This window comes from Manduca sexta, chromosome 20, assembly GCF_014839805.1.
Source record: "Manduca sexta isolate Smith_Timp_Sample1 chromosome 20, JHU_Msex_v1.0, whole genome shotgun sequence".
Lineage (NCBI taxonomy): Eukaryota > Metazoa > Arthropoda > Insecta > Lepidoptera > Sphingidae > Manduca > Manduca sexta.
This window is the reverse complement of record NC_051134.1, coordinates 11,652,989-11,940,974: the sequence shown is the minus strand read 5'-3', so window position 1 is coordinate 11,940,974 and position 287,986 is coordinate 11,652,989. Positions and strand designations below refer to the sequence as shown.

Sequence of the window (287,986 nt, the reverse complement as noted above, 5' to 3'; positions counted from 1 at the left end):
TTATTCCTTCTTTGTCATAGTAGTGCGATACACTTCCAACGTATTGTTTATTATTTATCTGGCAACATTTGTGTTTAAATATAAACGTATTACTTATACTTCGCTAATGAAGTAAACGTAGCGTTGAATATCTTGAAAGGCTCGTTACCAGCTTTGATTAAAATTTATTTCAAGAAATGAAAGCAAGCGTAAACTCTTTCACATAAAACTGAGAAAATATAATTTACCAGACGCATATCTGGGAAGTGAGTCAGAATGTCCTAGATGTTTTACAAAAGTATTTATATACAACTAAATGAGTTTTGAATAAGTCTGGCCGAGCATTTATTTAAACGATCTCATGTATTTCCCAATTCTCATTATCTGTTATTTTTTTAAGTAACTAGAATAATTTACCTTTTTTTCTTGAACATAATAATATTATAGAGTCCTTATATTTTTACATGTGATATTTTAACAAAATATTTACTCGTGAAGTGTTTTACAATTACAAACGCGTCTCAAACATTTATATTTTAACGAAATAAATTATTTCTTTGAATCCTACAACAAAATTAACTCGACCATTTCAGTTTTACATGCATACAATGAAACTTTAAAAGGGGTTTCAATTAAACATAAATAAATTACTTCACAATAATATTTAGATATAAAAAAAAAATATTGTCTCTAAATTTTATTCTTAAATCTTCAATTGTAATTTGACCATATAAAAAGCATACTTTTTAGTGACTCCTCTAACTTCTCAAACTTTACCCTAACAATTCCTTTTAACGTACAGCATCGGCAACATTCTTTCTAGAAAATATTTCGTCCGCCTTATTAAAGTTCCCTCGTTATACCAACCTTCACAACGTATTCAACTACAGTTATAGACTAACCCCCTTATTCATAGACGTTTTTTATCTAACGACCGAGTAAGGCTGTGATAACAAGTCTGTTTCTCAGTGCTGACGGCATGGCAGTCTTCGCAGTGCGTAGACGTAGGGCCGTTGTGATTGGCTAATATTGAAATACAACAATAATAACCAATCACAACGGCCCTATGTCTATTTCTGAGTGCCGTTGGGCACTGAGAAACAGGCTTGTTATCACAGCTTTACTCCGTCCTTAGATAAAAAACGTTTATGAATAAGGGGGTAACTGTTAACTGAATGCCTTCTTGTATACGACAGTATTTTAGAGCTATCTTCTGTTACTAATGGGACTATGGATTCCTACATCAATTTACCTGAGTTTTGTGATAATTAAGAAATGGAAGTTAATATGGTTAAAATATCTTATCAAATAACTAATCATATACATAAATAAACAAATTATTTAATACAAAGTGGACTTTAGTGAAATAAATAAAAATAAAACTTGCCTCCAAGTATTAGAAGTAATCAGTATTGAAATATTAAATCACGTATTCTTAATAGAGTAAGGTAGTGTGAACAAAGAAAACTCAGTACCTAATAAGGCCGACCACGCATGGTTTTTATTTTTGTAGTATTGTAGTAATAAAACGAACTATTGTTTTGTTAGTTCTTTTATTTTTAAAATTTAAAATATTTAGTGATATGTTGCAAATTAATAAAAGGTTTTTCATAAAAATTTTCACGTAACGATTTTAACAACATTTGAAAATTGGGTTTGCCTTCTAGAGTTCCTTTACCGCATAAATAAATTAGATAGTAAATACTAATTACATTACAAAGTTGGATACAATTACGTCGATTAAATTCGTTTTCAAAGTGATTAAAGCACACTGTTACTAAATATTAACAGCATTTAAATAATTTCTTCACCAACCGAAATTACGATTAAAACACACTTTCCGACAACTTTTTTAATCAAACGGGCAAAGTTAATCCACTTTAAATTCTCTTTCGAATTGATCGAGCAGAATCGATATCTGTAAATCGTTGCGAAATTATTTGTTCTAAAATCGTTAACCGGTTGTTAAATATTTTCGCATGAATGTACACGATTGGAGGATATTAGACGATCCCTTCTCATTTTTGGCGGTCAGATTTTGACATACAGGAAAAATGTTTTTATTCATTAAATGGCAGTTCCATTAACCTAACGTTTAGCTTTTCTAAAGGGATTGTTTGTTAATACCGACTTAACAAATTGAATTAATATTAATTATATTTTCGGCCGCGCCTTCGTGGGCGTGACCCTAAACTCGTTGCGGATATGTTTCAATTTATATGTATAAGGGGAGCACAATAACCACTTAATTTCAGCTTTATCCCAGTCTATTGCTCTCTAATTAGCATAATGTGTGGACTTGTGAGCGAATTTATTTAAAAATGGTGCGATATTGTGATTTACTTTAAAAATTTAGAAATTTAGGGCAATCCAATAAAAATAAAACTATGTATTCTCAAGTTGTTCAATATGTTTTATTAGAAGTAACAAATAATGTATAACAATATCCAACTCAGTTATTTCGTGCCCGCGTTTTCTCAAAAGTATAGCCATTTCCTACTTAGTGCACACATATTTTATCATTAGTGTTACAGCTTTAGGTAGAGCATGGTAGAGTGCTAAATCTATCCTAAAACGCCAAAAATTTTATTTCTAAAAAATTCACCTCTTTTTTTTCAATCGAAACCTACATACAAGAAACCTTCACAATATAAATCATACATACATTCAATTATAAATAAACAAGATACTGGAAAATGTGTAACAAAACAAATACCCATTTTAACATCGATTTATCGTCTCAATAGACTCGATCAACTCATAATAAACAATAAAAACAATTTTGGCACGATAAACATTTAAGTGCTCTGATATAAATAGTATATGGAAAATCTATTGAATATTTCATCAATATACTTTTTCAAGCATCCCACACGAGGTAAAAGCCGAAATAATAACACCTCTTATTCTAGTTTTAGTTTAAAATTCTCAAAGCTTTGACGTAAAAGTAAATTCCCCAGAATAAACATTCACACGTTAGATCGTAAAAGCAATTTCAGCTTTAGTTACTTGTGCGGAACCCGTCATGGATACTCGGCCACGTTGTTTTGTTTCGTGTGACTACACGTCCAGTTTTTTGAGGATAGCCTTTATTAATTGTTTTTATTTTGAGGCTGAAAGTGTTATGATACGTATTTGTTGTTGATCTGTAAACTGTGAACATAGCCGATGCAGAAAGTGTGAACGGAATTGAACATGAATTATATTTACGATTAATATATATTTTTAGATCACGGTATTAGTAAAATGTGATATTTATAATAAGCTATGTAAAGATATTATACACAAACATTTAAATAATTTCCTAATATGCAAACTTGGCATTGTGACATCGTACGCTATTAAAATACTTAACATAACGCATTAAATGAAATTAATTACTATAATATAGATTTTTTGTACTTTCGCTTAATTGAAATAAGTTTTTAGGTTTTTTCCAGGTCTTGTGCTAAAAATTTCAAACCATTACACACGTGGAACAAAACGTGGAAACTGGAACACCTATCGAAAAACATGTTTTAGTCGATTCCAAAGGCATAGACAAATCAGAAATTCCTGTTGAAAAATGTAAGAATTTGAAGTAAGTAATACCAAACAGACCTTAAATCCCTCATATAAGTAATATAACCAAATCACACAATAACAGTTTTAAAACACGGATCTAAATATGTTGTAAAAAATGAATGTTTATAAATATGATAAAAAGAATTTATTTTGAGGATATATTTGCATGAGTGCGGGTCATTCATTGCTAATTGTACCGTTAACAGTTATTGACGACGTACAAAAGCGTTATTCTTCGATAATAACAATACAAATATTCAATTAATCTGAGTTACACATTGTGAATCTCGTTTGTCAGTATCATAATTGTGTTGTTTGTTAAATAATGACAACGGAATTTTATTCGATGCTGTTTAACGAATTCTATGAAATAAATTATTAATTTTTATATTTGGATTGTTGTAATTTGCTTACCGTGTGTAATGATAACTATTTTAAAGTATATTTCGCACTCTTAATAAAATAATGACCCATTCCATAATTGCCAATTTGTGGGAATCGTCAAACAACCAATTTCTGTTTGCGACCTTTTAGTTTTTTCCCTTTTTTTTCATGGTATAGGTTTCATTTTTTACCTATCTTCAATAAGCTCAATTATATAGTAACTTCAAAAGAAAAGGCAACAAACAAAAATAAGTTTTCCGACGACTGTCACAAATAACCAATTTTGAAATAGGTCATTATTTTATTAAGAGTGCGATTTAATAATGTCCGTCTCTATGACTCTACGAGTATACATTTTTCATTACTTGAAGTTAACTAAGAAAACTTTTTTATTAGAAACAAAAATTTGAGGAATAAAAATAAAATAACCGTAAAAATATAAAGATTAATTCGTGACGAAACCAACTATTATAATAATAGACGTAGATTTTTTCGAAAAATATTACATTTTCAATAATCTATTTATCAATTATGACAAATCAATGACACTGAACAATATTAAATAGTATCTTGAAATGTCGAATCTATATTCAATATGGTCACCACACAGCATACTCAGATCTCAAATAACTACAAACACTTCTATCGTATTTGTGTGGAAGATGTACTCAAATATGTGACGGTATCGGAAACTCATGCCAATAGATTATTAAGTCTATATTCATGTCTATCAATAAACATGGCATTATATAATTAGATTATATGATCAGATGGTACGTAACGCTAAACGCCGTCATATTCTTAATAATATCTCATCATCATCCCCAGCCAGTATCTGGAAGTTTCTCGGGACTTTGGGTATTGGCAAGGGCAAAAACTTCGATTTCCATGGTGCGATCATTGGATTGGATGATATTAATCTTCATTTCTCCACTACTTCTCTGATAGATCACCAAATCAAGCGTCGTACCTTGGATTTCATAGCTGGTCTTCCGATCCCTTCTGTTGATCCTTTTCAGTTTTCTCCGGTTCCACCGGGTGAGATCAAGAAAGTAATCCTTGCGATTAAATCTAATGCGACTGGATATGACAACATTTGCCGTCGCATGATAATTGCGATCCTCGATCATCTTCTCCATCCCATCTCACATATTATCAACTTTTCCCTTAGTACTGGTGTCTTCCCGTCCTATGGCGGAAAGCAATTGTTATTCCTCTTCCCAAAATCCCTAATCCCTCCCTCGTGAATCACTTCCGTCCTATATCAATTCTCCTTTCCTCTCCAAGGTGCTAGAGGCTTGTGCGCACAAGCAATTAACTAGATTTGTGCACTTAAATAACTTGCTGTGCCCACTTCAATCTGGCTTTAGGCCTGGCCACAGCACCGTTACCGCGCTCCTCAAAGTGACTGGCGATATTAGAGCGGGCATGGAGAACGGCAAAGTCACTGTACTGGCTTTGGTTGATTTTTCTAATGCCTTCAATACCGTTAGTTACGATATCCTCCTAGCAATTCTCTCCCATCTTCTGTTCTCTCCCGGTGCACTGGATTGGATCTCATCCTATCTTCAGGGACGCCAGCAGTCGGTGCGTTTAAATGACTCCTCGTCAAATTGGTGCAACATCGACGCTGGAGTCCCTCAAGGCGGTATACTTTCCCCATTGCTATTTTCTATATTCATTAATCTCTTAACTCAAAACCTTCATTGTTCGTATCATCTGTATGCTGATGACTTGCAGTTATATTCGCAGGCTGGCGTTGATTGTGTGTCTACTGCTATAATGAGGGTGAACGAGGACCTGGCATTTATCAAAAGTTGGTCAGATAGTTTCGGTCTTTCTGTGAATCCCACGAAATGTCAGGCTATAATAATAGGCAGCCCTAGAATGATCGGGAGATTAGACTTCTCGCATATTCCTGCTATTAAATTTGATGGTACCATCATTCCTTGGTGCTCCAGTGTGAAGGACCTCGGACTACACATTGATGCCACCCTGAGCTGGCGGTCCCACGTTACCTCTGTTAGTCAGAGAGTTATCGGCACACTTCGTTCTCTTTATCGTCTGAAGAATCTCTTGCCATCCAAGACCAAGACTATGCTTGTGCAAACCTTAATCCTCCCAATAATCGACTATGGCGATGTATGCTATTTTGATCTGAATGCAGACCTGCTCAATAAACTCGACCGCCTTCTTAATAACTGCATTCGATTCGTTTTAATCTCCGCAAGTACGATCACATTTCTTCTTTCCGTTCGCAGTTAAATTGGCTCCCCATCCGCCAGCGCCGCTCGTTACGCGCGCTTACTACTCTCTATTCTCTCCTTAGGTCTCCTTTACCTCCTACTTATCTATCTTCCAATTTTAGTTACCTTTGCGATGGGCATGATAGGAATTTGCGTTCGTCTACCAATCTTCTCCTGAAGTGTCCTTCGCACAGTTCTGATTTTGTTCACTCTTCCTTCGCTATCCAATCTATCCTTCTTTGGAACGCACTCCCGCTCGAAATCAGGTCGTCCTCAACACGGCTGGCTTTTAAAATGAGAGTTCGTCGATTGTTGCTGGCAGAAGTAGCAGATTCCTCTAATTGACTTATTAGTGTATTTATATATTTATTTATTTTTATATATGTATATATATATGTATTTTTATATATATATCTATATATTTATATATGCGAGTATGTTTTAATTACATTTGTTTACTATTTCTCTTCTTATTTGTTTTTCACTTCTTTTATTATACACCTACCTCCGTCCTCTCTACACCACCCCAAGGTTGACTGGGAGAGAATGCCCATGGCATTAAGTCCGCCTGTATACCATGTGTACAAAGTGTTAATAAATAAATAAATAAATAATCTAAATAATGGTTTTCAATGTTACCATAGTGCTAAAATCAGATAATATTAACCAGTTATCATTATTTTCTGTTACATATTAAGTGAGCTGGAGGATTAGTAGATAACAGAATTACTTCATGGATATCCACACTTGAATAATAAGAAAGTAATAGATTTCTAACTCAAAGCCGATATTTGCTGGATATAATTTAGTTGAAGCACACTCGGCCCTCTGAATTCTATTAAGAATAATGACGCCAACAAATATAGTGACGGGGCTCAAATACAAATGAGAAATAGAATATGGGGTAAAGAGTTTTTTATAATCTAAAATGGTGAATCACTTACCTTTATAGTTATTATCATGCGTACCAAATAGTTGATGTGTAATTAAAAAAAGATATTACAGTAAGATCATATTGTATTGAATTGTTTCTAATAGATTTCAATGGAAGAGCGAAATTAGCATTGAAATACCTAATAATTGTAATTTTAAGAAACCAAACTTATTTAGAAATTGATATAGAACCAATTAATAAATCTTTTCACAACAGTAATTATGTACTGTCTGGAGCACAATTTCTCAAGAAATTAGATAGGGCTTTATCGATTGTATCGGGAGAAATTTTGTATTAGTAATATAACAACTAACATTAGTCTTACTGTCGAAGTAACCAGTAACATATTTTTGTAGCTTCTTAATATACAAAATAATTTTGTAGTTTAAATAAGAAGTAACAAACAGGTACAAACTTACTTTTACAATTTTGTGAACAATGAGCAAACAAAGGTAAAATCTGTTACAAACGAGTATATTGAAAAGTGGTTTGGGCGGAAGACCCGGCGCCTACACAAAGGAAAATCAACATCGTTGTAAATTAGCCAACAATGCCTAATGTATGAACTTTTCTTTTTCACATCCGCATGATTTTTTGATAAAACTTAAACCTTATGTTTTTAAATTTTGTAATATTAAAAAAAAATACTCATAAGGCGCTTAAATAATTGCAAAAATATGATATGGATTTATTTCTATTTATCTAATTCTTTATAGCACAGATTTTTATTTACGATGCTTGTTGCTTTAATGAGCAATGTAATAATGCGAAGTAGCAATTTCAAATTTGTTCTTAGTATTAAATTGGATAAGTATCTATTCATACGATTTACTTTCATATATGAAGCATTCTTTAAAACTATACTCTTATCGCTAGCGCTGTTTATTGTTCAGCTAGGTCTCCCCAACAGTCGCATTGAACCCATAAATCGTATAAATTATACCACCAATAAACTTTTATTACATACCTTTTGCCAAACTTACAATCCATAATATTATATTACTTTCTTAATCACTTTACTTATTACAAAGTTTTGATAACTTCATGGTAAAGTTCATCCTTTAAATTATCACAGTAAATATAATTAAGGAAGAAGGGTAGCTTAATTATATTTAAAAAAAATTGGTTGCGTAGTTATAAAAACGTTTCATGAAATAAAACAGAGATGTTTGCCTTTGGCAGACTGTAATAAGCCTGTCAAGTTCACAAACAGACAACACAGCAGGTAAATAATAGTTTTCCCATAGTTTTTTTCTATTGTAATCAAATGCTTTGATGCAACAGTATTTGTTTGTAGCAGGATGATATAGGGCGATTGTTGGGAACGTAATACGAATGTTCTATTTATTCTGTCTAAATTATTAAAATAGACCAGTCATGTTAAAAGGATTTCCATCAATTCAAAGCTTAATGACACTGGATGCTTAAATAGCGTTTCGGGTTTGTTGTTTTGGATTATTTAGAATCCGGAACGAAGATTGTGTTTATGTTTTGATTTATTGAAGCCTTGAAGACATAGGTGTCTTGAAAAAATAAGTTTCTGTTATATCGTATTTTGTGAATGTATTTTGGTTGTTGTTCGTTTTAACATTCAAGACATGTTATAAGAATACCTGCATATGAGAATCCTTTCTAAGATTTTATAAAGTATGTAGTATGCCAACCCATATTACATCAAAGAGACGAAGATCTGACTCGCGTCAATCACGAGTGAATGCTCCTGTCTAGTAGTATCATTTTATTGCATGAAGGGCTACTACGAATTAAATTACTTTATTACAAATATCTCAGACAAATTAGTACAACAAAGAAATATAGTAATGTATAATGATTTATTATATTTACGCGAACGTTAGACCTAGAAATAAAACTGTTGCGGAGTTCATGGCAATTTTTTATATTATGATTTTTTTCCGAAGTTTCGAAGATGCAACCTTAATGTTCACGATGGGGCTGAGGCGTTGGTCGTCCGAAAAGTCGAAATTAACAATACCTACATTTTGCAGTCATACATTTATCTGTTTTCTGTCCGATCTCCACAATATGAGCATACACATTACAAGATAATATCTTCTTTAAATGTTAAATATCATTTCGTTTGCTTTTGTCTTAAGTTTGTTGTATAACTTATGTAATATCATTCTCAATATGTTTATTTACCGGGAAAAATACACGTTATTATGTGTGCATGCTGTGACAACTTAAAGTGTTGTACATTGAATTATATATTTGTAACGATTTTTGTATCCATGCTACAATGTAACAACTACTGTTTGTCCAAATAAAGAAATAAATAAATGAAGACACTGTTTGTAGCTCAAAGAGAGAAGAAAAGTTTTTTTTTCAATATAGTAATATATTTTACAAAGCAAAATCTGATAGGCATGGAGGTACACGAGATGCTACTAACTGCAGTTAATTAACTAAACCGCATGCACGTTATAACTTGCCTCGATAGAACTAAATTCGGAATTTCCAATAGATGTGGTGTTCCGCGGTTTCGGCTATTATTCACAAAGGGGTTGAGGTTTCTGCTAATTTGCGTTTATTATCGTGATGTTCTAAAATCTGTTCGTCCAGACATCAAGTCTAAGTAACAATTAACTTTGAAATCTTAAAGGAAGATACTAAGTATTTACGTTCATTGAATAGCTTTCATTTATAAAATATCAATTCACTATATTGAAGTCGAAAATATTTTAAAAAGAATTTCGTTTAATAGATATAAGACAATAATTTAACAATGACTAAAATTCCCAATTGAATATACCGCGAGGAAATGTAGAACATCTTGAAGTTATTGAACCCTAAATGAGTAAATATGGAAATACGCCCGAAACTTCCAAGGCTTGGCAAAAATTATTCCTTTCCTTTTAATATTAAGGTACCGGGCGATGTAATAGAAATTAATAACCTTCAGCTTGAGCCTTCAGATATCTTATTTATCCACGAGATTTATTTTCATTCAAACATCCGTTTTTATTTTAGTCTAATACTTTATATTTTTTTGTATCTTATTAATCGTTGCACTGTTAGAGGGGGTCTTGACCCCTCTCTGATTTATCCTTTGAAACAAAAATATAACAATTATTCAGTAAATAAATATAACCACATTTTTTTTTATGCAGTGTTATAAAAATGCCTGAGACAGTAATAAAGAAAAGACATATCCTGTCCAAATGCAACAAAAGCTTCAATATGAAACATAACCGAAATTGGTATTTAAAAACAGGGAGCTACTATTGGTATTGTCACCTACTTCCCATATTCGGGTCACGAGATCTGTTCGTGCCACGTTTTTTTATTCATACCTTGTGTTTTTTTTATTCTGGATCCGTTTTGCATGTGCCCTTATCCTTAAATATTGATCCGACGCAACACAGTTTTTAAACAGAAACATATTTGCCTTAGTTTTTAATCAGCCTGGTTAACACCAACAAACTAAAACTAAACTCATGGTGGTTTGTTTAGAATATTAAAACCAAACATGCGTATAAATATTGAGTACAAATGTAGTAAAAATAATCGATATTGCACTTTCTTAGAAACAGAATTTCTTTCTACAACGAACACCATAGGCCCATCTAATGAATTTGTTTCCTATACATTTTCTAGCTATTACTACATCGTTGTAGCAACTACGACTTGCAAGTCTTTTTCTCATTAACGAGCGACATTTTAAGCCCACATCATTTAATCACAGAGGGTAGTCATAGCCATTGTATGAATCCAATATAAAAATACGAAGCACTTATTGAATATTTATTCAAAAGTTTTATTACCTACGCCATAAAACCGCGTAGTTCTTATTACTTGAAGCACTTCATTTTATGTCACAGTGTATTTAACGTGATGTTTACGGTGGTCCCTTTCTTAAATTAATCGTCTGGCTTTTTGTTTCACCTAATAGTTAAAAGTGTTTTTTACGTCAATGGTTTCTTTTAAAACATTAACCTTTTATACCCTTGGTAAAATATTATATCTATCTGTAATTCTATGCATATCATAATGGATTTTTCTTTCACACTATAAAAACGTTACGAATAAAAAAAAAAATCTTTTCTATTTATTTATATTATATTCCAGGGAAAGAATGGTTGTTTTAATTTAATTTAACTCTTTTCGTGATTCGTTACGTTCCATTCACTGGAGTGGAGCATGTTCTTTGTTCGCCGTGAATAATACCGACGAGCACAAACATTTTTGTGCGATATTTCTGTTATGGCTTTATGTTGAAATATAACCTTCAACGTAGCTCTGCCAACATTTTACTCACAATGCCACAATTTCATATAAAACTTATTTTTCTTTAATTATTTTAACGCATCCGTATTATCACAACGCTGATTGAACAGCACGAAAGAACATTTTCTCTCTATAATAGAACATTCAAGAATTTTTTAAACATAATTTGTGCCAATTAAATGTGTTTAAAGTCGTAAAAGTAAAGGATACAGGCAAAAGGCACTGTTTAGCTATTCGCGTAGCCTTAATGGCGTAATTAAAGTGGAAACCTCAAAGAGCAGGCCCACCGCTACTCCAAAGTGATATTTAACGCTTCAGTCATCATTATTCTTTTTATAACGTGCCGCCTTTCATTATTTTAATATCCAGCTTATTATTATTTGTATTTCTAAATCTTGAAGCAAATCTTATTTAACATTTTTTTTCAAATCCTTTTGAAGAGTTATTAGTAGTTTTTATTCAAATAATTTCATAATGTTAAGAACGAATTTTAGGATTTTTTAATTTTTTTAATAAACTCAGCTACATGCGGATATGCCTTTCATGCTACCCTAAGTTACCATAGAATCGTTAATATAATGTAATGTAAAGCTTGTCTGAATGTGTGATATTGTTGTGGTCATTTCATTGACTGTCTTTTATATAAATAAGGAAAACAACTGTCTTAATATATTTTATTTTACATATATTAACTATTTATAATGTTTGTTTTTAATTGACCTGTCGACTATAACTAGACACTGAAGCTTCAGCTCTACTAGACATATCATAAACAAAATAATAGTAGGTACCTTAATAGGTAACTTCAAAAAGTTGTGTGAATATAAATTTTATGTAATTACATAATTAAATGTATTTTATATCTACTACAGGTTTACTTTCTAAAACCATATCCTAAATTTCAACCAAACGATTTAACTCCGCTCTTGTACTTGGAACTCAATACATTAGAAATAAACTTTACGACTCTCGCTCCATTCTTCTGAGTAAAGTCTCGTGTAAGAATAATCCATTTCCAATAGGCTTTCCCGTGTGTATGTAACGTAAAGGATTTCGTCTTATTTACGACTTCAAGACCTCAAAAGTAAGTACTAAAACGGTTCTTTTTGTTCTAACAAAACCTCTTTTATGTCCAAGTCGTTAAGTAGTAATTAGTTCAGTGTTGTATATAATATGGCGGTAATTCTTTTCGTATTATGTTTATTCAGTGTTTTAAAAAGTTACGGATACTTTGAAATAATAGTTGTGCAATGTGAAACTAGTAGTACAGCTTATGTAGTATAGCGTAGTATAAAAGACGTTTTTTAATGGATCTTGAAGTGAAAAGTGAGTGAACACCGGTGAAAGCGGACTTACGAAGCAACATAGTCGTGAAAATTCGACCAATCTTACATAGATATTAAATAAGATTTTCAGTTAAAGACTACGTAGTCTTCACACTCGTGTGTGATGCCATAGGCTAGACTTATTATCCTATCATCAGATATTTTTTTGATCAATTATGGAATTAAGTTCGCGAGGACCAAAAGAAGCGTTTCTAGCAGATTTCATAAGATTGTTACGTCATAATAGCAACATTCAATGATAAATAAAAAAACTTCGTATCTTTAAATAAATACTACGAATATAACTATTTTGGGTAATTAATAAATAATATTAATTAATCAGGAACACTTGGACGAACTAAAATATACTATGTATGTTTGTTTTGTTTTTACGTCTCGAAACATTAGCTGCTGAATGGATTATGTTAAGATTTGAAATAGATGGATATTATGATAATCTTGACTTCAGACTGCAACACGAGGCCGCGATTCAGGAATAGTCAGATGTTGCACTTTAATGTTTCTCCGAGGATTTAAATGCCTCATGCATAAGATATCTTAATAAAAAAGTCCACACATTACAGTACATTTTGCTTCCTTTCAGGAAGGCCGTCTCTCTGTCTGACCCAAATGTTTATAGAATTATATCTTGCCTGTTGATTCAATGTGCATCTTAAAGGAAAAAATATTTAATCTACTTAATATTATACAACCGCATGAAACCAATATAATATTAACGATAATTAAACACATACATAAGTACGTAGAAATTCCAAACTGTTGCTTATTTTTTAAATCAATGATACTGTCCTGTAAGTCGATATAATGTTTTAAATTCATAATATAACCTATAATGAATATTTGCAAACCATCACCTCTATTCATTCGGACAAAGAGTTTAAAATTCCGTTAATAACGGCTTTGATAATAATTACCAACATCCTTAAAACATCACTTTAGTTAAGTAATGAGTAAACGAAAAAAAACAATTGCGAAATGAATGTCAAGAGGCAAACATATATCTATTTCCTAGGCAAGCTGGTCCTCCCGGGAGAGGCGGAGGGTAGGGAGAGTGCGGCGGGATGGAGGTCACCCAACCAGGTCAGTGCCAAAGCCTTGGCCTGCTCCCGTACCTGTTGATACGGACGCGTTACAAGCCAAATTCAATCACTGTTTATGCAAAGTTCCTTGATTTAATCACATAATGTCATGTAAATATTTCAGTATTATTGAATGTTATTCAAAAAATTTAATAACATACATCGCCTTTTTATTGTGCTTTTAATAACTCTAAAAAAATACTAAACACGAGATTACAAAATTTGGAAAGAGTGATAGAAGTTCTAAATATAGTTGCAGGCATGTACCTGAGGATAAATGAACAGGCTACAGTGTGTGTATTTTTGTTGGTGAGCTTGTCAAAAATTATGTTTTGTACCTACTGCCTACCGCTGGAAGAATAATTACAACACATTAATGTAGCCCTTTTAGTGTTTATTTTGGGATTTAAGTATTACTTCAAATATTTACAATCATTTCTTGTTTTTAATAATTTTTAGATATCCCCATCGATAGAAATCCCTTTAGTTTCCATAAATATTTTTTAATACCATACGTATTTGATTTTTTATACAAATATTTACAAAGCTAAGATACAAATACCACGAATTTCAATGTATTTAATTATTAAAGGTCTTTATTTTCATAGAATCATCTATAATCTTACCCTTCAATTTACTCCTCAGAAATATTTATTGACGCTAAGAGATTCCGTGACATTTCTATTATACCTATTTCGAGAGACAACGTTTTCCTCTTTCTACGAATCCCGTCCCCTTTTTATGTAGACGTAAAATATGAATATGTCAGATTGTGTTTCATAATATTTTACGAGATTTTACTTTTTACAGTCAATTATAGTAATTAAAATGAAAGAATTTAGGCAATACTGTTTTTAAATTAAGCTGATATAAAATTGGAATGGCTTCTTTATCCTTAAAATATAAAAAAAAAATCTTAACATTAGTTAAAAATTCGTGATTATTACTACAATTTTCTTGTATAATTTTTAAAAATAATGATTTAAATTAATTTAATAGTGATTCTAAAAGAAAATTTGGTTATAAATAATCTATAAACTATAGAAGCCATTCATTATTTAATCTTTAATTAATAAGTCAATGCAGCATTGATAGATGCTGCGTTTCATGTTTACAACACTCGAAACGCAATGGAGAGAACAGAACACAGCAAGACTAGGTCAATTAGCCATATTAACTCCCATAAAATCCATTGTAAACACTTTTTCATGTCGGCCTATAGGGGTTAACAACCGATACAAGTTTATTATTAGAACTATTCATCGACTATGCAACCGAACCATGCGGTTGGGTGTTTATAAAAAGACGGACTTTAAATAATATTATAATGTAAACAAGCTAGAAATTTCGACAATACCTACCAAAATAATAGGCCTTAAATATTGTTTCGGAGCGTCGATTAACGTTTCGATTAAAACGGACGGCATTGAAGCATTATTTAATTTATTATCATTTAGGTATACAGTGTAAACTGTTTTGATCATTGCGATAATTTACGTGCATTTATTCAATGTTTCATTAGATATTGGAAAAATAAATATTATTTCTAAATAGCACCTATAAGTGGCTTACAATCACGTGTGCATTATTAAACAGAAAATGAGCCCTACACTTCTTGAGCAGAGGATTATTCTAAGTTATGTAAACGTAATTACGTCTTCTAAAAGGCAAGAGGAAATAAGAGTTGCTCTTTTTGGCGAAAAGTAAAAACTATGTAGCCCAAAATTCTGACAAAAATAGTTTTGAAATATGTTAGCAGAACTTTTCACTTAATTCATGAGTTGGGAATTGCGTTCTTTGTATCATTAATGTTTCTGAAATAAGTTTCCTCTTAAATAGTTGTAAAGGCTTCGTCAGCTTATTTAGATAGCATTAAGCAACCATCAATTGGCGTTGATAAACATTAGGTTCAATTTAAACAGCTGGAATACGTCTTACAGTTTCCCATTTTATTGTTCAGGTTGGGAACATTAAAATGTTCTCGGCGGGAATAAAATCAATGTAGTAATTGAGCGCACAATTTCAATTTACTTTCCAACGGCAATTATCACGCTTTGTGGGAGCTCGGTAGGTTTATAAAATAAATAGATTTAAGGCCGCCATTAACTTGTCTTAAATAAAATGAGAACAAATTTATATACAGTCTGACTTTTAATTACTTCTAAAATAAATCACGGGACTGTTATAAACCTTTACTTGAAAGATGAATATTCATTAACCTTCGTTTAAGTTTAATTTAAATCTAGAGATCCTCTTAATATTGTTATATTCGAGAGGGCCGGGGAATGGATGCAAACAATTTTATGGATTTACATCTGAAATTTTGAGAATGTTGTCCGAAATTTGTTGGTAAATAAAATTAGTTCCAGTCCAACATCAATTTAAAGGTCGTTGCATAACTTTGAGTCGGATAAGAATGCACTTGCATTATTAAAGAAAATTTTATACCTAAATTGTCAAGGCTGTAGTTATTTTAGTACATCTGTACTTAGTTGTGTAAAATTTCTTTACTAGAGATAAATTTTTTCTATCAATTTTTTTGCATGCAACTATTATTATTTTTATTAGTGTAAAACAGGGCAATCTTCTATAAAATACTATATTAATCAGCCATGATGCGGCGTGGGTCGATGGCCATGGTCGGTGGTGGCGAACCGCTGATCGTAGTGGAAGAAAGCGGTGCCGAGGATGCAGAGTCTTCCCCGAGATCTTCAGCTGCAGCGCGAGGCCTCTCTATAGATCAGGAATCGCCACCAGATCCCTATCACCTGTCACCATGGCGCGACAACCGCAAGCACTCTCTACCAACGCCATCCTGTACTTCTGGGCCTACTGCCAGCCAGGTATTTTTGGCATACATCTTTCGTTTGCCACTATCCCACTTTTATGTGAGGACGGCGCATCACACTTTATCAAGCAAGTTTAAGAAAGGATGTACTTCCTACCAGCCGCGTACTTCACATCAAATCTCTCTGAGTTATTCCTCAAATACTACGTAATCTTTTCAACGACAATGATATTTCGAAAATTTATTGATAGTCAATTTCACATGGTAAATTTAGTGCAGCGAAATCTGTAGTTTAACATTTTAAACTCCATTTAGCTATCTGAATAATTTATCATTCAATTACATAGTAAGGCAATAATTGCAATTTTACGACTACGAATCAACAAATCTATTTACTCTTTGAACAATATATTATGTTATAAATTCATGAAAAAAGGTGATAGAGAAGTCCACATGATTTGTTATAATTCCATACCACAGTCATTAGGACTGTGTTTAGTATGTAAGGCAAATAATAGTATTCTGTTTTACTAAATTGTATTAGGTGCGGCGACTGTCAGAAAGAGGCGAGGGCGCTGCAAGAGAGGCACGTGAAGCAGCTTTCCTGGCGACCCTGAGTCAGGCACCACCACAGCCCGGTGGAAGGAGGTTGTACTTTACACATAACTACCGTTAGTTAAGGAATGCACATTATAGGACAAAATTTTATATTTGTCGGAACTAATTTGCCTCTTAACTACCTTCTTATTTTATATGAATTCATATTTTTAACAAGTTTATATTTATTACAGACATTCCGTGGTCACAATATCTCGAGTTCCACAAGCTCTGTTCGGGCGTGGACGTCGCGAGTCCATCGCAGCATTCCCAGCGCTGGGACGCCGCAGAGACTCAGGTTCAAAAAAATGTTAGTTATTAGTTGATAAGTGAGCACGGGTAATGTGATAATAAAATGGAACAGTATTATTGCTGTAGATATATTTAACGAATTGGTATTTGTTTCAGGTCCACCAGCAACCGATACTTTAGGCAGCACTCACAACCTACAACTGGATATAATGGATGATATAGTCCAAGCTCGCAAAGTGCGCATGCGTCTTTGGAACACATCGAACGAGCGAGTGTGCGAGGTGCAACCGCTGGACGAGCGTTCTCCGATAGGTGGTTCCGTCAGATACACGAATCGTGGCCGCAGACACTCGGACTTCGTCGGTTCACCACTCCCTCCGATACCAGCCCGACGTCGTGCTTCTGAAATGCCGCCACCGCCTCCCATACCACCACGCAGCGGCGCTGGAGTAGTCTGCACCGACACTGACTTGCAGCACATGCTCAATGCTCTCACCTCTTCAGCTACCGAAATAGATCGTTGCGGCAAACAAGAACGCCCTCCTCGCCGCCTAGCTGACATGCGGTCAAGTAGTTTTGACGCCTCCACTCTCGGAGACCAACCAACAAATTCGGGAACCACATGGTTCACCCGCAGACACCAAACACTGGCCACTAAAAAGAAGGAAAGTGAACCAAAGAAGGGAAAAGTGACATTCGCTGCAGACTCGAAGCAAGCGCCAGGGGATGCCGCCAAAGTAGTTTGGGATAAACCAACAGGATCCGTTGTTGACGCAAGTGCCCTTGGAAGTGCTATTGAAGTATTTTTAAGGAAAAGTAGCGCAATAGATCCAGGAGCTTCGACATCTGGAACGGCTGCCAAAGATTCTTCTTCTAAAAATATCGAGACAGCTTCTAAGCCACGAGACATTCCAGGTCCGAGTCGTGTTACCGGGAGAAATGAAGGCGAGCGCTGGTACACGAACAGGCCTGAGGAGGAGGAGCCAGCGCAAGGGTGTGATGCCTCCCTCTGCTCTTCTCTCAAAGACCTCTTCGTGTAGACCGATCAGCGCATTTAAACTCTTGTAAATTACTACCTTTAGCTGTCGCGTGCGCATTAGTTTCTGAGAGAGTGAGTGAAAGGATCGCGGTGTTCTACACCCGTTGTACTTTATGAATCTTTCAATGTGATAGATCGCGCGCTGACGCCGGTCGTCTTGAGTCGACTCACGACCGACGCCTGCGATGCGCCAAGTATTTTTAGAATAAATTCTATTTTCATTGTAAATTTTTTGAAATTAGCGATCAGAATATTGACTTATTGTTAGATAGATAGTGAATTATATTCGTAATGATAGGGCGCGCGCTTTTCCACGCCTAGAGCGGTCCCCCCGCGCGCGCCCCTCCCCACCCGTCTCGTTCAACATTTTGTGTCTTGTAATCCACCAGTGTTACCATTAAAATTAAAATTTTAATCATATAGCAGATGATTACGGAGGAGACTTCGGGAGAAACGTACGCTTAATAAACAAAGGTGACATTCTGTCGTCTTTAATCAATAAAGTTTTTATCGATGTTACAGCGTAGTTTTATTTTTAAACCCTATAGTAACAACCAGAACACAGATCGTCCGCTATTTTAATAATAATAGACTCGGGGTACTAATTTATAATAATTCACTTTTCTATCCATATATATCAATATACACATAAATAAATTTCAAACTTTTGTCAGACATAGTGACCTGAATGAGAACAGATTTACTCCGAACGTACTACTTCTATGATTTAACTATATCTCACATAAAAACACACACAAAAGTCTTATAATTGATTGATTATCATCTATTGAAACTAATTCCCAAGGTATCAATAGCTACGAAGTACTTGCTACCTCTCACACCAATATTATTCCTGGTGCAAATCAAACACACATATATTCACAGCTTCTCAACGACTATGCCATGCAGCTGAATGTACGACTAACTTCATTGCAATTCAAACTCAGAACAATAGGGATTAAAATACAAAATTATTTGTGCCATTGTAACAACGCATAGCTCTAAACAAAGCCGGATAAAGTTATAAGTGGTATCAAAATCAATTTTGTTGAACTTTCACTGGACAACTTTTCCAATTACCTGGTAGGGCGCCTGCAGGTAAGATTCTATTTCGAACATTTTAACTTAGATAAGTTTAATACATAGCACAGAATCCATCTTTATTGCAATCTCATAACTTTTGATCTTACAAGATATAAGTTTTGAACAATAATAGGTCTTTGTAATCCTTGAAAAATTAAATATGAAAAGGAAACGACTACAAAACTATACCCACCTACTTGTTTAATAAGTCATGCATAATTGACTTACTCATGAAATTCTTTCCAATAATAACAATTAATGAAAAGTTTCTCATGAATGGAAATTTCAAATACGTATTAAGTGCCAGATACAATTGGACTTTTTTCAATACAACAAATATATTTTTTTATGCGCGCTCGGCAAATTTACCCCACTGAACCTGGGGCCTTATTTTCTATCCCGCACGTTATTTTAACAGTGTGTAACAAGCACATAACACAACGCATTATGTTTAGGACTATAGAAATTTGGCTTACAGAATACCATTCCACGCACATTTCTCGAAGATAACATGACACGGCCGCGTTACGCGTTTACACTATCATACAGAATAAGGGCCCAAATTTAAAGTGGAGTAGGGCATAAAGTGTCGACTGACGAAAAATGTTTAAGTATATATTATTTATGCCGTCTTTCTACATAATATCATATCGTATCAGTATTAAAAATACATGAGCTCTTTGAAGACCCATCCCTCTCACTTGGTTAAGCCGCTATCTAATAATAGGCCTCTTCGATTAGTGATTGAAAGGTACAGTAGGAGTAACTTTACCTTCACAAGAATATTTTATCAAACATCAATTTTACTATAGGAAATAATATGAAGTACTTTTCGCAATTATATAAGCATATTAATATATTGGAGTTAATTTAGTGTAGGTATACCTGTAAGCTATCATGAATGTGCTGGCTCTATCGAGATCTTACCACTCTTTCAAAAAAAAACGATTTATGATACAACTCTGTTTTTATGTTTTGTACAGTTTAAATGCAATCATTTATTTGCTCACATTGTGTAACATATGGGGGTATTTGGCTGAGTTTCCGCTCGCTCACATATAAGCATGGTCAACACGCTCAAATAAACCACATAATTAACGACCTTTTCAAAGACCAACTGAGGTCAATTTTAAAATAATTTCCAGTAATTCGAATTCACCCATAACTAGTACAGACATTCACGTAATGTGATTATCGTACGAGTAACTGCCCGGGCGACTGTGGCGACGCGACGCCATGACAGTAATTTGTAGCACGTTATATGTCACGCCCGAAATATAACTAACTTTGCATATCAGGCTTTACGGTGTCATAGCCATTCTTGATCCTATCGAGATTGGACGATTTCAGTTCCAATTGGAACGTGTAAAATGCATTTCCATTTCCATGAAATCCGGAATGGATTTATGATCTCGCTACCCGTTCCATTCCCAATTTTGAACTTTTATTCATCGCAGAATATAAAAAAACGTAAAAAAATATTCATAATTAAAAATAATAACTAAGTGCCACTTTATCTACCCATCTTGTATACAAAACTAAAGCTGTTGATTGATAGAAACACTTCTCACCTGCGACAAATAATACTATTACTGCCTGCGAAACTCTACAGCTTCTGCAGCACTTACCGGAGACAGCGGTTTCTTTACAACAATTTATTTCATCAAACTTAAGTCCATTTGTTACAATTTTTCTCGTCTTACAAGTATAATATCTGTAATGTTTCATATAAATCTCGAATCATGTCGATTTCATAGCTAAAAATTATGTAAGTAACTTTATTATCAAATTGAGCATAAATAACCACGTTCGCACCTTTCAGCAAAGTTTTGGGTCTAATGCGTATTCCCGGCTGACTCCGAGGGACGCTTCGTATTATTCAAAGTCAAACCAACATTCAGAGTTCTTCAGCAAATATGAGAAATGATTTTAAAAATCGTAATTTCGTTTTTATTCTGTGATATTACAGTTATCTTTAAGTTGAGAATATTAATCTAATCAAGACATGTTTTTCAATAGAAAAAATGGCAAATAATTAATTAGACAATCTGGTGATAATTCTAACCGCCGATAAAATGTCTTCAATGAGAAGAAGAGTCATTAACTACCGATTTTAAACTAGGTATTAAAGTGGGTGAAATGAAAAAGAAAATTCATTCAAATTCAAATTTTATTTATTGTGATACACAGGTAGGATTAAGATATTATACATTTATATGACCTGCTATAATAATAAACTATAATTGTGACATATAGCGAAGACAAAATACATTCTATACATTAACATCATCAAGATAACTGATAATTATTCAATCTCAAATAAGTGACTAAATTACCTATATATATAGTGCATCCAATGTCATCGGGAATACTGTTTCATCTGTAAAAAGATAAACACAAGTGGGTGGACATATATCCTTATGAATCCATCACAGTGTTATACATGATTTGAATGACGAAGGCTTTTATAGAACCTTTGTCCTAAATAAAAATAACTACAGTTAAAAACCTAGTTGTTCCCTAGAATAAGTCTGAGGTACAAGTCCGTTGACCTTTATCGATTATCAAAATATAGTTGTCAAGTCCTACATTGTAATAAGAAAGGTATACTTTATCTAAACAATAAAAAAATGTATCCCCCAAACATATACAGGGTCATTTTGATATTGCGTTACTAATTGACACTATATACTCGTCTTCACCTTTGCTGACATTGTGCTAAAAATCATCGATTAATAACGAATATTTTAGCAAAAATCCTGGTTTTAGTTTTCTGGTTATTTGATCATTATGTAGTTTAGTGTGAGTATGGCATGTACGTAAGTGTATTTTTTACTGAAATTGTGATGTTGTTGCTGCGACGAATTCTATTAAAGTAGCAGTAGTGACATTAGAGCACGTAAAACTAAAATTATGTTTTATTGATATTTATTTTGTTCGAAACTTACACTTTTTTATTTTAAATCTACAGTTTAATTTACTTTTTGTGAATTGTTATTTCCAAGTAGATAAGTATATGGGGTTCCATTTAGTAACGCAATGTTAAAATGACCCTGTATATTATTTACATATTATATAGGTAACTACTCTGGATTATGCTGTGGTTGGATCAAATTTTTCCTGTCATAATTACAAATCGTGAACATTGCATTTCATAAAAACGATCACGTCAACATGCGATATATTTTAGTAATTGAGGAAAATACAATTTTCCTTATAAATAAATCAAGCATTAAATAATATTTATAATTTTAGATAGTAATTAAATCAAATAATATAATATTCGTCAATAAGTTCACATTTAAAAATTACTTGTATTTGCTTATTTAATAATACAAGTAAAAAGTAAGGCGTACTAAGTATTAAAAGAAAAAGAAGTAAAGGCGTTTCTTTTGAATTAAGTACAAAAATTACTCTTAAAAGAACTTCATAAACTACCAGTAACTAAAATAACTTCAAACTAACAACGTTTTAAAGATCTAATTGAAATACGTCAGCTATTTCCTTTGGCGAGTTAGATTCCTTTTCATTTTAGATCTCAGTTCTAAAATCCTTTTTTCTGCAAAATTTTCCAACTGTGTCTGTCGAATTTAACGATGAAGTAAAATGCGGACTAATTTACTTCAACAGGTCGTATTTTTCTCGAGAATCGATTTCAAACGTAATGAACGCAAGTTTATCTCTCAGTGCCATTTACGCCATTTTTATGAAGTACTTCCAAAAAAAATTTTAACGCCATAAAACATAAAACATTTCGACATTTTAGATGTACACCTATTGATGTAATGGAGAAGGACCTGTTGTAATAGAAATAAAATCTTTACGACGCCTTTTATGGCTATGAGCTTCGAAACTTCCACAGTAATGTTTCATGGACATGCAAAATATTGTCCGCCAAAACTTACATCAAAACTCTGAATATCACGAACTGAAGTACTGAATAGCGTTTGAACATGCAACTATAACCTCTATAATGACGTTTTTAATATTTTAATCTATTTTACAAGTGGACGAAAAAAGTCATAAATCGAGGTAGTCTCGTCAATTTTTTTCATCGGTGAACAGTGTTGTATTACATATTAGTGGACGGGACTATGAAATTACTGTCCATTTTGAGATTTCATATTATCTAATGTCGCTGGGCGATGAGCGCAGTTAGTGTTTTACAACTTTACAATTAATATAATATAATAATTATCACAGTTTATGGCCAGTCCCGAATTTTACCATCAGCCATAGTCTTAAGTTACATTAAAATCATAAATTCATCTGTTTCGTTCGGCAATGTGCCAGAATTTTCACTTTATTCCCCGTAAGTTTCCTGCGTAATATAGTTTGCTAAGTCTGACATTTTGTAAGGTTTTTCAAATATATTTTTGCCGAAACACAATCCTATTATACGAAGAACATGCCGAACTATTTCCAATACTTAATGAAGTCTAATAAGATAAGAAACTTGACAAAAAGTCGGGGACTATCTTTTGTTTGATTGGTAAACTTGGCACGAGCCGTGACTGTTACTTAGTTAAGATAATTAGATTACGTCTTTTAATTGTACTTTAACAAAATATTAAATTAATAAAACATTTATCATAAATTATAACCACATCCATAGAAGGGATCTTATTCTTAATACTCATCTTATCTTATTAATATTATAAATACGAATGTTTGAAAAAAACGTTTGGATGTTTCTTAGAAGTAGACACAGAAACAGCTAAACGGATTTGGATGAAATTTGGCACAAAGGTACATCATGTCTTGGATATACATACGGCCAATACATAAGTCAATTCTATCCCGTTAATTTGCGCACATGGGAAATAATGATTTTAATATGTTTTTTTAAACAAATGGCGTCGTACAGTGATTTAGGTACTATTATAGCGGGAAAGGCATTTCAGGCGAGCAAAGCCGCAAGCAACACCTAATCATCTATAAAAGACGTTAAGTCAGAAACAAAAACAAAATCTTTGTTTAAGCCGGTTTTATGTCACTATGTAGGGTTCTCGTACTGTATATCAGAAATACCCGGAACCTTTGCCTTCTCAGCCTAACTGACACGTCGGACTGTACCTTTAGTGTATTACCGGGACGTTTGATACGTCTACTTACGCCCTCGAAGGCTAAAGAGATTACCTTGAATTTCCTGGCAGATATTAATGTAGGTATCAGGCATAAATTGTATCATTCATGTACAAAATATTTTCGATTCTTAATATATTTTAATAATGTTACAAAGAATTTTTTTGATCCTTAATATGTTTAAATAACATACAATGTGATTTTATATTACCAGACTTAGAACATTATTCTTAATTGTAGTAAACTAAAAACGTAGAAAATAATGTTTAAATTTATTGCTTAGAACCTAGTTCTTATAACAAAGGATAAAAATGAAAAAAAAACATAATTTTAATAAAATTTTATTAAATCAAGATAATCATTTATTAATTATTTTGTTTTAAGAATTCATGGTCTAGTTTTTAATTGTATGTACATGGACGGAAAAATATTGGTCATAAATTATTGTGAACTTTGTTTAAGAAGAATAACGAACACAACCAAGATTGCCCCTGATCATAACTCTCTCAATAATTCTATAGTAATGTTTTAAGTAGATATCTTTTTTTAATAAACTTAAATAGCCGCCTTTGAGCCTTTTAGCCGCCAATATTGGTCATATTAACACTGTAAGATTTTTATACTCTTCATTTTGAAAGTAACTTTTTATGTTTTTGTACATATCTTAAAAATAACAATGCATATAAAAATATTAAATAAAATGAATCGCCCGGCGGTGGCGGAGCTCTCTTTTTTTATAAGATACGATTTACGAGAGCATCAAGGACTTCTCTGTATACATAAAAGTTGGTATTATCGTTGCCTACTAATTAATATAAGTAATGACTGCCTCAGAGCCGTAGTTTTATTTGGGTACGATTGCAATGCTGAGGTCTCGGGTTTGATCCCCTCGTCGAGCAAACTAATAAAGAGTGTTTCCACTCAGTATTAATTCAGGGTCTGGATTTCATTCCGACATGGCGATAAGCTCGCGACCTGTCATATCATCGGGCGGAATACACAGGGCAAAATAGTAAGAGCAGTTGCGCCTCTGCCTACCCCTTTGGGGAGATAAGAGTCACATCATGGGGCGGAATACGCAGGGCAAAAAGTAGGTGCAGTAGCATGTCTGCCTGTGGGGATAAGAGGCGTGAAAGTGTATGTACTAACTAATATCCGATAAAGATAATATTATTTACAGCAATATTTCAATTTACCGACGTAGCAGATACGTAGTGGATACCAGAATGCAATTCGATTTTCGCGAAAATTATGATCGTGTGACGTAGAACCTCGTAGCGCCGTAGCACCGAGTCACGTAACACAATGTAGCCGGAGGGCAGGTAACGAGATTACTGACCAGCCCAGACGTGAGTGACTTAATTAAAATTATGACGTCAGTATGCCACCGAGAGCAATATCGTCATATATTTTTGCCATATATCGTATCCTCACGTTCTAATAATTTCCGACTTTCAATTCAATTTTGTTTGACTCACTGGGTTCAGTTAATCAAAAATGTGTATTTTTTTACTTTTAGTGGCAGTCCTTTGGCATTTCAACGGACTCTTATAATCCTGAGTTTCAAACAAAATTAATGATAATGTGAAACAATAGGTAACCAGAAAAAAGAAGAACTACAAATAATAATATAACAATAATGAATAAAGGATATGACTAGATTATAAGGCAGCCTTACCCCCGCTAATTCAATTACTACTGGCATAATAGCAATATTATCATGAAAACAAAATTAGATACACATTTGGATCGTCTCGTGTTCAATACGTATGAAACGTGACAAGAACCATATTCACGTGTAATAAAATAATCATTTTTTATCACAGTTTCCGTATTGGGTACACGTTTAAATCTGTAAAATATTGTTTATCTTCAATTAATAAATTTAACATAAAGAGTTTGCAGCTGTGTTCGTATTTTCATCTTGCAATATTGTGACCCATGAAGGACTCGATAATTGACAACTAAATTTATTTTACGAAACATCAGGACGCTTCACGCAATGGTCACAAAATGTGTGTTATTAATCATAAAGGTCAAATAATATTGCACACAATTAAAATCAAACAAAATCAAAAATGCAAGGGTAAATATATTCAATTTAAACTAACAGTGGAGTATTTACAAAACTCTCCACTCGGTACGTTATACAAATATTTGTAACAATATCAAATAAAAAGGTCAAAGCTTGCTGCCGGCATTCGAAATTGCAATATACTTCACGTTTGGCAGACTCACGACTACACGAGAAACGCCTTTTGTTGCATCAAGTGACGAACGAAGTAAAATGTTACAAACATACATCAATGTAAACTTTAAAAGGCGTATGATTTTTGCATACGTTCCTTACGGGTTTTACACTCATTATGAACACAGAAAGTTTTATCCTCTTTCGTCTCTTTAAAACCTTTCACAGTCCATGTAAGTTGCCCCGATGAAGGCGACATACAAATGTTGAGAACAAGAAAGCGCATTTATAATAAAAAAAAATTGTCGTGTAATTCTCGTATAGTAATATAGTCAACCCCACAACGTAACCATATGTCTCAAACAATACAAAGAACCCAAAAGCTATCAAAACTTTCTCCTTAAATAGAGATCGGGATATGACCTTGCCGGTACATTGGACAGATGAAACGAATATGAATACACTACAATCGCAATCTATAGCATGTAATTTGCGTTGTTATCCAAACTACATCGTCCTATGTAAACCTTTAGAGAAGAGAAAACAATTCCATATTTTCTTACAGAAAAAAATACATCAAACTCGTCTTGAAACGTTTGCTAAGAAATTCCTTAGCGTTCGCAAAAAACTGTAACTATTTCAATAACAAAGAACACTGCTCATTCCGACGTTTTCAGTGTTTAAACTTGTTCAGCTTCATCGAAAATGTGAAGTAAAGAAAATATTTATGAAGCAATCTCTTAAGTAGAGGTTTTGTAAAGAACACTGCTCAAGGTTCTTCCTTGAATTTATTTACGTAATTTAACCTAGTAACCACTTAACATACATTTGAAAAGTAGTGTCTCTGTATATATTAGGTACGTGCTAAAATCAATAAAACACAATGTATATATAGCCTTTTATGTAGGTCTCTTTTATGGTAAGTGAAAATTAAAGACATATTAATTGAAAGTCGATACTTATTTATTTAAAATTGAAGTGATATTTTAGTTCTATGTAATAATATCAAGGGTCAATGCCATTTATATATTTACTTCTATATCTATCAAAAAATGACCGATGGAATTAGATCTTTAAAGGTAGTAACGTAAGTCATAAGTTTCAAGATATATTTTAAACACCAGCCACCATTTAATTACAAATCACCTCTCTACATTATATTTCTAGAATATAATACAACATGAACTATTTAAACATTACAGCTATAAAAATAAAATTGATCAATTATTTACTTTTTAGCCAAGGTATAATTTATAAGAATAAGTCTTTAAATAAGATTACATGACCGATATTTCATATGGACGGATTCTTCAACTCAATCAAATACGTCATACTGCCAATTATTTAAAAAATGGAAGTTATTTGTTTAGGAATATAAAATGTACTGATCTTAAAAGAAATAACATTATGAATAAAAATCTGTGTAATAATGCTATAACATTCGCCTGTTTTAACAGTGTAATAAGGTCCCAGATCTTTTTTCTTGTTATTAACGTTTGCCGAGGACGTCGTCGCGAAACATGTCGGGCATGTTATTAATTTCCTGACCTCATGTAAGCATTGTTCTAATAAAGAAAATAAGTTTAACATCATATTGTGGATAGTTTTGAATAGCTGAATACATAAATGTCTATTTTGTATATATATATATTGTTAATATAATGGACTATCAATCTATGTGTTAATGATTTTAACATTGATTTGAGAATAGTAAAAATATTTAGACAGTCATCAATAACTTGTGTCTGTAACGCTACGTGCTACTCCTTGCGCAACTCGACAATCAAATTTTACAAAAATATAGTCATATATAAATTCAAAATACACACGTATAAAAGTATCTTCACGCATAAACTTAACAGAACGTAACAATAGCCATAACCTGATATGAATAACTAGCCCATTACAAAAGCGTCACTCATGGCGAGAGAGCTACTGCGAGCAGTCGGCATGCCGCGTGCCGCTCTTCGACCCGCTGAGTTAGCCAATTTGACGCGTCTGCGGCTCCTACCCAACAATAACCCCTAATGAAATTTGTTCGCCGAGATTTCATTTATTGCCCATTAAGTTCTCATCAAAGTTATATTGTAGCCGGGTGCAGAATCCTGCTCACTTTCTCGTGATCTTTGGAAATAACAGCGAAAAGATTATCGTGTTTGTTGCTAAGCAAAACTGAAACTTTATAAATTAATCAAAAACCCATTTCTTACCTAAGATGAGCACCATTTAAAAAAATATCAACATCATCATCATCAGCCGCAGGATGTCCGCTGTTGAACATGGACCTCCCCCAAAGAGTTCAAGATCGACATATTGCAACCAGCGTCCTCCTGCGACTTTTATGAGGTCATCTGTCCAGCTTGTGGGTGAACAGACACCTCGGTAGTTCAAAAATTATAAATTGCCTTAATTCCAGTCCTTTAAAAGATAAAATCAGCATTTTCAATATTCGCATGGTAACGTATATACCGCTTTTTCATTATTCCAATTAAATTGCAATATAGCATTCTCCCATAAACAGTCATTATTTAAACGTACCACTCAAGCAGATTACTACAATATTGACTATTAAGTTATACGTTATCATCAATAGAATGAACGTCCAATTGATATAATCTTATCACCAAATTGCACATAAAGCGATTGTGTTCGGCATTGATTCACCGCCGACAAATGAAGTTACAAGATGTATCATTGCAAATAGACTAAAACGAGCCGCTTGAACTAAATCAGTAGAATGAAACATCGCAGACAATATAGTGAATTGGATTCCCTGGAGCGTGGATAATGGCGCGATTGTGACCGACCAAATCTTGTTACTCGATAGTTGGTGTACCCGGCCGCGACGCCATTGACTCTGAATTTCTACAAGGAATGGAATTATTGAATATAATAAAGCTAAATCATAAGCTAAATTATCATACACTATAGATAGAGAGTAGGTATTTGACAGAGCTATTTAAAAAATCTTATACTTATTAGAGCTAACATAGTTAACAAAATTTATAAGGTTTTAATGCAAACAGAAAATTTTCCAATAATAAAAATAATAAAATAGTTAAACAGATTCTCGAAAAGTCTGTGGACCTATGGTACCTCCCAATCAAAAAGGTAATATTTCCATTACAAATGAAACTGACGCGGGTCTACGTTTACAATTATTTTAATAAAACTTTTATGACGTTGGTCAGTAAAGCCCGTCTCAACTTGGACACGCTCCTGCGGTTTAGTCTCGGAAAAGTTAATAACAGTTACCGTACACCAGACGGTATATTCATTAACCCTTTAGAGCTACATTTCACTAATGAGGTAGACAAATAGAGCGCTACGTCTCTCAAATTAATTAATAGAATTTTGATCCAACCTTTAATATAATCGGAACATTTCGTGTCTATCTTTTTTTATTTCTACTTGAATTTGTTTTACTCTAATATAGGATCTTCAAAATAAACTTTCAAGTATGTTTTAAAGAAGATTCAGCATCCATCAATTGATTTATAACAAGAATAGCTGATGGATGTCTACGTGCTTCATAAACAACCCTTGTGAATATATCCAATAATATTCGTATTACCTCCAGTCTGATCATCTAGTATATCTATACGAAAGTCACTGCATTATGCATATTTGTTGCTATCAAGCCGCAGCGTGCAAACATTGTTGCGTAATGTTCTCCGGCTAAATTAACATTGTAGATAATAATATGATACTCTAGCATCTAATGTCTCAAATTGACGACTTTGATGAACAGTGGGCAATATTATGCAGTACTTTATATTTCAAAATATTGTATAGTATTGTGCATAAGCGGCGATAGCCTAGTTGGGTGTGGAACGAACTGCAAAGACGAATGTCCGCAGGTTCAAATCCCAAGGGCACACACCTCTGACTTTTCTAAAATCATGTGTGTATTCTTTGTGAATTTATCGTTCGCTATAACGGTGAAGGAAAACATTGTGAGGAAACCTGTACATCTGAGAAATTCTCTATAGGAATTTCGAAGGTGTGTAAAGTCTACCACTCCTCACTAGGCCAGCGTAGTGGACTAAGGCCTAATACCTCTCAGTAGTAGAGTAGAGGAGGCCCGTGCTCAGCAGTGGGCAAGTATATAATACAGGGCTGATATTATTATTACTATTATTATTTATCTACGTGTGGCTAAGAGACGCTTAACATAAAGCAAAAACTAACAATAAAATACAATAAATATTCAAAATATTTTAAAATGTACAGAAGCCTTATTCGTCGACAAAACAAAACATAGCTTAGTGGTCTTCTGAATTAATTATAATCAAGCTCCGTCAAAGTTGAAGCAACAAGTTCCGCAGTTTGTTTGGAGAATTCTTCCGTAAACAAGAAAGCCAGGACCACCGGACGTTAATTATATTTCAAAGCGACATGTTGACATTGCGCCCGCACACTTTAATTTTTGTGGTTTAATTATAAATTGAAGAGACCGTTGTGTGTACACTGTACAGTGGTTCTTTTTATGTTTATAGTTAGGTTATATTTTTATACGAAAATACTTAAGTTAAGAGTTCTAACAGAACTGTAGTACTAAGCCCATGCTATATATACGTATGTATACTTACCTGTTGATGTCCTGCCTCACCTAAGGATTTTATTTTTTAATTTGTAATAGAGAGGAGATGGTACCTGACATTGTCATAATAAACATGTTACCAGTTGTTGCTCGTGGTTTTGCCCGCGTAACATGCATCGCAATTTATTTAGAAATCAAATCTAAAATAACATTATTTCCCATGCGAGCAAATTAACGGGATAAAATTAACCTGTGTTGTTTCAAGACATGATCAACCCGTGTGTAAAATCCGTTCAGGGGTTTTTGCACTAAACATCTAAACATTTGCACAAACATTCACATCTATAATATTAGTACCTAAGTAATAAGGTAAGATTACAGCGGATACTTACCTACAAATGGTGTTCAAAATACGGAACCTTCATTTGGTGAGTGCATTCATATTTGGCTGGTTTTCTATATTATTAGCTCCACGTTCCTGTTTAACCCATGAATATGATATGATAGGAGGCAACCCTATCACCATATAGGCAGAAAACTCCAATGTTACTATGCCCGACGGGCGATTCTAATCTAGAACCTCAGAGCGGTGTCGTACCGCGCACGCAATAACTTCGCCACCGAGTCAGACTGTTTTAACATTACGATAACAATCTAGTAGTGTAACAATACTACAGTTTTAGTATTCTGTTGACGTACAGTCGGCCGCAAAAGTAACTGAACAATTTTAAAATTGCGAAATTGTCTTTAAACTTTTGTCTCCATACCTACAATCGACGTTTCTTAACTAAAATAAATTTCAAAGTGTTCACTTTACTTGATATAAAGGAAAAAGAATATTTCTATCGAATTTAATGGGTAGTAGCGTTATGAAGTTTCGAATTTATTCAGTTAGATACTTTTATGAGTGACTGTCCATATTATTTATTAAAAAACTACACATCGCATCGCAAAAGCTACGACTACAACTTTGTTCGTAATTCCTTTCAAAAGCTTTTACATAAGCGGTAATCCTTTGATCTGAAATAACTTATAAATGTAATTAATTATAGACTGATGTATGTATTTACGTGACACTACTTATCACTGTGTTATGTATGCACAGCGTAATTTATTCCACTTCTAACATTAATATATATATTTACAAACATAAAAATAAATTAATATTGATTACCATTTTCAATATAAATTTCTTGGTATAAATCGTTTTAAAAGAATCCACATATTTACTAATTTATTAAAAATAATTCAAGTGTGTGAAATTCTATTATCTCTGTGACTGTTTGGTACAAAAGCAATTGAAATACAAGTGGAGCCATAAGCAAGAGCTATACATCATCATATCGATTAGCAATCAGTGATATCGTGTGACATACGCCCGAATAGTTAATGTCTCTACATCATTTAGTAAATTTATCGGAAATCCGCAAATAGAAATAAAATAACTTTCAAAGTTGAGTACAAAACGTATCAGGATAAGGTTAGTATAATAATTCCCGAGCGTAGTTAGGTAATATCATTCTTGACAATTCCCTAAGTCGCCGAAATTTAGGTAATGGCCTGCTTAACGTTAGAGCCTAAAATAGAGCCCTCAGGAAGACGAAATATGAAGACTTTACGTAATACGTTTGGGTAAACTATTTTCTACAAAGACATTTAGAGTAAATTGGTGCCTAGTTCTTATTGCATAATATTTTTACAGCTTATTTAAACTAATTTAATAATACAGTAGGTACAAAGATTTAGATAGGTTTCGTACCGCGGTGGTACTGAAATCGTGAGTAGGATCGATCCCGGGTGAGTTTTGTTTTATGTGACTTGTTAATATTTATATAAGTACTTTGAAGGTGGCAGTGGTGAAACCCTAACAACACTATGTTTTAGCTGTTTTATAGGCTGTGCATGGCTGCGCAATGTGCATATACTTACCTTTATTCTTTCAATGTCTATCACTTTTTATGTAAACTTAGTAAAAAAAAATTATGTAGTCTAACGACAATTATTAATTGTGCGCTTATAATAAATGTACGGATTGACACTGGCATTTGTCTGGCATATATTATACTTAGTCTGGCCATAAATACTGTTACACTTAATTATAAAAAAATATTACATTTGAATTTCGAATCTGTCATTTTTATACGATTGTTCATTGTGTTTTCTCATTTTGGCGCCAATACATTGTAAAATATTTTGCGATATTAAAATGGTGTGGGGTGATAAAGAGAACCGAATCGCTGTGATAGCATTACACAAAGTAGGTATGGAGCCAAATGCAATTTTTAAAACTCTCCATACACTTGGTATTAGTAAAATGTTTGTGTACCGGGCTATTAATAGGTACAATGAGACCTCCTCTGTTTGTGACAGAAAAGATCTGGCCGTCCACGTAGTGTTCGTACGAAAAAGGTGGTCAAAGCAGTAAGGGAAAGAATTCGAAGAAATCCTGTCCGAAAGCAAAAGATTTTATCTCGGGAAATGAAGATAGCACCTAGAACCATGTCGCGTATTTTAAAAGATGACTTAGGACTTGCAGCCTATAAGAGACGCACTGGCCATTTCTTAACTGATAATTTAAAGAAGAATAGGGTGGTAAAATCGAAACAACTACTGAAGCGGTACGCAAAGGGAGGTCACAGAAAAATTTTGTTTACGGATGAGAAAATTTTTACAATTGAGCAACATTTTAACAAACAAAATGACCGTATTTATGCTCAAAGCTCTAAGGAAGCTTCCCAATTAGTCGACAGAGTGCAACGTGGACATTATCCGACTTCAGTGATGGTTTGGTGGGGTGTTAGCTATGAAGGAGTGACTGAGCCATATTTTTGTGAAAAGGTATCAAAACATCGGCACAAGTGTATCAAGATACCATTCTTGAGAAGGTAGTTAAGCCCCTTAACATCACCATGTTCAATAACCAAGTATGGTCCTTCCAGCAAGACTCGGCGCCGGGTCATAAAGCTCGGTCCACGCAGTCTTGGTTGGAATCGAACGTTTCGGACTTCATCAGAGCTGAAGACTGGCCGTCGTCTAGTCCCGATCTTAATCCGCTGGATTATGATTTGTGGTCAGTTTTAGAGAGTACAGCTTGCTCTAAACGCCATGATAATTTGGAGTCCCTAAAACAATCTATACGATTGGCAGTGAAGAATTTTCCCATGGAAAGAGTGCGTGCTTCTATTGATAACTGGCCTCATCGTTTAAAGGACTGTATTGCAGCCAATGGAGACCACTTCGAATAAGCTTTTTATATTTTTAATTGTTTTATATTTATGTATTAAACTGACACACTGTAAAAGTAATAAATGTTATTTGCAGTTAACAATTTTCTTTTTTCTTTATTACAATATTTATGGCAAGACTAGGTATATTGGCTTATTTGCTAATGCGCTATACAGAGGTGTCCAGATATAGTTAAATATGAATAATATGCACGTGAATAATTAAATACCCATGTGCCATTCAAGCTCGATCCAATATTTTCTAAATATACGTAAAATTTACCACAATACTATATGTATAATATACACCATATTTTTTTCTTTACAGGTACATGGAGCCGGTTCGTATGACGGTTATGCCACTCCATAAAGTCCACCAAAATCACATCATAATTCAATCTAAACTCATAACATAGCTTTGAAATATGTTTTTAAATAAAATTAGGCCCTTTCGACGTAGGAACCGCAAAATATACGTACATTGGAATTTGGTTATCAGAACAGTAGCGACATCTAACGCTTCGGTAACCTAAATAAATTTCATTCTAAGTTTATGAATTGTGTTGTACCCTGATAAATTTTAAACTCTATAATTCTCTGTCCGCAGTTTATATTTTCATACACCCATTAATACAAAATATTAAAAAAATAATAATATTATAATCTATATTGCAATTTCCGCGAAACGGTCAAGATTTACAATTTTATTCAATTTGTGTGACTCTATGAAAATGGTAAATTTTAAAGAGGTGAACTAAATCGGCCCTCAAAAGCCAGCTGCAAGATTTTTAAATCTCTTATTACTTGATAATTACGCACCACTCCAATACCCAATAGCTACCTAAGTACTCCATCACTTATCATTAACATTTAACGTACATTACATCATTTTCCAGCTATTTATAGAATACTTACTATGAATAAAGAAGGTGTCTAACAATGAAAATAACCAAAAACGATTTCCACTCCCACAAATACAAATTTACAGCAATATTTTTTAATTCCTTCATTACTTATATACCGTTCGACTGTCCCCAATAGCGTAGCAAGTTTTAATTTTCAAAAGAACTCGAAAAGTTAAGACTCTTTCCCTTGATCAAAGTGTTCCTGTCGAGCCTCAGGGTGGGGATGTGTCAAAGGCGGAGCTTCCCTGGACCAGCAACAGGTCTGTCGTGGTCCAGACGAGATCGATAATCTGGAGGCTGGCACATGCGCACTTCAAACGTTAGACATCATGCTGTCTTTGATATTGCTCTTGTTGCCATTTCTCGGTATTGGTAAGTGAAAATAGACATATCATCCTATATTTAGTCCTTAAATCACCGATCGCTTGTTTATATTATAGTTGCATGTTATCATTCTTAAAATCCTCCCACCACTGTAAGCGCTGCAGGTAGCTCAAAACTTTCCGTGACGTACGTCATAGTTGTTTTGTGTGTGCTGTCATCTTTTCGCTTCAATGTTCATCCTTTGATTCAAATATATTCCCAAATTAGAGAGCCATATATTGAATCTGTCTGGTATTCATTTTTCAATCTAATTAAGTAATTACAATTTCATAAATAAGTTCCGTATTGTAACATCGTTAATGTGTCATAACCTATGTGTACCATAAGTATGCCCTCGCATAGAATAGACGCCTGAAACTAATAAATAGAACTAATCATATACTTCTGTTTTTTCTATTTTGTTAATTCTGAACTTTGTAAACAAGCAACTAATTCACGTGATTTATGTTTCCAGAATATGGTAGCTGCGATTTATTGCGAGACAGTGTCCACGTCACATCAGCAGCAGCCAGGCCCAACAATGAGCTATGGTGCTACAAATGCCTTGCTGAAGTCCCTGAAGACAAATGCGCGGATTTACGCCAAAACAATTCTACGCTCATACACAAGTGCCATAACGACCGAAGAATGTGCATGGTTAGTTTTTTTCGCATAGGCACAATAATAAGTACTTGAAAATGAATTAATCTCATACAAGATAATACGTCTAATGTATTATGTTATTCACGATTAATATTATAATATTGAGCGCAACTAATGTACGCGAAATCACGATAAGCGAAATGCAAACATTTGCGTAATATAGATAGGCGTACCACAAAGTTAGTAGGTACGGACATAGTCATTAATCACTATCTACCACAAATTATCTATTGGGTACTATCAGACATTTTATTTAAACATGCAACGGATTGATTTCGTTTTTTTCAGGTAAAACGATTTTCCTACACGACATCCACAGAAAACTCAACTACTGCTTTAAAAATGTGGGCACTTGAGCGCAACTGTACAAAACATTGCGAGCCGGGCTGCATCGTGATTGGGGAACGGACAAAGTTATACGCCTGCACATCATGCTGTACCACGTCTCTTTGCAATTTCGGATCCGGCGCAGAAAAATTATTGAAAAGTTTTACAGCTCTTACAATGGCACTAGGATTAACATTATTATGATTCGGGCGAATTTGTTTACTTTAAATATGTCTAGTCAAATATGAAAATTATATTTATTTCCGATAAAAATATCGGTTGTGTTACTTGTGTATCTTCTCAGTAATTTTAATTGAATAAAATGCATATCTTTTAAAATATGTAGATATAATGAAATTAATAAATTGAATATACCTATGAAGACGTGACAAGCGACAAAAATAACTCACCTTTTCCAAATTATCTTCTATTAGCTTTTTCCATATTTTAATAATTAAAACTTAATTGAAGGCATAAAAACGTAGCTAAACGTACGAATTCGTAACGCGGAACAAACTTCAATATTAAGATATGTAAGTAGTCATAGTAACTCTTAAAACCTCCTATATTTTTCACATAATAGTTTACTCTTCATTAAAACTACCATTGCCTACTATTTTAATTGTATACTTTTGTTACAATTTATAAATAAGTTTATTGATTTAAAATTATTTATGTGGAATTATCCAAAAATAAGTACTTCTTTATGTTTGATTAAGTACTTCGTAAATAATAGAATTTCAATAAATTATCGATTCCTGTTTTTACTTATAGTTATTGGACTGTGTATATTTAAAACAAAATAAATTACGTTAAGGACAAAAATGTGTACATTTGCTATCGAATTACAGGATTTTTTTTTACAACAAAATGTGATCAAGCATGCAATCAGTTGGTGATAAGTGGTCGCAACTTGTACGTAAAATCGACAATCATTATCAATACTATAACAACAATATTAGACCTTCGAGGTACGAATAGACAATTTTAAGAAACTCAAATTGACATAGGCTAATCCAGGGGTATGTCACTCTCAAACAGTCACTCTATTTGTTTTTGGTCTAACCTCAAATTAATTTTGTTGTAAGATACTTTCAGTTAGATGACACTGGAGAATAAGTTTTCGAAACACTAATCATGCCTTTTATCCCTATTTATAAAATAATTATGTACGTAATTAAATTAGATAAGTAAAAACATAAAAACAAATGTCAGAGGCTATTTTAATTAATTAAAAAAAAATATGCATTACTGAAAATTCCGAACGAAATACGATAAAAAATTGACTGACACAATGACAGAGATTGTGGCAAGTCGTCTGACACAATTTCAAACGAGTTGCCACAATATCTGATGATTGTTATTAAATGGTAAAATATTAAAGTTCTCCTTTTGTTGTAACATGACAACTGAAGCTTAATTTAATTTTTCCATTTTATTAATACAATTATAAACAAAACAACGCATACTTTTTAAATTTTATTCTAGTTTCCAATAAATTACATATCTATTTTCTCATAAGCATGTTAAAATATTTATTGCATTAAGTGGCAATATCGCCTTGTTTCCGTAATTTCAATTCCGGTTGAAAATTTTCAAATTTCCCATTGCAGTTTGTGTGCGATAAGTTCGATTACGATTTCCTCAATAATGAAAGAACTTTGCTTATTCAAACGGACCACCGCTGCCTTCTTACTAATTCACCCCGGGCTTTGTTATTTGTTTTGCACGCGATAAGGAACTGATAAAATATTTGGACAAAATGTCTCATGTTATCTTGGTTGTGCGATTGATGGTAAATGACATTTATATTTTTTATAAAAATAATATCGATAGCACTCATTAAAATCGTACATAATATTTACTCAGTCACCGCGATGGCGAAATCTGCTCATTTAAATAGTCTTTTTTAAAATACGTGTGGGAATCTGCATACCTTAAAATTATGCGATATTCATTTTTGATTTTAAACTATGAAAAATCTGTTGGTAGACAAGATTGTCGTTATTACGTCATCTTGGTTTAATATACTTATTTTGGTTTGACTATTGAATAAACAAATTTCAGAGCTGTATCTCTAATGGACTAATTCCTTGCATTTGTATTGTGTTATAAATACATGGCATCATTTATTATTTATTATATTTTAATAAATTATTGTATTATTTTTCAGGACCATTACATTATGTCCCTAAAGCAACTAGTTATAGGTGGAAATCCTGGCAGGACAAAAGGTTTCAAGTTTGAATTAAAGTTCTCGACAAAACTCTTAACAGAGGACAAGAATATACATAAAAAACTTGCGGTACACATATACATAAGCACTTTGAGAGCTGTTATAAATTATATATTGGTGCTTTATGTAGAACTACATTTCCCACTTTGAATCTAGGTAAGATGTTTTCCACATGTTGCGCCAAGATTTACAGGTTGAACTGATTCAGATACTTATATATTATATATCTCCTTAAAAGTGCTTAGACTAGATGTTGTACCCTTAAATATATCACACTGACGGCATACGATATATCACACTGATATATGGATTTAATGGCCGAAAGAAGCACATATCTCACCGGTAATGCTATATACATATCTTACTTAAAGTTGTGAAAATGTTTACTAAACCTTTTTAAAATTTAGGATGTTAATTTTGACAAATCACACTAATGATGAGGCTAAGGTATAATCGTTTTTGAACGTATTCGATTATCGATTACCATTTTTATAAAACTTGATATCGATAGTTGCATAATTATTTGGTATGTTCAGATGATATAAATATTTTTTTATTGAATTATCTATTTATTATTGGTAAGCCATTTCCATTTATGTTTTTTTTAAACCCTACACCACTTGCAGTTATCATTGTGTTAACTATTTAAATCGTGAAAACATTAGATATATTAATTATAGATTTTTTTACCAATAAATGTGATAAATTACAAACAACTCGAATATTTGCAAAAATAATATAATTAAATTTAAATGCAAATTTTTATATTATCGATTTATTTTATTTCAATGGGGATTTGCGATAGTCCGTGATTGTTCATTATGATAATGAGTGGCACTTCAAAATAAAATATGATATTACCTGTAGTAAATTTTACCGAAAAAATACGAAACTTCATGTGAAGGAGCTGTCAAAATTATCATCCTATATTTGATAACGTATAGTTACTAATTAGAATTGGGTAGGACATGACATGAAAACGAGTTTGTAAGAGTAGCCTCATTTTAACATTGAGCCGGTACAATGTCCTACTTCAAATTAGGCGAGGCGTACTGAGGCGAGGCGCTTTAATGTGCGCCTTACAGTATTTTGTAATGATAACACTCAAAATACTTTCCTCTGACTCGCGACTCGAAACGCAGTACCATAATGTTCATTGTAAAATAACGTCCTATTGTAATTGTCTACCTCTCTGTCCTCGTCCTATAGTTAACCACGGAGAATGAGTAACGCGACTGCCGCGACATAAAGTTTAAAGTAGTACAATATATAATTTTGAGCCACTCTTCCTTTTTGACGTTATGTACGGGACAAATGTACCGCTTCTTATATGTCCTACTCAACAAGTTACTTTTCCTTGCTCGAACAGTAATATTCATTAATGTTTTATTTTTCAGATATTACTAAAGTATTTTCGGACCATATCTACTGCCTTACAAGTAGGTCCCGAAGACACGCGGTATACAATACTCAAATTGGTTTATTCCAAAAAAATATAAAACATTTACGAAAGCGAAGGGAAGACGATTTTCACCAGAGGAAAAAAAATTGTCATTGTCTTTATTCAAAAAAACGTCCTAAATATTACAAACTTTTATGCAAGTATTTTACTCTACCATCATCAAGAACTGTAAAAGCCAAATTAATATAATCGCAGGAATAAATCCTATAATTTTCCACTGTTGGAAATAAAGGAAAAAGATTGTTTTTGCTTTGGTCTTTTTGTCTGTGTCATATGATCCATACAAAGATACAAGAGTTTGCTTCACATTAAAAATGCTCTTTTTCTAGCAAGAGCAGAATTCCAGCAGAATGTCGTCAGTTAGTAGATTTCACACTTTTACTTAACAATTTATTTAATTCATTGAACGGGTGTAGCGATTTTTATTTATTGTAAACTAGCTTTTGCCCGCGGCTCCGCCCGCGTGATATAGTTTTTCGTTTAAATCTCTCAAAAGTTAGAAAGTTCCCCCCTTTTTGCTACAGTTTTCATTACTGCTCCGCTCCTTTTGATCATAGCGTGATGATATATAACCTATAGTCACAACGTAGTAGTAGTGATACACAACCTTGAAAATTCCTCTAGAGAATTTCCCAGGTTTGTAGGTTTCCTCACGATGTTTTCCTTCACCGTTGAAGCAAGCGATAATTCACAAAGAATATACACATAATTTTTTTAGAGACGTCCGAGGTGTGTGCCTTTGGATTTGAACCTGCGGACATTCGTCTTGGCAGTCCGTTCCACAATCAACTAGGCCAACGCCGCTTTTTGTTCACGTATTGTTTATTATTATTTATACAGATTTTTTTTTATATTTCACGTTCATATTTAAATGGTAAAAGGTGCTGCCCTTGCTGTCCCATCTTAAAAATAGAATATGTATCTACAAAAATGATTAGCAGTCTCATAAGATTGATTTCTTGTGACTACAGTGTTTACGGTCCCTTACTAAAAGATTCTTTAAAATTACCATAAGGGCAAACGACTTTGATTTGAGTTTAACCCTACAATGTTTCTTAAAATAGATAAATTATCAAGTCCAAGTGTGATTCTTTTTACTGATGTATCCTTCATGGACAACAGCTTCAGCGTAAAATTAACATTTCAAAATGTTAACGTGCCTTAAACAAAAATACCATTTCTTAATTTTTCTACTCTGAGTACGATTATGTATTTTTCATATTTTTTGAATACTTAATTTCAAAGAAACAAAAAAATAAAAAACCGAGAAATTCTTGATGACGTCACACATACAGTTGAATAAAGTTGTTCCTTGGTCCACCTTTCTTTTTTATTAAAAAAACTAAGACATCGTCATTTATCAATGTCAAAAGATAATATTATGCCGGCGCCACAGATAACAAAAATATTTGAACTCATGTGTGGCACGGGAATTTTCGTATTTGTGCAAAGTTTGTTTAAATGTTTACGTATTATCTTGTCATTCGGTATCGGTTTTACGACCACACATCTAGCGTTCAAAGTTATCGAGTTGCTTGAATGAGAACTGATTATATATGGAAACCTAAAAGTAAAAGCCAAAAAAAAATAAAATTGGTCAGTGTCTGTAATAGAATACAAATACGCAAATACCCGTGCCAAACATGAGTTCAAACAAGTGTTCTAATATTTGTCTGTGTGTGGCACCGGCAAAGACGTTTTACAAATAGACGCGTCATAGACTAACAAAATTGCACATAAAACGGCGCACTTTTCACTATAGCATCATGACTGTACATATAATTACAAATTGGCTCGAAGAAGGAATACATACTTATCTGCTTTTAGTTATACAGGTGTCAAATTAACGAAGGACCAGCTATACCAGGTTGATAGAGGATTAATTTATATATATCCCTTCTGTGTCGCCTAATAATATTGCATCGTTCAGAAAATATTCAATCGTTCCTGCGTCGACCTGCTTGCTTTAGTTGATGTTTTGTTAATGTTACAACCGGTACCTACATTTCTGCAGCAATTCGCATTACTTCCTTTATATTTTATGTAATAATTATCATTTTGTATACGACTTATTTATGATTTCGTTATTTGATCATAATGCTCATTTTGTGTTTATTGTATGTTGTAATTTAACCACCACGTAACCCATAATTAATAGTTAAGTGATGGCAATTTAAAGATAATATCATGTACACAAGTGCGAAATTATTTTGCTTTTATCGCGTAAATTGTTCGAATCTCTCCTTTTTTTAGTACATACTCTATTTAGATCATATACCCACTGTTATGGTATATATCTAATATGTATTGGCAATTTGTATCGCATTCGCATTTCGCTGTTAATTACTACCCGGTTTCATAGACCTGTTTTAAATCAGTTCTTATTATAATTATTTAATCTTTCTTGTTTAACAAATTGTTAAATTAATCTGTTTGATATCTACATAAAATATTTTTTATATTATTATCATAAGTAAAACAACCTTCGCATGACGAAGAAAGTATATTTTAATGAATGCTAATCTTTATAGTTCCTTTTTCTATGGATAAGTATAATGATCATTGTAAACTTGATGTTAATTTCTTTTCCAGTGAACATTTTCAATTTTTAAAAGTAGCGTGACTTATTTGTGAAATAATTTTGTTTGGCTTAGAATAAGTTTGTTCTTGTTAATATTAGTTTCACTTGTTTGTGTAGAAAGATAATGCTAGAATCCGAATTTCCTTTTTGATGAAGACAAAGATAAATAATATGGCTAGCTAGTATGTTTCAGAGTTAATTGCTGTTCTAGATTTGTAAATTTTTATGTATTTCTATATTGAATCGTATATTATTAGGCAATTTTTATAAAAAAATAATAAATTCTCTTTTATTTGAACATTGATACTTGATATTTATTTGATGATACATTAAAATGATTATCGAAATACAAAAGAATTCATATATTTTTTATAAAGTTAAATCAATTGTTATAAAAATATAGTTTGACAATTGAGAATGTTTTAGCATATTATAAATATCAATATTAATTATCATTCGTCACAGTATGTATTTTTAGACATAAAATAATTTTAAGTATATTTTATTATTTAGTATTTCGGAATTTTACAGTGTATTACAGTTTATTTTAAAGTAGTATCGTTTACTTTTCCATTGAATATAATTAATAACTAAGATCAAATTATCAGCGCTTACATAGCTTAATAGAGGTGTAATACTTTGTAAATCTAATATTGAATGTGAATATCATTAGTACTTACTATAAGCATTTTGTACACAAAATGTTATAGCAAAAATAAAATAAAAATAATATTTTCAATATGATGTTTGTCTGATTAACGATCTTATTCTTAGATCTTATTACTATCGAATTATTATGTATTGATAATGATAGAAGTACGCTGTAAATAAGATGTCAGAAATATTATACTACGACGGCATAGCAAATACAGATCTGCTTCTAAGTATTTTAATACTTGGATTGCCGTCTTCTGCACTTTTAAAACCGTTTGCAAAATAATAAAACACAATAAACCTGAATCGTGAAACGCAACGAAAATCGTGAACGCCCTCTACCTCACAAGTATGAAGCAGCCGTTATGTCGATTGGCACAAAAACCCAACGAGTAGGCTCTCTATTTCCATATATATTATAATTCTCTTTGGGCTAATCCAGCATTACAGCCAAAAAATGCCATGTTTTATTGTAAACAAAATTATTTCATATTGATCAAGACTAGAGTTTAGTAGGTATACATAGATATTATTGTGTAGATATTATAATAAATCTATTAGGTCATAAAATTTGACCTTCACAATTAAAAGAGACAAAAACACAAATTTTGCAGTTCATTTAATATATTAGTAGTTAGTTAAGTTATGTTCTTTTTTGCCATAATCATCCATAGGTTCAAAGATTAAATCATTAAACAATTTATCAGGGTTTTGTGTATGATAGAAATAAAATTCATATTTGCCATAAACATTATTTATGTACCAAATCGAAAGCAATAGTACATTAAATTGTTTATATAAATATGTAGGTCTACATTTAGTACTGGCTGTGAGGTCTAACAAGTATGAATTCTAGCAAACTAGTCAATATAATATCTACTTGGAGTAAAGTAACAAGCAGACAAAAATACAAAAACTTTTATATAAGTTATTTATTATGAAGAGCAATGCACAGAAATAAATGCAATTCCTAGTTTGCAATCTAAATAGAGCAATAAAATTAACATAATTGGAATGACCCACAGGTAAGTTTAAATGTAACTCTTTGCTGGGAAGGTTTTACTCAGGAGGACTTAGTGTTAAACTTAAAATATTGCAGTATACTTTAAGATACCAAAGATATAATTAGCAAAGTTGTCCACAGTCGGCAATGACAATTTTCTTTGAGGTCTTGCCAGCTTGGGATCCGAGACTTTCAACTTTTTTCACGACATCCATGCCTTCAACAACATTGCCAAAGACAACATGCCTGCCATCCAGCCATGAGGTCTTCACAGTGGTGATAAAGAACTGGGAGCCGTTAGTGTTGGCGCCAGCGTTGGCCATGGACAGCACACCAGGGCCAGTGTGCTTCAGGACGAAGTTCTCATCAGCAAACTTTTCACCGTAGATCGACTTGCCACCAGTGCCGTTGTGGTTTGTGAAGTCACCCCCCTGGAGCATGAAGTTGGGGATGACGCGGTGGAAGGTGGAGCCCTTGTAGCCGAAGCCCTTCTCGCCGGTGCACAGCGCGCGGAAGTTTTCGCATGTCTTAGGGGTGACATCAGCCCTCAGCTATTATGAAAAAGATAAAAACTTCAGATTAGAACACACATTATGTACCTATTACTCACACTTGTCAGTTATTCATAATAACGACCAGATAGATACAACATAAGGCGCGAATGATTCTTATGACCATATTATTAAGCAGTACAATAAAATTCAGTTCAAACAAATCTATTTATAACGTTGACATATATAGTGTGCATACAATTTATACGCGAATAGTGTGGGTGTGTCACCTATAACTATTGTATATTTCGGCACTAATATTATTGATAGCATAAAATTTATCGCAAAACGACTATTCATAAACGCCGGCAGAGGAAAAGACTTGCAATAAAAGCCGGCAAATATCGGAAAAACATAAACATAACCGATGACGGCAAATTCCATTCGCAATTACATATCTACAGCCTTCTCGGACGGGTGACCTTCACTTAGCAAGTAATCTTCGGCAAAATTAATTATGACTACTTATACCTATAGATATACAACCGCATGTTGGATAATTTTGAACACTGAAGCGATAGCGCGTGATAAAATATAAACACTTGTGAAAAGGTTAAATGATCAAGGTGTCTTGCACTAACCGGGGCATCAAGAATAGCGTGGTCATCGCCTATCACGCCGGCCGGAACGACCGGGTTGACATGTACCAAAGCCGAAACTTAAATGCAGTATATACCTCAATAACAATTCTGCCAAGCGGAGAGCCATCCGCAATCACGTCGAAGAATACTCTTGGTAGACTCATGGTGTATCGTCTTCAAGGGCCGCTAAAATAAGTCACTATAATCCACCACAATGACGATGCGTCTCTCGTCGATGTCGGGCGGAAATGGAAAAAACTATAGACAACGATATTCTACGTTATTTCCGACGATAGACGTTCACAACCAAGCATACTAGGTACGTCACATCCGTAAACTAAAATGATAAAATAAAACTTTATTACAAAATAAATTGATTATTAATAGATTTAATTAATATTGTAATCATATTATCATAATTGTCAATGCTAGTCTTAGATACATTTGGAATAGATAGTGTTCCCACTTACGATTTGAAGTTTACCCTAGATTGTATAAGAAAAATCCCTCAAAGATCACTAAAATCTTTCAAATCAATTGAATTTTCTTCAAAACATTGGACTCACGAAATATGTAGTAATAAAATTAGTGGTAGTAAAAAATTTCTTGAAACATTACCTTCGATCTTATCCTAAATTCCCGTAAATCTCTTAGCAAACAATCTCTTATTTATATTAAATTTATTTTTTGACCGAAAAAGAGATAAATCCCTCAAAGTGAAAACAGAGATAGATAGTATTTACTAACAATACCTGTTCTAGGCCTTACATGCCGAGTGTAATGAAATCAATCCCCTAAAAGTGATAAATGAAAAGTATGCTCCAGTAAAATGCGCGCGGAATCGCTTAGTTAGGCAAATCGACGCGATCCATAGAGCAATGTAGGCGCAGAGGAATAAATAAATGTATATCGCTTTTACTCGAACAAGTTTTAACTCATTTTCCCACAAAGATAATAATAATAAAAGCCCCATAATACCATTCCACGGCTGGGATATGGAAACGAGTCTCAAACGTAGTGATTATATTCTCTTTGCGAGTCTCCGCTAGGCTCTACACTCTGGACATAGAGGGCTAAGGTGTTAAATAAAAAAACTGAAATTGACATTATGGGTCCACAAGGCTAGACAAGGCTTTATGAACTTGAGTGACAGTTGAGGGAGGGCACTACTAAATGATCAGTGTTACAACAATAACATAAAACCCAGTTTCTTTGGGAAAATATATTATCATTCGATAATATTGGTAATACTTACTCAATTTCTTAAAACTGGATACGATTTATAGCCTTAATAAAAATAGTTTACAAATAAAAACCGTAGTTTTGTGTGACCTATTACGTATTAAAAAGTATTTATTACAATAAAATTTAGGACTAGGTTTTAATGCTTACTTTTCTATGAAATATTGGATTAAGGTAGTGGTCCATTTTCTTTGTAAAATTTAATTCAGTTAGTGATTAGTTCTCGCAGTTGAAGAAAACGTAAAATAATTAATAATCATGGATATTTCGGCCTTTAAAATTTAATATGACGAAATTTTAAAGGCCGAAATATCCATGATTATTAATTATTTTTACGTTTTTCTTTCAACTGCGAGAACTAATCACTAACTAGACGTGAATTTAAATTCTTTACTTGCCAATACTTGTTTAGTTACCCAGATTAAAGCCGAAACAAAATGTATGAAAATGGACCTTGAGCTACCACCTTAAACACACGAAAATAGGAGTAGGACTATTTACCAATGTAGCCAACATTTTTTTGTGTCAATTATGACATTTTGCAAGATGGCTGCCGTTAGTTCAGATTTTGACCACCTGTTGACCACATTCATTATGATCCTTGTCGACCTATACTGCGAAAAATTGACAATTCGAAAAATGTCTTTTCAGTTTGATTTTTGTTTTGGTTTGTTTATGTAAGCTCTGTAGGTAAGTGAAACTTGAAAATCGTAATAAATTTTATTTGTGTTTAATTATCAATAAAATATTGTATAATTATATTGTAATTTTAGGCAAACCTTCGTTGCAGTTTTACGAAAAATATACCTATCTTGCAGTTTTATAAAACTTTAGTATTTGTAAACAAAATGAGTTTAGAATCAATAAAGTATAAGCGAGGAAATTTAGAAATTTTAGATCAACTGTTATTACCCTTACAAACGAGATATGTTAAGGTGCGGGGCGTTGAAGATGGTTGGAAAGTTATTAATAAAATGCAGGTAACTTTACGTATTTTATAACATATGTCTCACTGAAAATAACTGCTGGAGAATTTGAATGGCCAAGAGATTTCTAATAATATTATATATATATAATATCCACAATAGGTGCAAAATGAACAAAGTTATTATTTAATTTTCTCAATATTTCAATTTATAACCCAGCCCAACATCATGCAACAAGCATTATGATGATGGGCTTTAATATGTTTATTAAATTTGCAAAGAAAATTATATTGCAGTTATAGAAAAACCTCATGAAAAATTTTGAATATCTGATTCCAAATTGACTGGCTGTGAAGATAATTTTCAAACTACCATGCCATTCAGCAATTAATGTATTATTTCACAACCAGCAAGCTAATGAAATAGCTATAAAGCTATTAGAAAATAGTTGAACAAATAGTTCAATAGAAAATACCATTTTAGGGGACCTTTAAATTCGACATCATTGTAAAAAATTTATAACTGTGTTATTAGCAGAAGTACTAACAAATATATCATTTTCTACACAATAATCTTATTTTTTGAAAAACATAATACCTAATAATCAAGTGTTAGTGTGGCAGTAAATGGTATAATTTTATTATTTCACTTTCTAATCAGTATAAATTGTTTTCAGGTTCGAGGAGCTCCTGCCATAGCCATAGTTGGATGTTTATCACTAGCTGTGGAATTACTAAATGATGATATGTCAGACAAAAAGCACATGAGGCAAGAGGTCAGATAATGTTACTCGTAATAGATAAAATGTGTAACACTTAACATAATGTAGCAACACAATCTTTGTTATTTACGAACTGATATCTTTCGTCTCAGTATTTGTATATTGTCTCTTGATAAATTATCACATTTGTAAGATCACTCAGAACATGTCTTTTAAAAAAAAATTATCTACATAAAAAACGTATAAAATATTTAAAATTTTATACATATTTTACGTAGATAAATATTTAGAGACTAAATATCGCTCACATATTTCACCAATGCCGGATGTAAGAAACCCAATAACTAGAGCTATTAGATAAGTTTCTTATGACATTTAGGCATATGAAAAAAAATATATTAAGAGAAATTTATTCCTAAGTAAATACCAAGTATGGAACCACCACATATTTGATTGCACAGGACTTGAGACATGCACAAATAACAGTTCAACTGAAAGAGTTCAACAGGGCAACAACACACCTTTTTTTTCCTATAAAAAAAATTAATTGTTTAATAAAAATTAATAATTGTTTGTACACTAATTGGAACTAATGGATATCAGAGCCTTGCCACTGTGTCTTATGTTATAGCTAGTTACCTGAATTCTACATAATACTTAGTAACATAGCAAGTTTATCACTGTGATATTTCAACAATAAAAGATAACAAAATATATTAATATGTCTGTAATACTAAACGTGGGGCATTGAACTATAACCCTTTGACAATTAAATCACACAGTAACTTTTGACAAGATCATTTTCATTAAAAAAACTATGTAATTTGGAATTAATAAACATTTTCTCACATTATTTCTTCCACAATAATCTAAAATCTGTAAATGCTATACTAAACATAAAACATCATATAATATTGACATAAATCTAAAATTGGCAACATGTGTAATTACAGATTGAAGGTAAACTTAACTACTTGGTGTCTGCCAGGCCAACAGCTGTAAATATAAAATTGGCAGCAGAGGAACTGATAAATTTAGCAAATACACTATGCGCCGATGAGACTGTGTCTGTTGATGAATTCAAAGAAAGGTATGTCTATTAATAAGCTATTAGTATTGTAAATCAATTAACATTCATGTGTTAAGTTGCATATTTATATATATTTTTTTGCTATTAATTATTCTTAGTTGTTTTTTTTAGAATCAAACACTAATGTAATATCTTACTGCAATTATGAAATTCGTAATTGCGAATTGTGTATTACACGCTTCGCTTCTTTTTAGAACATAAGGTTTTTAAATGACGAAACTGCCACGCCGGAGAATTATTAGCTTTCCTGTTCCACAATAAATGTTCCTGTGGGACTTTCATTCTGCAAAAGACTTATGCTATATTGTGTTAGCTAACTAAATATATTTTAATGTTAGCTGGTACTATAAAGTATGAGGTCTAATAACATTTGAGCAATAATAAATAACTAATCTGTTTGCCTCTGCAGGTTTATTTGTAGTATAGAGAGTATGTTAATGAAGGACATAGAAGATAATAAAGCAATAGGAAGATATGGTTGTGAAGCAATATTAAATAATTTAGATGGGGAAGGACAAGTCCGTATACTTACACACTGCAACACAGGTTCATTAGCGACAGCTGGATATGGTACTGCTTTAGGAGTTATAAGGTCATTGCATGCAGCCAAACGGCTAGGTAAGGAATATTTTTTGTGCGTTAATAACATGTATGTATTTTATTTCTATATGCAAATATTACCAATTTTTTTTAAAGGAAGGTGAGTGATATATTTTATTGCTAAAATTAAAAATCAGTCAAGAATCTCACCATCTAAGTATTCTGCCACTGTACAAATGAAATGGTTTAGACAACTCATAATATTTTTATTTAAATGTATTTTAGAGCATGTGTACTGCACTGAAACGAGGCCATACAATCAGGGTGCAAGGTTAACGGCGTATGAATTAGTGCATGAAAAGATACCAGCCACTTTGATTGTAGATAGCATGGTGTCAGCCCTAATGCACGCCAGGAAAATAGACGCTGTAGTAGTGGGCGCCGATAGAGTAAGTTTTATTGTTATCTTTATAAGTTAAAGAATATTATATTTCCTTATAGAATCAAAATTAGATAGGATTATCCTTAGGTACGTTTTTGTTACCAATTTAGTTCATTTAAAACAAAATATAAAAGCAAGTTCTGTGGAACTTGTTAGTTACAATTTACATTAACTAAAGTATTACACTCAATACTAAGGAAATATAATTGTAATAAAAACCATAAAAATTATGTGCCTAGAATGACTGAAAATATTAATTATTGTCCTCGTATTAATTTGCTGTCTTTTAAACTTCAGGTGGCCGCCAATGGAGATACTGCCAATAAAATCGGAACATACCAAATAGCAATAGTAGCGAAATACCATGAAGTACCTTTTTACGTAGCAGCCCCACTGACCTCCATTGATATGTCGTTATCATCTGGGGAACGAATAAAGATTGAAGAAAGACCAGATAGAGAAATGACCCATATTGGAGAACATAGAATTGCAGCACAAGGTAAAGTTTTTAAAATGAATATCAGGGTAAATTGGTCATTAAAGTTCAAAACCATGCTGTAAATAGTGTGAATATGTTTGTGGAAATTAGTTCTTTTAATTTAAATTCCTTTACCAACTCATTACAGTAAGCAGACCATAAACGATTCTAGTCGCTTTCAGTGGATTGATTGTAAAAATATTCCAACAACAATAAAGATTATTTGTTATACTTACATGTAACTTTATAGTATTGAAGTAATATATTGATTTCGATTGTTAAGTCTTGTTCTGTAGCTAAGACTGCGTTTATATGAAAACAAAAAGCTTTAGACAAAGTAACTTTGATAATCATAATTCACATACGTCATTAATTCCATCTTTTAGATTTAATATTCGCATTGCATTTCGAATTCTTTATTGTTTATTGTGTGAATTTCCCAACTTACGACTCGCCTAATGAAACGAATTTCCGAGTACCTCGACAAATTCTCATTTTTGCAATTGCCACAATTTTTGGCAATTGACATGCTAGTAGCCTTACGAGTGTTTTTAATGATACGTCTATAGGAATTTTTTACCGATTACGTTTGTGAATAAGCTGACATTTATTGTATTTTCCAGGTATAAACTGTTGGAACCCCTCATTTGACGTCACGCCCGGAGCTTTAATAACAGGAATTATAACTGAAAAAGGGGTTTATGTCCCACATAAGCTGAAAGAAGCAGTTCATTCTTAACAATAAAACTCGCCAATATAACAAATCTTGTTGATAGCCGCAGTGCCTATGCGCCCACCCTTATGGTTATTTTGCTCAAGTAATTACCTATGTTCAAAGATGTATATGATAATGTGTAGATAAAATTTAATTTGAAACTAATTATGTTATTTTATTGATTAAGCTAATATACACTCTTTTGTTATAATTATGGTCATTTATTAATGTACTTAAACTAAAGAAACTAGGATTTAAAATAGTAATGAAAATAAATAGCTAATACAATTGTGGTAAAATGAAATATGAACATATAAGATACATGATATTCTAAATACTGAAAGAGAAAATTGCTTATCTATACTTATAATAAATCGGTAGAGAGGTCAATTCTGTACATGAAATATATTTCCAAAATAACTAGCAGCGATCGAAACTGATGCCAAAAATGCAATTAGTAAAATTTTTGTCTGTCTGTCGGTATAAACGTTATAGAAACAAAAACTACTCGACGGATTTTAACGAAACTTGGTACAATTTTTCATACTCCTGAGCTGGTTATAGTACACTTTTCATCACGCTACAATTAATAGGAGCAAGGCAGTGAAGGAAAATGTTGGGAAAACGGGAGAAGTTACTCCATTTATTAAGCTTCCGTCGCGTGTGCAACCTTAATGGTTAAAAGTTCCTTCGATTTCACCAGGATCCCATCATCAGACCCTGACCGGACATTCGGACCACCTGCATACCACCATACATCAAAAAAATCATTAAAAGAACATCCCGACAAATTGAGCACCTCCTCCATTTTTGAAGGCCGAAATCCACGCGGGCGAAGCTGCGGGCGGAAGCTAGTAAAAATATTTTCTTAAAATTAAAAAGCTGCATTTTAAGTGACTAAGTAAGAGACTACCTCTCTTTCACTCTACCTTCAATATTTATCATTTTTAAGAGTCGGCAACCCTTATTTGCGGCCAAATTTAATTAGGCAACCGTGTATCATGATCAACAGAAAAAATTCAGCTTTAATTTGATGTATAGCTAATAAATATACATTATGAACGAGTAAATGTATCATAGTCATACCTGCTTACACCCGGCTGCGAAGAGGTGCGGCCAAGTGCGCAACGGCAACCGTGGTTTTTCAGAGTCTTTATGTGTATTGTCATGAAGTGGACGATATTTTATTTGAAAAACAAATGAATGAAATGTTTTCCGAAAAATCAATTAACAATAATTTAATTAAAAATATTTGCGGCCAAGTTTTAACCCTTAACTACTCGCACGAATAAAATCGCTTAACTGCTCGCACGGGGTCCGTGGTGACCCTAATTTGTATGGATGAAATTTGATGATTCCTTTTTTTTAATGAAACAAGCGAATAGTAATTATGAAAGTACTTTATTTAATCTATAAGACATAAAAACCACAACTTAAAATAAAATCTTCTAAGGCATAAAAATAACTAAAATATAAACTTCTACAATAAGGAACATTTTTGGCACAACATGAGATCATGCATTAAAATTTCATGAATATTTAGGAACTATGGCAATCATCGTTATTGCAGTTTTGGCAGTAAACAATAAACAATAAATAAATGCCATTTCTGCCTTTATGTCTTGAAAAATAAAAATTGGCATCTTGATTTGTAGAGTCATTTTCGTCGTAGTCCGGCGATTCGTTTGAAATTTCCTCAATTTCACTAGTTGTGTCGTGTTCACTATGAAGGACTTCCTCTGCTTCCGACTCTGAATCCGAATCCCCAACATCCTGTTCTTCATCAGGTACATTCAGTAGCCAATGTGCAATATGTTCGTCTCTTGCATCCATGTTTGATAACTGAGGAATAAAAAAAGACCCATGTAAATAACATATTTGTACGAAAAATACAAAAAAAATAAGTCTAAACCAGTAGAACGATAGAAATTATCATTTACTATAATATTTCATTCAAAGTTATATCAATATCTAAATAAAAACAATAGAATATAAAAAGCTTACCTTTCTCAAAAAAGTTACGTAAGTACTCGCACGGGGTCACGGCTTAAGAGAGCAGCGGCGTGGCCTTCACCTGCAGCGGCCTAAATGGTACTAAAGTATGTCCTTTAGCGCATATTAAGAGGCTAGCAGGCGCGCGGGGAGGTTCCAACTGTTGCAAGTGCATTTTTTCGATACGCGAAAGTGCGTTGACCCCATGCGAGCAGTTAAGGGTTAATAGGCAACCTAGTAGATATATATTCTTCTAAGCATAAATATGTGTAAGAATGTAGTTTTTAACATATACTCGATGAGCGCACTAATTCTGCAGCGGGATCTTAGACTATGACATCTCATAATGTTATGACAACTCTTCTAAGATTATTGTTGTAAAGGTGAACATTCTTTGCGAACATGAAATACATTTTTCGAATAAAAATGGAAGTTGGGTTTATGAAAGGAAATTGTAGAAGTCTACCCAAAAGTTATTTTTGACTATAAATTTAAATCTATAGTACTAACATGGTTCTAATTTTTTTTCTTGGAAAATTGTTCGCGTTTATGTTACTATCTAATGATGAATATCCACTTTTTTATAACTTCATAGTAACACTATGTATTTATTCAAAAGATATCTCCAAGTCAGTGGCGAACAAATATGTCATTGGCCAGTGACAAAAAGTATGACGTCACTGGGCATGAAGATCCGTTTTTGCGCGAAAATTTAAACTGTTAGTTTGAATACCGCAATGTTTGGTTATAAATTATTGTATTTTAATTTGTTGATATACTCATGATCTATTCAATACGAAATTCATTCAATTGAGAATATCGCATCTTCCCTATTAGGCGCTTATTATAATAATGTAGGCACATATTTAATTATTGTTTTTTTGAAATTCCTAGTCAATAAAAACGTTCGGATACATTTTATAAAACTTCATCGCTCTTCGGTCTCGCAGCAGCATGGGTGGGTCAAAGATTTAAAAGTTAGTTTCTGCTAATGGGGTTATTTATCACGATTTTCCTAGTATTGGATCGCCTAGAGCTCCGAAAGGGGTGGATGTCAGTCACTGTGGATAATCGAAATAACTACAAGCAAATTATTTCTAGTTCGTCTACGTAATTGTGACTCGTTACAACTTATTGCCCCGTAAAAAATATATCGTATCAATGGCGATACTATAAAATATAGTGACCATGATGTCACCAAGAAAAATCTCAAATACCCTCGTTATTAATTTTCAATTAGTTCCCTTGACGAATCCAACGAAATTTATGAATTAAACTTTTATAATCCGTAGTAGCGCAATCAAACAAAGAAACAAAATTTTAGCCTTAGGTTTGAATTCATCGAAAATAAAAAAAAATGGTATAAGTAAACAAAGTTTCGAAAGGGGTTATCCTACTAAATGGGTATAAGTAAATTTTGAAGTAGGTCCTTGACGTACGTAGTACATAATATATATCGATGAAGAAGGTAATCGACCTAATACTAAAGTCAAAATCTCAAATAAATACAAAAGAGTGCAGATAGCATTTTATTTCTTATAAGGTTACTGGCGAATAACATTAACCTACGAATTAGTCTCTAAAAATATACTGCAATATTATAATAATTTACTTTATTAGAGTATCCAAACTATTTTGTAGTTCTGTATTTCGTAAACGGCCAATGAATGCTTCGCCTGTGGAAGAGGATATAAACAGAAAGAGATGGCATAATAGTTAATGCTCAGATACTAGTATGTAAGTCGCTGAAATGTTTATTCAATTCCAATATGTCAGGTAGAAGGGAAGTTGAGATTTTACTTTAATTTTTTTAGGATAAGAATAGGACGTTTTGAATAGAAAATATAATGAAACAATAACTTAAATTGGTGGAATTGTTATTTGTTAGTTTATTTAGTAATCTCATATTGTCATTTTAATTTGATGATTCACAAAACGGGTACAGTTTCGTGTTGTTATTTATTGTTTCGAATCGAGTTGTGTCTCAACAATCGCATAAATGATACCGTCGGTAACAGTGCATGAGGATTCGTGTTAAGTGTATTAGTATTTTATTGTAATGTAAATAAAAAAATATTGTTTGTACGCGCATGCGTTCGCCTCGAAAACAGACAAAGGTTTTGTGTGGTTTGGAAATCAGCTGTATTTTAAGTGAGATGACCTAAGTGATACAAAAAGTGTTCGGAAGTTACAATGTTCAGTGAAATTGGATACACAGCATTTCTACTTCTCGCTCTGCCATATATCGAGAGTGGTGAGTACAATGGTTACCTTTCAATACAACCCACTTACAATAATAGAATTACATTGCCAACTCAGTTGTCCACTAGTACTGTTCCATGTACGAACGTGCTACCTACCACCAGCCAGAGAGTATTTATTCATTCAATCTAGTCTCTGTTATTATAGTTCCAAAATGTACTAAGCCCATAACAATGTATGTACACAATAGTAGGACAACAATAGAAGTGTTTTATTTGGGAAGCTTGTTCTATTGAGTAACCAATCGTATATATTTTACATACTAACTACCTTCATAATAGTAAAATATAAATCTATTGTCTGTCTATGTATATATTACAAAAATAATAGTTTATTTTTCTTTAGTTTAAAAAAAATTATAAAAGCAGTTTACTTTTAATGCATAATTGTTCACAAACAAGTGATATACATAAAATAAAATGACTTAGTACTGAAATATTATTTTATTTTCAAAGTATAAGTTGTTTATAAAGATATCAGCATATAAAATGAAACACAATGCATGTACCTAAGTATTAACTTTGTGTTTTTACAAAAGTTAGAACTAACCTTTCCTTTGTCTTTGTATGCATATTATGGCAAAGCTAATGATTCATATTGGTACAACATGCTATATTTATTTTTAGAGAAGTAATCTGTAAGAAACCATAGTATGTAATGGTGTAATATGATTTGGTCCCTTTAAACTTATTGGTGCATTTCCTTATTGTTAGCTAAGCAATAAAATAACAATAATATAGTATCCAAACCAGTAGGCAGAAATTTGTGAATAACTGTTTTAATTAATAATCAATGCATAATGTATTTCCTAGAAGTTTAATAATAATGATTTTAAATTTAACTAATACTAAAATTAAAACATTATATTGTACACATTTTTGAATCACCTTATTTTATGTACAGTTTTAAATATAAATCTATTTCAGAAAAGTAGGTATTTTTAATTTATTTTTTTTTACTTTATTTAGTTTTCTTTAAAATTAATTCTAAATATTGGAGTTCCCCCAACTAGTTTATTACGGACTATTTATTACAGTACATTTTCCTCCTCTCATCTCACTATATGAGGAAGGTTTTTGCAATATACTGTTTCAATCACATTGCATGAACAATAATTGAGCTTACATTTTACAACTAAGTTGATGTTTCCACTAAGCTCTAACTAATCCCATCTTAAACTATGTTAAACATAATTACATACATAAGTTATAACATATATTGTAATTTAATTAATTAGATAAAATATCATTATAAGAAATTGCAAGAGTTTTTTTTACAATGATATTATTAATTCTGTTTGCAAGTTTTAAATAAAAATACTTCATCTACATATAACTGTCTGATGTTTACTATAAGCTCAAATACAACATTGTAATTCTCAATATATTCCTTTAAAATTTACACTATTAAAAGAACTCTTAAAGTGGTATGAATGTGTCACCTTTTAAATGGAAGTTGAAAGAACAGGAAGTAATACATATGAGTAATGTAATAACACTAAGTGCAGGGCTAATGAACATGACAGTTGCTCAACATGGCAATTATACTTTTTGAACTCTATTGTGTTATCCGAGTGTGTGGATTATCCCTTAGCAATTTTAATTAGTGGTTGTTATGGAAAACATTCTTTTAACTTAGTAGTTGTGGAACATTATAACTGCAATTTTTAAATGTTAATATTATATATTTGTGGACTCACATGAAAAGCCTTGTTGCTATAGAAGTCCCTACAACACTATAGCTATCCATAGTGTCATCTGTACAACACCAGCACCAACATCAGTACAATCATACATTTATGATGATTTATCTGTGTATCAAATTTTATCCAAATCCGTTCAGCTATTTCTGCATCAACTTCTAACAAACATTCAAACAGTATTATAAACTTTCAAATTAATATTATTAGTTAGATAATGCAAGTCTGATGAATTCACACATGGGTGCATGTTTTTAAATTTCTCTAAGCAAAAGAGATATGTGTTTATATTGTTTCGAACCATGTACAATATACATATTTTAGAACACATCTTTAATACAATGGATTAAATTCTGACTCTCTGTACTACTCTTGACAATAAGGATAATATTCTACTCAATAATTTAAATAATTAGTATATAGTTTGTTAATTAGTTCTTCAAATATAATACAAGTTTAATTAGTTTTGTTATAACATAAATGCAGAACATATCTATAAAATGAATGAAATTTATATGATATATGCAATAGAACATTAATTTAGTGAGACTTCAAAAGCCAGATGTTAAAAATTAACATATGAATAATTATTGTTTATTCTTTGTTTATACAACTTTAATATAATTACCTAAGAACTATCTTTCTTTGACTTCCTGTAAAGAGGATACATTTTATAATTATGGCTGCAATAGCCATGCCAGCTAATGAGGAAGTATTGTGAGACTTAAACACTCAAAGACAGGCACCTACACAATATGAAGGTAGACATTATTAGTTTGTTCATATACTTATGAGCCATCAAAATTCAAACCAGAAACACGATTTCATTAATTTACTTATTATTGCGACTAGTTTTGAAATGATGACGCAATTGCCGACAGCGGTGTTGGTAAGCACCATTGTCTTCCGGTTTGAAGAAAATTGTAGTCAGTGTAGTTACTGAACATCTTAGAATGACGAGCGAAGTTCAGTATCGTGCAGTGCTTAGTAGTCTTCGATGGTGTTGATATTTTCTATGAGTCGTGACGATTCTGATCAGGCGAATGGCTTGCTCATGTCGTCAGTCAGTTTTACATAATATTAAAAAAAAATATCAGAAAAACCGCATTTGTAAGAATAATAATGAACGGAAATTTGGGCATGAGTAATCTTGTTCTAAATTGCCTATTATTATTATTTTATCATCAAACGTACCTCCTGGTCAAGTAGATATTATTTGAAGGCATTTTACCTACTCGCGAATCTATCTCCGAAAAATGCTGTTCAGACTTATTTTGAAGTCACATAAAATAATAAAAAGACACTTATTTTACATTTATTTTATTTGTATAGACAGCAAAATTAATATAATATCTCTATGTACCATCACTCCTGCCTATTTCAGTTTTCATATTATTAAAATGAGATCAATCATTTTTGTCCTACATTCTCACAACGGCCGCGTGGCTAGCGTTTCGACATTACTTCGCGAAAAACCTGTTCCTAAATTCTGAGTCATCATAAATCAGATGCCGTTTCTGCCTACTTCTCGGCAGTGCTCGCTGTTCCACAGCCTCAGAACTGAATTGTTAAACGAAACCTCTTGAAAATATTAATGGGTCTAGTTTACTTTGTAATAAAGCTCATTTTAAGTGTAAATATAGCGGTAATGCGATTTGTACATTGTTTTTATTGGAGACGTGATAGAATGAATCATTAAGTGGCCCTGACATGTTTCTTTTTATTTTAGCACTATAACAAACAAAAAGCTGTCTACACAATTCCAATATTCTTGACATATTATTAAATAGATGCAAACGCAAATATTATTTTTCCATGACACAATATTAAATAAACAACATAATGAGTTGCATAAAACATGAGTTCTGACTTGTGAGAAATTTTATATAGATGTTTAAATAGAACTACTCAAACAAGTTCTTAAATAAATAGAACATATTGACAGAAATGACACACGTATTAGAAATTATTATTCCGCTAATGACATGCGGATTTCCTCAATAGCTTTCCTTCACAGTGTTAGAGTATAGAATAATTATAAAAAATATGTGAAGTTTGAAAAAATATTAATTATGTAACACCAAAATTGTAAATGAAATATTATAAGACATATAATTGTTTGTTTATTTTGTCTTAATTACTTTTGCTAAACAATATATCTAAGTATTATGAGGTAAGAGTACTAAAGAGATATCGATAAATTAATACCAAACACATTGGCTCATCGCGTTGTGACGATTATGGAGACCATATTTAATGACCAGCACTAATAATGAATCGCGGTAGCCACGTAATAAGCAACTAAATAATTATTGTACTAACTTTTGCATACATTGCGATAGGAAACGGCAAATAGGAAATATCCAATTTGAAAATCTATTTGCATCCTCTGAGTTGCGGTGCTAAACGATCTATCAAACTCGCGCAGGGGTCACAAGTCACAACTCACAGTATACAGTATTTTAATAGTTTCTTTTGTCGACAGGATAGTAATTGATTAATATTCACTTATTCATAGGTCAATGGTCTTATGTGAATGACGACGGAACTCGATCCGAGCTAGCTGGATTATAATAACTTTATTTCCATTTTTGTTCGTTCTACGAAGTACGAAGGTCTTTCAATATGTACATAATATAATTTACTTTATTGTGTCGTATAAGGGCTTCTTTGAATTCTGACTAACGACCTCCTACTTATACGCTGGCTGTATTTAATTGAAACTTGCTTCGGATTAGTCAGAAATTATTTGTATAATATTTTGAATATGATGCTATCAATTATTTTACATATTATTCTTTTAAAAGCTTACGATTATAATACACTCGATGGGAGTTGGCAGTGATGCAACTTGCAGGCTCTAGTTCGGTTAGTGTACAATTATGGTATACCCGTGCAAGGCCCAACGTTGGAATATTTTTAGTTTTCTACAAACTTTATCAACGCTCGCAAAGAAATGCGATGTAAAACTAGCAACAGTTCCCATTAATCTATTGGTTTATATCCATTAATTAACTGTACAAAAACATCTGTGACTCACATAATAGTGGTTAATGACCCAGAGTTTCGTCGTAGTCTATTTTAGTCCTAATGAAGCCTATCACAAAACCCTCATAAATCATACATTTAGGAAGCCACTTTCTGAAAGCGTTTCGCTCACTCGATATAAAGTATATTTCTTTACTTATGTGTATTAAATTAACTCGAAATTCAATAAATGTAGAACGTACGAAATCTATCTAGACCGCCATATTTTATTTGTCAAGAGAGCGTTATAAATTTATTGTAATTTATAGCACAGCATTTTTAAATGCTAACTGTAATTGAAATGTTTAAAAATGCGGGCAAGTATCGTTCACGACTACAGTTTAGGAGGTGGAGCTAAGTTATCCCCTGTGCCAGTTACCTAGTCTAGGTGCGTGTAGAGGTGTGGGACGCCGTAATCGTGCAAAAAAACCTAATGGCGTCAGTTATAGCGGGAGGAAATAGCGCCCATTCATGCGCCGCTATCTGTGCTGCCTCGCGAACAATGATTGCTCTTTATTGATACGACAATGAGACATCGCTCTGTTGATTTAATTGTGGTCGATCGAGGCCAGTCGCTAAAATATCTAATATCAGTAAAATGTAATGCTACTTGGCGAACATTTTATGAGTGATATTTTTCGTGAAGTAAAACGAAGCTCGAATATTAGTAGGATTTTCATTAAAATGGTGGTATCCAGACAATATACAGAGAAGATCGTGTCGTATTTGTTTACAATGTTTTATGAGCTTAATTATAAAATAGTTACGGCGACTCCTTAGCTACATTATTTCAGCTTATGAAATTTTGCAACCCTCAATTCTACATTCACAATCAGCATTCCTTTCTTGAACAATTTAAATGGCCATTTTTCATACTGAACGACTAATTGCACAAATTACACCATTAAGATAATTTATTTTTGCAAATATTAATTGCAAATATTAATTCTTTCTGATTTGATCAGCGATGGTCCCCGGTACGGAACGGGTTAATTACGTGGTTTTGATGTCCATTGTTTGTATTGCGTAAATCCGTTGTTTGTTCGTCTCCTCAAGCAACATGAGCGCTACGCCCTCGTTCGGTCTCCTTACCCGTTATACTTGAATAACTTGTTATCTATACATTCAGAAACTGCCTTGATGGACAGTTACGTATTTTGTTGTGCCACAAATCATGATGGAACACGAGTTACGAGTTTCCTGGCGAAATCAATGTATGCTGTTGTCCCTTGGTTAGCAGAAAAAATATTTCTCCAAACCTACTCTATACACTTGAAAATATGTATACCTATTTAACCCAGATTCCAGATAGATGAGATTGTCCTTGGATTTTTTTAGAATACTTTAACGATTTAACAATCAATAACGTGCCTTGTTCGTTCATTTAAGACATTGGCTAATTGCCTTCATTGGCTACTTTCAATACTGCTGTGGTTAATTAAATTAAAAAGCAATAAATACAAATATATTATGTGATCATAGCATTATTTTCGTGGGAGAACCTACTAAATATCACTCAGGAAATCATTTTTTTTCGATAGTTATCTATTATTAACTAACTATTTTGGAAGTTTTTTTACAAATAATCTTATCTTGTAATTTATGGATTTTTTATTAATTTATCTTAGCTTCTCAATATACTGAATAGTTACATTGAATTAATAAAAATAAACCCAACGAACCCATTAATGGCTTATCTGTGAGTAAACGTCGTATTTCTATAGCCATTTCGAGTCTAACATAGCATCGCAAGTTTGATCAAACATTAGCCATTGGCGTGTCGTTACAAGCCTCCCATAACGGCGCGGGATATTTTTGGCAGCTACATTGAACTCATTGAAAAGCGCACGAGTGAGTGTGATTTAGTCCGTGAGACAGTGGTGAGCTGACGCATAGGAGTGAGCCGGCTGTGACGAGTTCGTTCGTTGAACCTGCGAGGTCACGATCGTGACGTGTGACGTGCGCGACTCGCATACACTTTCCGCGTCCGCCGACAACTTTGACCGTATCTCATCAACCACTGTTAATGTTTCTAATGAGGTCGTTCTTGAAAAAGTTTAATTAAAAAAACTTGACACAGCTTTTTTGTGGGCATAAACCATGAGGCTGACTCATCCTGCCGGTGTAACTGACTGTCTCACGACGACTGACGTAGAATGAACGCTTTGTAATTATAGTCAGTGAAACTTGAAGGCTGAAATCCTCAAACCTCTAATATCTTATTCTAAAAAATTTGCCATGTACCACGATTCTTGTATATCACGATGCCACTCTTCCTTTATTCGTTGACCGACATGCGATTCTGTCGGAATTTTTCTACATTAGGTGATTTCTAGAGATGTCACCTAATGTCAATGCCAATGCCAATGCTGATGTTGAATATGACATCCTCTGCTGTACATACTATTTAAATGATTTTGATAAGCTTGATACTGCGAATCCACGCATTATTTTATATCGACCTAATGAATGTCATATTGACATGGTTAGTACCAGTCAACCCACGACCCCTGCCGACCGTCCATTGCTTGTATTTGTTATCTAATCATCGCTTGTTCGTCTAATAACATGTATGCTTTTTACATGAGTCATTCCTCACAGTTTAAAGATAATTTTGCTCTATTCCACGAGCTTACCGTTTCTGTATTTTACCTAAAGAATGTGACTAAATCCGTGGATTAATCTATATAATTCTAGATGGTAATAATGAGGTATTTAGAGATTCTTTAAGATGGTATTTGCAGGCTTAATTATAAACTTGTTTTAGCTTTAAGAGGTGGTTAAGAATTGCTTAAATAGCTGTAAAAACATCACCGGTTTCCTAGTTTAAACCTTATTAAGATGCAAGATTTGACTTACAGCTGATCGAGTAAAGGACAATGCCCAAAACCAGGCTATCTTTGCGTCAGTCATGCGTCTTAACCAAATAACCATGTAAAATCATAATTTTAATTATTACTTCATTTGTATTTATTTCAGTCATGAGCAAATAGGGGTTTTAAAGATATGAAAAAAAAAGTTGTTTAATTGTTGCAAATCAAACACCGGATAATTTACTGCCAATATGGCGAATTGATACCAATTTATAACAAATTCCCCTTTTAAATGGAATAAAAAAGTTAATATGCACGATAAATGTGCTTGTACTTGAATCTATAATATATAGATTAAATATATTATTCATTAAACAAAAATATTGTTATAAAAAAATATATTTTACTTAATAATTATGACCAAACTCCAAATAGCTGGTAAAAAAGATAAAATATTAATCATTCTAAAAACAAACAAATGGCGACTTGTATTTGCATTGACAGAAATACTCAAGTCAGCTAAAACATGTCTGGACTTTATTTTTAATTAAATGCATATATGGGTACTGATTTTTATTACACTGGCAACTAAAATTAATGACATTTTGACACTTTAGATTTGTCTGAATGGAATTGAATTGAATTGAAAATATTTCATTATTAAAATATTTTACTCAAGATCAGAGTGTTATTCTTATGTATTTTAATGTTGACTCGAGAAATTCACTGTTAAGAAACAACGTGTATAGTGTGTGTTCCGAACTTTGAGACGGAAGGCAGTAACACAATGTCGTCTAGAGCCTAGACTCAGGACAGTTAATCGTGACGACATATCCCGGCGATGTATTAACTGCACCATTGCGGTGCCACAGCAACGATAAGTATATTTCTTAGTCAGGCTATCCAGTTTGTAAGTTATCTAGATTATTATTAACCTACCCACAACGTGTGAAAAAACTTGCAAAAACTAAAGAACACGGTTTAACAATAATAATAATCTGAACTTCTACATTATATTTTAGGTTTCAAGGCTGGAATGAATTTGTGCTGCCTGCTGCAGATCAGTTAATAGAGAGTTTCACAGACAACAACGACATGACATGACCCGACCAGCACTGCAAGTCATTCACTCACTTCAGCAGTATTATAAGCGTGTTGCGGCCACATCAAGTTCTTGTCTGTTTTCTGGAAAGCCATATCTATCAAAAATACACATCTGTTTAAAAATATACATCAGATTTCGTATTTGTTTTATTTTTCTTTTCCTATGATAAGTAACTATTAGCCTAATCAAGCTGTGAAGTTAGTTTCTGGGTTCCTGTTCGATTTCCAGGCCAAGCAACATTTTATCTCGGTGTTTCTGACATGACTTGCCTGGGATCGGAATCCTCCAAAGAGGGTTGGCGTCAGGTATGCGGCCGGTCATAAAAACTACATACATACATAACATCACGCATTTTATCCCCGAAGGGGTATGCAGAGGCGCAACTAGGGCACCCACTTTTCGCCAAGTATGTTCCGTCCCATGATGTGATAGGGGGCGAGCCTATCGCCATATCGGGCACAAATTCCAGACTCCGGGCTGATACTGAGCAGAAAAACCCAAATATCACTTTGCCCGACCCGAGATTCGAACCCAGGACCTCAGAGCGCTAGTGTACCGGACATGCTATACAACTACGCCACCGAGGCAGTCAAATAAATAAAAACTAAGCTGAATCTATTCTACAATATGTGTTGACGCCATATTGAAATGAGATAATGGTAGGTGAATATAAAGATTAAGTTAATCCATGTAATAGAATATGTCATAAGTCAGAAAAATATGTACTTACACAAAGGGTCGGGTAGTATATGCTCAGTGGAAAAACTAATATTCCGCCATACTATCTTAGAAGTTTTATTGGAGCTTCGTCTCATCAGATATGTTAATACCTATCAGATTCTTATAAGGGCGATTAAAGCTAAGTGAAATGAATGTCCAATAATTGTTTATAGCAATATCAAATAGGTTCTGCAATACTGAACTTAATTAGACACGTAGGTACTTTACCGTACATTATTGTAGTCCATACTTAACCTCAAAATAACCGAGTTAATAAAATTCTTATTACTCCGCACTCCCATCGAATATCCAACTGTTTTCAATTTATATAAGATTTAGAATATATTCCCTATAGTTTAGTGAAGGTTTTGTACAGACGCAAGCGTAGCCCAACTTTCATACAAAAATGGGCATTCTCCTTTGTGGTTAAACTAAGAATAGCTTTACGATTTTTTTATATATAAGACTGTAAGTGTCTAATCGAGATACCCGTCATTCAAATTTAAGTCATTAATATGCAGACTCGAAGTCGTAAAATAAAAATGATTTTTATCATTTAAGTTAAATTAAATCTTACTAGTTACTACATTTAAAGTTTTAAGGACTCGTTGTCAATGTGTAATTTTTTTGAAAAAGTCAATATAATTTTCTTGAAACTACGACTATTAGTTGTTCAACTGAAGACCGTGTTGACTATCTTATAAGCCTTCCCATTAATTGCAGAACTCTTAAGAGAAGTTCTATAAAACCTAATATAATCTAAAAATAATTAAAACTTATAGTAACACTAATCGAGAAAACGTGCCTTTTTAAAGTGAAATAGTTTATTTAGAACCAATGATCAGTAAATTTTAATTGTAATAATTGAATATTTCAAGATCTAAAAGTTGTAATTCTTATTCCCCGGCCATGTCTCAGGCTTCTTTATATTCTAATTGCGTTCGAACAGACTGTGTGAGTATTTTTGTGATTAGACATCAGAGCTGACCAGATAATAAAAGTGTGTGAGTTTATAGAAATTGTAATAATTTGAGAAGAATATTCTTTTGGGTGAATTTTATTAATCTCTATGCTATTCTTTTTAGTAAATAACATGTCCACAAAATAATATTTAAATCATAGAATATGTATGTGACTCATTTCTTATTCCGTAAAGCCTTGAAAATTTAGTTACGTGGAAGTTTTCACCAGTTTCACTTATTTCTACAGATGATAAGAGATTAAATGTAGACAGGGTATTTGCTCTTCATACACAACTGTGTTGCTTGCTATAAAACGTAGGTATATACTTCGCCCTTTTGTTTTAGTACTATAAAAAATCGACTCAGGTGTGTGTTACATAATATATTTTCTAATGTAGGTATACTCGTACGCAAATGAAAAATAATAAAATGAATTAATTGTTACTGCTAACACGTTATTGTTTAGGAACTAGAACGTGAGAATTGTTCTAGATTTTTTTAATGAGTAAACTAATATTTTTATTATTTCTCGGTATAACAATTCACGCATATCAACGTTTGCGTGCGAGTAAAATACTAAAACTAAGAACTAAAAAACCGTTTCGAATTAAAATATTCGGCCTGGCTGACGCGCCGCTAAATCTTTAAGAACCGTGCCTCCGATGTGTTTATAGATTCAAACGATCGTTCAGTCGTATGGTGTTTTTGTACAAAACGGCGTCGTAAAGTTTATAGCAAAAGCCAAATACGGTCGCGATAAACTTTCAACGCTCTTGTGCAACAGAGATTAAAGACCTCTTTAACCGCAGATTAGTTGCGTTTCAAAGTAATAAAACAGTGTTTATGCACACATGCATCCGTGCAGCACTTCGTGGGCGATTTTTACTTAATAGTAAATGCTAGACGGAGAAAAATGCCATGTATTGCTAAAAACAACGTAATCGCCAATAGAATATAACTGATGAAAAATAAATTACCACGTCTATATAGTTATTGTATTTTATGATGTGGCGACAGTGACTGATTGATCTTTTATGTTAAAACTCCTGGTTTTACGTAATCTGCAACACTGTTTACTGCAACCCGTTAGATAGCTAAAAATTGTCTGGGTCACAAAATTATTGTTGAAAGTGTTGTGAAACAATTCTTATAAGTTGAGGTATTAATAGAGAAAATCTATATATATAAAAATGAATTGCTGTTCGTTAGTCTCGCTAAAACTCGAGAACGGCTGAACGGATTTATCTTATCTTGGTCTTGAATTATTCGTGGAGGTCTAGGGAAGGTTTAAAAGGTGAGAAAAATTCGAATAATTGCCGGGAAAATCCTCAAAACAGCATTTTTCTATTTCCCATACAAACGTTTTCTAAATAAAATGGAGAGTCAATTTGTAATTTATTACCGCTGCATAAAGTTCAAATTCGCGTGCGCGTTGGAGGATCTAATATCGCGTTCTGAAACTCAACAAAAGTGAAAGTGAATCGCGAACGCGACAAAATTGCATAGTCTCAAAATGCATAGTACATAAATAGTGGTCGGCTTCGAGAAACTCAATTTTAGCTAACTTCAGTTGTTAATATAATATATAACTCAAAGGTGACTGACAGTGATATATCAAGGAACAGCCCAAACCATTGGACGGATCGGGCTAAGACTTTACATGCATAAAGCTACTATGACGTAGGCATCCCCTAAGAAAGGATTTTGATAAATTCTACCCTTAAGGGGATAAAATAGGGGATGAAAGTTTGTATAAATGTTCTTAGATTTTCGACTGATTGAACTGAAATTATAGATTGGGGATAAAATTAGTTTGAACCTATAAGTACCGGGAAAATATGTAGCAAGACTTTTATCAAACAGTGGAATTTTATCCTGGAAAACACATTCACGCGGGCGAAGCCGCGAGCAAAAGCTAGTATTAAATAAATAATTAATTTAACATTAGAAGAGAAAGTAAATAGAAACCCATTTCAAATTATGAACTTATTTTGAAATATTTGGGATCAGTTAGATTTGTTACATCATACAATCAAATTCGAATCGAATTGAAATATAAAAATATTCAATGTACGAATTAACTAAATTTTACAGGGATTATAACCAGAAGTCTCGTGGAAAACAAATATTTTGTCTCATTTCAACCAACAAACAGTTGAAAGATTTTAAATCAGAATTACTCACGGAGCCACAGTACAGTTACTGACACCTTTTCCGTAATTCAATTGTAATTATGTTACCATAACACTGCAATTATGTGCATTTTAAATGTTGTGTGTAAAAACCGGCAACAATGTCATTGTCTCGCTATTATATCACGGTGGCATAAACTCGGATCATTCTCTTAAGTCATAACACTGTATGCCGTGAATGCGTCCGTGACTACTCAAGGATGTTGTACCGGGTCAAGCACTCCATTAACATCCACTTACTAGTCACTTGTACACAGGTTATAGATATTCGATACGTCCATTTTATCGAGAAGATCCTTGGGATAAGTTACGCGTACAGAAACTTGTTGTGAAGTTATTTGCATATTGAGTACTGGATTAAAATTGTTAACTAATATCGAACTAGGATCGGAATATAGAACTTGTCAGTTCTCCGCCATTGAGAGAGTTTGATTACCTGCTGAATTTTCTCATTTCGCACAGACTAATCTGTGATATCATAAGACTTCATATCTTGGATTAAGACTAACGGTTTTCTAAGCCACTTCTGTGTTTTTGCTTTTGATGCTAATAATTTTACTGATTGGTTCTCGTAGTAAGCCTAAGGTTTATGTATTTCGTTATTGTTTTGAAGTTTGTCTTCTACCTATTTCTATATCAATAGACTGTGAAGTTATTGAAACAATAAAATCCTTGTAGATGCGCTTTTGTTTAGTTTTATAGTTGCCTGTCTGGAGGCAACCTCCTTTGAGGTACCCAACACAGTCAAAAAAGTTTGTTTAACGGCAACTCACATTTATGTGTAAGTTGTAATCATAGACAATTTCAAGCTTATCATCCTTATATCAGAGAATTAGGTAACGCCTTCGTGACACATGCTAACGGAATTAAAACGAGTCTCGAACATGATTCAGCTCGGATCACAATCATATAGCTCGATTTTCATGACTCGCTATAGTGTACAAATGCCAATGCACATTTTGACATAACGAATGTATGCAACACGACGCTCGACGCGCATTGAAGGTCTATTGTCTGCACGGGCTCTACTCGAAGCGTAGGTTTGAACAACATCCTGTCACTGTCATTTTGAATCTCAATAAAAATGACACAATGATGTTGTAACTTCTTCAATTGAGACTTAGGGACTGTGTCACAATTTTTGAGTAAATGGTACTACGTGTGTAAATAGAACGTCACGTAATTGTATAATAGGCTTACTAAAGCTTAGAGTAACAATTTTTATCTATGCCCTTAAATGAATGGTTGCAATGAGTATAATCTATAATAATTGGAAATAGGCTGACTGTAAAAAAACTTGAAATTTGTGAAACTGTCTCTTAGTATTAAATTGAAATGTAGTGATTCAGTTTTTGAACTTATATTAGAAACGTTACGTTGTCTATCGTAACAATACGTGTTCCCGATTAAAGAGTTTTACTGTAGACAACTTTTTCTACAGCAATTACGGGACAGTAACTGTAGGGATGCTATCACTTTCTCCTGGAAAAACAAAGCGGAACAATTGCGAGTAGTAGTTCCGTTGCGATTCGTGTAATTAGTGAAATTGTCGGTTGCCGAAGAGCTTTTCTATTTCTCTAAGGCGTGTGTCACGCTCACGATTACGTAGACATTGTGGACGTTGATGATTACTATCATTAACCATTAACCTGCTTGTTCGTTTACCACTTAATCCACAAAAATAGTAAAATGTTATCTAACGTTAACGTAATAAAGGTAATAACTATATCAAAGTTTAGCGTGCATATCAGATCCCCTAGTCCTTGGACCAAGATAATTTTTTTCTCTGCCATGACAAAGCAAAAAACAATTGGTCAAACTTTATAGTGTGAACGTGAGTGGAGTACAAATATAATCATGTGTTACTAGAACATACGTCATTCACGCAGTCTGTGATGTTTCTCAACGGGTAACATCATAACAAAAAATTCAATCGATCCGAATGTTTAAAAATAGGCGTGTGAATGATTCCGTGGTAATGATTCTTCTGCCTTATAAACCTATGCTTAAATATATTATGAATTGCCAATAATGCTGGTTTATTTATGTCAATTATAAGAAAAATCATGACACATTCTCTAGGAATTAAAATATTCCTAGGAATAATGTTATCTGCCCAAAAGTTTGAAGGACAAACATTCTATTCATATCTGACTTCATATTTTGTTCTCCATATCTGTTAATAGTTTTATACATTAAAGTTAATAATAAGTTTCAATTTACTCAGCTTAGCGTTTTTACATATCATAGTTTCGATTTCAGGCTTCAAGGTTTTAAGAATTTAAATATTACGTGAGTCGTTTATAAAACTTTCTTTCAGTACGAGCGAAAGCATCCGTAAAATTTCTTATCAACAAAATATTTGCTTTTTTACTGGATAACGTAAATCACTCTGCTCTCGGAAAAATACGTGATATGACGTATCTATACTATTATATAAAGCTGAAGAGTTTGTTTGTTTGTTTGTTTGTTTGAACGCGCTAATCTCAGGAACTACCGGTCCAAACTGAAAAATTCTTTTTGCGTTGGATAGCCCTTTGTTCGTGGAGTGCTATAGGCTATATATCATCACGCTATACCCAATAGGAGCGGAGCAGTAATGGCTAATCTCAGGAACTACTGGTCCGAACTGAAAAATTCTTTTTGCGTTGGATAGCCCTTTGTTCGTGAAGTGCTATAGGCTCTATATCATCACGCTATACCCAATAGGAGCGGAGCAGTAATGGCTAATCTCAGGAAATACCGGTCCAAACTGAAAAATTCTTTTTGCGTTGGATAGCCCTTTGTTCGTGGAGTGCTATAGGCTATATATCATCACGCTATACCCAATAGGAGCAGAGCAGTAATGGCTAATCTCAGGAACTACCGGTTCAAACTAAAAAAATAATTTTGTATTGGATAGGCCTTTGTTCGTGAAGTGCTATAGGCTATATATCATCACGCTATGACCAATAGGAGCAGAGCAGTAATGGCTAATCTCAGAAACTAGGAGTTTGAACTGAATAATTCTTTTTGCGTTGGATAGCCCTTTGTTCGTGGAGTGCTATAGGCTATATATCATCACGCTATACCCAATAGGAGCAGAGCAGTAATGGCTAATCTCAGGAACTACCGGTTCAAACTAAAAAAATAATTTTGTATTGGATAGGCCTTTGTTCGTGAAGTGCTATAGGCTATATATCATCACGCTATGACCAATAGGAGCAGAGCAGTAATCGCTAATCTCAGGAACTACCGGTTCGAATTGAAAAAATATTTTTGTGTTGGATAGCCCTTTGTTCCTGGAGTGCTATAGGTTATATATCGTCACGCTATGACCAATAGGAGTGGAGCAGTAATGAAACATGATGCAAAAACGGGGACAATTTATTAGTTTTGAGAGCTTCTGTTGCGTGCTCTGCGTAAACGGTTAAAGTTATGCAACAATAATGTATGACGGGATTGTTCCTCTTAAAAAGTTCTACAAAAATATATCATAAAACAAAATCCCCCGCTGCATCGGTCTGCCCGAACGTGTTAAACTTAAAAACTACCCAACGTATTAGGATAAAATTTGGTATGGAGACAGTTTGAGACCCTGGGAAGAACATAGGCTCCCGGGAAAATATATAGCGTGACTTTTATAACGGAAAACTTTAGCCCGAAAAACTTTGTAACGCGGGCGGAGCCGCGGGCAAAAGCTAGTCTTGAATAAATATCGACGTACTTAGTTGGTTTCCGCAAACATGAACACAGTTGGGGAAAACCACAATTTAGTTTTTGTGATAATGCATAATCCCGTGACACGATACTTTGGGCCACTTCCTCTGTTTTTCGAGGATTTCGCATTGTTTTCGTGTCGCTTATCGTTATTCTGTGTATTATGTTATAAATGATGACTATACTACATCCGCTTCTCGTGGTTTAATAATTAATTAAATAATTTAACAATACACTTGTAATTTGTTACATAAATTAGTCTTTATCTGTACAGGCTACACATGTGCTTTATTTATATTTTCGTGGTACATAAACACAAATAAATACTTAATGGTAAGTTTGTTTAAATTTCTTCATGCAACGAGAGCTACCATATTCTGGTATATCAAATATTCCCTGTAGGTGGATACTGCGCTAGATATGATGCGTTTTGAACGGAGCATCCGTTTTATCATGCCGCCGGCGGTAATCCCCGAATGGGCTGTGTGTGAGGTACGTACGTACAATGACATTCACGGTCCTCGCAACTTGCTAACGATGTGAATTTGAATTGGGTAATCTTTTCGGCAACATTTACATTGTGTTATATATTCGGAGTGGATTGTAAGCGATTAAGTGATTAAATATGGTGTAATATGCAATATTATAAAAACTTCATCTTACTGACATAGGTAGAAGAGGAGATATAAAAGCTATCCCTAATTATTATCGCAATTTTAGTCATGGCTTCAGTCAGGTATAATGTCTTTATTACATCTTTATATTCACTCCAACATCAGCCATAGGATATCTACTATGGAACATAGGTCTTGCCTAAGATTTCCGGACCGAACTGTTGGAAGCTCTCACCAGACTTCTTGCGATCTTTATTAGGTCTTCTGTTCAACTAGTACTTGTGTTTTATAATACTTCAAACATGAATTTGGTTCAAATATTTGATGTAGCGTCCATTTGTTTAAATCCCTTAAGAAATTCTCTTCATCATTGTTTTTTAAAGCAAGCGTGTTAATGTGCTAGTACATTAAAGAATACGTTATATCGACATCTCAATAGTTGCTAATAGATTTCATTAATGTAATTTGGTCATCCGGATCATTAGGTGTAATTAGCCAGAGTTTCACATATCTTTTGACTATGTTGTTTGATACTACGTTCTCTTCAATATGACGATCATTATTGTCTTATATTACACATGTTGGACAATAATTCTAGCTTAAAAAGCTTTATAAGTCGATAGATTTTGCTTGTGGATCCGCCCACGTCAGTCTCAATGTATATTTACTGGCACCATAAGAAGTCTGTATTTTAAGCCACTTCTTTGGCTATATTTGCCAAAATCTGATGTGGTTTAGGCGTTTACTTCAAACAAATGTATAAACATTTCACAAACTTTTACATTTATAATATTACTACGATAGTAAGATCAAATTGTAAACGCAAGAATCATACAAGCTTCAATTTTAATTTATCTTTAATCTTATCTAATTTAATTGTTTGTAAGAGCGCGATGCAGTGGACACTGTCTGTTCCGGTTGTTGTTAAATTAAGGCAATCATTAAGCTATGTCGGAAGCTGGAAACTTTGTTACACAGTTAACAAGTGAGAGTTCTATTGCAATGTCCAGGGTTGCAATCCATTGAAAAATAGCAAGTATAGATTTTACAAAATCCGTCACAAAATACAAAAATATTTTTATTTAATAAGCAGCGCAGTTTAGTGATATGTAGTGCTTTGTCATTTAAAATTTTGTGGGAAGATCTTATTGTTTCTAGGCAGTCATCGCTATTATCAAGCGAGTGATTCCCTTATCTCTTCATTCAATTGAATAAAAAAAAAAGAATTACCAAGAAGTACTGAATTGGCTCAACGAATTGGTATCAATTGACGCAAATAGCGTCCAATGTCGACACGTCTTTGCCAAATTATAAAAGACGTCCAGATTTTTAAAGGCTGAACTCAGATCATTTTTTTTATTGAGTGATCGCGTTACTCTTATGAGCAGTTGCGCGTATCAAAAGCAAGCGACTTGCTCATCTTATCATTTAGTTGTATAAAAAAAGTTATACCTATAGTCCGTAGACTATACTAACTCGTAGGACGTCTGTATACGAATCCTTTGTGTTTACCTAATAAAGGTAGTTGTATTATGCACAAATATATTCTTTGTTGACGGCCCTCAATGAATCGAAATAGCTCGCACCTTGTAACGCATTCGTGGAGGCCACAGCGTTATTAACTACATTGAGTTTAAAATCATAGCTGCCGATTTAAATGCGAAATAGGGCAAGTGAATATAGAATCTGTGCATTTCCATATTGGCTTATGCCCTCGCCGCTATACGGAATTGTCGGTTCCGTGAAATATTTTATACTGACTTAATAGTTTCCTGATGTTCAGTGGTGAATTACTTTTACACTATATTGAAATTATTAACAAATTCTATTCATTGTATGTTTTGCGTAATAAATAAAAAAAAATAAGATTTGAAATTCTCAAGAAATCTTGATTTTACTCCGTACGCATGTACAGAATAGAGGCTTATTTTGTACAGACAGATTACAAAGGTATTTGTAAATGATTTAATTTATCACAAAACATGTTTTTCCAATGAGTGCACATTTGGTACATTAGTAATGGGTAACATTTTTTATTTTTCTGATACTCTGTGTTTCTGAAAGTAATATGTAATACCTCTATACTCATTTTAGACGGTTTACGCTTTGTAATCAATTTTAAATTTCATTAAAGTTTCGAGAAGTCTGGTACACAATATAATTTACTTTGTACTTCAACTAATAGTTAGAAACTAAAGTCAAACAAAAGATTGTTTTAAAACGGAACTCTCGACGGTGCGCGGTGAATCATCTCGGGTCGAGGCGATTCTGGGCGTCCACGTAGCGACAGTTAAGAAAAAAATCAGTTAAACAGGGCTGGTTAGTTTGCGAGGCGAGATCTAATTCGTGTTTGCAGCCTTGGAGGTCGGCCACGCTCCGTCGAGCGTAACGCGGCGGACTCGCACACAGCACAGATATCTTTGATCTATTGTACCTGCGACACAACTCTGGCTTCCCTCATTCATGTGACGTATGTTTTTGGGCCACTTGCGTTAATAGAACGTAACGTATTGCAACTACATTTTAAAGGTGACGTAGAATAAATAAAATTTCGATGGTTTGAATTGTTTTGTTGGGTGATATAAAATCGCACGTCTTGCTAATTTGTCAATGTTATCTACCTAACGATTTGAAGACCTTGTATCAATTTTAGAATGATTTTAACGATTGAACATCGTTAAATCAATCCGATGAATACAGTATTACGACATCCAATATTGATATTTGTCACCTATTTTTTTTTTGCTCCAAATGTTTCAGATATTTTTCTATTTTTATAATAAGAATAAAAAAAGTGATAATCATAATTAAATCAATGAAAATTACAATAAAAAATGTAAACTTGAAAACCATTATTTTCGCTCAGTAATTGTAACACGGAAGACAATTCTTTATCTAGTTTCGACGTTATGATTTATCACGGTTGGTGAAGCATCTATCTATTTTGTGTTATTTCACTTGTATTACATTATTATTTCTTTCATTAAAATCTTACATAAGCAACGTAACAATATAAATGAATCTTGAATGTTCTTGTAAATATTATTACAAGATTTCTATTGTTTCTTGCCGTGGTTAATAACAAACTAATCTTACACGTGATGTAAAACAGAAACAATTTCCTAGTTATGGATTTAACACTGAAATGTTCATCATCACGTATTTATAACTTAGCGTGTTCTTTTTGATTTAGATATAAGTAAACCAAAAATTATATGTAGGATTGTATAAAAAAAAATAAAGCGGCGATAGCCTAGTTGGGTGTGGAACGGACTGCCGAGACGAATGTCCGCAGGTTCAAATTCCAAGGGCACACACCTCTGACTTTTCTAAAATCATGTGTGTATTCTTTGTGAATTTATCGTTCGCTTTAAGGTGGTAGCTCAAGGTCCATTTTCATACATTTTGTTTCGGCTTTAATCTGGGTAACTAAACAAGTATTGGCAAGTAAAGAATTTAAATTCACGTCTAGTTAGTGATTAGTTCTCGCAGTTGAAAGAAAAATGTAAAAATAATGAATAATCATGGATATTTCGGCCTTTAAAATTTAATATGACGAAATTTGACCTTGAGCTACCACCTTAACGGTGAAGGAAAACATCGTGAGAAACCTGCACATTCGAGAAGTTCTCTATAGGAATTTCGATGGTGTGTGAAGTCTACCAATCCGCACTAGGCCAGCGTGGTGGACTAATGCCTAATCCCTCTGAGTAGTAGGGGAGGCCCGTGCTCAGCAGTGGGCAAGTATAATATAATACAGGGCTGGTATTATTGTATAAAATAAATAATTATAATGATTGGCGAATTACCTGCGCAAAGGTACTGTATTATTGATAGTATAATCAATATCTACACTACACGTGGAGGAAATCCCTCAATGATTATCCGTCGCTCCGTCCTATTCTAGAAAATTACAACATTTACCACTTATATAAGATATTACTTTACAAAAGTCAGTGTTGAATTGCTGTTTTGTTACTTTCTAGCTGTTTAAGAATTTAGATAATCTTATCAAGGTTTTTTATTAATTAATCAATTCCATCATAAAAACAAGCCAAACGCCGTTCTTGGTACAACAAAATATATAAATAGTACTATGTACGTAGTAGTATACTGAACTTTCTTAGTACAAGCTTATTCATAAACAAAGATATAAGAACTGTTTATTATCTGTTCCATTAAATCAACTCGTACACTACTGTCTTGACTCAATATGTTGCACTCGTAAAAGTCGTACATAAACAAACATCACACGAGACAACGAACATCATTCAGTTAGTGCATTACTATCATAATATACGTATATCGTCGCTTATACAAACACTACGAATATGCATATTGTGGATTTTATTGGAGAGACTACAAACTTTAAATATATTACCTATTGCTATTATAAAGACTTAAGGTTTGTATATATATTAAAGTTGATGGTACCACCTAATCTGAAAACAATAATTGTGTTACTTTAATACCGGCTACTGAGTGCAGTCTGACACAGATCGAGTAATAAAAATATAAAATATAAATCTACATTGCCAGACATACAATATTTACAACAAGGTCTTTAATTGACGGATTTTCCAATTGGATTAATGCAGTAAAAACGGTTTATTTTTATCATTTAATGTTGTTTAAACTTTAAGTGAATAATGAAAAAGTGCACGTTCACGGTGTTCTGTTACAATCGGCCATATATAATAACTAATATATAATATATAATTGTGTTGTTGTAAAAGGTTTAACAATACCTTGGAAGAATATAATGGTATAATGAGTTTTATCTTGAATATTGGCGGTGTATTTCTTTATTAAAGGGTTTTGTCTGTATGGAATACAGAAGTTATGAAATATTGTAATCACATAATAATGTGTATGTTTTCCCGCTGTTCATTTTCGTCTTCGGCTCGCACTGTACACTCATCGCAAGTGATTTTTTTCATTTTATTACTTGTTGTGTTGGATAGTTTAATTTCTTGGCATGGAGACTCGTCTAGTCGCATTCACTTACGCAGCAATATGCGTCTGAAGTCTATAGCATTTTAATAGCAATAACCGAAACTATACAAAGTGGATTCATATATTTTTGATACGGATCTGTCATTAAAAGATTACTCGTCCGCTTTCCCATTTGTCAATAAGTTGCACATCAAATTAATGATAGTGTCAGTATGATTCATTGAAAATTACATACGATTTATAAACACAGTTTGTTCTATCAAACTGTAGTTTAAACGTGGATGCGAGTACATTGTAATCTGTGGCCATTAATGGTGCACAAATAGCGATTAATTATGAAGTTGAGAGTAGTGGGCCAGTCGGTAACACGGCGCGTAATGAGCAGTCGGTCGCAGAAGGTTTGTGAAGGTAGGCCGTGACGGGCGATAGTGCGAGCTAGATTAAACTCGCTGTGAATGGCAACGATGCGCCAGACGTCTCGGCCGCTGGCTTGTGTACCAGACATGTTTATATTTTTTGTACTACCACTTATTAGGCTGCTTGTTGGCAACGCGTCAAGATTTCCATTACAGGCGCCATTAAACCGTGTATGTTAGACATCGCAGCTGAAATCACAAGATCAACTTTAGCTGCGATATAAGAATCTGCATGCATGGCACGAATTCGGTGATATTTTATGCATCATGTATAGTATTCGATGCATATAATATTATATAATTTTACGATATAGTATCGTATACATAACATATTGTGACTTAGAGGAAAATTTTGTATAACGTATTCGTCTTTGTAACGTTGATGAAAACTAATTTCGCGTCGCTTGCGTATAGTAATCTACTTTATACACACTACCCTTTGCGATAGTAAAACTGAGAAGTTTACATATATACATATTTTGAAGAAAATTATTGTGTCGTAACTTATAAACTGCAACACTGCGAATATATTTTATGACAGGTTACATGGTTGGTAAACTTTGGTTAAAATCATTTTTGTTGTACCAATCCGATTTAGCAAAATCCGCAACACAAAAACATAGCCTACATAGTTCAAGAATTTTATAACTGCGAACATCGGTTTTTAAGTAGAATTTATTATATTTTTAGTCCCGCCTGTAAAGTCGGCAAAATGCATACTTATTTGCAGTGTTGTATAATTTATAAGCCAATGTGTTGCATTATATTTCGACATCAAAAATGGTATCACTACGTTCTATGACTATGACATATCTCGCATAGTAAAAAGGTTTCCTTAATTGGAAGCAAACAATATGGTACATGAATAAAAATATATTGTACATGTGCTCATCTTTTATGAAGCCACTATCCGAAATACAGGGCATAAAATGTTTTGAAACAAACCTTTTTCCTAAAGGCGCTCGCAAACATAAGTTCGTATTTTTGTTTTTGAATGCTTACAACGTACATTAGTTCACTAAAAATATTATTTGATGTATTACATGACTCGGCACTGCACGAGCTGGTTGTAAAATGTAAGCTTACGTTACTTTAAAAAATAAACCGTTGATGGATTCGCAAATATTTGGCTGGAGCTCTAGACTCTTGGTGATGTATTGGTTGAAGTTATTGACAAACAAACAACAGGCTATTCTCGGTGCGCCATCTACACTGTGCGTTTTAGATACATTTAATGTATTAAAAATAAGGTAATTTAAATGTATCAGTACCTAAAGCAAGTTTAGTATCAAACTATATACGTACGTGTATTTTGTTACAAAAGAGAAGCTATCAGGTTGTTGCGGCGTAGTATGACTACCGCAAGTGCGGGCGTTGGTACAGGAACTTTGTCACAGATGTTTTGTCATGTTGAGAGCAGTCGCTAACAACTTATCTGAAATGTATGAGTGTTGGCATTGATTTTTATAGTTTAGAAAACGTAAACTGGTACCACATCCCATAGTTAATGAATATTCATCTGCAGTGTGTCAACACCTTAAGATCGCTTTCGCCTCCAGGTATTTAACTAGATCATATTTGTTCTCATTTCTTTATTAAAGACGGATTCTGGCTATTCGTTTTTAAAAAGAAATACCTAGTTGTTAACCTTCACCGAATTACGTTGATTGTCATGGTTTTCGGGTTTTAGGCTGTATTGAAATGACGAACGAAATTTTTAGCCTCTTCACGTATTCATACGACGAGGCCATAAAGGATGTTATGAACAAAGCATAATGGAGCAATAGAATTTATAATAAGTTTTATGTCACACGGAGACAATATTGCGTTCGACACGACTTCGTCCCAAAATAGATCGCGAGTACACAATATGATTATTAACATGATTTATTATACGCGTTACTAGTCAATGATCGCTGTTGGTGTGACGAGATATCATATAAAAGTTGTACATATAGAATATGCTTTATCGATGACAAATATCATGCTTTTAATAAGAAGATATTGAAAGACAAAACCGTCCTTGGCTGCTGGTATGAAATCCGGCATACAATAATAATATATGAGGTACATATTTCTAAATATTAGATCAGTCATGTTTTTAAAACAGATACTGTGATAAAAATGACTTCAAATTAAAATTGTCAACATATAAAAGATTGCGAGAAGAGCGGCGATAGCCTAGTTGGGTGTGGAACGGACTGCCAAGACAAACGTCCGCAGGTTCAAATCCCAAGGGCACACACCTCTGACTTTCCTAAAATCATGTGTATATTCTTTGTGAATCTATCGTTCGCTTTAACAGTGAAGGAAAACATCGTGAGGAAACCTGCACATCTGAGAAGTTCACTATAGGAATTTCGAAAGTGTGTGAAGTCTACCAATCCGCGCTAGGCCAGCGTGGTGGTCTAAGGCCTAATCCCTCTGAGTAGTAGAGGAGGCCCGTGCTCAGCAGTGGGCAAGTATATAATACAGGGCTGGTATTATTATTATTATTATTATATAAAAGATTGAATAGGATATAAAAGCTATATGAACATTATAATTGATCAAAAATAAAATTAAATTGGTTTAGGGATAATTTCATTATTTAGTCTAGACTGAACTGATCAACTCATTGGAAGATCGTTAGGAATGTTATCTAGAGGTTTAGGTATGTGAAATGGTGAATGCAGAGTCGGAATGCTGGGTCGTCGACCTCGTGTTGCTGGCTGTCCGCTTGGGCGGCGAGCGGCGGCGGGCGGGCGCGCAGCCGTAGTTAGGCGCCCTGCGAACGTAAACAAACCGCCAGGATGATAGTCCGCCGCGGACAATGAATAATTAATGGTTTTTTCGTCGAAATTATTGCACGTATGCTTTTAAAACTGTTTTACCTTTGGACGGGTGGTGTGGCTGTAATTGGAACTTGTTGGCGTATGTTTACTGCTGTGTCGATTTCGATTTTAAAGTGCTATTACTAAAGTGTTTTTTGTAGCGTTTGGTGTAAATATGAATTCTGACTATTGATCCGTGTGTTAACGAAATACTGTCCCCTTAACCTTATATTAAATGCACTCGTTTACAATTTACCACCATTTGATTTAATATGAACAGACTTCGTATTTCAAAGGAAATACGAATACAGCTCCACCTAAAACCACACTATCGTATATTAAGCGCAACCACAAATCAACTGAGTGACTTGTGATTGTTAATGAACGTCAGTTTCATAATTTCACGCTTTATTAAAACATGACATATTTTTCTACTCATTAACAGTTTATTAGGTGTATTAGTTTTTTGAACAGGTTTTGCACACTGACTATAAATTTACATGAAATTGCCGGTCTTGTGGTACCAGATAGCAGGTTCTTAGGATGAAACAATAGTCCTTCTCGTTAATGATGGACCATAGAATTCGGCGGCCAAGGGTCCATATAAAATCCTACCAATATACCTTTAGATACTGGTTAAATGGGGATTGAATGTGGATATATAATACATGCACGAATAGGAAATCAAATACTATGAGGGTTCCTGATTAAAAATCTTACGCCCACCATCTCTGACGCACTTTACTAATAAAATATCACTGATTTAATTTTAGCAATAATAATATTGTATTAATGTTTAATGTTGATAGCCCGATCATATTTTAGTATTTGCGGTTTGAGCGTCATCCGGTTGCTGTTAATAAAATATATAAAATAAATGTCATATCAACTTCCACATGGATAATGTTAACTATAATATTATTAACTAAATAAATATTATTTATTAATTAATAAATAAATAAATTATAAATAAACTATTTTATTTAGTGACTAATGTAGTTGCGGTGCCCTTAAAATTTCATAACGCAGAGAGAAAATAGATCGTAGTACTATTAAATTGTCGATTCAATGGTCCCTGTTAAAAAAGCGTAGCGCTCCACTTAGCGACTTGTTTTAAAAAGTTATGACAGATATTTTTATGTCACTAAGAAGTGGTTGTAAGAATAATTGGGTCAGTGGAACACTGAAGAGAACGGGGTTCAGTTCGCACACTAGCTATTATACTATATATCAAGGCGATATCCTGCTGGCGTTTGTTGAAGTATTAAAGAGATTTCCACTCGGCTGCACGCAACATTTATCGGAAAATATATTTTATAATAATATTCAGCTTGTACCCATACGGATCGGAAGTAAAGTATTTATCCTCTGAAATAGCTCTCTGAAGAGCAACTAGTGTGCTTACTAAATGTTTTCCGTCACACGATTTTATATAATAGCAGTTATGAGTGATTCTCGCAAAACCTCGAAATTTTTAAATCGCTTTTGTGGTGAAAAGTTTTTGTGTTGAAGACGTTTCAAATACGTGTTCGACAAGCTGAATAAAACGATAAATTAATATAAACTAATGTTTTTTCTTAAAACAAAGAGAAAGGGAGAAATTTTAATAAAAACTACTAACCACATGCACATAATTTATTAGATTGCTTAAGGATTTTCAGTACGCATAATATTATTCCCCGAAATTTAATACAAATAAATAAAACATATCTACATATGCAAACTTTTTCTTTATAATATACCCATTGCAGTAATGATCGTAAAAATGTAACTTTTAAATAATTTGAATTAAGTATTATTTTGTATAGGCTCTCTATAATGTTCAGAAAAATCCACCTCTATTAATATATTATGAAGAGTGCTCTCGGGTTTTTAAAACTAGTGATAATTATCATGAATCCTATTTCGTGTTCTCTTGAATCACATGATAATGAGATAATGTGGGAATGATTTTATTTTGACGGACACGCACTTAAATTGATTTCCGGCTTTCCATATTGCCCTAGTGCGATAAAAGCATTGGCATAAAGTACGCCTATTTTTAAATATTCATATAAGTGATATTGAATCATTACGAATATTCTCATATTTACCAAAATATCTGGATTTTTGTTTAAACAATATTAGTTTAAATAACTTTCAATGAAATAAAAATATTAAATGGATGATAAATACATATGACTGAGCATCAATACTCAGGACACACATTTTGAGATTTTGTGTGAATTATCCTTATATTACATCTGTGTATGTAGAAAGATAGATAACTCTTGTACTTCTCTTGCAGAACTTTGGGAAGGAAATAAATGATGGGTGTTTTACCAAACGCCCTTATCGCTAGGGCGAATTGTGAGATATATTTAGGATGTAACGGGGAGCGATCCTATCGGCCTTTGGGCACAAATGCAATTTCGTCGAAAATATGTTCTTCCCGTCAAAAATCACGCAAATTCCCCGGGAGCTTGTGGTTAAGCAGCTTAAGTTGTTTTCATCCAGGTAAATTAAAATAGAATTAAATCATATACTCTATACAATGTTAATATGATTGACTGACTGGCTTTTAGCCAGATTTATTTATGTCCATTGAAAATCCTTAGCTTAGAACAAATCTTTCCCAAAGCCACCAAAGACGTAATCAATCAATTGAATCTTCACATACAGAAACTCGCCAATAAAAGACAGTTTAGTAAGTATAAGCAATTTGATACAGATACAACGTCTCAGAATGTAAGGCAGTGCGGAGCGTCGCGCAGCGCACTCGGTGCCCAACGAAGGCAATTAGCGACACATGCCGACGACAACGGACTCCTTGCGAGAGTGCTCTCTAACTATTGTGCCTCTACTGACACTAAACTTCAAGTGCACATTTCAAAAACGGCTCATTTTTTGAACCATGTAATGATCTACAAATAGTATTACGAGCGTGTAAATCTTTCGGATCTCGTTTAGCCGATATTCAAATTAAAACAAAACATACTTAACGAGTTTACGAGTCTGCATGTTTTACAAGCAGTTAAAACATGTGTTTGTCGGAGCGTTCAATAAAAAAAAGTAGGACGCGGCCGGGGGGTGGCCGGTCGTGTCGGTTTAATTGAACGAGGAACATTTCCAATTGTCTCCGTGCTGGACGCAGTTTATCAATTAGAACAGTTCGTGTACCTATAACATGCCCTTTATATTGTACGTTGATTGTTCTGCTTACCGTGATACTGCATTGAATTTAAAACCGATCCTTAATATTTTCTGTTTTAGTGAAGTTAATTTTAAATTTATAATAGGTGAAACTTTGCGTCTGTTAAGTTTATTGGACGTAGTAAATTATAATATTCATGGCTAGACTGTTTCAATAGGCCAGTGGTATATTGGAGTGAGTTCGTGAAGGGAAAGCTTGAATCGACGTAACTGGTCGCTAAGTAATTGGTCCCTTCCCCTGGGTATTCTTTCGCTCGGGCTAGTTTAGTGTCCTCAACGAAAGCACTTTCCGTTTGCTGCTAACTAATTAAATATCTCTATCTGCTTAACATTTGATTAACAAGATTAACTATTAGCAGATGCGTGGCGTGGGTTCAAAGTTTGTTTCGACAAATCCGTCGCGTTCCGTGACGATGAAAATTTGTAATGCCGTTTGAAGGTAATAATTACCAGCGTTGTAATTCACGTCATTTATTAACGTTTGTAATTACAGCGCGTTAGTTCACCCCCTGTAGGATACTTAATAACTATTAATAAAGTATTCATAAGCCTCACGCATAACTGAGGGTTTGGAGGATAATATTGAAATTGAGTTCATTATTTCAATAAGTATTTTTTTTTTCAACATATTTTCGTAATATCTAAATATCTAGATTAGAATTTAACACATAAATGTATCGCTTGAATGTACATAATGAGGCGAACGCGTTTGGATATTTTATTAATCACACAACTTTGGAGTAATTCAAAGTGAATGATTTCGGAACAACAAGAAAGTTAACGATCCACGAATGGCAAAGTTCCGAGTCCCTAAGGACAGTGGAGTAATCCATAAATCCTTTGAGGAGTCCGCGGCAGGTACTCGCCTTTCTAATGTAAGGTTGTCACGTACAGTGTTAGCTAAATAGACCTTTGCGTACCGACGTTCGTATTGTGGAATTTTAGTGAAATTACTCACGTTAATTATCTCATTTTCAATTTTACGTTGCAATATCATGCAATATGTATAGGCAAAGTTGTTATTGTAAATGGCCATTACGTAGTGTAGACAGCGAAGCGTATATTGGACAGAAAAGCATTCATGTTGCTATAGCGCAAATGCTTTGAATAATGCTGAAAATATAGTCTAGAAAATATAGTCTATTCTCCGGCGTTATTTTGAATAGATCGCTGATCTAAATCTATCTGCATGTAAAGTGACGTTTAAAATGCGAATATAATGTTATATTTTTAGAAAATGTACAACACACATACTATAACGATAGAAGGTTTTGAGCGTCTGTCACACAAGTTTATGTTAATTAATGTTATCTTTAGCGAAGTTTCGGCCGCTAACTGGTTGTTAGATCTCGGCAAGTTATATCTGAGAGCTACATGCCGTAATAATCACGAACAACGTCAACTAGTTTGTTATATCGAGTAGTTGTATGGACAAAGTTGTTCGTGTAAGCAGAGCTCGCGAGTCGCACAGGTATGAGCACGCGACTTCGTTATATTATCGCAAAGATTTACTGAATCGTGTTTATGAAAGTCATATTTGTGCAAGCTGGCGGTTAATACGTATAAATGTACACTAATAGATAATATGGCATACTCAACTTTATTGAAAGCTGTTTTGGTTACCTACTTAATATATTCAAGTCAAATTAGTCTGTACTCTGTATTCCCAAAAGTATCGAAAAAAAAATAAAGTTTCAAAGTAGTAGACCTTAGCATTCAATAATCAGAATTATGTAACCAGTATTATACGTACACACATTACACTACTCTCCAGAAGTGAGACTTTTCTAAACGGCTTTTTTTTAAGAAGTTAAGTCAGTGGTTTTAGCGTGGTCGAAGGGTCTTTTTTCGGTGTGATCCAACTTAGGTGCTATGTCATACATTATATGTATTTAAGCTATCTTAGTGTCCACACACAATTTACCGTGTTTATTATTTTCGTAGAAGTAAAAGGCAAAACATACAAAGTGAGTCCTTGATAAATAATAATCCTTGGAATTAGTGCGGTTTCAGGTTTTGCAGCTTTACGATGTTAGATGGATATCCATTATCCAAAAAACCGACTCCTGTCCCACTGACCCACTGACACGGTGGCTGTTGCAAAGCCAAAACCCGCCATTTTGTTCCCCCGGACAAAATAACGTGAATGTGTGAATGTGCCACTCGGATATCGCACCACAACGTCCACATTTCCGTACGTGCGCCGATGAATGATTAATGTCCTGTTTTATGATACTATCCGCGTCAGATTTGCGCCTACACAGCTCGCTGGCACCCGGGAGAGTCCTTTTGTAGAATTTATTGTTTATTCTAAAACTGTGCTGCTTGTTCGTGGAAACATTTTTATGAATTGTAGAGCAGCTACGTGGGTAGAGAATACAGAGTAGGTGTTGTTCATAAGTAAATAATATTTTAGAGCTTTCTCATCTTCTGAATATAACATTTGACAAGACTTTACAATCCGAAAGTTTGTGCCCAAAATAATATTTGCATAGGAATATATTGTTGAAACTCCAGCAGTATTTGCAATAAATCTTCCATATCTTAAATATTAAAAAACGCAACTTAGATATAACTACTAAGTAATTTCAAAGTTAAACACAGTGTTAGCGTTACTTCTGAATCGGCCACAAAGTTCGGTTATCTCGCGTTAACCGTGCTCGTTTGTTGCATTTTATCGAAATGACCTAACTGGAATCTATGGGCCATTTGTTTGGCGAGCTTTCTACGTGCCTCGTGTGCTTGCCACGTAACAACTTCTATATCCACCAGACATCTTGCACATAATAATTTATTGTTACTATACATCACACTGCGAGGTATTGCTAGTTGTCTGTTTTTATGTTTATTTGCTTGAGTATTAACTTAGTGTCTGACGTACGAGATGTGTTGATAGTACCTATGACTCTTATAATCTTGTGTATAAAAAGTAATCAAAACTATTAATTACCTATTAGATAACCTAACTTTTTCATTGGTAAAAAAAATTGTTACCTTTTTAAGATCTGTAAAATATTTGAATCGTGAACTTTTGAAGCGCCTACTTAGGTATTTATTTCCAATTGTGTATAACAGTCGTTCAGTATCGAATAACACAGAAAGTTTCGGACTTTTGCAATGAACAATACTAAAATTGGAAGCGTATTCAATGTTCCGTTCCGAGTGTTGTTTAATCAAACTCAACAAGTTTAGCGAGTAAATGGAATTTAGCAAGGCCGATCTGTAGCTCCATCTGGTACCGGTTAATGTGAACATGGAAATATTAAGTAATGGACACTCATTTACCACGTTATTATAGAAAGCAATATACTGAGTATATTTCATGGAATACAACGCAACAGTACTTTACTTAGACACTAATAATTGGGTATAATAAAATATAGTAAATACCTAAAGGTGAAATTCATGTGTCGTATTTAATTTCTTGGGAATTTTCGTTCATAATATTTCAGCCCGAATAGTCCGCTCCATGCCCAAATAGAATCTACATTTTGTTTTAAACAACGATTGTTCGATTAGTGTACTAGTTTATTAGGAAACGTTCTTCAAAAACCTAAATGCAATTTGCAATCTTCAATGACATTTGATGTATGCAGTCGCATGTCCTATCAGACCGCTCAGGACAATTCACTTGACTAGAATTTATTAAATTGCTAGTCAGGCGCTACAGGATACGAACTATGTGTTATTATAGTTATAGGTAGATAACACCAGTATTAACATCGACGGTCCCTAGGTATAGTATCGAATCTACACTTGCAATACTTTACGTAGGGACCGTGGAATGAACATCGCTTGTTTAGTGTTAATTACTATGGCGATAAGCACTTCGATTCTTATTGTGCTAATGCAGTTTATTTTAATAAGGACCCTTTAAATATCGACAGTCCCTACGCTAAGTATTGAATCTGCAAAAATGCAATTTTGCAGATTCGATATTATACGTAGGGACCGTCGACATATAACATAATGCTTACCTACTAATATATCATATAATATATTGTTATATTGTTAGTAACTGTTACTATTACCGTTTCCTGAACATAAAATTCTTAACATTATTCAACTCTTATTTTGCAGTTCACGTCATCGCTTGTTGGATTTACATATTTTTTTCTTAATCTACGCCGTTTCCCGCTATTCAGCATCCCTTTTGTCCCTGCTCCTTAGCTGGGAACCTATTTTATCTTCGTCTACTCTTTAGTCAAAGCGAAAAGCTTTCTCGTCCCTTTTGCAGACATTCAGAAATGTCGACGTTCTCGAATCGACATGAATAACTTTTAGAGACACATAAAATTTCACGGTTATTTTGCAGAGAGAACAATGCAATGAACATATCCATATAAGAAATAATATAGAATTACCAAAGACTCGATAACAGGAAATTCTAATGTATTAACTTCATATTGAATATACTATTAGAAATAATTACATCGACTAGTGGTGGTCCATTGGTCGAAATTCGAACATAGAATTTAATATACTTGTAACCCGTATTAAGACATACATTTTGTTATTCTGCACTCCTATATATGAACTTAAATTATCTACTACTACCAAATCTAACGCACCTGTGTCCGCGCAAAATGCTTAAAAAATATTTTATTTTTTAAGGATTACCAACAGAATTGACAATGTTACATAGAAATAACTAAAAAAAAGAAAACATCTGGACTAATTGCAATTCTAATAACAGGTAACCACAACATGCGCTAGTTTAAAAAAAAATAAATAAAAAAAAGAAAGTTCTAAAAATATAAATCTACGTATCTATATACCTAATAATTAATTTTAAAGTTATAATTATCAGAATATTATACATCATCAATATTTTCCAAAACGTATTATAAAATAGTTTTTTCTTGGCGTAATAATATAATATAGATTTTGGGTCAAACAAATTTAAAATTCCATTTAATTTTGTAGTTAAGAATAACCGTAACATAAAATTAGGACAATTATAATCCAAAATTTTGTTTTTCATACTCCGTACATCAAAAACACACATATTCTTGCTTTCCGGCCTGCGAAACTAAACTAGAGCCTCACAATTAGGAAACAAAAATGCACTAGACCAACGTAGGCATTAATCATTTTAAATTCAGCATTGTCTCTTTACAGCGCCGACATAAATAAACCGGAATATTTTTTTTAAATTAATAACTTTTATTGTTCCAGCATCTCGCCGCCGCCTAAACGAATACATAGAACACTACGAGCCTTTGCAGTACGACTCGGATGCGTTACATGCACAGCACCAGCGTGTGCGGCGCTCGACAGACGCAGCGCGCGACCTGCGTCTGCACTTCAGCGCGCACGGCAAGGAGTTCCACCTGCGCCTGCGCAGGGACCTCTCCGCGTTTAGCGATAACTTTAAGGTAAATACGTGACTTGTGTCAATGATGTTCGTTAATACTTGAGATGTCAAAAATGTATGTCGCTAAAGATAAGAATATAAATTAACTTAACGACTTCGTTTGGTTATAGTCCAGGCCATATTGCCAGGTAATTTTATTAATAATTATATAAAATGCAAATTATTATCGCAATTATGGAACTTAAAAATATGAAAAAACACGAAAGAATTGACATAATGGAATTTTTAAGTTTAGAAATTCTATATGCATTAAGTTTATTATTATTACCATAATACTATGATTTTGAAACTCTTAGAAAATACGACATTCATGTTTATTTTATCTCTTACGCTTCTGTGTAGGTTGAAGGCTCACGAGGAGAGCCGCATGAAGTCGATACATCACACATCTATCACGGTGAATTGGCCGGTAAGTTAGTATTGAGTTATTCGTATAATATAACTAATCTATGGTCATTGACGTAAATAGGTAGTTAATTACTAAAGACTATATTTAAACTAAGTAATGAAACGTTCATTATTATGTTATTCGTAATTAAAAACACAATTATAAATGTTTGTGCCGTGTGAAATGTAAAAAAAAGCGGTAATTGGTTTAAAGTGAAGTAAGTTGAAATGAGGAGTTTTAGGGAGTTTATCGCGGAGTGGAACACTCATGTACTGACAAGACAGCCACAAAGTTGGTAGGTGGCGCGGCGTGCGGGCAACTGACAGCCCCAACTCGGGACCGGCTTCCGTCCATTGTAACCGGGAGCCGCGTACACCGACGTTATCTGCGCCCAAGATAGACGCTATTGTTTGCTCTCACCCCGAGGGGAAATTTAATAAGTCCCCGCTCGCAGTGTGTCGGCCGCGATTGTGTTTCTCTTTAATCAAACAAAAGCTGAACGGTAACTGACGGCGCGCACCCTCGCGGCCAGGATGTCTGGCGTGGCGGCACCCGACCCGACTCGCTGCTCCCGCAGAGCCCCGTGCTATACCCGTTTCCGGCATTAATAATTCTTCAAGAGCACTAAAACATATTTCTTTTTGCAATTACTGGTGGGACGGCGTCAAAGTCCCGGCTAATTGGGAGCTTTCGGCGGCCACTCGACTTTTAATGTCGGCGGGCGAGTGAGGCGGAGAGCGCGCCGACGGGCGGGCCTTACCTACGCTTTGGACGAAATGTAAATAATTACTCTGTTGGAAATTTCCCCCGCATTCCTGTTTCGCAAAATATGCAGAACAGATTTTCAAAAGAAATTCATAACAGTTTTATTTACAAAAAATAAACGCCGCACATTCCTTTGTTCCGAAATCAACGGGGCCGGGTATATCAAGTGGGGGAGGGCAAATAAGGTTACCGTAATTGAATTCGTGTACGGCGAATATAATTTCGAGAATTGGGACCCGATAATACACCCAATAACTGTCGCTCGGCACGGGGATTCCTGTCGAAGGATGCGTGGGCGGTGGACACAAGCAGTAAGAAGGGCCGAGTGCGGCGCGCGCGGGCCCGACGACGCCGGTGCTCAAGGTGCTGCGGGTGCCGGCCATTATGATGGTGAAAGTTTGGAACAGTGTAAATGGATAAAGTTGTACGCGGAGGGCGGAGGGCGGCGCGCCATCGATCGCAGTTCGTCGCCCTACTTACCCGCTCTCCGATGCACTTAACCGCCGAGTTGCAACATATGTTTTACATGACAGCTCCCTGTCACACCTCAAACGGCTTATCTAACATATTACTTAAGTATTTTGTAAATTAATATAATAAACATTTTATTTTATGATACCTATTTAATTTCTCTCTTCGTAAAACTAATTAACTACATCGGTTATGTTCTGTTTTATAACTTACCAAAATATTTTAATATAATATTAAACAAACAAATTATAATTTAAACGTTAAAGCAAAACTTTATCAGTGTGTAAACACATTTGAAGTTTACTATTTACTTTCGTTTAACTCTCATGCCCGTGATGCTATTGAAAGTTGATACTAGTAAAACATAAATCATTCTGCAACATGAATAAAATTAATTTACTCACTGATAAAATAAAACAGCTACTGCGGCCCTCTTGACTCTAGAAAAATGTGCGCGGGTTTTTCTGCAAACCGCTTTTAAATTGTTACTAAAAACATTTTCGGATCCGTGCGGTTCGTGCGGGAGCATTTCACATCTCTCTACTATTTACCGGCGGAACCATCGCAACTTTATGTTTGTGTGTAACTGTATGCGTGCGGCTTTAGCTTTAATACTAATTAATGCAATGACGTAATCCCTACGTGCGCTATGAAACTATTTACACTGTTTGAACAACACTCGCCGCCCGTTTTGGCTGTATGGAATAAATGTTTTAAATGGATTTAAAAGTCAACATGTATCATTGCCGGAACAATAACGCGGGATGAAGGTCTATCAAGAAAATGTATCAAAATAATTTTGGCGAAATTGTTATATTTGACAATATTTAAACACTTAAAAGAGATTTAAATCTTTAATAAGTGTAATACAAATAGAATCTTAACCGTCTTAAGTTCCGCTAAGTCGCAATACACATTTAGTTTCTTTTCTTAACATAATTGTTTTGTATAATATTCCTTAATAAAAATGCAGTTAAATCTTCGATTACAATTTACCTTTTCAAAGAACAAGGTTATGAGAGTACAACCGGATAACTATTTTATATTACGCTTGCAGAATTTATAGTGTGTTGTAAAGAATCGATAGTTTGAATACACAATAATTTCTGTTAGTTTTCATTACGTCATATATGTTTGCGATTAATCGTTTGTGGCCAATGTTACAATTAATCTATACTATTATATAAAGCTGAAGATTTGTTTCTTTGTTTGAGCGCGCTAATTGTTGGAACTACCGGTTCCAACTGAAAAATATTTTTGTGTTGGATAGCCCATTTATCGAGGAATACTTTAGGCTATATATCATCATGCCATGATGAAGAAGCGCAGCAGTAAAAAAATGTTGCAAAAACGTAGAAAATTTATTCCTTTGAGAACTTCCGTTGCGTGAGCTGCGAAAATGGTTCAAGTTACGCAACAACCACGTATGACGAAATTGTTTCTCTTAAAAAGTCATAAAAAATATATAATAAAACAAAGTGCCCCGACGCATCTGTCTGCTTGTCTGAACAGTATAAACTCAAAATCTACTCAACGGATTTCGATGAATTTTAGCATGAAGATACTTTGAGATCACACTTAAGATATAGGCTACTTTCTTTCCCGGGAAAATATTTAGTGGGTCTTTTATCCCGGAAACCTCTTTCACACGGGTGAAGCCGCGAGCAAAAGCTAGTCATTTGTTTAGGAATTTGAATTAATTATTCTTATTTAACAATCAAACTAGTAATAAAACATCATAACGTATCAATAAGTAACGATTATACATTGAGCTATTGTGATTTATCTTTGACTGCAATAGTTATTATTAGTTTTAGATAACGCTGAAGGCAATTCGAGGAACTTGGCGACTCGGGTTGGTTTTGTTTTCCACGCAAGAAGTTTGTGGTCATATTGCGTTTGATAGTTGTGGCTGAATTAGGTTTCATGTCTACGAATAATTGACAAAGACTGACTATTATTGCCTTTGCTAAGAATAAATTCGTCGTCGACTCTTGTGGCATGAGATTATGGTACACCTGGAATTTATCCTGTTGTTTTCCTTCCTTTGTTTTGCATTCTTCATTATCCGGCGTTCCTCAGGGCGAACTTCTGAAACAATTCTCAAGTTCTTGCATTATATAATTCTTTGGTGTTTGTGGTATGATGCAAGTTACAAATTGATAATATTTTTAAAAATATCCTAGGTATGTTGTCGGATTGAATAGTTATAATAGTTTTATAGGAAGTCGCGTTTTGAGGTCAGCGCTGCGTTGTGGACGCGAGCGGGTGCATGCAGAATAATGCAATGCTGTTACTATGCACTTCGGTTCGCCCTAACGAAGACATATAGCTTGCATGAAATTACAAGGCCTTGTTAAATTTCCACCTGTAACATGGAACTTGTTATTTTCATCTAGTATAGTTTGTGAGAATCGTACAACCACTGACTACCGCTAGCGTTATACCTGCATTGCTATAATGAGAGATATTTGCTAGTAAAATATTTTAGAATATAATGATTAAATTATTCAAGTATCGAATTAAATTCGTAAAATGTAAAAAATATAGTTCTATACAGCGCATGTAATGAATTTTATTCCTCTAAATATTGACTTCGCGGATGTACTATTTACAGATAGAAATTGTGGTTTGTGTTTTCTTTTTCGGGAAATGCACCGGTCCCCAAGGGTAACTTTGTACCGCCTACGTAGCCTTGGGCAAAAGCTAATAAAACATAAACAAGATGAACTCGTACAAGTTGCGCGCGTGTTTTGTTTTATGTCTATAAATAAATATCCTCGACGTTAGGAGAAGTGCCTCGCCAGCGCTACTGCCCTAATTTGTTTAAATCTAGACATTTTGTATCTCCTTTAGAAAGCTACACACTCAAAGATAAGCCGGACACACGCAGCGAAACCCAAAAGTGTGAGTGTTGGAAATTGAACTTAACTAAGGTAATAATAGGATACTACTTGTATCCGTAGGCATTAATTCATAGTGACCGGGTTTTGGTATCGTTAACAATCTATGGTCATTATTTTATTACTTTTATTAGTACTTCCAAAGAGTCAATTTTCCGAATAGTAACTGGACACAACATATACTCACATGCATAAATGTGGTCTACAAATCTGTTTATATGGACCCTTTGCCGTTGGCACGGACTATACTATAGACTACTAAGCGATCAATTTCACAGCTATGCCGGATATTTTAACATCACAATTTTGACAGATTACAATAATGTTGCCTGAACCATCCAATCTTTCATCTTATGAATTGCCAATTAGTGTAAAAGCTTATTCCATACTTGAAGGACATTTGGTAGTTTGTAGGTATTTCCTACACATTTAACCAGTACCTGCTATCACACCGCCTGTAGACCATTAATCATAACCTTTACATAACACCTGATTACGTCCCGTCCCATTTGGTCAAACGTGTCCCGCTCATTTCCACTTCAGCCTGATAGTGCGCGTTCCACAATTTCCATCGAGATCGTATCTTCGTTCGGGACACGGTTCACCGAGCGAATTGGCAGTAAAAATAAAACATGGCTCATTATTCAAACTAATTAAATCCTTCTTTTTTTCAATACGTTCCGCGATATGTGTGTTTAATACGTCCGCATATTGCAATACACGTGCCCACTGACATCATTAAACAAGCTCAGTTTATTGATGTCAGTGGGCGAGAGGCGAGTACGCTTGATTGTGCCTACTGTCTAGGTAGTACGGAGCCCGTGGCGCGTCGACTCATCCGGGGCCCATTTAGTGCCGTTGTGCCCGTATGTCAGTTGAGCGTGCAATCAATTTGATCGGCATTCGGCACACAGCGTACGGCCGTCAGTACACCTGCGCTGCCGCCACTACTTCTGGTTATGAGCAATCGCGCCCCTCGTGACGTCATTTGCCCGATAGGCTTTTTGTGTGATAGTTTTCAGATCGTTTTACGGTCACTGCATTATTAAGCCATGTAAAATTCCACGGCGGATGGTTTCAAAACGTTCGTATTGTCGCCGGCGACGCATCATACCTTCAAAGATAATATCTAATATTAGACCTGGCAATAGAAGATATTTAAAATTTTAATCAACTCTTGGCACCAGATGCAAGTACCACTGCATATTCTGGGATGATAGTTAACATAGCCGTTGCGATTTTCTTCCCTTTAATTAAAACAAAAGGTGTTTTTATGTATTTATTTTATTAAAATAATTTTCATGAAACTATGTCATATGTAATTTAATTAAACTCGAACAGAATGAATCAGTATTATTATTTAAAATAATGTGTAATTCTTTTTGTCATATTTGTGGTGTACAAATGGTTGCCATGACATTGATTTGACGCATTTGCATTGAATGTGCCAAATTATTAAAGAGTTCTAGCTGGTTTAAGATTTAAAGATCTATTCATCAAAATCAATTTGGGTGAGGTTTCCCAATTTTAGCCGGAAAATGTATATTTGTTTGAAACGTGGTCGTTTGGATTACAACATCGATGCAATCGTAGGCAAGATTCTATTATATTGATGCGCAGAAGAGTAAGATAAAGCACTTCAGGTTAATATAAAACCGCTTAAAATGTCAAGACCAAAAACTACTATCCAATCATTTTGCATTGTCAATGTAATACTTACCTGCCTCTACCACAGTAACGTACAACTTTTAGTCTATTATTAATTCGTAAATAAACGTTGTACGTATCCCTTTTTAAGCACATTATGCGCACGGAGAGGGTGAGTATTGACTTATGCCAACTATTTAAAGTTCATATAGAAAATATTATGCATGCAGCTCCGCCTGCGTGAAAAAGTTTTTCTAGGATAAATGACTCGTTTTTTATTTTCGCGGGATTAAAAGTAGCCTATAAAACTCAGGAGTAATGTAGATTCCTATTAGTCACAGAAAAAAATAATAACGGTTTAGTAGTTTCTGAGATTAGCGTGATCAAACACTCAAACAAACGACCTGTTCAGCTTTGTATAATAGAATAGATTTGACGGTAGAATTTCGACCACTGGACGACCACTAGTTATTAATTAATCCACATCAAGTAAATGCTCAAATCGCAACCGAGTACGCTGAAATAAGGTGCTCTGTGGCGAAACTTTCGCTGTGTCGTTCAAAAGTTACACGTTTTAAGAAATTATACTTTGATGTCATGCAGGTTTACCGCATGTCTTTAGTTTAAACACCAGAGTGGAGTTAAACTGCTCGCTTGTTCAATACCGTGACCTCGCTTCTCACGAAAGGTTGTTTATCCGTTAGATATCACACTAGAGCCTTGAAAAGGAATTTGAAGGTGTCGAATGATATTGATTGACAACGGGGTAAAAAATCTGTGTTTTTGCTTCAATGTAAACCGAGTGTATTCCTTTGTGCTTTGAGAAATGTATTGCTGTGTTTTATTATACTGCGACTAATAGCTTGATTGGGCAAGATTTAGGATACTACAAAATATTTCCTCGAGTGACGAATAGTTTTTCAATTGTTCGACTGTTATATCAGTGGTGAAGTGATCAAAGCGAACACTTTCGTAAGCGTCGGTCACGTATCACATCGCTCGCGGACTACGGAATTGTGTGTAATTGTCGAGCTCACTTAACTCGCAATTATACAGTGCGTTGTGTTGCCGACTATTATCCGCTCGACTACCACCTGGCACGAGGTGACTCACCCCACGTATTGTTCCTAACTATGCGATGAATTGATGACGTCATGCTTAAACTTTTAATTGAATCTGAAGGAGGCAAGTTGTATGTCGTGATTAATTGATGCGGAGTAATGTTAGATATACTATTAATTACTATATCAAGCAGTTGTGATTATAATTATTAAAAGAGCCCTATTATTAAGAATGATTTTAACATAGCAAAAATTACAATGCGTTTAGTTTATCTTTAATTATTTTTGAACTTGTTCTGGTTTTGTTGAATTCGGGTTATTTTATAAGGGAACTAATTTCATACATCACACTGTAGTTTCTTTTTATATTACGATAAACTATAGGCATTAGGTACCAATGTTCCCTAGTTAGTTAAGGAAAAAAAACAAAGTATAATCAGCTTACGTATCAATTGACCCTATTATGTGTTCCTATTCGTCATTTGTGATAAGTTCTCGAAAAGGCATTATTAATTTAAAAAACAAAGCTAATTGGACACATTTATATTCCTTGCTATAAAGGAATAGGTGCTTGATACATTTTAATAATCATAAGTCATATCTTACGTTTCGTTTCGCCCAAAATATAAAAGCAATTAAATGCTTCCTGAATGTACCGCTTGTAAAGTTATAGTTATTAAGTACTTGTATTTGTAATCCACTTTTACGAGGGTACTGTAGGGTGAATTTTTAATAATTATTAGAAAAGGGATAGTGGCCGTGCAGCCTATATACTTCGTATAATTATCGTGGTAATTAAAACTTATCTATTTAATAAAATTTACTTTTATCTACGTACTAACCTTTGCTTGCAGCTCCGTCTAGGTATTAGTCCATTCTCAGGATAAATTTAGTCCATAGTGACCAGCAATTCATATTATAACCAAAGAATTTTCAGAATAAGACCACTAGTTCTAAAGATTAGCATGTTCAAATATAAAAATCTAATTCGGCAGTTATTGTTGCCCAAGAAAAGGATTCACCTGCAACGGTACGGCGTAAAGTTAAGAAAACGATATAGATTTCCCCATGATATCGAACTGTAATAGAAATAATGTGAGAAAAAACACGATAGAAGTCGGCAAGCTACTGAACTACAACTATCAGTTTGCCAGATTTATTCTAGTTCCGATGACGTCTCACAGCGTCTAGACGGAGTTTCCTACACAGAATGGGTCTTTAACCTTTGATAATAAAGTAAATACATTTTTACGGTATTATCAATAAGGTATACTTTCGTTTTACTAGCGTCTCCATTTGCCGTGTGGTCACTTCTCTATTCTGAATATTTAATAATAAAAATTTACTATATTTAGTAGTAGTTTTTTTTTATTGATAACTGACTCAGTGGTTTTTGATTCCTTCCCACGCTTCTTAATTTTTTACATGGCGAGCACTGTTTTACAAATTATATAACTATTATGTCCTTTGTCGTAAACGTCTATTGTATTCGAAACTATTTATGCAACATTGGAATACCTTTGAGTCAAAGAAACTGTGCTGATGCGGAAACTGTCGCTGCAACCTTTACTTTCTACGGTCGCTTGCTGAGACACGAAGGTTGGCAATTACTTCAATATAAATTTAGTGAATCGAGCTGAACCAACCGTTTCTATCGTATCTTTGATGGCTTTTCATTGATAAATGTCATCATTGTCTCAATATTCCCTTAGTTGCAGTGGAAATATCTCCATTCATAACTATGTTTAATCGATTTGACCGAATGCTTTACCGTCATAAATGTCACGAGAATACTGACCGTGTATAGAACGTAATTGTGTTTAGGCATTTCAAATATATACCATACTGCTATAGGGTTTAAGTAATAATTGTAATGATTATTATAGAACTCGAATTTGAAAATAATTATCACACAAAGCCTAAGCATTATTTTAAATAATATATTTTTTTTTTGGGCTGGAAGTATTGTGATATTTAATCTAATAATAAACTTAAACTAAGCTGTCCTAAACACCAATACCAAATCTTACCCGCGGCTTATTTCCGTCTTGAAATTGTGCTTACTTACCGCATCACGTCCTTGTTTGTCAGCTATTTTGTTACAATAATCTGATTAATTATTTATCAACAGTAATGGCAACCGAAAAGCGACCGTGTTAAATCAAAATTTCGCCGAGGTTTACTGCTGATAACAAGCCAGCAAGGCGGTTAAACGGCCCCGCATCCAGTAACGCTGCGTAGATAATGTAATTAATGTGTTTTATAACCATGTAATGGTACTTTTACCCGCACCTTTGAATGCCTTTAACGTTTTGACACTCGCTTGCCTAGTGAATGTCATGAAAGAATTACATTTATGTGAGGTCAGTTCTATAACACAGCAAGAGCATTCGCGTGTGACAGATTCGAGCATTACATCAGGGAGGACGCCAAGACGATTAATATCATGCGCACTGCTTGTAACAGAACACCATCAGCCCATCGCCTTGACGGCTTGGTGTCGATTGCATGAACGCTTCTAAAGTCAGTAAAAAAATAAATTGAAGGACCGGTCTCTTCCGATAGTTACTACTGTATTCGTTTAGGGCCTTTACCGTATATACTCTCAAATTTTGTCATATAGATAAGCTAACTAGACTGAATCCTATGTAAAGTACCGTAAACATAAGGGGACGTAAAAATGTTATTATTATAAAAAAGGGTGGCTCGACATGTGTACAGAGTTATATTTAGCATTAACACCACACAAGTTGGCGCGAAGGGCAGAATTAATATTTAACGCTGGATAAACATCAATTCGATGCGACGTGTCTTATGAGGAGCACATGTGCGCCCTCGGCTTTGAGCCGTCTTCTCACCTTACTAGATGTGGAAAGAAATAGCTTCGGTGTAATGAATTGTATATATTATTGTTAGTTAGATTTATTTTATTCCCTAAACTGCATCGACACCAGATAGGTAGCCGGTCGTAAAAACTAAGTCAAATTCGTTATGCAACATGCTTTAAAGTACCTTGGGCTGAACCTATATGGGGGTTATAAGAACAGGTAAAAAACATATTTGAATCATTTATGCCTTATGAATAAGGATAAAAAATCAGCTCAGGACAGTTGAAAATGATTTGAACTTTGGATAACTTTTGCGACCGTTGACTGAACTACTTGTAACTACTAACTACATAGTCGTTGTTAATCAATAGCTTTATTATCAAAACGGAAACAGAACGAATCGTAATCTCAATGACGCCTACGTATTTAAAAAGTAATATTTTAATTAAATACACTACAAGCACATTCTTCCACTAAAGCTGAATGGCATCGCCAATTTCCGAGAACAGATTTAAGACAAACAGGTGACGTCACTGTCCTTCCTCGCTGAATTCCGTAAACAATGCATCATATGAAAGGAATATAAGTGCAAGAAATTAATCTTGATCCATATCTAGATCAGCTCGGTTAGGTTTTAAATTTGGCTGTTAGCCAGTTTGTTAATGCGTCTGTCACAAATTACGCATTAGTTATAACTTTGTTTGTATCTGCGGTGTGACAGGCGAGCTGGCTGCAAAGTGAGGGTCACGAGCTCGACTACCACAGTAAATGTTTGCTCTTCATCTTGTGCTAGGAACAAAGTCAAAATTTTATCACATTTCAAAGGATCAAAATGGTAAAACCTAGTGTATCAAAAAGCGACCTTATTTCGTCTCGCGCGAGAGTTGGGAGCCATGGCTTAAAGATCCGCCAAACTGAACCGACTTGAAATTCTTAGGTTACATCCAGTGACTTAGGATTGAATGTCTTCACTTATCCCTAAGTTGGCGATATCTGCTGGAACTCATGGTATTCTCTTTGCCCACAGATGATCCACATTCGACGGTGTTCGGCTCGGTGACGGAGGGCGTGTTTGAAGGGAAGATAATAGCGCACGATGGCTCGTTCTACGTGGAGCACGCGCGCCGGTATTTCCCGCCCAACAGCACGCGGACGAAGGTGCACTCAGTGATCTACCGCGAGGGCGACGTCAGCGACCCCTACGCGCACCGGAGACACGGTCAGTACATACATTATAGGTAATTTCACCCGCGAAACGCGCCCCACCACTTTTTGAGCGGGGGTTTCCCGGAGTCTGTCCGAACCGAACAGTTATGTACAAACAAGTAGATACGGATTATTGATCAAGAGACAAATAAACAGTTATTATTCAATATGTAAATTCAACGTCTCATATTGCCGAAGATATAAATGGAAACATCCGCAACGAAATGTATATCAAATTAACATCTGTGTAGTCCCATGTTCGTCCCATGTGCATTGGTGTAAAAACATACCGGCGTGTTCCCGCACATGATATTTTAATAAAGTTTACAATGTTTTTCTTCACCACAAGGGGTTTGCGTGCCGAAGTTTGGCAACGACGCTGCACTCACAAGGGAAACGTTCGTTCACAAAGTTAGCGAAGCTCCAAAACTCACTTTATACTTTTGTGTTGGTGTTTGAACTTAAAGACTTAACTAAAATTCACCTTCTTTAAGATGCTATACTGTGAAAACATATAGTAAGATTTATCGTTTATTAAAAAAAGAACAGCCAATGTCAACGATACGCAAAGAAATGCAATTAATCCATGTAAACTTTTACATTATATGCCCAAATTACTTTATGACTCGCGTCGAATGGAGTAGGTAGTCACGTTTCACGGTTTTAATCCGATTATGGTACCCGCCATTAAGTTTCCTTCGCAAACGTGCAATAACAAAATTAACTGCAGAAATTTGTAACTACTCGCGCAGTTTGCAGATGCGAATATAGCTGTAGGTGGAGATGTGGATGTGGAAGGGAGATGCGCCTCGCGAGCAAGTTTCACCACAGCGTGTCGCACACCAAATGGATTGCAACGCAAGGTCGTTTAACAAAGTTTAATCCCATTTGCTCGTTGCACTGTCACCGGCTGATTGCAGACTCGTGCTTGCATCGGAAAATTTGCACTAATTTATTATTGAGCATTCGACCTATTTCATTGGCCGTCGCGACCCTCGTAATTTCATTCGGAGGTTGTCGGTTTCAACACGTTCAGACGGGCCGTATATTTTTAAATTATGTTCCTTCCCTTTTACAAAATCACCCTCGCGTTATTGGGTCAATGTTGGCGCTCGGATTTTATTGCCTTTTACAGTAAAAACCGGTGGCTAACTATAATAAGTCAATCGGAAATTGAGCTTCGATAGCAGGCTGTCAGTCGGCTGTTGCCGTCGTACGCAGATGAAGTTTCGCACAAAAATTGTTGATGGCATCGTTAATTAACGTCCCATGAATGGGTAGGTGGCATTTGACCTGATTCGTAACCTCATAAAATCAATCGAATTCTATGTTACAAATTCATTCGTCTGTAGGCTGCGGTGGAATGGTAATTTGGCGTCAACAGCATCGACCCGTGCGCGGAGTTTGCATTTTTGCCGTTTCAACTGTGTTGTAGATGCAATTTCGCCTTGTGCAGTGGCAGTACAACGACCTACCTGAATATGTGCTCCTACTGAATAGCATGAACACAATCCTCTTTCATGATGTGAAGCGAATTGCAGATATGGACGCTTATAGAACTGCTGAATAAAACTTACGCAGTACGTTCGTAATAAGGTAAAACATGTTGAATATTTTTTATTTGCAGTTATTTTTTAATGACTTCCCTGTATATTCAGGGAAGTCATTAAATAATAACTGCCAATAATTGTTAGTTGGTTCGGGAATAAATCAATCAAAATCACATATAGATCTTGGAAAAGCACTTTGTATCATTCAATCAGAGTTCTCGTTCGATTTACGGCTAAATGTACAGATAAAATGTATTTCGCATTTGACCCCGTACAAATACTTTATTTCATCATGTTTTTGTGCGTTTCGTTCGCTTCTGAAAATTACATTTGATCGGAAAATAAGTACGTAGGTATCGAGTAAACAGGAAGGGTCGCGTTTGTAGCAACATTTGTTTTCATTACAAGTTATTGAACCTTCACGCGCAAGGGTGCTCTCCCCACGTTCCCCGTGGAACTTTTATTTGAATATAAAAGACACAATCGTCTAAATACAAACCCTTTGAATGTAAATGATAGAAAACATTGAACTCCAGAAATGTTCCCTAATAAGCTCGATATTGTCTTGTTTTATAGCATGTCGCTTTATATTTGTTTACTTCTACTGAATTTTTCTTATGTATGAAAGGAACATTACGCATTTACTTTGTAAAAAGAATGAGATGCGTTGAAATATCTACGAGTTTATAATGGGATTATAATGAATTTTGACGACGGTATCTTTTTGATATTTGTAGTTGAGGCAAACTTGATTTCCGCGCTGAGAAATCATACTTTTAGTCTCCGTACTTATGTTCTTTGTCAACTATTTGACGGCATCATTTCCGTAGATATGTGAGATAGATTTAACTACATATCACGTTAAGAATGCTGCGTGTGTACACACAGCACTGTACGAGTACATATTTACAATACGGTTAATCCTAAAGTGTTCTCATTCTCGTTTTACGATGTTTCACCAAGCCATTGCACTTTTCTCGTGATTTCTTTGCAAATATATACTAAGTTCGCAGGAGTTAATTTCTACAAATCTCGTTATTCTTTTTACATTTTACGCAAGACTTGTACTACAAAAGGAATTACCCCGCGGAATTTTCTTATTTACCTGATCTAGCAATGCTGGGTTTTTAAAATATGTACATTTATTCTACTCGATTATTAAGTATACATTTTAAAATATATATGTACTATTAAATGTGACTTTGAAATAAATTCCTTTATGTGGGCATTATTGATTATAATAATCGGCATGTCTTAAAGTTTTCAAAGAGTTTGACGACTGAAGCTCCTATGAGACAGGTACGCTTTACTTACTCGATCAGTAGACGCGTCGCGCGTTGAGTACACGACGGCGCGACTAATTTAATTTGCCAAAATTCTGAAGCATCTAGTTTCGTTATATGAAGAGCCGAAGTTGTGTACAAGATCATTTGAACGCTTCATACGCTAGTAGCCGAGCCGTCTTCAAGTTTCCACACACGCCGAGCACTCGCGTGACATGTATGTACTTCGTAAATTGTCACGCGCAGTAGTATCGGGCGTTTTGGAGAGAAATAAAATTGCGTTGTTAGGTTCTGTTTGCGCGGCAAGCAGTGTTGTGTGCCGGGGCTGCCGTTCTCTGCCGGCGAGTGGCGACGGCCGCCCCGATAACGCCGGTACGTTCCTTCCAAAGCAAACAGTCTGCAGTTAAGTGTTCCTGCGTCGTTTGCTTTCGACTCGTTTCTGTACGCTATAACAGCCACTGTTCCTATAATATTTGCATAAAAATTTAACTTGTATGTCATCTTGTTTTACGACTTTATTCACCACCGTTAATTACGTACGATTCCAATCTCCTGTTTCTGCGTAACTTCAAGTTTTATTTGTGTAAAACCCAATCAATAATGGCAATTTATAATATTGTCGTGAAGGAAAAACCTCATATAAATGATGGCTTTAGTTATTGTTCTGTGGTAAAAACTCCCTTCACCTGTCTTTTGTTAAACATGCATCTATTGACCATACTGTCACTGCTGCCAAATTATCATATCCGTCGCTAAGCAGATGACAACCGGTACTCATCGGTGCGAAAATATGCATCCTGCCAACGTAAACCAGTCTGCCGAATATGGCGCTTGAGAGCGTAAAACTCTTTTATAAGCGGCAATAAACTTGACCCTTATGGAGATCAAGAACTCCTTTAGTGGGAAATATTAAAACTCGTTTTTGCACGTGTTCGTTGACATAACAAGGTTTACAAGTAACCCTTGGCTGCGAAATCAATATGTTAAATTATATGAATAAGATAAAGCTTTGAGGATGCTAGGGATCACGTTTGGTACATCGTCAGTCACTTGATACTTGTGTCTAGTGCGTATAGAGGCATCGCCAAACTAAGTTGTGTCGTCAATTCTCTTCAAAGAATATTGGATATGTCATTGCATACAAACAACCTACATAGTTCAAGTTTGAAAGATGTTGTGTGTAATTCACATTGATACAATAAATGACTAGATAGACAATCCTAATTACATGAGTGAATACCTACATAAATTTAAACAAAACATAGAGACATGTGAATTTAAAGTGTAAATTTATCTGTTTATATTATTTCACTAATCAGTAACAACCATCGACCATACAGCCTATATTAACTAATTAAATGACAATATTTCCTTTTTTTTTATAACAAATCTTTTAATAATTATAATACTGACGAATGACGCGGTATTGTCAGCTAAGCTATAAAGTGAATATTAATGTAATATTTCTTTCAATCCATAACAAGAGTCGGTAAACCATAATGATAGTACCGTAAAAAAAGTTTATTACGTTTTCCAGACTCTTGACAAGTCAAATTGTATTGTATTGTTGGAGACAATGGTTCATAGTTACGCAAACATTATACGTGTTTACCGTATTAACGTTATCAAGGCGTTTGCGACTGCGAGTTACCTTAAACTCGAATATAATTACATGCATTGTTGAAATTGTGTTGGTTACATCTTGAATTATTTGAGGTTAAGACGAAATCTAACACAATTCGACATCTATAGCAAGTGTAGAATTTAGACAAAAATTTTCACTATGACACCATGCAGCAGACGGCAAACTATGTTTTGTAATAATTATGCAGGCCAGCTTAACTGTGCCGACTGTCTGGGATGCCTGTATCTTTTGGCAGTCTTCCTTTAGGCTTTACTTCATTTAACATCAGCTGCAAGAAGCAACTTTGCCGAACTTCGATAAAAAAATTAAATATAAATTATTCTGTACGATAGCAGAGTGACGTCACGGGACGTTGTTAGTATTGAGATCTACCGGTTCGTAATTAAACCGATGGGTTGTGACTTGTGAGGCTCGTTAAAACTTGTTGCTCGCCCGCCGCCCTTTGCTCGCAAAACTTTTACGTGGTTAAGATTAACACCTGAGGGCGTTTTCGAAACGAATGGACGGAATTAATTTGTACCATTGTAACAATGAAACACTGAAGTCTAGGTATATTGGTATTATAAAAGCGTAGAAACGTGTACCTACTCCAAAAATTGACAAATTTTCAGGGCTTGAAGTTGATTTAGATGTACCTACTTTTAAAGAGTGTAGATATCTTTCTTCATAATATTTCCATGTGTGTGTTGAAATATAAAGATAACATTAAATTTAGTTTTCGCAAAAAATGTTGTTTTAGACTGGACAGACAGTTTTGTATGTTGATGACGTAAAAAAATCGAAGCCTGTAAGTGCAGATTTGAAAAACCCGGTTCGCGAGCGGCTCAGTTTCTCTTGCGAGAGTAAATAAATACGAGATTTATGTGGCCGGTAGGCATTAGCGCTGGCAACGAGATGTGTAAGCCAGGAGCTGGTAATTTCCGTTATCTGCCGGTCGCGCGGCGCTCGCACGCGGGGCTTCGTTAAAATGCAGCGCGCCGGATGCGAAATGCCAATGTGCGCTTACACGACACACACGAGGAAAAAAATATTACGACCATTCAGCAGTTTTTAATTTTAAAACCGCATACCCTTTTTTCACTAGCTTCGGGTGCCCTTTTTCTTTTTCGTCATTATGAATACGTTTTAGACGCGCCTGATGGAATGATGAGGGAACGTTTTTTGTTATCACAGTTGGTTCGTCTAGAGTCTGTAACTATGAGTTCGCTTGTTGTATGTAGATCACATTTACTAATTTCGCAATCATTTAATTTAGTAATATATTAGTAACTTATGACATTCGTGTCTATTCCTATTTCCAATCTTGCTATAAATATAACAACCCTATCAATAAATGTGGTAATTATTATAGCAAAATTCCAAACAAAACAACAAAAACAAAGAGCCACGGATTAATGTATATTAGGGCTATAAATCTAACAGCAACTAGCTTGATAAATCACAGAACAACGGTATAGAAAAGAGTTTCGTGTCAGCGTTTCTGTATTTATTTCGCGGCGGTTCGGCCCGTTCTGTATTTTTCTTCCCGACTTCCTTAACTCGAACCGCAAACTTGGAGTTCATCATGAATAATTTAAGATATCGCCCTTACTATGCAGAATATTTTCAACCTTGGCCCTATCGGTGTATACAGACGTAAAGGATATCTTTGTATTGATTTTGTTCCACCACCGGGAACGCACAAAACGACACGTAGAATTAATTTCTTTGCTCAACTGCCACGCTGTGTCGGATTATAAATCTCGCTAAAACGTCGCGCTGTATTCGGAACACGTACGGAATTGCATCTATTTGTCACTATAATATAACGCTGTCGTACAGTAATTCCCGATCCGCGGAGCATTTCCTATCCAGACACACAACTATCAAAATTAACAGACATTTTCTTAAGGCGATGCCTCAAGGTTTATTTTCATACATTTTGTTTCACCTTTGTATTTAAATTCACGTCTAGTTGGTAGTAAACATAATTAATAATCATGGATATTTCTGCCTTTAAAATTTCGTCATATTAAATTTTAAAGGCCGAAATATCCATGCATATTAATTATTTTTACGTTTTTCTTTCAACTGCGAGAACTAATCACTAACTAGACGTGAATTTAAATTCTTTAATTGCCAATACTTGTTTAGTTACCCAGATTAAAGGTGAAACAAAATGTATGAAAATGGACCTTGAGGTATCGCCTTAAGCGAGAGAATGGTTACGGTTTTAAATATACGGTCACGGACGACGGTTGCATTTTTATAGACCGCTTTTCGTTATTCTCACGGCTGCGGCCTTCATTCATATCTGCTCAAGATAAGTGCGTACCATATCGACGTTTATTGTTTGCCGTAATCATATGAATAGATAAAGCTCAAAACAAACACCATTTCGTCGTCGTATTTTTCGCGTGTAAACTGTACAGTGCGCCAACTATTTTTATTACCATCTATTGGCTTAAATGCGATTCCGTGACGGTTTTATTAAATTCACAGCGTAGCTCTAAAACGTTGAACTTAGGGCGATGTGAATGCCTTACCTACAGACTACAGTGCTCACAATATTCATTCATTTTATTAACGCTGTGGTCTCTGAAGCCAATGTTATTATGACGTCTAGTCAGCTTGTAATGGAGGTGATAACTATTCTACTGTGAATATATTTCTACTGAAAATATTGTATGGAATAGGGTTGAATGGAGTGGATGGACTCGAAACTACATTCAAGTTTTAAGTGTTATTCGTCTAAGCTACTCTATGAGTTACGAGAGTTCTCTATGGAGTAGAGAAATATCTTGATTTTGATTTTCACAATTGAATTTATGGATGTAATTCATTTTTGTTTTTCAATAATGTAATTTATCAAAAAAAAAAGTCTGTTTCACCTGTGTCGAATTAAATACCATATTTTAAATTAATTCAACTAGAAACAATGAAGATATTAGATTTGCTTAATCATAAATGGACTATTAAATAAAATAAAATAAAATAAAATTCACAACATACATAACGCCATTGTTGTATCTAAGGTAATTTCTATGTACTGCAGGTCATGTGGGCGGCTGCGGCATCACCGACGAGGTGGTGCAATGGATGGAGCGAATCCAGAACTCTGGCGTTGACGAGGAGCCGCCGACGTCGCCGGCGCCAGCGCCGCCGCACTCGACGCCGACGCACACGCACCACTCGTCAGGATCGCCGCCGCCACATCCGAACAGCTTGAGAGACGATCCTCCTAGGTATGTATCTACATTAGGTACATTTTAACCGACATCAAAAGGAAGGTCCTCAATTCTTCGCATTGTCTTTTTGTTACGTATGTAGAGCGATTCCTATTAGACAATTATTATTAAATTAATATAGCAATGCTTATTTGTCAGTTGCATTTTAACGCGATTAATGCGAAGAATAGACAAAAATACATGTCGTGTAGGATAAAAGTAAATACAACAACAAAAGTTATTTTTCTTGCGTCAAATACTTTTGTGCAAATTATATTGAAATATAGAACCTTAAAGTCATTAGAAAATACTTTGGTTCATAAACGTCCGTTTATAGCAATTAGAGATGTTTCCACGACGGTAGTGTAATAAATATTTATTGCATTTGGTATTCAAAATTGTTGATTCGTTGAGTAAATTATCTTGAATAGAAGGAAAAAATGTGTTCGATTGCAGTATTTGTTAGTTGTATTTATCGTTTTGTTATTACAAGATATTTTGACGTAATTTTTACCCAGATAATATTATGCTGACGATCATTAATTAAAGAAGGTTAAAATGTGTACATGCATACTATTCATATTACGTTTTAGTATTTCGGAAATAATTTGAAAGCCAATTCGTTACATGTTAAATTCAGATACGTATGCCATTCGTCTCATTTGTCAAATTTGATAGGCAGGCTAACACCTATAATTTTCATAATGCAACCGAAGGGAAACATAGAAAAAGGCGCTCCATAGTATTCATTTTAAACATTATCCGACATAAAAACAAATGTGACGCTTGTTTCAGGTACTGGGAGCACCACAACAAGTATTCTCGCAGCGCGAACACGGGCGAGCACGCGCGCACGCGCCGCGCCGCGCCCGACAACCGCAACACCTGCTCGCTCTACATACAGACCGACCCGCTCATATGGGCCCACGTTAGGGAAGGCTTTCCAGATGTAAGATTATTTATCAACTAGCTTTTGCTCGCATCTTCCTACTTCAATCCCTTAGGGCAAGGACTTTCAAACGTCCCTTCTGTGTGCTCATTTACGTCATTTAAGGAACCCTTGAGCAAAACGTCATGCTTCTAATTCCAGCTGTTTCGAATGATCAATCAGTCAGTCAGCCACTCAATTTCTTCCGTTATTATATAATAATAGAATTGTGGCCGATTCTTATTAACAGATCGCTGGTGAATATAGACCAACCAGAATGAAGTTGTTGGATTGAAAATAAGTTATTCGAATTGATTTATTCATAACAGTAACGTATTATTAGCGGTTAATAATTCAAAGAAATCGGCCGTTAGTTTATCATTATGACGTATTTTAACTCTTTCAAACATAATAATACAAAGTATGAACTCCTCCAAATCGTCTACTTTATCAGTATCAGGTCAAAGACAGATTAATACTTCCTAAGTCTGGCTGAGCTTCACCACTCGGTGCTTTATAATTCGTATTCAAGTACAATCAATAATATTTATTAGATCAAAAAACAAACTCATTACGCAATGGCATAAATCATACTATATACGCTGTATAGCAATAGAATTAACTTTTCTAAATAGCATGTAAAACCAAACAATGATTACTTTATACTTGCTGTATATCTAAAAGTTTAGATAGAAAAAATATATATTATATCACATATTTGTGAATAACAAGTAAAATCATTCGCTAATTTATTTTGGATTCTGAATAATAATTGAAAATGACATACATACTCCTTATGATTTCATACTTCATCACATCACGCACCTCACCACAAGTTAATTGAAAATGCCGTTAGCATTAAGCCTGCTTATGCATGCTTTTGTAACCATTGTTTGCAATATACAAAAAAATATTACAGTAATATAACCTATAATTTACAGTATCGATACCTCCGTTTTAATTTCATTAAACATCATTTGACAAATACATTATAAGAGTGTATTTGGTGCTGTACGGATTTCTCATTATTTAGCATTTCTGGTATTCAAGACTAGTGTTCATATTGTCCTGTTTGTGCGGAAAATACGCAATGAATAATTAAAGCCGTTACTTTATTACAAATAATTAGTATAATGAATTATTATCGCTGACACACTTAAGGGACACAAAAATACATAGAGTTGCATGCAATGTATAATTATAGTGTGTAAGGAAAATGTGTGATACCTATTACAATACTTATAGGGATGTTTAAAACTACACCGTAACATTTATTCCTAAATTCAATGTTGGTCTATACAAGTTATCTATCTATCTATCTATCCAAGCAAACCGTTTTGCCCAAAATGTAGAATTTGTAGAATTGAGTCCTGAAGAGTTAGGTATTCTAGAGAGGCACTGCGAATGTTCCATGCGAATATGAGATGGATCTTCAAAAATAGGACGATATATGGATCGACCCAACCATTAATCGGACGGCCAATGATCGACTTTAAAAATAACTAGAATTTAAATTGATGCTAAAGCTGTCATACTTTATCATTTTTTGCTCATTAAAAAAGTTCGTCATTCATGTACTTATCTTCTTTTTTTCTTCATAGCAACCAAGAGGCAAATCCCGAATTTGAAAGGTTTTGTTAGATGCCTCCAGAATCCAGTTGAATTTTGGAAGATTTTTTCTAGAATTAGAGTGAAAACCGTATGAGCTAGTCATTTAATATGAGTGGGTATATCATTTCAGCACAAAGACCCGAGCAAAAAGGCCGAAGTGGACATGAAAACGCGCGAAGAGATCCTATCACTAATCTCACATCACGTCACCGCCGTCAACTACATATACCGAGGCACGAAGTTCGACGGACGACTGGAACACAGGAATATCAAGTTTGAAGTGCAGCGAATTAAGGTATGGGCTTGTAAAATGTTATGTGCTTGTAATATGTTATGTTATCTTATAAAGGACATTGTTCTGTGCCCATACATAATTCGCCCTGGAACCAACAGCAATGGAAAAATGTTTATAATATTTAGAATCATTAATAAATTCTCATGACATATCTATACTATTATATAAAGCTGAAGAGTTTGTTTGTTTGTTTGTTTGTTTGTTTGTTTGAACGCGCTAATCTCAGGAACTACCGGCTCAAACTGAAAAAATATTTTTGTGTTGGATAGCCCTTTGTTCGTGGAGTGCTATAGGCTATATATCATCACGCTATAACCAATAGGAGCGGAGCAGTAATGGCTTATCTCAGGAACTACCGGTTCGAACTGAATTTTTTTTTTTGTGTTGGATAGCCCTCTGTTCGTGGAGTGCTATAGGCTATATATCATCACGCTATGACCAATAGGAGCGGAGCAGTAATGGCTAATTTCAGGAACTATCGGTTTGAACTGAAAAAATATTTTTGTGTTGGATAGCCCTTTGTTTGTGGAGCGCTATAGGCTATATATCATCACGCTTTGACCAATAGGAGCGGAGCAGTAATGAAACATGTTGCAAAAACGGGAAAAATTTATTAGTTTTGAGAGCTTCTGTTGCCGTGCGCTGCGTAAACGGTTAACGTTATGTAACAATGATGTATGACGGGATTGTTCCTCTTAAAAAGTTCTACAAAAATATATTATAAAACAAAGTCCCCCGCTGCATCTGTCTGTCTGAACGTGTTAAACTCAAAAACTACCCAACGTATTTAGATGAAATTTGGTATGGAGACATTTTGAGACCCTGGGAAGAACATATAGCGTAATTTTTATAATGTAAAACTTTAGCCCGAAAAACTTTAAAACGCGGGCGGAGCCGCGGGCAAAAGCTAGTTATTTATAAAACGGACAAGCTGGGATATCGCATTAATCCAAAAAAACGATGAGATTTTGAGGTTATAATTGATAGTAAACATTGAAAACTTTTCAATGTTCAAAGTAGATTTATAGTCCTATCATTTACGCTTTAAATATGCTTTTTATTGATATAAGTACCTATCTAATATACATAAGCCCTAAAGATTCATTACTATGTATCATTTTAATCATCATATCATATCATTTTAAGACTTGATTCATATAATTTTTTATAAGTAAAAATGTACCTTATTATGTAGTTATAGTATTAACATCCTCTAAGAGTATCCTTCAGAATTTATGTATTTTCTATATAAACGTACGTATTCCCCGAAGAGACAGACAGAGGTGCACTGTTGAGCATTCACGCTTCATCAGAAGCATGGCATATTTTACACTTTTAGTAGACTCTTAGGGCATGTAGTATTAAATTAAACAAATAAAAAATATTTTCAGTTCATATTATTTATTTCCTCATCACCTACATTGTTTTATAAAATATTATCTGAGTATTGTGCAGGAGGGTTGTTGTTATGGTATTATTTATCAATTCAGTTTTGCCAATCACCATATTAGTTAAATGAATATAAACTTTCATTATATGTACCTCCAATGGTGCAAGTCTTTCTAAAATGATATTTCTGCTATAAGCATGATGTGGAGTATTTGTCCTTAATGAAATTATTTGATGTGAGCGAGTCCGGAGTTCCAACATTCTATTACAGAGCACGCAGCTTCTACTAACATTGTTACAGCTGAAGTATGTTTAGACTCTTGGGCCGTGGTCCAACATGCTGTACATATAAGATCAAAGGCTACAACCTGAAAAAAAAAAACAAACAAACACATTATGCTCAAATTAGAATCGCAATATATTAATATTGTGTCACACGGAAAGCAGATTTATGTATTCAAATCTTCCAGCTGAATTAAATGTAAGAAACCTTCAAGCATATGACACACATTTTTTAATCAACAATATCCTTGCTAGTTGCTCTTAAGTTGCCACAGCCACATGCTAAAGTGTGTAGTAGGTAGTATACAGACTCTGGTCTGTCTTCACGCAGTTACCAAGAACAGGAACTGAGGAGCGAACTAGAAGTTTGGCGGCAGTTAAACTTGTACGATTAAAGAAAAATGTGCTTACCAAACGAGGCGCTGTCCATTGTTGTATACAATGGCGAATCTGCTCGTTCTCCAACACCATGGACCCGCCAGCAGAGCCAAATTAATGCAAAAGCAATTTCCATTTCGTATCCGTTATCAATGCCATGTAAATTGTTATATCAGTTCACAAAGTCCAGAAATCACAGCTAGTGTATGTCGATATCGTAATCAATCGCACAGAGTCTTTATAATAGCCGAATCGTCAATGATATAGTGAGAGTCAGAGAATTATAATATATTATATGGAAAGTGAGAGTCTAGTTTATTTGTCTCTGATGAGTGAAGTATGAGTGACATTAAATTGAATTGAACAATAAAGTAAGAAATTAGGGATACTACTCGACTAGATTCTGGATCGATTATATCGATCATTTATACAAAAATCGATTTTATTCAACATAGGGTTATTTTTATTCGGAAAAATATTTAGCGGGCCCCTTATCCCGGAAAATCTTTCACGGGCGGATCCGATAGTAATTTAATACTTTTTATATGTATAATTCATAAATATTTTGTCAGACAGAAAAATAAATGTTTGCATAATATATTATGCTCTGCTATCTGTACGAAGCTAGGGCGGGTCGCTAATATAGAATCTAAATGAACAAAGTAACTCAATATGAATTAAAAACTAAAAAAAAAACTTTTTTCATAGACGACTTGATCTATAATCAATTTAGTCCTAAAACTAACTACTTATTTATTTGAGGCGCATCCACTGCTCGATTAAATATTATTATAATAATTAAAGAACATATCGCCTAACAAATCGAATATATTAAAATGATTCAATAATTAATTATCGGTAATTAGATTTATCGTTTTGTCGAACCGGTACATCTCTATACACAATTAGTAGTAAACATGTCGGCGACTTTGACTTTAAGTCGTTACCATACTTTTATATTATATTCATTTTGGATGTAGCAGCTTGTCCGTATTATACACATATTTGCAAATAATATAAAAAAATACATAAATAATTATGGTGTTAGTCACACCTTTGTTGGTTCTGGGGCCATTTTCGACAATGTCCTTTGATTGGACAGTTAGTTGGGAAATATCAGTGAAGTGTAGAACCGATTCTTGCACTGACGGTTTTATAGTTGACCTGGGATTTTCATTATTTGCAAAGATTTTTTAGAAAACAATATGCTGCGAATTTCTGCTTGAAAATAAAATTATATAATTGTTGGAAAGATAAAAGTCCTTAAAGTGCAAATAGACAGGCTCCTTAGTTAATGATTTTCAATTGTACCCTTGGTGTACAGTATCTCCCTTATAATAAAAAGGTTAAATGAAAAAAGCTTTCTGTGACTATAATGTTTATAAAGACCTCATTGTAAACGTTATAGCATGTTTACCTAAACATGCTTCGTTTTTTTGTGTCTATTCATTTATTTACATAACATAACATCACGCATTTTATCCCCGAAGGGGTATGCAGAGGCGCAACTAGGGCACCCACTTTTCGCCAAGTATGTTCCGTCCCATGATGTGATAGGGGGCGAGCCTATAGCCATTTCGGGCACAAATTCCAGACTCCGGGCTGATACTGAGCAGAAAAACCCAAATATCACTTTGCCCGACCCGGGATTCGAACCCAGGACCTCAGAGCGCTATTGTACCGGACGTGCAATACAACTACGCCACCGAGGCAGTCAATTCAATTATTTAAGCGTACTTTATTATTATATAACCTTTACTTTTAACAAACATTCAACAATTTGACAAATTTCGTATTTGTAATATTAGTAAGAGTAAGGTTTTATAAAACAATGTTTGTCGAACAGATCGACGACGACTCCCTGTGCCACCCGCACCACTACCAGAGCGAGACGAACCAGTTCTGCCTCGGCAACATCGACGTCTCCAACTTCCTCAACCTGCACTCGCTCGGCGACCACGAGGCGTTCTGTCTCGCCTACGTGTTCACCTACAGAGACTTCACTGGAGGAACTCTAGGTATGTGTTTAAGGGTTATTTTATACTTAGTTAATACGGCAAATCTAGTGTCAAGTGAAGTGAAGCCTAAGGAAAAAGTCAATTAGGGATAAGTCAACTAGCAACATAATTATGCCGATATATTTGGTTTAGGCTAGTTTTCCAAACGTCAGACTAAAGTTATATGTTCGATAAAATATTGTATTATTCGTGGACGTTCGTCGTTTATCGATGTGTTAAATAAAATATCGATAAATCGTAATCGAAGAAAAATATATATATTTTTGTCAACGGATTTAAATTACTTTTAATATAAGGAAAATTATTAAAAAAAGTTAACTGGTTGAATATTCACTTTCCTGTAACTAGTCCTTCCGTCCGTCCGTCCTTTCCTGTAAATAACGAAGATATAGTTATAGGTATATGTAAATATAGAGTACCGGTAAACATCGTGTTGCGAGGATATTGGATGTGTACGCGGTACAATATTATATTGTACTCGGTTTTATTCCGTGAAATTAATTGTTTTTTTTTTACATTTTTATCACATATTCAATCATTTTTCTAATTATAAAAATTGGAAAAACTGGGACAATAGATAATTCTCAAAAGCCAAGTCTCGTATTTGACCAATAAAACGCGAAATTCAATCAAATAACTACATGTATTCGTAATTGAAATAATGTTTAATTAACTAAACTACGAAAAAAAGAGCCACTCTGAACACAAAATTAGAACTGATAAATAGGACGATAATATAAAAACTTTTTACATTCAGGTCTGGCGTGGGTGGCGAGTGCAAGTGGCGCCTCTGGCGGCATATGCGAGAAGTACAAAACGTACACAGAGACTATAGGAGGCATGTACCAGAGCACCAAGCGGTCGCTCAACACTGGCATCATCACGTTCGTCAATTACAACAGTCGCGTGCCGCCCAAAGTGAGCCAGTTGACGCTGGCCCACGAGATTGGACACAACTTTGGATCACCGGTAAGTTTAAACGCTATTTATGTTAATTCATCGTACTCTATTATGATATGTAGTATCCGAACAAATATATTTCAGTCTCAGTTGTCCTTGTCATATTATAAACCTTGCTGGCTCAATAGGCTATACCGGATAAAATTTATCGATCAGAGTCAATGCTAATGTTCTTTGCAGAGTAGCGGCCGTAATATCTGCTAGTAAAGTCATTACCGGCGAAAGTGCACCGTCTATTTTTACTCCACCGAATTCCGTGTAATCTATTCTTCACTCACTATAAAACCTACTAAAGACACTGTACGTTGTCAGCACGACTACCCGTCGGAGTGTCGGCCGGGCGGGCAGGAGGGCAACTTCATAATGTTCGCGTCGGCGACGTCGGGCGACCGGCCCAACAACAGCCGCTTCAGCGCCTGCAGCGTCGGCAACATCAGCGCCGTGCTCGACGCCGTGCGCGACGGCCGCAAGCGCAACTGCCTCACCGCCAGCGCCGGCGCCTTCTGCGGCAACAAGATCGTCGAGGTCGGCGAGGAGTGCGACTGCGGTACGACACCCTCCACCACCACCCTACCTCATACTTCACTACATAGTATAAAACAAAGTCGCTTTCTCTGTCCCTATGTGTGCTTAAATCTTTAAAACTACGCAACGGATTTTGATGCGTTTTGTTTTAATAGATAGAGTGATTCAAGAGGAAGGTTTATATGTATAATAACATCCATTAAATAGTGGAGAAATATTGCACCCATGCGAAGCCGGGGCGGGTCGCTAGTATAACATAAATACTGCCCATACGTATTGCATTCTTATATACATGGTATTGGACTGCGGGCAAAAGTTTAAGATAGTGTCGGAAAAACATTTTGCCTTTAGCTTTAACTATAGCTATATAGCTGCCCTGGCCATTACAAATGCCATTCAAACCTATTTGAATGGCATTTCGAGGCCACTATCAAGACGGAAGTTATGGGCGTGTTGCTCGATTACTTTTGATATAAAAACAAGTCTGATTTTAGAATTAATAATTTAGGAATTTGGTTTAACGCTCGCTCAAATGATGCTATACTCCCTAGTGCCTACTGTGGGTCGTAAGACCGCTGAAACCTATATAACTGTTCCGTTCAACCGCCAGTGGTAGCGACTACGCGTTTTTTCCTGCAAAACAAATAGTAAAGTATTAACAAAAGTTTTTATGATTGGTGTAGGTTACGACGGCGACGAATGCAAGGACCGCTGTTGTTACCCGCGACAAGTGAGCGCTTACGATCGCGAACAAAACAGCACCGCCAAGGGATGCACCAGGAGAGCGAATACTCAATGCAGGTACGTTATACATTTATAGCAGTTATATACACTTACTACTCTGAAGTTTTAAACAGGTTGCGTAGTTTACAGGTTTGCAAAGATAGGCCAAAAAAAAATTTAATTTATGACTACATGTTGATTGAAAATTCACCGAATTGAGTGAAATACCTTTTTCGAAATAAATATCCGACTGACTACACTAGGACACGGTGGATTTGTGTGCCAAAATTGTTCCAAATTCGTTCTGTGGTTTAGGCGTATTCAATCAATTACATTCAACATTTATACCCCCAAAAATGTTGACAAACTAGCAATTATAAGAGTTAGAATACTAATGCGATGTTATACAAACAAAGAAGATAATTATAAATCTTAAAAATTTGTTTCAATCAGAGGCGGCTTTAGGGGGAAGCGAACCGGGCAACCGCGCAGGGCCTCGCGCCTGCAGGGGCCTCGCGCGCGGTGCTTTGGAGGACTTTCCGATCTTACCAAGCAAACTGTTAAAACCGGGGAATTTTCTTGCGCCGTCCGGGGCAACGCGTTGTATTTTTGATTTCGCCTGGGGCCTCGCGCCCACTAAGGCCGCCACTGGTTTCAATCCACCTCTGATCCATTTGTGTGAGTGTCGACTGAGTAGTGTCGTGTTGTGCAGCCCGTCGCAAGGCCCGTGCTGCCAGGCGCAGTCGTGCCAGTTCGTGGCGGCGGCGCGCAACCAGACGTGTCGCGAGGCGGCCGAGTGCAGCCACGCCGCCTTCTGCTCCGGCGACTCCGCCGACTGCCCCGCGCCCGCCGCCATGCCCAACCACACCAAGTGCAACAACGGTACGCAGTTACTGCTCACTACTTATTGCGGCTTGTGTTTGACAGACTTCAAATTATATTTTAAGAACTTTTTGGTTGATTTCTATAAATAATCACAATCTCTATCCAAAGCCAAGAATAAAACAATCAAAATAAGTCATATATATAATAAAAAAACTTTATTCTGTTTGGTCCATTTTCGCGATTACTCGAAAAAAAAAATCAATTTTACTGCTTTATTACTGTATAAATTCAATTCACATTTTATACGAAATCACTAAATTATAAATGTAGAAAGTCACCCAAACAGTTATCTCATTAAAAAGATACAATTATAAATAGAGCACTAGCGTTAAATTAAATTTTCGCTCATTCGTGTCTCTTGGTGTTGCAGGCACGCAGCTGTGCAAGGACGGCGAGTGCAGCGAGTCGATATGCCGCGCGTGGAACATGTCGGAGTGCTTCCTGTCGTCGGCGCCCAACCCCCGCGGCGACGGCGTCACGGCCGTGGTGGTGGACCGGCGCACGCTGTGCCAGCTGGCGTGCCAGACCGGGCCCGGGCCCGACTCGTGCAAGAGCACGGCCGACTTTGCCGGCAAGGTGGGCCTGCCCGAGGGTGGCATCAGTCTGCGGCCAGGCTCGCCGTGCGATAACTTCCAGGTAAGAATGTCTTTATATTCTAATACTAGCTTTAGTCGCGGCTGTACTGTTCTCATTTAGGCTGGTTGATTCTGTTGCGTGCCCATGCTCGACACCTACTTACGAAGTTGAACAATCTGCTCATCACGTACTTTGGGAGTGTAGTCTCTGGCATGAAGAGCGCAACATCATGTTAACCAGTATGCAAATAACATCTGGAGTTGTATACTACATGGACCTTGTAGAAACTAGACGGAATTTCCGTGCTTTCCGGCGTTATTGCCATGTCTATTGTAATCAAATCTAACAGCTCATGTGATAGGACCCTTTCTTTTAATTTTATCCGTGGTGCTTTATCACTAGCTTATCTAGTTGTAAACGTCCCTATCCTTGAGGTTAATACGCCTCCTTAGACCATGAGTTTGTCACCCACATTGCTATGGAGGAAAGTGGACAATTAATATTTCCAACTCCTCCCTATCTTTCTATTTGATTAATTTCGTTGCGGGATAGTGACATATTAGTTTTCCCTGAGACTCGCCGAGCTTCACTGCTCGGTGTCATAAAAGCGTGCCACTGCTGATCCTAGCTTACAGGAGTTGTAGTGGTGGGTGTGAGGGCGAGAAAGTCTCTTTACTCACGGCTCCGCCTGTGTGAAAGAGTTTTCTGGGATAAAAGTACTGCTATATACTTACCGGAAATAGAAATTTGCCTATCTCCTCCCTGGGGTCTCAAAGTATCTACATACCGAATTTCACCGAAATCCGTTAGGTGGTTTTTGAGTTCATCCCATTCAGACAAGCAGACAGATGCGGTGGGGGACCTTGTTTTAAAATATATATTAGAACTTTGTGATACAATTTCGTGTTACGTAACTTTAACCGTTTACGCAACGCACGCAACAGATGCTCTCGAAATATATATATCACGCTATGACCATAGCTTCTATTGGTCATAGCGTGATGTTATATAGCCGATTGCTTCCTCGATAAATGGGCTATCCAACACTAAAAGATTTTTTTAATTCGAACTAGTAGTTTCTGACATTAGCAAATTCAAACAAACACTCTTCAGTTTTATAAGAGGCTAAATATTTGCTTGTTACCTACTTTTTTAGCTGTACCAAAAAAGGAGGATTGTGTTTACCATCTTACGTGTTTATTTGACAGGGTTATTGTGATGTGTTCCTGAAATGTCGCGCGGTGGACGCAGAGGGTCCGCTGGCGCGGCTCAAGAACTTGCTGCTGAACCGCGCCACGCTGCAGACCGTGCAGGCCTGGGTCACGGAGCAGTGGTGGGCCGTGCTGCTCGCCGGCGTCGCGCTCATCGTCTGCATGGGCGCCTTCGTCAAGTGCTGCGCCGTGCACACGCCCTCTTCCAACCCCAAGCGTCCGCCTGCCAGGTAATGTGCCCATACATTTAAATGTACTTATGTAGTAATGCCATAATTATAAATTACATTAATCCGATCGCAACTTGCCTTACTACTTCTCATTCATTTATACTAATACGGGAATATAACCTTATATAGTATATAATAAGGTGACACGCGTAATGTCATGTAGCTGTCATGTTTGCCGGCAAACATTCAGATGCTTCAAGGTGTGTTGAATTCAATGACTAAATATAAAGAGGACAGGCCTCAAAAGTTAGCTATATGAATAAGTTATATTTATGTTAGGGAAATCGACGCAGAATTGTCAATATATATGTCTATCTCTTTTACTCAAAGGTTATTTGGAACGCAACAAAAAAAGACAAAAATAATTGCTTTCTTCGAATATGGCACTATTTCGTTTACTTCAACACACTGGGACCGCTTTGCGGCAGAAACGCCATTTATTGCAGCCCAGTCAGCAAGTATATGTAGTGTCAGACGATGTAAACAAATCTTCATAAATATTGAATTTAAAGTAATATAATCATATTCTCAATTGTTCAGTGTGTTTATTAGTGTTTTTGTTAAGTTTCGAAAATGACTCAGTGTTGTGTGAAAGGATGCAAATCGAATTCACGCAAGAAAGACCCCGAAATATCTTTTCATAGGTTAGTAACTGTTTTTACCGAAAATTAGTAAATATCTTTGTATATTTACTTTTTGGATGTGTTTTTATCAATTAAAATTATATGTGGATCTTGTTTGATAAGCTTTGAACCCTTTTAGGCGTGATTTATATCCATTAAAATCATTATGTTTGTTTACAAACGAGCTTAGGGATGGGTGGATTTGTTTAGAAATTATTGATATCGATATTTTAACAGACGCCCGTTTATCAGTTACGGTTTTTGTCTTTGAAAGAATGTTAGAGCACACATCAATATTATATTATCCAGAACGACAAACTAAGTGAAATTAGAATATTTTTTTAGAGTACCAAAAAAATTAAAAACCAAGGCAAAATGAATTGAGAATATTGGGCGACGTGATTGGAATTCTACACCAAATACATATATTCGTTCATTACATTTTGAGAAGAAATGCATAAACCACACGTTTAATTAACGCGAGTAAAAGATAACTGTTTTCCAACAATATTCCCGATAAGTAAAATAGTAATGATAATTATACTTCACCTAATAGTAATATTACTTTAATATATATGAATAAAATAAGAATTGTTACATAAAAGAATAGATAAACATAAAAGAAACAACATAAAGATGAAATGTAAGATATATTTTTACAATTGGCGGTCTTATGTTTCGAGCAACCTTTGCATGCACGTAAATATATATATAATCATATTGTTGTTATTGCAAATAATTATTTTAATTGATTATCTTAACCACCATCTTTACGCTCATTTATTTTAGTTTACTGAAACATAGTTGTTTCTCGATTAAAGAGCATAATAATAAAATAAATTAAAACCAACCAAATAATTGCTGGCTACGCTATCTTATTCCATTCATCATGTATTAAGTAAATATCTTAATCTGTACCTAAAATTTTTAGCAAGGAATAGTGTAACATACAAATATAGATCAAACACAACTGGATGTTTATCACAACAGTTACTGCTTTCTTTAACAATTGTTACTTATAAATCAGTTTCAGTTTGTTTGTTTATATTATGGTTTGTTATATTTATATTATGGTAGAACCTAACCCCTTTCGTATTTGATCTTTTTTGGGCTTGTTTGTCTCTCTTTTAATTTTTCGATGACGATAGAAAATTTTCGGTACTAGCATATCACTATTGTAAGGGGCGGAGTCAGCGCCATTTTATGCATTAAATGTGCCGCATATCACGTGACCATATCACTCATCCTCTATACTCTTTTATCATTGGTTGAATTATGTAAATAGAGTTAAATTAATATTGCAGGCGGTTGTCGGAGACGCTACGTCGTCCGATGAACACGTTGCGGCGCATGCGTCACGGCGGCGCCGCGCGGTCCCCCTCCCGCGCCCCTCCCCGCGCGGGGCACCGGCGCGCGCGCACGCACAAGGGCTACGCGCCGCCGCTCGCCTACAGCGCGCGCCCCGCCGCCGCGTCCGCGCCGCCGCCCGGGCCCTCCGCGCGCCGCCCCGAGCCCTACGCCAACGCCTACCCGCAGGCCTACGAGATGCGGCCCGCGCAGAAAGTCTGACAGTACGACTACTGCGCCCCCGCAGGAGGCGGCGCGGCCGTGGGCGGCGACGCGGCGCGCCTTGAGCTGGTGGCGCTGGCGCCGGGTGTGCCGCTGCTGCTGGGCTACGTGTACCGCGCCGGCGCGCCCGCGCCCGTGGCCGCGCCTGCGCCCGCCGCCGCGCCGCGCGACAACAACACCGTGACGGTGGCGTCGCAGACCACCATCACGCTGCACTCGCCGGAGTCGCTGACGGTGACGCAGCCGTCGCGCGCCGACATGTGAGGCGGCGGGTGTCTGGTGGTTCGTGGCCGGTGAATTGTTTGCTCAATGCGGATGAATGTTCACGCGCCGGTTATTATTTTTGTATCAAACAGTGTACGGAACGGTCGAAGACACGACGTCTTTTTGCGCCTATATTTCACGAGACTCGGTGACAGTGAACGGGAACCACAACATGACCGTGTGAACCACATCCCGCGTTCAAAACGATGATGAAAATGTTACGAGTCACTGCGTTGTTTTACTCAAAACTCCAATAATTGTAATTGTAATTTTTATATAAAGTTATTTTTAAAGTATTTAAAGTTATCGTAAGTGGAATGTCGAGGTGCCATTATACCGATTTGTATTCCTGTTCCTTTATGAATTCGTCTTCTTTTTTCCGATCCATCGTAGTGTAGCAATCGTTTCGTCTTGATAAATGATATTATTCTAATGATTTAACAATGGGCTCAAAATATCAATAAAAATGTCAAAAATCTCTTTTACGTCTTCCTGTGGCGGTAAATTGGATTCGTTTCGTTCTTTGTATTTTAAGTAGAGTATAATTATATGAAAATTAACAGTATTGCCAAATGATCAAATTTAATTAGACTGATAACGTTTCAACGTGGAAACGGTAAAATTTTGTAACAAGCATTATTTTTTTTGTATTTCAATGATTTGTGTGAAACAGAAGCTCAAAAAGACAAACAATGTTGTTATTGTAATATTTGCCGACGAAAACATACTTGCATATCACACTGGACACTTGTGTATGTCGATGCATCATTTTGTCGTACAGACTACAGTTGAATTGATCTCTTTGATAGGTGATGAGATATTTTTCTCAATCTCACGTAGCGTTACTTTTCGTCGTGCAAGCCAAAGAGCATGATGTATTTTTTATTATTTCTATACAATTTTAATGTTAAGGATCGGTCTTTAAGCGTACCACGTTAATGCCATTTTATTAGTGAATGTCGAAACAATATGCAAGTTGTAACTGTACTATAATACTGTATATTTGTATGTAAGTGATGAGGTGATGTTTCCGTTGTAGAGTGACTTGACCAATCGTGTAATTGGTGGATGAATACTCTCCATCAATATAAGTAGTAGGTACTCAATGGCATTATTTCTCCTAAGTGTAAGCTAGATTACCATAATAGATTATTTAAACGACAATGTGAATATTTTTAATTAACAAGATGAATGTTACAACATGTGATTTCAAAATAATAAAAAAAAAACAATAAATTTTACAATAACTCTGTGGTTTTATTCTTTATATGCCGATTCTGCCTGTTATATCTTTCGCAGCATAAAAGTCATGTTATGTACCTTTCCGGCATGCCTCAGTGTTATGTGAATAGCTATTCGTATTCATGGTTTTATTTTCGGAGGTAGGTAGAAGCGCAGCTATTGCACCTATACTTCGCAAGGATATGAATTCCTGAGGTTGCCAAGACGCCTTTTTACAGTCGTTAACAACAATATAAAAAAATGCATATCTAAAACAGCAATAGACTTATCGTTAGTATATGTCATTCCCATACATATTTTGGTTTTCTATTTGCGTAAACTATTGTAATAGCGGTCTTAGCTACGTCCTCGGAAACGGACAAGTATTCTGTTCAAAAAATAAAAAAAAAAACAGTTTCTCAACCCAGGTATCATACTCGGAACATTGTGGTTTACAACCAAGATAACAAATATGATGATGAACGGAAAATGTACAAAAGGACGATATTGAGTTAGGGTTATATGCAGTGACGGTAAGAACTCATCTCCTCTGGACGGTAGACCTTTAGAGGCACCTATTGAGCAATGATAATATTTGGGGAGTGGTGTGAGTAATAATTGCTGAGTTGCGATATATTTTTCATGGATAGATTTTGTGATAATGTTTCATAGTTACTAGTTCACGATCTTTAGATGTGCGAGGGCAATATTGTAAGTTATTACAATAAAAACAACTTTTATATTTATAATGTATTTTAATAAATGGATAATGATATATCCTTATATACAAGGTACAAAAGTATTGACGTTAGGTACTAAGTATATAAAATTATGAGTCATAGCTACTGTGCACATAAATAAAATACTTCAAATGCAGTGCAACTCCTCACTATTAAATATAAAATGTTCTTCTAAATAAATTATTTTGGCATGATTTATTACTGAAAATGTTCTTTGTATTTTTAATATTGAGAGTAAATAAGTCGTCAATGTAGTTATCTAGTTCCAACTCGCAATTTCTAGGGCGTTGCGTCGTCGCGTATTCTAGCTTATACTAAATGGCTTATATATCGAGAATTGTCGACCAATCGAAGACATTGTAATCAAAATCTACAGTTCACGTAATAACTCATACAGCAGTTTTCAATAAACGATCCTAATCTAAATCTTGAATCCGTTTCTGAGAATGATCAATCAAAATAAATAACTGATTTGTGAGCATGTCAAAAAACTTTGTTCTGATTGGTCTATTTCTGAAGTAGATCGCAAAACGTGATTCGAGGTCGTTTATTATAAATGGCGGTTAGTCTCAACACCATATGTCAGCGAGTTTATTTCAAAATAAATCTACAACGACATAGTTTTATCGAAGAATTATTATTTATTTTTCTGCCCCATCTGTTTTTTATTTGTTTATTTTAATACAATTATTTTCTATATTATTTGATAGAACAAATGTTCGAAACAAAAATTACGGATGAGACTGAAAATTTCGAAACAATATTTCGTAAAAAATATTTCGTTACGTATATTTATTTTGAGAAATACTCAAGTACTAGGTGCACGACATGCAAAAGTTAATTCTTTCGCTTACAACATTATATTCAATATCTACTTACGCAAAATAATCTAATCATTCAAAGAAAGGAATACTTGGCAGTCTTATTTAACAAACAATAGTTTTTCGTGGAATATAAACGATATGACCATGTTATTTGTGAAGATTATAAAACACAAGAATGATCTTGACGGTGCATTACAAGGCGCTAATTATAACGATATACTTATACAATATTGGAATTTGTAGTACTTTTAACTCAACTTCATTTATTTTAATCGATTTTTTATAGATTGATAAGCAACGTTTACAACAATTCAAAGAATAATAATTAAAATATAATAAATTTAAAAAGGCATATCGAGGTCTCTTAAATTATTAATAAATGATGTACACACTAAATTAGTTTGTCTTTCTTCAACATAATTTACAATGGAATTACATATGCAGCAGTATCTGTTCTTGTTTGTAGACTTCATGATAAGCGTTGCGGATGAGCACGTACGGGAAGCACGACTCCAACAAATCCATCGTCAAAAAGGGAGATTCTTGAACGATCAGGTCCAATAGGAGGTACACTGACTCTCTGTTCTTAGTTGCTTCTTTGTCGGTCTCTTGACCAAGGCGGAGCAGAGAAGACGACGCCAAAGCCAAGAATTCCTTCATGCGATCTTCGATGTCTCCTTGTCCGCATATCGTGAATAATGCTCCAAATATGTGGTTTATAGCCGGCGCCATACAGTGAATGTTGTTTGCGTGTCCTTCAAGTGAAGGCCTGTAGAACGACGCTTCGCTGCGAGCGAGTCTCGGCAAAGATACTGCTACAAATACCATTAACAGGCACACAATCAAATGTTCTTCCTCCTCTAATTCCGCTTTGTGCTGACGTAAAGCTGAAGCCAATGTGGGATCTACTTTACAGGCCAAGCCCGCTGCGGAGCACATTTCCGATATGACGCGCATTGGGTCTCCGCTTGGCAACTGCTGTTGAAAGTCTTTAATGGAACTGATCAAAAATGGAATCCTTCGCTCTAAAACATCTAGGAGCGATTCTTGGGCAATTTGTCGGAAACATAAAATAACTCCAATTATTGTCATTCTTTGCAATACATTATCAACATTTGTTAATCTTTTGAACTGTTCTCTCATAATTTCTGGTTTATCAAAGTTCGTCCTCAGCATTTGTAGGACTTCCTTATTTTGGACTACCAATTTTTTTAGTTCTTGAACTTGGCTGGCAATGTGCCACATCAGAGTTTCGCTTAACAATTTCATGCCATAAGGTCCAATTAACTCTGCCAGAGCTCTCAATTCATTTATATCCGAGTATTCCTCAGCGTTAAATGGGATCGCGCCTTCAGCTGTCAAACTTACAAATGCTTTCTGGTTCATTGAAAAGCATATATTTCCTGCACTTACTCTTCTGAGTAGTATTTCGGAATACCACTGTGTGTACAATGATGCTATACTCTTTTCACCATGGCTATCAGTGTTTTGAGTTTGTTGTAAAAGACAGTTGTTGAAAACTCGGGTGATGTCAATATGTACGTAATTCTCAACTGTTTGCAACACATTCATGTATGCTCTGACGCTAACAAGCAATTCTGATGGCTTAGCAATTTCACTTGTGTCTTGGTTGAACATTACCATGCCAACTAAAGCTTTGGAGAATCTGGTTTCCAAATGTTGGTGCAAATATTCGCGTGGTGCAAATGTATACTCCCACACATTGACAGTTGAACAATAATTAATAGCATAACATAATTCTGTCAGTGCCATGTGGAGCTTATCCATTGTAGTTAGCTCCTCGCGTGTCTTTCTGTAACTTTCAGCTCCAGGCTTCAAAATTTCAATAGCATTTTTCTTGCTTTTGTCTTTCTTCTTGCGGTTTGCCAGCTGAGCAATAGTTTGAGCACAATGTTTTGGCAACAATTTGTCACTCATGGTGCACTGCTCATCACAAATTGTTGTGATAATATTCTTTGCTTCCTTTGCCATTTCATCAAGGAATATGTTAACCACAGAAAGACTTCTCTCTCTGATGTGGTGTCTCTCTTCTGGACACAACTCATGAGTACAATTTTGGAAATGGCTACAGATTAGTGGAAATGCAATAATGTATCGGTTCTGTGCAGGGAATTCAAGGCACATGTGGAATTGACTTTCGAAAATTTTGCTGTAGAAACAGAATATAGACAAATCAGATGTCTCCACCATTATTTCATCTAAATTATCTACCATCTTTGTATGAAATACCATTTTATCTATGAACTGTGCTAGTTCCTTTTGGTCTATTAAACTCAAAGGAGTTTTGGCTACAGATGTATATGCCTGCAATCTGAACCAATCCAAGCGGAATGCACGAAAATCGAAAAGCTCATTATCCTCAACTTGCTTTACACTTAAATTGGCTGCAGTATTACACAATGATGAGAGGATAACACTTTCGTCCTCAGGGCAAACTTGCAAATTTTGGATCATTAAGTTCAGAGCTACAGCATCAAATCCTGACAAATATTGCACATAGTACCTCTGCATAACTTGACTGTACTTTCGCACCAAAGCTCTCAGTTCTTCCATATGAAACAGCAGTTCAGGTAGTTGACGATCAACCAAATCCTCAGCAGCTTTTCCTTTAACCTTTTGTGGTGGATTGTCATTGTGACGAAGCAGCCAAAAGACTTCATCTCGTGCATAACAAAGACCAATGAAAATTAAAAGAGCCTTGGGACCCAACAAACCAGGTTGATCAGTCAATATTAGACCAAGCTCTTTCAAAGCTGTCCTTAAAAACTTCCTTCTTTCTCTGTGTTTGTAGCCAGCTTTCTGCACTGCATGATGGTAGCAGTCTTTAACTTCTGATATTCGCTTTCCATATCCCTTTATACCATCAAAGAAGCCTTGAATATAACTATGTATGTAGATGACTTCATCACGGAACAGTGCTACAACCCAGCCAGACTCTAAAGCACTAACCCACATTTTATTTGCATGGTCTTGTTGCAACATTTGGTGGCACATAGCAAAGCCAAATATGACCCAACGCTCAAGACATTCTATTGACACATATTCACATGACATTGTGTTGGTTTCTGAAGGCTTTAGGAGCTGTGCCGGGTTACTGACTAAGCTTAACTTCTGTTCTGACCTCCAATGTTCAGCTGTTAAGTTTCTTGCTGGGTACACATGCCACAATGAATTTAGAGCACTAATGAGCACTTTTTGGTGAGGCTGGAATTCTTCCGAAAGCTTTTTAAGTGGTGCATCATAATCAACTATGAGTTGACCTAAGCGTGGAAAGCTTGGATCAATTTGACTGTGCACCATTTCATGAGCAGCATTGAACAAACCTAGCACTGCTTTACGATCCTCTACACGAGATAACAAAATCATCAGCGACACATAGGTTACAACCAAATCAAGATAATTTTTTGTCAATTCAAAATTCAGGGTCAAGTCAAGAGTTACCTGACATGCATCCATTATATTGAGAAGTTCGCACACATTATCTTTGAAATCGAGGAGATCTACAAAAGTGTAGTAATACAAGGAAAGAGATTTGATAATTTCGTTCCTGATTGTTGTTATAGCTTGTAAGCTTTTCACATCAATGTTGGGAAATCTTCTGACAATATGTTTGATTGAAGATTCCAAAGACTTGTCAGAGAGAAAAGCAGGTTTGGATTTAGCATCTCCACAGGCTTTCTTAATATTGTAGATTCTAGTCAGAATGCCAATGCCACGATCATTGAGAATGATGAGTTTCTCAGCCAGCTTCTGCTGGCCGATGTGGACCGTCCTCGACATGGTAGACATGTTTCTGAAACAAAGTAAAGGTCTTAAACTAGTTGTGAAGCAATCGGGAATGTTTGTACCAGGCCCCGATTATCGTATTAGCAATTTCCGGTAATATTAATCACATCCGATAGACATAGATCAATGTGCCGTATAATACAGCGAATGAGAAGACAAAAATTTATGTCTTAAATAGGTCAAACACTAATTGAATAGACATAAATAAAGGCAAATCATAAATGTAATAGGCATACATACCTAGGAGATTAGAGGCGTGTCACAATATAAGCACGTCAACGTCTCATTGTAGTAATCTTCTTCCACAAATGTGAACAAGAATTCATACTATCTAATTTTATTATTATCAGAAAATGCCGTTTTCATTACAATTTTATGAAAAGGGAGTGCCAGAAACGCTATCGCTCATTGATAATTATTTGACGTATGGATGACATCTTTAAACTTTTTAGACCATAAACTAAAGCTGGCTGTACACACTCGACAAAAGTTTCTCGCTTGAAAAGCTGTAAACCGTAAAAGGCGCTCTCACTTTCTTGACGAAAGGTAATTTTCAATCGGTCGATCAATGAATTATGCTAGGTATTTGATTTAATGCAACAGAAAAAAAGGATTGCTTATTCTTCGCCCAAAAAATAATGGAGTTACATAGGTAGCATATAAAATAACCAACTGAAGATAAGGTTTTATAGTTTTGACCTTTGCCTGTGAGAAACATATTTATAAATGTCATATCCGTAGGGTTGAATATGTAAGTCACGATAAACGATATTAATATCGATTGATTATTTAATCAATACCGATCGGGATGAATAAAAGAATTTGACGTAGTAACAATTGAAAGTAATAAATTGAAATGCAGACATAGTACAGTATACAACACTTGAATGGTACAATTTATTTATATCAAAACAAACAAACACACATCACGCATTTATCTCCGAAGGGATATGCAGAGACGCAACCAGGGCACCCACGTTTCGTCAAGTGTGTTCCGGCCCATGGTATTGTGATAAAGGGCGAGCCTATCGCCATATCAGGCATAAATTCCAGACTCCGGGCCGATATTGACCAGGAAACCCAAATATCTCTTTGCCCGACCCGAGATTCGAACCCAGGACCTCAAAGCGCTGCCGTACCACGCATGCAGTACAACTTTGCCACTGAGGCAGTCATATCGATCATTTCGATATGTATAAATTCTGGACCAATGCAGGGCTTCCCTAGTTTTATCAAAACTGGAATCAATTATCAATGGAAACTCTTTTGCCAAATGTCATTTTAGTCAGTTTATATTCAGGTTATAGTTTCTTTGAAAACAATGTAATTTTCTGGGTGGACATAGAAATATAGATATTGAGTTGTAACACACCAGCATTAATATAATTTCTTTTATATATAGAAATTATAAAAATCAGCAACCATGCCGCGAATTATGATAAAGGGCGGCGTTTGGCGCAACACCGAGGTTTGTTGTTTGTGATACAAATCGTAATGTGTATTAATGATAAATATTTTAGAGTTATAAGCTAAAACATTGTTTTATAGGATGAAATCCTTAAAGCGGCTGTAATGAAATATGGCAAAAACCAATGGTCCCGTATAGCATCATTGCTTCATAGAAAATCTGCCAAACAATGCAAGGCTCGTTGGTACGAGTGGTTGGACCCGAGTATCAAAAAAACAGAATGGTCTCGAGAGGAGGACGAGAAGCTTTTGCATCTGGCGAAACTGATGCCCACGCAGTGGAGGACCATAGCTCCCATTATAGGTCGTACTGCAGCGCAATGTTTGGAGAGATACGAATATTTACTGTAAGTGTACTTTGAATGATCTTACAGTCAATTTTTTTCATAATCTTTTGCTTATATTATGACATGTCTTAATTTGGTGATCCTTTTACCTATGAGTTATAATTATTTAAATGAACTTCTACATCTTATATTATAACTATAAGATTACAATAGAAGTCTAGGTAATAGTATCCACATTAAGTATAGAAATTGGCCAGTCAGCATAAACTTTCCTATTCTTAAATATGAATTATTTTTATCAATTCATTTTCAGGCTCAATAATATCTTGATATATCAATCAAACATGTTTATTAATTTGGTGATTTGTAATTAAACCGTCAATTGGAAGAAGGGAATAAATATATTTTTTTGCTCCACATTTAAACATTTTTGTTTAGTTCAAACATATTGCTATTTTGTAAGTTCAAAAACAGGTTACTTTCCCATACCTTATAAAAATAAAATACTGTATTATACAAACATTGGGACTGTTAAATGACTGATCAGGAGAAAACATTTATAAAAAATATTGTAATGCCAGTATTTATTGCATTGGAAGAGGTGAAAAAAGCTATGAACTTTATAAATGTATATAATAGCTAATATTAAAATCTATCAATCAAGCCTATTTGTAAATAATCCTAGTTATTTTGATATTAAATTTATTCATAATATGGCATAAGTGGGTTTGCAATCAGAGATATATTTTTATTACTATATCCAATTAAAATGTTTAGGTTTAGTCCTTTCTCCCAATTGGTGGTTCAATCTAATTTGATAGAAAATTTGCATTCAGTCCCATTAATTATTAAGAAGTACAAAAATTTAGGATATAAATAATTGTTATTATTATATTAAGAATCATACTCTTAAAAACAATTGATTTTAAAATATACATGTATTTTAAGGGACCAAGCACAAAAAAAAGAAGAAGGGGAAGATGTAGGTGATGACCCTCGCAAGCTGAAGCCTGGTGAAATTGATCCAAACCCTGAAACAAAGCCCGCCAGGCCTGATCCCAAGGATATGGATGAAGATGGTAATTAGGACATACTCCAATATGACTTATTTTATTTCGGTACACTTTTAGTGAATTATTGTAAAAAAATAGTAGAATAGAACATTAACAATTGATTATTTTGTATTAATATTGACTGATTTGCAATAATATGTTAATGGTGCGAAAATATTTCAAGACAATGAAAGTACCGATTATATAGCTTCCGAATTATATGATGGTCTGCATGTTTTTTGTTGACACTGTTCATTTATAAAATATGCTTTTATACAAATTCTCAAGGCTCAACCTAAGAACCAAACTCAGTATGTCAGGGGTGATATGCTATTGCTAAATATAGTATCAATATTTCTGTATCAAAATAAATAAATACACATACTTACCTATAAATTAGCCATGTATTGTTACACCATTGTTTACTTATAGAGTTGGAGATGCTATCGGAAGCTCGAGCTCGTCTGGCCAACACGCAGGGTAAGAAGGCTAAAAGGAAGGCGCGTGAAAAGCAGCTGGAGGAGGCGCGCCGCCTCGCCGCCTTGCAGAAGAGGAGGGAACTGAGCGCTGCTGGCATTGCAGTGCCTATCAGGTATCAATTAGTTTTTACCTCAGAATATCATAAGTAAGATTAATATACTGTGTGCCCTAGAAAAAGGCATGTAGATAACCTGTAAAAGCTATTGTAGTGTTACACTACAAGTGTTATGTTTCCAATCTTCCATATGCCCTTGCTAAAGATGCTTTCATCACTGCTTTATTTGAAATTTAATACAAGTGCAAAGCAATGCTGAATTAGTTTAGGTAGGCAGTTGGACCATACTATCAAATCTATTTACCAAAAAATAATATTGCAGACGAAAAAAGAAACGTGGTGTAGACTACAACTCGGAGATTCCATTTGAGAAGAAACCAGCGTCAGGTTTCTATGACACCTCCACTGAGGTAGTGGACCCCATGGCGCCGGACTTCTCACGGCTAAGACAACAACATCTCGATGGAGAGCTGCATTCAGAGAAGGAAGAGGTAATCTAAATATTCCTATTTATTACACAACATTTTTATGATTTAACATTACAAGCTATTAAATGGATTTTTCCTTATATCAATAGAGGGAGAGACGCAAAGACAAGCAAAAATTGAAGCAACGCAAGGAAAACGATGTGCCTCAGGCTATGCTTCAAGGGGATCAACCGGCGCGCAAACGAAGCAAACTCGTTCTGCCAGAACCACAAGTGACTGACCAGGTATTATCTTATTATATACTTTTTGAGATTCGGATTCAAGGCTATATGTTTGAGATTCATGTTGGTAATGATTAATATTGAACACTATTGGGATGAAGTTTCTGTATATACAAGATAAATCTAATCCTTGCAATGAAATGGTTATTATGTGTGTCACAGGAGTTGCAGCAGGTAGTGAAGCTGGGCCGCGCGTCGGAGGCGGCGCGCGAGTCGGCGGCCGGCGCCGCGGCGGGTGCGGGTGCGGTGGCGGGCGGCGCCACGGACGCGCTGCTGGCGGAGTACGCCGTGGCGCCCGCGCCCGCCACTGCGCTGCGTACGCCCGTGCAACAACAGGACCGGTGCGTAACCATCGACATTTCGAAAGATCATGAATAATTATTAGTGTTTATAAGTGTGGATGACAATGTTATGGAAATGCATATTATCAACAGTGTGTTGATAATATGCATATTGCAATACCATGAATTAATAGGTATTTTAAGTTGCATACAATTATATTTTTAACTGGAACTCTTTTAGTATCCTAATGGAGGCACAGAATGTGATGGCATTGACACATGTGGACACTCCACTGAAAGGAGGCTTGAACACGCCACTGCATGAGAGTGACTTCTCAGGCGCTTTGCCACAGTCGCAGGTTGTCGCCACGCCTAACACCGTACTAGCTACGCCGTTCAGGTATGTCTAAGAATTTCGTTATTAGTTTGTTGCCTTTTTGATTTGATGAGTATGCTTAATAATTTTTGTATAGATCATCACGCAGCGAAGTATCAACGCCGGGTAGTTTCAATACCCCAAGCCAAGGAGGAACCAGTCAACCAGGCCTTACACCTGGACTACGTGACAAGTTGAGCATAAACCCTGAAGACAGACTCAGTGGTGGGGACACTCCCCAATTAGTTAATCAGATGCAAAAACAGCTAAAGGCGTCTGTCCGTAACGCACTTCAGGCCTTGCCGGCTCCCAGAAACGATTATGAGATAGTAGTTCCTGATCAAGAGGGAGACGAGGAGAAAGAAAGTACGGCCACTGCACCTCTAGTAGAAGATCAAGCTGATGCGGACGCTAGATATGCGCAAGAGCAAGAAGAAAAACGTAAGAATTTATGATAGTTCTTATATATTTTGTAAGAACAATATAGTGATGTATAATGTGTGTGTGTTCATTTGTCAGGTCTGGCGGCTCTGGCGCGGCGCTCGTCGGCGGTGCAGCGCGGCTGCACGCGGCCCGCCGACGTGAACGCGGCCGTGGTGCGCGGCGGCGCACAGCTCACGCCGCTGCAACAGGCTGAGGAGCTGCTCAAGGCGGAGATGGTCACCATGCTGCACTACGACGCGCTGCGCGACCCGCCGCCGGGTAACTTTCATTATAATTATCCGTTATCGTAAACCATGTTAAAAGGCAACAAATGATGCGCGGTACTTTGCGAATGTTTAATGGAATCTTTAAAAATACTAATCAAATATTGATAGCATACACCAATACCATTTATAACTCATTTTGTACAAAATGAAGAAACCAATATTAATATTCACCAATTATTTAAATTATGAAAAGATTTATGATATTGTATGTTTGTAATGAAAAATACCTGACATATTTTGGCAAATCTTTCTGTACTATATATAGGCTACTTTTCATCCGGGGTATTAACGTTGACGCTAGCGAGGCTGACAGTAGAAGCTAGTTTAGGATATATAAACACTTATTTACGACTTTGATATGTCGGCTATACTTACTGTATGACATAAACAAATATTTGGTCCTTAGAGCCGGATTTTTTAGTTTCAAATTCCCAAAAAGGATTGGGGAGAACTATTACAATTTGATCTCTCAAATCGATGTCATTAATTACAGGCGTTGATAAGAAAAGAGCAGTGCAGCTACAAGCGTCACATTTGGCGTATCTAGAACAACATCCGTATGAAGAGTTCTCTCCTGAGGAATTGGCACTGGCCAAACAAGAGCTGAAGAAGGAAATGGACGTTGTCAAAACTGGCATGGGACATGGCGAGCTCAGCATAGAGGCTTACACGCAAGTGTGGGAAGAATGTCTTGCACAGGTTAGGAGGATATTTATTATTTTTGTCTCTGTTAACTTTAACATTAGTTTGTAGAAAAATGTACCTTCAAGAGTAGTAATAAATTATGTTTTATCTCCAGGTATTATTTTTACCCGGCCAAAACAGATATACACGTGCGAACTTAGCCAGCAAAAAGGATAGACTAGAATCCGCAGAAAAAAGACTGGAACAAAACAGAAATCACATGGCTAAAGAAGCCAAGAAGTGTTCTAAGATGGAGAAGAAATTAAGAGTACTCACTGGAGGGTACCAGAGCCGCGCAGCATCGCTGATTAAACAATTCCAGGAATTACAAGATCAAATAGAACAAGCTAATTTAGAACTGTCGACATTCAAGTTCCTTGCTGAACAAGAGAAAGCAGCCATTCCACGTAGAATAGAATCACTGACGGAGGATGTCAACCGTCAAACTGATCGCGAGAAGCAATTGCAAAAAAGATATTCTGAACTACAGGCCGACTTGGAAGACATCCATAAAGGAAAGCAGAAAGTTAAGGAAGTAGAAGCAAAGAGGAAATACAATGAGGAGTGAAATGCTGCAGTGTGTTATTTTTAAGCCAGATAAAACAAAACTAAGTAGACATATTAGATGACACAGATTTACTCATTTCGCGGTATGTTTTGCTCATGGACGGTGACAGTCAAATCAACAATCACAGTGGATTTAGCAAATCTGTATGTCCCTTTATGAAGCAATTACTATTTCTTCTCTGAAATGGGCCATCAGTTCATTCACTATGAATTAAGGTTTTCATTTTATTGCCTAATTGTTTAGTGATCTGTTTACTCAATACATAACTTAATTAATGTGACTTGTCATACATACTAAGGTCACTTATTGAACTGATGCTAGATTGATCATTTAAAATAGCCCAGTAGGGTATTGTTTTGTAATATCTTGTTTTATGACAATTTCACACAGTAGAATATTACAGATAAAAACATAATAATAAATTAAATAATTATCCATTTCGCTTTTTATTTCTCATGATTCCAATTATTATATAAAATGTAGGAATTGTACAAAAATTTATATACACACACATAAATAATTGAAATTAAATAAATATTTTTGTACTAAAGTCCAGCTCAAGTATATCACAGTTTTATACGGCGTCACATAATTTGGTTCATGGGGCAATGCTAGTAAACTTTTCGTAGTTTCACTAACGTTGTTGCTCTTTATATTAGTGAGGTAACTCAAATCTGAAGCCACTATTCTTCATAGAATATAATTAACATGTTCGGATCCTCCACTCATTTGGAATCAGTTTTCCAATGGGCCAAGTGATGCAATTAATTGCATAGATATGCTAAATAAAATTAGAGCGGGTACACTTGCGTCTTTGCATACATTATAGCACCAACTATCAGTCTTATCAATCCTCAACTGCTGTCGTCCGAATCGCTGTGAATTTGCCTGTTCGACTTTTTGTTTCGTCTTTTTATGACGGGACTGTCATCATTTGGCTGTGTCATTTGGCGAACTTTGCCATTCCTTTTAGATTTTTTCTTGTTCTCTAAAATAATTTCCGCCAGCTCAAGTTCGGACACGTCGTTTACTTGCGTCAATCCTATGTGAGAGTCGACACAAAAACTGTCCTGAAAGCAAAATAAACATATATATGAACTGGTTCCCAAAGTTCATAGTTCATTATTATAGTTCATGTACAATGTTCATGTTACATACCATCTCGTATTCATCTTCCTCCACGTATTGCGATAAAATATCGGCTCTGTTAAACCTCTTCGGTAATTCTGGGATTTTGAAACCGCCTTTTACTTTTAAGGGACTTCTGTAAAAGAAATAACAAAAATTCTAATTATTATTATTTCATATTTTTAACAATTTATCTAAGAGACCTATTATAGAGACATTGGCGAATTGCGAGCGATTTTATTGTGGAGCGAAGGCACAGCGTATTCGCTACGAACATGTAGCGAACACGCCACGGGCGCGTAGCGGATAAAAAATATTTTTCCAAATCGGTTAATAAATGACTGAGTTCTGAGGTATCAAAATAAAACAAATACACGTCGAATAGAGAACTTTTTCTTTTTTGAAGTCTGTTAAAAAGGGTTGTACAAGCAATAATGTGACTGGTGAAACGAAGACGTACACCCGCGGCGTGCTCGCTGCGCGGCCGCTGCGATTTCTCGGTGTGTTTTTGTTGCGCCTTCGCCCCGTTGTGAATTCACTCGCAATTCGTCAGTGTGATAAAAGTCTCCGACTGTCACACGAGGCGCAATAATCATAATATTATTTCTTGAACTAACCTAACAGACTTGATGTAATGCGCATGCATATCTTCATGGTGGGTGATGTTTTCGTCGCATATGAATTCTGCTACGCTGCCGATACTGTCGTCTGATAATTCGTCTCCACTATCGCTTCTGCTATCATCAGATTGCTCAGCTTCCAGATCAAGAAACGAATTTTCCTTTCTCCTTTTCTAAAAAGATGATAAAATTATTTTCGGTCAGAACAAGTACAGTAATATTCATAATCTTGGTGGTTAAGGAAGAAGGTAACACTATAGGTTATAACTCGTAATACTTCAAGTATCAAAAAAGTTACGGATTAATGAACATTGACGATACAGTTGCAGGGGTAAAGCACCATAGGTAATAAATATGGACTTACTTTACGCACTTTGTGATTTTTGGTTAATGATGCTTTATTGTTATATTTTATGATGTTTGGACTCCTGAAATCATTTTTAGTCTCATTGTCTTCAAAGTCATCGTCGCTCTCATCAAATTCTATTCGTCGTTTTTGTGGAAGCGTAGGTTGTTGACTAGCATCTTTGAATAATGTGTGAACTTTATTTCTAACGCTTTCATGTATTTTGTTATCTCTTCTATACATTTGTAACATCTCTAACTTACTTTTAGTGATATCATCTTTATTGCTGTGGTTTAGAAATTGAGGATTACAATTTTCTTTGGGTGTATTTGATTGTGGTTGTGACACAGTGCAGTGAAGATTAGTGTGATTATTTTTAAATACACTTGACTTGTCTGATTTTAAAACACTTAAAATCTTTTCTTGCAGTGAGATCTGTTTATTGTCTTGATTTTGTAGTTTTTGCCTTTTATTGAAATATGGAGAATTTGTTACGTTACTAAAATCATCTATTTCTAGTTTTCTTTTGCTTGTCGTTGGAGAAATCGTATTTGTTTTTAAAATGTTATTGTCATGTGCACTAATCGCAAGATTAATAGTGGGTTGATGTATATTGACATTTTCTGCAAAGGATTTATTCATAATATCATTTACGTGATTACATATTTCAGCATCGTCTGAATCACTGTCACTTTCTAGAATAATAATAGATTCATTAATTTTAAAAGATCCTTGAGATATATTAGAGTTTGGATTTGATGAAAATGACTTCCGTTTCTCAGCTTGTGTTAAAAGAATTGGCGATACACTTCTTTCTTTAATTATATTATGTTCAGGACTTGTATTTTTTCTGACATTCACGTTTGTCTCACCGCCACCACTTTTATTGACCATTTCTACAAGTTGCGTTATAGTAAGCATGCTTTTATCACTTATATTTTTTCTTTGAGAAGTTTTTACAAGACTTGTCTTTGTAACTTCTATTTCTTCTGCCGAATCGTCATTGTTATCACTTTGTCCTAATGTTAGCCGCTTCTTCGCTTTGGGTGTAGAAATAGATGTATTTTTCTTTGTGTTTAACTGTAATCGACGAGATTGACTGCATAGTATTGGTGAGGTTATAGATTTCGTATTTCTTATTTGGCCAGATAAAATTGAAGGGCTTAGCGGCTGCTCAGGTATGTCTGAAGCAGGAAGTCTGACGGTAGGTTTTGGACTGCTATCAGTCATTGGAATATTAATATTATTATTTTCCACCTTCATATTTTTATCATCCGAAATGATATCGGAACTATCATCATAATCCGCGAATATATCTTCTATGCTATTTAAACCAAAGAATTTTAATGTTTCTCCTTCCGTTTTATTTTCTTCAACATTTTCCTTTATGTCCTCATTAGGTTCAGGCGGAGTGTTGTCGTTAAATATGTCATCAATGTCACCAATATCAAAGTTAGTTGATGCATCAATATCATCTTTACTATGTTTCACCACATTTTTAGGACTTGATTCATTTGAGGTTTCAATATCAAAGTCTAAATCAAAGTTATTGTCTCCGTCATGACAATGAATGTCTTGTTTCCGATCCCTTTCAGATATATTATGAGAATTCTCCTTTTCTATTTTACACTTTAAAATTGTTGCGGTGTCAAAATGTTGTATTAAATTAATATCTGGTAAATGCGGATCTATTAAGAATTGCAACTGCATTGACGGTTCAAATTTATTTGATTTAATGTGTGTTATCATAGTACATTTGCAAAGGTTGTCACAGACGTAACATTTCTTGGAAGAATTGTTTAAATTCAAATCAACTAGAAGATTAATAATACTCGTGGGTATGCTACCATCGTTTGGTATACCTAGATCGGTAATTAGTTTTGTATAATTTTTTGTAGATTTCGTTGTAGTGCTGAAAAGAGCTCTGATGTCACCATTGTTTTTGGCTGGCGATTTAGTTTCAACTTTCTGTTTCTTTTTAGAGACTTTTGTTTTCTTTGGTGACGGAAACACTATAGTAACTGTTTTACTCGGCGACGCAGACGACGGGAACACTGGTTTTGCTGGTGACGATGGTACATTTAGTGATGATTTAATTGGACTAGTTAAACCTGTTGAAATAAGATTTCTCAGTAAGACATTTTGTATTCAAGATCAAAAGTAAGCTATACAGAGTAATAATCAAAATTATGTACTACTTATAAGACTGAATCTGAAAATATATTGGGATATTATTATTCATACTTACTTTGAGTTAACGATTGCGATTCAAATCTCTTGGCGTCACTGAATCGTAACAATTCAGTTAGTATGTCCGAATCTTTTGAATGGCCTACTGTAACAGTCTTTTGGGAATTTCTTTGCCATTCTAGCCACGTATATAGTTTTATTCTTCCTTTATCGCCTTGATGAGTCTTCATAGAATCTGTGGATTATAAGAAATCGGATCACTGATCATCTTTTTTCATAATAATTTATAACAAACATTTCCAATTTTTTTTAAAATGATTTTATAACATTTGCAAAGATTGATATTATTGCAAAAAAATCTAACCTTTAGGCATAGAGAAATATTCCTTTGATTCTTCGAAGTAATTGGTTTCAACAAATCCTTCGGGAAACAGTTCATTGAATTCCGATTCAATTAGAAAACTTGTTTCAGAGGTTTCACTTTTGGACTTAGCAGCAGACGACGCGCCTCGGTCTAGTAACATTGTACGTAAATCTTTCTGACCCTGAAAATAAAATTTGGATAAACCATTATTTTATTTATTCTTTGGTCGACTACTCCTTCATAGTGTAATAAATAAAATGAATAGCGTGAAGCGAACATAACCGCTGTACTACTACAACTGGTTTATTATATCGTCCGAACCATGTGTATACACTATGCACTGAGTGCCGTCCCTTGCGAGGCCTCAGTCCCCGTCAGTGCGTTGGCGACGCCACTCGAGAACGGAGCATGCGCGTGCGCCGCTGTCGTATGTACGTTTTATCGTATATAATCTGTTTCGTGTTCATTTGAATATTACTATGTATGTACTCCGAACCCTATGTTTTAATTAACGCTCGGAGATACCAAATAAATAACACCAACACAGACATTACAATAATGTTTAATATTATGTGATCAGCTAGTAAAGAGTTTTTCATATCACGCGAGTTTTAAGGCTGAGCATTTTCTTGGATTGAACATCCGTTCCTGTAAAGTGTTCGGCTTACTTGCTTTATCCTTAGCTTGTTAAGCGCAACTGAGTAATATAACAATAATAATTTGTCACTGTAAAACCAAACCATAAATCGGTGCGTAATCACCTATTTTTGCACATGAACGTCATTCTCAGCCTTGATACTGAAAATAATATATTTGTGTTTACAATGCAATATTCTTAAACATACCTTTAAATCATTGTTAGTGTTGCCCTTTTTAACATCACTTTTCTTTGCAACAGTGATGTACATTTTTTCACACGCAGGCATGAAATCGTGGGGTATCATGCGCGGATTCTGTCCATACAAACTATTTTCAACCTCTTTGGATTGTAATATCTTCTTATTCAGACCATCTCTTTGACGCATGCAGTCCATCAAAGTCTGTAATTAATGAATGCACATCATAAATATATATGTACCCACATTTCTTAAGAGATTAACAATCAGGTGGAAACTGTCTAGATTACTTAACACTATCAATACAAGTTGCAAAAACACGTCACTGAATATATTTTTAACCGACATAAAAAAAAGAGGTTTTCAATTCAACTGTATTTTTTTGTTAAATTTCTAATACATAATGCAATTTAAAATTGTATAATAAAATATATGGTATCTGTAAATCCCTGATCCAATATCGATCCAATATAAATAAAATACCTGATGTTCTCTGCCCTCGGTGACCAATATGTGAACTTGTCCACTGCGTTCCCGACCCGTCCGACCGCATCTATAAAGAAAATAATTAAATACTAATGAAACTTGATTTGATGACGTCGCAGGAGCTCGCTGGATGCGGACCACTTACAATAGGTCGATCTGGAAATCTTTAAGGAAGACGCATGTTTAGGAATGGACATCTTGCGGCTGATGATGATGATGAAACTTGATTTATAAGTGTTGTAATTAAACGAGTTTTTAACATATTTTGTAGTTTGATTTATATAGATTGATCCCTTATTACATTATTAATTATACAACAGCATTACACACAGCAGAGTTTTATGTCAAAGACAATTAGAGAGATGCAACCATAGATTACATTAACTAGTTAAAAACGAGTACAAACTTAAGAATAGAGCCAGGATTACAAATTTGGTAAACATACAATTTCTATAATATTATAACTTCAACAATAAGTATACTGCAGTGTTATTGCATTTAGTACACATTTGCACTAAGACCCAATTCACAATGTTACAGAAGTGGATGCGACGTTACGCGGTACTTAGTTACACAAAGTAAAGCCACGTTGAACTATATTAATTCCATTAAAGTATACATTTTTTTTTTAAAATATTAAGAAATTTGTCCAGCCAATAATGTCAATTAGCGGAACTATGCAACGAACAATAATTTAACGATTATCGCACTTGTTTAATGGATTATAATTTTAGCTATTCCTACCTACAGCCGCTTATCCTGTAATAGAAATAAGTAAATGTTGTAATCTTTGTTGATGTTACTGAATAAATAGAGTCGTACCGCTGCACGAGCCGTATGGGCGAGCGCGTGGAGATGTCGAAGCAGAGGATGAGGTCGACGGCGCCGACGTCCAGCCCCTCCTCGGCGACGCACGTGGCCACGAGCGTGTTGCACGCGCCCGCGCGGAACGCACGCATCACGCGCAGCTGCTGCTTCTGAGATACCTGCGTCTTGCCGTCTTTTCCTGTCAAACGTTTCATAATTATTCTTCTTTAATAATAATAATATCAGCCCTGTATTATATACTTGCCGACTGCTGAGCACGGACCTCCTCTACTACTGAGAGGGATTAGGCCTTAGTCCACCACGCTGGCCTAGTGCGGATTGGTAGACTTCACACACCTTCGAAATTCCTATAGAGAACTTCTCAGATGTGCAGGTTTCCTCGCGATGTTTTCCTACATCGTTGAAGCGACCGATAGATTCACAAAGAATACACACATGATTTTAGGAAAGTCAGAGGTGTGTGCCCTTGGGATTTGAACCTGCGGACGTTCGTCTTGGCAGTCCGTTCCACACCCAACTAGGCTATCGGCTTCTTCTTTAGTCATTAGTTATTTTGTTACATTTTAATAATCATTCTGTTTAGTTTTATAATTTATTAAAGATATATATTATGTTGTATTGTAACTCACCTGACGCCCCCTGACCGACGAAAGTTTGCGGTGTGATGAGTGGACGACATTGTAATAACAAGCAATTTACTAAATTTACACTTTCCCGGTACTCGCAGAAAACTAAAAAAAAAAAAAAAATCCCAATAAAGGAGATCAAATTTTTTGTTTATAATCTAACAGATTTATTTATAAACACAATTAAATAATATTCACTATGCCATTATTATTTATATGACATGAAATGTCATCAAAGTTTCATGTAAATGGATTAAAATAATGTCTTACCTATAGCTCTTGTATCCACACCCTTCTTTTTGGCTGCTGTGAAGTGTTCCATCATTATTTCCTTCAATTTATCAAACTTTGGATGGCCGAAGCGTATATGTTTTGGTATCTAGAAATATGAATATAATATAGAAAAGATATGAATATGGACTTACCGCATCAAGTTTATTTAAAAACGTCTGTAACTCTGTTCATACTATGTTTCGTTTAACTATAGAGACGCTGTCACACTCAATGTACAATTCTTGTAAGGCAGTATCAGCAGCGGCGCGCATTTTATAACACCGAGCAGTGAAGCTCGGTGAGTCTCAAAGAAAACTTAAACTATCTTATTTCGCAACGAAAATCAAATAGAAATATAGGGCGGAGTTGGAAATATTAATTGTCCACTTCCTAAATCGGATATTTGTTTAACTATAATGTGATATTTACCTCAGGTATAGTTCCATCTGGCAATATGCTAGTGTTCAAAGACATGGGATTGATTCCCAAATCATCACGCAGTCTTTCTAAAAGCGAAGTCAACTTGTCATCTGCTTGTATCCATGATTTCTCTGGATGTTCGTCAAAGAAATTGAGGAAAACTCTGGAGCCGTGTTTAAGAAGTAGTTCCAGGCCATGGTACAATGCAATCAGTATGGTGAAATCTTTCATTATGTAGTTGTGTTGTGGATGCCTGTTGATAAGATTTGTTTTTTATTAAAATATTTTTTCAAATAGTTTCACAACTTTTTTATTACATTTGTAAAACTATTTGAAAAAATAACAGAACGGACAAAAAAAATGTGTTATGAGCAGATTAATTTACATGTAAATTTAAAAACTGATATATTTTAATCCCTGGAAGAGAGTAGAGTTTTTTTATTGTGAATAAAATATATCACCTTGAACCTCGGTCTTTCGATTGAAATTCCTTGTAAAGCATCACAATTCTACCCTTTGATAAATTTCCCAGATTCTGTGGCAGTATATTCAACTGTTTCAGTCTTCTTGCGTATACATCTAAAATCTAAAATTTAACAGCACAAATAAAGTCCAGTACAATCAAAATGGGTCAAAATAACCAGTTTTTTAAAAGTACAAATATCTGCTTACAGCATGAATGCCCTATATTGACAGGTGGCATGGGACACTCCTTCATTCAGACCCACCACTGCAACTCCTGTAAGCCAGGATCGGCTGTGGCACATATTTTGTGACACCGAGCAGTGAAGCTCGGCGAGCCTCAGGAAGCACTAATTATTATTAGTCTTAACTTGCAATGACATTCATTGAGTAGAAGGATAGGCAGGAGTTGAAATATATCTTCCACTTCCGTCCATAGAAAACCGGGAGGCAAAATTATGAATTATCATTGTTTGTTATTAGACAGGCAGTATATTCAGGGGCGGCTGTGGATGTAGACTTAGACATTTCCGTCAGAGGAAGCTCGCAGTCGTCTCTAATGCGCCGAAGAGGGCCACCGCGGAGTTTTAGTTGGTATGCCGTGCGTTGTATATAGGTTAGGGACTCGGCCCGGCGGTCGCCTGAAGGTCGACATCAAATCCGGGCGGCGCAACGCCGGGTCGTAAGGCACGGTGATCCCAACATAACCGCTCAGTCGCCCCCCACGAAGGCTGAGCGGTAGTCATAAGATACTTTCTCCGCGAAAAAAAAAAAGAAAGGCAGGCAGTATATTTAACTGATATGCCTGTATCCTGTAATTCTCAATTCCAGTGTCACTTCAATTATTTTCGAATTTCAATCATTTTCTTTTAACTTTCATCATAGACATTTACAACTGGAAAATCGACAGTGCTTTACATTGACACGTGGCATAACTATCTAGCAGAAAACCAATGTAAAATGAGACCTTGTTATAGGTAATTCATATGAGTGAAATTTTCAGACTGAGATACTCCTATTCCTTCCCTCCTCTCTATTCCATTATTTTTAGCAGCACCTATGATTCTTCTGGTATTGCGCATGGTTATAGCAGCAAAGGTAACTTAAAATCAGGTGATCCACTCGTATGGTTGTCTATCTATGAATGATATCATAATACAAACAATTATCAAAAAGCCCCCTTTTACCTCAATATAATTTTGTCTAAGTAACATTAACTCCGGTCCTAACTGCACAATGACTGTATTGATTTTCCTTGAATAACTGTATGGTGCCACATCTATACACTCTTCAGTCCTCAGCTCTAAATGAGCTATATGCAGACTGTTTATTACCTGAAATCATATTATTAGGTTTAAGAAAAATGATTTATATCAATTCTTGTTTATTTGGCACTGTTGTGTTTCCGTTTGAAGGGCATTGTAGCCATTGTAACTAATGGACATAATAAGACTTATCAACTCATGTCTCAGGATGGTGAGTGCATTGGAATACCAAACAATATGTTGTAATTCAAGATATTGGATGGTGTTTCTACTGTTTATGGGTGATCATTTCGCTTATCATCGGGCGAACGCAAGCTCGTCTCATCATTCAAAGCAATAAAAAAAATGGCATCAATTGTGCGGAAACTTTCTTATGTGGCTGAACTATTGTAAATCCCTATTTAGTAAAACTCTATCCCTACATCCCTATGTAGGGATTGAGTTTTACTTGTTATATTTTAACCAATAATTCACTTTTCGATTATGTATTAATTTAAGACATATATAGATACTTTTAATACAACTAAACATAATATATATATAACAAATATTTTACATACCAATGTGGGCTAAAACACTAAAATACAATTTATATTAAATTATACTTACGCTAACAACATCTTCTACTTTACTGCCTGGTGTAGCTGACAAAGCCAGAAGTCTGTATGTTTTATGGCCAATATCATCTAAACAGGATACTATCTGACAGTATGCATAATTTTTTCTTGCTCTGTGTGCTTCGTCAATCACTAGACACCGAATTTTATCCCCAGGACATATTCCTGACTTGATGTCATTGTATACAACTTGTGGTGTTGCAAAAAACACCCTTTTATTAATCCAATGGCTTTGCCTTGTGGTAGCTTGCATGTGTCCTAAAATTGATTTAAAAGAAGTTTAAAACTATTGGCCCTGTGCTAGTTTAATAGCAGCCTTAAACTTTCTTTACTTAAGCCAAAAATAATAATAATCAAGGCCTAAAAAGTCATATTTTTTCTCCCATATTTGTAACATTTGATATAATATGTTTTTAAGTTTAAAATTTTCACAATGTGATTCTTACCAGTCATTTCAATAGTGTCAGCAGGTGGAATTGCAATGATATTATAGCACGCCTCAATCTGTTGTGCTATCAGTGGTCTAGTTGGTGCAGTAAACACTATCTTGCCAACTGGATACCAACGGTAAAAGTTGTACATTATGACTGCAGCTATAAAAGTCTTCCCCAGTCCTGTTGGTAGACTCACCTAGAAGAAATAATTATACTGAAGCCACTAGATTGTGTAAGATTCTTTAATTGTAACATTGCTATAAAAAAAATGATACCTACATAACATTTACTATGATGTTGAAATTATACACGCAGCCTATCACATTGTCACAGAATTTCAATGTTACAAATATACATATTCAGCTCTTTTTACAGGTTGCATTATTTATAAAATGAAGTAATAAATATTCATGTATTTACTACATTCAGTTATTCTTACAATATTTCATATTAGAGCAAATGTTTTAAGTTATTGTAATGTGAATTAAATAAAAGTAAACAAAAAACAAATCATTAAAATTATCATTATTATTTGATAAAAGCATAATGCACAAATAGATAAAATAATCTTAACACTTATCCCATCTTAGCCAAATGTACATTACCGGATAAATATATAAATAAATAACATGCTTGTTTTTAATATTTAACACAATGAATTATTTAGGACATGAAAACTTCAAATGAATAGTTTCTGTTATACTTACTAAAGTATTCTTTAGTATAGCAGCCTTTATAATATTGAATTGATAGTCGCTCACTGGATAATTTGTTGGGTAAATCCATGTTTTTCCTGTCAACTTATCATAACCACTGATTTCTTCATCACAGCATAGGGCACTGACAATTTAAAAGCAAAAGTAGATGGTATAAGATCTTAAATGTCGTAGGTACGATCTTTTGTATATTTAAAATATTACATTCTAGTTATCAAAGCGCTCTTACCTGACATTGAGCCCACTTTTATTAGCCGAATCATTAAAGAGACTACTCGAAAGTTTATTTTTTTTAAATGATGAGTTGCCGAAGTTGTCCAAAAATATAGAATCGTCAAATATATCTTCATCTTCGAAATCATCGTCAGATTTCGCTTTACTTGATGTAGGTACACTACTCATAGTTAAATATTAAATTTTCTTTCCTTTATCGCGCCGGAAGGCATTAAATTCATTTTCTGTGTTGTTCAAACAGTGCAGTAATACCTTAGTCTTTGGAATAATATGGGCAATGTTTTGGGACAAAAGAACGAATACGATACGATAATAATTGTTGATGAATGACCACAAAACCACGCTCACACTAAAGGTAAACGAAGGCGATGCAATCGCATTTAATATTTGGTTTTCTTACCAAAAGATTGGAAGCAGTTTATGTAAATTTGTAAATAAAACTACTTTAGGTTTACTTTTTGTACTAAAATTGAAATAAAATGGGCTAGATTGGCATCAAAATGACATGCAGATGACAATTATTGTTGGATTGACATATGACAAATCGATTAACCAATGAGCGTAGACGAAGAAAATCTGTCCAATGAGCGACGTTGTTGATTTTTTTAGTCCGTTCAAATCATAGATTTTATTTTCAACAATGAAATTACCGTAATATAAAAAATAAAGTAATAAAATTACACAAAATTGTATGTGACAGTATGGATTACGTTGGAGTTGCAAAACACAGGAATTGTTTATGAAGAGAAAAAGTACTGAGAAATACATTTATTTGTGAGTTCAGCAGTGTTGAACACCAGAAACTTGTTAGGTGTCAACTGTCATGATCTTGAATTCAAGAAATTTTTTGGATTTGGATGGGTTACTTGTTTATATCGCTATCATACATATTTTATCAGTGTTTTCTACAAGTACACCGTATCACAGCATAAAAAGTGAATGGTTAAGAAAACGGATTCATACCTAAATTATAAACAAATATAAGTAATAATTTTAATGAAATCTGAATAGAATAGAATCAATACGTTACAATCGTTCCAATGGATATGGAAGATGGATTTGACGAGTTATTAGCCGAAATTGAAGAACCAATATCGCCAAAGAAACCAAAAATTGAATCTGAACAGGACCGAGTTCCACAGCCTGGTATGATAGTGTTTTGAAATTTAACCTAAGACGTTTTCATTTTAAAGTTTATCTTTCTGTCATTTCAAATAATAAAACAATATCCTCAATGTAAAGGATAAAAAATTTGGCATATTTTATATTGTTTATATGTGCAGTTAGCAAAACTAGTTGTAGGTAGAATCTTTTTATTGTAAATTTGTTCTAAATGGGTGAACTATAACTGCCATCCGCTAGTTAAAATTCAAATATTAGGATTTGAGGAAAAACTTGTGCCAAAACTTAAAATAAGGCTTCTTAATAACTATCATGGATATTAAGTTTACACTTCAATACCTAAAACACTAAAATTGCTAATAGTTATCAAGCAGCATTATTTTAGTTTTGTCACACTTTTTTGCCTATATACTAAAATAGTTTTTAAATTTCAGAATTTTAACTAACAGACAGCAGGAAACCAATGGCTCTTTAGTCAAAAGGAATACCTATACTATATTGAATTGCTTATGTGTATCGTTTTGGAGTAGGTAACATATTTTTTGCAAAAAGTACAACATTATTGTTCTATGGGAAAGCTTACCGGTTTTATAATGTATTGAATAAAAGTTTAAAAAACTTACTTTCAGAGGGTTATGAGATAGTTATTGTTAAGCATTACAAAACCCTTTTTTAAAGAATTTTTTTTTTTAGGTACTTCTAATGAAACCATAAGTAAGCCATCTACTTCAAAGACACATTGTGTTTTAGTGAATCAGAGACAGGTAATTAGTTTTAAGTATTCAATGGAACTTAAGTATACAAAGTAAAACAAAGTTAAATATTTCTTATTTAAAACATTTGTTTATTTTAACCCTAGAATATTTCATATGATTTATTTTTTACTTTAGATTATGTAAATAAATTATACAGACAACATATTGTCTACAAAAAAGGTTGAATACATTTTAATTTTCAGAGAGGAAATCCACTCTTAAAGTTCATTACCAGTGTGCCATGGGAGTATGATGATATAGTACCAGATTACGAAGTTGGCAAAACTATATGTCTGCTATTCCTTTCGTTGCGATATCATAATCTGAATCCTGACTACATAAATAACAGGCTGAAAGAACTGGGAAAGAAATATGACCTAAGAGTTTTGTTAGTTCAGGTAATTTAAAATGATTATGAAGAAAAATTGACGATTTGACTGTTGAAAGGCCAATTGACTTAAGCAACATTAAATTTCATACATATTTAAAACAGGATATTTTTCTATGTTTTGTAAGCTAGTGAAATTTTTTTCGAAAAAAATGTTGCTCAAGTCAATATCCCTCTTAACCACTGATATGTATATTTAGAAGTTATATCACCACAAAGGCTTGTTTAATCCTTAATTCCTTCGAGTTAAATGTTCTACATAACTGATAAAATTACTTCTCTGTCTGGGACATAATTTACTATTTATAATGCCTAGAAACTACACTCCCTACAGCACTAAAATGAAGATTAAAACATTTTGAGAGGTAGAGAAAATATTTTCTTGTATGCCACTTTCAAATTCTATGCCTATTGGAAAATTGCTGAGAGAATTTTGTCTTTCTAACTTGGGTACATGGGTGAGAAATTAATATTTAATTTATTTCCATGGTGATCACTAGTTAATGTAATTTTAGGTAGATTTAAAAGATCCACACACTCCATTGAAGAATTTAACGAGAATATGCCTATTAACAGATTTGACTTTAATGCTGGCATGGAGCCCAGAGGAGGCTGCGAAAATAGTTGAGAACTACAAAATATACGAAAACAAACCACCGGATAGGATCATGGAGAAAATTGAAAATGATCCACATCAGAAGGTTCTTTTATTCATACTTATTTTTATTGCAAATAATTAACTGCATTGCTAACGGCCGTTTTTAATAAACGACACCAATCTTAATCTTCGATCCAATCCCAATAATAAACCAATGAAAACAAACAAATAAAAAACTTTGTTCTGATTGGTTGATTTTCGCAATGAATAGGAAAAAGGTTTTTTAACGTTTATTGAAATCGGTCGTTATAGAAATTGTATTTAATCTGTTTATAAGTTAGGTGCTCGGAAATATGATTAGCGCCTGTTATAGTGATAAACTAACTTAGAAAGGAATTAAGCATACGGATCGCGCAGGACGGGTGCTGTTAGGTCTGAGTTTACTGTATCGGGAAAGCTGGTTCAAGCTCAGTCTTTCAATGGCTACAGTTTTAAAATGTTATATTTTTATCTCTATGATTCTTTAAAGGATGTAAAGTAAGGTAGAGGGATTAAAAATAATTCCATAGTAAAATTAGATTCGGCAATGTTTGTGATCATAACTACATAGGTATTTATAATTTACGGCGTAAAATAAAAATTGATTTCTTAAAACAAAAAAAAAATAACTCGCTTTCTTGTGATCAATCATGATTCATGAAAATGGAGTAATCAGAAGGTCTACTTCACGAAACGAAATCCGTAGTTTCAGATGACGGATCGCAAATTTTGTTACTACGAAGTGTTAAAGATCCGATCGGTTCATCGCAATATTTCAGACATGGAATTTGAAAGAACTTATGCCATCCCTTTTTAAAATCATCTGCGAAGATAAAGTTCCTCTGCTTTCTCCAAAAAAAAAAATATACGGGCAATTGATCTTACCAATAAGGTAAGCTACAGAACGGTGACGGATCCGAAATAATTTGGAAGTAAAGTTAAATTCGAAGTTCGTCGTTTTGGGACCGACGTTCCGACGTTCGGTTTTCGAAGTAGACCCTCAGTTTCCATCATTAGAGCAGGAGCTTTGCACAAAACTTTTACATTTATTACTTATACCTATTTCTATGAAGAAGGAGCAATTCGATATGTTGCATTAGCCGCAATATACATAATAATAATAGCAGAAAAGTAACAATTTTCGATTCATTACAACCAGGCATCCGTAATTAAGGCACCGGTTAATGAAGCGTTATGTAACGACAGGTTCGCTGGTACGATTCCTGCACTATCATACTAATGTGTGTGTGAACTATACATATTGAATTTTAAGTGTAAGGATTTTGGGTCCAAAAATCAGTAATAGTTTAGAATGCAGCCTTGATTATCATATTATTATGTGTGATAGGATTATTTATACCTTGCTTAGGTTGCCCGTGTGAAATATATGGCTTTATAATCTCGTTTCAATTTATATCTACTAGTATTTAAATTTAACCTGTTTTTAGTAATTGTGCAAAATAAAACCACCCGACAAGACTAGTAATCATTGACTATGAATGGCTGACAATATTTTAGACTGTTCTACCGACTAATTGAAAATCCATGTGTAATACAATAATATGTTTTTCTTAGATCATAAACGCCTTGTCATCAATAAAGCCTGTGAATAAAACCGACGCAATGACTCTCATAACCACATTCGGCACTTTGGAGAACATCATAAAGGCGTCCGAGTCGCGACTGGCTGAATGTCCGGGTTTTGGTGCCACGAAGGCAAAAAAACTCTATAAAGCACTTCATGAACCTTTCCTAAAACGAAGTAATGCAAGCAAGGAGAACACTACAGAAGTTTTTGAAGGTGATCTAAATGTGGAAGAACTGGAGAAAGTAGAAAATGCATTGGAAAAAGAAATCCAGAATCAATGATTTTTTTATAATCATAATATTTTATACGTTATTTTATTTATTTATACTAGGAATTTAGCCTTAGTATTGTTATGTTTTATAAAAGATCCATTAAAAAATAATAAGTAATGTTACAGTTTTATTTTCAAGAAATTTATTAATTAAATAATAGGTTAGTAAGTAGATATTCTATTACACAAAAAATATCTTAAACTTAAAGAACCTTATTTTGAACTGGCTGTAGCTTTTTTATACGCATGTTATCGCATTGCGTCTCGCGTCTATAGCGCGCCAAGCAACGTCGACGCCGAGTTCAAAATAAAACAATCAACAGCACTCAACCGGCTTCGCTCGTGGTTGGACGTGCGCGTGTATCTTTGCCTACCAGTCGTCAAGTTACGATAAAAAAAAAATTGGCGGGAACTTTTTTAAAATTTGAATACTTTTTATGGTTGTATTGCGTTTTTATATGTCAATAAATTTGAGTTTTAAAATAAGTGGTGTTACACAAAATAATTAAAGTTATTTTTTTATAAATACTGAACATTGAAAAGACTAAGTGTTCGAACTTTTGATTTGAGGAATTTTTCTGTGTGCCTTAAACTTTTTGGAATGGATTATCATGGACTCGAAACGAAGGTGTGAATAAGAAATAAAGTGATAAAACCACAGTTGAACACAAGAGGGAATCCCGTGGTGCATTGACCAATGTATGCCATTTGAGGTTTGTTAAAGTTTTCATCTTATGTATAAGTTTCCAAGGCCGTTATTTTCAAAATTGAACTTGTTTGACCGATGTAACGCAGCGCCATCTATTCTAGATTACCTATTTTCTATCCAGACGTTGCTCTACGCCAAAAGCCAATTTTCTTATTTTTTTCTTGCATACGTACGTTATTGCGATGAATTAATTATGTATATGACATAACATTAATCTAAGCAATACTTACATTAAATTATATTTTATAAATATGAAATTATTATCGTGATAAGAACTTTTGCATTTGAAAAAGTTTAAAGTAACATATTACGTCATTATAAAGTATACCCAAGTAAATAAATTATTTGAGGTATCGAAGGTAGCGCGGTCGTCCAACATCCAGCTATGGAGCTTCAAGCACAAAAGCTTAAGGCCTTGAATAAAGAACGCCTACTCATTAACTATTTTCACTTTTCATAGTAATATGTTTTCTTAACGTAGTCTCAATACTAAATTTAAAACATAGTAATGAAAATCTTTGAAAAGAGAATACGCGATTCAAAAAATTGTCCAGCTTATTACGTTCATATAAGGCGGAGTACTACAACTATTATTTCATACTCAACAAGGCAAAAAAAATAATGGTACGGTTTTAACAGCCATGGGGACTACTTATTTTTACATGATCTCGTAGCCAGGTGGGGACGGTATATTTTTTACATGAATTGACTAAGTTTACTCAGTATATGGCTATTATTATAAGAGCATATTATTTGTGATTATAAATAATTGTAACCATGAGAGATATTAATAAAAAGCCAATTGTTTGCTTCACAATAGTTAAACATAGGATCTATCCTATGTTTAACTATTGTGAAGCAAACAATTGGCTTTTTATTTTGCAGTAATATGTTTTCCTACCGCTTCCTAGGAGACAGACGATTTGATTAGCTTTTGTGATTGAAAAAATTCTGTGAAAATCAAGTATTTAACATATACCTACCTAGTTCGCTTTACAATGCTGTCTGTCCGATTGTTTTGTCTATTCACAGCCAATAATCGTAAAAGTCCTAGGTAATAAATATTCAAGTTACATATTTTATTAACAAATACAATTAAGTAACAAAAGAATACATTCTTTATTATCGCTGTTTTCTAAACGAAGCTTTCACAAAATTATTCATGGGCATTTTAAAAGCCTATTCCACATCTGACAACAGGTTTTGGTCGATTAATATTTAAATTGTATTAGCATTGTATAGGCTGGAAAGTAAGTGTCCAACGGGTTATAGACTGCCGTTATCTAAACTAATATACGGATAATTGACACTGCCATTGCTCTGGTCCCACAATTTATGGACAGTTACTGTTCATGCTCCTCAATTATATCATGCAGTTAAACATGACATATTGCATGTTCCATGCCCAATTTAACCCAGCTCAACACCCATCTGGGTCATATTGACGATGTGTTTCAATATGTCGTAGAGGTACGTAGTACATATATATATCGATGCGTAGAGGATTGTACAGACATCCACATAAGTAGTTCATCAATTCAAAACTTTAAATCTCATATACGTTTTTGTATTCGTACCATTTTTTTTCTAATATAGAATATACGGGAGTTGTCTTATTTCACACAAGAAAAAAAATATAAATATAATAATAATATCAGCCCTGTATTATATACTTGCCCACTGCTGAGCACGGGGCTCCTCTACTACTGAGAGGGATTAGGCCTTAGTCAACCACGCTGGCCTAGTGCGGATTGATAGACTTCACACACCTTCGAAATTCCTTTAGAGAACTTCTCGGATGTGCAGGTTTCCTCACGATGTTTTCCTTCACCGTTAAAGCGAACGATAAATTCACAAAGAATACACACATGATTTTTTAGAAAAGTCAGAGGTATGTGCCCTTGAGATTTGAACCTGCGGACATTCGTCTTGGCAGACCGTTCCACACCGAACTAGGCTATCGCCGCTTAAAAAATTGATTTAATGAAATTTAAGGTTAGTTGACGATTTGATATTTTGAATTTGTTCAACAACTTTTATGACTGTACTTAATCAAGAAATATGAAAACAGATATAAATATTCTTCATATTTCCCTGATTTGTAGTTGTGTTTAATAGTCTTATTATATAAATAATACCTACATTGTTTTATCAATTTTGCTCAAAATTTAATATGTAGAGTCGATATTACTATAATTAAATAACTGTCTCGAACTTTTAGGGTATTGTAAATTATAATTAAATCTAACACTACCAAAATAAAAGCACCCAATTCGGACCGTAGTTACACGTAAATTAACATTTTGTATATCGTATAGCTAATTAAACGTACCTCATGTTCTCTCTGACGTTTCGTCAAAACTTTCAAATCAACAGTTAAGCAATCATTCCTTTTACCTTCAATGCTTTGATAGAAAGTAGTAAATATGTACTACATGTTATAGATTGTTATTTCCATTCGTAAACCTCGGCTCGTTGTACTAGCGCCAGTCTGGAGATGCATCGTGATCATCAGAGTGACGTGTGACGTTTTGTGTGATCGTGAATGCTTTCATCGCGATATGGGCCACTTTATGACCCACCCAACCCGTTCAACAAAAACAATAGAACGCGGGAAGTGTGGCGCTCGCGAAATTGCGACTTGATCCAATGCTCCATTGTGTTTCAGTGTTGTTTTCTTGTTGTCTTCTATGGTCTACGTTTGCCTTGGCTTTGTAAACTGGTTTTGTAGGTGAATATTGATAATGCAATGACGCTGCGAGTGTATTACTGGATAGAACGGCCGTGATTTATGAAAGGCTTTTTGTATCAATAAAGTAATTCAATGTTACATCCAGTAATAAAATGGCTTAGAGTTTATCCCTTTCAGTTATTGTATGATTTTAAAATTGCTCTGCAGACTAAAGCCATGGACTGGTCAGTTTTTGTCACGATCGACGTTGACAGATTAGCATCGTTAGTGGAAAGTGTTGACACGTTGTCATTCGTCACTATTGCTGTTTGAGTCTGGCTGTTTATTGAATTTTATTCATGGACGTATGTTTATTATGTTTATCTTTTCGGGAGAATTAGTACACACAAGTAGGGCATTATCTTCGCAGTAGAACTTGGTGTCAAGTACTTAAAAGATTTCTACTTTTTTAAAGAATCGAAGGTAGCTCACGCTATATGCACAGGGTTAAACTTTGCAGTAAGCTACATTTTAGTGCAAATTAAGATGCAAGTAGAGTATAACTGAATCCATCATCATATGATCAGGATAAATTCCTATTCCGGGCATTTCTCTTCTTTTCGCATTGTTTACCCGACACGGTTGGTGAATTGGTTGTAAATATCATTTTTTATATGTATATTATCTTCCAATTATAATTTCATTAATTAATCTTATTGTCAAATGTACAGAATATCTAATTGTACATAAAATCTATAATTGGTACACAATTCAAATTTACATAAAAGCTATATTTGGTACACTTGGCCACAATACTAGTACATTAATAATTGAAAGTCTTAATCCACTTTTCTTAGTAATCTTTGAGATTTTTTTTATTCCTAATCCACTAACAATATAAATACATTAATCTATAAACAAAGAACTTATGATGTCATGTTTTCCTCTAACTAATCATCCTAATGTGTTAAGTCCGTCGCTTCGCGTGATTAACGATCTATAATCATAATACAAATTAAAGTTTTTGTTGACATTCCTAAGAAAGTAGTTAATATTTTACGTGTACCACTATAATGTCTCCATCATTACACAACATAAACACGTCTCCACGGTCTCGGGAACATTTTTCACTTTCAGATAAAAATTGACGTGTTCAACGTTGTCGGTGGTCTCATTAAATATTATGTACTTTAAAAAAGAGATTGCTGTGGCATAGAAGTACTTGAAAACGAATATTTGTGTTTTCATATGAACTGATTTCTATAAGTTAAAATACAATTTGTATAATACACAAAAAATAATCAATATACTTCTACTGCTTACCTGAGATACTTATTAGCGTGTCATAAAAAATAGACTAACTATTCGCTAATCTAATATAAATTGTTTTAATAATTTAAAATGTTTCTCGTAACATTAATGGAGGCAAGCGTTTTGCGCTATCTTGTGGTCGGTGACTCTATGGTAAAACAAAATCTAGCATGAAAACGAAAAGAACAAAAGCATGCAGAGTATAAGCACACGGCACAATGCAATAGTGTGCAGTATTGACTATTAACAATGCTATAACAAATATTTAAAGTATTGGTTGTTTGAATATTAAAGACGTGTGCGTGAGAGAACAGATATTAATTGAAACCATTCCTTTTGGAATTTGATAATAAGGAATATTAAAATGTTGATGATAGTCTGGATTTTATCCCCTATATTTTATGTCACACATAAGGGTGTATGGTATTTAACTACTAGATTTAAGTCTATAATATCCCCATGGCGCCCTACTACGTCTCCGTATACTAAGATTCTCGCACGAGCCTCCACCTTTTGCTCCTTTTGTGTAACGTGTAATCAACTCTGCTTTGATGTGTGTGTGTGTGTGTTTACGTGCACCGAGTGCACGTGTGCTGCTCATAAGAAATCCTCACAGCGAGTAAGTTTACAGCATCTACGTATAAACTTCCAACAGATTTCATTTGTTAAATACGAATACCCTCTTTCTGTATCATGTTATACCTTAAAGCTCGTTAAAAATAGCCCAATCAAAGAGATACGGTTAGAAGACGGGTTCCAGACGACCTCATTTTGTTAGATCACTTTCATCTCTACAAAAACCTATAATTTGAAGTCCATTTTGTTTTTGTTTACCCTTGTAGCCTAAGGCTTCTTGGCAACCGCATTACTTTGATAATGATCTTGAAGAATGTAGGTGATTCTGTTTATTATACATGCGTAATTTAAAGTGGATTAATTATGTTTTACGACTCAGAATAATTATATTATACTTTAATATATACCGCAAAATCAGTTTTAAAAATGCCGAAAGACGATACTTCTACGTACTTACATAAATATTAAATATACACGTATAATGATATAATTTGCAGAACTCATTTTATGTTTTTTGCTAGTAAAACTGTCATTAATCACGAATATAGTGTAAGCAATGTTACACTTAAAACAATGAAATAAACATGTCTGAGTATAAGAGTGCATTGAAATATTTACGAGTTTGTTCCTAAGAACAAGTATTACATTAAACTTTATAGGTACTTGAGACCCAAAGGGAAAGCTTTTAAGGTTATCACTCAACATTTATTACTAATGGAGCACTTGAAAAGAGGTGTTTTTTCTGCTTTACGTTAAAACTTTATTTTTTGTTCCCAGGACCGTAAAAAATTACTTGAGACCCATATTTTTCTGCAATATGATATCACATACTTGAACCTACATCAAAAACTGCTTGTGATTTTGATAAAAATAGCCGTTTATACCTTTTCCCACAAATTGTTGGGTAAATGCCCAAGTAGCGTACGATTTCTAAATACAACGTTTATTTTTCATTAAATAGAATTTTAGTTAAGTTTAGTTTATAGTAGTTAGATTAAGATTCATTTCTGTGTACGGAAATCTATAAATATGCAAAATTAGAGATTCAAATTCGTTAAATATTAGTAGTCTGTTAAAAGATGTCACTGGAATTCTCTGATGGTGGATATCCGTCAACAAGTAGCTATCGCAAGGCGGCAATTTGTCGTGAAGCCATAAGGCAAATATTTTGTGCAACTCTTGCAAATGCTAAGGCCGCACATGATGCAACAAGGTCCAAAAAATTTTGTATTTTAGTCAAAAAGTATACACTCAATTCTAAACTTACTTTAAGATATCAAATTCATAGTTTCATCTGTGAGATACCGATGGCCAGTCACGGCACGTGGAGCGTACATCTTATTGGATTCTCCTCGTTCGATCTATTGTACGTAAATTGCTTTAAAAGTTGTATAAAAGGAGCATGATTTGCATTAAATAACTATCAATCGGTGATCTAAGTGTTTGAACAGCATACGCGTTATTAGGGATTTAGAAATCGTTTAACGACGAAATCATTGTCATTTAAGTTTATTTTCGTGTCACTGTGTTTGAAAGGAATGAGGTTGGTGAGGAACTTAAAAAACTGAGAGATTATATAGATATAATTTGAGAGATTTTTATTTATTTGAGGATTGTTGAAATTGCGTAATCAAAATTATTGCTTTAAAATATAACTATTTTTAAAAAGCATTTTATTACAAGGCATCTAGTGCATAGTGTGTGTTTCATAGATTTACAAGACTCTAGCGCTACCTTATTTGAACGTCCGATGACTCCAGAATTGAAGGTTTGATAAATTAATACCACATATCAAAAATTAAAGATTTTCTTTACAAAAATATTAATGACTTCATTAGTACAACTGGTTTATAGTAAAAACACGAAGCCAGCACTGCAACAACTCGAGTGTACCAAACTGGTTCCAACGTACCACTCGAAATTAGTTTTGGGTGCATGGATTATGCATGGTGCTGCCACGAGTATAAAGAAAGGCCGTATAGCCGATGTGATGGGGTTTTTAACCCTTTCAGTTACTTCAAGCTTTTAAACCAAATTAGTACGGCTGAACGGAGCGTTCTAAGTGATTTTATGGCCTGGAGTACGATGCAGTTCTCAGTCTTATGCTGTGACATTCTAAAATTAAATTGAATATTCAGTTATGTCTAAGAGTAATTTAGGTTCAATTTTAACATTGCCAGTGATGCTTCCACTGTATGAATAGGTAAATAGGTTACCTTTACTTGTTTTATGTTTATGGGTTCTTTGTATGGGCTTTGTTTGAATACTTACAGTAGAATATAGGTATATATGACTAGAACTGTAATAAATTGAAGCACCTTATAAAGATTAGGCATTGGGCGCAAACGGTCTAAACGTTTCAAACACTTCTATTTATTTTGTTTCATTGTAAACCACACCACCTCATTCATCAAAATCTGCGGGTTTTTTTTTCGTAATAACACATGGAATTCTTTTTCAACACTTCATGCATTCACTTACAAAATTCCGAGCATTATACCACGAATTAAATAAACATATGCACATCGCAGTCACGGTTTCCATTTCTCGTTACTGCATCCGTAACTAAAAGTAGGAATGTGTCGAGTTACGCAAGTAATATGTACGAATTAACCTCGATTTTTGTTAAATATCGATGGATCGTGATGAATCGGAAGTTGGGTTCAAGCAACCGACTGAAATAACTCGCTTGCTTACATAGCATTTAGAAATAACGAGTAAACTGCCGCATACGAGGTGCATTTGCATGTACCAAATAAAGTCATTTTGGTCGTATTTTGGGTTTTTATAGAAGTAAAGTCAGGTAAACTCATATAGCTAATACAGTGACAACTTAAATTTTTTAATTGTAAATTACAAGTGTGGAAAACATTTTATTACCATTTAGCACCTGTTATCTAAATTAAACAATTTTAACTAATATGTAGGAAATGGTTATTTTTTTACAGTTGTAGAGACATTGGAGAGTACGCGCCCACCTATAAACGAAAATCTTGTCATCACATTTTCAAGAAAACTATAGTTCTTCATGATATAAGTAATCGATTTAATCATTAGACACATTACATCTATACTATTATATAAAGCTGAAGAGTTTGTTTGTTTGTTTGTTTGTTTGTTTGTTTGTTTGTTTGTTTGTTTGTTTGTTTGTTTGAACGCGCTAATCTCAGGAACTACCGGTCCAAACTGAAAAATTCTTTTTGCGTTGGATAGCCCTTTGTTCGTGGAGTGCTATAGGCTATATATCATCACGCTATACCCAATAGGAGCGGGGCAGTAATGGCTAATCTCAGGAACTACCGGTCCAAACTGAAAAATTCTTTTTGCGTTGGATAGCCCTTTGTTCGTGGAGTGCTATAGGCTATATATCATCACGCTATACCCAATAGGAGCGGGGCAGTAATGGCTAATCTCAGGAACTACCGGTCCAAACTGAAAAATTATTTTTGCGTTGGATAGCCCTTTATTCGTGGAGAGCTATAGGCTATATATCATCACGCTATACCCAATAGGAGCGGAGCAGTAATAGCTAATCTCAGGAACTACCGGTTTCAACTGAAAAATTCGTTTTGTGTTGGATAGCCCTTTATTTGTGGACCGCTATAAGCTATATATCATCACGCTATGACCAATAGGAGCGGAGCAGTAATGGCTAATCTCAGGAACTACCGGTTTCAACTGAAAAATTCGTTTTGTGTTGGATAGCCCTTTATTTGTGGACCGCTATAAGCTATATATCATCACGCTATGACCAATAGGAGCGGAGCAGTAATGGCTAATCTCAGGAACTACCGGTTTGAACTGAAAAAATATTTTTGTGTTGAATAGTCCTTTGTTTGTGGAGTGCTCAAAGTTATATATCATCACGCTATGACCAATAGGAGCGGAGCAGTAATGGCTAATCTCAGGAACTACCGGTTTCAACTGAAAAATTCGTTTTGTGTTGGATAGCCCTTTATTTGTGGACCGCTATAAGCTATATATCATCACGCTATGACCAATAGGAGCGGAGCAGTAATGGCTAATCTCAGGAACTACCGGTTTGAACTGAAAAAATATTTTTGTGTTGAATAGTCCTTTGTTTGTGGAGTGCTCAAAGTTATATATCATCACGCTATGACCAATAGGAGTGGAGCAGTAATGGCTAATCTCAGGAACTACCGGTTTCAACTGAAAAATTCGTTTTGTGTTGGATAGCCCTTTATTTGTGGACCGCTATAAGCGATATATCATCACGCTATGACCAATAGGAGCGGAGCAGTAATGGCTAATCTCAGGAACTACCGGTTTGAACTGAAAAAATCTTTTTGTGTTGGATAGCCCTTTGTTCCTGGAGTGCTATAGGCTATATATCATCATGCTATGACCAATAGGAGCGGAGCAGTAATGAAACATGTTGCAAAAACGGGGAAAATTATGAGTTTTGAGAGCTTCCGTTGCCTGCGCTGCGTAAACGGTTAAAGTTATGCAACATCGATGTATGACGGGATTGTTTCACTTAAAAAGTTCTAAATAATATAACAAAAGTCCCCCGCTGCATCTGTCTGCCTTAACGTGTTAAACTCAAAAACTACCTAACGTATTAAGATGAAATTTGGTATGGAGACAGTTTGAGACCCTGGGAAGAACATAGGCTCCCGGGAAACGACTATTTTTATAACGGAAAACTTTAGCCTGAATAACTTTATAACGCGGGCGGAGCCGCGAGCAAAAGCTAGTTACTTTATAAAATGGGTAATATCAGTGCATCGTAAACCAACGGCATGACACGTTCCTGGAACAAGCCACACACACGCTGAGCGCTGTCGCGTCGCTTCTGTCGTACGCGTTGGTCAGCAGGTCGGCGGTCGTATGTCGCTTGACAGTTGACACTTCAAGCCACAGCTAGCCGTACTGATGTTATTATCTACACAATGATCTCATGATTAAGTTTTGTCGCATTTTGGGCTACGCAGAATCCATGTGTTTATCCGTTATGGCTAGATAAATAAACTTTACCGAATCTAAATGGTTTTTAGTATCCATATTATTTTAACAGAATAATACGTAGTAAGAGTAGAGATTAGGAAAATAAGAAGGTAGTTTGGCGTCTGAAAATTACCTTATACAAAATGAAATATTAAGCAGTAACGTCGTTTTCTGTTAAACCGTGCTACTAGTCCAGTCGAGCCGGCTTTATTTCATACGGACATGGTCTGTTGTAACCTGGCTAATCCCGAAACGCAAGAAACTTATTAGGGTATCTAACTATGGCGGATTTTACTACTTTTGGATGTTGCAATTCGGGCGGATATAAAACATATCCTACTACCAGCAAAGTACACCGGCATACTTATAATGTAGATATTTTCTTCAAACTTTATACTATGTCTCTATCATTTCAATAAATATACTTGAATGTAACATTGTCCTTGGTATTTTATAGATGGAAACCTTTATGTCCATTTGTCGTCTAATGAGACTGAACCCCGTCAAGAATGTGGCTTTGATTACCTCTGATCATTAGTGGTCGCCAGTCGTCAGTGAGGACGAGGGTCGTTTCAACATATTTGCTTCAAACGTGTCTTCCGTACACAATGTACATTCTCTAACAAATTATAGTAATTAATTTAATTTTGTAGCGCTACGAGTAAATTAGAATAGAAATTTGAGATTTACCAGTTTGTGTAGTTTTGATTGAGATTGCATAGTACAATATATACTTTTTTTACAGCTAATTCTATTTTGGTGTCGTAGTAATACCTACACTAAATGCAGGCAGCTTTCGACGGGTCTGCCAGGAAATCTTTAGGGGACATGTTTACCAGTGGCTTTCATCTAGCTGATGATGATAATCATGATGAATGTTATTCATTACTTGCGCATGAAAAAATGTATCCGTATCTATTTATACATATAATAAAACCATAGATTATATTCGAAGTACAAGTTTTTGTCTGCGCAATTGTTCGATGACGTATAGCGCTCGGATTCAAAATATAACAATGAAATATTAATCCTTATTACTCGGCTGCGACGAAGCAAGTCGGGTAATAAGGATAGTAGTTTTATGTGTAGTATTTTGTGTGTAGGTATTTAACTTGCGCATAAAAATGTACACCCGTATCTATCTATACATATAATAGAATAGATTATTCGTAAAATAAGTTATGAAAATTAGTCTGCGCGCATTTTTGTTGACGTATAACGCAAACCAATTTACGGATTCAAATATTTAATATAAAAAAATATTAAGCTTTATTACTCTACTACGGCGTAGCAAGGAAGGGTATAGAATAAATCGAAGACAGATGGACACTTTGAAAACGAGCCACACGCGTCGTACGTGTTCTGTGTTAAGGGGAGGTGTATCGGGAAGGTATAACAGGCTGAGATAGATCTAAGTCCACTCAAAGGACGTTGTGAGCACAGCTAGTTTTAAACAAAAATTTTCAAGTGAGACAAGTCATTGTCGGTTAAAGTGTAGACAATGGACGAGGCGTATGCAGTGAAAGGAATCAACTTCATAATCTATTGTGCAATTAAATATGAAAACTCACCTTATTAACCCCGATGTAACAATTATATGGATGAGAAATCAGAGCATGCTCTCCGCCTCTTATTGTCTGCCTGTGAACGGATAATCAATTTACTTGTTTCTAAGTCAAAACTAGATATTAATTTGCGACGGTCTATGAACACCAGAGGCTTATTGTAAATCTTGCTGACAATTGCGAATGATATGTGTGTTTTGTTGAATATGTGTGCCCTTTATATCTTACTTTATGCATAAGTTTATGTGTACTTAGTAGACATTTTCAGACAAAAGTTAGGGCGCATAATCTCACGCTTGTAGCCTCAGCATGGTATGGTGAGATGCTAATCTATAATTATATTTATTGCACTTATTTCTAAATTTCTATAACATTATTTTAAATTGTATTCCAAATTAATCAGAAATCAAAGTATAATAACTAATTGATATGGAATGCGAACTCTAGCTCGCATTGGTTTACGTCTAATTGCGTGGTCACTGGACCAATTGCACGATCAAGCTAGGGAGACATACTCAAAGAAGCTTTCCAACTAACAACATGAATCCAGTATCTGACTTAGCGCCTGCAATAAGGCAATGTAACCGGTAATTTAATTATTGTTGGGTTTGTTTGGTTACACGTTTTCTTTATTGCCAGAAAAAATATACTTGTTCTTAACTACTTTAAATAAATAAGGGTTCACCAGCGCGTGACACGATTTTTTAAAAATAATCTATTAATGCGAACAATTTGCTTTTCAGCTATTTCAAAAGGCCCATAATTTATCGCCCTTAGTTAGAGCTAATAGTAGAGCCTCTCTTTTCTGAAAGAACATTAAACTATCTGCGGTGGTTCATTTAAAATTACAAGGCGAATCAAAGCTTAGTAGACTAATTATATGAGAGGACTGCATGGAGTGCGGATTAACTTAACAGTATACCTATATTGCATGTAGAGACTACATGCTGATTAAATACAATATACTTATTTACAAAGCTGACATTATTCTTGAAAATATTTCAGATACATCAAGATGTCTACCACGCGTTTTAACGAAATGGCGGGTAGGTGATACAACATGGCGGCAACTATGGCGTCACCGGCGCACGACCATTACTTGCGAGATGGGGAACTTCGGCCTCAGCACTCCAGGGACGGCTCCAGAGATTCCGGAATATTTCATACCACTAAAGGGCTTTGGAATGCGCCTGGGCAGAATAATTGCTTTTTGAACAGTGCTGTTCAGGTAAGCTTTGACATAATTTTTATTAATATTTTATTTTATAGTTAAGAGGCGTATTTTTCAGCACCGAATATTAAAAAAAAATAGATAGTGTAGGCCATAGGAACAAATAAACAAATCTTTTATATAGGCAATAAAAGCATGTATTTGTACTCTTGCCGAGCGGTGGGCGGCGCACGATTTGTTTATATGTTTGCTAGGCATCGATGAGATAATCGCGAAATTTTTAATATATTGCATCATAGACGTTACTTTAATTGGAAGTTTCTTTTATAATAATAGTGATTCGTTTCCAATATAAACAGCGATGAGAGATTTTTAATATTTAATTCACGAAATATAAAGCCTGTTAATAATTCTGGGAAAATATGCTCCTTTTATAATATGCATATTATTTTGTGAAAAGAGAACTCACGTATCTAGTTATTTCCGTAAATACTTATGAAAGAAGCCAATAAACATTTGTTTCTATCTACAAACATTAGGATAAAACAGTTACTCGGCATTACGCCGCACCTTTTAAGCTTAAAATTTTTTTGTAATTCATTTCACGTTGATGTAAAGAGCATGAACAGATAAATTGACGACAAACGAGTAGTATTAGCGGTCGCCCGCGCCAGGGTATTATTCAAATTTCAACAGGTAAGATGGCGGAATAATCCTATAACGTCCGTAACTTTAAACTTAGCATTACTTTAAAAAAAATATTTAATTTATGTAGCGAATAACTATTAATATTTGTCTTGATATGCATAAATACCGAATCAACGATGTAAATTAAATTGTTTGATAGGTAGCTTAGCGGTGTTCAAGGTACAAATTTCCTTTAAGTTTCTAAAAATTTAACGTGCTGTATGTTTGCAATTTGAATTCATACGCAGCGGTTTTTAGCATGATAAACTTTCTCTAAATTTTGTCACTTTTAAATTGCGTCAATGACCTTGTTTTTAGAACAAACACTCTTCAACTTAGCGGATCGTAAATCATAAACTATTAATTATATTTATATGTCCGTGTTCGTGTGATGTGAAATCGGTGTTAGTTAATGAAGATTGTTTTGTTTATGAAAACTTTTTATAATTAAATTTGTTGGTAATTTTAGAAAATTTGGAACAAATTTACCAATAAAATAATGTGTAAAAATCACGTAAAAATTTAAAATGCGTGTTTATTTTAAAAGTATGCCTTATTATTAAATTGTCGAACTACTGCGAAGAACAAACACGTTTCTATTGCAAAATATATTTTTGTGAAAAGTAAACAAATGCCCAAACCTGCTGAACTGTTTGGTTTAGTGACATGTGTAACGGCGTGTACTCATTTACACCGGTTCTTACATTATACGTAGTTTCAAAATTGAATCTTAACTTTCTACGTTGAGAGTTCAAAATAGAATTATTGTTCATAACGATGACACCAGTGTCCATTAGGGGTCGGATGACGTGACTTCTGTTCCGATAATGTTAGAACCTGTTTTTATGTTAATATTCATATAGCACGTTTGTTGTATACCAAGTATATGGGATTTTGTTTTCTATGTACAGTTTTAACAAGACTCTTAAATATATTTTCGTTGGTGAGGCGAAAGGTTGGCAACTTTGACATAGTGGCTTTGATCACGGCCAGCATATGCTACTATATAATGTAGCGTGTGAGGTGAAGGGGTCATATATTCTGTTTTATGAACTGACTGTGTTTTTTGACGGATTTTTTAGCTTAATTTCGGTATTAATTGCGTCGGAATGACGCATTATGCAGGACGTAAATTGTTGAAAATTTGGTGTAAAACGGTAACTTGTTCCTTGCGGTTTGTATGGTCATTCTAATTACCGAAAGCTTCAATAATCCTTTCCTCTTTCTCAGCAACACACAAACACCATCAGACAACCCATCTCCTAGATTGTCAATTTTTTGTTGTAATAAAAGTAACGTAATCCCCCTACGGATAGTACCATTCTACGATTTAAATAACTTTATAATGGAGGTCAAGCAAAAACAATAAAACTAAAACTTGTAATTTAATCAAGTTATATATTTTTAATTGTACTTGAATGATATCAATTACGGTTGTTCTCACATAGTTTAAAATAGCAGCCGTGAGAACAGGGACATTTTAAGATTTCGCTGTAATTATACCTTATGTTTTGGTGATGCGAATCACTACACTGATAAGAATAATTCTAATTTTAAAACAAAATTACTTTTATATTTAGAATGTATGAATATATCTCAAATGAAATATATTATTCACTAGGTACTAGGACCAAAAGTAAGGTCTTCAATATTTTTTAGTAAAGTTATTTTATTCACGTATAAAATGCAACATATTCCATCTCCGCGTACGTGGTGATCCAATTTACATAGACATAATTACGATATAGAAAATACTCCACGCACAAAAAATGAACATCCATCGCTTCTCGCATGTAACAACGTAGTATGTATTCCGTCTCGAACTCCCATTAAAATGCTTGCTTCTAATATGTTGCGTGAAGATTCATAAAAACCTAAATATGAAGTCATACCTAATTTTAACATTACACGGATCCAATCCTTGCCGAGGAGTGTTAGGCACGCTTCCGAGGACCTACATTGTAACGCATTTAAACAATATTTCTAGATAGTAGTTTGCTTTTTTATTTCGTGTCGCACGTAGATGCGCACGTGTCCCTAATCATGAAGATTGAATCGAATTTTTCAAAGGGCTTGTCATTTCAAATTCCAGTAGCATAACACGTAACTAAAGAAATAAAGCGTGAACACACGGCACGAGCCAGGAATGTTAGAAAAAGTATAATGTTGAGACAAGGGATTTGCAGACGGAGCCGCGTGTATGAGGAAAGATTGCGTCGCCGGACACTTGATGGATTACTTGCCATGCAATGCCAGTAATATCTAACGATAGCTGCATAGAATAAACTTCTAATTTGAGTGCGGTTGTCGCGAAGAAATATATTTTATTATACGATATATAAAGGAAAAATAATGATAAACATATACGAAGTTAAATTTATTATTTATTCAGATAGATGTGACCAAGTTAACTTGTTACAGCAAAGTATAAAGTTAATTTCTACAGGAAGAAAAAAGTTATACGGTATTATCATCCGGTATTATACAACCGAAAAAAGTATGCGGAATCATGTCAGATTAATCGTTATTACATTAGTTGATGTTTTGGAAGTCTTGAATCTATCGGCAGATACTAATACATATATTACCTGTGCTTTTTTAAATTGTAAATACTAGCAGGAATACAATATGTTACTAAAATAAAAATACTTAAAGTATATTTTTGTGGTAATTAGACTTCCAACATTCCGAAGAATTGAAACAATGCGGACTGAGATGTTGGACGCCCAAAAAGTTTACGTCCTCAGTAAAAATAAACAAATTATCGCGAAAAATCGTTTAAGTCAATATAAATATCAAGCTTTCGCGTGAACATGAGATATAATTACTTATGTACACCATCAATTAATTATACAAGCACCAATTAGGTAATTTTTATTTCTTAAAATATTGAAAAAAATTACCCTTTAAATCATTTTTAAATACAATGATTGAAAATGCAGCTTTTTTATTATATATTTTGTGATTAATTACATTTTAATTTAATTTATAAACAGTGTCATCAACAAAAAGATAATCTAAGGAAATCAATCATTCTAAAACAGATGAATATGACCGTCTGAGATATTAATAGTAGTAAACAAAGGGCGTGTGAAAATCAAACGCCAAATCCAATGTTAGTTTCAATAGCATCTAAGTTCCCATCTATTAGTTAATTGGAGCACGCGATAGTACTATTAATCTCAGTTTGTATGATTAAAAATACTTTGGACATCAACCATCTACAAATAAGATACATATTAAATTACTCGGCCATTGCACTTCCGCTTGTAATTAAAATTTGAGATACTCTAGTACTTGTACTTGCAAGATCCCTTTGACTTGGTTAAGGACTCGTAAGTGATAAGATGAGTACATTCCGTCCGCGCACCTGTATACGTTGAAGTGTTAACTAGATAAGACCAATGTAGGCTTAACGTTCTTAAGTCATTGTTTACTATGCTTTTATCTCTTCCTTAATGCGCTGGTATCGTTCCCTGATGTTAATGGGTCTAGTTTATTGAACCCTCAGGTTAATATGCAGTTTCGTTTTACTATCGCCATCGATTATGCTATTTGTTTGTATTAGTTGCTATTTAAGAGCAAAGGAAATATATTGACCTTTCGAATGAATAATATGCTATTTTAAGCTTGACATTTCCTAAGATTCTTTAACAATGGCTTGTTATTGAGAATTCTGAATCAGAAATTTGTTACGGAATGAAGTCATTGCATTGTTTTAGAATAACATTCTTACAAAATTATTTTCTAAGCTAGAGTACTTTAGACTCATAATCCAATAAACGTTAAAGACCCAATTCCGTGTTCTACTTTAATGTTTATTTTATTGGCGTTTGTAAATCACAACGCAGTTTCAGGTTCGCGTTCGTAAAAAACGTTATGAACTTATGAGTGTTCAAAGAAATGTGTGTTGTAATTTGATATTGCTATAGCTAATCTTGCATACTTTATGCGGTGTTAATGTTAACAGTTCATTATATAGCCGTTCTGTTGGGAAAGATTTAAAATAAAGTATAAACTCAGCTAATAAAATAACTTTTGGTTGTTCCCAGTTTAAATGATAGCTAGAAAGATCATGTTTGTACTACGATTCATGGAAGCAGTCTATCGAAATAGTAGATGTATATCTACTTCGTCTGGCTCATGTTGAAATCCCTGTTAAAAGAAGCGTTTTAGGAGCTAGGATACTACCAATTTTATTAAAATACATTACTGACACAGCTATCTAAGTATCAAGCAGCAGTCTTTTATTTCACCAAAACATCAAAGAAATCGTCAATTACATGTCTTGTGTCCTATAAGTATCTTTCTTTTTAAGAATCGGTTATATTTAACAATAAGTTATTCTCTGAAGTTTCCACAGCCTTAGCTTCTGTCTGTTATTGAACGTATAGAGTTCGTGCCACCGCCTATTTCTAAACAATTCTCTTTGAACAGGTGCACGTGTGTTTACACAAGTCATTTTACTAACTATCGTGTATACTACTCATACTCGTGGACGTTCCTTGTTTACTTGCCGCTATTAGGTACATTGTGGATTGATTTTTATTAAACTTTACATAATGGTCTAAAATTGCTTGTTACTTTCGTTGGTTATAATATAAACAATGTAATATAGTCCGTATATTTCTTATCGTGTTTTTTTTTATTTTAATATTCGACTTTTCGAAGACAGCAGCTTTCATGCTTATGGAGCAGACTGAGGTGTTGGTCGCCCGAAAAGTCAAGTTATAATATCTACATGGATTTTATAAATATACAAAATTTGTTAAATATACGTAAATTGGTAAAATTCAAAAATTTGTTCTATTTTGATGTCTACATTCGGGTAAACATAAAAATTAATAGTGAAGTTTGTGAGCCACTAAACATGCGATAATGGTGCTGGTGGGTATACTTAATGTCTATAAATCAATTAGGGACTAAACATTTTGGATATCACTTTTATTATTATACATAGGTACTTATAATGAAGTAACCAAACCTAGATTTGTAATAGACTAGCACTGCGGCTGAGCTTACTTCCTTACTGTTTGATAGAAAATATTATGAACAAAATTCGGCACATAAAAGTTATAAATTTTGTGTTACTGTCTACAAATAAATTATTCAGCATTGCTTTTTGCTTTTGATAATGCCCGCATTGACTGCTAATTTGTATTGAATGAATGCTCAGAATGAATGAATGGGCCCTCAGTTGCTTAGTAATTTTTACTTCGCCTTATAGCAGTTATCGCGATTGAAGTGCAAATGCTATAACATTTGCTTTTCTTGAATGCTTTTTTTTGCAATGCAATGAAATGCGTGAATATTATAAATTTTGCACCATAATACAAATATGTCCAAAGGAAACAAATAAATAATTATTTAAATTATGCTTTATACGTCTAAACATAATTCATAAATGATATAGAATTCATTTAAAATATTTGTTTGATTCCGCTCTACAAAAACTAGAATTTTTACCTGAGATAAAATTAATATTATGCAATTAAAACATTATTATTTTATCTGCATAAAATATGTTTAATTTCAATAAAGACCTAATTGTAATTCACGATTTTACGAGTACAATTTTTATTTTAGACACGTCAGACACTGTCGCACTTATGTGATTTCGTGACATGAAGACTGACGTTGAATGTGGAATGACCATCTACGGACATGTGTAACATAATAAGGTAGCTGTGATGTATTTATACACACATCTCGCTTGTGGGAACCTAGAACATTTTTAGATCATTTACCATTTAAATTTGTACTTGACCGTTCTGTCATTTTACGCGTAATACTTGTGAACACCGTGTGTAAAATATATTTGCATTTATGAGACAACTTGTTAATGACAGTCAACATTCGACAAAATTAAATAGAATTAATCATGCGCGATTTTTTTTTACTAGGATAGCATATATTATAAATATAATATAAAATAATTATACACGCATTTGAGTTGCTTTTCGCCTTAAAAGTTTTTAGACACTTATCAGTATTCTTGGCCACTACTTCATAAGTTTACGTCGTTAGTATGTTCGTTATAGCAGATAGAACGCCATAAGCGTATATTCAGCTGCCGAGCTAAACAGTTAATGCCATGTATGGTTAAAATGAAAAAAGCAAATGTGAATGAATATGAAATGAATAAGCTGTTATTATTGTACGCATTTTATGGTCTATTATTGTAAACAAAAATGGACATAAAATGTCTTATTTTCTTAGTGGCCAATTAACATTGCACTAAAATTACTTATTCATGAACATTTACATGTCTGCTACAACGTTGCAAAATACATTATTTGGTATATTATTCTTTAGCAAGCCCAAAAAAACAAATAAAATAAAATTACACTATTCAATTTCTAAATAATACGATAATGTACAATATAAAAATATTGCTTGCAATAAAATACCATAACATTCTAAACTCCCAAAGCAGATGCTATCGTTGAAAATTATTATAAACATACTTTACTTTGATTTCTTACGCTTTCAGAGTTTGCGCGCACTACGTTGAATTTTTATTTTGGATGTATTTAGTTTCATAGTAAAAATATTGTATCCGTTCATAATTATCATTGGTTACACTTTTATCAGCCTGCCCGTGACGCAAAAGTAAATGATAGCGTAAGAAGTTTTTTGTCCTTGCGTACCATGTCAGGTAGTTATGATTAAATCGTAATAAATGCGCTTTCCTCACGCTGACACCCTGTCTCATTATCGCGCAGTGCGTGCGATTTTTTTTTATCAAAATGCGCGATAGATCTTATATTTTGTATATAATTAATGATTGTTTACAAAACTCTTCGTATTCTATTGCTGAACATAATAACTAACGCGCGTTGATTTGTTTTATAAATATTGAACGGCTCAAGTACACATGTTTTCATAATTCTACACCTGTCCATTTCCATACAATATTTCACGAATTTGCCTACAATAACCAATGTGCGGCTCGTGCGCAAACGGCGATCCTGTTAAATTGTTATTAAATGTCACTACTGTAATTAGTTTTTTGTAGCGAACTCCCCTCGTCTGTAATTACGTGGAGATGTATTTCATTATAATTTATGCGGACATATTGCAATCAGCAAGTAAGTTTGAACTTATATTAAGTAGAAGTCATTTCCATTTTATACCTAGAAATAGATAAAAAACGCTCGAAAATATATAATGTTTTATTTAATTTACAAATATTTTTTTAGACTTCTTTGAGGGAACTATCAATCCATATTTCACGTAAATAGGTTTTGCAATCGTAACTGTATCATTTAAAGTTCATATAGGTCGATCGTGACGATTTAATTATCGCTAGTTAACTGTGTGTATGGTAGAGGCATGTTCTTCCCAGTTTTGTCTAAAGCAGAAATGCGTCGACTCCGAGTCATAACTGCTACAGGCTACAGCGACTCACATTAAATTTACATGAAGTAGTTCTTCTATTGCGATTTGTGTAGTCAGTAAAATTGCCAGTGGCCTAAACAAACTCTTACTCTTAAGGCAAAAACCTATGGTCGTTTATTTAAATGAGTGACGATAAAACAATAATAATTTCTTAGGGCGCGCACCTGCGCCGCATTTGTTGCTTTTAACGACATTCTGTCGTGGCTCGTGACTCGGTGTGTCGATGATTTCCGACACTCAACGAGCTTTATCGTCCATCTCTGTCCTTTAACAATCAATATTAATGCATCATATTGTAATCGACAGATGTTTCAGGTGTAGGTCTTGTGTGTATTATGGGTTTGCTTTATTAACACTTTTATGTTCATTAACGATTCATATGCTTTGTAGTTCATGTAGAACATGTAAATTACGACGCGGAGTAGTGAAAGAAGAAGACACAAAGTACTGTGTATCAAGCCAGAGCTCTTACACTAGGATCATGCCATTTTAAAATGTTAAAAAAGTAGTTTACCATCTGAAATTTGTTAACATCCTTTGATCTTAAGGCTCATAAAGGTTTGCGCATGTCTAAATCATCATACTTAATTCTCAAACTGTTATTAATAATAATAATACTAATATCAGCCCTGTATTATATACTTGCCCACTGTTGAGCACGGGCCTTCTCTACTACTGAGAGGGATTAGGCCTTAGTCCACCACGCTGGCCTAGTGCGGATTTGTAGACTTCATACACCTTCGAAATTCCTATAGAGAACTTCTCAGATGTGCAGGTTTTCTCACGATGTTTTCATTCTCCGGTAAAGCGAACGATAAATTCACAAGGAATACACACATTATTTTAGAAAAGTCAGAGGTGTGTGCCCTTGGGATTTGAACCTGCGGACATTCGTCTCGGCAGTCCGTTCCACACCCAACTAAGCTATCGCCGCTTTCGGCTGTTATTAAGATTTCATAAATTCTTAACATAAACAAAACATTGTGAAAAATTGCACAGAACTGTAGCCTAGAAAATTACGGACGCTCTTCGGTACGGTTCGGCACGATATTCATGTATGCAACTTTTATTGATATAAAACATCACACAATTATTGTAGATAGTTTTTAATTACATTAAAGTAAAATTTAGTATATAAATTCTAGATTTAAGTAACAATTGTAGGTGGTTGTGAGTGAACATCTTCGCGGTTAATTCAGTGTACTGGGTGGAACAATGAGAGGCGTTAGGTGGGCGCTAAGACAGTAGCGTCACGGGTCGCCGCCTCCGGAAGGAACACGCCGTGGGAACTAGCCACACACAAGACTCCCTTATTCGCCTACATAATGTTTTGTAATTAGTGCACACGTACTGCATTAGAACCATCGTGAACAATTAAAGCTATTTTTAGAAATCATCTATCAAGCGGTATGACGGCATCATCGCTATCGGATAAATTAGATAAAACAACTATGATTCTTAACTGAAAAAGTGTAAACTCTCACGACGACGGCAATGTATTACCCATCACGGTTTCCTGAAGATAATTTTTTACTAAATATTTATTTGGCCAGACGGCTATAATTTCCAACAGGCTTGATGATGAAACAATTAATCACCGTCATCCGGCAAATATATTTTTTATGACATAAATAACATGCAGGTAACGTATTGTACTTATAGTTCTGTAAAAATACAACAATAGAGAGCGTAATACTCAGACATGTGTGTGCTTGTCTGGATTCGCGTATGGACAACAATAGTAATGTATAGCTTTCCTGCCTTTTATTAAGTCTCGTCGTTCTCTCAAATTCAAAGAACATCTGTGAAGAATAGTAAGTCCGATATTTAATGCCATATTGTGTACGGCCTGTTCTTTATTTTATTAGAGGAAAACGGATTAGGAATAATGCATTAGTATTAAATACGTTTTATGCACATAAATTGGAGCCAAGAAAGCTTGGTTTTAAAATAGTGTAGACTTTATGTGCGTTGATAATAATGGTTTACAATTTGACAGCAGATATTTCTATAGAAAAGGTTAAAATAATATTTTTTTAATTGAGAAATTATTGTGAAATATCTATAGAGAATATTATTCAATTTTATAAAACAGTATAGGTACCTAAAACTCATACTTACTAAAAGTGCATCGTCTAGAAATCTTAATGTAGGTATATATACTTATAATATTCAAATAAAAAAGTCGATATATACCCGTGTGTACCTACTTATTAAATCTATAATGATCTGTAATAGGATTGATTTAAATAAAAATGTCTATTAACTTAGTTACGGTGAGGATATAATTTGATCCCACGCTGCGTATTCTCGATCGTTACTTTACCTCTTTTGGATCATTTTATTGCAAGAGTAATGAGCGGTTTAAGTACATCGGTCATGGCTCATGATTTAAATGTTCCATTTTGTATAAGGAATCAATCTAAAAAAATACGTCATAATGATGTAACGATAATTTGCATTTGGATTTGAATAAAATATGTTTAAGAATGAAATATGGCGACTAATTTAATTTAATGACAAATTGGTCTGTTTTCTTATGTATCCTGTACATTCGGTAATTAGCTTAAAATTGCCTGCCCTTTGGTTCCATTTGGAAAAGCAAATTTATTCGTATTCGCATTAGCGAAACCGATAATTTTAATATTGATTACATTATTCATAGCGTAACTCATAATTACTATTATTTCTTTCTATCAATCGTTTTTAGGGAGCTCTTAAAATTCGCCTGTTTTTCTTAACTCTGAGTTTTTTACATATCATTTAAGTGGAATATAATTGCTTTTTGAGGGTTAAGATGTTTGTATTCCCACAACGTGTGTGTCCGGAAATATATCATCTATATCAACTTTAATCTTTTATTTCCTATGTGTATAATTTTAGAGCATTGTTTATTTTAGTGAAGCGGAAACAAAGTAATCATAAAATAATTAGAAAATGTCACAATAATACGCTTTTCATTCATGTCATCTCTGTTATAAATTGTGGGAGTTTCCCTGCCTCGCGGTGATTGCACATATCTTTGTTAGTTTTGTGTGAACCGTATATTTAGTTTTTCTTTACCTAAGTCTATACCTAGTCTAAGTAGTCTTTCTTATTAAAGTCACGTATCTGGTAAATGGTAGACAAATTTTCTAGAAGGCTCGTAAAAAATTTTGAAAATAAATACGATTGAATCGATAAATTGAAATTGGAACTAATCTGTCGACCTCACGTCTGCCCCCTCTTTATTGAAGATTAATCGGTCTGTTGGGTTTTTAGACACACTTCTATTTCAATGGATATTGTCGACTCGGTGCTGCATTAGACATTTTTAACGTTTATAAATGAATGACTAAGTAAAAACTTAGATTATATGTCCAATTTTATCAATAATCATTATTTTTCTGTAATTTTATATCTATTTAAAATTATGTCAGCACACATCTAACGCTATTTATAATGAAGCTAAGCTATTACCTCTCCCTTCAAGAATAGTAATAATATATGCAAGGCAACAGAAGAAAATTGTGTCCACAAATACGTGAAAAAAAGACTTAAGTAATACTATGTCGAAGGGGTGAAGAGCGGGAGGGTTCTAACATGAATTGCCCTCAATTTGTCTGTGAACGCTGAACCGCAACTCCGCGGCGAGTCAATGTTGATGACTCACATTTCCCGGCCGACTTTAAGGATGCCCCAAGTGACGAGGTAAAAAACCGTCATTGTCTGCAACAAACAATTGTGGAACCAAGTCGTAACCGTCGCGCCGTCCGGCTGTACGTCGCAACTGACGTTTAGTATCCAATTTTACGGGACCTTTTAAATATTTAAAAGCAAGATTACTTGAGTTATTTACAGTGGAAATAAATTTTGTTTGAAACCGACCAGTGGTTAACTTTATTAATGTTCAAATGTAATAAACATTCTTTAAGATATTAGACTACATATTATGTTAATCTCTTGCATGCAACGTGGGTAAAATTTTTGCCACCGAAATAATAATATTCGGTGAATAAGACAGAGAAGTATATTCGTACACAGAATTTAAATTATAGTTGAAACCACGTTGAAGTAACGAAATTTTAGTATCTAATTTACTGGTTAGCTTTGGCGAGCTTATTACTTTTGATTATTACTCATAACATAATTAAAATCCAGCAATTATAATTACCATAACACATTTAAGGAAAGTGAACACGTACAGTTATTGTTATATTTGCAAGATACGAACCGTTGTGTCTGAATGTATGTTGCGGCTAATCTGGTCATCAGGGCCCGCCTCATCCACGATGCAAGACGTGTGAGAAACCCAGCCGAGCACGACGTTCGACCGTGGACCGGCTAACGATCTAATTACACCTGACTCAACGGTCAAAGGTTGATCACACATAAGGATGTTCTATTGTCCATTTTAGAGCCTAATTTTTTAAATACAAACATTCTGAGTTCTGTTTATAGCTTTGATCGAAAGGTATTCTGTTAGAAATAATAACATGCAAGCGAGTGTATTATTCCTTTCATGGGGTTAAAGCTTACTCCATACCAAATTTCATCGAAATTCGGTTCAAAAGATCAACTGTGAAAGAGTAACAGACATATAGTTGCTTCAGTATTTGTAGTATTACATAGTTTAGATTGGCAAATAAGGATTCTGTTGGCACAATATAGGTCACTTTATTTTTTGTCGTATGGGATCTGAGCCATTGCCCTTTGCACCCATCTTAAGAAAACCAGCTTACCACGCCTTTGGCAGTTCGTATTGTAATAAGGAAGGTAAGCAATATAGTAGGAAGTCTATAAAAGGATGCTACTTATAAGGCACTATGCAATTTTATTGTTACGTGTTTCTTTCTTCCTACTTTGTGAATGTTCTTCAGGCGTATTGAGATTCAATTGAGCAGGGACATTAATTGTGGCGGCACGCATCGAGCCGTGGCGACTATCCTGGGAAACGTCGGTTAATGGCAAAATTATTTTATGTTTGCAAATGTTAAGTCACTGCTAATGGCTAAAGGACATAAAATATTAATGAATATAATGTCTACTTACTTTTTATATTTATTTATCGTTATTCTACCCCATTATGTGATTGTCACACTTTATCAAGTATGAAAATGAAGAGTTTGGATTAGATTCTACAAGAAGATATCTGTCAGGTATCAACACCTTCTGAAAGAGCCAGTACGAGATAAACACTGAATGAAAATTTCAAAGTGTTGCTCAATCTGGTATTCGAACTCAAGACCATATAGTCCAAAGCCCACATATACAGTTACTAAACCAAGAAGACGGCAGTCGAAAATAAAATATATTTTTTAATAACTAATGAAAGCATGGGAATGTATTCATAACCCATAACGATTGTTTCGGTTTATGGTGAAGGATTGATTGTGGGATCGCGGTTACATCATATTTCTCGCTCAATTACAGTGTTCATGAATGTTTACACTGTATATGAAGTCCGGTATATGTATGATATTGCAAGTAAAAACATAGCACAAACACACACGCACACACATTCACGCCTTTTATTCCAAAGGGATAGGCAGAGGCGCAACTAGTGCATCCATTTTTCGCCGTGTGTATTCCGTCCTATGCTTTGATAGACGGCGAGCTAATCGCTATAAACAATAATAATATTAACCCTGTACTATATACTGTCCCACTGCTTGGCACTGACCTCCTTTGCTACCGATAGTAATTGGGCCTTAGTCTACCACGCTACCCTAATGCGGGTTGGCAGACCTCACTTACCCTCAAATTTTTATGTAGATTTTTTTAGGTATGTATAAGTCACGATGTTTTCCTTCGCCATTAAAATGAACGATAATTGATAAACTCTATATTCAAAATTTTCGAGAAGCCAGGTTTTGGGTTTAGAACCTGCGAACCTTCATCTCGACAGATCAACCTTCGTCATCAAAATTAACCGCTAAGGAAAATTTAATAATGTAATTTAATGAGTTAATTATTCTTGATTCTAATAAAATATCTTAGGGAATCTTCGAACTCATATAAGATTTGGTTTTTCCACTTCCAAAGAGACATTCAGACATTGAAAAGTTATATGAAAACTTATGAAAAAATTGAGACTACGACTAAATTCCTCTATTGCTTCCATTACCAATGTAAAAAAATATATTAAAAATTTGTATTCCCCGTGTCTCCCACGGCTCGGCGCCAGCGCACCCAGCCACGCGCTGTAGTCGCTCGATCGCCGTGAGAAATTATATTCCGGTCGCGCTTCGTGGATTTCTTATTACAATAATATATTTGACTTCATGCCTACAAATCGCTTTTTTTGTGACCGACAAATGTGGAGCAGTAGTCTGTTTTTTTCATATTTTTCGGCATACTTAGCTTTTTCGGCACGTATACAAGCAAATTCTTGGAATAAGATTAAAATTCCACTAATGCCTAATATATGTGAAAGTTTGTGAAGATATATGGATGTGAATTGATAGACGTTTTGAGTGGATTTGAATGAATTTTTCTATCACTTTTGACTGTAATGTAGTCAGTAGCTTTGTTAGGATAGAAAAAAATTAAAGCTTAAAGTAGGATATTCAAAAAACCGTCAGCTTAGTCCCTATTCATGAAATGATCATCACATTAATAGTATTACGTATGTATTGATGATTATGTAAGATCAGAAGATATTTTCCAAACCCTTGATTCAAGGTTACCGGTTAAAATTATGCCACATTGATCACCTAATTCTTGATTTAAAAGTGAAGATGCCTTGCTTCCTTATTTAATAATAATTTAGGTTTTAGATACTAATGTAATATATAAAAAGTATTTTGTATTGAATTACTATATATGGACATGAGATATAAAATGCATATGCTTAGTGAGATAACTTCATGATTTCGTTAACATTTTTGCTTTTTCTTGAAACACTGTCTTTATTATACAGGTTTTGAATTTAGAAGACACAGACAGGTAGTAACAATGCAAACATTCAACCGTCTCCAAATCGTATGATCATTTAGAGACAAGACGATAATAAAATACAAATAAACTGCTTAAACGGCTATCGGACGGCCGTTAACCTGTACTCTCTTGACTATAAACTTAACATGGGGAACTTAATGTTGCCAGAGTTGAAAGGAAAAATCTACTATTTAAGTCACAGCTCATAGCTCATATAAAGCAGCGATAGCCTAGTTGCTTGTGAAACGGACTGCCGGACGAATGTCCGCAGGTTCAAATCCCAAGGGCACAGACCTCTAACTTTTCTAAAAAAATATGTGCGTATTCTTTGTGAATTATCTTTTGCTTTAGCGGTGAAGGGAAACATCGTGAGGTAACCTGGATACCTGAGAAATTTTCTATTAGGAATTTTCGAGGGTGTGTGAAGTCTACCAACCCGCACTAGGCCAGCGTGGTGGGCTAAGGCCTAATCCTTCTCAGTAGAAGAGGAGGCTCGTGCCCAACAGTGGGACAGTATATAATACAGGGCTGATATTATTATTATATTATCATAGCTAATTCGATAAAAAATTTGAGTCCGAGGAAATTACAATTCGATGAAAACATTTATATTATACGGCGCGAGCCAAACCGGTCGCTGATTACTAATTAGAGGTATGTGGTGCGATATTGTGCCTGATCCAGTTTTACTTGGATTCTTTTACGAGTATATAAATAGACAGAAGATAGGTATACACGTTTAAATATTTTATAATGTCTGATGAGGTCCTTTATCGAGATTTGTAATAATTTGCACTTAAGATATCGTATCAACTGGAAACAGATCATCAAACAGATTTATTTGGCCTTTTGGTTGTCATTGCTACGAATGTTGGATAAAGTAGTAAAGTACAATGACATTTATGGAGAACGATTTTCTAACGAATAACTTATTTACTCATCACATTTTGGCATCCTGCTATCATACATCTCAGAAATTATAACATTGTATAACAAATATAATTTCATAATTCCCAATCGAGGTGACAACCTCATTTTGGTAATAATTGTTGAAAACCTAAGTACAGTAATCCAGTAATTATGTCATCAGTAAAACAGTCTTAAAACATGGTTATTAGGTATAACAAAATGCACAAATTGCAACTAGTGCAAAGAATACATCCGCTCAAGTGTTGCAGTTTCGTGAATAGCCGTGAGAATCGCGTGTTGTTTACATCATTACAGCACCCGCATGCGCAGACCGCCGTGGTGTCGTGTTGAATACTTCTTGAAAGTTTACTAATCTGGGAAACAATAATAACAATGGATCGTATGCGAAAAAGTGTTATTGGAAATCAGTCGTCGCGATTCATTGTGCCTTCTATTAGTATGCGATCTTCTATGTTATTTGATAATGTATTGGTACTTGTTACGCAAATTGTTTATTTCACAATAAAACTTGTGCAAAACGGTTTTATAAATTTGATAATAAATTTGGAATAAGTAATAAATGCTAAATATTGTTTATGAATACGTATATTGGTAATATTAGTAAGACTGCGCTTTAAATATACGTATTTATTTTAATAATTTAAAACTTAAAACGATAAATTATTTAGCTATTGCAATGTAGTAAACATGTTTTAAAAGATGAGTTCATTGTCACAAGTATTGGTTTACGCCTATTGCTTGCATATGAGCAATAACACATAAACATTTGCTATAACATTTTTACTAGGCGCTTCGTTAACAAGCTTTTGAATGTATCTACGAGAGTTCACTTTATTTACATTACGTCATAGTTGCTACATTTATTTAATTTCGGGCGTTAGAGAGCATAATTGCCATAATTAACTTATAATACTCCATACACTCCGTCGTACTTTTTTTTTATATCAGGGTAGAGTGCAAGATTTTGTCAATTTATTTAAAATATATTATTTTTAAGGTCATATTGTGTATAATTTATATAATCTATTATTTCGTTTTCGTTTAACCATATTTAGAGGTCCCTTTAACGGTAAAACTCTTTTTGAGTGAAGTCAGCGAACACGAAACAAGTTTGGGGCTTACTACGACCTACTACAAAATCAACAACGTACATAAATAACTTATGAATAAATTTGCATCTAATATATATCGAAGTAGAGTTCATAATCGTTAAACAAGTTTGTAAACAAGATAATAAAGAAAAGAGATAGTATGATAGTAGTAAAAAAACTGGTTTTGAGTGTGTATAATAATACGATACACTATAAACGTAATTTATATCTAACACTTACCATGGGACATGATGATAAGACGATGGCAATATATATTTATTTATATTAAAAACAAAAGCTTAGCTATTTAGTTAATAATAAAATGAATCTTTATTATTTTGTTAAATTATGGATTTAAGAAAAAAAACTTCAAAGCAAAATCCATATTTCTATGTTATTTATTTTTATTCACCTATACTTTAAATCTAATTATGTCTAGTTGAAATAAAGAAAAACATTCTCTTTATATTATGTTTTTTACATAACAATAATTAAATATTCAAGTATTTTACACACATTTTGGTTTAACGGAAATACTGGTTCCTTGATTAATTCCAACACAAAGGGATTTAAATTGGTTAACGACTAGGTTAACACGCACTATTGCTTCGTGATTGTAACCATACGAGGTTCAATACATTAACTAGCTGTTCCAAACGTGACTTGTTTATATTGAAAATATTATAAACTTCATCGTAAAAAACTTTTATGATTGCACAAATAAAATTTTACGTCTTCACGTTTATTTAATTTAGAAATATTTTTATGTTTATCGGAAAGAATAACTGTTCATTAAAACGTGTTAATGTCACATACATGTGAGTAACACTCAAAACATATCCTGAATGGTATTGTGTTAACATCAATAAAATAATCATGTAAACCTAATTACAAATTAATATAAAATACGACTGCAATTAAAATTATTTTAATTTATAACAGCCTATCAACAAGATTATATTTTATTTTCATTGTTGGTTGCGTACGGCATTACGAGAAAAAGCAATGATAAATGAAGAGGCTTCATTAACACATTCATTTAATTACAGTGCACAGTAAATACGAGTTAGTTGAGTCTCGTCAGTATGTCGCTAACTTCTTATAATGCAATCCCTTCTGCGTTCCTTCATGCAAGGAATGCCTGTTGTGTTCATATAAAAATATATGGCTTCATACATGCTCCTTATGTGACGGTTTATACATCGAAAATTCTGATCTGTATAATTTATATAAACCTGTATTCAAGATCAAGATATTATTAATTACATTTCGTCGCTTTAATACACGTGGGCGGGGTAAAGCTGTCTGTCGTATAACTTTTGAGAGAGATTCGTTTTATATTAAAGTTCATGATCCCGTCGAATCAATTTGAATGTCCGGATATGAAATGTTAGGTTGAAGACTATTTAGCTTAAATGTTTATTATGTATAATTTGTCCCTACTACGCTGTTTTTATTTAAAAAAAATCTCATAAGAGATGTTTACTACATATAAGCATTGGACGTTGTTGTCGATAAAATTTGCGGCTGTCTTAATCCAGGACTTATATTGGGATAAAATATAATCCTTGTCACTACTGATTACAATAATCTAAAGTAATTTATGTTTTGGTGTTGATTTGGGGAAGAATTTTTGATTACTTAACTGTTCAATATTTTGACATCTTCCCGGCTTTTGTATAGACACTTAATATACTAGCATTTAAATTATAAATAACAAACTATTTCATCACCACGTACTTCATTCAACCGCAATTTTTTATTAGGATAAACAAAACATCTCACAACTGTTTAAAACATAAACCTATTTTCCTACAGCAGATACTCTCGTCTCACTTCGACTGTTTATTTCTACTATGATTTCAGTGTTAAAAATAATAGTAGGTCTGGCATCATGGCAACATTCTATTTTTCAGTCAGACAGGGGTCTAACATAATTGGAACAAACTGCGCAATTACAGTGGTATGGGCCATGCAACACTCAACACGACGTGGTCACAGCGTTTATGTACACATTGGTTATTTATACTGTCCTAACTGGATTGACGGATGTTTTTTTAACTACTACCTTTTCTAGTGATAAAACTTTCACGGTGCTGTTTCGACTTAACCGCTTTTTCCAATAACCTGAGTTTATAAATGTACCAGGAAAGTCAGCCAAGAAGTATGTATAAGAAATCTTGACTAGAAAGGATCTATAGTTTACTATACAAGATAATCGTTTCCCACAAATTTATACAACTAATTTGAAGAATTTGCTCATCTCACTGTTTATTCTGCCTATAAAAACCTATTAGGACCCGAATTCAAAATAACAATAAGCCTAAAAAGGCTCTACGGTGTACTCGTTATTCACATGCATTACATGTCATGTTATAAGAAAGACACAAGAATTAAACTGGTTCCGTATCATTTAAGCCAAAAAATAACAGCATTGTTAGTATTCAAGAACATAGATGGACAAATCAATGCCACCTAACCAGATAGATTCTTCCATGCGGAAGACCTAGACCACATTCCTAGATTTTTTTATTCTCAGAATTTAAATGCTACTTGCTGACCTATTGAAACGCCAAAATGTAATAATATTATAAACGGCTTACAACTGTTTCTCTTCTTTTATGTAGGATTGATCCCTAAATTTAATTCACATTAAAGACGATTCTTTTATTTAAAGATTTCTTTAATCTGTGCATTTGCGGAAATAGTGTTATAGAAAAGTAGCCTTAAATCGTAATCCTTCAGTTTCTTAGTTAAACCATTGGCTAATTGTAATGCGAATATGACAACTGGTTTAACTTTGATACGTTCATTATGTTGCATCTGTTTAGTAATATAGGGTTCAAGAGCACCATCCTTTTGTCCGCATTAGACACGTGCGCAAGAGACAAAGGGAACGTGATATCTTTGTTTCGGGAAGCGAACACAGTTACTTGTTGTGTGGAAACTAACACGATGTTGCAACACTGCGTTTTAGTAGCTTATATGGGGTCAATTTTAAAGAGCACGCAAGGAAGTCATGTTCCTTTACTAACTCTATGCAGATTACATTTTCACGGTTTGCACTTAATATTGCATTATAGAGATGTTTTTGTATTTTTAGATTGTTGATTATGTTTAGATAGCTTTAAGATTCATTATCATTTTATATTCGGAGGGAGTTTTAACCAGTTAACTATAAAGTTCAGTTACTACCATGTATTTTTTTTATTACTTGAATACTACACAGAAATTATAATAATTACACGTTTTAATTGTAGAAGTGGTTGGAATAAAATTTCAGTGTTTCATATATCTATTTATTTTGCAATTGCAAGCGTAGCTTAGAAAAATTATAAATCATCATGAAGCATCTGTTTAGTGCTATTTTAAATTGGTCCTTTAAAATTTAATATTACTTTTATTGGAAGTGAAATTTTTAAACCACCTTTAGCAGGTAAGTCAATAATGCAAATGTTTTTATGTTTTAATCCTGCACCCCCACTGGCATCGAAATGTGTTCTCTCGCACGTACTGCCCATTTTTTCTCGACCACCTGCCTGTAAAAAAACTATAACCGGGGCAGGTAGTACGAATTATTATTATTTTTTACTGCCCCTTAATCTCAAACGGGATGACTTATAGACATCTAACAATAATCTTCTTAGCTACAGTTTGTAAGCGTTTCTGTTACAAAGATATTTAAAGGTTAGACGATTAAATACTTTGCTATTTATAGGCTTTCATTCTCTTTTGTGTTATTTTTCAACTAATAATGTGTTTGTTCCGTAAGATCACAATTAAGGTTAACATAATAAAGCAAAATAAGTATTTTTTTCTGTTATTCAGATTGACATTTTCTTAAAAGGTATTGACTATGAGTTAAGTCCAAAACTTGGTTTATATGACATATCATAGACGCGTGTTGGCAAAAGGCGCATTTACATCCACACGCATTTTGAATGCTAAAGCGCGCCTTGGGCACAGGATACAAGTAGTTGCGGATGCGCGTTTTACTAACGCACTTCTAACGCTTGTCTTTTGAATGGGGTTTTAACTTTTAGCCACTCAGAAAATAATCAGGTTTACATAGTTTTATCTCGAGGTGACATATTTTCATATGTTATTAACATTACTGTGATAGTATCAGGCAAACTATGTTTTATTCAGGTTCGGCAATATTTTTTTTGTATATAATATTTTAGCTAATTCATAGTATTTAATATTATATTGTAATTAACTTTTGTTTATTGAGACTCTGTAACCCTATAAACACCCTAAACCTCAAATCTTTTTCAATAAGAGTCTAGATACCATACTCGCAGACGGCGCGTGTCCTCGGATTTTATATAAAACAAAATGGCCGCTCGAAAAGAAAGCCTCCGTGCCAAGGTTTCGTTTTCGTAGGCCAATGCTTGTCGTAGCGCGCGGTAGCGTATTTAATTCGGTACTACGCCGACGCGGTGGTGCGGCGCTAGTGTCGCTGCTGCGCGCCCGCAACGCAACACTCCCACGTACGGGGCCTCATTGTAAACACAAAGTCGCGCCGGGGCGCATGCGAACCTTATGTTTTCCCATTCAAATGGTTTGTCATACGAAATGAAAGTTACTACAGACGTGGTGTTATGAGAACTGTGTTTTATGTGACTCTCGACTGGATTGCTATCGAATATGACTAAAGCTAAGCTGACAAAAAGCAGCGCTCTCTATCACAGTGCGAAGGTGAGTCCTTTCGATATTATTTATAGACGTTCGGCTATTTCATGAATGGAACATATACTATCTAGGGTGTACTAACGTAAATTCATTGAAACTATATGCTATTATTTGTCTAAAATCTGATTGCTACTGGATACGGTCATTCAGCATGTTATTTATGTAAATGAAGCGAATGTAATTCGTGTTACGTTAAACTTGCGCACTTTCATAGTAATTGTGTCTTAGAGAAAATATTTGTATTTCAACGTTCCCTCCAACGAGATAATTCGATTCAGGCCGGTTCTCTTGAGCGTTCGTCGTGAATCTTGATCCCTCCTCTCCCGCCTTCCCTGTAAAGCCTCCGAGGTTCCAATTTAAAATAAACGATTGCATCTTGTATAGTATACTTTAACGTTTCAGATGTTCCCTCCCAAACATTTTGATAATATACCAGTAGTATTAATATAAAGAGTCTCCATAGATCAGTATGTATTAAGAAACAATTGACGATAAAAATAATATGACCGTACCTATACTAAATGCAACATCTGAATTTCGTGTATACTACAACATTAAGCCAGGAAGAAAAGACTTCAACGCTCACGTGAGAAAGAGAAAGAATTTTTATATGGCGAATTGCCTTTGCGTAAGGGAGACGGATGTCGCGTGTAGTTGTTTTGTTTAGAGCTATATAATTACGGTCAGGGATTTTGTGTACAGGTATGTTTGTAGGTAGGTAGTGGCCATTGCACGGATGGACGATCTCCCCATTTTTAAAGGAAGAGGGATGCTCCAGTACAATAGGGCAACTTTGGACCGAGTGTATGCAAAGCTTGGAAACTTTAGGGTCTAGTTCAATTTTGATGGGAATCAATGATGCATGAATGAAACGATTCATTTATTTAATAGCCATTCAAGGTAAAAAGTTAACTTAATTGTATCTTCCAAACTGATTAATAAGCGAGCTCGTTTCTAGTGAATGGCTAGTAAATGATCAAATTATATATAGATTATACAAGATATTTTATCAGTAAGGAGTGAGAAATATATATATAGAAATAACGAGAGCAAGAGAGATAGAACATTTAAATAACTTCGTTTTGGACATTTGTTTTTTTTATACGTGCACGGCAATGTCACCTCACTGCACCTGATGGTAAGTGGAGTGGGGTCCAATAAAATGTCGACTGACGAGAGATGATTACCCCTCGGCAGACGACAAAATTATGCCGGCCTGTTAAATTCGGATAAACATAGGCTGATCCCAAAATTATAGCAAAACGAATAAGACAACTACGTTTATGCATATAGTTAAGAATTTATATATATTCATTCACAAACTAATAGAGAATAATAACAGCGCGAATTTAAGTTCTGAATTTAGCGAGGTTATTGTTACGTGGTTATTAGCAGAGATAATGAGTTACTATGAGTATCTAATTTAATTGTAATGATAGACGCTGTTTTCGGGTGTTGTAAAAAGCAAATTGGCTAAAAGGTAGAACGTTCTTGGAAATCGGACACACGTTCAACTCAATTCGCTGACCGGTTCTACAGCGGTCGTTCGCTTGATGTGCGAGCTTTTATCTTTTATTTGAACCTCTCAATAATTTCACCTCCCATTAAAATCGACGCGTTGAGATCTGCTCTAGTTGTTGAGGAAAATGTGTATTAATATTCTATAGATTAACCGCATAAGCTGCTGGAAGAAGTTAATTTTTTCGCTCAGTCTTCATATTTTTATGTTGACCACAATTCAATTCTTAATAAAAATATTATAATTATGTAAACATATTTTATTATATATAATCAGTCTACCGAATAATAGATATACCTTGATGAATATTTTTTACGAACAGCTTATTGTTATGTCAATTGTTATTTAAACTATTTTCCTCGTGGCGTTAAGTTTTAATGTTAGATCGTTCCAAGAAAGCAAAACCGTTACATCGAAACCCCGAGTCGCTAGATATAAATTTACATAGACGTTTGTTTTGTGGTCGCGCGTCGCCACTAACACCCACGGGATGTTTAATACCTATGAGATATACCGAGAAACCGCCGCATTATATCTATTACTTAGGTTATAATATGCCGCATTTTTTGCTCCTATGGTTGAGTGTTTCATATTATACTCTGCGGCTCGGAAGTCTCGGGTTAGTTTATTAGGTTGAGCTGCAATATGTTTAATATGATTTGACTGGAATTGGATCCTCCAGAGGTGGCTTATGTCAATTAGCCGGTCGGTAAAACTAATATTACTATTAAAATTTATCAAACGACGACAAATCTTTCTTTGTGCTGACCACACGTAATGTGATGAAGGCAGATGATTCATTCTCCGCATATCATAAGAATGTGTAAGAAATATTGATGAGGAAAGCAAGTCTCAAGCCTGAAGGCCAAATCACGTTCTACACAGAAAAGACTTGTACACAACGTCACCTGCACTGTTTTGATTAGTTAGGTATAATCAAATGGTAACAAAGCGTGACTGGCGTGTCACGGTACGCTACCTGCCTGGTTGTTTACAACGTAGCAGACGACACTGGTGCGTAAGTAATCTTATTAAAAACATGTATTTGCTATTAATAATTCGTAAATAATTTGTCATTTTATATGAAGTAGCTACGACGCTTCGTTTATTGAGAAAATATAAATATTCTAAAGTAGTCATCGAAGTTTTTAATCCTGTATATGTTAATTTATCGTGAATTAGGAATTTGAATGTTTGTTAGCCTTTCTTTTTTATCATTACGGATTAGATCTGTTAATGAAACAATTTAGGTAACGAGAAAATTAGTGAATTGTACATTTTTTATTAATGATAATTATAGACAATTTCATTGTTATTAGTAATCAATACTCACTGCACAATATCAGTAATGTGACTTAATTAAAACATCACACAATTGGCAATTAACTACCTGATTACTACTTTGAAATTTCAAAAATAATTTTAATTTCACATTCGTAATTACGTAACACATGTATTCGTAATGAGATTTTAAGTCCGATCCAATAAAAGAAAGTAGGCAGTTTCCTTAGGTTTACGCATTTCCTATGACGTCAACAATTTATGACAAAAAATATACGGTTGTTAGTAATAATGTGTTTAATTGTTTTCACTTATTAATCTCCTTATGGCTTTAGTTTTCCGTTATCGGGGTAGGATACATATTTATTATGAAGCCATAACGATCGGAGCGTACTATGATTAATTTTGCAGGATATTTATGATCGTAATTTTTGTAAGCTATTATTCTTATAAAATAACCATTTTTGAGATTTATAATTTATCGTGTTAATGCCACTTTATGAAATATTTCTATAAGGTATGAATATGCTGACTAAACTAGAGTAGAGATATCATGGGATGACCTCCTCGCTCATTGGTCGATGTATGCTAAATATAGGTCCATTACGATACGAAAATGGACCTAAAGTCCATTTTTGCATTTATTTAAACAAATCCGCTTTTGGACTTAGAAATGTTGAACAAACTATCACGCCATATTGTGTTTAAAATTATTAATACATCAAAGTTTAGGCGAGCCGTTTCCGTAGGGGAAGGGAAGTGCACCGGCTATATTTCGATTCAAATTCATTTCCGCTCCTCGTCATTAGTACAAAAGCATCGCTGTATTAATTTTGATATTGTCAGTATGATTAATTTTAAAAATATCGATGTAACTGCACTTTTTGCGTATTGACTCTTATTTAAATTGAACAACGCGTAATTATTGTTTCATAAGCGTGTATTTACTTTGATTAACAAGGTCCTTAATTAACTATTATAATTTTAATCATGTCTCTACATGGAGAGTTATAATACGGAGTAAAAACTATAAAGCATTTGTATTTAAAGTTCTGATTGCACGTCATAAAATGATCCCTTTATTATATTTATTGTTTGTCTAGTTGCTAGCTAAATACATCTGTTAAGACATTGCTACAGTAAATCCGTGCGAGCAGGTGAGTTCCCACGCGAGTCACGATGCATCAAGTGCAACTTTTTACTTCTTGATTATAAATTCAACGTGTTAGACGCATCACTGCCTCCCCTCTCTAATTCACATAAAAACGTGTGTAAACTGACCCTTAAATGATATGCTCTACTTTTATCAAAACATTTAGCAGAAGCAATAAAAGTACTTGAACTATGTAACTTCTATTGCTCTGCTTGTACTTTATTTATCCTTTCTTGAGTAGAGGGCATTTTTTAAGGACACTTTCACTTCTTATGACATTACAGAAAATTTAGTTTATTGATGCACACAAAAAGTCTATAGATATTGCAACACGCTTAAAAACGCTATCACGTCATCGGTCATTACGCTATCACGTAGTACAGAGTCACAGTTTACTCAACCGTTTTTACCCAAACTCAATGTTATAATAACTAAGTAAACTATTTGCTTTTAGATTATATAAATACAGTCAATACTGATTCAGTAGAATATCTTAATAATATTATAAAAGCGAATGTTTTTAAAATTGAACTATTTTTCGGATGTTATAGCGGTTTTATATTTTCATTTTCTCCCTGTTCGATGACTATGCACCCTTCGTGGTCACGGGGGGAGGGGGGGGAGGGGTGTTTGTCAAAATGTTTGGTTGTTTGTTAGACGTAAACGCTGAAATCACTGAAACAGCGATAGCACCCTGATAGACCATAATCATGAGCCAACATATTATAGTCTACTTTTATCCTGGTAGTTTGCTCCCATGGAATTTTTTGACAGATAGCATCGGCGTCGTATAGATGGCTCTATGGATCGCTACCGTGATTTAGGGACTTTTGTAGTGTGAAAGGCTAATCACGCAGGCAAAGCCGCGAGGAACATCTTCAGAGAAACACTTCGCCACGGGTGTTTCTAAATGTACAAACACCCGTGGCGAAGAGTCCATATAACTCGATTCCCGTCAGCTTCCTTTCATGTAGATCATATTATATTGAATCTAATTATCATTAGTATGATTTGCAGACCGCAGTCATATTAGTACCTATATATTGTGTCGGGTTTCCTTTCCGAAAAACTTCACCCTTCGCCAATGACAAACACTACGATTTTACGATATAGTAGGCTGTACACGAAGCGTATTATCGAACAAATGTACACACATGTAAGAGTATTTACGAGTGGCAGGGCCAGTAGTCGGTCTACGTACCGTTATATTCGCGATCGTAACTCGTTAAGGTCCGACCTGAGTGCGGGGAAATAAGCCCGTGATTGCTTTGTAGACACAAACAGTTTGTATCTTAAGCACGTGCCACGAATTCAACGGCCGTCGCGATGTGGTTACAAGAATTGTGGTTACCCTAACAATTTTTGCATATAATAATTTGACACGTTTATTTTCTATGGTTTAAGAAAATCTAGTTATAGAAGGATCAAGTTATAATTATAGCGTATTGTGTAAATATCAAAACAGACTAATAAGTGCCATGCCAAAATAGCTAATTGTTCTTATTTTTTATTAATTAATATACTATAACAATGAAGCCTGGAGCCACAAGCTTCCAACATGCGAACTGTCTAGTCTTACATCACCACCCTCGGTCTTTTTAACCGCGTTATAATTTATTTACATAATGTATTTAAGTCAAAGCATTATTGACCCTTGGGGCCTCACCTCACACACATCATATCATTCCTAAATACACGCTACATGGGAAATTAAAATAAACATGATTAGTTCCACTTTCTATCGCGCCTTATTCCTCAGAGTTTCGTATCACAGCAAACATTGACACGAAACATTGTTCTAAAAATCGACTCATGTGGAAATCGTTATCTGTTCACGATTCGACTACTCCATTAGCGAGAAATTTTATCTGTTTGTCACGCGTCTCAACATTCTGTGTAGGCTTTATACACTCTGTGGATCACTTAACATGCATTCTGTAAGAAAAAACCTATATGCAAACAGCCGGTGTGAGCTGTGCCTTCGTTCCTCTGTTTGTTCAAGGACAAGCGCTTTGTTGTGTATGTTTGAGATGCTTTTATATAACTACAACGAAATCTTAACATTCGTATGAAAAAGATAATGTGTATTGCAAACATGTGGTTGCGTCTCGGAATTGAAAAGTTAAATGCTCTTTACATCTCAGGTACAGCGTAACGAAAGTGTTCATTACTATTTACACTTTTACAATTTTTTTCCAAGCGGAAAAAAGTGCAATTAGTTTTAGAAAATACTATAAAGCACAAAAGTAGATCAGATTGACAATTTAGAGAATCACATTACCCCCTTTTCCTGAACCGTTATTTTTCTAACTCGATTCCACTTAACATTAGCAAAATGCATTGGATGTCGTGTGTCGCCGCACTAACTGTATCCTTGTTACGTGACTGAGAAAAATCACCATTTATCCGCCGCTACAGCACTAGGCTCGATTCACGTGAAGCTAATCGCTACCGGGGCTTGTTTGCTTGATGCACATCTGTCATCCTTCCGCCAGGCGTTGTGTTTTTTTTTTATCGGAAATTATTATATTACAATCTTTAAGGTTCTTTCACTGGTGTCAAATGTTGGGTGTAAGAGAGAAAGCTTCGATTCACTTACACGGTGAATGCATCCACGTGTTTCTGATATGCATATGGTAGTTTGCCTTTTAAAATATGAAAAAATAACCATATTTACTCGTAAATTTACGAGGTGTTGCTCCTAGCTTCGCCCACATGGAAATCCTTTCCCGAAATAAAAGTTCCTAAATCACTGTAGCAATTCTTAGTGCTAGCTAAAGTACGCCGACGCCTTATATAAAAAAATCATATACAAAATACGTTATTTACCATGGGAGCAAGATTCGGGACATGGTTTACACGAGTGCCAAACGTCATTCAAATCCATTCAGTATTTGCGTTTGTTTACTTTAACAATTTTTTTTACAAACTATCAGATTTAAAATATTTTTAAGAGTAAGACTACCAGTTATTGAGCGAACAAAGTTAAAGCTCCGTCGTACTATCTGAAAGTTTTTAAGCCAAAAGTCATAGAATAAAGTCTCTGCCGCGATATTCTCCCAAGTCCCACCGTGATGACATGTTGCTACGGTAAGCGTAACTACGTGTTCCCTCTTCCACGCTAAGTCTTGCTATGGAATAAATTAATATTAATAAATAATTATTTGCATAAATAAATATAAACGTTGCAACTTTAATGTGTGTTATTACTGCTGGCACCGAAAATAGCTAATAGTCAGAACAGCCTTGACATTTGAAATCAGACGTATGTCAATACGGGTTCTCGAAGGGTATGCAGAGGTGAAGTTCCATGCATTTGATCAAGATACAAAATAAAAGATTATTTAAGAGGTGCATTGTGCGCGACGCATCTGCTCTGACGAGTTTGCGCCCACCTGCCTGCCAAGCGCCCAAAACAATCGCGAAAAACTGCCGATAGCTTACGATAACAGGTGATGTAGGCTCAGACGAGAAACCTCTTTTTGTGTACATTGAAGAAGGTTAAGACGTAATTATTCACATTAGTGATGATGGCGCAAATGTGTTGCTTGTTGATCAATAGTGTGTGACTGGCGTGTACTTTCATACCTTTTATATATTACAAACCGTGAACTACACGAGACAAAATAAATATTTCATCATATAAATGGATATTTATTTTTTATTGGTTAATAACTACCTACACATATGAATGACACAATAACGAATGCATGACATTTTTGATTAATCAAGAGCTAAAGTTTAACCTCTATGTATGACATTGTACAATTTAACATCAGGGCTGTCTTAAACAAAAAATTACAGTCTATTATTATAAAACAGGAACAAAGACAAAATAATCTAGCAACATAGACTATGATTAATTTCGATTGTTAATTTTAAACCCCGAGGCTAGTTAAGTAAAACACGCGAACCGTTTGAACAGTCATTAAAGTCTGCATTTATAAACGTATATTTGTATACACATTAAAAACGCTTGTATAGATGAGATCAAGAAAATCGGAGAATAAACGGCACCTTATTTCCCGATTTCGCAAAATAATTGTGTTCACAAGTGGCCAGTTTTAATGAGTGTAAGTGTAGTTGGTGTACTAATGATATTAGATTCATATCTATATTATAGATAGCTTATCATGAAATGGACGTTTTCCTAGAAGGCTTGTGGGTGAGATCTTAACAGGAAGTGCGTCGGCGTTATGTGGTCATTATGTGTAGTCGATACGTTTGCATATATTTAATATTCATATTCTAATATTCTTTAATGGCATCGGATTAAAATACGAATGAATGCAAAATAAACCAGTTTATTTGTATATTTTAAAGATATTGGACATGAGTATATATGAAGCAGCATGTTATACACTTTTTAAGTTTTAATAATATCTAATCTTTTTAAAATTACTCCCATTATTCTGCCATCATAGTGAAAAAACGAATGTAATTTTTTTTCCAAAATTGAGTCAAATACATATTTGTAATCAGTTAATAAAGATATTTCTTATCTTCGTATAAAATTGTATGCAGAAACAACCTTTTTCCTTATGGCGGTAATATTTTTTCAAACGTTTACAACTTACCAGCGATTCATTAACATACAAAATATTTTAAATACTTTTAAATTAATACAAATGTACCATAACAAACTGCAAAAATGCATATTTTTATTTGGATATAAAAAATGCGTAATCGAATTTCATGTGATATGCAATGTTATTTAGTGTTAAAAGATGGGTTTACGGTAAGCCTGTACAAGGTGTTTCTTCTGGACGTCACATGTGGATGCCACCTGACATGCCACGTGCTCCCATAACGACATATTGCGGTTCGTTATAGTCGTTATTTAATTCTTGTATCACTTCAAGATTCGTATTTCAGAAATATCATGCTCCATTAAAAGAATTTAATATTTATATGTTTTTTATTTTATGTTTGCACACGGAATTGGTCAATTACCACATAAATAAAAGTATTTTTGTGTACGAATAAGGATAAATAATACAGACCAATGCTTAATAAATGTCTGAAAATGTGGAACGTAATAAATGTTATAATGTTATTATGAAAGATGCTAATTCAATTCAGATAACCGTTTTAAACCATATTTTATTTTATCTGCACCATATTTTGAGAATATCTTAAATATTTTTAAATATTAAATAATAATTATGTTAATATCATTCTACGTTTGAACATTTGCAAATTTTTACAGTAAGGTGATACACTTGACCGTTTGTTAGTCGGAATACATTGGTATTATGTAAAAAGCGTATAATGTAGTCTTAATTAGTGCCGATGAGGTAGGCATACAGCCTAGAGGCTGTGCCGCACCTGTTTCCAGCACATGTTCAATTAACAATTTTGTATCATGAAATTCAAATTATACAATTTTATTTACCAATTACCAGTACCATGTGTTATGGATTGAGTTTCTACATGACTTTTACCATTTATTTAACAGATCTTCTATCTTTATGGCGATAAAATTTATGAAGTAATATGATTCCTGGATACAGCAAACAAATCAAACTGCAATACAATATATATTTTCTTAATTGATTAAATATCTTTTAATGTAATTAAAATTTCACTTAAATTTTCATTGAGTAGACCTAGCCCTCGTAGGTAAAGGGTCAAACAAATTTGTACCACACGGGCAACAGCAAATTGTTATATTAAATTTATACCAACAAATTCTTTATTCTTTACCTTTGCTCATCTTAATATATGCTCTATAAATTTTATTCTCTTGGCCCAGGTGCTGTGGCATCTGGACATTTTCCGGCGCAGCTTCCGCGAGCTGACCGGCCACGCTTGTCTCGGACCATCCTGCATTTTTTGCGCTTTAAAGGTAAGTAATTACTTGCACACTACCCTACTTATACAGCTGAACATATTAATGGTATTGAATTGTTAAAAAATTGTTTAAAACAGTGTTATGACCTTTAGCATTGTAATATTATATTATACATTGTCTTTAACTTGATGCTGAAAAGTACATAAAGTTAGGTAGACATCCAAAAGTAATTTATTCATAAAATATTATCGTTCTATTATGTTTCTCTCTTACAACTTCTATGTGAAGTTGCCTAAAAATATGTTTCTTTATATGAGCAATTGGTTTAATAATGTCTTGAATCGTTTAAGTTCCAACTTGCATCATATAATTGATGTACTAAGACATTATTTTCTGTCACTTTACGTTCTCTGGTTGAACTGGCGTTACGTAACCAGATAAGGTTTGTTCAAAAGTTATATAATTTTTTCACGCGAAGCATGATTTAGTCGTGAATAAAAAGTCTTTGTTGAAGCACTTTACTGTGAAATTATTGCTCTGCATTTGAGAAACACGAATAAATTTACAAAATTACATTATATTTTAAAGTGCTATGTTCTAAAGACAGTAATGTGGAGAAGGCGATGTATGTTTACTTTTTTAAAGCTAGATGTCGCTAGTTGTATTTTTATTTTATAAATATATTTTTTTGAGGACTTTATTATGCAAGATGAGTATTCATTAATTATATTTGAAACAGAACATACAACCGAATCGGATAAGCCATTTTCATTAAAATGCATCAAATGTAACATTGTGTACGAGAATTCACGAATTCGTCAAAACTCTTGTAATAATGAGTTTACAGAATAGAATATGATATATAAACAAATGCAATAAATATAAACTTAATATTTTTACAATTTCATACATATATTAAAATAAACTTATCACAATTTCATCTTTCGGTAGGCTACGTAAAGTTACTCGTTTTTATGCCAAAGCAGCTCTACGAGTAATGCCGACTAGGTACATAAAGGTACAAAGTGCGTACCCAACAAAGAGAAAGATTTTACAGAGTGACCCCGACTGCCCCGGTCGTAGACTAGTAAGACCTTTAGCGAACAATGGCCTCTGTTTGTGCTTTATTCAAATCAAATTTCAAAGCTTTCGACTTGTCCTCAATATAAAAATTAGTAGAGAATTTTTAATTCCACCGTAGAACCACAATAATTATAGAAGAGGATATTTTCAATTAATATGCGTGACTTAAATAAAGTAACTAAAATGTAAGACTATTAAATAATTTATGCGCTTGCATTGAAAATAGAGCAATCTATATAAAATTGATATTTTAGTCATGGATGAAATTTCTTTTCAAGCACGTCATGCTCCGCACTACATAATTATATCGAAGCGTCATCTATCATTTCGAAAATGCTGTGTTTTCTCATAAGCAATTACTTACTGGAGACGCGTGAAGCCTTAAAATAGCTACTTTATTACGAGATGTGAGGCTAGATCCAAGATCATTGCGGGTTAACATCTTGGAGCGGAGCGAACAAACTGGTTTTGTAGAATGGGACGGGTTGGAGCCGAGATTTAGCTATCTGTCCTATACAAACTTATACCGCGCCGCGCTAGTCTCTGGCCGATGTTTATGGCTCTTTGTCCTCGAGTTAATGCTGTATAAAAACAAACAATAAACAAACCCTTGAATGCAGACTTTCAAGTTGCAGTTTACGAACAAAATTCTGACTAATTGAGGTAGTTTACGTGTGTAGCGCACGTCGTGTTAGAAAATTACAGTTAATATTTTTTACTTATGTGTCTTTATTTCGTTAACAAACATATTCTTAATAATACTTCAAATGTTGATATAGAAGGTGAAAAACCCGGTGCGTTAAGTCTATAAGACTTAGTAGCTTTTTCAAACGTAATCTGACATCTTTGTATGTTTGGGATTTCCAGACATTACCACTTATACGTTTACTAGGCCGAGGTTGTACGTGACAAGACATACAACACAATATCAAGAGATCATAATTAATACATGAAAAAATATGAAGAAAAATCTTTGATTGAATCACTAAAAATTATAAAATTTAATAATAAATGAACGAATAAAAAATCATAGTATGCTTCTGCTCTACTACAAATAATAAACCAAGAACATAGATTGTGAGCCTTCTTAGGAACCTGGCTTTCTTCGGTCACATTATTTATAATCCTTTAAATTACAAGTACATGTCAACTTTTATTTTTCTTTCTTCTTTCTTGCATCAAATTTCTATAATGTATACCACGTTTTATCTTTTTCAAGTAATTAGCATACAACTTTTTAAAAAGCAATTTTCAAATCATTATGTAAACAAGATAAACTGGAGCGTTTAATGCACGACGGTGTTTAACTCTTTTGTAACAAGCTCTACCTATTTTTGGAGAGACTTCGCATCACATGTGTGTGGGTGATAATTATTGGCTTATTATAATAAAGCTTCTGTATCCGGTTTTTAAATGTATTTTATGAATGAAAAAGGTTAAGGCTCTTACGCGCATTCCCCAGTGGAGTTTCTTTTTTATTGATTTTAATTCGATGTGATAATTTATTCCATAAATAAGTCACTGGCTATTGTAAAAACCTTAATATGGATAATTGGAATATTGTATACTATATAGTTTTATATTATACAAAAATAAAACCAAATTTCTTTAATGCAATCTAAATATTTCAAAAAACATATAGATGCTATGCAACCAAAAGCGTTTATTTTAATTTTGTAGTGCTTCCTAAATCCAGCGCCTAAAACGAGTTGTATTTATGCTTAGTTTATTTTAAAATCTTATACGACATAGAAAATAAAAGTAAGAACTTAATATTTGCGTAACCTATATGTATTTTGATTGATGGAAACAAATGGAGCCACAGACATTCTTTGTCATCAAAGAAGAATTTTACAGCGCGACAAATTGCAACTGCATACAAGATTGCAATATACATAGTGGTACACGATGTCTTCGCATTAAACGCATACCGACTAATCTATTTATACCCGTAACTGAAAATGTATTTACATGGTAGAATGAGCCAACTATAACTGGTCCCTGATCTAGGCACGTACTAGCGGTAGCGTGTCGCGGCATTACGTGCCTACCACAGCAACTTCGCTGGCCAATTACTATGGCGACATTATAGTTTCCAAAGGTTTCGCATTAGTTATTATAATGTTCCAGATTTACACGGTACTATTTAAATTTTAATTTCATAAACAGCGTTACTGTTAGTATATTGTTAGTGTAATATCCTCTTATTTCCCTCAGAAAAAGACATGATTCTTCCTTTTATTATTACTTTTAAAACGGAACCGTGCATATTAATTCCTCATGGTACTTTTTTTAGCAGGAATAGCCAGTCGAACCCTTTGTATCCTTTAATTCGTTACCGCAGGCATCGACGGATCGTGAAAACCTTTGATTGGCCATACATTATGGCTTCATGGGCTTAGATCACGCAAGAACGTGCCACGATCGTAACGCCGAGAGGCCTTGCTTCGGTTACACTTACTCTTGTGTTATAAATAATATCTGGCACTGCTCAACAAATTGGCGTTAAATCCTGAAGTGTTTGAGTTTATAATTGCCTGATAATTGTTAGACGGTTATAATAATAGAGAAGAAATATGATCTCATCTATAAACAACTAAGGGTGATTATAAAAAATTGCAAACAAATATCAAGAAATAAGAAATTAAAACTTTATTGTATTGAATTTAATTAGACCGAAATACATTCAGTATACTTTTTGCCGGAGAAATACAAGTTACGCGGGTAATGTTGTCGTCACGGACAGTACTCGAGCACTTCTACGTATAAGACGAGATAGATCTACAGTACACCATAACACCATACGACTATAGAGCAGCGCACGCGCAGCTGCAGGACCGGTTTTGGCTTCTCGTTTACACCAACTTCTGCCATGTCATACCCGTTGCTATAGTTTTTATCTTACGACTCTAGAATCGGTCGATCTTCGTAGTACGTGACGTGGTTTGCTCGAAAAACTAGAGCCTTTACCTAAATATGCAAACTGTTTTCGAGTTTTGTGAAAGCAAGATTGTTCGACAAGTTGTTCTAGATCTGCTACTTCTTACAACTTAATAATAATAATAATAATATCAGCCCTGTATTATATACTTGCCCACTGCTGAGCACGGGCCTCCTCTACTACTGAGAGGGATTAGGCCTTAGTCCACCACGCTGGCCTAGTGCGGATTGGTAGACTTCACACACCTTCGAAATTCCTATAGAGAACTTCTCGGATGTGCAGGTTTCCTCACAATGTTTTCCTTCACCGTTAAAGCGAACGATAAATTCACAAAGAATACACACATGATTTTTTAGAAAAGTCAGAGGTGTGTGCCCTTGGGATTTGAACCTGCGGACGTTCGTCTTGGCAGACCGTTCCACACCCAACTAGGCTATCGCCGCTTTCTTACAACTTATCCCTATTTAATTCAAGAAAAGTATTTTATTGTAATAATCAATTAACATTAGTATACTGGACCAACATAATGAATTAAAATTCGTTGTTTGTCGCTTAGAGTAATTTACTAGTGTAAATGAAACCTTTAACATTTTTTGTATATATGTTTAGTCAAATCAATCAAAAATGTATATTATATGCTTATTTCAACTGAATCACGAATGTATATTATTAAAATATTGTTAATCTTGGCATCACACAAAAAATAAAAAGATCGTAGTGGGAGCTAAGTAAACTGAAGTGAGACTAACGCACCATAAAATCGTGGTCTAGTCCGCGTGATTTTTTTCTGTACGTTCGTATTTGACCGAGGCACCGCCGCGCTACCGTCGCAGATTGAATTGCATAATAATAAATACGTGACAATATAAATTTAAAGATAGCTTCTATTAAATTCTATTTAAAATAGTTAGAAGCAATTAAATGAAGCTCCTATAAATTTGCCATGTTCCGGAGACAATTTAAGATTCATTGATATTGTTGGCGTTTTCCCTCCATACTTTTAACTAAAAGTGCCTTGTATACACATGATTCGAAATAAAATGAGTCTAATAGTTTAAAGATGTGTTATGAAATATCTTAGCTTTAATTGCAAGTAAAATAAAATGATAGTATTTAAAATGAACCATCTCATAACAGATTTTGCTTATCATATTTCGAAATCGACCCACCTGTGATTGTGCTTTTTGCTGCGTGTCAATACACAACCATAGTTTCCTAAACCCCTATTGTGTGATGTGTTGCAAAAAATGCGTGTATAAACCCAACATTACCTGCATTATGAACACAGCATCCTGTGCGTTGTAAATCAGTATCGATAACAATAGTGGATTCTTCGGTTATACTTTTCGTTGCCGCTCGTAATTTCAATTAATGGTCCAATAACCCCGATTAACAGTTTTGTTAATTTTAGCATTGTAAGACGATCCGCAGATATTGTACCATTTTTAAACGAGGTATTTTCAGTGCGTTTGGAGACACAGAAATTATGTTTCAAAATAGTAAAAAAGCGCATTGATGTTAAAGTTATTAACACTCTAGTATAAGGTTGTGTTTCTAAAGAAATAATGTAATATGATAGACTGCATGTTAGTTAAGCTTAAAAGGTTATAAGGATTACGTGGGCGGGTTAAAATATCACGCATTGGTTCAAATTACAGGACTAGACGGCTTTGTAATCTGGTTGACACCTACTTTGTCGTTTGTGACCAAGGTTCTCGCCCACCAAGCAACAATGAGATCATGAAGCTACATTTCTAGATGTGTATTTCGATTTGACAATATGATATGACAGTAATGTCTGTAATTCTTTAGAAATACATCATTTTAAAAGAAGTATTTCGTAGAGACACTTTATAAAATGCATAATAGTTGTTTGTTTGACATAAGCCCTATTTTACAACATAACCAGACACCATTGTTACATTGGAAAGTTCTGAAAACATCTCGAAGGTACAAGCCCTAACGCACGTGCAAGTGCTGGCCGCAAAGTAGAGCCGGCGCTATGGCGCCTGCATTCAAACGCTTTAAATATTCCTTAACTTTGTAAATACTAACAAATCACTTGGTATTATACTGCTCTATACATTTTGATGTATGGCGATATTAATCGCTTTTGGTACAGTGCAAGCGACTGTTGCGTCAAAGTTCATGGTAATTGCGTGGGCGGAATAAATTATTGTTTAAACGCTTACAAAGTATTCTCAAGGTACATTTTATATAGTAAAAATATTAATGAATGTTTTAAAAGATTTAAAACTGTCATTTATAAATCCCATGGAAAGAACTAAAGATACTTTCGACTGATCAACTTATAGCTAATAAAATATTCTGTTGAAATTAATTGCAAGAACAATAAAGGTTATTTTGGCAATGCTGGTTTGTCTGCTAAAATTACACACCCAAAGTTGAGTCATGTCAATATTGTAATTAAATTCCTGTGGTTGCACGACCCATTCTTTAATATTTTTGTGACTGTAGCTTTCGTACTCATGTTTTATGATATGTGCATTTTAAACACATGTACTTACAAAGTACATTTATTTCAAATGTTCTTTCGCCAGAAATTTAAATTTAAATTTTAAATTACTTAATTAAATTCCACATTGAAATACATGATAACGCTTTTTTATGAATTAGTTTACAATTTAGATATATATTATGGAAAATACTAGCCAAGTCAGTAGAGACGTCGTGGTATTTCGTCAACAAAGTGTATAGTTTTTAGAAATCAACGAAAGTTGTTTATTTTAATTTTTCATATACAAGAACCATTCTAGTTGCTGTCGAATCGTCTGAGACCCGTAGCACTAGTGAGCAGTGTTCCGGTTTCTAGGATATTGCACTCAGTATAATCTATGGTCATTGTGAGACCAACATCCAATCTCAGACTAAGAAGTGCTTTTCAGTACCGTGTAGAGGTTTCTAAAAAAGTTTAGGTCTCAATAGAGCTTACTATCAACTAAAGGATTCATTAATATGTTCTTTTCGCAAAAGGTCATCGCATCAAACATTGTATCCTGCTATTGTTTGTGTTTATGCGCGGCATCAGCCTTTTGCTTCGTTGCCTGCTTTATGGTTTGCAACATATAAAACTTTAATTACTACAAACATCTTTAACAAACACATTCTTAGTAAGGCAAATGTTATGGCATTTTATACGAAGGTTGTCAAGTTTGTTGTTACTTTGAGTTGTGTGCGAGTCCACAGTTGACTTGCGTAAAGTATGTTTTATTGCAACATTCATAAATGTGCATACCGGTTTTATTTTATTAAGATATTTTTGATATGTTCTCTAAGATTAATGTTGTTAGGTTCAAATAGATTATTTAAAGTAAATCGAAGAAAATTATAATGTTTTTTTTTTCTAATTTCTAATATTTTGTGGAGTCCAATTGACATTAGTTAGATTGAAAACTACTTTTTGTAACTGAGTAACTTTAATCCTGTCCCAATGTGTATTTAAAAAGCACTTAAACAAATATCTTAAAATTTACGATCGTTAGTTGACAATTACAAACTTATGTAAACATACTTTTAACAATAATCAGTAAGACAAAATTAAAAACGAGAGGTTTAGAAACAACACGGTAGGGTTGCGACAGACGTACACTTCAACCTTCAAAGCGAGTAGCCAAGCTCGAATAGCTTGAGGAATGCAAAATTATTTCAACTATTATTTCTGCCCAGTGTTATCTACTGTAATTATTGATAAACGCTGATTGTTATAAAACTATTTGCCTGGTAGCTTTGCTTCTACAGAACTTCGTTGAGTGAGGAATTATTCTCATGTCAATAAAATACCAGAGTATAATTACACAATTTATGTTTATATTGGCATGATATTTTGCATTTAATGGATTCTGTCTAATGGTGCTTTAGTTGCCGTGTATGTATTTTTTTTATAAGTAATGTAGATTTCAAAAATGACTGCACACCAATTACCTAGAAAAATATATCTGCCTCCATTAAGTAATTATTGGCCAGTACAGTACCTAACGGTCACCGTCTCAACATTTCCGATAATATATTTTTTATTGGTTTCAAACTGCAAATATTTGCGCAACGAAGTTGACCAGCCGGGCCAAAACGGAAACTCTATTAATTTAAGCGAGTTGTCGCAGACGTTTATTTTTAAAGTAAACTTTATCTCAGTTAGGAGGCCAATATTTGGGCGTGAAACTCGTTGTAAGTGAAATGAACAAGTGTGTACGAAGTGGGACATCGACATACATACGAGTAAGATGATACCGGCGTTCGTGGCCATTTTACCGGCGACACTTCATATTGGATACGTGTTGTCTCGTTGCCAATTCGTACGTGATCATCGGCTTTACAAGATTATCCGCCGACACGAAGTATATTAAGATTATAGAAAATTGCAGTTCTCTGCAATTAATGTTCTAATCAAAAATAATTATAATAATGGTCCTAAGTTATTTTTAATAAATAAATTGTCTGCGTTTCCGAAAACAATTTGTTTTTAACATAGTAAAACATCAGAGTTGACCACCGATGATCTGTAGCTAACATTTTATTGCCGTGTGAACGTCGAAGGTTCTATTGTTGAAGTCAATGCTCTTTCATAGAGAAGTCCACGTTTTCTCATGACAAAGCTATACTTATTTTCTTGTAATTGTCAAACGTTTACTTTTGTCCAGATGCACGTTATTCTCAGCTGCATATCGACACAGATCACGCTGTCAATTTATTTATCAGGTCATTTCTATTTTACTTAAGTTTACATTTAAACTGCAAATTTTACTAGAAATGAAAAATACCAAACGGCAAATTTTTATGTGTGATTCATTTGTATAAATTTAATTATACTTTACTACATTATTTATGATTGATTTGTGTTTATCATTATATTGACTCCCATCGGAATAGTTCTATTACGGTACGACTACAGTCTAACTTCTCGGGTTCGGTCTCCAGGTCTGGCATAGATATTGGGTTTTTCTACTCAGTATCAGTGTGAAGTCTGGAATTTGTGGCCGATAGGCTCTCCTCCTATCGCATCATGGAACGGAATAAACATGGCGGAAAGTGAGTGCACTAGTTGCGTCTCTGCCTACCTCTACGGGGATAAACACGTGATTGACTGTGTGGGTAATCATTATACATTGACCTTATTTCTGTATATAATTAAACTCACTATTATTTTATTAATATTTTAAGAATGTATGGAATTTCATTGAGCATTTATTGTTGTGTAACCTTCATATCGCGGTTACCTTCGGCATAAGAGAAACCTTTTGACATTTACACCTCGTTACTGCGCACGAACGCGTTGATAAAACGAATTTCTTGTCTTTAAAGTCTATGATCATATTGTGTGACGTTTGAATAGATTGTACTGTGTATTGTAATTAGTAGAAAGTTGTTCTTAGTATTTTTTCATATTTGGTCGATTTGATATGCTTGTCAAATTGTTTTGAACTTTGTCCTACAAATACGGGTAGTTATTGTTGTGTAGTTCATGTGAAATAAAATTCATTCCATACTTATCGTAAATTAATTCAACACAATTTGTTACTGGTAATTTTGATTGCTTGAAATTCTTCTGGAGCAGACGTACTTAACTATTCTCTTTTGGGATGAATAGTAGACTGTATATTATTTTTTAATCAAAATACGCTCTATGTACCCGATTCACGCGTGACTAGCTAAGTAACATCACCAAATACTCCCATATTTAAAATATTATAGAGTAAGTTGTTTTTGAAAAGCAGTATATGCTACTAGAATCTTCGTTAATTATCGATATTCTTTATGTACACTATAATTACTATTTTGATCATCAGTACTCGTAACTCCTGTAATGAACCTATTACGTGTAGAGTTTATGTAATCTGACGCCTGTATGCAACAATAACAAACAGCAGTGATAAACATGTGATCGCGTTACAATGTTGTGGCGATACCGATATCGATATGTTCGTATCAACAGTGTGGATGTCACATTACTTTAAAATAACAACCCACTGGGTTTGTTTTTCATATAAATTTTGATTAGTACCTTTGTGACACTGGTTTGTGTTGTTATGGAATAAATGTATGTATTTTTTTTATATAATGACGATACTAGCTTTTACTAGAAGCTTTTGTGAATCTACCTGAATGATATCAATGTTAACGACTCTATCAGGATTTTCTATGATATACAGGGATTGGTTGCAAGCCTGAAGACATAAACTTTTTCTTACCAAATTAGGATTTAAATAGACCATATTTCTATTGGATACCTTTTCTGCATGTATCACGCGACGAAACCGGTATGCCAACCGCAGTCTTACCCCGTTTACTCAGAATTTTACATGCAGAATTGTCATTTTAAGAGTGACATCATTTTATGTGAGCCGGTTTCTTGTTCTTATATGGCATTGTAGGAAGTCATTTTGTTTTTATGTTTAGAAATATATTTTATTAAGAATGTGTATGCATTTGTGTATCTTTGGTATTCATTGTAATCGTTTCTGTTACAATATGAGTTCTTACTAAAATTAAATTATTGCAACTCTGAATGATTACAATGTTGTACACTTTTAGAACGTAGTTTGATCACTCTGTGTTTCACATTTTAGGCACTTAAATATCCAAAGTTGTAGACGATAGTCGTAAATTATTTAAAATTCAATACCTGTCCAAAACTCCTCAGTGTATAGTGAAGGTTTAGAAACAGACACCGCGGTCGATGATCTAGACTAGATAGTAATAGATGGCTGGTCATGTAATCGTAGACTCGCCACACTGGTTTAATTACAGTTCACTGGCCAAATACTTATGTACAAATATGGAGGTTTTAGATACTCATGTATTTTGCAAATGTAAGATACAGGAAAAAAAGGTGTTTGTTCAGCTGAATTGTGTGAAATGTGGCTACGAAATATTGTAAATAAAGACCTAGGTTTGATTTTTTTGATAAGCTATAAATGGAGTTGTTTACGTCACGATTTTCTTTCTGTTACTTGTCACCCACGTATTAATGTAATGACACGTTTTAAACAATCCGAAGTGTGGTGTTTCTTCATACAAAGAGTTCAATCTTCACCATAACGAGATACGTAACCGGACTCCCGCGCAAGCCTCCCGCACCTCTCACTCGCACCTTAACGAATATGTGTTTGGCGCCAAAGCCTTCGTCGTGCATCTCTGTCGCACGCGTGCGCGTATGTCGACTGTCGTTGTTACTACACTCACAGTCGTAAACGCGCAGCCTCTGTATCGTGGCGCGTAGTTGTTTTTTTAAGAGTTAATTAAAATATTCTTTCTTAATATTTCTCATGTTAAAATATATTTTTACGTTAGTGGTACATTGTGTACAATAGTGATAAAGTGTTCTACGTTGTGGAAAAGTGAAAAGTGCAAGTGTCAAAGTTCATTATCACTTAAATCTGTGTACTAATCAAGTGAGCGGTATTGTACGCGTGTGTTGATTTCATAGTAAATCGGTTAGTAGTTAGCCTTGTATGAGACAAGCGATGGCTGAGCACTGAATATTACTGTTAATATATTTAAATGTGTTCGCGACACAGCGCCGCAATAAGTAAACGTGAGACGAAAACTTCAGGGTCACGTTGGTGTAACAACAAATCATACATGTTCAGTGGGACATTTCAATACATTGCCTTTCCACTTGCGACATTGTCTAGCCTGCAACGCAGTAACGTGTCTAATCTATTTCACATTAGTTCACGATGTTATCATAGAAACAGTTCTAATTACCTATGTTCCACAACTCATTACGATTTACCTATGACGTATGTTCTCTATACGGTATACCGTATACCCAAGCTACTAAAGAAACGGAATAAAGCATCAATTAACATGTTCCACTTTTTAAATCCCACATCTGGTAAAAATCTCATCTTGTAAGTCGCGAACTAGGCGTGTATTTGCATTTTGATTTGCGAATTGCCTTCACGTTTTTCTCTTTTGGTGTTAAATTAACATAAAGTTCGCAATAGGCCTGCTTTTATTAGTAAAGAGGAAAGGTCAGCTCTCAATACACACATTACCCCACTTTGTCCACCCGTTTTTGGCTCAATGTGTTGGATTTGTGAGGTATTTGTCTCAGGTTTTACCCTACTGCCTCTTTCATCTACCAACTGTCACTCAACTCACGTCATTTGAGCTGACGACGCATGTCCTGCGCGTGAAAATTATACACGAGAGATATGTTTCTGACATCACCACTCATTAAGAGCAATGCTTTTTACCATTTACCTATCGCACTTAATGCCAATTAGTGATAGGTATTATCTCCTAGAAATGTCATTGAACTAGTTGCACCCACTTCTTGGTTACCTAAAATGTTCGCCCACTATGTCGGTTGACATTATCAAAACAAGTTGCAAAAAGCACGGATTAAGTATATTATGGCACTTGTTTATGAAGATAATTCAAACATAAACATTTTAAGTAGGTATTGTAGGGCGCTGTGGCATTTTTAAATTGCAGTGAGCTGTATCCATAAAGCCGCAAATTATCGCTACAACGTAGGTACCTTAGTTAGTCATTGCGTAAACACAGGATAAACGTCTTTGTTTTGTAGAGAAAAGCTTATCACTTTGTTAAGAACGACAGATAAAGTGATAACAGCACAAAAGAGTCAAAATTGTAATCCGTGCTTCCATTTATTGAGTATACCCCCATATTTAATTCGAACCAAGCCCACACATGTGTTTATCAATTGCTCATTGTACTTGTTTAAGTACGCATCCTCCCACTATTTATTTGCATTGAATCGGTATCATAAACACTGCCCTACCGGTAGCGATTTCTGCACGATCAAACATAATATGTACTCACATAACCATAAACTTGATATTAGCTTAGGATATTGTGTTCCGCATTGACTCAGAAGTCCTTTGCAGTGTCTACCATGAACCCCTTTTTAGATTTTAATAATATCCATATTTTTATTAAAGATATTTTGTGCGGATTCGGAACTGTTAATAGATGGTGCTGTTTCTATTCCATGTAAAGCACAGTAAACGTTAACAATATCTTAAGAGGTAGAAAATTCCGACTAGACCATCAAATATTCCTTAAGAAATAGTTACGCAGTGATCGATTCCAATTCGCCGTAAAATCTTAGTATATGGAACTATGCATTGAATTCCACAAGTCATCCGCACACGTGTCCGGGACATTTTGGAGGCACTCAAAATACTATTATGATAAGTAATACGCAAAGATTAGTATTTAAATATTTAGGAAGCTCTATTAAAGTATTAGTACCACAACATGAGTTGTGTTTTTCTTGAAAATGTTTATTACTACCTATGGTATAAAATCTTATACTTGGAATTTAACTAATTCTCAGTGATAAACCAAGTATCAATTCTAAGTATATAGACTTAAAATTCTTGAAAGTATGTCTTTGTGCGACACAATGTTCAACTTAGCCGAGAACTCGCACAATGGTATATTACTGCGTTTTAATTGAATTAGATGTTGCGCGTAGAACTAATCGATTTTGATTGGCGATTATTTCAACGTCTCGCACCAATCGAAATGTTACGGGAGAGTTCATCACACTTGGTAACCACACTACAGGCTACGAATCTACGATCGTAGTATAACGCGTAATAGAGCCCTTGTTCAAACTACTGGCCTTTCACGAGACTACGCCTTTCTATTATATTTTACTAGCTTTGGTTTGCGGTTCTGCTCACGTGAAAGTGTTTTCGAAAATTGTTTCATTACGCTGCTTCTAAGATACAAAGTCTATGTAATATTGATCGCGGAGTTACTCAATATGTGTGCGAAATTTCATCAAAATTCAGTGGTTTATGCATGTACTTCTAATAAAGTACCGAACATCCAAACATCTTTAGAAACCTTCGCGCTTATATTTCATATCAGTAGAATAACGAATGCGACAGTCTATAATTGTCATTTGAAATGTTATCGTGAAACACCCTAATATATTTTTTCCGGCGACAGGTGCTTTATCTACCTATTAAACAAGGTTCTTCGCTCACGCATTAATGTGGGGGTAAAAAATAATTTGTTTTATAATAATATTTTTATAGTAAATTATTTTCTTTATCGCTTCCTAATAGAGTAAAGAATTCAACTAACAGCAAAAAAGTTTTTCTAAGCAGTTTTTTGTCTCTGACTAATCAAGCAGCCATCAATATTCTATATTAATAAATTTATCAAGTCATTCCAAGTTTTGCTTCATTTAATTATAATATAATCAATTGTGAATCATCTAGCCATTACACACATTGCCTTGAAAGCTAGCAGACTACAAAACAATAGGTAAATTGATGCAATAGTTAATGCTACAGAATTAAGTTTAGATAATATCGAATACTGTTGTTTGTAACACACACCTTGGTAACACCCTGTTAGTGTATTGGCCATCTGTTTTTGGAGCGCCGGTTCCTATAATTACGCATTCGAAATGGCTACATGTAATGCCAATATATCTTTGGATATATTTTGGTGCAATTTAACAGGAAAACGAAGGTGTTTATTCACATACCATTTAGTCTAATTCGAATTGCATCACAAATATTATTTGAAATATATCATATTTATTAAAGTATAAAAGTTCAGTTAATAACATTATCTTTATTCAATAAGAATTTCTTGAAAAGTTCCACATGTTTGAGCAACGGTATCGCGGTTCGCAAATAGTATTAAAAATAAGTGGTTGGAAATATTTTAAGTTACGCGTGTTTTGTCACGAAAGTCACATTTTATGCAAAGGTCTGACAAATTATTTGTATGTATTATTAATTAATTGGATGATTAGATAAATTCAAAATAGTTACTGATTACTGTTCAAATGACACATATAAAAACATAGCTTTGTCGTTGATTCAAATATTTTATTGGAAACGTAAATGTCCTATGAGAAAATTAATAGTCTTATTCAATTTTAACAGCTATTAACCTAACATTAAAAATCTAAATAATACGATTAAATCACTTGTAATGCGAGAGTTGCCAGAAATGATTCCAAGTCAACCTTTCTCACAATCCGTTATATCCAATAGGTAGTGTAACCGGATCGCGAACTCGCATGGGAAATGCGCGCTGTTGTTTATTGATACACGTAACACTTCCTTTACAAATGGTTCCAACTCACGAATGAAAACTTATAACCTCGGTATGTTTGATAAAACGCATTCGGTAACCTTCACTTTTCATATGAAAGTAATCGACGAAAGTACAGTGAACATTTTGCGCACGACTCTTAAACCGGGTCATATTTCCTTATAATAAACATGACAAAACGCGATCACAGTATGTAGGTGTAGCTTTTGTTCAGTTTTCCTTAAGAGGTGATCTTAACGGACCGATTCGGAGAAGTGAACGCTGGATCGCAACGTTTACAACCTTCCAAGGCGATTATGCTAAACAATAACGTAATAAGGAATGAATCAACATCCTTCGAAAACCCATGTGAACAGTTTCATCACGATTTTTTTTATCGTATCCGTTATACGTAATCTAAAAACAGTTTCTAAAACTGGCAAATGTTTATGCTCAAGCGTTATAATATTAAACATATTTTGTAAAAAATAAAGAAAATATGTCTTTAAATTGTTGAGTATAGTTCAATTAAATTGTTAATGTGTGATCTATTTTATTTAAAGTACTCGTTCAAATTATGTTATTGATATATATTATTATATTGCTGTAACTACATTTTAAATTGGTAGCTTAATACACGAAGAAAGTCAATTTAAAATTATAGTCAATTATTTAAAATTTTCGAAGTAGTTCTGAACGTAAGATTACTGCGTTTGAACCGGACCGGCTTTGAGGAAACTGACCAAGTATTTTACAACTCCGACATACTTACAATCTGACTCACGTGACGTGAAAGTTCATTCATATGATGAATATACCCATAAGGTTAAAGCTTAACCGACCATAAAATAATTTCTTTGGCCACTTCAATTCAAGACCCAAGGGTCCGTCTCTACATTCTCAAGTCGACTTTTTTTTCACATACTCGTGTTATGATTCATTCAAATAGTTGAGGAATGAGAGCGTGTGTGAACAATGTTTCTCGTATCTCTAAAATATTCGGCTATGTCGATAAAGATATATCTTTTATGTTCCAATTCGTTACATCTAATTTCACTAACTAGCCGCCACAAATCATAATAGCGTGTTATTTTTCATTTTAGGAAGAACATTGTCAAATTCCTAGATGTAACTATTTAACACGCTGTGTGCACGTGTTGCCTAATATGGCAGTAATTTAAACAGTTTATAGCTTTACGAGGCTTTGAGTTATCTCCATAGAAATTTAAACAAAAGCTCGTCATTGTAAAATTTGTATACGGAGCTTCAGTATTACTTGCGGCAGAAAGAGACAGAGCGTAACCCACGTGAGTTAAGTTAACAATAGATTATAAAAAATTGTAGGTACCTGGAAGGTAGAGGCGCTCGGGTGTCCCGCCTTCGCGTGTCTACCTCTAGTCTCAAGTCAGTCTGTTCGAAAGCCTCCGAGTCGTGCGCTCGTGTATTGCCATATTTAATATTATACAACTAGTTGTTTATAACGTTGAAAGTGATTCGAGTATACATTATGTGCGTCAATTAGTGGTTTAATGCACTCCGGCAGTTGGATTTTATAAAACTTTTGTGACCACCTGCTGCGGTGCACCTTCTACGCAACTGGCGTTCGCGCCCAAACCCGGTGCATTAATATTCAAAGTACTCGTTGTGATAAAAAAATACATATTATATGCGAATAAAATAGTTAAGAGCTAGTGCGGATGGGCATATCTTAACGTGCACGTATCGTGTGGAATTCAAATGTGAAGTTTCTCAATACTACGTGTTTGGTTTACTTATTGCCGTTTAGAGTTGTTTGCGGACACGAACCGATATGTATATTCAGTGCAGAGCCATTGTATTCGGTCACGACCGGAATGGAGATTGAATAAGCTTTGAACTGAATTTAGTTAATCGCGTGATCGGCTCGAGCGATGCGGACCAGTCGGTGAGATGATAAAGTTTCGGTACAAGCGTAAGGAGTCGAGCGATGGCGGGAAGAGCGGCACGGCGATACAGAAGCAGAAGATCGAGGGGCTGCGCGACCGGGAGCTGCTGCCGCCCAAGGACATGCTCACCGGCTCGCTGGCCGGCGTGCGGCACAACACGCTGCCGCGCTCGCGCCCGCCCTCCGCCTGTCGATACGACGCCCCGGACTCACAACTTATTAGCCCCGTTACATTGTCATTGTTTAGAGTAAGTTTTGTTTATTGTAATCAATATTATTCTTTAAGTTAAGTAACTAAATAACGTCGTGTCGGTGGCTAGAAAATGTCTATTGTCTTTTCTAGATTATATTCTAGTAAATGACTCATAATAAGCTCTTAATACAACTAAGCGACAGCGTGTTTTAAAGTTAACCGCAAGTTATCTTTGTGTCGAAATCTTACCCGGCGCCTTTTACTGACTCATGGCACTTTGTAACAAGTAAACGTTGCGAACAACAGAATTGAGAAATATAGAAAGTTAGAAGTCTTTTCATAGATAGATAATGAAGATAAATGCGGTCATAGGTTTTGGAAAATTTATGCTAATTTGCATACGTTTATTATAGAATGCCTACAGAGAATTTTTGAATGCATTACTCGTCGTTGACCTCCGAAGGCCTATTGTCTCGTAGCCAACGAAGGCAATTTGTCCCGGGAATACATAACGCGCTTTGCTAAGGACGCTGTCGCAGTAAATACTAACAATAAGCGATAAAAGTGACATAGAGTTTGTAAAGTATACCCAGTACACTATGAACATAAATTGAAATATATCCATTAATTAGTGTTTTACCTTCACGCCTTTCAAGCAAATGATCATTAACGGTGGAAGCTACCACTATATCTCATCTTATTAATATTCTCCTTTGATAAAGCTGTAAAAGGTTAGATTTTGTATTAAATTTATTCCTTTTCCGTATACGTACACCGGCGGTTTATGTAAGCACTATCAAGACGTTAAGTAAAATCGTGCAATTAGATACATCAGGAATTAATTAGTAATCATTAAACACACGATTAGCAAATGTTACTGACGTTTTTGAGAATCATTAGAATACTCAGTATTTTATTTAATTTAAATACGCTACAATGTAATTATGAATATTAAGGAATTTTATTGCAACCAGTCATGAGAATGTTGACAAATCACTTTTTGGATATTCTCTTTTACTCACTTTGAAGGTTATATCTTGTAGTACCACTCGTCCTTTAATTTATTTGTAAAGAATATGCGGCGTTCGGTTCGAATTGACCATTGTCTTGGATCGTAACCGCACGCACAGGTAACATTGGAACTTGGCTAAAATATTTTTATATTACGAACACGTGTCATATAAATCCAGCGTATAAATCCTCTACGCATTTATTTATTAGTAATATTAATCAATCGTATGAATAAATAATACTAGTATTTATGTGTTTACCGCAACACCAGTAATGAATGGAAAATTTATTATATGTAAGTCTTATTGGCTTAATTTGTATCAAGATTTACAGTTTCTGCTATTTTATCGGGTTTCCTCACATAAAGTTTGCATTAAGAAAGGATTTTTGGTTTCTGTCAATTTGATCCCTGAAAGAGATAAACCGTTCGAGTCGAATAAACAACTACTTGATACCTGATAGGCGATGTTACGCACATCTCAATCTATAACAACATTAATGAGTATAGGAAGCAGGGTCACGGCTAACGCCTCTGGGAGCCACCGTCATTCTCACGCCACAATACCCAGGTATATCGTAACCGCGTTCCCACTGCGCGCTGTTCCACTAATGTCATACATGATGCCTTGGTTCCGCGTTAGTTCATATCTTTTACTAAGTAAACTCGTTCATTTATTTGATAATACTATTGCATTAGCGTTTTATAACTCTACGTGTTAATTCGAGGGTGTGATTGTAACTAACTATTCTACCGTGCTAAGGGCACGGTGGTGGTATGTCAGTGAAACCTTATTTCGAGAAAATCGTTTGTTTTGTAAATATAGTTTTAAAATTTTTTCTGTTTTGTATGTAAAACTGAGATAGAGGAACTCTTTTAAGGCGATACCTCAAGGTCCATTTTCATACATTTTGTTTCACCTTTAATCTGGGTAACTAAACAAGTATTGGCAAGTAAAGAATTTAAATTCACGTAGTGATTAGTTCTCGCAGTTGAAAGAAAAACGTAAAAATAATTAATAATCATGGATATTTCTGCCTTTAAAATGTCGTCATATTAAATTTTAAAGGCCGAAATATCCATGATTATTAATTATTTTTACGTTTTTCTTTCAACTGCGAGAACTAATCACTAACTAGACGTGAATTTAAATTCTTTACTTGCCAATACTTGTTTAGTTACCCAGATTAAAGGTGAAACAAAATGTATGAAAATGGACCTTGAGGTATCGCCTTAAGGTTTTTTTTAACAAGTTCTAAACAACATACCGTTATTTAGATAAGTTCATTGGATCGGTATTTTTTTAAGATATCTGAAGACAGAAAAATCAAGTTTTTGATTTTTTTTGAGATACCGCTTATGAGCTAATCATGGTAGTATTAACTCACTCCCGACTTTGTTCTCTGAAGTATCAAGACATGAAACGCCCGTCAAAAGTTGACGCGGATCAAACCACCTATGAATGTTAGAGTACTAGTACTTTAACGCAATTAAGCTATGCCTTAGATAATTTTCTAATTTCCATGTGTAGAATATGATAACTTTTAATTCTTATATTTTTAGAATATTAGATTCAATGGGAAATTATATTTACAGAATATTTTATAATTCGATCCTACTGTAGCACATCTGAAAATTGTTCCCGTGTTTTTCCTTCTATACCTAAGTAGAAATTTCACACAGTTAACAATGGTTTTCGTTAACTAAGCTACCACAGTTGACTTGTAAGTTTCTCATTTCTTTACAATCGGTTCGGCTGAATGTGAAAACGTTCGTGTCTCAGTGTGCGCTGCAATATCAACGGGGGGTCTTTGATTAATCTTGATAAACTTCGTTTTGCAATCCAGTTGTAAATGGAGGCCAACATCGTTGAAAAATTTTAAGTATGTCAACGAATCGATCATTAGGACGGAATACAAGTTTATTATCGGTGTATAAAACTTGCTCAAATACCGTGACAAAATAGGTGATCCTGCAGTTGACATAATATGAATATAATATAATCAACCCTTGTCGTGTGAAATAACACATATTTAGGAAGAAAAAATCAATGAAATTTATATGTATTCAGACTTTAATTCGTTTGGTACATTTTATGTAAGGAATATCCTTACGTTAATTATATTATTTATGAAAAAAAAATTGGGTCAGTTTATAGCATTCTAATAAGTAAATAAAAGTATATTATAAGCTTCTAACAAAAACTGCCTATATCAATTAATTTTATACCACTTGTATTTCAATTTAAATGCATAGTAATGCTTGAGGTAAATTTCATACCAGCACAATTAACCGCTAGATTTAACGTGACGTCAGACGTGCGGCCGAAGCCTTTGGAGAACAAAAAATACCAGACGTTCAACTAACGAATAAAAGAACTCTTTGTTGTACTACAAAATGTTATTGTCTTCGTAGCTTTTGTATTGACCTAAAAGGTTTTGAATTTGTGTGTTTGCGGATCTATTATCAGGCACGCCATGTGATAAACTTCTAGAGCAAGTAAACCAGAAGTTTGAAACACGTTATAAATCACAAGCTTATCTTCCAAGAGCGTAAGAAAATTGTCGTCATAAACATTTCGTAACGGGCCTATTTATTCACACTGCATTGTTTAGTATTTTCTCGAGAAAGATGGCTATACACAACAGTAAAATTCACAATATATTGTAACCAACCTGCTGTAAAAAATGTGTTTGGATACATTTAAGGTTATGGAATATAAACTTTAGGTCTATGAAATGTTCTCTAGGTTTTCATAGAATATATCGAAATCTATAAGATAGATGCAGCATTAATATTGATTTTTTCAGTGTGTTCGTGGAATAAATAACATATTAAGACACAAATTACAATTTTAGATGCCAGATTTTAGATTACGATTCGAAACAAATACAAAATGTGGCGTTATTAATATGCCACAGGTGATTAAAATTTTGATAATTCGACGTCAAAAACCATAAGCCGGCTACAATGTGCATCGTTGTTGCCGGAAGGCACGATGCAAGCTGCGTCCGCCGTTGCGCCGGAAGACGCTTCACTTCATTACTTAGCCATCTTTTATAACCGACGTAAATACAATCTATGGTTTTTAATTCGATATGAAAGATGTTCGATATAGCGCCTTGTAACGTTTCGTCACTGTCACGCGACTGATTTGAAAGTTTATTTTCCCAACGGCTTTCTTCAGTAAACTGTTGTGACAACTAATTACCACGTCTAGAAGTTAGCAGAGGAAGTCAATATCGCTATAGTGAAACGTCAATTGTGATAACGGTTGTGGGTTACGACATACACAAAAACGACGCCGATACTCATGTGCGCGTCGAGTGACCACCTCGGGTCATGGCGTGTTTGTGACCTATACCTCCACTCTTATTCGTGCCATACTGGTTTTGTTCCGGTTTTACCACTGAACTGGAAACGATTCGCGTCCTTATTACTTTTGGAATAAGGCTCAGTTTCCTTTACGGATGATATCCCAACTTTTTATGGACTACTTATTATAAAAAAACCGTTCTTTTTCGATCATAATATAAGAGCCACTGGAAAGCGTGATCAAAATTTTACAAAATATTTTCTTAATCATCAAATGCTTGTCTACAGGAATTATTTACGCAACTGCAATGGTCAGCCGAGCGCGCGCCTGCCGCGGACGGACTCCGACGTGCGCTGGGCGGGAACGGCGCTCGGTTCCAGCTCGGTTGTATGGCGGACGCGAGCGAGTGCTTCGAGCACATCCTGTTGCGAGTGCATGCGCACGTCGCCGCCGGCTCCGGAGACAGGAGAGACGACGACGCCTGCAGAGCCCCGCACTGTGTACCACACCGCAAGTTCGCAATGATGCTGGTCGAACAGTCCGTCTGCGGTGACTGCCAAGCCACCTCTGAACCTTTGCCGTTCACACAGGTAATTTTTTAAACTGACCGAGTGTAAAATAAAATTGGCGATGACAAGGATATGATTAGTGTAAAATATGATAAGGTATTTGAAGATTTAATTGGATTGGCTATCAATAAATGGTATATTTTCAGATGGTGCATTACGTTTCTGCTACGGCGTTAACGGCACAGGCTGCGATTGGAGAACATGGCGATAGTTTTGGCCTATTGTTAAGAAAAGCAGGCGGAATGGGAGACATCAGAGACTGTCCTGTAAGTACTCACTTAAATCAAATAGTCGTGGGGTTTACATATCCGAAACAAAAATAAATTATTACTACTTACTGCATTTACAGAATGTTGTATATTTAAAAAATGCTCAATATAAATGAATATTTATTTATTTACAGAATGCTTGCGGCGCCAAAATCCAGATTTGCCGGACACTGATGAATCGCCCTGAAGTCGTGTCTATCGGGATGGTGTGGGACTCGGAGCGTCCGTCAGCTGAACACGTGTCTGCGGTGTACGCCGCCATCGGCACCGAACTGCACCCTACCGACGCCTTCCACGCGTGCGTCGACCAAGCGTGGGCGGCGCGAGCTACCCACCACCTCGTCGGACTTGTCACATACTACGGGAAACATTACTCCACATTCTTCTTCCATAGTAAACTACGATTGTGGATCTACTTTGACGACGCCAATGTGAAAGAAATTGGACCAGAATGGTCGCTTGTTGTAGAAAAATGTCGAAAAGGAAGATTTCAACCGCTGCTGCTATTATATGCTGCAGTGGACGGTACGCCATGTGACACACGACATGCACCTAAAGATGTAGTTCCGTTCCCTGGACCAGAACCACGACGAGCTGTCACTCCGGCGCCCGAAAGGCCTGTTGCTGGATTTGCTCGACGAGCAGTAACACCTGGGCCTGATAACGAAAACGATTATGTTAGTAGAAAAGCTGTAGAAAACATGCTCGAAGTCCAAGCCAATCGACGCGCGCAACTAGCGCGGAGTCTCAGTACAGGATCGGCGTCTGATTCACAGGAGCGACCCAGAACGCGTCGAGACTCTGGAAACTGGAGCGGAGACCGGAATAGTGCCTCGTCAGCATCTTCGTCGACTGCGGAAAGCCCTTACATGTACACGAGAGGAAGAGGCGTCGGCAGCGTGCCAGGGAGCCCCACTCGCAAAGGAGACATGTCTAGTGGCGGATCTTGCGATGCTGGATACGACTCGTACTCATTGTCATCGACGGATAGTTTACCGCTCCAGCAGGGTCTGCGACTGAACTTGCAACATGTGCCAATTCCGAAAATAACAACGCGCGGTGGCGACTCCGACGGTTTATGTGCAGAAGCCGACATGATGTTAGAAAAGTCTCGTCATGCTGAAGATGCTGCAGATTTTGAAACCGCTATTGTGTTATGCGATGCTGCTGCGTCAAAAGCGCGTTCAGCTATGGATGCTTCCGGTAATTATCATCACACGGTGACTCGAGCTCGCATGATGCATAACACTTGCGTAATGCGCATCCGCAGTCTGCAAAAACGAATGGCTGGAATGAATAGGCTTACAGAAGTCGCACAATCTGTTGCTGTCAGAAACACAAAATGTGGCCTCGAAAATTCTCCAGCCACTATCGAAATTTACGCCACTTTGCCGAAGAAAAAGGGCTCGTCTAAAAAATCCCTCAAATCAGTTGAAGACGATATTGATAACATGACACGCGAACGCCCGCCGAGGCATAAGTCTCGGGAAGATGAAAAAGTGAGGGAAAAACGATCAAGGAGCGAAGATCGAGGCAGAGCCCGAAAAGAAGTATCAGCACCAATTGAAAAGAAGGAAGAACCACCCGATGACAAAAAATCTAATAAAAAACAACATAAAATAAGACGAAAATTAATGATGGCAGGCTTGATTAGACGTAAAAACAGGTCGATGCCAGATTTGACAGAAGGTGCTGATGGCAATTCAGAAACAGTGAATGAGGAAAAACGCGTCTCCTCTGTAGACGACACAGATGTTGGACGAAAAACAAATGAAGACAAGTCAAATCTGAGTGGTTATCTTTCAGAGGGGCATTTGGAATACTCAGTCGCAAGCGGCACAAACCCAAATCTTGAACGAAGCAAGTTAATGAGAAAGAGTTTCCACGGAAGTGCTGGTAAAATGTTGATCGTCGCGAAAGTACCACCGCCACCACCATTGCGGACCACTTCCCAACTTAGCGGGTCTAAGTACGGTTACGTGGAACACGGCAAGGAGGGGTATCCTCCTGAAATAGAGGAGGATGGCGGTTTTTCTGAACAATATGGCGATGAGCCGCAGTCGTTACCTTTTCTCCGTGCTTACGACGACAATCAAGTCAATCATTACGACAGACTGGACACTTCACCTTCGCAGAACTTCCACACCGTCGTAACCAAAGCCATGATCCACCAAGAGCAGAGTCCTGTTAAAAGAGATGTTATCCCAACAATAGCACCATCGCACAGCAACGTTCAAAATCTTTCTGCGGCATTTGACAACGGTGTGGATGAAGTAGACTGTCCTTTAATTATGAGGAGATCTCCACAGCCGTTTGAATTACCGCCTTATCCCAGTCCGATGAATTCCGTAAATCATTCCCGACAACCCAGTGAGGAGTTCCCTCCACCTCCTCCACCGATAGATCTAACTTCAGTACATGAAGAATTAAATAAAATTCAAAGCATTGACGAAGTCGACGCCGGCCAACAAGAAGCTACTCAGGGCACGTTACTAGCGCAACTATTAGAGAAGCGAAAAGAAATACTCAGAAATGAAAGACGCATGGAAATAATGAACTCATGCGCAGATGTTTTAAAGGAGTTACAAAATAAAAGGATGCATTTGAACCATATAAGATCCATTACAGCGGAAGCACAACTTTCTGGTTTACCCGATAATCAAAAATTAATGGAAACTAACAACAACGTAAAAAATATAGCATCTAGGTTTGAAAACAATGCGCATGCGGCTACTGATAGCGAAAGGTCACACATTAGTTTTGTGGGCATGAGTGGCAACAGGGACGTCATTAACTGTTCAGAACAATCAAACACTGGCCTCTACAACAGACGAGCCTCGTCTTCTTCCATAGACCCGAAGCAAATAGAAGAGGAACACAACGAACAAAAAATCGCTAATGATTTTGCCGATCGCTCTAAACCCAAAAAGAAGTCGGTATCATTCTGCGATCAGGTCATCTTAGTATCGACCGCTGAGGATCAGGAAGATGACAGTTACATTCCAAATCCTATTCTGGAACGTGTATTAAAGTCAGCCATGAACAAGCCTGAACTCACGACGATGCCACTCCAGTCGGAGAAACCCTCGCTCCAACGACAAGACTCGTTCGACAGTCAGTCGTCACGGTCGACGGTGTCGTCCTTGTCGCAAAACTCGTTTGTCGCAAAAGACAACGCGCATGCGGAGTACGTCAGATTACAAAATCCATACCCAACGTACCAGCCGACGCAGCCTCGCATCCAACCTCAGTACAACAGTCAGAAGACTAACGGGATTTATGGCACCAATTCGCCTGTGCAGACCATCCCTAATCAAAACGAATTAACTAGCAATGTACATTATTATAGATCACTTCAAAACTCTGTATCTCCCGTATCGCACAACCAGCCACCGTCAGTCTATCCAAACCAGAACAACCCACCGAACTTTAGTTTAAATCCTGCAAATAGACTGCCCACGGCTGCCCCCAACAGCACTTATTCAACGAAGCACCCGACGAACATACAAAGACCAGTTCCTAACACGTACCCGCACCCACCGACGCACCACGTGAACCAAACACCAACCAGCACATACTATCACAGACTACCACAGAATCCAGTCTCCCCGCCGGCACAGAACACTTACAGTGCAAACAGACATTTCAATAACAACCCACAGACCTCCTCGCCATATCAGAGCGTGCCTAGTAACTCGCCAGCGTATCAGAACTATCACAGCCCACCGACGAGCTATATGACTGCCGAGTATTCTAGTCGCCACCCGCAAGTGAACGCGAGCCACTACCCGCCGTCGCCGTACCAGCGCGTGTCGCCGCCACACGGCGAGGCCGACGCCTACAAGCCGCCCTACAACTACTGCCTGCCCGACACGAGGCTCTACGCCAACTACACCCAAGCCGCTGACAATGTCAACGATCAGCTCGATCAGTACCAGTATTCCCAGAACGGGTACAACACGGCCCAGCACGTGCCGGCGTTGAAACAGTTGCAGAAGAAGTCCGTGTCGTTCGAGCCGGGTACGAAGGGCGGCACCGACTCTCCTGTACCTCCACAAATGAATTACTCCGGTGGAGATAGTCAAGGAGGGTCCGACAAGTCGCTCTGTAATTTGTGCCGCAAGAAGTATGTGACGTCGCCCGCGATGTATTGCCCAGATTGTGACTTCTACATGTCGAGGTTTAAGCCGCGTTCATAGCATACGATAATTTAATACTCAACTATTATAACTATTGTTAGACAATCAAAATGTAAATATTGTTAAATGTTAAGTCTGTAATTTATAAGCAACCAATTTGTACTTTGAAATTGACTGATCTCATTTGAGAACTAGAATCGCTATTTTTTAGATATACTATGAACGTTTACATTTAAAAGATAAATTTCCTTAAATAATTACTGTACTTAAGAAGTTTAAAGGGCCGAAGAGTTTATATTAGAAATAAGATACGTATTAAAAAGTAAAATTATTAAAATGAACTTCATTGATGACCAGATTTTTATTTAACACCACCCTGTATATTAAATAATAAACAAAAAACTTAATACCTATCTACATATATTATTTGCACTTCTAATAAATTATCTAGGAACAGTTACATTACCTATATATGTACATAATCAGATTTGTCATGAAAAATCTAGATGCGCATGTTGAGCTATGTCTATGATCTTTTTAATTACTTCTATACGATCTGTATACTACCTACATTATGAATTTATATCTAGAACATAAATTGATGACTGAAAGATTTGCGTACAATCAACATTGGGGTATTCGACGTAATTTAAATGATGTCTCAGTTAATGAAGTGAATAGGTTACTCAACCCATTAATTCTTTCACCTACCTTGTCCCGTTTCACTGGTAGAATCGGCATAACAAACTTCAAATACGTTGCAAAGAGGATTTAGCTTTCCTAAGATCAACCTTCTCTAAAACATACGGTCCCAGGTAAATAGTGTAGGAAAGTAGAGAAATGAATAATAAATCATTTTAGCTTAACAGTCTGTCGAGAACGAGTGTATACTGAGTTAAAACCCGAGGCACACATGTCTGACTTTTCGAAAGTTGTGCATAATGTATTGTTTATCAATAATTATCGTTCGCTTCAACGGGGAAGGAAAATAGCAAATCTATATCCAAAATACATACCTAAGAATTCTATTTTAGATTTTGAAAGTATGTGAAGTCTATAAACCCAAATTACACTAGCGTGGTAGATTGTAGTCTAATCCAGTATAGTAGTAGAGGAGGCCCGTACCCAGAAATGTATGTAATGACAGTATACAACACAGAGCTGGTATTAATAGCACTTTGTCCGACCTGGGATTCGCTCCTAAACCTTAAGGTGCAAATCTTACCGCGCATGCAATACAAGTTACAATTATGCCACCGAAGCAATTTTTTTACTTTATAATATTCTAATAAAAATAAAAAGTGTAACAGTGACCTCTAGTACAAAGTATAATATTCATTAATAAATGACACTACAGAAACTTACCTAACTTTGTTTGAATAAGACACTAGGTGGCGCTGTAACTGATTAAGTGTTATTTTATTTGAAAAAAAATTTATGCATTTTTTACATAACCATATTTCATTAAATTATTTTGTAATACTTAAAGTAAAATACAGGTACTAAAAAAACTACCATTCAATAAACTATCGAAACATTTTTTTATTGTACATGGTATCACGGTAGTTGACAGTACTTTAACATCGGTGTTGCCAGACTATATTTTTAATACGAGTTTACGTAGTATTTATCACTAGATTCCACCACCTCTGTAGCGTAATTGTATCGTATAATTTCTGCGTTCCCGGGTTCGATTCCCAGGTCAGGAAAAATGATATAAGGTTTTTCTGCTCTGTATCTGCTGGATTCAGGAGTTATGCGTGTTCAAAGGCAAGAGGCTCGCCTTTATTCGGTACATAATACCTATCTCTTAATGTGGCTGGCGAAAAGTGGTAGTGAAAGGTGTGTTAAACTACATCTGTGGCAAACTAGATTTCGCTAACATTGTCTTTCAACTCGCGTTTATCTATCTGTGTATCTTAAACTACCCACAATATAAACTGAAGAGTCAATATAATGAAATAAAGATCTCAGAATAATGTAATAGCAGTCTCGGTTTCCTAAGTAATAAAATAGCATTTAACAATACTACGCAAGAGTTCTAGCGCAAATATGCTTTTACGAATCAATTATTACAATATTATTGCTTTGATTTTGTATCTTCATTTTTGTATATTTCAGCAACTTTTTTCGTACGTTTTAGTAAGTTTGTGCTGGTAACATTATTCACCGCAGTCTACGTTGGTAGTTGACAGCAGTTCCTTAATGGCGATCGCCGATTACGGCTGATAAGTCGTTTGTCCGGTGATTGTCATTATTTATATTTTAAAATATTAGGTGTAGGTTTTGTGTTTACGTAAACATGACGGGGATTTTACCTTCGTATCAGCGTTTTGTAAATGGAGTACCCGTCCCGTCCATATCTCGTCGCTCGTTCCGTCTCCGAGAAAAATATTTGATTGTTTCTGTACTTTTGACATTCGGAATCGTATGGTTAGGGGCACTTTTCTATTTGCCAGAGTTCAGAAGTTCTAACAGTGTGAACGATAGTGTTTACAATGTGTACAAACGTATTCAGAAAGCGGGGCCAGAGTTGCTCATGCCGCCGCCCCTCGCACAGAACGAAGTGGGAGATTTCCCCGTGGTGGGTATCGTGCGTCACGGAGAAAACGGAGACGACCCTCACATAGTGCAGGACAGAAACCGTCTCAAGGCTAAGATTGATGAGGATATGGGTATGAAAGTGTTAGAACGGCCTCAGTTTGATCTGGCTCCGTCGGTGTCGTCTTCGCGGGGGCCAAGCAAGGCTCCAGTGAACGCACTTGAAGAACCTGCAGTAGCCAACAATGCAGCAGGCAAAGACGCCTCACCATCCGGCCTTAAGGAGGAAGGGTCTGACAAGTACGCGGTGGTCGTCATGGGGCCGGGAGCTGATGAAGATCAGAAACATAAGCTGGAGACTGTCAAACAGGTGAGTGTCCTTTTAGGTTCGCAATATGGCTAAACTTGATAGTATTTTGTCAGTATTCATGTGAGTAATTGAGCACATGTTTCAAAAGTATGAAACATTTATTGTTGTGTGAGAAATTATTTAGTAATTTACCTGCAGTTCATGGTAAAATACTACTTAAATGGTATACTCACACCCACATCTTTATAGGTGTAGGCAGAAGTGAAGTACTACATTGTGTTTTGTTGTAAGGGTTTGTTTGTTTGAACGCACAAATCTTTGAAAATTTCATTAATAATGAACAAATCTTGAAATTTTCATTAATAGGAAGTTCTACCAGTGTGCTACAAGTTACTTTTTATCCCAGTAAAATATTAAAGCGGGACTTTTATAAACTACTAGCTTTTGCTCGCGGCTCCGCCCGCGTTATAAAGTTTTTCAGGCTAAAGTTTTCCGTTATAAAAATAGTAGTTTCCCGGGAGCCTATGTTCTTCCCAGGGTCTCAAACTGTCTCCATACTAAATTTCATCTTAATACGTTAGGTAGTTTTTGAGTTTAACACGTTAAGGCAGACAGATGCAGCGGGGGACTTAGTTATATTATTTAGAACTTTTAAGTGAAACAATCCCGTCATACATCATTGTTGCATAACTTTAACCGTTTACGCAGCGCAGGCAACGGAAGCTCTCAAAACTCATAATTTTCCCCGTTTTTGCAACATGTTTTATTACTGCTCCGCTCCTATTGGTTATAGCATGATGATATATAGCCTATAGCACTCCAGGAACAAAGGGCTATCCAACTCAAAACGAATTTTTCAGTTGAAACCGGTAGTTCCTGAGATTAGCCATTACTGCTCCGCTCCTATTGGTCATAGCGTGATGATATATAACTTTGAGCACTCCACAAACAAAGGACTATTCAACACAAAAATATTTTTTCAGTTCGAATCGGTAGTTCCTGAGATTAGCCATTACTGCTCCGCTCCTATTGAATATAGCGTGATGATATATAGCCTATAGCTCTCCACGAACAAAGGGCTATCCAACGCAAAAAGAATTTTTCAGTTTGGACCGGTAGTTCCTGAGATTAGCCATTACTGCCCCGCTCCTATTGGGTATAGCGTGATGATATATAGCCTATAGCACTCCACGAGTAAAGGGCTATCCAACACAAAAAGAATTTTTCAGTTTGGACCGGTAGTTCCTGAGATTAGCCATTACTGCCCCGCTCCTATTGGGTATAGCGTGATGATATATAGCCTATAGCACTCCACGAACAAAGGGCTATCCAACGCAAAAAGAATTTTTCAGTTTGGACCGGTAGTTCCTGAGATTAGCGCGTTCAAACAAACAAACAAACAAACAAACAAACAAACAAACTCTTCAGCTTTATATAATAGTATAGATAATCCATCATAAGTTCTCATTCATACATCACACTGTTGAAAATTTCATTTGACAAGTAAATTTTGATGACCATAAATGTGGATTACAAATACTTGCATTGCATAAGCATAAACATTATTTTAAACAAAGTAGCAATTGTGCACGGAGATGAAAGAGGCATTGTGCCAATGAATTGCAGTTAATCACAATCAGCCTTTGTGCCAGGGAACTCCATGGTCAAAGCATTTTATTTAATTCAACCACATGATTTGTGGCCATAATTGATTATACTAAATTACATAATTTAATTCATTTTTAAAGAAAGAGTGGTACCTAAACAAAGAGTAATATATAGATTGTTGATATGAATGCTACAAGATCTAACTAAGATTACATGTACATATACACAGTAAATCTTGAGAATACCTTATATTATCAATATGAAAGGCACATCTTCTCTGTCAAATTCAATTAGTTTAAATTTGGTGGAACTATATTTACGAAATCAAAGTATATTGTAACCTTAATTTTCTATTTGCTTCTGCAATCTCAACAATTTTTTTTTATCTCTTGCAATCAAATCAGTTACATGATAATTGGAAACCACAAGTATAAGAAAGCATTTTACAATTAATTTTGCGAACAACTTAATTTGTATAAATTTCACCAAATTGTAAATAATGTTGTTGGTCAAAAATTGTTCCATAGACTCTGGAAGATAACATATTATGATTTCTAAGCATCAATCTTGTATTTGTAAAAGGTTGGACACTTTTTAGGGTGTGACATAATAAGTAAAAAAAAGCTAAAAATGCTGTTTTCTTTTGTATACGTAAATGTACCAGTGGCTAGGATGCATTTATTTCTTGAAAATACTTTGTTTTGCTTTGCCGGGGAAATTTTGGTTCTTCTCCCAGTGGCAAGAACCTATGTTATACCACTGTAACTTAGCTTTGGTCTACAATGGCATTCAATTCTGTGTCCAACTGTGCACTATTTCTGGTGATAAATAAGCTAGTCATCTGTATTATGTTAACCCAGGACTTGTCTATCCGTGTACTTAATTTCACTGATACCTATTCATTTGTCATAGGGTTTATTTCTATCCATACTCATTAAACAAATGCTTATGTCAATCACATACAACTATGAGGATTTATATTTTTCCATATAATTAATAATTTTAAACCTGTTTTATCCACTTCATTTATATTTTATACACCTGTAAAATATATTATAATATACTTTTTTCCCGCTTTGTCCTATACTGAAAACTTATAGGCTTTATTAACAAAATCACAGTGATTTTTAATCATTGATTTACGTCGTGCCGTTTCGTACGTTTTCGTACTTTATCAATACACCTAACATAGCCACCCTGAAGGTCGTCAAGTTTTTACTCATTTAAATTGTCTTACTAATGTAGTTTCCATATATGTGTTAGAGTTGATAATTATTTGTTTGCTTTTCGTATACTGTTTTAGCGCAAAACTGTTAACAGTAACTTTTATCACAATACATTGTTAGAGTATGAAGTAGTGTGATTATTATTAAATATAAAGTTGTTGACTCAAATGGTCTAATTTATTTGAACAGATTTGCTTTATTCTGGGTTTATGGGATTTATGTATCGATATTTGATAGTGTTATCGCCTCCTTGGTTTTTGGTCACTAGAAAGAATTGAGTCATAATTTTTCTTCTAAATACGGTCGAAATCCCTTTACAGTAACATACACAGTTTTTATAATTTATCATAAGTATTTTCATCGTTAAATATCCATGCAGTTGTGTATTCACTGTCAATTAAGAGATCGTACTTCCAGTATTTCAATAAAATGTGGTACGGAGATAGTTTGAGACCTTGGGAAGGACATAGGCTATTTTTTATCCCTGAGAAATAAAGCGGGACTTTTATCTCAGCAAAACGCTTTCACGCGAGCGAAGCCGCAAGCGTTAGCCAGTCAGTACTTATATAAAATAAATCTGCTTTTGTTTTATTGGTTCTCGTGGTAATTTTATATGCAATCTTAATCCATCAATATACCTATTGTGAAACGCAAAAGAGTCATATTTAAAGATAACATTAATATCTGACACGTTTACAAGTGCTGTAGCAAATAAATATCACCTAATCGTTGTGGCAAGGTCGCGCGATAAACTGCGGACTGAATAGGACCTCAGTTGTTGTATGGTCATAATACCTGTATTAATCATATTCCGTAGACCGTGACGGTGTACCCTAATACAGCACCGTGGTCTGTGTTGCAACCTGTCGATGCGTTGACATGCCATTATGATGGCCACTGCACGGTACAAACGTTTAGTTTCGTCCGCGGTTGTAGCCAGGTTTTAGTATGGGGGGTTAAAAAAAATTAAACAAAAATGTGAATTGCACGACATCCATATTCGCTTGATAAATATAATAAAAGATTGACGGCCTTAAAAGGTCTATAGACAATCAATAGTTAGTTGAACAAACTTAATTTTTGGATTGGGTGAATACCGACCTTCCCCCCCCGGTCCTAGCTACGCCCCTGATGTCGTGTAGCGAAGTGCTTTTTTTATGACATACGTGAAGCGATTGTTTATGCACTTTGTCATTTAAGTAGTACCTACTTATTTTGCCTGTATGAATTATTCTAAGTAACTATTGAGATTTACCTCGATTATGGTTATTTAACTCTGATACGCATTGTATCGTCACACGATTTCGTCTTAGGGTATAAAAAAGGATTCACACAATCAAATTCGTCACGTAAGTTCTTGCGTGACGCAAGTCATATGGTTACAATTCTATGGTTTAAATTTTTTATTTCTCTGTATCGAATTGTCGGCGACGTCGAATTATTTTTATTTTTGTATGTTTGAGAATTTAAGGTTACGACTGTTTTTTTTTAATAACAATTACGGTCATTATCCGGTTTTCAACTAATTGCTTTTCGACTGCCTCGGTGGCGTAGTTGTACTGCATGCGCGGTACGGCGGCGCTCTGAGGTCCTGAGTTCGAATCCCGGGTCGGGCAAAGTGATATTTGGGTTTTTCTGCTCAATATCAGCCCGTAGTCTGGAATGTGTGCCCGATATGGCGATAGGCTCGCCCCCTATCACATCCTGGGACGGAAGACACTCGGCGAAAAGTGGGTGTCCTGGTTCCACCTCTGCATACCCCTTCGGGGATAAATGCGTGATGATCTGTGTGTGTGTGCTTTTTCGATATATGCATACATAAATTCTTTTTTTTTCGGAAGCCTGCAATTATTTTACGTGACTATATCTTTGTTTTGAAAATTGGAGTCTTCCGATCACTCGTTGTATGTTAGCTTAGTAGATATCACGGTATACCCAGTGCCCCAGCCGCATACCATGTGCCAATAATGCTGCCTTTCAAACTTCAGCGTTGTTTAATTAGCTATTGGCGTTCAGTTCCGAAGCGACCGTCGGGAACATAATGAAAACTCTTTTATAGTGGTTTATAGCCTTGAGTCACTGTTCAGAACTAAACTGTACTTTATACAAATAGATTTTATTTACATATTTACGAGAATAACATATTTCAATCAATTTTGAAGATTTCCTCTCATATAAGTTATCGTGCAACAATGCTGTTACAATGCGAGCTGATGACTAGATTAATAGACTTAACTATCATAAGGTTTCCGACACGGCTTAACGTCTAATGCTGTTTGATAACAACTAACGCCCGCAGATTATCGGGCTTTAGCAGAGGTCGTGGTTCATTAACCAATAGCAAGGCCGAGTGATTGCAGCGAGCGGTGTAAATTCAATTCCATATTTATATTGGATCATATTATAAACGGGTGTAAGTGTATGTCTGTTTTGCTTTCATGACTGAATCACTGAACCGATTTCGATGAAATTTGGTATGGAGATAGTTTGCGATCCGGGGAAGGACATAGGATACTTTTTATCTCGAGAGAATATATAACGCGAATTTTATTTAGGAAAAACCATTTTACGTTGGTGGAGTCCCGAGCCAGTTTCTTTATAAGTCGAAAATTGTGTAATCGTGCAGGCAGTGGTTTTTCAATAATCGATTTCTTCTATGGATTTGCAAAATAACAGGAAATCAATTTTAATTGACATTATGAGGTTTTGTTTCATATAGTGCACAACAGATTTTCCCTATCCTGAATTCTATTTTTTTTAATAACGCAGTTAGCACATGCTTGGTTGGTACTGGTATGGTTGAAGTTGCTTGCCAGTCGCCCACTTAAAACTATAGTTCATTCAATAATTATTAATGATTTTTCTGCGCAGCAGACGTTGTCATTTTATGATATAAATTATTATTGCGCTCATTAATTACTGAATTATAATTAAAATAACAATTATAAAATCATTAAAACGGTGGCAATCATCGAACAAGAATCGTAAAATATTTTTAAAGGTATTCATTAAATCTATTAACTCCCGCAATGTTGGTACATATTAATTATAATATTTCGCTCTGTTTTTTTTTTTATCAAATATTTATTTGCAGTATACATTTTAAAAAGTAAAAAGAAAATAATAATTCCATAAATGCTTCTATGTTTTCAGACTTAAAAATGAATAGAGAATATTGAAGTAATACATTCTGTCATATTTAAATTGTACACTAAATTTACCATAAATGACGTAATTTGTGTGATATTTTGTAGTTGATGGCTGTATAACTATCGTCCTTTGTCGATTGCAATTTGCAAGGCTGAAAGACTATTGAAAACGTATAGGTTGTTATCTCGTCCACATCGCGTGTGTTGTAATTATTGTACGTGGTTTTCAAACTGTTCACTCGAAAATGCATTTTTCGTTGATTGTTTTTGCAATTGGAAATGTTTTGTATGCAACAACTTCACGTTATCGCGTATTTGCACACGCGCTGATTTTTTATGTTTGTTTTACTTATGTATTGTAATTGTTTTTTTTTTATCTATACTTCTATACTATTATATAAAGCTGAAGAGTTTGTTTGTTTGTTTGTTTGTTTGTTTGTTTGAACGCGCTAATCTCAGGAACTACCGGTCCAAACTGAAAAATTCTTTTTGCGTTGGATAGCCCTTTGTTCGTGGAGTGCTATAGGCTATATATCATCACGCTATACCCAATAGGAGCGGAGCAGTAATGGCTAATCTCAGGAACTACCGGTCCAAACTGAAAAATTATTTTTGCGTTGGATAGCCCTTATGTTGCAAAAACGGGGACAATTTATTAGTTTTGAGAGCTTCCGTTGCGTGCGCTGCGTAAACGGTTAAAGTTATGCAACAATGATGTATGACGGGATTGTTCCTCTTAAAAAGTTCTAAAAAATATTATTATAAAACAAAGTCCCCCACTGCATCCGTCTGCCTGAACGTGTTAAACTCAAAAACTACCCAACGCATTAAGATGAAATATGGTATGAAGACAGTTTGAGACCCTGGGAAGAACATAGGCTCCCGGAAAACTTTAGCCTGAAAAACTTTATAACGCGGGCGGAGCTGCGGGCAAAAGCTAGTATTTTTAATATACAAGGAAGGTGAATAGCATATTGTATCAATAATACCTAAATTCACAGCGGTAGAAGTAGTAGGTACCTATTATGGCACTCCCGATAACATTATTATTTTGAAGTTTTTTTAAAATGTTTTTAATTTTCAAGTCACAGACAGTTTATTAGATATATTCGTGTCTGAATCTTCAAATAAAAAACCATGGGCGAAAAAAGCAGAAATTAGACCTAAGTTTAATCCACTCAATGGAGTTAGTCCTTGAGGATTTATTAAATGAACATTAGGACATTTAATGTATATAATATAATTTAAATATGCGCTGACGAAAGTTACATACCATGTGAGGTTTTAACATTATGGTATTCCATAACGATCATGGCTTTACAATACATTCGACCGCAGTAAATATTTTGCAATAGCAGATCATAAAATTGAAAGTGTTCCAGTTATGAAGGTGTAATGTATACGGCAACATGCTCGTTGCTCGCATTGCTCAATGTTACGCGTAGATCTTATGTCTAGGCATTCTAAATTCACTTAGTTCTTAACACCTTATCCAGTTAGCCGGTTAGGGTTTTTACCTGTACGAATGTTTTGCTAAAATGGCGTTTAGTGTCCACTTGCGTAACTAATGCATATTGATTTGTTATATTAGTTTATGTATTTGTTTTTAGGGTTCCACATCTTAGAAAAAGAGTGATTCTTTTGATATTATGTTCTTATCCTTGCGATCCGGCATCAATTGGAAATGAACTTTGATTATTAGGGGTTAAAGTTCCTTGAAAGTGAAAAAATGAAATATATTCCAAGTTCATGCAATCATGAGATCCAGCTATTTGACGTATTTTATTCACTCCTCATACCAATATAAATACTTCTACAAGTTATTGATATAAATAAATCACATCCAAAATGTGCCATTATCAATACTAACATAAATGTATAAAATGCACTATAATTAAAAATGTGCGATCACCAATTTACATTTGCTTTCGAAGCATCAACAGTTATGGCTAACGACGGAAGGAATGACGTTTTTGGCGTTGCAAAATTAATTTTGTTCTTCAATTCGACTTATCTTTTTGTCATTCGGAAATCCTAGGCGATATCATGTTATCTAGTAATATAGACTAGTAATTCAGTACCTACTTGAATTCTTTATAGTGTGGCCCGTATGCTCTAGGTTAGGCCAAACAAATGGCATTTGATAGTTGTGGGAATCTTCGCCTTTTATCTTCGCTCTTTCATTACGTACCAATTATAATTTTCCTCAACGAACCCTGTACTGAATGTAAAGTATTTACCTCTGGATAACTTTGTTCTAAAAGTATATTGTAATGTTTTGTTTGCACTGCTATGAAATATACATTTTTTAAAAATAATAATATTCTAAGGAAAAACAGAAGCCAATGCCTACTGTATTATTTACTACTAGTGATAAACACATAAAACAACAATCCCATTTATTAGTACAGAGTGCAAATCTACAACAGATCCGTGGTTTATGGTCGTAGTACGCAAAGCGGTCTAGACTTTCTCTGCTTCCCTGGTGGGCGGTTTGGCACTAAATTGGTAGCGGTCGGCGACCCCGGGTCGGCGCCGCATCGCGCTCGCCTCGAATCCTTCGCGCGTCCATACTAAGCGAACTCACTTATACCACTGAGCTCAGATTAGATATACGCGTTGGTCAAGCGTATAAAAATAACTCATAATATTGCTTAATTTTAGGAGGGTTTATACTGGCTTTAGGTTATATTTTATGAGATGTGTTTAGCTTTGATTGCAGATTGAAAATATGGATAAAAGGAATGTGATAAAATTTGCGATCGCTCACGGAATCTACTGACTAGATTCTTAAAACTGAGTGCAGGGCAAGAATTAATTTTTCATGTAGTTACAATATTCGTTTTTAAATTTTGTGGATATATTATAAACTATATCTGTGTCGTAAATTTTTGGGATTGTATTCCAATGTAGCTACATTTATATTTTAAAAAGTGTTCAGGGGTCTCCAAAATTAAATAATTTATTGTAATAGGCTCGCTTTTGAATTCTGTCGAAAAAAAAATCATTTTGGGCATGTCCTTAAATTGGTTTATTGTATCAAAGGAAAACATACATGTACGCATTTAATGTGTCCCCCACAGGAATAGTATCGGCGATTAATATGAGATTACATATCGATAATCTGGGATATGTGCCGGACCATTGATGTCTATTGAGTCGCTAATCAGTCTCAAAGGGTCTATATTAACCAGTAAGCTCTGCTAACGTATATGTGATTTGCTAACGTAGTAGAATTTATCTTTTTGTAATCAGATTTACCCATATTACGTACTTACGTATAAATATGTTTTTCATATTTGATCTGGCGGCAGATCCGCTGGCAAGTTATGCCGAGAATAACTAAAAATACCCATTCCTAAATGCGTAAGACAGAACTTTATCGAAGCGTGTACAAATACAGCAGGATGGGACAGGAAAATGTGCATTCTGCAGATATTTAACCACCTATCCAATTAACGCAAGTTCTCATTAACCAAAACAACTGCCACGCGAAGACTAAGTCGCGTGCGTCGCGGCGTGATACAATCTATCCTGTGTAAAAAACTGCTAGGTCGTTACAGAGGCTCATTGTTAGATGCCAGCAGTCGGAGCGAGCCAAACGGCTGTTTTATCTCCATGGGAATACCAAAAGAGCTTAATTACAGTAAACATTAGTTCTTTGGTGCAGTGAAAATGGGTTCGCGGGCCAGTGTGAATGATGCTTGTTTAATGTGTCTTCTTGCTTTTACGCATATAAATAGTGTGGGTTTCACGTATTGTGTGTGTGTGGGAATGTATCTAAAAACAATGTACGTGAATATTACCTTATCGTTTTTCCTTTTTGTACTGGAGTTGAGGATATAATGCCAAACGTCGGAGACTATTTACAAATAACGAAATGATTTTGTTTAACTATCCGATGATGTTGATATTATTGTGATGATAGATCTTTTATTTGTTTATCGTTCTTTTCTGTAAATAAATATTGTGGTTCAATTATGATTGCCATACGCTTAATAATGATTGCCGTTGCAACAAAATATGTGAGCCTACTTACACATATGACAAGTAAATTGCCATTTTAATAACTCATAATCTAGGCGTGTAAACTAAATATATCCGAAATAGCCTTAATTTTGTCCGCATACCAAGCACTGTTTTATAATATGGTATTGGTAATATTTCTGTATAATCATAGAGCGTTTTCCGTAGCCATTTGTGTCTCAACTCTCAATGAGATTTTGCTCAGGCAGAGATATGTCTTAAATAAATAACAATAATTCTATTTGGTAATATAGTCATTGAAATGGCGCTTATTACAAGCCAAAAGGCAAAACGAAAGTAATAATAGGTATATAAAATTTCACATAATTGCCTAAATAAGAGTTATCAAAAGAGAAAAGAATGTCACAAATAAAAGTTTCATGCAATTATGTGCATGGAGAAGGCCACAACAAGGAACGTGTAGCAAGCCAGAGAAAAGTGGGGAAATACATTCGTGATTATTATTATAACCGAAGGAGGGACTTTGTCCTCGTTTGGGAAGTTGATGCACGTCGTAACCTTACTTATCTACCGATCTACTGTAGTCTGTAGAATTATTATTTAAAGAGGAAATGCAAAATACAATCCGCTGCTTAATTTTTTCCTCGTCTCCAACACTTATTACGTAATATATTTTACAATTTTCAAATGTTTTCAAATACGTATTAATCCACGTTCAGGATCGTCAGTATAAGTAGTAAAATGTACATTCAAACGTATTGGAACACGTGGGAAATGTTCAAATCCAATCAGGCGTTCATGATGCGCGGCTCGATTACTCGCCGTCAATATGTGAACGCACAAAGCTCGCGGACAAACGAACGGTTCGAGGCCTCTTCACACGTATGTTGCCGATTTTGTGACGTGTCATTAACTATATGTGTTTAGGTTTATTATATATGTAAGATGCTGTATGAGATCAAACTTCCAAGGTCATGCTGTTAATAATGAACATTAATCATTAGGTAGTGTGTTTTCCCCATTGTTTCTACAGTTCATTTAAAAAAATGTGATTATTGTTTTTAGACTAAGAGGAATGTATTTAAATATCCGTTTGATAATATGTTCTAAATAATTTCCAGTTGCTGTTTGATAACAACTAACGCCCGCAGATTATCGGGCTTTAGCAGAGGTCGTGGTTCATTAACCAATAGCAAGGCCGAGTGATTGCAGCGAGCGGTGTAAATTCAATTCCATATTTATATTGGATCATATTATAAACGGGTGTAAGTGTATGTCTGTTTTGCTTTCATGACTGAATCACTGAACCGATTTCGATGAAATTTGGTATGGAGATAGTTTGCGATCCGGGGAAGGACATAGGATACTTTTTATCTCGAGAGAATATATAACGCGAATTTTATTTAGGAAAAACCATTTTACGTTGGTGGAGTCCCGAGCCAGTTTCTTTATAAGTCGAAAATTGTGTAATCGTGCAGGCAGTGGTTTTTCAATAATCGATTTCTTCTATGGATTTGCAAAATAACAGGAAATCAATTTTAATTGACATTATGAGGTTTTGTTTCATATAGTGCACAACAGATTTTCCCTATCCTGAATTCTATTTTTTTTTAATAACGCAGTTAGCACATGCTTGGTTGGTACTGGTATGGTTGAAGTTGCTTGCCAGTCGCCCACTTAAAACTATAGTTCATTCAATAATTATTAATGATTTTTCTGCGCAGCAGACGTTGTCATTTTATGATATAAATTATTATTGCGCTCATTAATTACTGAATTATAATTAAAATAACAATTATAAAATCATTAAAACGGTGGCAATCATCGAACAAGAATCGTAAAATATTTTTAAAGGTATTCATTAAATCTATTAACTCCCGCAATGTTGGTACATATTAATTATAATATTTTGCTCTGTTTTTTTTTTTATCAAATATTTATTTGCAGTATACATTTTAAAAAGTAAAAAAGAAAATAATAATTCCATAAATGCTTCTATGTTTTCAGACTTAAAAATGAATAGAGAATATTGAAGTAATACATTCTGTCATATTTAAATTGTACACTAAATTTACCATAAATGACGTAATTTGTGTGATATTTTGTAGTTGATGGCTGTATAACTATCGTCCTTTGTCGATTGCAATTTGCAAGGCTGAAAGACTATTGAAAACGTATAGGTTGTTATCTCGTCCACATCGCGTGTGTTGTAATTATTGTACGTGGTTTTCAAACTGTTCACTCGAAAATGCATTTTTCGTTGATTGTTTTGCAATTGGAAATGTTTTGTATGCAACAACTTCACGTTATCGCGTATTTGCACACGCGCTGATTTTTTATGTTTGTTTTACTTATGTATTGTAATTGTTTTTTTTTTATCTATACTTCTATACTATTATATAAAGCTGAAGAGTTTGTTTGTTTGTTTGTTTGTTTGTTTGTTTGAACGCGCTAATCTCAGGAACTACCGGTCCAAACTGAAAAATTCTTTTTGCGTTGGATAGCCCTTTGTTCGTGGAGTGCTATAGGCTATATATCATCACGCTATACCCAATAGGAGCGGAGCAGTAATGGCTAATCTCAGGAACTACCGGTCCAAACTGAAAAATTATTTTTGCGTTGGATAGCCCTTATGTTGCAAAAACGGGGACAATTTATTAGTTTTGAGAGCTTCCGTTGCGTGCGCTGCGTAAACGGTTAAAGTTATGCAACAATGATGTATGACGGGATTGTTCCTCTTAAAAAGTTCTAAAAAATATTATTATAAAACAAAGTCCCCCACTGCATCCGTCTGCCTGAACGTGTTAAACTCAAAAACTACCCAACGCATTAAGATGAAATATGGTATGAAGACAGTTTGAGACCCTGGGAAGAACATAGGCTCCCGGAAAACTTTAGCCTGAAAAACTTTATAACGCGGGCGGAGCTGCGGGCAAAAGCTAGTATTTTTAATATACAAGGAAGGTGAATAGCATATTGTATCAATAATACCTAAATTCACAGCGGTAGAAGTAGTAGGTACCTATTATGGCACTCCCGATAACATTATTATTTTGAAGTTTTTTTAAAATGTTTTTAATTTTCAAGTCACAGACAGTTTATTAGATATATTCGTGTCTGAATCTTCAAATAAAAAACCATGGGCGAAAAAAAGCAGAAATTAGACCTAAGTTTAATCCACTCAATGGAGTTAGTCCTTGAGGATTTATTAAATGAACATTAGGACATTTAATGTATATAATATAATTTAAATATGCGCTGACGAAAGTTACATACCATGTGAGGTTTTAACATTATGGTATTCCATAACGATCATGGCTTTACAATACATTCGACCGCAGTAAATATTTTGCAATAGCAGATCATAAAATTGAAAGTGTTCCAGTTATGAAGGTGTAATGTATACGGCAACATGCTCGTTGCTCGCATTGCTCAATGTTACGCGTAGATCTTATGTCTAGGCATTCTAAATTCACTTAGTTCTTAACACCTTATCCAGTTAGCCGGTTAGGGTTTTTACCTGTACGAATGTTTTGCTAAAATGGCGTTTAGTGTCCACTTGCGTAACTAATGCATATTGATTTGTTATATTAGTTTATGTATTTGTTTTTAGGGTTCCACATCTTAGAAAAAGAGTGATTCTTTTGATATTATGTTCTTATCCTTGCGATCCGGCATCAATTGGAAATGAACTTTGATTATTAGGGGTTAAAGTTCCTTGAAAGTGAAAAAATGAAATATATTCCAAGTTCATGCAATCATGAGATCCAGCTATTTGACGTATTTTATTCACTCCTCATACCAATATAAATACTTCTACAAGTTATTGATATAAATAAATCACATCCAAAATGTGCCATTATCAATACTAACATAAATGTATAAAATGCACTATAATTAAAAATGTGCGATCACCAATTTACATTTGCTTTCGAAGCATCAACAGTTATGGCTAACGACGGAAGGAATGACGTTTTTGGCGTTGCAAAATTAATTTTGTTCTTCAATTCGACTTATCTTTTTGTCATTCGGAAATCCTAGGCGATATCATGTTATCTAGTAATATAGACTAGTAATTCAGTACCTACTTGAATTCTTTATAGTGTGGCCCGTATGCTCTAGGTTAGGCCAAACAAATGGCATTTGATAGTTGTGGGAATCTTCGCCTTTTATCTTCGCTCTTTCATTACGTACCAATTATAATTTTCCTCAACGAACCCTGTACTGAATGTAAAGTATTTACCTCTGGATAACTTTGTTCTAAAAGTATATTGTAATGTTTTGTTTGCACTGCTATGAAATATACATTTTTTAAAAATAATAATATTCTAAGGAAAAACAGAAGCCAATGCCTACTGTATTATTTACTACTAGTGATAAACACATAAAACAACAATCCCATTTATTAGTACAGAGTGCAAATCTACAACAGATCCGTGGTTTATGGTCGTAGTACGCAAAGCGGTCTAGACTTTCTCTGCTTCCCTGGTGGGCGGTTTGGCACTAAATTGGTAGCGGTCGGCGACCCCGGGTCGGCGCCGCATCGCGCTCGCCTCGAATCCTTCGCGCGTCCATACTAAGCGAACTCACTTATACCACTGAGCTCAGATTAGATATACGCGTTGGTCAAGCGTATAAAAATAACTCATAATATTGCTTAATTTTAGGAGGGTTTATACTGGCTTTAGGTTATATTTTATGAGATGTGTTTAGCTTTGATTGCAGATTGAAAATATGGATAAAAGGAATGTGATAAAATTTGCGATCGCTCACGGAATCTACTGACTAGATTCTTAAAACTGAGTGCAGGGCAAGAATTAATTTTTCATGTAGTTACAATATTCGTTTTTAAATTTTGTGGATATATTATAAACTATATCTGTGTCGTAAATTTTTGGGATTGTATTCCAATGTAGCTACATTTATATTTTAAAAGTGTTCAGGGGTCTCCAAAATTAAATAATTTATTGTAATAGGCTCGCTTTTGAATTCTGTCGAAAAAAAAATCATTTTGGGCATGTCCTTAAATTGGTTTATTGTATCAAAGGAAAACATACATGTACGCATTTAATGTGTCCCCACAGGAATAGTATCGGCGATTAATATGAGATTACATATCGATAATCTGGGATATGTGCCGGACCATTGATGTCTATTGAGTCGCTAATCAGTCTCAAAGGGTCTATATTAACCAGTAAGCTCTGCTAACGTATATGTGATTTGCTAACGTAGTAGAATTTATCTTTTTGTAATCAGATTTACCCATATTACGTACTTACGTATAAATATGTTTTTCATATTTGATCTGGCGGCAGATCCGCTGGCAAGTTATGCCGAGAATAACTAAAAATACCCATTCCTAAATGCGTAAGACAGAACTTTATCGAAGCGTGTACAAATACAGCAGGATGGGACAGGAAAATGTGCATTCTGCAGATATTTAACCACCTATCCAATTAACGCAAGTTCTCATTAACCAAAACAACTGCCACGCGAAGACTAAGTCGCGTGCGTCGCGGCGTGATACAATCTATCCTGTGTAAAAAAACTGCTAGGTCGTTACAGAGGCTCATTGTTAGATGCCAGCAGTCGGAGCGAGCCAAACGGCTGTTTTATCTCCATGGGAATACCAAAGAGCTTAATTACAGTAAACATTAGTTCTTTGGTGCAGTGAAAATGGGTTCGCGGGCCAGTGTGAATGATGCTTGTTTAATGTGTCTTCTTGCTTTTACGCATATAAATAGTGTGGGTTTCACGTATTGTGTGTGTGTGGGAATGTATCTAAAAACAATGTACGTGAATATTACCTTATCGTTTTTCCTTTTTTGTACTGGAGTTGAGGATATAATGCCAAACGTCGGAGACTATTTACAAATAACGAAATGATTTTGTTTAACTATCCGATGATGTTGATATTATTGTGATGATAGATCTTTTATTTGTTTATCGTTCTTTTCTGTAAATAAATATTGTGGTTCAATTATGATTGCCATACGCTTAATAATGATTGCCGTTGCAACAAAATATGTGAGCCTACTTACACATATGACAAGTAAATTGCCATTTTAATAACTCATAATCTAGGCGTGTAAACTAAATATATCCGAAATAGCCTTAATTTTGTCCGCATACCAAGCACTGTTTTATAATATGGTATTGGTAATATTTCTGTATAATCATAGAGCGTTTTCCGTAGCCATTTGTGTCTCAACTCTCAATGAGATTTTGCTCAGGCAGAGATATGTCTTAAATAAATAACAATAATTCTATTTGGTAATATAGTCATTGAAATGGCGCTTATTACAAGCCAAAAGGCAAAACGAAAGTAATAATAGGTATATAAAATTTCACATAATTGCCTAAATAAGAGTTATCAAAAGAGAAAAGAATGTCACAAATAAAAGTTTCATGCAATTATGTGCATGGAGAAGGCCACAACAAGGAACGTGTAGCAAGCCAGAGAAAAGTGGGGAAATACATTCGTGATTATTATTATAACCGAAGGAGGGACTTTGTCCTCGTTTGGGAAGTTGATGCACGTCGTAACCTTACTTATCTACCGATCTACTGTAGTCTGTAGAATTATTATTTAAAGAGGAAATGCAAAATACAATCCGCTGCTTAATTTTTTCCTCGTCTCCAACACTTATTACGTAATATATTTTACAATTTTCAAATGTTTTCAAATACGTATTAATCCACGTTCAGGATCGTCAGTATAAGTAGTAAAATGTACATTCAAACGTATTGGAACACGTGGGAAATGTTCAAATCCAATCAGGCGTTCATGATGCGCGGCTCGATTACTCGCCGTCAATATGTGAACGCACAAAGCTCGCGGACAAACGAACGGTTCGAGGCCTCTTCACACGTATGTTGCCGATTTTGTGACGTGTCATTAACTATATGTGTTTAGGTTTATTATATATGTAAGATGCTGTATGAGATCAAACTTCCAAGGTCATGCTGTTAATAATGAACATTAATCATTAGGTAGTGTGTTTTCCCCATTGTTTCTACAGTTCATTTAAAAAAATGTGATTATTGTTTTTAGACTAAGAGGAATGTATTTAAATATCCGTTTGATAATATGTTCTAAATAATTTCCAGTTGCTGATAATGTGTTACAAAAATAACCTGATCAGATATAAAAATAAAAAATATAAATAAAACAGGTTGGCCTGACTAGAACTTTTGAAAGGTATTGGTTCCAATTGGCACATTGAGTTCGTTGACTATAGCAACATCTCAGTGATATCGAGTAAAACTATAATACGCAGTTGCATCAACCAGTCCATTGTTTTAATGTATTACTAAGCCGATGCGTAAAGATCGTCACGGACATTAACATATCATTTTATAATATTATACGACTAATGCGATTTTCACGCTCTGTATAAGCATAGTAATTAGTTTTACGGCCCCATACCGCAGGCCATAATTGTGACATTCTGATAAGTAAGCATGAACGTTTATTGTGGCGCATTCCTTTAGAGGTAGGTACGAGGTGCCTTCTCAAGGCTGTTATAAAAATATGCTGGTAATGCAACCAGATGTAATACAAGACGCGCCAGATGTAATATTTACGTAATGCACACCTATTGAGCAATAGGGCATAAATAAGGGCACCGAGAAAAATTTACGTTTGCAAAAACTTAATCGACTCCGTTGTATTGGCCAAAGATGCGGTTTACGAAAATTAATTATTCATTTAATTTAGCTATTTTTTGTGACTTTAAACATCCAATACCGTAACTAATCAAAAAATATAACAGTGGATGTCCCAGATGGGGACAGATCAATACGTCAACCGGTTCACGGAACCCGTGGTACGCGTTGACACAAAAAGTGCGGGTGTTCGCGAATTCCGCGCTGCAAGACCCAGTTTACACGGCGAATAACGGCACTCCGAATCGGTCACCGCGAGGTGTGGACTGTCGCCGCTGACCCGCCGGCACAGCACGACACACATACCACACAAAAACAGTGAAATGATCTCGGAGATGTTTGATTTCACAGCCCGATTTCGGACCCATAATGGATGTTGGGATTTCTTCGAGTACCAAGCTGTGTAGATGAGTTTCGTGAAGCACTAAAGCCGTATAAAGAGTAAGCGCCCACGGTCACGACTTTCTCTTTTGTTATTGTCCTTTACTTTGGAATTACACAACATACCATCACGCCTGTTGCTAAGGGTACAGAGACATACTTGTTATTATTGCCGAACATGATAAGGGTTGATTTGATGATATTGAAATTAGTAATCCTACCGATCATAGCAGGTATCTATAAAACACAATGACCCCATTTCAAGGCCCGGCTTTTGCTTATTACTCTAGAGGTTATAGAGAGCCTTTTGAATAAATGCGGTGTGCATGAGACCTAATCTCCTCGTTCATGCCACGTATAGTGTACCGAGCCACGATGGAGGATATTGTTCGTTCAGAATGAGCCCTCGTTCGACGCGCCAAATATCTGTGCCACCGGCCTCTACCACTTTTCTCTGACAATTAGCACCGAAAGGTGAATGACAATGCGTAGATATGAACATATAATGTGTGACTTTGCGTTGTGTGATTGTGTCTACTGTGTACTACTTAGTTTTATCATTTATTTTTCATGAAATAGATAATAAATCGTGTCGTGAGGGAGTCGGGCTTGTCAAACGCGAATTATTGCGTTGTGCATAATTTGTTAGTTGAGACGAAATGCACCGTTACACGGTCTCTTTATGAATAAATACGATATCATCAATCGGATCTACGTCTGGTTTTCACCGTTCAGAAACGGCAAAAAATTTATTATGAATTTTGTATTTATCTAAAATCTATCATTAAATTAAAATAACAGTCAACTTCTATAAAGATTATTTTATTTTAGCTCTAAAAATAACGTTATCCTGTTAAACACAAGCCACACATAAGGTAAATAACATGTGCCACATAATTGGATCCGATATAAGACATTGCCTTTTTATTTATTTTTCAAACGAAACACCTATTGAGGTCAAAGTGAGCCCCGAGTAACAGAAAACCCTGCAGTCTGCACGTAGCATTTACTTTTGTTTACTGCGTTGAAACGCGGGGCACGTAAACATAGAGAAAGTAGAAAATTCTTTTACCCGGCGACAGTTCCTTGCGTCCGCAATAATGTTCTTCTTAATAGTTTAGAGTAGTACATACTGAACTATTCATTTGGTGTTCACGAGTTTGTAAGAAAAATGTAAAATAATTCCTTTGCCCCCTTTAGTTTTGTTCTCCAAACTAAATGAACTATATATTATATTAATAAATTAAGTCATGTATGGTATATTATACCGTGGCTATAAAATCACATCATAGTATTAAACCAAGTACAATGGATATAATATAGATGGATAGATATTTGTTTACATTTTTGTAGCACTGGTGAATGATACTATATTAACACTGCATGATACAAGTTTGACATTTCGTTTGATCATCACAGTTGTTGACAACCGCACATTCATCTTGAGTGTACTTATTACATTTAAAAGCGCACGCGCACGAAAACTCCATTAGCCTTCATAATCTATTTATCAAATGTTTAGTGCGAGTGTTTTGAAAAGGAGAAAATAATAAACTACATCCTGCAAAAGAGATCGTATCAGTGAGCTATATCATTAAGTAAAGTATCGCAACTTCCGCGTTGGAAAAGAAAAATGATGGCACGGAACCGAAGCGACGTTGTGCGCGAGTTTGAATATAATCTCAGATTCCCCTTATCGCTTCAATCCGCCTTTTTTCTTTTGTGCCACTCACTAATTTGATTGCACTTAAAAATATTTTGTTGGATATGGTCCTTCGAGGGTCAATTTTTTCGTATCTCCTTGGAGTTTTCATCGAGTACTGAGTGAGCAAATTTAAGATGTCTGATAATTAATCAAATTTACTTCATGCTATAATTTTTATAGCATGAAGTAAATTTGATTTCAGCAAGTGATGCAATAAAATTAAAAGTGTATTAGACGCACTAAATAGACGGTTTAGACCAATGTAATTGATGCGAATGTGGCTATTAAACATAATTACTTAATTAATGGTGTTAGAAAAATAGTTTAATTTTAATTTTGCTTCAGAATAATAATAATTATCTAATACAATGTTTGTTAGATATGACATACAGATATTGTATATATTTTGTTATGTTTTATAAGAATAGCTCAAAAATATCCATTACATCTTTACGCATATACAAGATAAATATTAGGACGTATAAGAACACGATTAATCCACTACATTGGTAATTGATAAGTACATAATAAGAGAACCGACAATAAAAGTTAGCCTGACGTGGCAAAGCAAACAGAAAGATGTCGACGAAGTCACGGTTTGTCGCGAAGAAACAATAGCAATTAACTAGCTCTGAGCAATGCCTCCCGGGCTGGGCGATAAACTAAGCAAGCTTACTGACTCACTGCACAACTTGAGCGTACAAATTATGTAAACAACGAATTTGAGACGTTTGCCATTGTTATTAACAACTCATAGTTATTGGTTAGCAATTTATACCATGTAGTTATTTGTACATATAACTGTAGTATTCCTTCTTATATTTATAAGTTTTTTATTAACACGTTAATAATGTTAACATCATTGTGCATTGAATTAAATTAAAATTAAAGTAAAGAAGTAGAGGGCTGCTTGTTCACTCATAGTGAATGAAAAGCGAGCGTGTTTCTGTATCAGATATGCGTTGCTATTCAGTTGGAACAATCTGTGCCTTGTATGTCGGACTTGTTCATAATACGAGCATATTGCCCTCTTGGCGATGAGACATGTGTCATCTAGTTAATTCAGATCGCTGCATCTGCCCCGATTTCTCAATTAATTGTAGTTTATTTGTGATTATTTTCAATCATCCTTTAATGAAATAACTCAAATACATCGTTTTGCGATGAGACAATTGCTGTAGTATATTAATTTGTAGCCAGTTATAAATCGACTCTAATATAATTTCACTCACGAAGCAAAAGTATAATGGATGAGCAAAAGCTCAACGGTTTCTTCATATATTTACTATCTAAATTGTTTTCGTTCCAGTTTCAATAAACAGTGGAGATACTACGAAGAAATTGCATTTAAAATTTTTATTTTACAAACATCGGTCAGTTGGCGCTGTTATCTTTAGGAATGTAGACGAAACAAGAGAGTCTTAAATTGACGTAATTAAAGATCTAAGAGCAGTATAATGTGCAGTGGACAGTAGTTAATGAATATTGCATGTCAAACGGAAATTAAATAAAAAATTCCGGCACAATTAGTAAGATAACAAGAATGTCGTGACAATAACAATACGTCCACTATTTATGGTGCCACTTACTTACACAGGGTTGTCACTTGTCAGACGGACAGATTTTTTGTTATTAGAAATTTTAGAAATCAGAAATGTAGCTCAGGAGCCTAAACCAAAACCAAATCGGATTGAAAGAATGGAGACGCGTGGCAATCCCGTTTACACCACGTGTCGCGGAAGTTGGAAATGCTTTACGTTAGTAATGTAGTAATAGTGATTGGTGCGACGATCGCGAGCGTGACCGATTTGGTAATATTACAGAATGCGTTACGAGTTGTGAAAAACGCGTGGCCCAGTTACCAAGTTATATTGAAGAGTACTGTTATTTTGTTTGCCGAAACAATTGTAGAAATGAAATGGATTCCCGAGGAAATAACGGAATTGATATCGATGCTGTGTTTAATTAAATTACCTCTACTAAAACGATTTGAGTACTCAACCTTTTGATATTGGAAAGTGAATATCAAAACTTTTTTATTATTTGATTAAAAATACTTGATAGTATAGGGGTCCCCATGCAGTCGTTGGATATCAATGAATTCACAACCAAAGCTTACCAATAGGGTGTGTGACTATTCAATACACGTGGTGCTGGCTGCAAGACCTGGAAATGAAGGAGCCTGTAATATTAATATAATAATACGGCCCAGTATCCCAAGGGGCTATTGCCTTATATTAAGATCACAAGAGCTAATTTAATATTCGTGCTAAGTTCAGTTGAGCCACGCCTTGCTTGCAGCGCCCGCAGGTGCAGTACCGGGAATACAAATTGGTGCACAGAATTATTTATATACGATTATTGCACGAGCAGTAAAGTTATGAATGCTATTATTCGTGTTAATTTACTTTTTGTAATGCGAGAAAATATTTATGGTTTGGGAGTTAACTTATTTTAGTTACATTTTTAAACCATTTTCTTTGGATTTGGATTTCTTTGGTTCTATATATTTTATTATATTGATTGGACTATTTGTAGGACCGCCGTTAAGGTGAATATGTCATCATATAAGCAGTTATACTAATAGTTGCAATTTGGGACCGGTTAATGTAATTGGGCGTATATATCAGATACCTACGTTATTGAACCGGTTAATTTTAATTGGTTACCGATCGCCATATTAGTAAATAGCTTTTGCTCGCGGTTCCGTCCGTGTGTTAATGTTTTCCCGGGATAAAATTCTGCTTTATATGTTCCCGGGATAAAAGATAGGATATAGCACACATGAGTAATGTAGCTTCCTATTAGTGAAAAGAAATTCAAAATTGGTTAAGTAGTTTCTGAGATGAGAGCGTTCAAACAAACAACCCTCTTCAACTTTACATATTAGTATATACATATTGTGTTGAATTAATTTATGTCATTATTGTCAAATTAGGATTTTAATGAAACACGAGTAACTACCATAGTTATCAATGATTAGAATATTTTCTACAGACTGATCATAGACATATATTTTGAAATTCACTTCAGCCGAAACATAACATTTTTAAATGTAATAGTTGTGACAGAAATAAAACTCTAGCGCATAGCTGACATCGTTCTCTAGTGAAAATTGCAATATAAATGAAACAGTTCGTAATGTATATTTTATTTTTAGTTCTCGTCGCTATGTAACTGGATTTTAGCTTTTTGTTTATTTCACACAGTGGACTAAATTCCTTGTTATAAATTTCTGTCATAAAAAACTCTTTTGCGATGAAACACTTGGCTATAAAACAATAGAAAAGTACCGGAGATTAAATTCGCTGTTGGTACAATGCAGTAATTGTTCTCCTTACGCTCAGCCTGAGCCTCAGTCAAGATCAAACGTATGTACAAGCATTGGTACTTCTTGTCTTTATTCATCTCAATGAGTCATGTTTCAATTAATTACAGCATAAAAATGGTGCCCATGTGATTGGTAGTAATGACACATTTTATATTAATAAAGTAGATATTTTAAGACATAATTAATGGGAAATTGTCTGTAAGATGCTTGCGAGTGAGTGAACTGGTTGCAACGTTCGAAAGCCGCCGTCTCATCTCTAATTCAATTATCTCCTATCTAAGGATATCGCGGAGATGGATGGAAGCTTGGGTGTGTCCCCTACGCGTATAAAGGTTAAGTCTCGGACAGATCAAAGGTGCAGTAATTAATGGCGGCTTAGCCGTGTACGGTGTACCCACGCGACTGTTCAAATTAGCTGCAGCGTATGAAAGGCGCCGTCCCGTCCCTAATGCGTGCCGCAATTAGCAAACAGGACGCCGCTCCGGAACTCTTTTATTGCGTTTAATGTCGGACGAATTGCGCTCCGAGCCTTCGTCATCCTCTCGTACTGTGACCGATGAAACGTTAATTATATGACTAGTGACTTCATTTCTCTTTCAACTACTTACTTCATGCAGCGCAGCTGTTTAAATTTTTCGTATAAATTTTGTGCGACGGTCGGAGTATACCTAAAGAGTTATTTTGGCGTGTGCAAATGAGACTACTGCATTACCCAGTTGCTTTTGTTTAAATATAATATTTTCATCGTATTCAAGTTACATTTTGAAAAATGATTGTTCGATTTTTTTATCTCTATATTGTAATCGATTTTTTAAAGATACTTGGGTTTTATTAGAAAATTATTATTTGAATATGTTTTTCATTTTATTGGAATTCGATATTCTAAGTACACTACATAAGCTCATGTTAAGCAGTACTAAAGTTTTATCTGTATCTGAGTGCGGCTAGGACTAGGCAATGCCGCGTATTACTTACATTAGTCATTTTAATCAGTAAGAAAATCACACAAGACTTTACTTTTATCTTAAATTAATCGAGTGAATTATCAAGCCAATTATAATTATGAACGGAAAAATACTCGCGAATTTGCCAACAATTATATTTCAAAATGAACATAAACTAAAACACTTTTATCTGTTGAGAGAGAAGTTATGCACTAAGCTAATTATTCGATAATTTTAATTACTATCCACGATTCCAGAAGCGGTTCGAATAGTCACGTTAGCCATTCCTTTTCTTACGAGCTTGGAGTCTAATTACAGTGTATTGATGACTGTTTTTATTCCGATTGTCACTGATAGAGCAGTGTAAAAACGACGGTATCCATATAAGGATACGATATGTAATCGTTAAATGAAGGTATTATGGCTTAAATCATCATAAAAGTCATTCATATTTGCTAAAATCCGCTTATGAAATAACAAATTGGTGATAACTGATATCTGAGATAAAGGAGAATTCGATATTCGTATGATATAGTGCCGGTGGATAACGCAATCTCTAAATACTAGCTTTTGCCCGCGGCTTCGTCCGCGTGAAGAAGGTCTGAGATAAAAGTCCCGCTCTATATTTTTTCGGGATAGAATATACACATAACCTTCCCAGGGTCTTAAACTTTCTCCATACCAAATTTCATAAAAATCCGTTCAGTAGATTTTGAGAAAATCGATCACATACATACAGTAAAGAGGAATTTATTTTATAATATGTATTGATTAAGTGTTCGCAAGAAGCTCTGAATGAATGTTAATAAAAATTACAAAATAAATTATAACGGCATGATTTAATACGTACAATCGGTGATAATATCCCCAAAGTTTTTTAAGATAATAGAAACAATTTCAGAAACTAATTAAATATGGAATTAGATAAAAACTAAAGACAATTCGCGCTTATACTTTATTAACTTTAATCGGCATTTCCGAATAATAATAATTAATTTTATCTTATCGGAATTATTGCTAAGTATCCCGTTTATAGTAGGTATATCGGTAGCCGTATATAATTCTGTGATCAGTTAACATTAATTAATTTTTGACTTACTGACACAACAGGGTTTGGTACACTACTCGAACTTATTTCGAACGAACGAAGCTTATTTCATCTCGTTGATAATTTAGATGCTATTCCTCGTCTTAATTTTAATTTCTTAATTTGTTTGTAATTAAATTTGATCTTAAATTTATTATAACTTATTAAATACGTCATAACCTCTTCTCCTTATTTTTTATGCCACTTGTGTTATTTACACAGAGATATAATGATTATTGGTATAGTGCATGTTTGTTTTCTTAATTAATGAAGTTGTAATCCAATGAACGTCGCCTGATCATTTTCTTATTGCGTGTGACAGAAGCTGAATAAAAAACACTACAAACCGACATTAATTACTGTGCATTGTGCAGCCATTGTCGATGCATTGAATTTTGACTTATTTTATTTTTTATAAATTGTAAAATCTAGTTTGGTTCTCCTCGTATCATATGCTATTTTTTATTCATGCACGTATTTTATTTATTCCGTCTCTCCAAACCTTAGTTTTGGCTCTGCCATATTTCATTTCGTTTGGTAGTTAGGTTGCAAATCTTTGGCAGTCAGACACATTCACATTATTAATAGTACCTATATAATATTAAGTGGGTTTATGACTCCCAAACCAGATGATGCTATTCGTGAAAAGCGTTTGCCATTGACTGGACACAAACATATTGTAAGCTCTAAGATCGTGTTTGTTTCTGCGAAGGCATGTGTGTCGTGATTCCAGATTTAGCAGAGCTTATTGCAGTTTGTATATAAACTACAAAGGTATTTGTGGACCTAAATAATCCAAAATTTGTAATGTTTCAATAACTAACATTTGGGTTTTTTCAGCCATTGATTATCAAAGGTTCTAATATATGAAATTGGCATTTTTATGGGAAAAATACAGACGATTTTTTTTGTAAACTATAATTTTAATCATATTATATGATAATCATTTTGATTTTCGCATCATGGCATACCACGTATACTGACGATGCGATGATTAGCTGAATCAATCGGTGTTATCTCACGCGATAGTCTGAATGTAGTCGTTATCTATCACTGACGTGTTCGGCTGTTATCTAAAATAGTCGATCAAGTGTATAAATATAATTAATCAAATTTCTCCTATCAACTAGCATTGTCGTAATCATTTTTTTTTTTAATAAAATTCGTGTAAATTTTGAGATACTTCAATAAATTCCAAAGTATCTACTTCGCAAATTTTCTATAGAGATTAGAATGTAAAAATAATAAATGTGTGTTGTGCGAGTTGTCGGCTAAGTTCGATATATTTATTCACTATGCTGTAATTTACTTAAAAATATTTTAATTTTCATATACAAAATAAGAATAATCAGAAATATTTTGATGTATGTATATCTAAAAACCGAATGTACTACACGTTTACCGTTCGGTCGGATATCTCGTAATGGATATCTTCCGCTGTTGACCGCAACGTTAGACCCTCTTTGTCTACCGGCCGGTAGACTGTAGTGTCAATGAACTGGCAAGAAAGTGAAATGATACTGTTTACTATCCGACGACGCGACAGGGATGAATCATCTGGCTGCCAGGGGAAATTCACTACATATTCATATTTTAATATTTTACAAGGGTCCTGTTGTTTTTAGAAATTGTGCAGATCATTTTGCGTTCGGATTTCTGTCTCGATGAAACGATAAGAGTTGTAGGTGTTGATGGGGAGGCAAGAATTGAGTCTTTATAAATGAATTAATGAGTAACCTAGCCGAAATTTGGCCACGGTGACCAATCTCTCCGTAGAGATGCGTACCTACGCAGGTGATATTATAGACATCAAGTGTGTGCACAATACACAGGTGGATTCTCTGTTTCTTCATTCTCATAGTCCAGTGAGATGACAATCGGACATGAGTCATGACCACACAGAGATTAGGCGTAGGACCAACGGATTTACACGCTTTCCAAGGTACGGGTGTATCTACAGCCAAGTTTCTGGCTCCGAGCTGCGACGGAATAATTTTGAAGGTAGAACAACCCAGTCACAATCATGTTTGGCCCATCCCGGGATTTGAACACTGTACCTCAGCGCGGTAAGCGTGCTCGTACCGCGTACGTATCACAACTACGCCATCAAGGCAGTCCATCTTTATCAATATTGTTATGATCGAATGTTTTTTAATGGAATACATTTCCAGACAGTCAATAACGTACACAATTAAGAAGCAAAAACATGAAACCAGTTACCTGATTAATTAATTGTAGTAGCCAGATGAAACGAAGCAATGATCAGTTTTATTGGGAAGGCTTCTTTCTATAAATGGTCTTGGAGATCTGGTGATGAACAATGACGATATATGTTCAGAGTAAGTTCAATATTCTAAGAAAATAATGGTCATGCAAACTTAGGTCTTATTGTTTTAGACATAACATATACGAACATACGGGTTGGTTTAGAAATTTGGTAAGACAACTATTAATACAAGGTTTTATAGCCAGCATACAAAATAAATGCATTTATTCAAATGAATACCAATTATAAAATTAACATACGTTAACAATGTAACGCAACTGCATTATCAAAACAGGAGTGGAATCTCGATTTGCCTCACCAGACGTGCTGATAATTGGCCACATGCTCATAACACGGTTAGTTATAAGCTCACGACAAACTCCTTGATATATAATGGTAAATTTTCATTTACTAGTAACATGCTAGGTATTGCACGAAAATAGTTGAAGTATTTCATTATAATTATCTACGGTTTTAAGCTTAATAATGGAAGCTTTTAATTGTGATGGCGTCTTGAAAATAATATATACGAAGCATTATATTTAATGTAATCGTAGTAAATGGAAAGCTAGTCTGAAAAGGGCAGAAGAATGTTGTTTAATATTTTATGAAGACAATATGAGTCAAATAATTATAGTCATCATGAGTCACAGTGACAACAGTCGTCGTATTGCAATGATTTCCATCGTATTTTTCATGTGCGAGAGTGTCATACTGTCTTCAAATATAAGTAATCGTAATAATTTTTAATATGGGAACATAAAATGTTACCTGAAAAAGAAAAATGACTACAAAATAGTCCCATAGTATCAAATCAATAAATAATCAATTCTATTAACTAATGATAAACAAATAGTATAACTAACTCTATGACTTTTCCTGTTGCCAATTGTTTAAATTTGTATACAACAGTGTTATAATCGTTGTACTCAATGAGCATATTTTAAATACTCCATATTATCTTTTTCCTCATCAATATTATGTTTTACATGTACACTTATTAGTAGCACACATATAAGATGATTTACCTTATAATTTAATTGCATGAATGTTACAATATGAAGTACTTTCGATGTTTTGCAATAAATACAATAATTAATTCTACGCGACTGGTATATTTTATAGACTAACAACACTAAAGACAGCATCGTTTAGAGATAATATGGAAATGTATTTACAATGTTACAATTACATGCGGAACGTCATAGTCGGTTGTTAATGTTAGTTTGTCATAGGCTCATAAAACAATGACGTCATGTCAGAAAGCGGGAGTCGACAAACTCATTCATCAAACGTGTACTCGTGTGTGCTCTTTAGACAGTAATGGGATATTTGAAGATGCGGGTGATTGAAACAGACGTATGTGTTAGCTGTGAATAATTGTTTATTATTTGAGGTTGTATCTCGAAGTGCTAATAAGGTACATTTAACATTATACTGGTCATAGTATAATGTCAAAAGTTTCAGGAGATTTTATGTGTGGATTATTTCGTGTTGGAATATGATTAAAATACCGTATTGCCATCAGGCAAGCAGATATCAAGCTGTTAGTAAATTAATAATCGAAGTAAACTTCCTTTAAATGGTAAAACTTCCAAAGTATGTGGAGGTCAAGTTTCTGATAGTTAATATTTTTTTATACAGTGAAGTTAAAGCTATTACTTTTAATCCGGTCTAATAACAATATACATAAACATTAAAAGCCTCTGCGGGTTATGATGTGCCGTTGCTTCAGACTGCGTGGGCGCAGATTTGAATTCAATGTGTGTTAATAATAATATGGCACTATGTGTGCTCCGATATACTCGTTGAATTACATTATATTATATTGTAGTCATTGTTTGGATATAATGTGTATATCTAATATCTATAAAAGAAAATGCTAAGAAATAAATATTGGTAACTAGGGAAATAATGTACAGTGTGTAAAAGTAAACTACACGAAATTCACGATTCTTACTTAATATTAGTATTACTCATTTTCTATAAGCTTATATTAATTCTTATTTGGTCTACTGCGATACAGGCCTTGAGCCTAGTGCAGTAGCCGCCATGAACTGATGTAATAATTAAATTGTTGTATCTATCAAGAAATAAATTTGCTTGCAATTTTTAACGAGCAACGCTAAAAAAGCCACTTCGGCCTAATCATATTATGAGATATATTACGTTTCATAATAGTCACATAAATTGACATCTTAACAATCTCGCATGATTGATGATGCAATTTATTTAATTTGCAGTTTTCTGTAGAAAAAATTATCATAACGTTATAACCCGCATAATATTCAATTAAATGTCAATAGCGGCAATATATAGAATCCGATAAAATACAACACGTTGTATTATTACTAGCTTTTGCTAGCGGCTTCGTCCGCGTGAAGGAGTTTTCGGGATAATTTTTTTTCCGACTTACTTGATATGTATCATTATATTATGACCAAATTACACAAAATGACTATAAATTGTAGGTTATGTGTTATTCTGACGTATAACCAATAATACTGTAAAGTTTCATTCAAATCCGTTCAGTAGTTTTTTCGTGAAAGAGGAACAAACATACATCTATACATCCATCCTCACAAACTTTCGCATTGCTAATATTAGTAGAATTATCTAAATGTGCAATTTCAACTGCGCAAATTGTATTTTAGTCTTATTCGGTATTTTTTTACTTTAATTACGTAATTGGTCCGTAAAATACCCGTCAATAAGGTTCAGTTTAGAAATATAAATTATGTATGTTAATAATGTTTGAATAAATTAATAAGCGTATTTACATGAATTTAAAATTACCTGCATTGACATATTTAATCTGTTATAAATTATCGATAAATAACCATTATATTAACCGTAGCATTCATTATATATTTTTGGTATTATAAATAGTTTTCACTAATAGGTATTTCTGATTTCTTGATCGATTTGTGACATAATTAAATCTACAACTATTTCAATTTATACCAGCAAACTACCCGTTTTGGTGATAATGGTTTTGCAACAATCTTGAATGACAGCTTCGGTGGTGTATTTGTATTACAATACGACTGCATTGCTGAGGTTTCAGGTTCGATTCCCAGGCCGAGTAGATTGATATTGGAGTTTTCTATTCAGTATCAGCCCGGAGTTTGAAGTTTATGCCCTATACGGAGCTAAGCTCACCCCCTATCACGTAGGACGGAATACACGCGGCGGAAGTGCGTGTATCAGTTGCACCTCTACATACTCCTTCGGGGATAAAAGGCGTGTGTGTGTGAGTGTACAATGATATTAAGATTAATTCGATTACAATACAAAAGAAATCTAAGTGTAGTAGATTGTTGATGGATTTCTGATACCTTAATCAATCCTAGTAATCTCGCTCTGCGCGATGCATCCGTACGATAATGTTTATCCGAAAAGTGTTTAAGCTTCCGGCGAATTCAATAACAATGTTATCTTAATTCTCATATAACATACAATTGTGGCTCCGGTGGTAGTAGATAATACTTTGAAGGTCCTTCTAGGTCAAATAAATTATTACGAATCTGAAATTAGTTAATGGATGGGAGAGGTCACCGGTTCCAAGTTGGTGGTAGGAGAGGTCAAATTATTCGTTTGGTGGTAAATCTGTGTAATATTCAAAAGTAATTCTAATATCTCACCATTTCAAGAAATATTCTTCTCAACACTCGCAATAATAATTGTATTTATAGTCTGTATATAAAATGTATTTGTGGCAAGTTTATCCTCAAGGTTTTGAACACGTTCACTGCTAAATCTTAGCTTTCGCTTGGCGGCCGGGTGCAGTGATCCCGGCTTATCTCGCTCGTTTGTCCTGCGGGAAGCTCTTTAGCCAGATACCGGCTTCCTCCAGCCCGGGCCTTTAGCGCCGTCTGCCATCACAACGACCATTTTATGATTCTGCCTTCCTACTGATATCGAGGAGTACGCCACTCGAACGATCTTGCGCGTTTTAGTTATGATGTGTTTGTGTTGTGAATTAATTTATGTGTGTAATCAGTTTTGTGTATACATTTATATAATGCTATTTTAGAACTACAGACTGTTTTGTATTACAATAATACGAGATATGGCTGCCTTGAACATGAAGTTACGGGTCACAAATATTCATATGTTAGGCAATATAGAAGTTCCTATAAAAGTCATAGACACAGTGAAATATAACATTATTAGAAATTAGAATAAAATTGACTCTTATCGTATAATACATAGGTAACAATAATTTTAGCTTTTAGATAAATTGGCTAGCGTGCGAATTAAATGTTCACAGGAGTATAACTTTTCATGATATCCTTGAAGAACAAAAGCCTTATTAAAACGAAGTGTCTATATTTTGTAAGCAAAGATTTAAACTTAATTGTAAACGAAGTGGCTCAAACAATTGTATTAACACCGTATCACATATAAAATGTTGAAAAATAACATGGCTGTTAAAGAGATTAGAGTAAATATTTCCCTGACTTATGTCAGTCAGTAGCCAAATAGCTACTAAGTGTAATGTATATTTGTATATAAATTTTTCAAAAGATCAACGCTCGCAGCGTTCATTGAACTTGAAATGAATATTGAAGGAAATATCATTTTGTCAATACTCACGTACGCAGAGCAATCGTTACCACTTCGGCCCGTCTCGCCAATATGCAACCTCTATTTATCATCACCCTCCTTGACACATTGCGACTCCAATAGTCACTACACAAGGTTTTGTGTACATGCATTCGTCATAATGGAACCCTGTCGTTGTGATAGCGCATGTGGATACTTGCTTTTGCTTTTCTATTGTTTGTACGCACGGCGTGCTTTGCGTTTTTAACAAATGTGCTTATTATTGGTTGCTTTTGGTAATAAATAGTATAATCCGTTGCTTCCAGATTTCAGAGTTGTATAATATAAAAAAATAAAAATCACGTTGCATCACTCTGATACACGACAGGCCTTGTTAGTTTAAATTATTTTAATAAGGTAGGCAATATCCCCTAAATACTGGTAAAAAAATTACATATTTTTATTAGCCTATTATTTCTTACCGTTAGAGAAAACATTCCTTCAGTTTTACTTCATGGTGTTGACCTTATTGCCCACCACGTTATACTCGGTGATGAATCTTTTGATTCTCTACTACAAGGGTACACCACGTGCGAGTCAGCTTGCGAATCAGTTTAACTCTCAACTCGACAATATATTATATCATTGTTTATTTTCAAACAATTCATGATATACGTTCCCACGTCAATAGCGTCATTGTCTAGACGATAATGAAGTGTACGCTTTCAAATAACTTATATTACGACACTTCGACAAACAGTTTATAAATCTCATTGTCAATTATGTTTAATGGCCATTGCTCGGTTTCGTTTCTCCCATCAGTTTTAATTACTCGTTTCGTTGAAATATGGATGGCGTCGCCGATAGAGTGATGATTTAGCGCGGTCCAGTTCCGATCAATATTGGATTAGCGGACACGTTTTAAGATTGTTTGAATAAAATGAAGTTATCGGTTCCCAATTTTCACTATAATGAGCAACAGTGTATATGAAATGGCAGACTTATTTTCAGATGTCTTATTAAGTCTGTCACTGCATACTACAAATAAAATGCAATCAAAAATTTTTTGGGATTCTAAGAGTATTGAAGATCGCCAAATTATGCCGGCCTGTTTAATGCGAAAGCAGAACTTGACTGGTCCGTTCTTATTATCGTTTGTGTTTAAAAAAATAAACTGGATTCAATTTCTAAAATCAAAGAAAAAATAATAAACGTTTAAAAACATAAAAAAAAGACAAACCAAGATTTCTTAACCTTTTTAACTACTGCAATAATTCATTCGAATAGATACTTCAAGCCGATTCATCCTTAATGACTACGAAGTGCACTGCTGCCAAAACGGATATTGCTATGGCTGTGAGAATACTTGCGTTATTTTTATGTCACATTATTATATAGAAATAGTAACGCATATTGTTACACGAGGAAATACGTAATAATTACAATGTATAGATCCAAACAACCGCAGATACGGCTGTTATGTAAGTGACGTAGTATTATGAAATAATGCCACAACTAACGAACCGCCTTTTGAAAATTGGATTTGAATCTATGAAGTTTCAACCATATATTTGCTCGAAATTAATAATAGCATTTAAAATTTTCTCTCAGCGTATTTGAGGTAAATTTTGCTAATTAATGTTAACATATACGCATAATATGCGATATTTATCGAGACCGACCACTGTGTAATTGGATTATTTGATATGATTGAGCATTTTTTACCTTTACATAAAACATCGTGTTTAATGTGCAAACAATGGTTAGGCAATTACGTGTGTAGTAACAAATCCACATGAAATTCGCATTATTCCAGTATTTGTTAGGAAACAAGTTACGTGCAATACGCCGGCGCGGGGACGGCACGAACGCAAACAATATATTTATTTACATTGCAATACAAACATGGCGTTCCTACAATTATCTCGGTTTAAATAGTGTCAAATTAGCTTCCCTTATTGTTTTCTGTTTATCATTATTTTTCGCCACGGTTGTTTTTGTTATTCATTGTTCTGTAAAAAGAATTTGCTACGCTATTTTATGCAGTTTGTGTAAAGATTACGTGTTGTTTGTTACAGGTAAGGCGGCTGCGGATAGATCAACAATTCAAATCCCGCAACAAACATCTTCACTTCATTTACATTGCTACGCACAAAAAGCGAGGAAAGTTAATGCGTTACAATCTCATTTTATTATTCCGTGTTATTGTGGCAATTCACGATTTTCTGTGTTCCGGTAATATTTTCGCGTATTATATTTCCGCCCTTTTTTACGAGGCTCATAAAGCACGGCTCTAGGAATGTTTGCAGCGAACAATCCGCCGCGATGCAGACAACGCGGCCGCTGAGCGCCGATTGTTTTCTTTTGAATTATGAAAGTTTGCGGCGCCTCATTCTTTCGGCCATTTTCCGAATGGAAAAATTCACTCAGCCAGGAGCCGCAAGCGATTACTCCTCTTTACGTAGTGACACGGCGAGGGTGGGCGAGTAACATAAATAATCGAGAGCTTACCAATTCAGCCGCCCGGCCGCGCTGCCGAATACTAAGGAAACTGCGAGGCAAATTGATCGCGAAACGTTGTAATGGGGTGCCGGGCCCGCAATAATGGACACTTTTAATGCTCGTTTTATTCATCGCCGTGGTCCACGGGCACTACTCTAATTTCGGTGTAATACATTACGATGGATACAATGGCCAGTTCAATAAATCGGATTTCAATCCAATAACATTGTATTGTCAATGATTCTTCGAACTGTAATCCATATCTATACTAATATTATATTAGTAATATATAAAGTTGACGAGTTTGTTTGTTTGAACACGACTGTCTGAGGAAGCTGCATTACTCCTGAGTGCTATAGGCAATTTTTTATCCCGAGAAAATATTTGACCCGGAAAAAATATTTCACACGGGCCTAGCCGTAGGCAAAAGCTAGTTTGTAAAATTAACATTCATTCTCGTAACTATTTCCACATATCACTGAAGATTAGTCGATGAATTTACCATTGTATAACACAATGGATATGAAATATGTGTGGAGTGCACAATTATCCGGCGCGCGGGTTGGTATTCGATGCCCGGTGGTCGGTGGCTGTGTGTCGTAAATTCGGATACGGATGTGCGGCGCATAAATCGCCGATTGTGTTGTCGGCGTGTGGGCGCTACCGTCGCCGCAGCCACCTCAGGTGATGTGCCGACTCCCGACCAGGGGCCGACGAACCGCGTGCTTATATTGTGACTTGATATAAATTTATTAAGTTTTCCGCATAACTACAATTTCAATGATTAAAATGTTATAACTTATTGCTATAATGTAAGCCCAAGTTAGGAAAATTCAACCTGTATATAATTTACTTTAAAAGTGATTTCAAGCGCAGCCAATGAAACAGACACAATATCGATATATGTGAATATAGAAATATCATTTGCTTTTTTATACTAGTTATGGCAAAATGATATCGTGTGGAATGAATTCAACTGTCGACCAACAAGCTTAATTTTTAAATATTTTTATTAATTGGTTAAGTCGTGCTCAAGTTATGGCATGACCGGGTAATTATCACCATCATCATCATCATCAGCCGCAGGATGTCCACTGCTGAACATAGAATATTTTTTTTGTATTTAGATTGAATCCGATAATACAGTCCCATTGTCTCCGCGACACGCAGCGTGCAACCCTAACTTTGCAATAATGTCGCTTGCTAGCATCACAGACCGCGGAGTTGTTTGCTGCCCATGTAGAGTAAATAGGAAAACGTGGGCGTAAACAACCCGCCGCCTGTTTCCTTCGACAAACATTCGAACTACTTCGCCCACGGGTCGAGGGACCACCGCGACCGCCGATGTTTACTAGTGTAGTCAAGTCGTATTAAATTAATTAAAAAAGTAATCTTCAGATGGAATTTTTGCTATTTTGGTCCTTGAGTAAGTCCACGAACTTAAAGATTAAACAAGTAAAATTAAAAAAAAAATCATTTTCAGAAATACATATTACAGAATTATTTATAGCTCCGAGTTGGTAATACCACATTCATTCACATATATTTATGAATTGGTAAGAGAACTTATGTTTTATTTCTGCAATATCTATTCTTGGAAAAGAGTTCAACGCCCTATTTAAATTTTCACAAATAATTTTCTTTATAATTCTTCACAAGGCGGACTTTGCTGAAGCAACGTTTCGAATATTCCAAAATTATTTTTTTGTCGTTCCGAAATGCTTGAAGATATTCGCCATTCGACTCATCGGCATGTCAATGTTAAAGTTGCTCGCGATATTCCCGTCAAACACCCTCGCCGTTTAATGTTTTTTATTGACATTTTGTGTTAACGGCCGGGACAAATTCGGTTTATGCCCCGTCTCGTCATGTCTCACTTGTCGCCTAGGCGCGTCGCCTCCCAAACTTAATTTTGTCGCTAAGTACGTCGCGTTCTTTCGACGCCTTGAATATCTTAGCGTACGTGTCGGAGGTACGTGGCAAGATCATCTTTTTTCTCCTTTGCTAAAGTAGCTCAGCGTTTTGCCAGGTAAACTCAATTCTCAGTTTGCTCTTCTTATTTTTGTGCACGGTAAGGCCCAAAGGAAGGTGTTAGTTTGATATTGACGCCTGTGTATCACATAAAACTCATTAAAGTCATCACTTATCATTATATAAATCAGGAAAGTAGTAATCAGTACAGTTTTCTTTCACAAACTAAACACAATATTAGCCTGGTATCTCAAACATTCGCAATCGATTTTCACATCGTATTCATAAATAGCAACAGTCTAAAATTCGCAGAAAAATTTCAATTCATAAACGACGCCGCGAATATCACGATAAGAGCAACAGTGAGTGCAACGTGCACATACATCTGCAGCGAGTGGCGACCGCGCAACCGTTCCAAATAACTCGAACCACTCGGGGGTTCCCAGAAATCTCGATCTTATTACAGATAGTTGTCGTGGCCGACACCCAGCGTCCCGGGCCTCGGTTGTTGGGGACTTATCGCGGACGATGGGAGCCGATGCTGGATCCGTGAGATGAATTAATTTGCTTGTCGACATTATACAAACTACCATAGATGGCAGTTAAGATAATTTCGACGCTCGCTTTTCTCTGTAATGTGATGAAATTAAGGTAAATTTTCGTCGTGTGTAAAATCATTATAATGCGGTTAATTTCGTTATCGCCGTGCTAAAAGTTAATAAACAGTTGGAAAGTTTTTATCGACGTCGACAAGGACTGGTATTGTGTGACGGTATTTATTCCGCTCGACTTCGACGTAATGTAGGCATGTGAACCTCTTTTCCACTTATTACCTCCAAATTACATATTTCATGCATTTATTGCGTTCAAAGGTTTTATTATCAATTTTATGTACGTCATTTTATGTATAGTTGTACACGATTAGGAATTTGCATATTCCCACATTTCACACGTGTTTTAGCGGTCGTTGATGAGAGCGATAGACGCGTGATGTATGAAACACTGACAGCGTCCGGCGTGAAATGTAATATTGCTTTGTGGATTTATGATGACGTCACATTGATAAATTCTGTGTATCAATAACGCACAAGCTGAGAGGCTTGATCATAGCTTTCCGGGTCTATGTGCCTTTCTACACAGCAATACACAGATTTTTGAGTTGTAAATATTCGCAGAAGTATTTCGTGGAATATTGGAATGTACTCGAATGTTTTAATTAATTGTTGTTATCAATAAACTTAATGGCACAAAGGTGACTGATAATTATAATATGTTTGTACTGTTTTATATATTAAACTTGGTATTAAACGGTTTTTAAATACCTTCGATAGTATTTCGCTTGATATTGCATGCGACGGAGATGTTTCTAATTAATTGGTTTTGTCCCTAAAGATAATATAAAGGTAATATATATATATATATATATATATATATATATATATATATATATATATAAAGATAATACCAAGGAGCTGGTAATTATGTATATGAGAGTGATAATTATGTAGGTACATACTGTTTAATTATTAATTTGTAATAATAAATTTGGGTTTTGCGACTAAATTACTATCACGAATGTGCATCCAAAAGGATAGGGTCCAGTGATCATAATATAAAGGCGGATTAGGTATAATATAAAAGTTGCGACGTTTCCAAAAACGAAAGCAGTAAAAGTATATAATATAAAATTTTATAAAAATTAAAAGATACACATAATAAAGACGTCTTGAAAGTCGTCTCATTAGCCTTAATAAGTCCTTTTTGCTCAGTTTCCAGATCTTGAACGAGATAACTTCGGCGCAATCATAGGAATTTGCACTAGTTAGTAAATTAGTCTTGTTGACTCGAACAATGCTGAATTATAATTTCTCCGAATCCACTAAGGCTTAGTGGAATACAGACTGTGAAAGCAACTCTTGTAAAATATTTTTAATGAGCATTATGATGTTAGAAACTAAGTTAAATTTACCTTTTATTCGGAACTAGCTCATGGTCGCGGCACTGCCCGCATTAAAGTCCTTTATTGGGTAAAAATTGGCTATGACAATATAGAATAACGTAGCTTCGTATTTTTTAACAAGTTCTAATCACACCAATAGATAAGAAATTATAACGTTCATATACATATTTTTTTACGTTGAAAAGCTGAATGATATGGCTATTATGTTATCACTTTAATTCATGTGATAAATTACTGGAAGTTGTATGTTTCATAAAATTTTATATTTATTATTTCCCGTCTACGCGTCGCTGTGATAGAAGGCAATATTGCGACTTTAATATCGAACTGAAATGGGAAAATGCAAACCACTGAAAATAACAAGCATAATTGAAACAGTGGGAGGCGGTGAAAGTGGGCGCACCTTTAATAATGCCCAGCCAATATAACTAACTAATGTACACAATCTTTTGTTCTCCAGTCAAGAACCTTAGTTCCACTTGAGTTATTACACGTTTCCCTTGATTTACGACGAACTGTACAACTCTATTATTGTTTTATTTTGTTATGATCTTTATGCTTGAGTTTTGTTTAAATTGGAGATGTGTTTTTGTTGCAAATGTAAATGGCACACTAGCGTTCAATGTTTGGGTGTAACTAATAAAGCAGGGATAGGTCATGTAAGACGGATGAGATGTTTATCGTATGAATTAATCTTACATTAAAATTAGAACTATTACGAAAATAATAATGACATTTCCGTCAAATACAAAAGGAAATTTGACTAAGTTATGGATTATATTTTGCAGACGGTACTATTATATAATGAAAAAAAATACATTATTTAAAGTTGAATCAATAATACGCGTGTTCAGTATTTATTCAGAAGGTACACAAATGTCACCGCGATATTTTATGTCGTTTGTTATTCCAGTATGATAAGACGAATATCGCAAGTTATTCTCGTTTTTTGCGGTACCGATATTGAAGTATTATTGAACGCGGCCAAATTCACGTGGCTGTTAATCATTGATAAGAAAATTGTAATGAAATGCGCTCCCGGCCTCTATCTTACATAAAACATTACCCCCCGACGCGATGTGTCGTGTTTCGTTTATCGTATTATCTTTATCGAATAAGTCTGCAATTTTGCATTTCTAATTTGGCCCATTATCCGTTTCTTTGGGTTTTGTTTTGCGTCCGTGTGCGATTCTGTCCTGTACGGCGGAGATTAAAATTTTGTGTTGTGTTTTTGCTTTGAGTTTTTGAACGGCAGGCGTCGTGGATCCGTGGTATAAATCAATGGGGTTTCATGGGGCATTCATCATGTTGCATGTTGGTCGCGGATACCGTCCGCGGCGTTTGATAATTCTGTCGGTGCCGGTTAGCGAGATGAAGCGCGTGTTTGAGCGGCCCGCTGGTGTTTTTGCCGTGTTTGGCCATCGCTGCGGCTCATTGTCTCGGCAGGCGGTACGCGCCGCTTGTTATTCCGCACGCAATATCTTGCCAGTATTAACGCTCAATTTGGACATATAAAATTATTATGTGATGTTAAAATAAGATAATTAAAACTGCCATGGTTTTGTACGATACGAGTAAAAAGTATTTTTTGGATTCGAAAATGCGAAGTGTTTCGCATTTTGTGTGTTCAATGTGGTGCGGGAAACGATTATGGGTATTTCTTGTGTAAATTATCCAATGTGAAAGGAACGGGGATGGGGATATGACGAGAATACACTTCAACATAAATAGTCTTTGCTTAAAGATTTTATGAAATAGATGAAACAGTCAACAATTCCTAAACAAAATAAACAAACTTATAAATAAGTGCCGCAGCAAATTTTTCAATTCACACAATCTGGCACGTACGTTTATCGCAATGAATCTGGTCTCGTCGGCGCGCGTCGACCCCGGCTCCTCGGCAACAACTGTGAGCTATGGTGTCATTATGTAAACTAATCTTCAACCGAGCGCGGTCCGTTGCTGGCGGACTATGATACTTGTGAGCCGGGGCACGATCCTCCAAGAAATACCAGCTGTCGCATCTAAATGTCACCTTATTTATATTGTAACCCCACAACGGCGTTTACATGAAACGCGGCGTCTTCACTGATATTCATAATTTTGCAGTTTATAGTTTCACGGAATTATCTCCGTGAATTTAAATATACAGCTTTAAACGTTGTGAAGCCACAATATTTTTGCATAATAGAATGCTCTACGTTCTTAGAGTTTGACGTAATGCAGGCATAAGTATTAGTAGGGCGATTTTCCAATTTACTTTTCCAATCTAAGACATGGTGTACAACAAAGATAAAAGCTCCGCGAAGCAAGTACGGTCAATCGGTTTAATGGAGAAAAGAGAACCGCGCCGATAAGTGGACGATTTCACGCTAGTTTCCATTTGCACTGATTCAATATAACTCCCTCCGGCTAGAATAAAAAGAAAAGTTGTAATCCCGCGGATATCGGTAGAAATTGTATGTTTTACAAAAAAATATTTGAGAGACGGAGTAGATTCATAAAGCTCGCTTGTTTGTATGTAAAGTTTGTTATGCTGAAAAGTGGAAATATAGAGCCCCGTTTGTTGTTTATATTACGTAACCAACTCCATTCATCTGTAGAACAATGGCCGCAGTAATTCATAAATAAGCTACATGACATAACACTTGAGAGTACGTCGAAGTCGAGTTCAAAACACTGATTGATTACGTAAAGTCAATCTGCGCTCGCGACGCGACGTGTCGGCTGTACCCGTAATGCGACCGGTCGTTACGGGCACCGTGCTCAGGGATCCTAGAATATTGGATTTTACATTGTTTCTGTCGTACGGAACATTTTCGCGCCCGTGTTTGTCACAAAATTTTATTCCGCCAACCCTAGTCAACTTTTACGAATCGTCATAAAACTGATGTTCCGAAACACAGTGAGTGTGGGCGAACCGATTTTATAGGATTCCCTTCTTTATGCTCTCGTTATTTGGTTGCTTTTTCTGTTAAAAAAGATTATATTTGCATTAGTCCTCGTAAATTTCTCAGCGTGAAAATGAGTTCAACCATTTGACAACATAAAAAAATACGATTGTTTGTAGTTATTTAAAGCGCATTTTCCTTATAGTATTACGAATAGGTATATGTATCCACCAGCTGGTTAACAATGGCCACCACTTAACAATTAACAATGACGTATGATGAATTTAGTGTAATATCATGATTTTAGAAACTACTTGTGATATTTCAATTGTAGAGAGTAGACTAGATAGAAAGGCAGAATTAACATAATATGAATATCTTAAAAGATAACCATTTAGATAGATTTTACATTTTTAAACTATTGCTGATGAAAACACTAAGTATATGTTGATAGCTCATTTGTCGGGCGTGTGCACTCGTCTAGCTTTTATAGGCCAGACGCCTCTGAATGCATGGTGTGAGTGCATATAGCTCGCACGGCGCCTGGGGAGCCGAATGAATTCTTAATGAAACTCACGCTCTGGTCGCTTCTGAATTCAACATCCAATAAGAGCTAACCTCGAACCGACGCGATGTGTAAATTTTCCACTTCTTTAAAAGAAGTGAACGCAAAGTTTGAAAAATTAATATTAAAAAGTTGGTTTAAGATATTTCGCGAGATAAAATGTTCGGTAAGTTCCGCTTTATTGTTGTAAGACTCATCGCGGCGGAGGCGCACCATCAACTAAGTTTATTGACCATCGCTAAGTTAGTTTGCACCCAAGTACGCCACTTTGACTAACTTTAACTCGGTAAAAGCCGCGGCCCGGAAAGCCTCTTTTTCTCATTTTATTGGCAAAGTTCTTTCATACGTGTCTGGGGGACTCTTTTTTCGCAGTTTTTTAATGCACGTAAATCGTGAGCCGGTCGGACTGGCAGCGAGTGTTCTCTTAACATTTCAGGAGTATATTAACGAGCTTAAATTTTAAACGGTGGTGTATGCAGCGCGCATCTGTTGGCAGAGTGCCTGTTCTCGCAATTTGTTACTCTGGCTGCGAGCCTTGGTTGTGGAGCGGCGCGGTGCGTCTGTTACTCGGCATTGCTCCGCAGTCTGCACGGTGCACTCTGCACCTGTCCTCTCCAACGACCCGACTTTATTTATATATCTGAACCGTGCCGCCGACAGTCTACGTACAGTACAATGTAAAGCGACCGCTTTTTATTTCATCTGATAGGGATAAGTGGCCTAGTTTGAATGCCGGTCACAGACATATTAATTGTTATCTAAACGTTTTATAAATAACGCAGTGACATATTCACGTTTCATGCGATCAGATATATCTTCGTGGCAATGAATGTTATTTAATCATAAATGAAATACTGATGAGGTTCATTGATAATTAAATTATCAATGTTTATTGATAAGGCATGGTGCCTTACTAATTACTTTCCTTTTGTAGGAAAAATATTGATACATATTTTGACATTTCGTCAATTAACATATATGTGGATTATTGGTGCATAAAATACTGAAGTTTCCCCTAAGTGTATTGAGGAATTTAGTTCTTAATATCAAGTTAAGGTAAAGGTGTAAAAGGTGAAAGTAAAGGCGTGATGACAGTGTTTATGTAAATATATCTTATATAAAATATAGTGCATCTGTATAAAATGAGCTTCATTCGCCTAGACTTGTATTTTTAGTCAGTGAAAGGATGGCAATAATTTTGAAGCCGCTTATTAAATAATACTAGATTTAATACACGTTCGTTATCTCCATCTAGATTGTAGATAATATTTCCCCTCGAATCCCCTGTCTGTGGTCGATAACTTTTTAAGTGGTAACCTTTAGTCCAGTCTGGCATCGATTGAAGTGGTTAATGTCTGACCGCTAACATTCGTAAAATAATGATTACAATCTAACACATGAATGGTTTAGCTAGGCTAGGCTCGTATTATTTTGGAATGTATGAAGAGATATGAAAGTTTGCACTTGTTATAATACCGACTTTGAAGTTGAATTTAAATTAAATCTTTCTCATAAAGTTGATATTCTGCCTCTTGTTGAATTTATTATTTGATAATATTTTAGTTTCAACGAAATGTTACATATTTTAAATCCTTTCTTTTCAATTAATTAGCGCACGTTCCGATATTGCCGACACCGCAGTTAAACAGGCATAAAGTATGTTAAGTATTTTTACATTACGTAGGAAAAAAACGCATGATATTCCATTGAATGCAAGTTAGTGCTGCGTTTGCGGGAAGTGGTATTATGCAGGCTGGCGTGCCAACTGCGACCACATTCTGGCCGCATTCGCAAACTTTAAGGACGACTGGCGTCCGAGGCGCGACGGGTGACTTCTTCGTGAGAGTTTAAAAGTCGCCACTGGCACTCCTGATGAACCGGTCAATGTTGAGATTAAAGATAGTGAAATCGTATTATTGTCCATCACATAAACTTTTTTGATACTCAAAGCGGACGAATATTTCGTGGGCAATACACATGAATTTATATATTTGCGATAAAAATTCATAACTAAATATTGAAAGTCCTTTCATGTGTTCAATTTAACATGTGATGAATAGTTATCATCGAATAATGATTTTTGCGTCAAAATGACGCATTGCGAAATCTCCACACGGCGAAACTTTATCATGAATTCCGTTAACACTTGCCTTTATTCCAGTTTATATACTCATAAATAAATTGTATACTAAATAATAGAAACCCAACACACATCACGCCTGCACCAACTTTTCGCCATGTTTACACCATTCTGTGATATGGTGAAGCCTACCGCCAAATCGGGCACACATCCCAGAATCTGGGCTGACACTGAGCAGTAAAACCTAACACCTCTACCCGACCAGGGATTTGAACCTCAGGACCTCTGAGCGGTGTCGTACCGCGCACACAATACAAATACGCCTCCGAGCCAGTCTAATAAATAAATAATATTTATATTCTAGACGGATAATAAGTCATTTTTTATTGCAACTAGTTTCACAACTTTATAAGTACCGGAGTGTTTAATGTGATTGTTCCCTCTCGCAATTAACGAAAGGTATACAGCCGTCTGTTGTGAGGATGTAATTAGAATTTGCTATTAATATTTTAACTGTTGATAACATATTTATAGTGGTTCTTTATGAGGTATTTAGTCGATACTCGCGATTGTTATTGTGGTACAGGGAATTACAGGATGGCTTTTTGCGTTTGACAAGCACTTGTGAGATCCGAATGCGTTGTTTGGTATATTGTGTATATTGATGCTATAGTTTTAGAAATACAAGCGTTTTTCGTATGGTGCATGGTCGGATAGTTGTTTTCTATGAAAATTATAAAATAATTAAATTATTGTCTTCTGAATATCGTTAACATATGCTGTGCTGTCTATATGGGTTATTTTAACAATTGCTGGTAGTACCAATGGCCGGTATTAAAACATAAGCTATCCATTTTTATTATGTTTTAAAAAACATGTGTCTTTATATTAGTGGAGAATGATGCTATAATATATCCCAAGGAATATTCGATCAGATAATTTTATTTTCATACAAACATAAAAATAATTGCATCATCAGTGTCGTCTGTGAGTTCATTGCTATTGCTTTTCGACGAACTTAACGACTCTATCTGTTCGCAGACTCAATAAAATGAATTATTTTTGTATTCGAAACGTGTCCGAAACGAGGGATTCGTGATGCTTTCACGCTTTTTGTCAACAAATAGTTTCCGATGAAAATCTATTTCACTCTTAATGCTCTTGGTTGTACAAAAACTCATGAAAATTATTCTCGAACAAAATTATCAAGAATGTAATATCCAATAAATTCCAGGTAATTTCAAGTACTTCCCGCATCCGCAAATATGGGAATGCATTGAGCTAACAGGGTGGTAATGTTGTACGTTAATGTAGAGGCGTTCGGTGCAAACTGAAGACATTCCGGAAACGCCTGGGAATCTCGCCATATTGGGGAGCAGTTATATGCGTGCTTCAGGCTACGAGCGAATTATGAAGATCATAAAGATTGAAAACCGTTTATGTTGCGTTTTAATGGGTCTTATTTTAGTTAAACGTAAGGAAACTCATTAGGTTTATGTTTGAGTTCTCGGTATGTAAAACTGTGTTTAAAGATTTTTTTTTGTATTTGATAAACGGCAATATGTCAAGACGAATTAATCAGTTTATTCGTAGGCGGCGGCATAAGCAAGTAAAGGAACGTTTAAAACTTGTTCATTAATAGTGATTCAAAATTAATAAGGCGATAGAGAAGTTATTGATTACTATTAATTTTAACTATTAATTAATATTCATTGATTTATATTATGTATGTATATCTTTTGTAATAAGTTTCTAAAAGCGAGATGAAAACTGCCCGTTGCCAAACAAATTGTAAATGTAAGTTATAGCTTTGCTTTGACTAATAAAGATGTTGATAATGTTTCAGTTCGACTTGGAGCCGGTGCAAGTTACTGTATTAGTATTTAGTTACTCAATTCAGGAAAGTAAATAGTGAAAGTTGAACAAATCGAGATGATTGGTGGATAACCTTAGACATGACTTGGCAATAAATCGTTTATTCGGATTTGTTACTATGATAATCGTTTTTACTCACGTCTTTCATGTCACGATTTTTTGTACAATAAAAAGAAGTTTATATCAACTATGCTTAAACGTTAACAATAATTTCTACTTTTCTTTTGATCGATAATGAATTGTGTATTACATTAAACATTGCTAGACTGTAAGTATAGTATATTAGTCGTCTGTCGTCGCCCGATAGCCTCCCTGCGATCGTGTCGAATTTCGGGGACCATCGCCCTGTAATTGCACTTTTGCTTCTTGAAACTTACGCAAACATACCCTGTTAATTTCATATGGCTTCCGGCGAGATAGACGGAAATTAATGCGGATTAAATGTTTTTCGATACGGACCGCGTTGCTTTTAAAATCAGATATTTTAAGCTGACGGTAGACTGTTAATGTTTCAATTAAAAATCGTGGTTTGGCAGATATTATGAATTTATAAGTATATTTGAACGAAACGTTTTGGACAGGAAAAACATACGATGCATAATTTATGAAGTAAAATCTTTTATTGATCGCACCTGCCCTTTTATGCGGGGTACCTTGAGGCGTCATTATAGTAACCACATAATTTAATTTGCATGCTCGACCGCAAAACGCTGAGAGGCGAAAAATCAATGACGAAGGAGACATCGTCGGCAGTACGTCACAGAGAGCTGACAACGACACGTTCTAATAGAAAATTTTCATATTCATAAGGACGTGGCGAATTTGCATATAAAACGAGCAACTTCGCGCCCTCGGCAGCCGCGACTTCGGCTCGAGCACTCTTGCTCCCCATTCTCTTCTTAACAACCGAAGCCTTCAGTTTACGATTAATAAGTCCAAATTTTGATTACACGTGCACGCTTACGAAGTCAAACTTGTACAACGAGGTACGTGAGGGAGGCATTACAGCGGCCTTATCAAAATTTCCATTCAGTCAAGTCCTCCTTTCTGTAGCGCTTTTAGTGTTGATAAATATCAGTCTGTATTTAAAATTGGTACTAGTTAAATTGATAATATATAAGTCAAAGGGCATTATCTTAATACTTTAAATGGTAACTGATATTACTTTAACAAATTAATCTTTATGTCTAAGTCAATTATTGTTTTTTCAGCTTGAAGAAGTTTTTCAATACAAATTAAACCACACTTTACGTACAGTGTTTACGCGTTATAACGCTAATGGCTATTAATGAATGTTTACTTACACAAACGCTCCATTTCATTCAGTAATGTTCCACTTTAATGTTCTTTTACTTTTTGTACCATCACTGTATTCATTTAGAGAGACCGGCCGCGACCCAGTGACAAAGCGAAAATGTGATTGAAATGAGTAGTGTTTTCCTGCTTACTGAACTTTAAATACATCACTGTTTCAATACAAACGTCCTTTAATTGGTTTTCGATTTAGTTGGTTTTTGCGTAAACGCTATATTGGTATTAATATTTTGCGTGATATTAAATATTTATGTCCGTTTAATTCAGTTTAAATTAGGTCATTCCATAGCGAAATTACAGTCATGAATAATTTCGACAAGAATTTATCTCATCCCGACGCCGAATCATTCGCTATTTGAATACAGATTTGTTTTCGGTGCGAATAAATTTAACACCAAATTGAATATAGTTGCTCTATTTGTAGGAACGCATTTCGCTCGGAATACGTGTTGACGTGAAGTGGCTACCACGATACATTATCACGACGTAAAAGCGAATGTAGTTCACATGAGCACAGGCCATTAGCCGCCTGTCTGCTTTCACTCTCAATACTCCCTTTGTGTCGTTGAGAGACAAACGACGAGATTAAGAAACGGAAATGGACACCACTTCACTGATATAGCTTGGGGCATAAAATTTGGGCTTCCTTATCTGTAGTGTTTTGCGTATGGAAAATGTTTCTATAGTCGTAGCGCCTAAATGGTGAACCAAGTTAATAAAATACAGATAAGACGCACTAGTGGTGCAGACATTATTGAGATACCAGTAATTAGAATGGCATAACACAGCAGAATGATACATAAGTAAAAATAAGTTAAAGCAATATTTGAAGACCAAAGACTCCGTTTACAGGCGTTAAAAATATATTTCCAGGCGTATTTATTATGGGAACAAGCATATACCAATAAGATATTGAGATATGCAAATGCTGTTATTGATTTTCCATCAGGTGTCGGCTGTTTTGTGACTGGTGATCGCACCCTAAGAATGTCGTTTGAGCACATTAGAAATGAGAAAGCATGGTAACGCCTGCCCTATGTCGAATATGCTAAAACTTTATGAACTAATATCATCTTTAACTCAAGGAATTTTGCATACGTACGTCATTGAAGTAATTCATTTAGAATGTAATGTAGTTTTGACAGAATATGATAATGAAGCTTCAGTGCAAAAATATCGGTGTTTAAATTAGACTTAGAAATTATTACTAAATGCTGTGGAGATTCAACTGAAATATTCTCTAGTTGTATTCATGATTCCGTCCACGAATGAGTCCTTTTTTCAGATAAAAAATATTTCATAGTTCTATGAGATAATGTACTTTTCTACAGGCGAAAGTATTTTCCGGCTCTGAGTACCTATTAAGGCGATACCTCAAGGTCCATTTTCATACATTTTGTTTCACCTTTAATCTGGGTAACTAAACAAGTATTGGCAAGTAAAGAATTTAAATTCACGTCTAGTTAGTGATTAGTTCTCTAATATAATCTCTCGTGATATTTCTGCCTTTAAAATTTCGTCATATTAAATTTTAAAGGCCGAAATATCCATGATTATTAATTATTTTTACGTTTTCTTTTCAACTGCGAGAACTAATCACTAACTAGACGTGAATTTAAATTCTTTTACTCCCAATACTTGTTTAGTTATCCAGATTAAAGGTGAAACAAATTGTATGAAAATGGTCCTTGAGGTATCGCCTTAAAGCCAAACAACAAAATAATAAATACATAAATTGATATTTTAACAAAAATATAAGAAGCTTTTCGTAGTACTTGTCCAAGCCATGGTCGATTAGTTACATTATTTGAAGCATATCAGATATTCTATTAGTGGTTTAGAAATTTTGTTACAAGATTTTTTCTTGTATAAATCCATTCAAGCGAAACCTAAATCTATCACCACTATACTGAAAACACATTAATTTTATATATCTAAATTTGTTTGGAATATTGTTAGCGTGTTTTGAATGAAGTGTTCTTGGCCTGATTGCCTATGCCATAAGTTTTTGACAGTTCGTAACCAGCAAATAACGCACCACGTCGCGTTTAAGACAATAGAAATGGGAATACAGAATATCATTTCACGCAAATTTCATGAAGGTAACACGACTCTGTTACGACTTCACAATGTCATACGTAATGAGGACTCTTGCTGGTTTTGTTTAGTATTTCTACAGTGGTTTCAAATTCAACCATTTTTTGCATATTAAATTTTATATTACTTATATACTTATGTTTAATAAAACATCTCTACTGTGACTTCTAAAATGGAATTGCCGTTCCGCATAGTCTAGTCTACTTATAGTAAAATGGAAAAGTGGTAAAGTTTAATAAATGACATGCAATCACACTTAGCTCCATCTTCGTCGCATGAAGACACTTACGCAGCACATTCTGGTTTTATGATCTCATAGTGGATCGTAAAAATACTTTTGCCTTACTGCTTAGTTTCCAATGAATCAGCTCGTTAGTCCTCGTTGTGTTTACATACTTTAGCATTTTCTATTCTGAATCGATCTCCAAACCGCGAATACACGATCGTTGATTTTGAATGTTTCCAAACTTGTCCCATTTCCTGGTAGGATGTTTGTTTCTTTGATTTTGGTGTTTTACGAGTTCCGAATGCGAAACAACCTTTTGAAGCTCAAGCAACCTTAAAAATTTTGTATATTTTAGGAAAAATATTAAAATATCTACAGTCTAGTATATGATATGGTAATGTAGATAGAAAATAAGGTTTTACATCATTAAAACGTTATAATGTCTATATACTGCTTCAAGTCCTGTCGTGTCTTCTTGTATAGGTACAGTAAGATGACCTACTTCTGTAGATTTTTTTTGTACGACCTCAGCAAAGTGACCATTGCACTTGTTCTTCGATTTCTGTTTTATTCTATGACTGATGCCATAATTCTGAGATCAGACATCACATGACCGATATTTTACATCTCACGTATGATGTCGAGACTGTCTGTATTATGTACAGTAAGTGTACATATTTATTTTAATAATTACAATAATAATATCAGCCCTGTATTATATACTTGCCCTCTGCTGAGCACGGGCCTCCTCTGCTACTGAGAGGGATTAGGCCTTAGTCCACCACGCTGGCCTAGTGCGGATTGGTAGACTTCACACACCTTCGAAATTCCTATAGAGAACTTCTCAGATGTGCAGGTTTCCTCACGATGTTTTCCTTCACCGTTAAAGCGAACGATAAATTCACAAAGAATACACACATGATTTTTAGAAAAGTCAGAGGTGTGTGTCCTGTGGATTTGAACATGCGGACATTTTTCATGGCATTCCGTTCCACATCCAACTAGGCTATCGCCGCGTTTTGATAATTTTACGTATATTTTATTGTTCTAGTTATTTTTTGGCTCATTCACAATGAATATATTATAATAACGATTCTAATGAGAAAAACAAATACATACGGGATACAATTTTATCAGTCAGGGTAATCATGTCGACTGACGAGACATGATTACCCCTCGGCAGCCGACATAATTATGCTGGCCTGTCGGCATCGGATACCGTACCGCGTACGCAATACAACTGGCAATACATGCTAACGAGGCAAAGTATTATAATTGTATGAATGGATAAATGCTATACTCGTAACATTTATTTTCATTGTATGTATTTAATTGTATTCATCAGTATATCTCATTCAATTATATACTCTATTACAATGGATAACACTATGATTTATTGTGACCTGCCTACACATATCACAAGCGTGACGTAATCAACCCACTATCACGTAGGTTACAGGGAGCCTAGCGAACGCCTAGCAAGACCAGAATATTTATTGAAATCTAACAATACACTCGTAATAAATGTAATCGAGATATACTGTGATAAAAGGCCCAGCTCCAATACAATGTAATATTTTTTATCTGGAACAATATTCTGTACATAAAACCTATTTCGATCGTAAAACTGTGGTGTTTCCTCTACACGGTAACCAGAGCGTGTCAAATGTTTCTGTTTGCAATTTGGAAACGAACCTACTAATCTTGTATCACGATTCGAAAAGCTGACCGCGTAGTTTCTGAACTTTTCCCTTTATGGCTGTGTAATAGAGATAAACACTCTTCGGCAGAGAATAGTGCCGGGCGTTGCAGTAGATATTGCCCATTAAGATAATATTTGTGGACTGTGGCGATATTTGGTACGGTTTAATATGATTGTATTTGTTACAATGACCAATAAAACGGTTCGAGCAATACAATGAGCCGACATAAATCATTGACATGTTTTGTAACGTTGTGTTTAGAGCATAAAATGGATATTTAAGTATTTAGTTTTGTAGGAAGACTTAATAAGACTTTTATTAGTCTGAACCCATGTAGCATCGTTATAGCTGTAAAATATTTTTATATCGTTTTTGATATAATACGAGTGTCCAATGTCTCTGAAATAAAACTATTTTTCGGATTTCATCGCAGTTTTTTATATTAAATTTTCTCCCGACGTTGCGAAGACTGCAGCCTTCATGGTCAGGGGAGGGGGGTGGTACTGGGCTGTTGGTCGCCGAAGTCAAAGTTACAACATTTACCTACATTTTACAATGTTCAATGGTCGTTTCACAAAATAGACCAATTTAAAAATCCTCGACAAAAGCATAACCATATCTTTTCTTTTTTCATTACGCATTTAAATAAAGATTTTAATCCGCTCCTACGTGCAGCATATTAATACAGAGTCTAACAAAGGAGGGAATGATGCACTTCGCAACATGGTTTTGCTCGAGGTCTTGGCTTACCAGCCAAGTTCATGCCTTAGCCAAATGGAATACATCCCTGACCTATTTTATATATATTTTTGGATGTTTTGTGTCCATTGCATCTCCGTCCCTAGGTATCATTCTTCTTACTGTCAGTATATTTACGGGAAAATTATGCGGAGAAATATATTTTATATTATGAAGGATATGGAGTTTCATTTATAATATGTGTGTGACCTACTTACCTACTACTTACTTTTTAAATTTTTATATGTAGGATTAAATCTTGGTTATTATTATGGTAATTAAATAATTGATTATGCTAACTATAGTCTAATATAATTTTATAATATTCACTTTTATGAGATGATGCACTGGTTTGTTTGCATTTATATTCCTTGTTATATTTCGTCTATTTGTTTGTGTGTGTGTGTGGTTTTTTTTTTATTTATTTATTTAATTTTATAACATTTTTATTTTAATCTCTTTGTTTTGCTTATAAATTGAATGTGTCATAGTGTTGTGGGAATAAAAGTATTTATATTTGTACTTTATTTACGTTTGTTCGATTGAAGAATTTTATTTTGAGAATTAATGAAATTAAACGATTAAATAGTATTATTCTTGATAAATTCAGTTCCTTAATCAAATTCTACATGAAAAGTGTTTTCAAATAATTACAAGTATCGACTTAAAAATCTATTATGAAGTACGTCTTATCACCCTCTCTCACTCCAATGCTAACGAATAAACTTAAAGCTGATTAATCTTTAAATCCTTTTGAATTAATATTTATCAATTACTTAAGAAACCTCAAATAATATATATTTTTACAAAACCATATTTTTATGGCGTATCATCATCATCATCATTAGCCTACGACTGTCTTACTGCTAAACATAGGCCCCCCAAAGCGCGCCACGCTGCTCGGTCCTCCGCTCTCCTCATCCAGCATCGACCGGCGATCCTACGAATATCGTCAGACCAGCGGGTTGGAGGTCGTCCTACGCTACGCAGGTGTATTGCGGTATGGCGTAGGTAGTGAAAAATATAACCAAGGAATGGAAGGGAACGCTTCAATAACTCGTAACCGAAGGGCGTAACGTTCTCAGCGGGCGATGACTGAAGCCAAAATATTCTGAGTTTCGGTATACGGCTTCCGTTCTCGGCGACCCGAGCGAATGACGCTCACGGATTCTAATTAAATTGTCAACTGTCAGTTTTAGTGGTTTAAAATACTTTTTTAGGTGATTGGTCGTGTGTGAGTGTGAATAAGTGTGTTCCGCTGCTAAAGTGCAGGTACACGGTATAAGACTGACGTGTTTTAGTTCGAAATATGTGTATCACCAGTGTAATTCATAAGAATTATTCGACTTAATGTTTTGTGTAAAGAGTTTTTAATTATAGGAATTCTTGCTGGATAACCTTTATCATCAAGCAAGGTATATGTCTCCTACACAAATGAAATAAAAAGTGACATAATATGTATTGCGTTATGACCTTTAATATGATATAATTGTTAGATAACATGCGTTTAATTTACATTATCGAAACGATGTTGATTGTTCATATCATTCAAGAAATGATAAGAATTTCAATAAAAATTTTGTGTTAATGTGCACAAAATTCAAAACATAAATTTAAGAAACACTAAATTATAGCGCAACACCCTCAACGTATATCCAAACATGACCAAAAGAGATTTAACATTTCCTAGCATGTAATTTGGGAAGACTTATTTCGCTAGAGCTAATACAAATTACGTGTTTCTGTGCGAAGTATCGTTTGAATTTCACGCCGTGTCAGAATTAAGGGTAGCACACACGGATCACATTTTGTACGAGTTGGCACCGTGCCAACTGTGACATCATGGCGGGGAACTTGCGTGCCACTGTTAAGGATTTTTTGCTCGGTTTACGGCTATACAAACAAAGCTTTTTTCTTCTGTTTGTGAAATTGTTTGCGTGTAGACACTTTAATAACATAATTTATTTGTCTTATTTTAGACATCACAGACTTAATGGTAACATATATTTGTTTCATATTTGATATTTCTTTACTGATTACCTTTTCCTGTTTTTGTTAATTATTTATTTAATTTTACTACTACTATACTAGACTTTGCTCAAGGCTTCGGCCGCGTGAATGTGTTTTTCACAAATAAAAATCTCAGTCTTAAGCATCTAGAAAACAGTGTATTCTCAGTACTGGATTATGTAATAAGGCTTTCAAATTATTCTTGTTCATTTCATTATTGTAATTATCTCCCATTTGAAGAGGCCGAATTATGTTTAATGTTTTTCGGACGAACCGTAATGGCGCATCTAAAAAATACATTTATCAAACAGGATAATGTTTCAAGAGAAGTTGACACTTTAAGACTCTGTATTATAACATTTCTGTTTCATCTTGCAAATATCCTTGTCACCTTTTAAGTAAAGAAAACAAATTACGATGAACCCTTTTGACAACTTGTAAGAATATTATTTTAGAAAAGTGTAAATAAAAATAAATTTATTTTGTTTTTTGCTTCTCTGACTGCTTCGGTGGCGAAGTTGTATTGCGAAGTGACTGCCTTAAGGTCTCGGCCTTTAATCCTAAGTAGCATGACCCCTATTTTATAACTGGCGAAATGTGGGTGTGACATATCTTTGCCTCCATCTGAAAAGGGAAAACCGAGTGATAAGATATATTGTGTTTTTTGCTTTTCTGAATATGTCATAATAATAAGTATATAAGCATTCGGTACACCAAGCACGAATAATAAAAGACAAGCGCCCAGAATTCGTATCGAGTAAGTTTACGTTTAAGTATTTCTTTATAGTCATTTGACAATATTATCCATCAAAAACTATTCGTACTTTTAATTCCCGTACATTGGTAATACGATTTAGTATTTGAAGTTTACGGGGGCTCTAATGCTGCCGTATTTTAGATTCAAATACCGGGGCGTTGTTAAAATTTTCATACACAAACTTCCATAACGTATATATAACGCAAAAATTCGTGTTATAGTAAGAAGCCAAAAACTCGATGATAATCACCTTAATTATGTCGACGTGCTTAGTTAATTTAAAAAGTAAGTAGTTTATGAAGAAATGTCCCCTTTTAATATATAAGGACATCTTAATAATACCATGAACAACGTTTCACAACATAATAGTGCCGTAAAGGTACGAAACGAGCGAACTTTTTAGTTTAAGCCGAGATGGTAGTGATTTCATAGTTTAGTATTTAAAGTTAATACTAAAGTTGGTCTGTTTGGTATGACGGAAACTGATGGTAATCGATATAGCTTGCATATTCGAGAAGAGTATCGATGGCTGGTGTTATACATAAGTATATTGTTATGTAAGATTACGATTTACCGTCAAAGGGGTAGAGACAAACATAGAGGAGTTTCGCCGGGTTATTTCCGTCCTATGATGTGATAAATGGCAGATCTATTACTAATCTACAATTTCCATAGCTTATTGAAATAGCAAGTTGAATACAAACCTTACGATTTAAACAAGTACGCTGCGGCTAGACTTATAATGATTAAGATAATGAATCCTTCTAGCCGAATTTTCGGCCACGGCGGCCAATCTTAACGGAGATCAGCCAAGTACAAAGGAAATATTATAGTGCACAAGTGTGTGTGCAATACACAGGTGCACTCTCTGTTACTTCACTGTCATGCTCCGGTAAGATGGCAATCCGATACGACCGGGGAGAGATCAGGCGCAGGTCCAACGGCTTTACGTGCTTTCCGAGGCACGGAGGTATCACCCCGCCAACTTTCTGACTCCGAGCTGCGATTAAGTAATTGTTTTAAGATGCCAAACCCAGTCACAATTATTTTAGCTCGACCCGGGATTCGAACTCAGTACCTCAGCGGAGTAGTCGAACTCGTACTGTGTACAATTACAACTACGTCACCCAGGCAGTCATACACACCGATTTACATATTATTTAAGCCCAACAACTTCTTGGAGGATAAATAAAATACGCGCCAATCTTCGAATGACAATAAAATTTTGTGTTTTAACATCTGTTTACAATCAATTTACGCCAAACTATTTTTTTTATAGCCACGACAAAGTTACCTTACTGCAGCTGATTGTAAATGGAGTGGGGTCCAATACAATGACGACTGTCGAGATGATTACCCCTCGGTAGCCGATAAAATTATGCCGGCCTACTAATTAAATGTATCTATCAGATGAAATAGATGAGTGCCGTTAAAATAATGATTGCACACAGTTGATTAATTACTACATTATCTCGGGAGTTCATGCTGTTGGGTACCGGAACTCAGATAGTGGTCAAAGTGCTGCCTATTTAATATTATGACGGTAGTCAATTGCCCATTTCGCTATTATTATAAATATTATCTGATCCTAAATATTATACTAGTAAATACTATATTATTAAACATGTAACTATTCATATTGGGCTTTAAAATATAATTTTCTAAGCAAGTTTACTCAGAAATTATAACTTTTTTATTTGGGAGCCTATTGGCAACCCTATTTAGCCAAATCTGATTCAGCTGGAAATACTGTATTTTCACACTTGCTGTTTTTATTCGGCTTAACGTCTTTTAGCATTGGCATCTGCGGCCGACAGCCTAGCTCTATTCTATGATTTTAAACCTTTAACATAATTTTTAATAGTGGCCTTAGAATAATATATCCTTAATTTTGAATGAGACAGCTGTTGAAAATTAAGTGGCATGAAACGCGTTCTTTAATCATATATTTAAAAGAGAAAACATTAAAATATTGTTGTACCTGGAATCAAGATATTTCCTCGGAAATTTCTTTGATAGTTAAAAGTGATATTGATGTAAAAAGTTAGGAATATATCGTCTAAACATATAAGATCTTAGAACAAAAATCACAAATACAAACACGGATTATATTGCATTGAATAATAAGTTTCTACTATTCGCAGAATATTCTGTGTTCTTCTACAATACCAAATTAATTTCGTCACATTGTCAGACGTCTATTTAGATACGAAATCCTTTTCTGGCAAACCATTACTCCAAGGTGAATTCTGGTTCGGGGAAAGATAGATGGATATCTTAGTTAGCAGAAATATTTGGTCTTAGAATTAGGAGAAAATGACAATGAATTCGGTGTTACTTGGGTTGTTTTTTTACATCGAAGGATTTTTTTATTGATTACATTTTGTAAAGCAATATTTTTAATAAGACACAGAATGTCACGAACTAAAATGATTACTTTCTGTAGGTATTAACGTTTTTTGTGTCTTACTGTTTTGTCCGGTTTTCTCAGTATACAAGGTAGTCCTTATATACTGAGAAAACCAGATTATTCAAACGCACACACTCACGCCTTTTATACCCGAAGGGGAAGACAGAGGCGCAACTGGTGCATGCACTTTCCGTCGTGTGTATTCCGACCCACGATGGGAGGTCATCCCTTCCCCACTTCCCACTTTCCATATTGGACACGAATTCCAGATTCCGGGCTGATACTGAATAGAAAAACCGAATATCACTGCCCGAGGCGGAATTGAACCCCAGACCTAAGCACTCCTACCGTAATACAACTACGCCACCACGGCACGCATTAGTTTAACAATGGTTATAAACTTTACAAGTAAGTCGATTATTATTCAATTCGCATTATTAAACGCAGACACAGTCATTTTTCAATCGACTCGCTGTGTAATTTTATTTAGCCATCGATTTACTTGTAGGATATACGTCAATGAATTTAGTGTTAGCGACACAGTTAGGAGCTCCATAAATAGATATCGTAGAGATATTTCAACGCAATAAAACTTATAACTCAAGATTACTCTCGTCGGGACTTATAAAAAATCTAAAGATTTATCGGCCTCGAGCGGAAAAGGCCCAATACCTTCTATGAGACTTTTCTAATATTTATTTTAGTGGTATTAGATTTCTTTAGGTGTTGATATACTGTCGCTACGTTACGATAATACGAAATGAATAAAGTGTAATGAACTATAGTCAAGGCTTATACCGACTACGGGGGCATATCAGTCTTTTTGCAAATACGGACGTTGTAATGGAAGGAAAGCTTTGATAGCCGTATAGGTAATTAGGGGATTTTTGACTCTTTTAGCTATACCGCTCTCAAAGCTGTCCTTCGATTAGAACGCCTGTAATTTCCAAATGACGTATACGCCCCCGTAGGCGAATAAGACCACTTTACTATATACTTATCTATAAAAGTTAATGAATCAATTAACAAACTAATTCTTTGCCGCTTTGTTTCTTTACGTCGAATAATAAATCGGTGTTTATCTTATTCATTACTGACTAAAATAATTGTAGTTAGACTCCTAATTCTAAGAGTTTACTACATTCTACAAGTAAAAATTAAAATACACCTCTAGTACTATGTTCCTAAGACTTATACTCGTATTCACAAACGTTACATAGCTAAGTACAGAGCAATGCTATTATACTAAGTCAGTTTCTAGATGCTTCCGACGCGATACCTTCGCGCTGCGTAGGCATAGGATAGACCGGAGCGCTGTGATTGGCTTGTATTGAGATACAACTTTACTTTAGTCGGCTGTCAGATAAACAAAGCTTAATAAGGTCAAAGAAAACTGTGATATTGCCAACGCTATGCGTTCGGACGCACTGTGTTCACACGATATGTTTGTAGATAGAGGTATAACAAGCATATCGTGTGCACTTTTTGAGTCGATAATTGATTGTAATGAAACATTTTTAGTATGCAATACTTAGTTCGGCAGTACATATACAATTGGATCGATACTAAACACGTAGGTCGCAAAACCTATGTAATATGAAAATCCATATCAAAAAATTAAAACAAAAAGACTACTATTTAAAATAAAACAAAACCGATAATATCGAAAATATTATAATTTCGGCTTTACCACGGAACCTTTGGGTTTCGCGAATTCCACTTTAGGGTTCGCTGTAATCTTCTACAATTCAGTACATCAAAATATCTAAATCTTGAAGTGGACTTGTTATTTGTTAGCTCAATAGAAACATCAAATCCAAAACAAAGACGAAAGAAAGAAACTGTAGACGCGTCGACGCCAAACGCGACATTAAAAGCAAGACATTTGCACAGGTCAAAGATTATGAATGATGTAATTTTGGGCATTCTTGTGCAGTTCTTTGGCACAGAGTTTGGTTTCGTTTTTATTGAATAAGAAGTGTGAATTATTTTGACGAAGTATTCTATTTTATTTGTAATATTTTTGTGATTGTAGCGAATAATCTTGTACTTGGTTTAATGGGTACTAGTGTATTGGTATCTGGTTGTTAACCGACTTCAAAAAGGAGGAGGTTATCAATTCGACGTGAATTCATTTTGTTTTTGTATGTTTGTTACCTCAGAACTCGCCTTATTTATGAACCGATTTGAAAATTCTTTTTATTCGAAAGAATTTCTCTCCAGATTGGTTCCATAAATTTTTCAAGATCGCTTCGGTAGTTTGGTTTTAAAATTGAAAAAACTAGAATAATTATGTCGTCCAAGAAAACGAAATCGCGAATTTAGCTTTCCTGTGACGTATTTAGTTATGTTTTTGCATTGAGTTTGGTTGACTGTACTTCTCACATACTTATACATATTACATATACACATACACATACTTATAACATCTTTTCCCCGTGTCAGGGGTAGGCAGAGGCGTAACATTTCACCGCGATAGTCGTACTGTGTGTGAAACATATCAGTTGGGTTTAATTGACTCTTACTTACATACATACATATATGTATATAACATCACACCTTTTCCCCTTTTGAGGGGTAGGCAGAGATGTAACACCACAGCGCAATAGTTATAGTATGATCGTAATATATCAGTTGTGTTTTTGCGTTAGGTTTGCTTGAATCTACTTCTTACATACATATACATATATATAGCATCACACCTTTTCCCCTTTTCAGGGGTAGCAGAGGTGTTACACTACAGCGCGATAGTTGTACTGTGAGCCAAATATATCAGTTGTGTTTTTGCGTTAGGTTTCCTCGAATCTACTTTACATAAATATATATAGCATCACACCTTTCCCCGTGTCAGGGTAGGCAGAGGCGTATAATTTCATCGCGATAGTCGTACTGCGCGAAACACATTAGTTGTGTTTTGCGTTGGGTTTAGTGGACTCCACTTTACATACATACATATATGTAGCATCACACCTTTTACCCATTTCAGGGGTAGGCAGAGGTGTTACACCACAGCGCGATATTTGTACTGTGAACCAAAATATATCAGTTGTGTTTTTCGTTAGGTTTGATTGAATCCACTTCTTACATACATATGTATAGCATCACACCTTTCCCCTTTTCAGGGGTGGGCAGAGGTGTAACATTTTAGCGCGATAGTCGTACTGCGAGCGAAAACATTAGTTGTGTTTTTGCGTTGGGTTTAGTAGACTCTACTTCTTACATACATCCATATATATAGCATCACACCTTTTCTCCTTTTCAGGGTAGGCAGAGGTGTAACACCACAGCGCGATAGTTGTCCTGTGAGCCACATAATATCAGGTGTGTTTTTGCGTTCGGTTTGCTTGAATCTACTTCTTACATACATATATGTAGCATCACACCTTTTCCCTTTTCAGTGGTACTCAGAGGTGTAACTCCTCAGCGTGATAGTCGTATCGTGAGCGAAATACAACTATGCCATTGAGACGGTCTATTTTTACTAACACAAAAAGCAAAGAATACAAATAATTTTAACAAAAATTAAACCGCCTTCAAAACCACTCAAAACCAAAAATAATTTCACATAACAAGTAAGTATATATTGGATACCAATTTTGGAGTCGGTGCCTAATTAAAATTGCTAGTTAAGCTAGATAAATACATTAACGAATATACGAAAACAATGTGCTGCCAGCGTACAAAGTCAGCAAGTCAGATCGTCACCGGAGAGAAACACATCGCCACGCAAGCAGCAAATGGAAGCTATTAAGGAAATATTTAAATTTGTGAACTGTACACTACCCAAATTATTCCCCTGTTACATATAGCTGGTCAAATGTAGGTGTATTACACTCCCTGTCTCGAAAAAAGAGGAAATAAAAAGATGAAACACCATACATGTGCTTGGTATTACACCTTTCACTGTGTATGTTGTAGTACACGCAAACCTACTCCTTTTAATTGATTTGAAAGAAATTTAGCTCATAGATGGACTATGCAACAAATATAGTTAACTAAGCAATTTTAATTAGGCA

At 35.0% G+C, this 287,986-nt stretch overlaps 11 protein-coding genes and 2 long non-coding RNA genes across 21 annotated transcripts in view; 9 read left to right on the top strand and 4 right to left on the bottom strand.

Moving 5' to 3' along the window:
• Positions 1-16,389: 16,389 nt before the first annotated feature.
• LOC115446894 lies at positions 16,390-18,972 on the top strand. 2 transcript variants are annotated; one of them, XM_037440560.1, is made up of 4 exons: positions 16,390-16,620; positions 17,110-17,213; positions 17,357-17,472; positions 17,571-18,972. In XM_037440560.1, the coding sequence occupies exons 1-4, from the start codon at positions 16,390-16,392 to the stop codon at positions 18,452-18,454; spliced, it is 1,335 nt and encodes a 444-aa protein (XP_037296457.1). In that variant the 3' UTR covers positions 18,455-18,972. The 2 variants fall into 2 exon arrangements, with proteins under 2 accessions (XP_037296457.1, XP_037296458.1); XM_037440561.1 differs by having other exon boundaries at positions 16,394-16,620; positions 17,357-17,460.
• Positions 18,973-35,376: 16,404 nt separating this feature from the next.
• LOC115446904 lies at positions 35,377-37,646 on the top strand. 2 transcript variants are annotated; one of them, XM_030173739.2, is made up of 3 exons: positions 35,377-35,853; positions 36,320-36,501; positions 36,796-37,646. In XM_030173739.2, the coding sequence occupies exons 1-3, from the start codon at positions 35,811-35,813 to the stop codon at positions 37,036-37,038; spliced, it is 468 nt and encodes a 155-aa protein (XP_030029599.1). In that variant the 5' UTR covers positions 35,377-35,810; the 3' UTR covers positions 37,039-37,646. The 2 variants fall into 2 exon arrangements, 1 of the variants encoding a protein (XP_030029599.1); XR_005112660.1 differs by lacking the exon at positions 35,377-35,853 and adding an exon at positions 36,012-36,096.
• A 6,859-nt stretch (positions 37,647-44,505) lies between these two features.
• Positions 44,506-46,243, bottom strand: LOC115448213 (peptidyl-prolyl cis-trans isomerase). Its single transcript, XM_030175566.2, has 2 exons — positions 45,998-46,243; positions 44,506-45,321 (listed from the first exon to the last, which is right to left on the bottom strand). The coding sequence occupies exons 1-2, from the start codon at positions 46,064-46,066 to the stop codon at positions 44,893-44,895; spliced, it is 498 nt and encodes a 165-aa protein (XP_030031426.1). The 5' UTR covers positions 46,067-46,243; the 3' UTR covers positions 44,506-44,892.
• Positions 46,244-47,659: 1,416 nt separating this feature from the next.
• On the top strand, positions 47,660-52,221 carry LOC115448214 (methylthioribose-1-phosphate isomerase). Its single transcript, XM_030175567.2, has 8 exons — positions 47,660-47,834; positions 47,918-48,124; positions 48,747-48,845; positions 49,745-49,881; positions 50,291-50,499; positions 50,707-50,870; positions 51,161-51,362; positions 51,965-52,221. Exons 2-8 carry the CDS (start codon positions 47,993-47,995, stop codon positions 52,078-52,080), a joined length of 1,059 nt encoding a protein of 352 aa, XP_030031427.1. The 5' UTR covers positions 47,660-47,834; positions 47,918-47,992; the 3' UTR covers positions 52,081-52,221.
• Positions 52,222-53,438: 1,217 nt separating this feature from the next.
• On the bottom strand, positions 53,439-54,552 carry LOC119189973. Its single transcript, XR_005112693.1, has 2 exons — positions 54,061-54,552; positions 53,439-53,898 (listed from the first exon to the last, which is right to left on the bottom strand). It is a non-coding gene; the product is annotated as an uncharacterized LOC119189973 (long non-coding RNA).
• Positions 54,553-55,798: 1,246 nt separating this feature from the next.
• Positions 55,799-124,562, top strand: LOC115448198 (disintegrin and metalloproteinase domain-containing protein 10). The gene is made up of 15 exons (XM_030175552.2): positions 55,799-56,302; positions 89,697-89,896; positions 90,238-90,304; positions 100,986-101,177; positions 108,677-108,866; positions 109,644-109,797; positions 111,518-111,682; positions 115,578-115,749; positions 116,507-116,718; positions 117,022-117,256; positions 117,918-118,035; positions 118,670-118,839; positions 119,213-119,478; positions 120,627-120,859; positions 122,787-124,562. Exons 1-15 carry the CDS (start codon positions 56,242-56,244, stop codon positions 123,049-123,051), a joined length of 2,700 nt encoding a protein of 899 aa, XP_030031412.1. The 5' UTR covers positions 55,799-56,241; the 3' UTR covers positions 123,052-124,562.
• Positions 124,563-125,271: 709 nt separating this feature from the next.
• Positions 125,272-130,355, bottom strand: LOC115448209 (membrane-associated protein Hem). The gene is made up of 2 exons (XM_030175563.2): positions 130,148-130,355; positions 125,272-129,914 (listed from the first exon to the last, which is right to left on the bottom strand). The coding sequence occupies exon 2, from the start codon at positions 129,908-129,910 to the stop codon at positions 126,533-126,535; it is 3,378 nt and encodes a 1,125-aa protein (XP_030031423.1). The 5' UTR covers positions 129,911-129,914; positions 130,148-130,355; the 3' UTR covers positions 125,272-126,532.
• Positions 130,356-131,134: 779 nt separating this feature from the next.
• Positions 131,135-137,013, top strand: LOC115448195 (cell division cycle 5-like protein). The gene is made up of 12 exons (XM_030175543.2): positions 131,135-131,375; positions 131,456-131,721; positions 132,610-132,740; positions 133,146-133,305; positions 133,571-133,739; positions 133,826-133,960; positions 134,120-134,298; positions 134,480-134,638; positions 134,712-135,055; positions 135,134-135,316; positions 135,818-136,023; positions 136,124-137,013. The coding sequence occupies exons 1-12, from the start codon at positions 131,331-131,333 to the stop codon at positions 136,574-136,576; spliced, it is 2,430 nt and encodes an 809-aa protein (XP_030031403.1). The 5' UTR covers positions 131,135-131,330; the 3' UTR covers positions 136,577-137,013.
• LOC115448193 (Fanconi anemia group M protein) lies at positions 136,999-148,956 on the bottom strand. 2 transcript variants are annotated; one of them, XM_030175542.2, is made up of 18 exons: positions 148,417-148,956; positions 148,179-148,311; positions 147,484-147,667; positions 147,030-147,295; positions 146,343-146,489; positions 145,155-145,279; positions 144,703-144,946; positions 144,271-144,379; positions 144,004-144,105; positions 143,369-143,552; positions 142,544-142,613; positions 142,070-142,264; positions 141,225-141,405; positions 140,919-141,095; positions 138,698-140,781; positions 138,322-138,497; positions 137,735-137,840; positions 136,999-137,646 (listed from the first exon to the last, which is right to left on the bottom strand). In XM_030175542.2, exons 1-18 carry the CDS (start codon positions 148,587-148,589, stop codon positions 137,431-137,433), a joined length of 4,872 nt encoding a protein of 1,623 aa, XP_030031402.1. In that variant the 5' UTR covers positions 148,590-148,956; the 3' UTR covers positions 136,999-137,430. The 2 variants fall into 2 exon arrangements, with proteins under 2 accessions (XP_030031402.1, XP_030031401.1); XM_030175541.2 differs by having other exon boundaries at positions 138,689-140,781; positions 148,417-148,955.
• Positions 141,415-142,809, top strand: LOC119189925. The gene is made up of 2 exons (XR_005112677.1): positions 141,415-141,655; positions 142,666-142,809. It is a non-coding gene; the product is annotated as an uncharacterized LOC119189925 (long non-coding RNA).
• A 91-nt stretch (positions 148,957-149,047) lies between the features above and the next one.
• Positions 149,048-153,304, top strand: LOC115448196 (DNA excision repair protein ERCC-1). Its single transcript, XM_030175544.2, has 5 exons — positions 149,048-149,567; positions 150,237-150,307; positions 150,502-150,696; positions 151,202-151,387; positions 152,899-153,304. Exons 1-5 carry the CDS (start codon positions 149,462-149,464, stop codon positions 153,190-153,192), a joined length of 852 nt encoding a protein of 283 aa, XP_030031404.1. The 5' UTR covers positions 149,048-149,461; the 3' UTR covers positions 153,193-153,304.
• Positions 153,305-153,490: 186 nt separating this feature from the next.
• LOC115448197 lies at positions 153,491-224,472 on the top strand. Of its 6 annotated transcripts, XM_030175546.2 has the most exons (6): positions 153,491-153,895; positions 165,988-166,210; positions 197,584-197,676; positions 219,431-219,733; positions 219,859-219,978; positions 220,116-224,472. In XM_030175546.2, the coding sequence occupies exons 2-6, from the start codon at positions 166,043-166,045 to the stop codon at positions 224,178-224,180; spliced, it is 4,749 nt and encodes a 1,582-aa protein (XP_030031406.1). In that variant the 5' UTR covers positions 153,491-153,895; positions 165,988-166,042; the 3' UTR covers positions 224,181-224,472. The 6 variants fall into 6 exon arrangements, with proteins under 6 accessions (XP_030031406.1, XP_030031411.1, XP_030031408.1 ...); XM_030175551.2 differs by lacking the exons at positions 153,491-153,895; positions 165,988-166,210 and adding an exon at positions 187,639-187,881; XM_030175548.2 differs by lacking the exons at positions 153,491-153,895; positions 165,988-166,210; positions 197,584-197,676 and adding exons at positions 208,834-209,097; positions 214,588-214,873.
• A 1,831-nt stretch (positions 224,473-226,303) lies between these two features.
• LOC115448215 (mannosyl-oligosaccharide 1,2-alpha-mannosidase IA) overlaps positions 226,304-287,986 on the top strand; it is a 102,063-nt gene continuing 40,380 nt past the window's right edge. The window contains exon 1 of the mRNA XM_030175568.2: positions 226,304-227,031. Within this exon, the coding sequence (XP_030031428.1) occupies positions 226,423-227,031 (609 nt within the window). The 5' untranslated portion in view covers positions 226,304-226,422. The remainder of the gene's footprint in view (positions 227,032-287,986) is intronic.

What these genes read in the sequence shown, in the direction of transcription:
- LOC115448213 (XM_030175566.2), bottom strand. Translation starts at nt 46,066, where the DNA reads ATGAGTCTACCAAGAGTATTCTTCGACGTGATTGCGGATGGCTCTCCG. An exon ending in TTGGCAGAATTGTTATTGAG is followed by an intron (nt 45,322 to 45,997) that starts GTATATACTGCA and finishes TTTTCATAATAG; the next exon opens with CTGAGGGCTGATGTCACCCC.
- LOC115448214 (XM_030175567.2), top strand. Translation starts at nt 47,993, where the DNA reads ATGAGTTTAGAATCAATAAAGTATAAGCGAGGAAATTTAGAAATTTTA. An exon ending in AAGTTATTAATAAAATGCAG is followed by an intron (nt 48,125 to 48,746) that starts GTAACTTTACGT and finishes AATTGTTTTCAG; the next exon opens with GTTCGAGGAGCTCCTGCCAT. An exon ending in TAGTAGTGGGCGCCGATAGA is followed by an intron (nt 50,871 to 51,160) that starts GTAAGTTTTATT and finishes TTTAAACTTCAG; the next exon opens with GTGGCCGCCAATGGAGATAC.
- LOC115446894 (XM_037440560.1), top strand. Translation starts at nt 16,390, where the DNA reads ATGATGCGGCGTGGGTCGATGGCCATGGTCGGTGGTGGCGAACCGCTG. An exon ending in CCACAGCCCGGTGGAAGGAG is followed by an intron (nt 17,214 to 17,356) that starts GTTGTACTTTAC and finishes TATTTATTACAG; the next exon opens with ACATTCCGTGGTCACAATAT. An exon ending in AGACTCAGGTTCAAAAAAAT is followed by an intron (nt 17,473 to 17,570) that starts GTTAGTTATTAG and finishes TATTTGTTTCAG; the next exon opens with GTCCACCAGCAACCGATACT.
- LOC115446904 (XM_030173739.2), top strand. Translation starts at nt 35,811, where the DNA reads ATGCTGTCTTTGATATTGCTCTTGTTGCCATTTCTCGGTATTG. An exon ending in GTTGCCATTTCTCGGTATTG is followed by an intron (nt 35,854 to 36,319) that starts GTAAGTGAAAAT and finishes TTATGTTTCCAG; the next exon opens with AATATGGTAGCTGCGATTTA. An exon ending in ACGACCGAAGAATGTGCATG is followed by an intron (nt 36,502 to 36,795) that starts GTTAGTTTTTTT and finishes CGTTTTTTTCAG; the next exon opens with GTAAAACGATTTTCCTACAC.
- LOC115448196 (XM_030175544.2), top strand. Translation starts at nt 149,462, where the DNA reads ATGGATATGGAAGATGGATTTGACGAGTTATTAGCCGAAATTGAAGAA. An exon ending in TTTTAGTGAATCAGAGACAG is followed by an intron (nt 150,308 to 150,501) that starts GTAATTAGTTTT and finishes TTTAATTTTCAG; the next exon opens with AGAGGAAATCCACTCTTAAA. An exon ending in AAAATGATCCACATCAGAAG is followed by an intron (nt 151,388 to 152,898) that starts GTTCTTTTATTC and finishes TGTTTTTCTTAG; the next exon opens with ATCATAAACGCCTTGTCATC.
- LOC115448209 (XM_030175563.2), bottom strand. Translation starts at nt 129,910, where the DNA reads ATGTCTACCATGTCGAGGACGGTCCACATCGGCCAGCAGAAGCTGGCT.
- LOC115448198 (XM_030175552.2), top strand. Translation starts at nt 56,242, where the DNA reads ATGTTCAGTGAAATTGGATACACAGCATTTCTACTTCTCGCTCTGCCA. An exon ending in GACACAACTTTGGATCACCG is followed by an intron (nt 116,719 to 117,021) that starts GTAAGTTTAAAC and finishes GTACGTTGTCAG; the next exon opens with CACGACTACCCGTCGGAGTG. An exon ending in CGCCGTGCGATAACTTCCAG is followed by an intron (nt 119,479 to 120,626) that starts GTAAGAATGTCT and finishes TTTATTTGACAG; the next exon opens with GGTTATTGTGATGTGTTCCT.
- LOC115448195 (XM_030175543.2), top strand. Translation starts at nt 131,331, where the DNA reads ATGCCGCGAATTATGATAAAGGGCGGCGTTTGGCGCAACACCGAG. An exon ending in AACCACAAGTGACTGACCAG is followed by an intron (nt 133,961 to 134,119) that starts GTATTATCTTAT and finishes TGTGTGTCACAG; the next exon opens with GAGTTGCAGCAGGTAGTGAA. An exon ending in CCCGTGCAACAACAGGACCG is followed by an intron (nt 134,299 to 134,479) that starts GTGCGTAACCAT and finishes GAACTCTTTTAG; the next exon opens with TATCCTAATGGAGGCACAGA.
- LOC115448193 (XM_030175541.2), bottom strand. Translation starts at nt 148,589, where the DNA reads ATGAGTAGTGTACCTACATCAAGTAAAGCGAAATCTGACGATGATTTC. An exon ending in AAAAGTGGGCTCAATGTCAG is followed by an intron (nt 148,312 to 148,416) that starts GTAAGAGCGCTT and finishes TTAAATTGTCAG; the next exon opens with TGCCCTATGCTGTGATGAAG. An exon ending in AAAATCACAAAGTGCGTAAA is followed by an intron (nt 138,498 to 138,688) that starts GTAAGTCCATAT and finishes TCATCTTTTTAG; the next exon opens with AAAAGGAGAAAGGAAAATTC.
- LOC115448197 (XM_030175546.2), top strand. Translation starts at nt 166,043, where the DNA reads ATGGCGGCAACTATGGCGTCACCGGCGCACGACCATTACTTGCGAGAT. An exon ending in TTTTGAACAGTGCTGTTCAG is followed by an intron (nt 166,211 to 197,583) that starts GTAAGCTTTGAC and finishes CTCTTGGCCCAG; the next exon opens with GTGCTGTGGCATCTGGACAT. An exon ending in GAGACATCAGAGACTGTCCT is followed by an intron (nt 219,979 to 220,115) that starts GTAAGTACTCAC and finishes ATTTATTTACAG; the next exon opens with AATGCTTGCGGCGCCAAAAT.